General features: G+C 37.7%; 1 protein-coding gene across 1 annotated transcript; it reads left to right on the plus strand.

Moving 5' to 3' along the window:
• Positions 1-45,380: 45,380 nt before the first annotated feature.
• Positions 45,381-173,672, plus strand: SNCA (synuclein alpha). The gene is made up of 6 exons (XM_082838009.1): positions 45,381-45,422; positions 46,904-47,049; positions 56,530-56,571; positions 66,561-66,703; positions 171,327-171,407; positions 173,559-173,672. The coding sequence occupies exons 2-6, from the start codon at positions 46,929-46,931 to the stop codon at positions 173,589-173,591; spliced, it is 420 nt and encodes a 139-aa protein (XP_082694135.1). The 5' UTR covers positions 45,381-45,422; positions 46,904-46,928; the 3' UTR covers positions 173,592-173,672.
• The last annotated feature ends 114,686 nt before the right edge of the window (positions 173,673-288,358 follow it).

A 288,358-nucleotide genomic window follows, 5' to 3' on the forward strand; every position in this document is an offset into this window, starting at 1 on the left:
TGCATAAATAAATAAATAATAATTTATTAAAATAAAAATATGAAATTATTTTTATAAAAACATAACACAAGTTTGTGATTTCAACAGAGAATATCCTGTGGGTTTGATATACGGTATTGGACATGACAAAATTAAGATTACACTATAAATTATCCTAGTAAAAATATTTTTACTCAAATATTTAAAAAAACATGAAAACTCTATATTAATGCATAATTTAACATAAGCATATTATAAATAACATCTATGTAGTATATATATACTATATATAATATCTATACCGCATATACATAATATATACACATATATACATAATATACACATACAGCATGTAGGATATAAACATAATTTAGTATATATAAAGATAGTGAGTGTGTGTTTGTATCCCAAATAACTCTAATACAAGGTAAAAGAATGACATTTTTAAAAAAGCAAAAATAAATAAATGAAGAGCTATGGGAGTTATTCAGAGATTACTTTTCATCCATTCATTATTATAAATTCGTGTTTGTGCATAGAGAGAGTGATAGAGATAGAAAGGAGAATCTCTTTATGGAGAATTAAACTTCATGAGGCAAGAGATTTTGTCTTTTTATCTCATCACTGTATCTCTAGAGTGTGGCGTATTTATGTGTTTATTAAATAATTGTTGAAAGCAGTTCTCAAAAGTAATGTCAAGTTTTCTGAAATCTTTTTAATCCCTAAATATCACTTTCTCTACTGTAGCCAGAGGTAACTTATGTACAGTGTTAATCATATCATGTATGCTTTCATGGGTGTTAAATCATCGTCTTCCACTGTGCCTAGAATATCACCCAGATTCTCAGGCACTGAATGATCTTCTTACCACTCCAATCTCATCTCACACCACTCTCTTCTTTGCTACTGTGTCCCAGTCAAGCAGGTGCTCTCTTAGTTCTCAAACTTGTCACTTTGTCACTGAACTTTTTTTTAGACCCCTTGCTTAGAATTCTGTCTTCCTGTTCTTCCAGAGGCTGCTTCCTTCTCAAAATTAATTCTCAGCTTATGTAGTTCCCTCTTTCCTATGAGCATCTCCTTCAATATATATTTCACAATTAGTCATTTATTTACTGTTTATTTCCTTTCTACCACATGTCACAATTAGCTGTTATTTCACTTATTCACTTGTCTTCAGTCATTCTCCCAAATGAGTCACTAAATTCCACGATGGCAAAGGAACACACGTCACCTTCATTTGTTTTATCATATTGCCTAGCATGGTATCTAACATATAGTAGGTGCTTAATAAGAATTGTAAATGAGTGGATTAAAATTACCCTCTGAAAACCCATCCCTCTTCATTTGTATTTCTCTTTAAACACTTAATCCTTCCAACCTTATGTTAGAGTTCTGTGGAGTGTAACTGGAAGGTAAGGTCCTCATTTGTCCAGGGCAAAATGTGTTTTGTATTTCCTATTTTATCCTCCATAGCGCAGATACTGCTAGCAGTCTGCTATGGTAGATGCTGTGATGTACCACCCAGGCCCCTTTTCAGGAATGGAGAATTTTCTCCCAGCTGCTGGAAGACAGCCCTCAACTGTCAGTCTTCTTTGGGAATGTTCTCAGCTGAAGAGAACTGTCTTGCCCAATATCATACTTCCCAGCAACAGCCTGCAGTGAATGACCAAAATTGACATATGAAGACCGACCACTCCCCCTCACTCCAACTATGGACAACTCTGAGTGGGATTGGCTTAAGTCTTGGTTGGGACTGAAGAGCAGCTCAGCTTCTCCCTCTATCCACAGCCATTCCCTTCCCCAACCTTCCGTAAAGTGTTGATCCCAGGAACACTCTCTAATAAACTCCCTCGGAAATAATCTTCATCTCAGATTATGCTTCCCAGGGAACTTGAACTGCAACATCTGCAAATATTTATTTCCCTCTTTTCCATAGTAATAGAACACCTTATTTTTAGCTGTATCACCCCGAATGAAGGCTACACATCCTCATTTTCCCTGCAGTCAGTCACGGCCATGCGGCTAAGTTCCGTGTGTTGTAAGCAGAAATTGTGTGCCTAACTGCCAGAAAATATCTTAAAGGAAAGAAATGCACTTGCATCTTTCTTTACCTCTCCCTCCTTCCTGCTGGATGGACTATCTGGAGATCTGACAATCACCTGTTATCATGAAAATAATGAGAAATCAAAATTCATGCAGGGCAAAACTTTAGGATGGACACACCTGGGTCCCGGACATCATGATTATCGTTCCAATGCTAGGTTGACCATATCCAGACTTCCTGAGTAAGACAGAGAAGTAAACTTCTATCCAGTTTAATTCACAGTTAATGAGAATTTCCAGTGATGGGCATCCAACTCAAATGCTAACTAACATAGTAACTGACACAGAGCTTCAAACATTGTAGACTGTCTTTGAAAATAATTTTGAAGGTTGACTCAATCAATAAATAAGTAATTATGGAAAAGTTACTATTTTTAAGGCAAGTTTTCACTATGATTATGACTAAAAGATAAAAGAACAAAAGAAAGCAAAAATAATAATGAGACTTTCTTGAATGGCACCTTAACAATTTATGGTTGAAGACAGAAAAAAACATCAAATATTATGCTTTGGTTTAAATGACCTTGACTAGGACTATAAAAATATGCATCCTCTTCCCAGTGCCCCAATTTCCCTCTTTGCTTGTGTCTCTATTATAGATATAATTTCATACCTTCTTAGATATATTTGGTAAAGTCTAAGAAAAATGGAGTGTTCCATACAATCCTCTATTAGAATTATTCAGCTTCAAAAAGAATAAATCATGCTAAAAACTTGACATGTCTCTCTGCACTTGGTGAAAATCAGCTGGCTCCTAAGAAACTAGTGTACTAAGAAAATATAACTCAAATTTAATTTTTCATCTTGTAATGGGAAAAAAAATAAAATTTGGTACTCTAAAAGTTATTTATATCAGAAATGTCATCAAGATAAAATGCCATTATTCAAGGGAAGAAAGAATAGTCATGGGTGTTGAGTGTGGAATCAGTCAAATCTGAGGTCAACTGCCTATCACTTATTTGCTGTATCTTAGGCAAACTACTCAGATACTTCTGTCTCAGTTTCCTCACCTCTTAAACGGGGTGCACATAATAATGCTTTCTTCACATATCATACCTGTACTAAGTTGACGTGGATCTTTCAGTCTTTTCTAATTCTTGGTATTGATTGGCATAGCCCACCTTACCAACTTTATTTACGTCTCCTCCTTAGTCAGCCTAGTCTATTCAGTATCTCCCCATCTTCTGCATCAACTTCTGCTCCTATGTGACTCCCAAACACACAAAGACATGCAGAATGTCTTCATCTTTTTTTATGACTTTGTAATGTCTCCCACTTAAGAAATTAAGATATAATCCACATGCTATCAAATTCACACTTCTGAAGTCTACAGTTCAGTGGGTTTTAGTATAGTCACAAGGTTGTACAACCACCACCGTTATCTATTTCCAGAACATTTTCATCATCCCATAAAGAAACCCCAGCCTGTTAGCAGTAAGTCCCCATTCTTCCCTGAACCCCTAGCAAAAACTAATCTACTTTTTGTCACTGTGGATTTGCCTGTTCTGTATATTTCCTATAAATGGACTCATACAATATGTGACCTTTGGCTTCTTTCACTTAGCATAATGTTTTCGAGGTTCACTCCTGCTGTAGCATGTACCAGTACTTCATTCTTTTCTTAGGCTGAATAATATTTACTTGTGTATATATACTACATTTTGTTTATCCATTCATCAGTTGATGGAGGTTTGGGTTATCTCTCTTTTTTGGCTACAGTAAATAATGCTGCTATGAACATATGTGTATAAGTTTGTGTAGACATCTGTCTCAATTCACCTAAGAGTAGAATTGCTGGGTGATAAAGCAACTCTATGTTTTTGAGTAACTGTTAGATTTTTTAAAATTAATTTTTATTGGAGTATTGTTGCTTTACAATGTTGTGTTAGCTTCTACTGCACAGCAAAATGAAACAGCCATACATATACATATATCCCCTCCCTTTTGGATTTCCTTCTCATTTAGGAGACCACAGTGCATTAAGTAGATACTAGGTGTTTTTTCAAAGTGATTACAATATTTTACATTCCCACCAGCAATGTGTGGAGGGTTCCATTTTCTCCACGTCCTCAACAACACCTGTAATTTTCTGTCTTTTTTATTATAGTCACTCTATTGGGTGTGAGCATCATTATTTTTTGTTTTTTGTTTTTTGTTTTTGCGGTACGCGGGCCTCTCCCGTTGCAGAGCACAGGCTCTGGAGGCGCAGGCTCAGCGGCCATGGCTTACGGGCCCAGCCGCTCCGCGGCATGTGGGATCTTCCCGGACCGGGGCACGAACCTGCATCCCCTGCATCAGCAGGCGGACTCTCAACCACTGCGCCACCAGGGAAGCCCTTGTTTTTGTTTGTTTGTTTGTTTTTCTTTTCTTTTTTTTTTCATTATTTTGGTATTCCTGCTCTTAAACATATAACACAATAGGAGTCAAGGAGAATATTTTTAATTAACTTCTTAACAAATTACTCTAAACTTTTCTTCTCTTTTCTGGGAATGTTCTTTCCCATTTTATTTGCCTTTCCAGATGCTACACATGCTTTTCATTTACTACCCTTACAGAAGACTTAACCAGTGATTCTAGCTCATAGTTGTTTTGTTGTTGTTGTTGTTTGTTGTTTTTGTCCTGAACTTTGTGGCACTTACTGTCTACACTGCCCACTTATTTACTGCTTTGCAATATTATCTTCTTATTCATACTCCTTATCTTCCCAACTCTATCTGTATGTTGTCTGATGTGTAGAACCATGCCTCATACTTCTGAGTGTCTCCTATAGCGCTTAGCATATTCCCAAATTTATCTAGTAGGGCCAAAGTAAAAGCCTTTGAAGACTGCTTTATTATTAATTTGGGAATATCACAATTTCCTGGTTTTCTCTTGGCTTTTGTTTTTTTCTACATTATTTTCTAAATACTGTGTTATTTTAGCAATAAAGTTTAGATATTCTTAACTGAAATATTTATGGCCATGCTTTATTCTGTAGCCTTTTAGGATATAAAGCAAAACATTATTTTGATAAAATGAAATGAAATATTTCTTTCAAGTAACATTCAGCCCTTTAAAATTGTTTGTCTACTCTAAAACCATTTTTAACAACCTGAGTAATTTGGTAAGATTTGGTAAATTACTTTCAATATATTTACCATTTGATTTGTGTTTCAGTGAGCCATTGGGTAATGGTAGGTAAAATAAATAAAATAAAAATTTCTGAAGTTGGCAAAATCATATATTTCTTCGTTAATAGATGTCTCTGTCGATGTAAACATGGCAAAGAAGAAAATAAGAAAGGAAGAAAGGAAGGAAAATCCTTCCTAAACTTTGTGCTTTCAAAATAACCCAATTCTCTGTTCTTTTGTTCAGAAAACCAGTGGACTCTCCTCCACATGTCCACTTCTTTATCCCCTGGTCTTCCCACACCCCTACCAAGAGGAAGATTTTTATTGCTTCTCATTTCAGTTGAATCAGATATTCTCAAGCTTGCCTTGACCTGGCTTCTTGGTGACCTCTTTTGGCCAAATACTAATGGTCCCTTCTCAGGCTTCCTCTTATTCCAGTGATCAGCAGCATTTCACATGTTGGTGCCACGATCTTTCTAGAAATGCTTGCTTCACTTGGAACGTGGGAAATAAGACTGTCCTGAATTTTCATCTCATCTCATTGGCCACTCTTTCCCAGTCTGTTTCTTACTCCTCCTACGCTCCCAACATCTAAAGTTAGAGCATCCCCTAGCTTAGTACAGTACATGGTCCCCTTGCATTCCCTCTCCCCATTTAGTACTTAGACGTCATCTCCTATCCAAAAAATTTTAATATCACCTATGTCCAGTTGACTCTGACATTTATGTCTCTAATTCAGTATTTTCCCTCTGAACTCCCCACAGCCATAGAAAATTGCCTACTTGAAATCCTCATTTAGATGTCTAATGGGTAATTTCAAAACTGAACTTTTCATTTCTCTATCCCCATGTTAACAAAACAAAACATCTCTAGCTGTTTCACTCGCAGTAAATAACCATAATTCACCCAATTGCTTTCTCTCACGATGCACATCCAATATACAAACAAAAGTGATACCTCTATTTTCAACATATTTGTAGAGTCTAACCTATTCCTATGACCTCCACTATTTCCAGCTTAGTATCCAAGTCACAGTCTTCCCTCTCCTAGACCTCTGTGTTTCTCACTTCTACTCTGGCTTCTCTATTATAAGTACTGCACAGCAGTCAGAGTGGAGATTTGAAACGTAAGTCGTATTATAAAACTGCTTTTCAAAACTACACACTGACTTCTTATTACATTCACTATAAAGTCCAAATGCTTTGTCATAATCGTCAAGGCTCCTCATGACTGTCTGCCCGATCTCATGGCCTATAATTCTCCATCTGGCTTACTTCTCTCGGCCATATTGATATTCTTCCTGCTACAAAAACACATCAAGTTAATCCTATTTCAGGACTTTTACTTACTGTTTCTCCTGTTTTCATCTCTGTGTGCTTTTCTCTCTTACATTTATGTCTTTTCTGACATATATCAACTTTTCTAAGGGTCCTTTTAAGACTAATCTATTACATTTATCCCTGTGTATCAGCCATAGTTCCTTGTTGCAAACAGTAGAATTCACTATAGGCAGTTTAAGAAGAAATAAATGTTATAAGATATTAAGTAACACACATTATACCAACACTGCAGCTCATACCAATGATGCTGGGGTCCCATTTACATCAATATTTTTTGGAAATAAATACCAGAAATGGTCAGTACTGTTCTCCTGGACTGTGTACTACTACGTCTATCAAGAAACTCAGTGTCCTGAATGAAACAAATATCTTCAAGGTGTTCAATTCCATATTGAAATCTTACGTTGGTGAATCTGTTTTACAGAATCCAAGATATTGCCTGCATCCTAGATGAAACGTAGCTGAGAAAGTAAGTTTTCTATTTTCCATTTTGGGAAAGGTCAAAACTCAGTGTAGAAAATTATCAAAATGTAATGCAAGTGCTCAAAAAACTGGTCATCCTTAAATGACACATTCATTGCATATGCAAACGACATATATAAATGTATTTACTGCTTTTATTTTTTACTGCTCTATCACTTTCTGACATTATAGGATATACCTGTTTATTGCCAGGTTGTCCACCCATTGAAATACAAGCTCCCTGAGAGCAAAAACTTTGTCTGTTTGTATCACTGTATATTCAGCTCCCAGTATGACACTCTTTGATATTCTATGATTCTGTTAGCACGCAGATAGATATACATTTCAACTTGGAATTGAATATAATGAAGATTTTTTTATTCATTTAAGTCATTGAATTTCTTGAAAGATAGAGGTGTCTGTGTCTTCAGGAGCAGTATAAGCAAAGTATCTGGCATCCAAGTTAATCTCACTTTGGCATCCTCAGTTGCCTCATCTGTAAAGTAGAGATCCCGGGAGTACCTGCTTCATAAGATTGTGGTGAAGAATAAATGAAATAACCTAGGACTTAGAAAAGTCTTTCCATCTAGAAAATGTTCAATAAATATTAGATAAAGTTATTATCAATAATAATATCTATTTTATCTCTATCTTTGTATATTTCTAAGCCAAATCTCCAGCCTAGGGGGGAGAAATAAACCATCCATGTGAGAGATACATCCTTGAGTGAACACAATGACTCATTTTTTAAATTAAAGTCATAAGTTAGTTGAAAGCAAGTATTTTTCTCTATTAAATAATTCATAGAAATTTTGATAGAAAAGAATCCAGGGACTACACTGGATCATAGGAAAGAAAAAAACATATCAGACCACCAAAAATTAATTGATGTGGAACATACGTATCAAGTTTATCTGTAAAAGTGGAGGACTGTACAATATTTTACAGTCAAAGCGTACCTGCGAAGGTGGACAAACAATTCTAGTTGCAGGAAATTGATGTTATAATATTCAATGTCAGTCAGAGATCAATTTATATTATGAAAAATTTATATGGTGACTTGAATATCTTAGAATTTTCAAATCCCCTCTCCCTCAAACTTGAATGACATGGATAAATTTACCATCAGTCAGCATATGATTGTGGGAAAAGGAGGAAGAAATGATTAAGGTTGAGTTCAAGTTCAGTAATGTGCAATGGAAAATGACACAAAATCATATTTTTCTGGTATTTGAAAAATGGGGTCATCAGCATCAAATAATTTTGAACATTCTCTACACCAACTGGTTTGCTCTTGAAGAGTGTTTAATAGAGAAAGGTAAAACAACACATACATAAAGAGAAAATACTATCATTGACTTTGAGCCAGAAAGGGATGGAAATGTTTAATTTTTATAAAAACACATGTGTAACCTTTCAGGAAATATTTGAAGGAAAAAGGGAAGGCTTTGTACAAATCCCGACAGATTTTATTGCTAAGTCTTCGTGTGACCTAAGTCAAATGCTGCTTTGTAAATGTGTCACAATAATACTGGAACTAAAACCTACCATTTCTAATTGTAATATGTGGAATAAATGCTTATTTGAAAGAACCCTGAGCCCCCATTTATTCCTGCTGGGATCATTTTCATTTTCTATGCTGTTATCACCCGGTCTGCCTTTTCCATTTTCTTTTCTCTAGCTATTTCATGTAACATTTAAATGTATCTAAGCTTTACGTGTGTAAGCTAAGCACTCTATGATTTAAAAAAAATAATAACACAGCAGATATGAGATTTAGGTGACAGTATAACGAATTAGTTGCCTTCGTAGTAACAATAACAAAAATAATACCAGTGCATTAGTTTTGAGCCTCCTCACTTAAAGTTACAGATGATGCAGAATGTAAGATGCTTATGATTATAATTAACTGCCCAATTCTCTGATTTAGTGCTTAAGAAGATTAAAATACTTTAAAATAAGTAGATTCAAGGAAAAACTATATGAACAGTAAAATGGTCATTTCTATTAAAGAAGTACCACTGAGTTTGGGTATTGGTGTAAAGAAGCCAATTGCAAAACCCATTTTGAAAAATCAGAGAAATTTGGCTATGGGCTGGGTATCCGATAAACAGGAATAATCTGATATAGTTACATGTGATAATGGTTTTGTAGGTACTTATGAGTATGGCTTTATTTTTAGAGATACTGAGTAAAGTAGAGGGATGCAATGACTAGATCTGGAATTGCTTTAATATATTTCAATAAAGGAGAAAAGAATAATGACCAGAATTTTGTCACAATCTTGATACTTTCATTTGGGTATAGGGCATGTGGGAGTTTATTTTATTATTTTCTTTTTTCCTAAATATATTTTTTAAAGGAGGACTGAATGCAAAAGCAATGAAAAATTGCTTAGAAATGCGTAAAAAAGAAATGCTGATAGTTTTTAAATTGCCATTTGTTTTGCTTATTTACTCTACTTCTCGTGCAGAAGGTGATTTAGACCAAAGAATTCCACTACAGGGATTTGTGTCACTGTCTGAACCACTTGATTGCCTTTATAGAATGGTGGATGAGGCCATACAGCTAAGTCCTGACCACATCTGACCACAACTCTCCTCCCTGTGGGCACCACACTGGCCTCCTTGGATGCTCTTACCTCAGCACTGTGCACAGGCTATTTCTTCTGCTAGGAACACTTTTCCCCAGGTAACCACGTAGCTTGCTTCCTTACTCCTTCAGGTCTTCCTTATTTGTCCTACCATTGAGGCATTCACTGATTATTCAATTTTACTTATCTATTTTTGTGATTTTTAATTTGAGGTATAATTGACACATAAAATTGTAAGATATTTAAAGTGAACACCTTGATGATTTGATATAATTATTCTCTGCAAAAGGATTCCCCCATCAAGTTAGCACATCCATCACCTCGTAGACTTACCTTTTATGTGTGTGAAAACTTTTAAATTCTACTCTCAGCAAATTTCAATGATACAGTAGTGTTATTGATTATAGTCACCATGTAATACATTAAATCTGATTATTTAATTTAAAATAGCAACACCCACCTCCCCTGCCCTAATAGTTTTTGTTTCTCTATTTTTATCATCTCATATACTATACAATATACTTATAATTTTGTATGTTGTTGACCCCCTCCCAACAAGAATGTAAACTCTTACTCAGCCATAAAAAAGAATGAAATAATGTCATTTGCAGCAATATGGATGGACCTAGAGATTATTATACTGAGTGAAGTAAGCCAGACAGAGAAAGACAAATATCATATGATATTGCTTATATGTGGAATCTAAAAAAAAAAATGATACAAATGAATTTATTTACAAAAAAGAAATAGACCCACAGACATAGAAAGCAAAACTATGGTTACCAAAGGGGAAAGAGGTGGGTAGGGACAAATGAGGAGTATGGGATTAACATATACATGCTACTATATATAAAATAGATAACCAACAAGGACCTATTGTATAGCACAGGGAACTATACTCAGTGTTTTATGATAACCTATAAGGGAAAAGAATCTGAAAAAGAATATATATATCTGAATCACTTTGCTGTACACCTGAAACTAACACATTGTAAATCAACTATACTTCAATTAAAAAAAGAATGTAAACTCTATGAAGCCACCCTCCATAGTTCCAGTATTGCTGACTAAGTTAATAGGGCAGATTCTGAAAGATAGAAGAGTAGAAACACAGCAATTGTTATATTTTTGCCAATGTTTACCAGACAAGAATTTGGAGAATGGGAGAAGGTATTAAAGGAAGAAGGGCAGTGTTGCAAATGTGGTTCATCCCAGACAGGCCAAGAAGCACAGAACCATTCTCCTGGTTCAAAAATATCTCAGACAACTTTTCACAGCACAAGATTCCATCTGAGAGATATTTTGGCTGGGTGAAGAATTCTCGGTTAATAGTTTTTTCTTTTAGTACTATAAAGATGTTACTCCAAAGTCTTCTAGCTTGCATTTTGCATTGTTTCTGACAAAAAAAAGATCTATTGACATCTTTATCTGTGTTCTCCTATATGAAGCTATCTGTGTTCTCTGGCTGCTTTTAAAATTTTTCTTTATTACTAGTTGTAAGCAATTTGATGATACGCACTGATGTATTTTTCATGTTTCCTGTGCTTGCAGTTCTTGGATCTGTGGGTTTAAAGTTTTCATCAAATTTTGGGGAAAATGACCATTATTTCTTCAAATACATCTATATATATATGTATTTTTTCTTCCTCTACCTTTAAAGATTTCAGTTACACATATATGTGACCACTTGAAATCATCCCACAGTTCACTGATGCTTTGTTAAATTTTTTTTCACTTGCTTTTCACTCTTTCATTATGGATCATTTCGAGTACTATGTCTTCAAGTTGACTCATCTTTTCTTCTGCAATGTTTAATCTGCCATTAATCCCATCCAGTGTATTTTCCATCTTAGATATTGTTCACCTTGTGTCTTTTTTATATATTCTATGTCTAGTCTATACTTATCATGTTAATCTTAACTCTAGCTTATTAATCATATGGAATACAGTTAAAGGTGTTCAATATCTTTGTCTACTACATCTTCTGTGTCATTTCAGAATCATTTTAATGGATTTATTTTTCTCATCACATGAATTGTTTTTTGTCTTTGCATTCCTCGTAAATCTCAATAGTATGTCAGACATTGTAAATTTTTCCTTGTTGAATTCCTTTAAATATTCTTGAGTTGTTCTGGGATACAATCAAGTTACTTGGAAACAGTGCGTCTGTTTCAGTTCTTGCTTCTTATATTTGTGAGGCAGAACCAGAAAAGCACTTAGTTAAGGGCTAATTTTTCTTGACTGCTGAGGCAAGACCATTCCTTATACTCTGATGCCTCGTGAAGTAGTGTGTGTGTTACACTACTAGTGTGAAGTAGTGTGTATACACTCTGTGTATTAGGAACACACACTATTCCTGGCCCTATGTGTTCTTAGGAGTTTGTTTCCTCTAACTCTTCTGCATGGTTTTCTCCCTGGCCTCAGATTGCTTCCTCAGATGTATATGTTCAGTAGTACTCAACTGAGCACTCGAGGATGACCCTCCACAGGACCCTGGTGTTTTCTGTTTGTGCAGGTCTCTCTCTCCAGTACTCTGCCCTGCAAACTCTCACTGCCTTTGCTTCTCCAGTCTCCCAATTTCATTCACGTAACTCAAAGAGAACCCTCTGCTCCCTATGCCATGGCCTGGACCCTTTCTCCAGGTAGTAATCTCAGGCAACCATAGGGCTCACTTCATTTGTTTCTCAAATGTATCACTGATCACTGTTGCCTGATATCCAATGTCCAGAAAGCCATTGTTCCATATTTTTTCGAATTTTTTTAGTTGTATCGACAAGAGGATAAAGCCAATCCCTGTTACTCCATCTTGGATGAAATCAGAAATTTGCTAATTCATCTTCCTTTGGGGTCTATATCTGCTTAGGACATGTAAGACTGAGGACTTGTTTAAACATTTGGATTCGTATACTGATTTGTCAGGTTATATTCAAAATACTCTAAAATTAATTCATTACTGTGAGATTATTACCAATGAATGTCATATACAGCTAAACATAAGAGAAGAAAATAATCTTCATGAAATCTTTCCTTATGTGAGCTATCAGTAGTGTCAAGGAGATGAACATGTTTGTTCATTCTGGAAAAAATAAATGGGATTTTTCTATTTTTTACCATTTCTGCTTTTAGAATAACTATAGGTAAGAATTTAATTCTAAAAAGTAGTTTTACAATTCCACCACAATTTCCATGTAATAACATTAGTAAAGACTCTGACTTAAGCCAAGTTGAAATTACTTACTATGGAATGTTAAACCACCTCTATAAACAACAGCATAAATAATTTGAAATGTTGCTCAAACTATGGATAGTTTTGTAACATCACAAACCCAAATTGTTCAGAACTTTCCTGGATCTCCTTTTTTTTTTTTTTCCGGTACATGGGCCTCTCACTGTTGTGGCCTCTCCCGTTGCGGAGCACAGGCTCCGGACGTGCAGGCTCAGCGGCCATGGCTCTCAGGCCCAACCACTCCGCGGCATGTGGGATCTTTCTGGACCGGGGCACGAACCTGTGTCCCCTGTGTCGGCAGGCGGACTCTCAACCACTGCGCCACCAGGGAAGCCCCTGTTTTATTTTTTAACATACTGAAATAAACTCAGGATTTTTTAGTAATAAATAATCACAGACAACAATCATGTATAATTTGAATTTTCTTTTTCCTCTGCAATACCAACATTCATTTAGTAAGTTGATTTCGCTATTATTAGTACTTAATATCTTCTGGCAACATAAAAACAAAAACTACACCAATTAAACAGATAATCACATAAAAATATTTTTCCTGTATCATCCAAATAATTAAAATATATTTATATATTCTTATAAAAATTATTTTGTATAAGAATCTACAAATAAATATTTTTAGTGAATGAATAAAGTCATTCTTTAAGTTTTATCTGCTTCTATAATATTAATTACATAGAGTATTTGAAAATTTCTGATATTTTATTAAACAAGAAGGAAATTATATAACTCACATTGCTAAACAAGTTGAATATTTTAAAATACTGAATTTTATTCTTCCAAGTCTAAAATATGTATTTATGTATTGCCATAGTTACATGATCATTCATAATTACCTTCATTGTTCAGAACAAAAAGTCATTCTCATCTTTAACATTTGTATACAAATTAAGGTTTATTATCTTTTGAAACAATCCTTAGTATCTCCTATATCTGCTATTTTGCTTTTCATTTTTAGTTCATTTTCATTGAACTAAGTATCTTTTTAAATAGTTGTTAACTTTTAAATAGATACTTACATAATATTTATATTTATAGCAGTTTCAAAGCTATGACATGTTATACAGTATAAAAGAAATGGCGCATGCACTTGGATCCAAGTTCAGAAATATAGTGTGAATAAAGCACCATATTTTTCTCTTTTTAATGGATTGACAACATAAGCTAAATTGATCCTATACTATTTTTTCTTGAAAATTAGAGAAAGAAATTGTAGGTTTAAGGCACATGAAATTTTGTTTTTAAATAACAGATGGCAGTATCAAATTCTGTATTCACTACCATTTTTTTCTATTTTTTCTTGTTTTTACTCTTTTTTTTTTAAACTCATAATGACTGTCTTAGCCTCAGAAACACAATTAGCTTTAATTCAGGAAATGCAGTTTTACTGACAATAAGTCTTGAAGAAAAATGTCTGCAATATCTTGAACAAAATACTGTTCTTTCAGCATTAATGACTGACAGCAGTTGAAAAGATGATTGCTCAAATTTTAGAGGCATTAGCATCAAAACAAATGAAGTCAAAGTCATAATCTAATTGATGACACTAATAGCACTGGAATGCTCCACTGTTAAACCAGGATAATCTCCTCCGAGCATCAGTAGGGATTAGGATGGCTTGTGAGGGAAAAGGCTGCACTGAAGAACCGTAGGACTAAGTAGCCACTGGGAAGCCCAAGGCAGTCACAGAGATTTTAAAAGGTAAAATAAAATATAAAATTTGCCAAATCCCCTTTTTTTTTTTTCCTCAATAACTATAGTCTAGGGTAGAATATGTGGAAAGAGTTGAGGACAAGGAAGAAAGATGGAAAAAAAAAAAAAAGTTTGTTCTCACAGAACAGAGACAGTCCAGTTTGGTGTAGGAAGAACAGATTCATTTACCATAGAATTTCGCCAAGAACACTAGTTCTTTAGTAGAAGAGTTTAGAGTCAGCAACTTCATCCCGTTGGCTCCCCTCTTTTAGTCCATCCTGGAGCTTCAGGTAGCGCTGGAGGTAGCGTTGCCAATTTGAGGTGCTTAACTGTTCATGTGTTCTGTTACATCTCACTTTCAGTATTCCCAGTGATATGCCATGCTGTTGTGCCAGGTGTTCTTCTTAGAACATTCTGGAAATTTAGCGTCAAATATTCTCTTGAATGATTATAGTCATCCCACTTGTTTATATCCTTTTTCCTTAAAAACACGCTTTTCCTTTCTATTTTCTTTATCACTGAACAGTGGATTATCATATGGCTCTGTTCTCATCACTTAGCAAAGTGTTAATAATTTATCCTTTTCCATGTTTCTTACCTCATTCTTTTCAAATTCTTATTATGCTTGACAGAATAGATTTCGAATATAACTAAACTGTTTTAATCCCCTTCAATGTACTTTTTCTATTTTCTCTTTTCTATATCAGAATATTGCTGCACGTGTAGCTTAGAAGAGACCTCCACTGCCGTTTATATATTCTCTATTTTCCCTTCTCTACTGCATTTGTATAAATGGTTTGTTCAAGTATTTTGACTGTACTATAAACAGTGTAAATTTGCTCTGCTGATTTAATCACATCAAGAGTATTAAGAGTTGGGCTTCCCTGGTGGCGCAGTGGTTGAGAGTCTGCCTGCCGATGCAGGGGACACAGGTTCGTGCCCCGGTCCGGGAAGATCCCACATGCCGCAGAGCGGCTGGGCCCGTGAGCCATGGCCGCTGAGCCTGCGCGTCCCGAGCCTGTGCTCTGCAACGGTGGAGGCCACAACAGTGAGAGGCCTGCGTGCCGCAAAAACAAACAAACAAAGAAAAAACAAGAGTAATAAGAGTTAACTAAATTTATCTATTTTCCCAGAAATGAAAAACAAAAAGCTTTAAGTAAATCACTCCCCATTCTTGGTTGTGCAGAACTCTAGGATGTTATTATACTGGGATATCATGATGTTTTCAAAAACAAACAAGCAAATGAACCAACAAACCAAGAGAAAACTCAGTAGTGTCTAAGGTAGATTGGGAGCTGAGGATGACTCAGGTAAGGGCAGGGGTGACAGCGCTGACACAGCTGCTGGCATTCTATTAACCATCTAGAATCCACCCAGAGAATAAGAGCAGTAGCAGAAGTAGCAAACCCAAGTGTTTACAGGTGACAGATAAGTACATACGTGAATGAAGAAAGATCAATCTTTCTTGAAAAATATAGGTATCTAGTGCTACTTTCCTATTTCCACTCTTCATACAGATGTGTCACATTAGGATTCCCTTCAACGGCAAACAATAGAAAAATGCAAAATGTCAATAACAATGGCTTAAATAAGATGGGAGTAATTTCTCTCCTGTGGAGAAATTCAGAGACAGTCAAGTGCTGGGATGGCAACTCTATTCCAGAAAGTTCTCAGAGACAGAACTACATCTAATCCACGGCTCTGCCGTCTCTAGTATATAGCCCATGTCCTCAGGGTCCAAAATGGAAGTGAGCATCAAAACACAAAGCGATAAAAAAACACAGCACCATATCTGTGTTTCAGGAATTATACGCAGAAGTATATAAGGAAGAAAAGGAAGCCAAAAGGTGTGCACCAGCTGTCTTTTATGGATTGTTCCAGAAGCTGTCATGTGGCACTTATGCTAACATTTATTTGGCCAGAACTTAAGCTTATATCACACCTAACTGCAAGAGATTATAGAAAATGTACCTTTCTCCACTCTGCCTGGACATTATCCCAGAGCATTTCTCAACACAGAAAACTATGTAACCAATGTCAGAAAACCAGAGTGGAAGTACAAATGCTGTACTAATTGTCTTTCTCATTATTGGTTGTGGCAATCAAATCCAAATGAGTTTGAATGAAACTGGAAAATGGGGAAAGGCAGTATACTTTATTGTTATGGTACCTGGAATCGTTGAAATATGTGCATTATTTTCACAGCATAAATGATGCAGTTCTAAGCATGTATTTTGAAAAATTGCTGTAGGGTTTGCTTAATAGCCAGAGTATAAAGGAATATTTGTTTCTCAGTTGGCCAAAATCACAGTTTTGACTAATTTGACAAATTTTTAGCAGCTCTGTAATTTATTTGATTAAATGAAATTTTCATCATATTTTCGCAATTAGTAATTTGAAATAAAATTTAAAGGTCTAAATGGGAGAAATTTAAATTTGAATGTATTGGTTGAACTACTTATAATTTTCATTGGTAATTCAGTAACAGAATAAGTCATTTTACTAGGTGTGAGCCAACTCAAAGAGAACATGACCAAGTGCAAGTTCACTAGGTATTTAAAGTAACCTACAGAACTTCCCTGGTGGCATAGTGGTTAGGATTCTGGGCTTACACTGTGGTGGCCTGGGTTCAATCCCTGGTCGGGGAAGATCCCACAAACCCTGAGGTGCAGTCAAAAAAAAGTAAAAAAAATAACCTACAGATTAAGGTTATGTTTTTATAGTCCACAAAATGTTACAGTCCATATATTCAGAAAAACATTTTGTTTATGACATATGCATGAATAAGATGTATATATGGATAAATGGGTATAAAGTTGTGAAAGATAAGGCAAGTTTTAAACTTTTGACTACAGATGAAACTTTCAGATTTCAAAACAAAATTTTGAATATTTAGTTTTTTGATAAATGCACCATGGTTATATAAAATGTTAACTCTAGGGAAAACTGAGTGACAGATACACAGGAACTCTCAGTACTTTACAACTGTTTTGTAAATTTCATATTTCAAAACAAAAAGGTTTTTAAAAATGTCTAGTCTTAAATATACTAGAAACACTTATTCAGAGTTTTATTGGTGTTATGGTTCATATATTAAGGATATTAGATACAGAAAGACAGGGAAAATAGTTTGAATGTGACTTGCTTTTAGTCATTTACATTCAGCCTTATCAACTCTACCTCAAGTCAGAGTATATCACCTCCCAGCTTAGATATGGTTACACTCAGCATTCAAACTAAATAGCAGGAACACTGAGATATCAAGGACTCAACTATGTGTCAGGAAACGATAAGGTCCCACCTCCTCTTTGCACCGGCTCCAGGCTGTCTTAGAGAAAGCACACCCTACCTTCACAAGTGGTGATCTACAGCTTCAAAAGGCAAGTGTGGAAGGAAATATTTAATCCAAGGATTCATTAAAATGTTGAAAAAAAGAAAAACTATTTCAGCTTTCCTTATAGCCCAAGTATTTTCCTACCTTCTTTTTCACAATTGAAGCTACCACCGTTCCCCCAGATGCCCAAGAGAAAAACGAATTCAGATTAACGTATGATTTTTGCAGCGCACATATGGGTTTGTTGTTTGTGTTGGGCCACTCCTCTCCATGGAACCCTCCAGTTCAGCTTGCTCTTGATCTGAACTGTCCAGCATGGGCTTCTGCATAGTCCCTACCTTCTGTTGCTCGTACAACTAATTCCACGCAGACCATCAGCGTTTTCTAGTGCATGTCCATATCTCTGGACCTTCCCTGAAACATACACACCCTGCAACATACATACAAACATATTCAAGGATTTTAAGGCCCAACACTGAATCCTGCTTCTACTCAGTTCAACAAATCAAAAGCATACTTTACTCTAGGCTATAGACTAAACACTTTTTTTTTTGGCCATACCGCGGGGCATGTGGGATCTCAGTTCCCCACCATGGATCCAACCCGCTTCCCCTGCATTGGAACGTGCATTGGAAGCATGGAGTCCTAACTGCTGGACCACCAGGGAAATCCCTAAACACTTTTATTCACAGAGAATTAAGACCAAATTCCTGCACTTGCAAAAGCAGTGGCGGAATTGGCCATCTAACATTATATATATTTTTTGGTATTGTCCAAATTTGGTCTAGTTTAGTCCAAATGGACTGTGAATTTTCTAAATCTGGTCTACACACCTCTTTTCCCTTCATTTAAAATGCCTACCCTTTCTCTATCATTTTCTTTACAATTATCCATAAAGATTGATCTGAAGAATCTCTGTTGTGAATTTTTCCCTAAACCATACAGCAACAAATGATCTCCTCACTTTCTTTTAAACTTTTTTACACTATTACTACATGCCCTATTAAGTTTCAAGATGCAAGAGGCTTGCCTTTACAGTTCCCTAATTTATTTAGTGCTCCTTACAGAATTACTCGTGATGCTGCCTGTGAATACTAGCTTCCAAAGACATTCAAAGGTTGTTCCTGTGTTTTGTTGATGAGGACCACTCCTGCAAGTCTTTGGATATGCAGGGAAATGTCAACCACAGTTGCTTTCCCCCTTAACAGTAAACAGTTAAATTTACTGTTTGGAATTTTATGTTGTGAACTTAGAACAACACATCTTCCGGTCGTGTCTCCTCTTGGACTCTTTAGGATATAACCACTAAACTTGCAGAGTGTGATCTCCTTCAATGTTGACTTCACCCTGCCTCTTAACACACCACCACCAGAGGGAGGATTGGGGAAGGGCCAGGGACAGAGCAAGAATAGCAGCCATATTTGTGCCAAAAGTGCCTTCCACCGCCACTCGGCTTAAGACCATTCGTGAGAACATGACCTCACCACATTGAGGAGAAGCAAGACAGGACCCATGGGTGATGTAGAGCAGATGTCTTGGAAGCCCTCAGAGGAGATAGGTGCAGCTACCCAGGAGTCTGGAGGTATGTCTGACTGGTGACACGGAGCCTGCCAAGTGAGTAGCACAGTGGCTGGAGGGCACACAGGGCAGAGGACGCCTTTCAGCACTTCGGTCTCTCCTAGTGCTGTAGACCAGAGGTGGCACCCTGAAGGAAACGTGGACAGGTGAGAGGGCTTGCAAGAGCTCAGACATATGGCTCAAGACCCTGGAGCCAGCCATAGCTGGTGGCTAGCCCAGAGCCTTGAACTGGTCCTATGTCCAACATGAGTGGGTCACCAAAATAAGGCGTATTAGTGAGATAGATTCTGACAGTGCAATTGGGCACAATCTCACTAAAGAAATGCTTCTCAAAGTGATGCCATGGTGCTCTCCTGGGTCTGTCCTGACCATAGGGTCCCAGAACAAAGCTATAAACATGAGCCTCGGGATTCTTCGGGGCATCTGGTCAACTCCACATGGAAGAGGACTAGAGGGTTGGAGAGTAGGGAGAAGGGACTGATCAATAGGAATCCTTTTCTAGGCTGTGAGTGTCCCTTCTGGAAAGCTCTGTTGACAGATCCCAACACTGGAGGGAGAAGGATTTAGAGAATTTTGAGGAAGGTACTCCAAAGGGCAGCAGGGTTAAGGGTACATACAGAGTTCTATCATGAAGAAATTAAAAAATAATATCTTTCCCCAAAGTGGTAATAGGAAGAGGTTGAACCAAGCCTAATAAGGTATCTTTCCCAGTTTTACCATTGTTTAAATTACCCCATCTCTCCTGGGGCAGAGTAAGTTTTAGGGAAGGAATTCAGAATTTAGGAAACATCTCTCCTTATGGGAATGCAAGAAATGTGGGAAAACTGTTTGACCCTAATAATAGAAAGAGCTGCCTTTTCCTTCAGCCACCAAAATGAAATTTTAAAAGTTCATGTACTTCTCCTCTCACCTGCTAATACCTTGGTCCCAGTAATTGGAAGTGAATCTCAAAGCAATATGTATGTAATGAAGAATGTTTCGTTCACCCTCCCCACTCTCCAATCCTTGTTCTCTTCTGATCATCTTATAAGTAATGCTTATGAAACTGACTCACTTAAATCATAATTTTTAGCTCCCTTGCTACCCGTTTGAAGGTTCAGATACCTCAGTTGTACACATTCACTTCCTATGCCAACAGAGAGTGATGCATATGAAAAGCTTCCTAATTAAAAAGCACCTGGAAAAAGCTCAATCTTACTTCTTCTCTGCTTTAAATAACCTCTGTTTTAAGATTGATTTCAACCACAGATCTCCCCTGACTCGTGAGAGGAGGTTAGCATTCAAACTGGAATTTAAAGCATTGTCATGCATTCCTGAGGTATAGCTCCTGCTTCCCCATTTGGGATCTTTCCACAGACCCTATAAACATGCATTTAAATGAGCCTCTATTATTGTCTACGGAACAAATTGTGGACCATAAGAGTAAAATACCCAGTGTGGTTTAAATATATAAATATGCACAGCAGCTCCGTTTGCTTCCCCCCCACCCCCCGTATGCTTTTTATTGCATTAACAACGTGCTGTTACACTGTGATACTGCCAAAAACCCCTGATATTTCAAAGCAGGGAACATTCGTGCTAGAACGAGAGGAGCAGTAGCTCCAGGTTATGTCCATGACCCCTGTGTGAATATGTTGTTGGCTTCATTGCCTAAAGCAAAACAAGAGTGTGTGGAAAAGAACAAGACTCTAGATCAGCCCAACCAGGGTCCTTCGCCCTAACCTATGGCTTTGTGATTCTGTTGCCTTATCTGCAAAGTGAATATCATTATTCGTACCCAATACAGTTCAGAGGATTGAATGAGGTTAATTAATTTAAAGCACTAAGGTCACTGCGTGAGCCATAATAGAATATCAGTCAACGCTTACCATTGGTGATAGCAATCTCTACTTTTATTTGAGTGGTGCAATAGTATGTTTATAACTTATATTATTTATGTTTATAACTTAGTATGTTTATATAGTATAACTTATATGTTTATAACTTAACATATCCACAGGATTAATATAAAGAAAAACGAATTTTCATAGTCTAGGTGCTAAAAGAAACTTAAATTAAAATAGTAAAATTGTCATTTACTTTAACTTGTGTTTCCTTGACATCAGCGCCTTGGATGTTTCAACCAGCTTAGTTCAGTGGTTTTCTAAGTATCCTTCCTGGGCCAGCGGTGTCAGCATCACCTGGGGAAGGAGCTAGAAATGCACATTCTTGGGCCTCAGCCCAGGCTGACTGAAAGCCACTGATTTAGTATATTCAGAGGAAAATCAACCAGAACACTTTACTTAGCATCATGTAGGGAGAAGAGGAAATCTGATATCGACAGTTTCTTTATCTTTAAATATTTCTGCTTATAGAAATAAGATCTAACTATATGGTTAAAAATAAAGTTGTAATTTTTTTTTCACTAGGTATTTTCTCTATTGTATTCAATGTTTAGGGAAATGCTCATCCCTGAACCCTAATTTATACCCAGAATCAGCCTGTTTTCTACCTATATATCTCTCGTCTCACCCCCTCTCCTTCCCTATGGACCCCTAGTCTCCTTTCGGTCCTCATAGAGCTCTTTTCCCCAGAGCCCTTAGCCTGCTCTGCTTTACGTCCCTCCAAATATACTCACCAACACAGTCCTCTTCTCCTTCCCATCCAAACAGCTGGGGCCCCCGCTGCTGCCGGAGAACCCAGAGAAGCTCCAAGTGCCAAAGACAAAGTCTCTGTAAGGAATGGAAGATGCTCCGTCTTAGCGGTGTTCACACTATTCCTTCTGCCTAGATCGGTATTCATATTTTTACATCTTCACTCTGTCTCTTCTGTCGGTTCGCTGTTTAGTTATCACTTCTCAGGAGTCTTTCTCTGACCACTCCATCAAAAATGGCCACTCCCCTCCCTCCAGGAACTCTCCAATCCATTCTTCTGCTTTATTTCTTTTAAAATTAATTACCTCTACCTTATATTATATAATTCTAAATGAACTGCCTCTGACCTTAGATTGTAAGCAGGTCTTTGCTCCAAACCAGTACATGGCAAATAACAGACACACAGTGAAACCAGCATTCTAACTTAAAACTTTGAAAAGCCACTTTCTATAAAATTGTCTACACCTTGCTTACTTCAAGTTACAAATAGTTACTGCATGCCTAATGCCTCTGCGCATTTGACAAAGCACTGGGAAGAAAGAATAACAGGGTGTGTTCCCTGCATTGGAAGTGCGTATACCCCAATAGGCATACGTATTGTAACAGAATAGTATACACAGTGACCTGTGAATGCTAAGGCCGGTTTCACAGATCAGGAAAGGCTTTTAGGAGTAGTTTAAGATAAAATTTGCATCTAGTTTTAAACTGCTAAATATGTTTCGAGAGACAATAAATTTATATGTTGTATAACTATTATAAATAGCATGCTTTGTTCAAATGAGTCCAGATCACATTTTCAATAGCAAAATAGATTTGTCTCATATACTTTCTTTTAAATAAAAAGTTCATTAACTTAAAGCATTACCCAATATATCTTGGAGCCATCTTCTTATTAGAGTTCCTTAACAACATTTCATACTTCCAACACAAAGATCAGAAAGTCATTTGATTTCTCCCTCTCCTTCAGTTCTCAGATCCAAGGTATCTTTAAATCATATCCATGGTATCTCCTATGTTTCTTAAATCTATTTTCTCCCTTTATATTCCCACTGCCAGTGCCTTCTCTTTAGTTCTCATAATTTCTTTCTAGACAATTATAACAACTTCCTAACTGATTTCCCTGAATGTAGGTTTCATCCTCTCTAAACATCTACAGGATAACATCAGAGTGTGGTCTTTAAGCAAAATGAATCAGATTACATTGACTACATTTCTCCCTTGTTTGAACTCTTTATCATTCTCCCTATCATTAGGACAGACATACATCTCAAATGTTTGTCCCAATGTAGACAGTCCAGTTTTACATCTGTTGTGCTAGTGCAGTTATTTGTAGTGTTTCCTTTTGCTCTTAACAAGTATCTGGGTTGAATAGTAAATTATGTAATTACCCTTTTCATTGCTTTCATTATTTGTTTGAATTCTATATTTTGTATATACAAAGTCTTCACTCACAATATGGGTCCTTCTATTAGGAGAGACAAGCTTGATCTCACAGCCTGATTTGTGTGTTGTAAAATCTGAGTACATCAAAATCATGGATTGTGTCTTAAACATTTTTGTACCTCTAATATTCAATACCATGTTTGGCAGTGAATAGGCATTTAATGATGATTATCAAATTTTGAATAGTTCTATTTAAAATTAAAGCTTTGCATTAGTGACAGTCTACGTGTATCATCCTCGGATTACTGGGTATAGCCAAATGGTTTTTGACCTTCTTTTTAACATGCAGATTTACTCTTTCACCAAACTGTTATTGACCACTTAATATGTACTAGTTGAGCAATGCCCTGGTAATGCTTGGAGCCAGAGAAACTGAAAAAACAGACACGTAACCAAATAAGGGCACAAGTGTTACAAGAAGACGCTGTAATTAGATTCAAGGTACAGTAAGGGCACAAAAGAGGAAGTGATCAAACATGAGGGAATGGAGAGAAAATAATGGCTTTATGAAAGAAAGGACTCTTGAACGGAATCCTGGAAGATGAGCCATTGTTTCTCTGAGGGACAATTTGGGAGAGGCTATCTAGGGTCAGGGCATGGAGGTATGAAATATGCACACTCGGAAAGGAATAACTATTCAGTAGAACCAGAGAAGGACATAAGAGGAGCCATTGAGGAGGCTAAACAGGTACCCAGAGGCCAAGCCCAGAGAGGATTATTGGCTAGTCCCTATAAACGATGGTCAGTCTATGATGTCTGTGAGTTGAGGGAAGGGCATGAGAATTATGGAAATTCAGAAAGAGCAGCCTGGTGGCAGTGTGGCGGCCATATTGAAGGAGGGAGGTACTTGTCTTGGGCGGCAAAAATTATTCCAGAGATCTACAAAGGTGAAACAGGGTGTACATTTAGACTCCACTCTGGAAAGTAGGAGGAGATCGATGATGGACAAAATATTAAGGAGGTAGATTTGAAGGACTTACTAACTGGATATGAAGGGTGAAGAAAGATCATCAGTAAGTTACAGGTTTTTATTTTGAAGAATTTAGTGATTGGTGTATGCTGCCATTCAACAAAATGAGGACATCAGGGTGAGAAATAAATTTTAGAGGAGTAATAAATACACAGAGAAAGAGGAGTCTGTAAAGAAGACCAAGAAGAAAAGTAGGAAAATAATCATAAAAGTACCACGTTGTAGAAACTTAGGGCTGGAGATTTCGAAGTGTAGAGGATTATCAACAGTTAAAAATGCTATAAGCCGGCCTTGGAGTGTAAGGACTGAAAAGCATAAGAAATATATTAAGATATACACAGCTGAGTTCAATAGTGCCTTTGACAAAACCTTGGCGTAATGTGTAAACGTTTATTCAGTTACAACCCACGTTTATTGGAGTTAGTTCTTCTAGGTTTTGAGTCCTGGGCAAGGAACTGCGAATACCGACCTGGATAAGCCAAGCTCCCTTCAAGGACTCATGGCTCCAGAGGGCAAGACAAACTTGTCAACCAAGGTAGCCACTTGATGGAGCCTTGATTGAATATAAATGTGAAGCCCTAAAGCTATTCTTTATTGCCTTTAACCATCATGTGCCCATTTTCTCTTTCCGATACCTGAACAGACTCTGGGTAGAAATGATAACTTTCTGACACATTTCAGTTATTAAATTTAGTCCAGGAGACGTTAAAGCTTCAGTAGCATAACCACTTCAAACTTCCTCTTCCCCCACATTAGGCCAGACCTGTAGATCCAAAGACCTGTAGTGAGAAGAGGGAGGATGGTGTCTCTGGAGATACCCTCCCTCCCTGTCCTTTGGAGTACGCAGAGATGAATTTAGGCACTGGTTTCCTGTACGTGGTGTGTGCACGTCCCAGGCCCATTTGTTTTCTTCGGATTCTATCAGTTATTTGTAGCCTTTGCCAAGACTTGGCTCTCTGCGTAGCATTTGTGGGCAGTGTCACTTATTCCTGGTCTCTTTTCCTGATGGAGGAGAGGTGTCGTCCCTCACGTGATAGCCCTGCTCCACGTGCCTCATTAGTGACTCTCCCAGGAGCCCTATAGCGCCCTCCTGCAACCTCTGTGCTCCATCACTGGTTGCATAGGAAGTACGGAGTATGATCTCACTTGCTCCGGGGCTGCTGCAGGGAACTGTGATGGAGAGATGCTTATCCAAGTCTTCTCAGGCACACACCACCACTGTCCCTCCAAGGACTTCAGGTGACATGTGGTTTCCACCTTCAGAAATGTCTAAATCAGAAACTGTAACCATGGCTCCAGTCACCATGTCTACATCCCCCTCTTAACGTAAATGGATCCACGTCAGAAGTCAATTTTCTTGGCCACACCAGGTAAATCTGTAGATCCTATAGCTCAGCAACCATCCAACAAGGGCAATAGACACAGCCTCTTGTTCTGGACATCTTTTCTTGGAGCAAGTTCCAACTTAGCTGTCCAGATCTCTCCTTATCTCCATGATACAGAATTAAAAGAAATAGTTCTGCTTTAAGTAAATTCTGGAGAAAAGTGTCTAACCCGAGTTGTTGGTGAAACTCTTTAGAATGTGGGTGCTGGCACGGTTTATTCTTCAGTTTGGGGTCTTTGACAAAATTCTGGGAATACGGGAAAGTCACAGTCAATAACCTGTTAAAGAAATAATTCTAAAATGCTATGTTCTATATAATTATATATGAAAAGTATAAGCATATACCATCTATAAAGAATAATACTGAGGAGGCGGTAATTAAAAATAGGGAAAACAAGAGGAAAGAAATTATGCAAATCAGAATAAGATTCCCAGCAAAAGGCAAGTCGGAGTTGGGTTTTCAAGAATGAGTAGGAATTCATTAAGGAGATTATGGTGTTTATGCTAAGAATATTCTTTTAATAATCCATTCTGGCTACCCTATGTAAAGTGGAATTTAGGTGTGCAGGATAATATTGTATAACTTGGTTCTGGGAAGCATAAACAGGTCCATGAATTTGGGAAGGTCACTGGGCAGTGATGCTCTGTCACTCTCATTCCCTCTGTGTGGCCAAATGACTTGCCCTTTGATTCTTCTCTTCTCTCTCTGTAAGTGGGCTTCTTGGCTCACTCAATCTGCTTGGCCATGGCTAATCATGGCTACCTCAACAGGAAAACCAGACTGACCTTCCAGTTTAGTTCCCCAAGGACAACTGACTAACCATTTGTCCTTCTGTCTCTAAAATTCCCTGAAGAAAAATGCTGACTACCTGGACAGATGCCATGAATCCACTCCTAATCCAATTACACAAGGCCAATCACTAGAAAGCGGCATAAAGTGGTTCATGGGAGGAGGTTGTGGACAAAGAAAAGTATGTGCTGGGAGGCGTGCATAGAAAGGAAATGGCCAGGCGGCGTTCAGACAAGAAGAAAAGGAACTTCAGACTAATGAAGGATTTCGGCTCAGGTGTAGGTTTAAGGAAGTTCATTGTATGTTTGTATGTTTCCCAATAACTTGGGAACTCCAGGTTAGACAGGATTTCACTGCTAAAGAAAATTTAGGGGACCCAAAAGGATAATGTTTAAAAAGTTATGTTTTATTTCAGGAAAGTGGTGCAGTATAGCAACAACGTTAGAAGAAGTACAGCATCTGAGCCAGAGACTGTCTCCTAACAAGGGGTCCAGAGAGGTCAGGTGTGAGCTCCTCTCCTTCCCCCTCTGAACCAGTGAGTATAAACAAACAGGGGGCATGAACATCACCAAGCTTCACACATTTTTTATGAACACTCTGCCCCATAATAGCTAATTCCAGTGACCCTGGAACTGGCCTTCGTGGGTGGGCTAGGGTAGGAGATCTACCTGCATGTCTCTGAAGCCTAGTCAAGGCATGAAATGTGGTGATGAGTAGTATTGTTCTGTAACCATGAGGGTGAGATAAGTTTCAGGGGGTTTGTATCAGCTTGTCAGTATTGTTCGTTAAGAACTATGAGTTCAATGATTTCCACCTAGTCTCCGTGAGACCCCTGAAGTGGTTACATAACAAGAATATACCTACATGACCAGCAAAGTATGAGAAACCTGACCTAGATTCCATATTACACTCCCTGGTTCAGAGGAATTCTGTGCCCATGTAGGTTGTCCCTAATCCAAGAGAGGCAGTAGACAGCCCTTACAGAGGGGACGACGGTGGGAGCCTGCACTTGACCTTTGTGGACCCCTTATTGGAAGACAGTCTTTGGCTCTGATGAATATACTTACTTTACCGTTCTTGCTATATTGTATCACTTTTCTGCAATGCATAAATTTATAAATATCATTTTAGGTCCTGTAAGGATTTTCTGGCAGCTACCGTTGGTAATGATATTTATTGAAATTTACCCGAGTAACAACAGTTTAGCTCTTCTAAACATGTGCATATTTATGCTACCTAAAGCATAAAGCTTTCCAATAGTGTGTACATTTTTAAGGTTGGTTGATAAACTGGTCTGGACTGCTCCTAACCTAAGAGCATAACCTACTGGATAGTCAATGTCAGTTAGATATGAGGCTTGGGGAAGAAGGTGTTTGTAGATAAGAGAAGAAATACTTGCTTATCCTGGTGATGACGCCATCGTGAAAGGTCTTGAGCCAGTAGTCTTATATGGAGTTATTACTCTGGGGAAAAAAATCCGACTTTAACCACTTGAAATGTTATTCCTTATAAATTATTCCTTATATGTTATATGTTATTCCTTATAAATAAGGAATATTCCTTATTCCTCCAACACATTCTGTGTTGACTTGAGAAAGTTGCTGGAAGGGGCCGTTTTTCATTTTGATCACTTAAGGTCTAGCTTGAAATCTAGCATTATGAATTCAGTATGTTGACTGCTGGTTCCTCTGAATCCAGCATATTCCCTGGATGAAAACTGTCTGGCACTTTGTCCGGTGGGAGTTGTCCATATCTGAAGTCAACACTGAGTGTTAATGCATGTCAGATCTCCTCTTGCCACTTTGAGATTTTTAACACCTGCTAGTTCTGAAAGTTAAAATGTGAAATCAGATGAAAAACACTACAATGTTTTTAAAATAAAGAACTGAGGATGCAGCTCAAGAATTTTAAAAGTTCAAGTGTTTTGTCAATAAACAATAAAAAGTAATTTGTTGTCTTACAGAAGGACAACAACAAATACGTGATACAACTGAAACATTCGAGCAAGGGCTCTATTAAATTACTAAAGTCAGTTCAAAGAAACATTAGACCTATGTATTAATATACTTGACTGTTTCTGAAAAGAGTATGAGTTAAAATTTTTCTCAAAGATTGATACTAAATGAAATGTCAAACACAAATGAGGATTTAATTTGGTATTCTTAATGTAATCATGTACTTTAATTTAGACTGTATGCCAGTTAAAAAAGCAAATGGATCTACTGTGAGACCAGCCATTTAGGAAATGAATATAGCTGAGGAAATTATGACAGTTGTTATGAATTCCTACTCATCACCGTAAACACATGTACTTATATACATGCGTGTATATTTATATGTCCACATACACTTACAGATCTACAGATATATTTCAAAGCTATATGTTACATGATTTAAAAAAATGACTATACATTAGCAGGAAAGCAACTCTTGAGCTTTTCACAGATCTTAAAAACAAGCATTTGAGAAATGAATAAAGAGGAGAAGCAAGAGGGGAGAAAAGGGAGGTAGTGGGAGGGAGATGGGAAATGCCCCTGGGATAACAGTGTGATAACTTGGTGCATTCTGAAAACGTTATGTAATAGAGAAGTGACTCATGTTGGCAACTACAAATTGGACTCACAGTTTCATGTCATAACCGTGCTAAGTACCAACCAGGCTAGAAATGCATTCATAGAAAAAGCACTGGGATTGGAGGCAGGAGATCTGCTTCAGACCCGGGACTGATACTTGAAGCCCTCTAAGGACTCAGTTTCCTCATGTTCCAAGTAAAAGAAAGAAAGGGACTAATGATTCATACCTCAAAATTTAATGTGAGGGTTAAATGCTATAATGAAGCAATGAGAATATTGCCTGCGGTCAATGAGTGTTCAAGAAATACTATCCCTTCTCTTTTTCCCTATGAGAGGTGGTGAGTTCTTAATCTGTACATTGTGTTTGTTTTACATCCAGATAGGGAAAGGCGGGAAACTATCTCAAGTTTTTTTTTTAATCTGTGATTTGGAGAAAACACGTTTTCAGTCAAATTATCCTTGTGCATTGACTGTGCTATACTAGATAGCGAGAGCGTTAGTTTTCAGACTTTTGTGCAGGAATAGTAAAACAGAATTCTATACATCAATATGTTTAAGCAGAATTTCCACTGAGCAGTTCTAAAAGAATTAAACTTTTTTGTTCATATCCTCCTAATTCAAATTTTTAAATCAGTTACTGAGGCAGAGACTAAAGATGGCTTTTTCTTGCCTCATTGAAAGAACTACAAAAATAACATTTAAAAATACTAAAATATTATTGTGCATTTGATTAATTAATATGTCTAATATTAATTATTTTAGGTATCAGATAAGACCAATAACCTAAAAACTTTGTTTATTCCATCTGTTTTTTATGTTCCTAAGATAAACTTTTTGTAAACTCTTCTATAATTTTATTTTCACTAGATCAGAATAATCTTAACTTTGTTTTACCTAAATCACTCAGTAGATCGATAAAGTTTTAGTCAGGAAAATGGGAACAATAGTCAGTTTTCAACAGAGGATATTTAATATAAGAATTGGTTAAATTGTATTGAAGGACTGAAAAAGGACATAATAGGATAGCACAAAGATTGCTGAGTGCAAGAAGCAGGTATCGCTCCCGAGACTGGGGCCACAAAGGCCCAAGTTTGGAGTTACGGGAACCTAAAATCTGAAAGCAGGCCTCCTGTCGAGGTGGCATTCACGCTTCTGAGGAGATGGTGCCGCCAGGCTTGTGCTGGCATCACAGGAGCTCAGAGCTGCAATCAGACCCATGAGGAAATCAAACCCATCGGGAGGAAGCACTGCCTAGTGGCTGGTGCTGGAAAGTCAGAAGCCCAGAAGAGTCCCTCATTGTAGGGCCTCAGACATCTGAGGAGAGGGTGCTGCCCTCCTGGTCCTGGAAACCCAGAGGGGAGCAATGAGATTGGTTCTGGAAATTAAGAACAAAGCTAGAGATGAGGACCGATTGCTGCTGCTGGAATGAACGAAGATGGCTGGAGTTGGGTGACGCTGACGACAGCATCAAGTAAGAAGGGTCAGATCTCTTCTCCCTTGCATCTACTCTGCCTGTAAGGTCCCCATTTGGCAGAATCCAAGCAGAAAGTCATCAGGCAAGGGACCATGATCTGTGGATCCTAGCCCCAGTACCAGAGAAAAAAGAAAGGAAACATAAACTTGGACTTAACAGCAGTAGCTCTGTAACTGGCAGAGTGACACTTCATAAGTTTAGCAAAATCTTTCTTATCATCACTTTTTTCCAGCAAATTTAGTTACCCAGGTATTAATGTGTGCTTTGTTTGTAATACTCCATCAACAAAGAATTCAGTGTCTGGTATTCATGGAAAACAGTGTTGTATAATTTTCAATTCAATGTTAAATATCTTGATTTAAATACAATCAGAGAACTGTTGAATTATCATCATCTGTTCAATTGATTACCCAAATATGAGGAGGTAGTGCTAAAGTGGGCATTAGTTCTGATAAATTATTACTTTTTATCAAAACTCTACAAATATTCATTAATAAGATATATCTTCTTTGAAGACTCTGTAAAATGATGAGTAATTTATTATAAACTATTGTTATTAATTATTCTTATTATCGTCATCTGCACAAATACTTTGCTTTGGTATTTATTCATACAGCAGAGTCCTGTATCCTGAATCTGCACGGTGTTGAAATCAAGCTCCTCTATTGACTGCATCCAGTGCTGGAAAATGTGATAGTGATTTGATTAGGCACATAAATATATGATTTTAGTATGTAAAGAAACTAGCCCTTCATGTTGCCAACATTTTTCCTGCTTCTGTAATCGTCTCTGTTCCTGGTGTCTCTTTTTAGCGCCTATGAGGCTGAATTTATTTTAAAGTTTCACTTGAATCACAATTTTGTCACTGAATATACATAGCGGAACACAAAGCACATTCTATCACAGTTGGAAAGACAGGAAACTTGAGAAATATAGTATAAAATTAACACAGTAACCAAGAATATTCTAATTTTCCCCAAGGAATACATGGATCTACACCCTACTGGATGGCAGCTGTCACATTTTCATTTTCTTTTCAGCGTTTCCAATAATTCTGTCTTTGAAAAGTGTTTTTGTCAGGATTGACAGCTACAGAACTGAGTCTGCGAAATAAACAATCCAACATCCAGGTAAAAAGAATGAAGAAAGATGAGTGAGTGCTTCAAAGTTGTTCTTTACTATTCTGATGTTTCTTTACCCGATAAAAAGAAACAATTTTATCATCTGGATAAGTTTGTTTTATTAATAGGAGAGTAAGAATAATAAAAAAGAGTAAAGTAGAAAACTGGATAAGAAAAGGGAAAGAATTAAATGCCTGAACCAATCTTATTCTAATGAAAATTTTAAATAGCCAAACTAGAATGATACAATATTTTTATTGAAGTATAATTGATTTACAATATTATATTAATTTCAGGTGCACAGCACAGTGATTCAATGGACTCTATAGATTATAGTCCATTAAAATTATTAGAAGATAATAGGTATAATTACCTCTGCTTTACAATATATCCTTGTTGCTTATCTATTTTGTACATAGTCGTTTGTATATCTTAATCCCATACCCCTAATTTGTTCCCCCTTTGGTAACCACTAGGTTGTTTTCTATATCTGTGAGCCTGTTTCTCTTTTGCATATACATTCGTGTTATTAGATTCTACATGTAAGTGATATCATACAGTATTTGTCTTTCTTTGTCTGACTTATTTCACTAAGCATAATATTCTCTAGGCCCATCCATGTTGCTGCTAATGACAGTATTTCACTATTTTTTTGTGACTGAGTAATATTCTGATATATATATATATATACACACACACACACACACACACACACACACACACACACACACACACACACCACATCTTATTTATTTGTCTGTTGATGGACACGGGTTGCTTCCATATTTTGGCTTTTGCAAATAGTGCTGCTGTGACCATTGGGGTGCAGGCATACTTTCAAATTAGTGTTTTTATTTTTTTCCACATATACCCAGGATTGGAATTGCTGGCTCATATGGCAGTTCTATTTTTAGTTTTTTGAGGACCCTCCATACTGTTTTCCATAGTGGCTGCACCAATTGGCATTCCCACCAACAGTGTACAAGGGTTCCCTTTTGTCCACATCTTCTCCAGCATTTGTAAACTTTTTTTTTTTTTTTTTTTTTTGCGGTACGCGGGCCTCTCACTGTTGTGGCCCCTCCGGTTGCGGAGCACAGGTTCCGGACGCGCAGGCTCATCGGCCATGGCTCACGGGCCCAGCCGCGTGCGGGATCTTCCCGGACCGGGGCACAAACTCGCGTCCCCTGCATCGGCAGGCGGACTCTCAACCACTGCGCCACCAGGGAAGCCCGCGTTTGTAAACTTTTTGATGATAGCCATACTGACATGTGTGAGGTGTTATCTCATTGTTGTTTTTATTTGCATTTCCCTGATAATTTTTTGAATAATATTTTGGATCAAAATTAAAATAGCATTTAAGTCATCTCACAAATGCAGCAGTCTGCCTTTAGGAAGCTTCTGGAGCAAATTGCCAGGTTTTCAAGATAAGTACTGTCAAAATCAAAGCAGAACCCTGGTCCCTGGCAGGATTCCCTTGGGTAAGTGGCCAGTTTCCTGCAAAAGGAAACATCGGAATCCAAGGAGAGACTGAATCCTGTAAACTGGAAATCAAGGGGTGAAGAAGTGCTTGGGGACCTCCTGGATCTTCCCCCTGGACACATATGCCAGGCGCCAAAGATAAATGAAAGAGTGGGTCTCATTTGTTCAATAAATAGCCATTGTATGAACTGAATATTTAGTAACACATAGGTCCACAATCAGAACTTCAAAGCCCAGAAAAATACATGTAAAAGATGAATGCCTCAGAATATAAATGATGCTCTCATCATCCTGTTTAGCAGTGAACATGCACACCTTCTATTGAATTGTCTGGACAGTTTGGAAATGAAAGTCCTACAGGCTAGAAAGTTTAAGAGCTAATGGATGCTTTTGACCTTCCAGCTGGTTATAATAAGGCTGGTGAAATCAGACAATACATTCTTTATAACCTGATTATAATTCAGTTCTTCAAATTCTCAGTCCTAAACACCAATGATTTTTAGGTTAACCTGTCCACCACACCTTTTTTAAGAATGAGAGCTGAAATGATGTCATGTGATATTGGATAGAACGGTTTTAGAGCCTTCAATTCAAGCTTTGAAACATTAGTTTTGGTTTATTTTAAAATATTTATTTTAAAATATTTTTATTTTGCATATTTATTTTAAAATATTCATAGTGCCAGTGTTTGTTCTTTACCCCCAGATTTTGTTCTCCACCCTCTGAAGCCTGTAAAATACAACACAAGTACTTATGAAGGAGGAGATGCGCTGGTGCTAATTCTATGTATTTTATTCCCTGGCATATTTAATTATGAGAGAGTAGACGAAGGGATTAGTATGTGTAGGAAAATTACAGCCTCCACATCATCCACTGGGGTGATACTGGTTGGTTAATCTTGGGCCAGTCTCATAGTTTCTACAAACTTCAGATTTCCTGGGAAAAGTATGATGACAAGGCTCATTGTGTAGCTACGTAGTTTTATTTGAAAATATGACTAGCATTCTGAAGTATGCTATCTAGAGCTACCGTAACAAAGTGCCACAGAGTGGGTGGCTTAAATAACAGAAATTTATTTCTCATTTTCCTGGGGCTAGAAGTCTGAGATCGATGTGTCAGAAGGGTTGGTTCCAGCTAAGGTCTCTCCCCTTGGCTTATAGCTGGCTGTCTTCCTCCGGTGTCCTCACATTGTATTCCCTCTGTGTGTGTTTGTATCCTAACCTCATCTTCTAACAAGGCCACCAGTTATATTGGATCAAGCCCACTTCAATGACCTCATTTAACCTTAGTTACCTCTTTCGAGATGCTGTTTCCAACTACAGTCATATTCTGAAGTGCTGGAGGTTATGACTTCAACATACAAGTTTGGGAGGGACATGATTCAGCCCATAACACTTGGGATATTAATTCTACTAGTTTTTAGTGCCTTGGTAAATGAAGACCAGTATTTTAGAAAGAGAAAGTCATGAGAAATAAAGAGATAAAACTGAAAGAGAGAAAGGTTAGGGTGAAAAGAGGGAAAGAAAAATCCTGACTAAATGACAGGCTGCCTAATTATGTAAAGCTTCTGCATTCTCTCCTCTATGTATTCAGAGAGAGATTTCTGTATTGCTCTTTACTTTCATCAAAGGTCTCAATATGTCAATCAGAATACACAGTTCACATATGGGAAATTTCTTCATGATGCCTTCCCTAAATCCATAGAAAAAGTAAATTTTCATATCTGGCAAGCGTGCAGAAGTTCAACACCATTCTAGCACTGATAGAATAATTCGAAAGGATTTTAGATGAGACCTGTCATATTATTACCATCTCTAATTAGCACTCTAAAAGGTATAACAGTCTTTCTACGCAATTAAGCTCTACTCAGAAAGGTGTTAAATTCATTTTTTCCTGGGGAGAGGAACGATGTGGAAGAAATCTTGAGAAGTAGGATTATAGTAATCATGAGGGTATACATCATCCAGGCCAAAAAGCCAATGCTTTAATAGAAAAAAAATCATGTAAAAAATAATTCCATGGATGTTATTAATTAGTTACTATAAGCAGGAATCAATAGAATACATATTCTGCAGTGTCCTCTTGTTTGGGTAGGAGTTAAAGGGCATGCTCCTCTCTGATAGGGAAAAGTGACTTTATCTAGATGTTTCTCCTTGGAGAGCAGTCTCTCAGATTCTGACCCTTTCCACAATGGAGAGAAGCACTTGCCTTGCTTCGCTACTGCTCTCCTCTGCCACTCTGCTAGGTCGTTTTTAGGCCATGATAATAAAAGATGCCTGAGAAACTCTGCGCATCTTCAGATAAGTCTCTGTGTACCATTGCAACATGCATCCCATAGCTTTGTAATAAAGATAGGGGACCCTCACCACTGGCAATATTCTCAGTCAAGATTTTAAATTTCCTGAAGAAAAACAGTGTATTTCAAATACACTTAATGTTAAACAACTCTTTAAATTACAGACATATATATATGATTATTAACTAGATATTGTATATATACAAACAACGTTGAAAGCTGTTCAGCTGTTTCAATTGATGGCTCCCAAGATGCAGCTGGCAGTACTGATGCAATTTGATAGATTTTGGGGGAAGCTATTCTAACAGAGCTGACTTTAATGATAGGGAAGGGAAGAGAATTGTCTTGGACAAAATAATTTTTAATGTCTTTAAATATTTTCATCTCTGACAACTTTTGGCTCTTCTAACTTGTTTCAAATTTTCAAACTTCCTTAGATATCTAGTTTAAAATACAACAGCATGTACTATGTATATGTTGTGAATGGCTGACTCTACCTCCTTCAGCTTCACTTCTTGATGCCCATCACTTCTTAAAGTTTTAATTTTACAGACAATAAAATTGAATGGTTTTAAATAAATTATTTTGAGAAATTAGTAATATATACAAGATACTCTTGGGCTAATTCTCCTTTGCTTCTAAGTAAAAAAAAAAAAATTGTTGCTTGACCTTTGTCTTGGTGTTTTTCTGCTTAACTGGAAAAGTTTTTATAACCTCATTGTCTTTTTCCTAAAGTTAGTAGCTCTTCTATGTCCAGAACTAAAATCTATCTCTCACTTCTGCAAGCATTATTTCACCGTATGCAGCATTTGTCTCAGGAGAAGAGCAGTAAAATGATTGATTAGCCTGTTTTTTTTTCCCCTAGAATATGCTTTATAAGTTAAGTAGAATCAGTTCTTTCACATACCATCAAAATAATTATTTATATACATTATTTCAATCCATTTTCACCAAGTTGTGAGGTTGGTACAGATAACCCTTATCTTTTCAAGAGCAAAGAGCAAGCGGAGAAAAAGGTCAACCGCAAGCATTTGGGGCTGCATTGTGTGCTGCTTAAGAAGAAAGAATATGGAGACAACACGGTTCATCGTTCACTAGTTGTGTTACATATCACATAAAGAGTAAGTGACCTTAGATAACTACCTCATCAGAAATTTAACTTGGAAAATGGCATTGGTAAATCTTTTTGTGTAAAATGCAGGAACGTTCATACAGCTGTATAAAACAGCATAAAATACATTTCTTTGAGAATATGACTTCTTTTTTTTCTAAGGATGTATTTCTAGCAGTGAATTGCAGTCAAAGGTACGGACATATTGAATGGTTTTTGATATATATATATATATTTTAAAATTTTTTTATAAAAGGTAATTTTTTTTTTTTTTTACAGTACGCGGGCCTCTCACTGTTGTGGCCTCTCCCGTGGCGGACCACAGGCTCCGGACGCGCAGGCTTAGCGGCCATGGCTCACGGGCCCAGCCGCTCCGCGGCATGTGGGATCTTTCCGGACCGGGGCACGAACCCGTATCCCCTGCATCGGCAGGCGGACTCTCAACCACTGCGCCACCGGGGAAGCCCATAAAAGGTAATTTTTAATAGGAGAGTCAACAGGTTATCTCATGTTGCTGGACATACTGATATTTTATTTTTTTCCTTTTTCTTATATGCATTTGTGTACTTTAATGAGCATATACTTTTCATGTAACAACAAAAAATAAAGGAGAATTATATTTATAGACTATCATTTCAGTCTGTCCTGTCATGGCAATCCATTGATTTTTAACATATCTTGAGAGTGTTTTTTAATTATTTAAATGTTTCCTGCAGGTTAAGACCATAATCCAAGATGATCAAGAAGATTGAATTCTCAATTGATTGTTGCTAAAGACTCTCATACAGAGATAAACTAAGACATTACAGTTTATGTAATGTCCTAGTTTGTAAACAGTTATGTAAACAGAGGTCCCTTTTATATTGAAAGCACCTGGCAAATAACTTGACTACTATTCTTTCTTTACTGTATATAACATCTGCATTATGTGTATATGTGTGTATGTGTATTATATTTTTTTGTCTACATCTTGATGATCTTGTAAGTATATGCTATTTCCTTACTTGAAAATCAGCCGCACACAATTGAGTAATATCAGTTAGATTTTTTAATATAAATCAGTTTTTCCTTTTTGATGACTACATTATGTGAAGATGTCTGAATATTATTTTTTTCTTTCTTAGGCATGTATTTGAAGACATATCTATGAAACATCTAGATTTCCTGTAGAAATTGGACATTTACATATTTAGGCAGTCTATTTCTGCACTTTAAATTTTGGTAATGTAAAATAAAAATACACAACTTTGTTTTTTAATCATTTTCATAAGTTTAATAGCCAGTACTATTTAAAAAATCCTTTTTTGTGGTAATCTGATTACTTGGAGGTTCTTCTTATCCTGATCTAAAAAAGAAACAGAAAGCATTTAGTCCAATATTTTAAGGAGGAAAGTTAAGGGGAATTTAAATGGAAGTAGGCTCAGAAAAGAATCTGTGACTTAACGAACAATCATTGTTTACCACAGAGAAGTTGATTTAAAAGGAACTCATTCATAATACTTTATATATGAAAAAATTATTAGACTGAATATATAGATAAGTTCTTGTCCTACTTTTGTGAAGATAACAGAAAAAAACTCGTTATATTAATAAAAATAAATTAAAAATAGATGATTAAATACATGATACAGTGTAATATATTTAGGCAAAATGATATTACAACTGTGTGTTTATTTACATGGATATGTTTTGATGTTAACGTACTTATCAAGTAACCATTAAGAAATAATTTCTTATTTTCTTGTCTTTCTTAATAATATAAATTTCCAATTTTAGGTGGGATAACTAGCTTTCAAAACATTAGTGATGTGCTTTTTATATAGTGTTGAAGAAAATTTCTTAAATGTCACTTCATACTGTTAAATTATCTACAGAGGAAGGTACATCAGATGCCTTGATAATTATGGTATTATAAGAAACATAGTCCTTTTGCTAATTTGTTATGATTTCTCTGTTTATGAAGGCATTAAAACTTGTTTAGGGCTTCCCTGGTGGCGCAGTGGTTGACAGTCCGCCTGCCGATGCAGGGCACGCGGGTTCGTGCCCCGGTCCGGGAGGATCCCACATGCTGCGGAGCGGCTGGGCCCGTGAGCCATGGCCGCTGAGCCTGCGCGTCCGGAGCCTGTGCTCCGCAAACGGGAGAGGCCACAACAGTGAGAGGCCCGCGTACCGCAAAAAAAAAAAAAAAAAAAAAAAACCCAAAAACGTCGGTTTAACACATCATACGAAAACATTATAAATTTTCCTGAAATGTTTCTTCATCCATTTATTTTGTGCCTTTCTGCACACAGATGCTATTGAAAAGTATAAGTCTATCTGTCACTGTCCCATCAGTCTGTCCATTTTCTTCACTCAGCTGGAACATGAGAGGCTGAGTTTATCTCTGAACTGGATATTCATTCTGAAGCCTTCAGGGTTGCTGTCACGATGAGTCTGGCAAACTTGGAACACCATTTGTTGAATCATTTTATTTTTCTCTCTTAGAAAATTAACATAATTCAAACAGAACTCTGCCACCACCCCTTTAAAGAAACCAGGTTCCAAGAATGTAAAACTATCAATAAAGACAGTGATATATTTCTATTTCTCTATTTTTGCAGGCTCCTGAAGCAAATTGCCATGAGTGATGTTGTTACTGTAATCTACACTTTAAGGAGAGAAAAGAGATATTGGCAGATGTTCTGCTAATGACCTCTATCAATGTCTCTAGACTCCCCACACTCTCATCTCCCCACAACTTCCATCCCTGGTTGGAAATGTTTTCCTTGCCATAGTAAGGCAAAGTTATTGATGGGGAGGCATCAGATACCTCGGGCGTGTTGTGGTGGGAAGGGAGGTTGGGGAGGGCTGGTAGTAATGTTGAAAACTACTGCAAGGAAAAAAGTGTTTCCTAGGGCACCCTAAAATACAGAGGCTAGATAACAATAATTGCTACTTGTATTGAGAAATTCCACTGTGCTTGGTTCTTTCCTAAAAAGCATATTATTTATTCCTTACAGCAATCACAAGAGATGTCATCCCCATTTTACAGATACGACAATTAGAGGTTAGAGAATTGGGGTACTTGCTCTCAGTCCTGCGACCAAGTAGTAGAGCCTAGATCAGTCCCTGCATTTAACCTGTACCCAGTTCCTCTACTTTCTGAAGTCTACCATGCTTACTCACTTCTTGAGTTCATAAATATGCTTGCCCTTCAAATATTAAAGTTATTTGAATTTTTTGTTGGTTTCATTTTTAGTTTAAAAAATTTTTAAATTGAAGTATAGTTGATTTACAATGTTTCAGGTCTACAGCAAAGTGATTCAGAATATATATATTCTTTTTTTTTTTTTTTTTTTTTGCGCTTTGCGGGCCTCACTGTTGCGACCTCTTCCGTTGCGGAGCGCAGGCTCCGGACGCGCGGGCTCAGCGGCCATGGCTCACGGGCCCAGCCGCTCCGCGGCATGTGGGATCTTCCCGGACCGGGGCACGAACCCGTGTCCCCTGCATCGGCAGGCAGACTCTCAACCACTGCGCCACCAGGGAAGCCCAAAAAAATATATATTCTTTTTCGGATTCCTTTTCCATTATAGATTATTACATGATATTGAATACAGTTCCCTGTGCTATACAGTAGATCCTTGTTTTTTAAAATCTATTTTATATATAGTAGTGTGTATATGTTAATCTCAAGTTCCCAATTTATCCCTCCCTCTGCCTTTCCCCTTTGATAACCATAAGTTCATTTTCTATGTCTGCGAGTCTATTTGTTTCATAAATAAGTTGATTTGCATCACTGTTTTAGAGTCCACATATAAGTGATATTATATGATATTTATCTTTGTCTGACTTACTTAGTATGATACTCTCTACGTCCATCCATGTTGCTGCAAATGGCATTATTTCATTCATTTTTATGACTGAGTAGTATTCCACTGTATGTCTATGCCGATGGACATTCGGGCTGCTTCCACGCCTTGGCTATTGTAAATATTGCTGCTATGAACACTGGGGTGTGTGTATCTTTTCAAATTAGTGTTTTCGTCTTTTCTGGACATGCGCCCAAAACTGGAATTGCTGGATCATATGGCAACTCTATTTTTAGTTTTTAAAGGAACCTCCATACTGTTTTCCATAGTGGCTGCACCAATTTACATTCCCACCAACAGGGCAGGAGGGTTCCCTTTTCTCCACACTCTCTCCAGCATTTATTATTTATACACTTTTTGATGATGGCCATTCTGACCAGTGTGAGATGGTACCTCATTGTGGTTTTGATTTGCATTTCTCTAATAATTAGTGATGTTGAGCATTTGTTCATGTGCCTGTTGGCCATCTATTTGAACTTTTGGATCCCCCAATATTTAAACATCTTTCCTACCTAGCTTTAAAGGCTTTAACCATAGAATCTTGCATGTCTTAATATTCTTAGCACCAAAAGCCACAAGGATATTTAAAATGATGCCCAGTTGAATTTTACACCTTTCACACGGCACTCTCTTGTGGTTACAAATTATGGTCATTCAACATTATTGAGGATACACTACAGTATTAATAAGTATGATAGATACATCGTGCTGGAATAAATGTCCCTTATTTTTTGCTGCACAGGGTATCGTAGAAACAACATGAAGTTGTCCATGGGGTCAAATTAAATAATCTTCTCTGAACCCTATATGTCTTCTTTATTGTTTTTCATATTTCTTTGGAGTAACCCTGTCTCAAGTGCAACCCCTTTCCCAAATCACACACAATGCCATCCCAACTGTATGCATTAGGCTTTCCCTTCTGTGCCCACCATGAAATGACAGGAGAAGCCTACCAAGATCTCACTGCCTCCTGTTTTCCCACATCTACTGAAGATGAGAGGAAGGTGCAGACAGAGAGTGGGAAACAAGAGGCCCAAGAACCCACATTACATTGCTCCTTGTGCTTCACAGCAAACAGGGAATGTCATCCAAAGACAGTAAAGACTGTACTTTCCTTCCTTAAACACAAATCAATTCTTATCCTTCCTTTAGTATACGGTCACGGGAAGCTTCCTTATTTTTCATGTCGTTCCACCTTGCAGCTCAAGCTTAGCACGTGGCACACCTAAAACATCAGTTGTTCTATGGGGAAGATAAAGAGAGCCTAGGTTAATCATGCATTTCATAGACTGTTGATCTTTAGTTAAATTACTCTATGAAACTCAGATAAAACTATCCTATTAAGAAGTAGCAGAATATTTAGATTTCATTTGTCAAAGAGAAAAACAAACATGAGTGTAGTCATTAACAAAATACGCACATCAGTAATGCCCCCCAAGAGGTTATCCTTCCATATTCCTTATGAGGTACAGGCCATTCAATGAGTTAATTTGTTTTTTCTGTAGTTTAAATTTTAAAGTTATATTCAAACAGTTACAAATTTTCTCAAGGCTATGTTGTCACCTAATGATGAAAAGGAAAAAAAAATCTATTAACTTTCGGTTCCCTTCTTTGTCCTTGAGTAGTTCTGCCTCCTTAGGAATGCTGGGCTAAGAGAATACAGGTAGAATATAAGAAATGTCACTATTAATATCACTAGTAATTAAAAGTTTATTGAATGCTTACTTGTTCAAGGCACTTTAAGGGATGAAAAGAGGAGTACGCAAGAGGGAAGAGATACGGGGACATATGTAAATGTATAACTGATTCACTTTGTTTTAAAGCAGAAACTAACACACCATTGTAAAGCAATTATACTCTAAGAAAGATGTTAAAAAATAATAATGCTAATGTGAAGAGTTTTGAAAGGTAAGAAAAAAAGGAGTAAAATATAGACTTAAAATTTTAAATGACCAAAAATTATTTTATAATTTTTTCTTTTTTGTGGGTGATGGAATCATCTTCCCCTATAATTACCAATATAGAAATGGCAACATTTCAAATATGAATGCAATGTTTTAGAACATAAGTTCTCCTTGATTTCCATTGTCACCTCCAAATTCAAATGCTATTTCTAACAGAACTGGGTCCCACTTTTTACCTCCCACCCTATGCCGTGCCCAATCTGCAAGGTTCCAGAGATTACTGCCAGTTCAGGAGAAAATTGTGCCTTTTGGAACAGTTCCTGCTGGACTATCTCAGCTTTGCCACTTAAGAGCTATGCAATTTCTGCCTTTTACCAAAATTCTTTGAGCTTCAGATTCTCTGTCTACAAAAGATACATAATAAAACTTAACTTACCCACTTGTTATGATTAAATGATCATACATTAGTCCTTTGCCAAGCATAATGTACCATATAAAGGTGTGGAATCATACCTACAAGAAGCACAAAAATGTTAACAACCGCTTGAAAATCTCTCATTGGTCTGCACGGGGCCTAAAATATCCGTCACTTTACTCACCCCTTTGACTTCTCAAGGAGGCCCCTGTTAACCTATAAATATGTCATATAATTGAATATTAAATATTCATCAAATATTTATATTAAATAACTAGTTGTGATGGGTCACAATGGAAAACATTTATTATTGGCAGTAATAAAAAGAAACATTCGGAAGCAATAAAACGAAACTTGATTCATGCAACAACATGAATGAACTTCACAGGTATTGTATTCGGCTGAGTGAAAGGAGCCAGAGACATACAAAAAAAAATGTTCATAATGTATGGCCTTATTTTTATGAAATTCTACAATATGTACAACTAAAAGGGGCGTGAGGGAACTTTCTGGGGGATGAAAATGTTTTATTTCTTCAAAATGGTGAGGATAACACTAATGCATATATTTTTCAAAACTGATGTAAAGGAACACTATAAAGAGATGAGCATACCACCGCATGTAAACTTTACTTATATTTTATAAAAGGCCATCGAAACATTATTGTGTTTATTTAAAAATAGTTCTTATATTTTATGGATGCATGCTTAATTGCTTACAGATGAAAAGATATATGCAATTTGGGGGATTTAGTAAAGAAAAATGGGGGAAGGGAGTAGTGGTAAAAATGGGGAGTGGATGAGAATATAGATGAATTGTGCATTGGAAAATAGTGGAAGTTGGGTGATATTCCACTGAGAGTTCTTTATTCTCTCTACTTTTGTATATGTTTGAACATTTCCCATAATAAAAAGTTGAAAAAAGAGGGATCATTTTGGTTCATCTCCCTTCACAAGAGAAAACTGAACAGAAGAAGGAGGACATAACTTGTTCAAGCTCTCAAAGCCAGAAAGCAATCCAACTCCCAAGTTTAACCTACTTTCTCTGATCCCAAGGAAACAAAATATAAGCGTTTTGGAAAGGCTACTTTTCAAATGCGCCCACCGATAGTGCAAGGAGTTGTTTAAGCAACAAATATACTTGCTCCCAGTCTCTTTTGGTTTCAAATGGCTGTTTTGTAGATTTAAATTCCTTTTTACTCCCATTTCAGAATGTGAGTGCAAGGATCAGAGAAAGCTTTTTTTTTTTTCCTACAAAAAATAAACACAACACAAACAAAAAAAAAAACATACAGCAAAGACTTCTTTTCCCCTTCCAGTTCTAAAAGCATCCTCCCATTCCAGGCAAAGAAAGCAGAGGCAGATCTGTTACGGGGAGGCTCTTGGGTCTCCATTCCGGTGTGATCCAGAACACCTGTTTTCCCTCCAGCTCCTTCCAATTAAGCAATGCAAAAATTGTCTTGAAACCCGTGCGAGTGTCTGCCTGTGTGTCTGTGTGTGGGATGCGGTAGCGTGTCAGCACCAAGGACAACGGGAATCAGAAGTCGGAAAGGTGAGTGGTGTGTAGAATCTCCCTTTGCAGAAGGGGCGGAAGAAATTGGATCTGCTGGGTCAGGAGACTCAGTCACGCTGGATTTGTCTCTTCCAGCCAGGCCCTTGAATCTGGAAAGTAAATTCCACTCTGAGAACGAAAAGCCTTACAGCCGCTTGGTTTCGACGGCTGGGGAGACTATTCCTTCCTCGTTCCACTGATGGGAAAATCAGCGTCTGGCAGCCGCTGGTTGGTGGAAAAGAAAATGGTGAGAGTGGGGGTGGGAAGAGGATTTGACGAGCCTCCTCTTGCCTCTTCAACCTGTAACTCTTCTTTACTCGTCTTCTCTCCACCCGCGAGCCCATTTCGGGCTCATGAGAGGTTAAGAGCAAACGTACATCTGGAGGCTCTTTAAACAAAAGCATCGTTAACGTTGTGTCCTACGACCATTAATCAAATTTCAGCGATCCGAGGGAAACATGCTCTTGGCAGTGCCGATGGGAGCACCCTTCCTACGCTGCCTGTCTCCTTCAGCAGCTCCCCGAGAGACTGGCTCTATCTTTGGTGGTCGATCGCCCAGACTTCCACTTCCCCAGGCCGGTTCTGACGTGGGGGTCCCCGTGAGGAACCAGAGGGAAAGGCGGAGACTGGGAAGGGGGGGGTGGGAAAGAGGGAGAGACATCAGTCCAAGCCTAACCGCTCCGAATCTCCGCAAGAGCCCCCGTGACTTGAAGTGAGCCCCAGAACACCCCCACCTTCCCGTCTCCCAGGACCTGGCGGGCTGCCGGAGCTGGAGGGCCAGCCTTCCTCCACGCCCCATCCCCAGCCGAGAAAAGGAGTGAAGAGCACGCGGCGGGGAAAGCGGCGAGCGCCGGGAGAGGGGCGGGGAGAGGAGCTGACAAATCAGCTGCGGGGGCGGTGAGCGGAGGAGAAAAGGACGAGGAAGAGGAGGGGACGGAAGGACCGGGAGGAGGAGAAGGAGAGGGGGCGAGCGAGCGCGCGCGGCCACGCGGGGTGAGGTGTGTGCCGGCCTTCGAGCTGACCCGGGGACCGAGCCCCGCCTTGCGCGTCCTTGGCGCTCTTTTCCCTGCCTTCCCTTGAGACCTTCTGTCTTCTTCTCTCGAATCCTCCCGTGCGGGGGACGGGGAGTGGCAATTCGACGCCGGGTTCGCGGGTTGGCGTCCCACGCCCCCAGCCTCTCCTCGCAAGGTTATGCTGACAGCCGCCTCCTCTGGGGACCATCCCTCTTCTGGTGCCACCTCCACCCTTCCTGTGCGCTCTTCATCCTCTCTCCTCCCACTTAAATAATATTTGGGAATTGTTTTACATTTTTTAAAAGTGCGGGTGGGGGAAGAATCCGAGTTCTGAGGAGTCGAGGGAATCAGGTAAGTACCTGTGGATCTAAACAGGCAGCTTGGGAAATCATGGAGAAAACCTGGTGGGAGAAGAGTCATTGCGAACGCCCGGGAGGCGGGGTTGGTGCTGCAGTGAGGACCCGCCGTAGTCGAGTCTCTCCCGGAGGTGGGTTCTTATACCTAATGGTGAGCTTGCGGAAAGTAAATCCACCTGGCTTTCCTTCTGCTTCCGGTACTCCCCGCGTCTTGTCCTCAAAGGCTGAGAGGTCCGGCTTCTCAGGGGTAAGCTGTTTCTTTGGGAAAGGCGAGGATGCTCGGTGGAGTATGAGTATTCAACTTTTATTTTCCGCTTTCCTTAAATCCCGCAGCCCGTTCTCCCTTGTTAAGTAAACGAGCTATGCTTGGCAAATCATTAAACGGAAGAGCAAAGCGGGCAAGCCAGCAGGTGGTAAGGGGTTAACAGGTGCGGGCGCCGGGTGGCTGGCGGGATCGGCGCGCGGAGAACGCCCCCTCAGGGAGCTGGCGCGCATCCCGAGACTGCCCGCGGGTGTGCACGCGCGCCTGCTTGCGCAGGGTAGATGGCCGAGGGCAGGGTGCGTGGTGGGCTGGATCAGGGCGAGTGCTGGGGCGCTGAGGTTCAGCCACACCCAGAGTGAGTAGTTCCCTCCCTTGCCCTCGTCACGTTTGACCTGTTAGCCGCCTTCGGGGATTTATTTTAAGAGTGTCCCTGACCCCGTGCCCCCAGCTCCCTTTACTTTTCCTGTAACCTGTCTTCTAAACGCACTTCTAAGTTCTGCTGTTACCGTTTGGACCCTGGGAAGTTAAAAGAGGGGTCCATCTTTTCATGTAATTCCACTTCGGAAGGGCTGTAAGAACAGCTGAGATGATTCATCCTAATCCATGTTTAGGCGGCTGGACTTTTACCAGCCAAGATGGATGGGAGATGCTAAATTTTTAATGCAAAAGCTAAAAAAAAAAAAAAAAAAAAAAAGGCTGCTTTGTCCGATGGTGGAAATGGAGGTACACTTAAAAGAATCCCACACTTTTGGGGAGTCTACTGATCTTTCAGTGGTTTTTACCTTGGGTGGTTCTAATTTCGTTTTGCTTTACCCAGAAGTTCTCAAAGTGTATTTTGTGTTCTCCAGTGCGGTGTAAAGGAATTCATTAGCCATGGATGTATTCATGAAAGGACTTTCAAAGGCCAAGGAGGGAGTCGTGGCCGCTGCTGAAAAAACCAAGCAGGGTGTAGCAGAAGCAGCGGAAAAGACAAAAGAGGGTGTTCTCTACGTAGGTAGGTAAGACCCAAGTGTCACTTCGTTATTTATTTATGACTGATGCGTTAGGATGACTGATGTTTTATTTATTTAATTTATTTTTGCTGTGTTGGGTCTTCGTTTCTGTGCGAGGGCTTTCTCTAGTTGTGGCAAGCGGGGGCCACTCTTCATCGCGGTGCGCGGGCCTCTCACTATCTGCGGCCTCTCGTTGCGGAGCACAGGCTCCAGACGCGCAGGCTCAGTAGTTGTGGCTCACGGGCCCAGTTGCTCCGCGGCATGTGGGATCCTCCCAGACCAGGGCTCGAACCCGTGTCCCCTGCATTAGCAGGCAGATTCTCAACCACTGCGCCACCAGGGAAGCCCTGACTGATGTTTTAAATGCTGGTGTTTCCCGCTTGATTCAGTTTTGCGTCTTCACTTGTCAAAATGATGGACTGAATCAGAGGTATGTGTAGGTAGGTAAATGTGTGTGTGTTTGGGCTATAGTAAAAAGTGGGGCTATTTTGTTTTTCCAGATCATTTAGTTTTGCAATAATACTTAGGACTTGGTTTCTTTTTTTAAATGAATGTTTCTATGCATAAGTAACTATAGCTCCGAGGACAGTTTTTAAAACTCAGTATTAAAAAATAATCGAGACTATTTTAAGAATCAGACTCGTCCATGGGCTTTTGATTTCTTTTATCATCATGTATAATATATGCTAATTTCAGTGTATTCTAATTTAAAAATAAGACTTTGATATGACCTTGAGATATGTAAAGACAGACCTTCTGTGGCCCTAGAAAGGAAAGGACAAAAAAGTCTTTGGTGGAGTTACTTCTTGCTACCACTTGGTAAGCCGGGGACTAAGCTCAGGAAAGTTGTTGAAGGCTGCTGATATCTCTGAGACATTTGTATATTTCATTTGTGTATCAAGCGGTACACACAATAAATGATGAGATTGATGCTTATTATTTCTACTTGTTTATAAATTCCCACCTTGGAGTATTCTTACAGACCCTGACTCTCTTGAACTGTGTTAGGTTGGGTGTTATTTTACAAATCACCTCAAACTCTTTGGGGAAGAAGTAGGCACACACTCATGCATAGGGATAGACACGTGCGCACACACACGCATACACTTACCCACTGCCCATTCTGCCTCTCCTCTTTCTCCTCTGAGCTCTTCCACATTCTCTGGTGGCAGTTGTAGCAACAGTAGCCGAAGGATGAGCAATAAAGTGGAGGATGCGCGTATTTAGAATACTCTGCCTGTGTCTGTGGGGTGAAAGAAAGCTACACCGTCTCTCCAACATCGATGGGCTGGAGAAAAGTTATACTTGGAATGATTTTTATGAATCCTTCTCATATTTTTTTCTCACTGTTCATAGACTCTTTATGTTGGCTTAATCTTACCACAAATCTCTAGTTAAATTACTCTTTACTTCAAAACATATTTTCATTGGATTAAAAGATGTTACAAGAGGGAAAAAATTGATGAGTTAACTTCAAGTTTTTTTTGTGAAGTGCGATTATATCTTTTCAGATGGAATTTGGGATACTGAATCAGTGACATGCAGATAATCAATACCTTTATATTTGTCCTCAGTTTTCCAAGTTGTGCAAGTGCATGCTTGCAACTATTCTTTGATTTCAGTTACTTTATAACTTACTAACTTTAAAGATTTTTTTAGTATGATAATATCCACTTCATTAGTTTGTAAGGAACCCAGAAAATACTGAATATTAAATTAATACATTGCAGTTTTCCAGGTAATAAGCAGGATTATCATCTGGAAAGCGTTGTATTTGTTTTCATTGTCAACTATGAGTTTGGGCAAATAAAATTATTTTACTTTTTAGAGATTAATTCTGTTATTTGTTCTGAGATTATTATATGAAGTTTTAATTTGTTTATGTGACACGTGTTTTTTAAAAATCATCTTCAGTGTTTATTTTGGTATTTAAAACAAGGTGCATTCTATAAACTATCAGTTATGTTTTAAAGTCAATTAAAAGTTGAATACAAATACAGGATTCAGGATGAAGAGTGACCATGTGAAGACACAGTAATATAGTTCAGGTGTTGGCAAGCTTTTTCTGTAAAGGGGTAGATAGTGAATATTTTAGGCTGTGATATATGTTTCATCTGCTCAACTTTGCTCTTACAGTGTGAAAGCAGCCGTAGACGATAATTAGGGTGGCTATGTTCCAATAAAACGTTACTGACTAAAACAGCTGGGGAGCTTATTTGGCTCACAGGCTGTAGTTTGCTGACTCCTGATAAAGGAGAAAGAAGCATAGATTTGGCGTCAAACTTAAATTCCACTCCAGGCTACACCACTTATTACCTCTAGGATACTGGGGAAGCAACTTAACATATCTGAGCATCACTTTCCTCATATGTAAAAATATGATTTGGATAAATGCAACTACCTTGCAGAGTTTTTGTGAGAATGTCATAATAAAGCAGAACATACAAATAATAATACATACTTTTAAAAAATTAAAGACTTTATTTTTTATAGCAGTTTTTAAGTTAACAGAGAAATTGAGAAGAAGGTACAGAGGTTTCCCACGTACCCCCTCCCCCCATACATTCATAGCCCCTCCCATTACCAACATCCTTCACTAGATGGTACATTTGTTACAGCTGATGGACCTATAATGACACATCATAATCATCCGAAGTCCATAGTTTCCATTCGGGTTTGCTCTTGGTATAATATATTCTGTGAGTTTGGACAAATGTATCATGATATGTATTCATCATTATAATATCTTATAGAATATTTTCAGTGTCCCCCAGCCCACCACTGATCTTTTTCTTTCCATAGTTTTACCTTTTCCAAAATGTCATATCATTGGAATCACATGTAGTTTGTTCAGATTGGCTTCTTTCACTTAATAGTATGCATTTAAAGTTCTTCCATGTCTTTTAATGGCTACACCTGGTTGCTTCCAAGTTTTGGCTCTTATGAATAAATCTGCTGTGCAGGTTTTTGTGTGGACATAAGTTTTCAGGTCCTTTGGGTAAATACCAAGGAGCACAGTTTCTGGGTCATATGGTAAAAATATGTTTAGTTTTTAAAGGAACCATCAAACTGTCTTCTGCAGGGGCCGCACCATTTTGCATTCCCACCAGCAATTAATGACAGTTCCTGTTGCTCTAAGTAGAGCAATATTTGATGTTGTCAGTGTTCTGCATTTTGGCCATGCTAATACATGTGTAGTGGCATTTCATTGTTATTTTAATCTGCATTTCCCTGATGACATAGGATGTGGAGCATCTTTTCAAATGTTTCTCTGCCATCTGCACATCTTGTTTGATGAGGTGTCTGTTAAGATCTTTGGCCCATTTTTTAGTCAGGTTATTTGCTTTCTTGTTGATTTTTAAGAGTTCTTTGTCTATTTTGGATAACAGTTCTTTTTCAGATATATCTTTCATGAATATTTTCCTGTCTGTAGATTGTTTTCTCATTCTCTTGACATTGTCTTTCACAGAAGTTTTTAATTTAAATGAGTTCCGGCTTATTAATGATTTATTTCATGAAGCGTGTCTTTGGTGTTATAGCTAAAATGTCATTGCCATACTCAAGGTTATGTAGATTTTTTCCTATGTGATCTTCTAGGAGTTTTATAGTTTCACATTTTACATTTAAGGCTCTGATATACACTGGGTTTTTTGTTTGTGAAGGGTGTAAAGTTGGTGTATAAAATTATTTTTTGCATGTAGATGTCCAGTTGTTCTAGCACCGTTTGTTTAAAAGACTGTCTTTGCGGGCTTCCCTGGTGGCGCAGTGGTTGAGAGTCTGCCTGCCGATGCAGGGGACACGGGTTCATGCCCCGGTCTGGGAAGATCCCACGTGCCGTGGAGCAGCTGGGCTCGGGAGCCATGGCCGCTGAGCCTGCGCGTCCGGAGCCTGTGCTCCACAACGGGAGGGGCCACAACTGTGAGAGGCCTGCGTACCACAAAAAAAAAAAAAAAAAAAAAAAAAAAAGACTGTCTTTGCTCCATTTTATTGCCTTTTTTCCTTTGTCAAAACTCCACTGATTATATTTATGTCGGTGTATTTCTGGGCTCTCTTTTCTGTTCCCTTGATCTATTTGTTTATTCTTTTACCAATATCACATTGCCTTGATTACTGCAGCTTTATAGTAGGTCTTGAAGTTTGCTAGTGTCAGTCCTCAAATTTTGTTCATTACCATTTTGGCTATTTTTGGCCTTTTGCCTCTCCACACAAACTTTAGAATCAGTTTGTCAACATTCACAAAATAACTTGCTGGGATTTTGATTAAGATTACATTGAACTATAAATCAAGTTGGGAAGAGCTGACATCTTGATAATATTGTATCTTTTATCCATGAACATGGAATAGCTAGCTCTCCATTTATATAGTTCTTTGATTTTGGTATCAGAGCCTTGTAGTTTTTCTCATATAGATCTTGTATATATTCTGTTAAGTTTATATGCAGGCGTTGCATTTTTTTTGGTGCTAATGTTCGATGGTATTGTGTTTTTAATTTCAAATTCTACTTGTTCATTACTGGTAGATAGGAAGGTGATTGACTTTTTAACCTTGTATCCTGCAACCTCTCTGTAGTAACTTATTAGCTCCAGGAGATTTTTTTTGTTGATTCTTGACAGTTTTATTTCTTCTTTCCCAGTCTGATACCTTATATTTCCTTGTTTTATTGCATTAGCTAGGGCTTCCTGTACGATGTTGAAAGAAGTGGTGAAAGGGGATATTCTTGCTTTGTTCTTGGTCTTAGTAGGAAAGCTTCTAGTGTCTCACCATGAAATATGATGTTAGCTATAGCTTTTTTGGTAGAGATTCTTTATCAAGTTGAGAAAGTTCCCCACTATTTCTAGTTGACTGGAGTTTTTTTTTTTTTTATCACAGATAAGTGTTGGATTTTGTCAAATGCTCTTTCTGCATCTATTAATGTGATCATGTCATTTGTCTTTTTGAGCCTGCTGATGTGATGAATTACTTAATTGACTTTCAAATGCTGAACCAGCCTTTCATACCTATGATACATCCCATTTGACTGTGGTATATAATTCTTTTTATACATTGTTAGGTTTGATTTGTTAATATTTCATTGAGAATTTTTCTAAAACACACTTTTATATATAGGAGCCATGGTTATTACTGTCAAGTAAACTAACAGAATAATTACTTTGTCAATATATTTTCTTTCTATCATTTCATCCTTCATTACAAGAACTATTATCAGTAACTAGCTTGAAAGATTAGAAATGCCTAAGGAAATTTTTCTAATTTCACTTATGGCTGAAGAAGTTTGGCACACGTTTTTCCTAAGCCTCATGAAAAAAGTAACCTCATTCCTTTACAATATTATGCTTTTGACAACTATCTTTTAACTAATTGAAGAATCACCATAAGAATCAGTGTTGGGGCTTCCCTGGTGGCGCAGTGGTTGAGAGTCTGCCTGCCAATGCAGGGGACACGGGTTCGTGCCCTGGTCTGGGAAGATCCCACATGCTGTGGAGCAGCTGGGCCCGTGAGCCATGGCCGCTGAGCCTGTGCTCCGCAACGGGAGAGGCCACAACAGTGAGAGGCCCACGTACTGCAAAAAAGAAAAAAAAAAAAAAAGAATCAGTGTTATTTTTGTGATTTTTTTTTCTCCTTTTGTGATATCTTTGTACATAAATTTTCAATCAACCTACTTCAATTTAATGGACAAAAAATTTCTCAATCAAATAGCTTAGAAATTATAAATTGAGAGTCAAATTCAAAAGCAAAAAAAAAAGTAGTTCTTTTTATAGAATGTCAAGTATTGTAACAGTAAAGGCAAGGTAAATCTTCAAAACCCTTCCAGTGACATTTTGCTCAGTAAGTAGCAGTTGTCAAGACTGTGGATTGATATCAAACTCCCAAGTCACAATATGCTTCACCTCCACCGTATTCAGATCGTCAACATAACATGCAAAATAGCATAACTGAGTCCTTGCAAAGATTAGGCATGACTTCTGACCTTCTCCGCTCTGTAGCTTTGTGAAGTCCTGACAGACAAGAGGGGAATGGGTGTGGGCCACCTCAGCTCAGGGAAGCCATCAGATCTAGTGTCCGTTCAGCTATATCTATTATGAGATCTACCTACCTATCTATCTATCTATCTATCTATCCATCCATCTATCCATCCATGTTACTAGTCACATAGCCACTTGACACCTATTTGGTAGCTATATCTTTTCAATTACAGATTATTCATCAATTAAAGGTTAATCATCAATAACATACACTAATGAACAATTATGACAGCAAAAAAAGTTCATTGGTTTAAGCAACCTCATCAAGACTTTCACATATCTTAATTCAGGATACATTCCATGATTTAGCCAAAGACCAAATTATCAGTTATAACTGAGATAGAGAGGAAAGACCACAGGCCAACTGTTAAACATTTTTTTACTAGTCATTTTTTGAAATAAGGGGTTCAAGGAGTGGCAGGTGGGTAGTGATAAGAACTGTTCTCCTAAATACAATCGCATAGTTCCAGTATACATGAACTTCAGTTACCACAGTCAGTTGAATAAAACCAGTCCCTAACTGTACAGTTCAAATTTCTATCACCGCAATGCATAAACTGTGAGTTATTACATAAAGTATAAACTTTGCTCCTAGCTCTTTAGCCCACAATCACTACATAAGTGACAGAAACTCATTATTTATGATCCATGGCCAAATCACATGACTTCTTTCAAAGTTTATTTGTGATCAGTCCGCTGTAACAGGCAGTGGCTCTATGATCTGTTATTCAGTTTGTACAGACAGCAAAGCCCATAGTTAAGTTACCTCCTTGCCTCCCAATGATAAACACAGATGATATTTTACAAAGATGCATAATTGAAAGAGAAAATTGACCAAAGAAGTGAATGTCAGCAAAGAAATGAAATGAAAAATGCTGAAAGTAAAATTTGAATCAGACGTAAATGTGTTTATAGAAGGAATAGCTGACTGTGAGAATGTGGATACTGCTGCCATTCAGGAGACTCTGGATATGCAGCCAGAGGAACTTGTCGAAGGTGAAGATATCAACATAAATGGAAAACGTGTTTGTGATGAGTAGGCTGAAGCTGTCCCAGAGGAAGTGGTGCTATATAAACACCTCACATGAAAGAAACCATCAGAGATATATCATGACATTAAAAATACAAAAGCTAAGATTTTGGAAACTGACCCAAACTTATGAAGGAGTATTACAACTTTCTAAGACCTAGAAAAGATGCTCAGCTTAATATTGAAAGTTATACAATGGGGAGAAGACAAGCACTGTTTAAACCACTCATAAGTTTTTTACAAAGAAATAAAACACTTGTCAATGTTTTAAATTACAGTACACAAAATAAGTATTACTTTTCTTAGTTTTTAATTTCCCTGTACATTTTTAAATGACTAGAAGAATTTTTAATGTTTTGACAGAAAATTTTAAAGGTCATGGAACAAGTCATTTTTATCACTGATTCATCAGAATTTTCCTCATTGATTATTAAGATCACTTTCTATAGCTTCACCTCAGCTTGTGTGCAGTCATTTTGTGATTCCATAATACTATGCAAAGTGATCATTGCCTGAAAAATACACACACACACACACACACACACACACACTTCATATTGCATATATGTAAAATACTATCTGTAACCTTTAACATATTTAACAACTGCACAATTTCATTTATATGAGTTTATGATATGGTGATTTGTCCTGTTTTAAACTGAAAATCTCTTTACAAATATTATATAAGAAAAATAATAACAATGATCACTTACTAAGTACTATGTACTAAACACTGTTTTAAGACCTGTGCATGTATTATTTGCTTTGATCTTCATGTTGATTGTGTGATGTGTATTTGTTTATTATGTAGTGAAGTGAAGATTTAAATCCAGAAAATCAGAATCCAGAGCTCACTTTCTTAACTACAAGGCTGTATTTCATTTTATGCTCTATATTTATTAGAGGTCCTTAAATACATTCAAATTGGAAGTTCTTAAAGATACTTAAATTGCTTTATTAAATGTAGAAACTTAGTTGGACTGTTTTGTACAGTGTAAGTTTAAATATAATGCATGCAAGTTATACTTAATGCCTTATTTATATATTTTTATTAAAAAATTCAATGAAAAATTTCAATATGATCATGTATATTTATTTAAATCACCTTGTTGATCATCATATTATTTATATCATTGATATGTACTTCTAAATAAATTTGGAACTAGAAACTGCCTCAGACCAGTGTTTCTCAGATTTGATTCATGTATTACCTGCATTAGATCATGAGGATTATTAAAAATGCAAATATCTGTACCTGATATTTACTGAATATTGAAACTCTGACTCAGTAGTCAACATTTTTAAACCTTGCTTCCACTTAATTGATTCTGCTGCACTCTCCAGTTTAAGAACCAGCTTCTTAGAGATTATTTAATTAATCTTATATATTAATTTTGTTGGTAAGGATTTTTATTTGATAAGGAACTGAGGCTCTCTTACACTTTTTTCCTGTTGTAAAATGTGTTTACAGTTATTTCTAGTATACTCAGTAAGAACTACTTTATTTGACTTATAGGGTAGTTTTCAAATGAATCTTCATTTTGTTGTTATTCAAAAACATTTTATGAAAAAGCTGGTATCAATTACACTAAAAAATCCAACATTAAAGGGCTTATGAATAAAATTGTTCACAAACTTAGTTTTAATGACACATATTAATAAGTTACTTGTGTAAAAGCTTAGTAATGGTCAAGAATTGGGGAAAATTCCTGTCTTGCCACTTCTTGAAGCTGGCATTAGTCATACTTGAATGGTAAATTACTGCATTCCTTCTAAAGGTTTGCCTGGCTTCATAGAAAATATGGACTTAGGGTCATAGAGCCCTTAATTTGAATGTGGTTGTAGCCAGTTATTACCTATGTGACTTTAGGCAAATCATTTAACTTTAATTTGTAATTGCTTCATATGGAATAAAATGGGCATGATATGAAATGGGTATTACAAAGTTTAAATGAGATGAGATGTAAAATACCTTTTACATAATAGGTGTTCAACAAATGTGAATTCTTTCTCTTGCTCCCCCATCTGTTTATGTTTCATGGGTTACCTAATCTCTTTTGTATTGTACTTTGGTAGAACTTCTGCAATTCTGAATGCAAAATCACCTACCCACCCAGCCCCAGTGTTATCTCAACACTTTTTCCCCCTCTATAAGTTGATGTGGGAAGTGGGACACAGGGGGTTGAAAAGTCATCACTCTGCGCTAAAATCATAATTGGAAAGTATCCTGTTAGCTTTGCTTTCTTCTATTTGTTGTAGTGATTGCTGGATTTCTTTGTTTTAGATATTTTTCCCCCCCTGAGGATATCTTAACACATGGGCTTCTGAAGATTGAGATACTGTTTTTCCATTAGATGTATTTCAAAGTAGCTCATTAGCAGTAAAGGCGACTTTGAGACTTATGGTTTCAATTTGTTTGTTTTTATAGGATCCAAAACTAAGGAAGGAGTGGTGCATGGTGTGACAACAGGTAAGCTTTGTGGAGCTTATATCCAGGGATGATATTGAAAATATCTAGTAAGCAGTATAGCCCTAGCACTGATCATTCAGAATGTAAATGTAAATAACCACTCTGCCCATAGAGGAGCATTCTAGGGAACATCAGCTTTGTTTAATCTTGATTCTTTTTTTTTTAATCCTTTTTAAAAATCTTGATTCTTTATTAAATATTTTTAAATAGTTTAAGTATTTGTTGTAGATAAATAAAGCACAATGTGTGTAACTGTCAAGAATGATGACTGAATTAACCAGTTTAATTGTTTAAAGTAGTGTAGATTTGAGTATTCAGACCAACTTAGTGTTCTTGGCAAACCAATAGCATAAATATCACATAAGGATTGCCATTTTCAAGGAATGAATTAAAATTTTCTGTAGTGTATAATGAAATATTCTGACACTACAATATATGAATTATAACATTTCCTTGATGATTCAGAAGACATTTTAGGAAACACCCTTGGGATGATCAGTAAATTACTTATTGTCTCTTTTTGGCCTAATTTCACCAAGATTTTGAATAAGTCTGTAAGAAGATTACAGTAAATGAATAGTAAAAAATTATGAAAATTATGGTGGTGATAATGAGGAAGAGGAGGAAGATAATGATAGAAACAGAAAAATCAAGGGAAAAATCACAATTTAACAACCTTAAAAGCCCGCAGACTTGCTGTGATTGAGTTTCATTTTGTACGTACTCCAAGCTTTCTGACAGGTGTGGTAAAACGAGATATAATCAGAAATGTAATTCATATCATCAGAAAACAGTAAACATAACAAGCCTTCAGAAAAATAACATAATCCTATTGATAAATTATAAAATAGAAATTGGGAAAATCAAACGGGAATATTGGGTTTTTTTTTGTGTGTGTGTGGTATGCGGGCCTCTCACTGCTGTGGCCTCTCCCGTTGCGGAGCACAGGCTCCGGACGCGCAGGCTCAGCGGCCATGGCTCACGGGCCCAGCCGCTCCGCGACACGTGGGATCTTCCCGGACCGGGGCATGAACCCATGTTCCCTGCATCGGCAGGCGGACTCTCAACCACTGCGCCACCTGGGAAGCCCCAAACAGGACTATTAATACTGTATTGTGGTTAAGGCCATAAACACTGGAGCAAGACCACTTTAGTTCGAATTTCTGCTTATCCCTTACTAGCTGTGTGATTTTTCTGCAAGATTCATAACCTCTATGTGATTCAGTTTCCTCATCTGTAAAAGAATTCAGTGAATGAATATATATAAATATATAGAATACTGAAGGCAAATAGTATATATTATCTAGGTGTTACTTACTATCACTTTATAGTGGATCTATCTTGAGCTACATTTTTGCAGCTAGTGAGGAAAAGTATTTACATGACTATTTTATACATTTTTTGATAAAAAATTAGGGTATAAAATTAAAACGGGGAGTTCCCTGGTGGCCTTGTGGTTAGGATTCCCAAAATCGAGGCTGTGGACTTTGGGAGCAAATGTAGACTTGGGGTTTGCTGTATGCTAAAGACTAGTTTTTGATTTTTATGTTTATCTTAGTATAGTTTTTAGCGCTTGTTATCATTGGTGGATTTGTTTATTGGTATGGTTGCTCTCTTTTTTTTATTTTTTTAAAAATTTTAATATTATTTTATATTTTATTTTAATAACTTCATTTTATTTTATTTTATGTTTTTTCTTTCTTTCTTTTTTCTCCTCCCTTTTCTTCTGAGCCATGTGGCTGACAGGGTCTTGGTGCTCCGGCCTGGTGTGTCAGGCCTGAGCCTCGGAGGTGGGAGAGCCAAGTTCAGGACATTGGTCTACCAGAGACGTCCTGGCCCCACATAATATCAGTTGGTGAGAGCTCTCCCAGAGATCTCCATCTCAGTGCTTAGACCCAGCTCCATTCACTGACCAGCAAGCTCCAGTGCTGGACACCCCATGCAAAACAACTAGCAAGACAGGAACACAGCCCCACCCATTAGCAGAGAGGCTGCCTAAAATCATAGTAAGTTCACAGACACTCCAAAACACACCATCAGACGCGGTCCTACCCACCAGAAAGACAAGATCCAGCCTAACCCACCAGAACACAGGCACCAGTCCCCTCCACCAGGAAGCCTACATAAGCCACTGAACCAATCTTACCCACTGGGGGCAGACACCAAAAACAATGGGAACTATGAACCTGCAGGCTGTGAAAAGGAGACTCCAAACACAGTAAGTTAAGCAAAATGAGAAGACAGAGAAATACACAGCAGATGAAGGAGCAAAGTAAAAACCCACCAGACCAAACAAATGCAGGGGTAATAGGCAGTCTACCTGAAAAAGAATTCAGAGTAATGATAGTAAAGATGATCCAAAATCTTGGAAATAGAATGGAGAAAATACAAGAAATGTTTTAACGAGGACCTAGATGAACTAAAGACCAAACAATGATGAAAAACACAATAAATGAAATAAAATATTCTCCACAAAGAATCAATAGCAGAATAAATGTAGCAGAAGAACAGATGAGTGACGTGGAGGATAAAATAGTAGAAATAACTACCGCAGAGCAGAATAAAGAAAAAAGAATGAAAAGAATTGAAGACAGTCTCAGAGACCTCTGGGACAACATTAAACACAACAACATTCGAACTACAGGGGTCCCAGAAGAAGGAAAGAAAAAGAAAGGGACTTAGAAAATATTTGAAGATATTATAGATGAAAACTTCCCTAATATAGGAAAGCAAATAGTCAATCAAGTCAAGGAAGTGCAGAGTCCCATATAGGATAAATCCAAGGAGAAACACGCCAAGACACATATTAATCAAACTATCAAAAATTAAACACAAAGAAAAAATATTAAAAGCAGCAAAGTAAAAGGAACAAATAACATACAAGGGACTCCCCATAAGGTTAACAGCTGATCTTTCAGCAGAAACTCTGCAAGCCAGAAGGGAGTGGCAGAACATATTTAAGTGATGAAAGGGAAAAACCTACAACCAAGATTACCCAGCAAGGATCTCATTCAGATTCAACGGAGAAATTAAAATTTTACAGACAAGGAAAAGCTAAGAGAATTCAGCACCACCAAACCAGCTTTACAACAAATGCTAAAGGAACTTCTCTAGGCAGGAAACACAAGACAAGGAAAAGATCTAAAATAACAAACCCAAAACGATAAGAAAATGGTAATAGGAACATACATATTGAAAACTACCTTACATGTAAATGGATTAAATGCTCCAACAAAAACTCATACACTGGCTGAATGGATACAAAAACAAGACCCGCACACATGCTGTCTACAAGAGACCCACTTTAGACCTAGGGACACACAGACTGAAAGTGAGGGGATGGAAAAAGATATTCCATGCAAAATAAAAAGAAAGCTGGAGGAGCAATTCTCATATCAGACAAAATAGACTTTAAAATAAAGACTATTACAAGAGACCAAGAAGGACACTACATAATGATCAAGGGATCAATCCAAGAAGAAGATATAACAGTTGTAAATATTTATGCACCCAACATAGGAGCACCTCAATACATAAGGCAAATGCTAACAGCCATAAAAGGGGAAATCGACAGTAACACAATCATAGTAGGGGACTTGAACACCCCACTCTCACCAATGGACAGATCAAAATGAAAAGAAATAAGGAAACACAAGCTTTAAATGACACATTAAACAAGATGGACTTAATTGATATTTATAGGACATTCCATCCAAAAACAGCAGAATACAGTTTCTTCTCAAGCACTCATGGAACATTCTCCAGGATATATCATATCTTGGGTCACAAATCAAGCCTTGGTAAATTTAAGAAAATTGAAATCGTATCAAGTATCTTTTCTGACCACAATGCTATGAGACTAGATATACCTTACAGGAAAAAAAACTGTAAAAAATACAAACACATGGAGGCTAAACAATATGCTATAAATAACCAAGAGACCACTGAAGAAATTAAAGAGGAAATCAAAAAATACCTAGAAACAAATGACAATGAAAACACAATGACCCGAAACCTATGGGTTGCAGCAGAAGCAGTTCTGAGAGGGAAGTTTATAGCAATACAGTCCTACCTCAAGAAACAAGAAACATCTCAATTAAACAACCTAACCTTACACCTAAAGCAATTAGAGAAAAAAGAACCAAAAAAACCCCAAAGTTAGCAGAAGGAAAGAAATCATAAAGATCAGATCAGAAATAAATGAAAAAGATATGAAGGAAACAGTAGCAAAGATCAGTAAAACTAAAAGCTGGTTCTTTAAGAAGATCAACAAAATTAATAAACCATTAGACAGACTCATAAAGAAAAAATGGGAGAAAACTCAAATCAGTAGAATTAGAAATGAAAAAAGAGAAGTAACAACTGACACTGCAGAAACACAAAGGATCATGAGAGATTACTACAAGCAACTATCTGCTAATAAAATGGACAACCTGGAAGAAATGGACAAATTCTTGGAAAAGCACAACCTTCTGAGACTGAACCAGGAAGAAATAGAAAATATAAACAGATTAATCACAAGTAATGAAACGGAGACTGTGATTAAAAATCTCCCAACAAACAAAAGCCCACGACCAGATGGTTTCACAGGCGAATTCTATCAAACATTTAGAGAAAAGCTAACATCTATCCATCTCAAACTCTTCCAAAATATAGCAGACGGAGGAACACTGCCAAACTGATTCTACGAGGCCACCATCACCCTGATACCAAAACCAGACAGAGATATCAAAAAAAAAGAAAACTACATCCAATATCACTGATGAATACAGATGCAAAAATCCTCAACAAAATACTAGCAAACAGAATCTGACAGCACATTAGAAGGATCATATGCCATGATCAAGTGGGGTTTATCCCAGGAATGCAAGGATTCTTCAATGTACGCAAATCAATCAATGTGATACACCATATTAACAAATTGAAGGATAAAAATCATATGATAACTTCAATAGATAAAGAAAAAGCTTTTGACAAAAGTCAACACCCATTTATGATTAAAAACTTTCCAGAAAGTAGGCATAGAGGGAACTTACCTCAACATAATAAAGGGCATATATGACAAACCCACAGCCACCATTGTTCTCAATGGTGAAAAAGTGAAACTGTTTCCACTAAGATTGGGAACAAGACAAGGTTGCTCACTCTCACCACTGTCATTCAACATAGTTTTGGAAGGTTTAGCCACAGCAATCAGAGATGAAAAAGAAATATCCAAATTGGAAAAGAAGAAGTAAAACTGTCACTGTTTGCAAATGACATGATACTATACATAGAGAATCCTAAAGATGCCACCAGAAAACTACTAGAGCTAATCAATGAATTTGGTAAAGTAGCAGGAAACAAAATTAATGCACAGAAATCTCTTGCATCCTATATACTAACGATGAATAATCTGAAAGAGTTATTAAGGAAACACTCCCATTTACCATTGCAACAAAAAGAACAACATACCTAGGATTAAACCTACCTAAGGAGACAAAAGACCTGTATGTAGAAAACTCTTAAGACACTGATGAAAAAAATTAATGATTCAAACAGATGGAGACATATACCATGTTCTTGGATTGGAAGAATCAACATTGTTAAAATGACTATACTACCCAAAGCAATCTACAGATTCAATGCAATCCCTTTCAGACCACCAATGGCATTTTTCACAGAACTAGAACAAAAAATTTCACAATTTGTATGGAAACACAAAAGACCCCAAATAGCCAAAACAGTCTTGAGTAGGAAAAACGGAGCTGGAAGAATCAGGCTCCTGGACTTCTGACTATACTACAAAGCTACAGTAATCAAGACACTATGGTACTGGCACAAAAAAAGAAATATAGATCAATGGAACAAGATAGAAAACCCAGAGATAACCCACGCACATATGGTCACCTTATGCTTGATAACAGAGGCAAGAATATATAATAGAGAAAATACAGCCTCTTCAATAAGTGGTGCTGGGAAAACTGGACAGCTACATGTAAAAGAAGTAAATTACAACACTCCCTAACACCATACACAAAAATAAACTCAAAATGGATTAAAGACATAAATGTAAGGCCAGACACTATAAAATTCTTAGGGGAAAACATAGGCAGAACACTCTATGACATAAATCACAGCAAGATCCTTTGTGACCCACCTCCTAGAGAAATGAAAATAACACAGAAATTAAAATGGGACCTAATGAAACTTAAAAGCTTTTGCACTGGAAAGGAAACCATAAACAAGACAAAAAGACAACCCTCATAATGGGAGAAAATATTTGCAAATGAAGCAACTGACAAAGGATTAATCTCCAAAATATACAAGCAGCTCATGCAGCTCAATATCAAAAAAAACAACCCAATCCAAAAATGGGCAGAAGACCTAAATAGACATTTCTCCAAAGAAGATAATACAGATTGCCAACAAACACATGAAAGGATAGTCAACGTCACTAATCATTAGAGAAATGCAAATCAAAACTACAATGAGGTATCACCTCACACCTTTTAGAATGGGCATCATCAGAAAATCTACAAACAATAAATGCTGGAGAGGGTGTGGAGAAGAGGGAACCCTCTTGCTCTGTTGGTGGGAATGTAAACTGATACAGCCACTATGGAGAACAGTATGGAGGTTCCTTAAAAAACTGAAAATAGAACTACCATGCGACCCAGCAATCCCACTACTGGGCATATACCCTGAGAAAACCATAATTCAAAAAGAGTCATGTACCACATTTTTCATTACAGCACTATTTAAAATAGCCAGGACATGGAAGTAACCTAAGTGTCCATTGACAGATGAATGGATAAAGAAGATGTGGCACATATATACAATGGAATATTACTCATCCATAACATAAACAAAATTGAGTTATTTGTAGTGAGGTGGATGGACCTAGAGTCTGTCATACAGGGTGAAGTAAGTCAGAAAGAGAAAAACAAATACTGTATGCTAACACATATATATGGAATCTAAAAAGAATAAATGGTTCTGAAGAACCTAGGGCCAGGACAGAAATAAAGATGCTGACCTCAAGAATGGACTTGAGGACACGGGGAGCAAGAAGGGTAGCTAGGACGAAGTGAGAGAGTAGCATTGACATATATACACTAGCAAATGTAAAATAGCTAGCTAGTGGGAAGCAGCTGCATAGCGCAGGGAGATCAGCTCTGTGCTTTGTGACCACCTAGAGGTGTGGGATTGGGAGGGTGGGAGGGAGACACACGAGGGAGGAGGTATGGTGATATATGTATATGTATAGCTGATTCACTTTGTTATACAGCAGAAACTAACACACCATTGTAAAGCAATTATACTCCAATAAAGATGTTAAAAAAAATTAAGTTAATCATCACATAAAAAAAACAAGTATTCAGCTTATGTTTGCTCTGTTCCAATCCAAGGTATATATAAACTGCCCTCTAGGGACCTTCTGTAAATGGGATGTTATGAAGCATGATTTTTTTTTTTTTTTTTTGCGGTACACGGGCCTCTCACTGTTGTGGCCTCTCCTGTTGCGGAGCACAGGCTCCGGACGCGCAGGCTCAGCGACCATGGCTCACGCCCCAGCCGCTCCGCGGCATGTGGGATCTTCCCGGACCGGGGCATGAACCCGTGTCCCCGGCATTGGCAGGCGGACTCTCAACCACTGCGCCACCAGGGAAGCCCTGAAGCATGATTTTTATAAGAAATGGATATCAGACGGTTGTAGACTGTGGTGTATGAAGGGAGCTTATGTAGAGTAACAGCTTTCCATTTTAATAGTTGAAGGAGAATCCATGTGGTTGAGAAAGCAGATAACCACGTTTCAAGGTTCAGAGCCTGTGGTAAAAATTAAAGAATACAACTAATACTACCATCTAATGGAGGCTGTGGAGATGTCCTGCAAGGATAACTGTTGACAAAGTCAGAATTTTTGAGTTTTCTCCAGAATGACAAAATGTAAACATGGGTTTTGGGGTTCGTGTGTGTGTGTGTGTGTGTGTGTGTGTGTGTGTGTACATGCACGCACATATGTGCATGCTGGAGATGGAGAGGCATACTGGGCAAGGAACAATTATGGTGCAAAACAACAGTTCAGTAGTAAAGATACACCTAAAATTTTATGGGACCACAGGAGGAGGAACAAGGACATTTGTTGGGAGGAGAGGTTTTTAACATGGAGGTTGACATTTGAGGTTTTAACAAAGGAGTTCGAGGTCAGTGAATAAGCCACTAGATAAATCAAGTCCTACAGAAATCTTTTAAAATGTGTGTATCTTTGCTGTATGTAAACTCTGCCATTTTGTAATGTTACTAATTTACTTACTCTTACAGTGATAAAATCTAATAAAATTATAATGAAGTACAAAGTGCATTTTACTGTGCAGTTTATGTGCATTAAACAAGTGTATATGTATGTAAATCTCGAATTATAAAAATAAACTTTTGTGGCTGGCAGAAAAATGAATCTGTAAAAAGATCAAAATTTATATTTGTCTTTGAGATTTTGTAACAAGAAATGTTCATTTTCAAGTAAAATTTTCTATTCATGTTCTTAGAAAAGAAAAAAATGAAAACTTAGTGCCCATCATTCACTATTTTTAAAGCATCAACATTCTGTAAATGTTTAAAAACATGAGATTTCCAGTACAGCTTTTCACCGGCATTTAAACTGAACTTTGCATTGAGAATAGCCATGACTAGTTAGCAGGCATCAACCATATCACCTGTTGTGAACTCTTCCTGGTTTTAGACTCTAGGGTCACATCTGCTTCCCCACATTGCCTGGACTGAGGAGTGAGGGTCTTTGTCCTTACAGCCTCTTCAGCTTCCTTGACCTACATAGTGTTTTCAAAACCCAGTTGTTTTGTCCACACGATTACTGTTTAATCACTGGCCTCTCCCAACTTGTGACATGAAATCTGTACAATAATCATGTGACTAGCACATAACACTTAACAGCTAACATAGTGCAACTCATCGGATTCCTCAGAAAAGAAGGCAAACGTTACATAGATATAGGTAAGAATGCAAGACCAAGGCTTTATGAGTACAAATGTTACAAAGTTTAGGTGAAGGGTTGTTTTGTTTCTCTATTGACCTTGAAATTGTTAACAGTGCAGAATCTCATCTTTTACCTCTTTCACATAAAACTCTTCATTTAATTGAAACAAACTTTTTAATTGCAACTTCCTTTATTTGATATTTGTATGGAGGTAATATAGAAAGATTAACAGTTATATCAGATATAGTCTTAGAGAAGTTTTGATGTGAGATTAAATCTCTTCTAAGTCTAATCCCGAACTGTTTATACCCTCTTAAAATTTTAACTTACTTTTAAAAACCTACTGAATCACCATATTATATTTTTTAATGAAAAGAAATTGTAAGTGTGCTCAACAAACCATTTCATTTTCATACTTTATGTCTAGCTCTTTTGTTCCCATTAAAATGGTTGAAAATCAGTCTCATCACTAAAACCCCTTCTGTTTCAACTATCTGATGTTTCATAAAAGGATCAAAGTTCCTTCATAATCTTCCCTTACTCTATTGTTTATTTCTGATGGTAACATGTGAGAGCACATATGTGTTCTGTGACTCAGAAGGTGTGATGAAACAAACATCCTGAGTGAGATCAAAGAATTGGCATTGAAATTGAAATAAATTTCATGCTAAGTTTGATACAACTGCCCCTGTAAGCATTGCTTGCTGTAAACTTTCCTTAATAAAAAGTAAACCCAACTGAAATTGCTTAGGGTTCTAAATTTGTGATCATTAAGCTTGAAACACCTCTTAACATCTGCATGATTACAACAGACTATCTTAGCAAAGATTCTATTGATATGTTTGGCTAAGCCACACTCACTTAGAAATCTTGGTAGCTTTTATTTGTTCTTACTCTTTAGTTATCTACGTGTGCACACATAGGCCTTTAGAAGTTGCTGTCTAGTGGAAATGAAATTATTTTAAGTGGCGATCGGTCCATCATCCCTTAATCTGTCATTCTGGATTTATTCCAGTGGCTGAGAAGACCAAAGAGCAAGTGACAAATGTTGGAGGGGCAGTGGTGACAGGGGTGACTGCAGTGGCACAGAAGACAGTGGAAGGAGCAGGGAGCATTGCAGCTGCCACTGGCTTTGGCAAAAAGGATCAGCTGGGCAAGGTATGGCTGTGTACATTTTTTTGTTTTATACGTAAGCTTGTGGATCACGGTGAGTTTTCAGGGCAAGGCGCTAGGCAGGAATAAGATGCTTACTTGTGGGAGGGCTGACTGACCTTCCCTCATAAAAAAGTACTACCTTTATATGTGTATTCCTTTTGGAGGTATTCACCCAGATAAATGCCATGAAAATTGTACAATAATCATGACTGTTTTATTTTCCGGAAAAAAGTTAATGAAATGGACAGTTTAACAAATGCCCAAAAGAACAGTGACATTCAGAAAGAATGGGTGCTTTTATGTTAGCTATGAATCTTGGAATTTCTCTTTGTTGGAATATAGCAAATGCTTTGTGCCCAATCTCTAAATGTTCAAAAATGAAGATCTTTTACTTGATTTCTTTATAGTGACATCATCTCTTATTAAAGGGCAGATTTGCTTATTGCATAACAGTTCATTGCCAAATATACGTCTGTGGAAACTGAGAGACTTAAACTACGTTACCAACCAGAGATCATTGTTTTGGGGTGGTTTTTCAGTTCTCAGAATTCTGACTTTGCCTTTCTTGACAAATATGAGACTCTAGGAAGATTATTCAATGAATAAAAGATTATTCATTTTAAACGAGTAAGCAATAGAAAATGAAGTGTCAACTGGAAGATGAAATTTTACCAATTTCCTGACCGCAGCAGCAGAATGATTCTTTTTTTAACTGAAGTGCAGTTGATTTACAATGCTGTGGCAATCTCTGCTGTACAGCAAAGTGACTCAGTTATATCCATAAATACATTCCTTTCTAATCCTCTTCTCCATTATGGTTTATCCCAACAGATTGGATATAGTTCCCTGTGCTATAGAGTAGGACCTTGTTGTTTATCCATTCTTAATGCGATAGTTTTCACTTACCAACCCCAGACTCCTAGTGCATCCCTCTCCCTGCCCCCTCCCCCTTGGCAACCACAAGTCAGTTCTCTATGTCTGTGAGTCTGTTTCTGTTTTGTAGATGGGTTCATTCGTGCAATATTTTAGATTCCACATATAAGTGATATCATATGGTATTTGTCTTTCTCTTTCTGACTTACATCACTTAGTATGATAATCTCTAGTTACATCCATGTTGCTGCAAATGGCATTATTTCATTCTTTATGACAGAGTAGTATTCCATTGTATATAGGTACCACGTCTTCTTTATCCATTCATCTGTCGATGGACGTTTAGGTTGTTTCCATGTTTTGGCTATGGTGAAGAGTGCTGTTACGAACATAGGGGTGCATGTAATATTTTTGAATTATAATTTTGTCTGAATATATGCCCAGGAGTGGGATAGCTGGATCATATGGTCATTCTATTTTTAGTTTTCTGAGGAACCTCCACACTGTTTTCCATAGTGGCTGCACCAACTTACATTCCCACCAACAGTTCAGGAGGGTTCCCTTTTCTCCACACCCTCTCCAGCATTTGTTATTTGTAGACTTTTTAATGATGGCCATTCTGGCTTGTGTGAGGTGATACCTCATTATAGTTTTGATTGGCATTTCTCTAATAATTAGTGATGTAGAGCATCTTTTCATGTGCCTGCTGGCCATAGATCTTCTTTGGAGAAATGACTATTAAGGTCTTCTGCCCATTTTTTGATTGGGTTGTTTGTTTTTTGTCGTTGAGTTGTATGAGCTGTTTGTATGTTTTGGAGATTAAACCGTTGTCAGTAACATGATTAGGAGCAGAATGAGTTTTGCTTTTTCCCTGCCATAGTGCCTCCTTGCTATTCCTTGAACACATCAAGCATACCCTTGCCTTGACTCTTCCCACTGTCTGGAAAGCTCTTCCCCAAGATTATACATTTGCCTCACTCCCTCATCTCCTCAGGTCTTTATTAATCAACACCTTCTCAGTGAGGCCCTCTCTGACCTATTTAAAATTGGAACCATTCTCCTCATCTCTGGTATTCCTAATTTCTCTACTCTTTCTTTCTTTTATTTTTTTTTTTGGCCAAAGCATTTATCACCTTTAAAAATAATAGCTAACTTATTTTTATGCATATCGTTTATTTTATTTCTCCCATTCTGAAATGTAAGCACCACGAAAGCAGAAGATATTAGTTTGTTCACTGATACTTCACAAGTGTCTAGAAGAGTGCCCTGACACATAGGAGACAATTAAGGAATAGTTATTACATTAAGAAGGGAAAGAAGGAAGGAAATCAGTGATAAGAAAGTGACTTTTATTTCTGTGTCTTTAGTAAATATGTGTGTAGTATAGCAACCATGGCTCTTCAACCATCCAAAAGTTATCATCAAAATGTTTTGGAATAGATATCGTGAAAACTATAAGAAAGTATCTTTATTTGCTGACAGACTACTCTGTTTGCTCCATGTAATCCTATGTAGCAGGCCTATCTTGATGGATCATTAAAACATCAATAAAAAGGAAGGACTGAAAACCTGTGACATATTGAGATTTTATCCCATGTAGTTACATTGTCTGGAACAATGGATGCTACTTCTGGAAAATCTGGACTGGGCTTCCAGTGAAGGTCTTCAGCTAATACTTGAATGTATGGTTGATGATAGTAGTATTCCTCTGTACAGACTATGCTTTTCAAGCTATCTTATTACTCATGCTAATAATTATACTAATTCCTATTTCCCTCTGAAATTATAATTCTATGTATAGCTTTATTCCATTTCCAAAGTTCAGAGGGACCCTCAGATTTTAGCACAAACGCAGTTAATGTGTTTTGTGTCCCAGATCCTTGCCAACATCATAGAAACTATGGACCCTCTTCCCAGAAAAATGTACACTCACATACACACACCAAGGGGCTTAGTGGGATCATGGAAGCCCATCAACAGACAGAGCCCATGATTTAGATCAGTTTCCTGATTGTACAGACGAGGACATTTACAGAGGGGGGAAGTAAGCAGTCCAAGGTCACATAGCCAATTGTAATAGCCTGGGTACCAGCAGAGCTCTTCCATCTACTAAGGTCATTTCTCCAACCCCTTCCTCAAAATTTACCTTGCTTTTGGTTTTTCGTAAATGAAATTTGGACAACCAGGTTTAACTGGGAAAATTCTTTACTTCAGAATATTAAGAAACCAGGGAAGCATGTACCGTCTGCATCTCACCCTCACCCTGCATCTCACCTCACTTAAGGCGAGGCGTACAACGTGAATTGCAAATAAGGCATGAAAATTTCATTTCTTACAAAATTGGGCTTGCTTTTTACCTTTCTAAAAATATTGCTCTTCGTTTTAATGTTTTTTAAAGCAGAAACCTAAATGATGTGACAAAATTAACCATTTGGAGATATTTCTCTTACGGGTACTGGTAGGGTCGTACAAATTTCTAATATGAAAATGAAGCCATAAACCTAGAAATTACAGCATAGTTGTAGCCAAAAAAAATTGAACTGGGAGTTTAAATGGCTGATTTTCATCCCTGCTCTGTCACGAACAGGCTAAATGACCTTTTGAAGATCTCCTGAGACTCTTTCTTGTATAATGAGGGATATACGAGAAAATTGTTAAATCCCAATTTAGCAATAAAGTTCTGAGTTTCTGTAGTAATTCAGGGAAGATGCTACTAAACTTTCATTTTGGCCACATCTACGGGATGCCCAAAATTCCCGAATTTAAACAAAATTGTTGAATTTGTTCGTTATGCAATTTGAAATAATTTAATCCTTCAAACTCTTATCAAAGTGATGCTGGTGAATGGCAGTAAGCACTTTATTGTTGCTTTAACCGCTTGTTAATGACCCCCATTTTGACACTCATTATTCATTGAAGAAATAATACTTGCTTACTGTGTGCCAGAAACTTTGTTAGATATTGAGGTTAAAATGATAAGAAAACCATACAGTTTTTCTGTTCATTGTGCTTATAGTCTAGTGACAGATATCAGTAGTAATCATCTAATCACCACACAATAAGTGTGTAGTTATAAACTGTGATAAATGCAATGGAGTACCTAATGCCAAGAATATCTAACTAGAGACCTGACCCAGCTACTGCAGGGTAAGGGGGAGGGGGAGGCAATACAAAGGCTTCCCTGGGGAAGTGATGTTTGAACTGAGATCCAAAACATGACTAGCAATTTTCAGAAGTGAGAGTTAGAGGAAAAGCATTCCAGGCAAAAGCATCAGCAAGAGGAAATCTAACGTGGTAGGAGGGGAGCATGGCAAATCAAAGAGGACAGCTGAGACCAGAGAAACTAAGGATGTAGCCGGGCCACGTCACAGTTGGCCATGATAAAGACATTGTTCTTTGTTCTAAAAATAAAGGAACCTATTAAAGCATTTTAAACACTTAATCTGGAGGTCAGGTTATAAATTTGCCAGTGGAAATGATGTCTCTGCCTGTAGGGTGGGAAACAGATTAAAAAGAGGAAAGAGAGGAAACCAGGGACCAGTTAGTGGGCTATGATAGAAAGAGGAGATGACTGTGAATACCAAGGTGTTGGTGAGGGAAAAAGAAAGAAATGGATTAATTCAAGGGCTACACAGGAAGTAATATGAACGAGATTCAGTGATGCATTTCACACGGCTTGGTGGAAGAGGAATGTGATAAGCAGGGCTACTAGGTGTTAGCTTGTTGAAGTGGATTCGTGGCTGTGCTGTTCTCTTGGTCATTGGTTTCTCCCTTTGAATATCAGGAACACTGCACAAGGACTGGCTGCATTGGTGTTCAGCCCGTATGCCCTTTGAGGGTATTTGGCCCATTATTCCCAGATTGATGAGGGGACAAATCTTCCTTCCTTCCTCCCTCCCTCCCTCCCTCCCTCCCTCCCTCCCTTCTTTCCTTCCTTTCTTTTTCTTTCTTTCTTTCTTTCTTTTTCTTTCTTTCTTTCTTTCTTTCTTTCTTTCTTTCTTTCTTTCTTTCTTTCTTTCTTCCTTCCTTCCTTCCTTCCTTCCTTCCTTCCTTCCTTCCTTCCTTCCTTTCTTCCTCTTTCCCTTCCTTCCTTCCTCCCTCCCTTTCCTTTCTCTTTTCTTTCTTTCCTGCCTTTTGTGATTTCTTGTGTTTTTCTTAAACCAAGAGGTCTAGTGCTCATTTTCATTTTTCTCTTTCTGTTTGCTAAATTCATCTCTTCGGGAATGCTTGTTCTGGTGTACTCATCTCTTTCTGATGAGAGGTATGACCACAGACACCTAAGTGTTTTTGTGAATTTGATCATATGAGTGAAGCCACCCTTAGTAATAATTCCTAGTTATAAGATACTAGATTAAAGGACAAATAGGATGTCCCGAATTTTAAGACGTATTACTAGCTTCTTTATTTAATACATCAGAATAATACATCTCTGTTTTTACCTATGTACACACAAGAGGTTACCAGCCATACAATTTATTTCCTGAAGCTCATTCACCTGATTAGTACAATAGAAACGAGCTACAAATGCATTGGCAGAGGTATTCAAGTTTTAAGTTCAAACAAACAGTGATGTTATAGAAATAAAATTTATGTTTCCCACTTCTATTGAGAACAAATGATCTTCTTGTACCAAGAATATTATAAAAGAAAGGCACTTGAGTAAGAGTTATTATGTAGTGCGTCTGTGTTTACAATATATAGCGGTTCACTACGGTGTTTGCTCCATTCCAGCCCCTCAGTAGTGCTCTGCATGTGTTTGCTGCTCAAATAAATCCTTACTGAATACATGAGCATCTCTTTAATGCTATCTGGAATGCCCTAGAACGGTTGGATCCTTGGTGTCCCTGAGGTTTATATTTTTGTAATTTTCTGCACATGTAGAGAGTGAGAGCTCTGAATAAGCTATAAAGCCACTGCCTGACAAAGAGTACAGCAGTCAACTTCATTATCACATCCCGTTTAGGCACTGCCCTATCTACATGGAGATGAATAGGTTTTATGGAAGAAATAAGCTTGAAATATTTATGGCCTCAGTTACTTGAAATATTCAGGTTTCATCTGTTTATTTTTTTCTGCAGAATCATAATAAAGTTCCTAATCAGTGCCATTTTGGAAAAATTAGATCATATTATAAACAATTTTTAATATCCCCAGCACAGTTACCCAGAAAATACTGATGTCAAATGTATAGAAGCACGCATAATCTGTAATCCCGCCTTAATTTGTAAGAGGACAGCTCACCAAATGTGTGCTAGGTGACTAAAACAAAGCAGAAATGAAAAAGTTCAGATTTGACACTGTGATCTATAACATTTAAGTGTCCTTATTTCCTTTGACTTACCAGAGCTGTTGTGTTTAGCTTGATCCAAATTTATTTCTAAACACTTGAGTGTTACGGACCTTCTAACTAAATGATTAATCAGATGATGAATGTTGGCATCAGCTAGCTCCTTTGATGCTGATTTCACAAATAAGCCAAAGGTCACAACCTTTCAGATTTCTTTGAAGAAGCATACGCATATCACAGACGTGATCTTAATATTGTTTATAAGAAGGTAATACGAGATGTCAACGTTAGTGAAGTATTTTAATTTACAGTAAACTTTTTCCTTTGATATTTATTAATGATTGATACAATGTATTTTCTCAAATAATTAGAAGTTTGAGTCTTACCTTGTGCTTGACCTTAGAACATAACCAACATGACTGTTAGTTGTATTTAAACCTAAACTAAAACTTCTGAGGCACAATGCTCTGCCTGATTTGTGTTTGTGGTGGAAGCAGTGTATATGGCTAATATCACTGTAATCTTAGATGAAAGCATAATGTGGTAAATAAAGAAAAAAACTAATTGACCTAATTGATTTGTTTCAAAATGAATATGATCAGTAATAGTTTGCAATGTGGTGTGTAAAAGTCAATATTCTATACTCGTGTGAAAGTCTACTAGTGTTACGTAAACTGTCTCCACTAAGAAACTCGTCCATTAGGATGGGATTTCTGTGTATTTAATAGTACTTCACTGGGTTCAGGATGGATGAATCACGATTCTTAATGACCCTTAATCTTGTAAGGTTGTAAGTAGGAAAGCACCCTATAATTATATATAAGATTGTAAGGGACATAGGCCTACGGTTAAATTTTCATTAAAATTCAATAGCATTCAGTCATTTAATGGGTACTTTGTATGTGCTGATGCCCAGCTGGGCACCATGGGGAATACAAAGGCGGATAACACGTGGATGGCTCCTGCCTTCAGGAAATGTGCAATCCAGGCAGACGACCGATGTATTTACCCCTGGGAAGAACGAGCATCTCTGGTCTTTGAGAGCATATATTTGTAACAAGTATATATCCATTATAGGGAAAAGAGTGCTTTTTGTTAGTCATGAGAGAGACTTTTCCTCTCAGTAAATATTATCTTTGAATTTTGTTTTTGTCAGTAGACTGTGAAATTACCGCACACAGAGATAAGAACTACATATTTTAGCTGTTTAGACACAGCTAAAATATAAAACACTTCCACCTGAATCCTAGGACCAGTGTAAGCATTGTGTAATACAACAATAAACAATAAATTTTAAAATTGTCATAAAACAATAATGTGTAAGCATTACAACCCTGCAGTACATACGTGAGTACAGATCCAATTTCAGTCTTCAGAAAACCAATTGTGATGATAGTTTTGTTTGTTAGAGAAATATATTATAAGAAGGGTATGATAGAACTGCTCCAGGGCACACCAACAAATGGCTTTAAATCATATTTGTGCGATTGGTTCATAAATGCTTAACATGGATTGCAATTTTGCTGAATGCAGTGTGAGAGCAATACCCATACTTTTATGAACTCATTGTCATTGTGCTTGTGGCTAACGTGTATTGCTGCCGTCCCTTCACATGCAAAGATGACATGATATTTTTGATAGTGTTTCATTAATCAGATACTATTATGTGTCAGATGATTTCAAATTTAGGTGTTTTCTTAAAAGCTCTATTACCATCTGAGCCATATTTCCACCTTGTAATTCAATGGAAAACAACATTAGTAACAATAATTTTAAGTGGCAGGAATAAAAGAAATAAGGTGTGTTTATTTATTATGATATACAGTAATCTTATTCCACACTTCAATGATGATCAACTTGTGTGTTCCTAAAAAGTAAGAATAATTTGATTTTTTTGTCCCTTGAAAGAAAGGCTTTTAGTTTTCTAATTTTCAGGGAGATGTTTGATGGTGGTGTTTGCTTTATCAAGAGACAATAGAAGAAGAGGTCCTAGGTTCTCAAAATATTCAAAATATACACAAATCTAGAACAAAATATGTTTACTTGAATTTTAGAGGAACAGAAATAAGATAGATGAGATGCCGATTTGCATGCAAATACGTAGTTATGGGAACTAGAGTTGGGCGATTCATCTTATCTAATTGTTCTTCTGTGAGGGGAAATGAGTAGTTTGTCAACTCAAATATGAGGTAAGTCTTTTATTAAAAAACTTCATTAAAACTTTACCAAACATTTGTATATCTTACAATTTAAATATTCCCCTTTACCAGGTAATTCTGGTGTCACTAAACAGATGTATTAAGGAAAGTATTATTTAATTCTTACTAAAGCTATAGTGTACATTAATAAAAAGAACACTGAGACAGAAATTATGTTCGTTGAGTAAATAAACAATCGAATGAACAAAAAAAAAATAGAAATATATATTTTATCTTCCTGATTAGAGGTGGAAGCTATCTTATTTTTCTTGTGTGTTCTTCACAACTACATAGTATGATGAATGTATTTGGAGCTCCAATCATAAGAATGAATTCAGTTGCAGCTTTGGGGATTGTGAAGAATAATGTGAATTTATAATTTATGAAAATCACGTAGAATTTAACTGTCTATGCTTACAAGGGGATGATGTAAGTCTGAGAAGCCATATTAGCAAATCATCTCCAATGAGCACGTATACACATTTTATCCTATTTGATTGTTGGGGATCCTCAAAAAAGCAGAAAATTGCCCTTTCATTATACACTGTACTGTTTCTTGCCACACGGGTTTTCTGGTACATACAGCTTTGCCTTAAGGCCCCAGGTTTTACTCAGTGGATAGTGTATTATATAGTATCTGTAGCAGAAATGGACGAGGCACATCCTTCCTACTTATGTCCCTGAATTTGTGGCTTAATATAATTATCACGCAAAGCATATGATGTCATTAAAAATACTTCACCTTTAATTTCTAACATTGCAACGTATGTAAAATAGGCACCTTTAAAAATAATAATCTCCACGAAATACTAATAACTGCTGATAGTAGCAGTCCTTCTTCCATGGTATTTTTCCTGCAAAGGGAAGGGAACATTTGTGTTCGACGCAGATCACGAGTGTTCTGACTAAAGCTGCTCTCCATCTGTTGTTTCATCTACCATGACAGCCAGCTGGCCTCTATCTTTGTACTGGGTTCCTGGTTTACCCACACGATTGGATTTGGTCAGCTATAGGAGAAGCATGGCTTAGCGCAGAGGGCATGTGCTTTACGTCAGGGAACATGGAGTTGGTCTTGTCTCTTTGGATGACGCCATTTTACCCTTCTGAGCATGGATTTTCTCCTCTGTGAAATAACAGTGTTGGATTAAATGAGTTCAAAATGTTTTGAGTCTTTGTTTAATGGCTTGAATTTTAGGCCAGTTTGTTCAATTTCGCATTGCCAGACTTCTGGCTACTCATTTAACCTTTCTAAACCGAACCTACTCATCTGTAACTGGCCCGTCACTGCACAGAGTCGGAGTGTGAATGAAATGAGGTATGGCAGACAAAAGATAAACAACCAACTGCAGTGCATTGTAGTTATAACATTTTGCTAAGAGGAACCTACGTTTTCTCTAAGTTGTGTTAGATATATGATTATAGAAGGTCTCTTCTATAGTTGTTTATATTTCGATGATATTTAACAAGGAAATTGTAAACACAAAAAAGGGAAAAAACATTCACTGAACAGTCTATTAAATAACATAAAGTCATACTACTATTATTTTGTGTTCGATTTCCCCAGTATGGTTCCACGGATTATTACATACATGTTATAATTAGAAAGAAACAATTTTGGGAAACACTGGAGGAAACAAAGCTAAAAATCTCTTTTAAACTAAAGAAAATCTAGAGCCCTAATATGTTGTGTTAGGGTTATAGTTGCTGTCTTTCCTATTGCTTTTTGGACGCAAAACCCTTGGAGAGCAGTTCTCGGTATTCTGTGGAACACAGGTTTGAGACGCCCCAGGCTAACTGACGCTGTCCCCACTCACTCTTTTCCTCCTCTTCTTAATATGCCTTGTTTCTTGGTTCTGGGTTAGAGGTATTTAGAGAGATGACCAGGACTCAGCACCCCATATCCAAATCCTCTTCTTTTATACCCATTTTCTATAAGACCCCTTGGGACAAGGCCAAAGAGAGGACTCTATTCATATGAAGCTTTTGTACCAAATCCTGACAAAGCTCCCAGATGGGGGCAGGTCTAAGTAGTTTGCAACTGTGAAGATTGGCCGAGGCATCTTCTTGGCCCTTTTCCCTTTTCCTCAAAGGCCAGGAAGTCCTTCAAAGGGAAAAGGCCAGAGAGGTTCTCCTCAAGCTAATTTTCTAGAATGGGAGCAGTTCCAGAGGAGGACCGACCCCACGCTCATCTGACTTTGGCACCTTCATGATAAGCGCTAAGGCCTAGTTTACTGTTTAAGGACTTGTATTTAATCTTATTTTAGTTATTTTTAGTATGAAACAGACTCATTGTATAAATATTCAATCAAATTCAGGATTGATTTGTTGCCAGAGCTTAACATGAGCTCAAAGTTCCCTCTCCCCAAGTTCACTTAAAATGGGATGGTAGGTCTGCAAAGGGCGAAAGGACGAGGGATAGGGGCAGGAATATCCTTGCTCTTGATGGGTTTTGGTTTTCATTCCACACAGCCACTGATGTCCTGGGTGACTGTCTGATGTGGCCTCAATGTGCCTGGCTGGTCCCCTGCTCACCTCGGGCGTCTGGGACAACCATGTCATTGTCTCCACGTTTTGGCTGGCCAGAGCCTGCCAACACTTCTTTCCAAGGCCTGATTTGGACCCATGGGAAACCTAGGAATCCTTCCCACACCAGCCTTAACTCTTAGAAGTCAGGGTATGCAGGGGTGATGGAGATTGAGTCTGAACTTGCCAGTGTTGTATGTCAGCCACCAGGTCTCTGTAGTTGTTGCCTCACACTCTGCCGGCACTGGGAAAGCTCAGCAGGCCCTGTTCCTCAGGCCGCATCCCGCCAGGGAACAAGACACCAGTCTCCTTGCTCACAGACATCCCCAACCTCGCGAGGAGTGCCTCCACAGAGGAGGGTTCACGGGAAAGGACAAACTGTAATGCTCCACTTCAAATCTGCTCCCCTGAAAATCTCTTTTTTCTTTTTATACTTTACTGATGGAATAAGAAGAAAGGGTCTGGTATTTAAACTTTAATGATTTAGTTTCACTGTCTCAGCTATGAGTCCCTGCACCTTCTACTTGGATGTGGGATAGGGAGGGGACCAGCTGTTAGCTGGGGTTCAGTTGGTGTTACATTTTCAGCAACTTTATGTTGGAAATGTCCTTCCAGCAATACGGCTGGTGAAAAATTGATACAAATCGTTCTTGAGGACATGTTGGAAATCTCTATTAAAAGCATTGAAATTATGCATATTCTTTAAATCAACAATTTCATTTCAAAGAATTTAAATGATCATAAACTTAAATATAAGGATGCTCACCTCATCATTGATTATAATATTAAATTTAAAAAAAATACTAGAGGGCTTCCCTGGTGGCGCAGTGGTTGGGAGTCCGCCTGCCGATGCAGGGGACACGGGTTCGTGCCCCAGTCCGGGAAGATCCCACATGCTGTGGAGCAGCTGGGCCCATGAGCCATGGCGGCTGAGCCTGCACGTCCGGAGCCTGTGCTCCGCAACGGGAGAGGCCACAGCAGTGAGAGGCCCGCATACCGCAAAAAAAAAAAAAAAAAAAAAAAAAAAAGATACTAGAAGTTTGACAATAGGGACTTAGTTAAATACATTATGGTTGATCTATACGGTGGTTACTCTGAGCCGTCATCAAAATGTTGGTGTAAAAGAATAATTGATGGAAAGGAAGGAAACTCTTGCTGCATTCAGTGGAAAGAACATATAATAAAACAACATGAACAGTTTGTATAGTATAACCTGTTTTTATCAAAAACAACCGTGTGTGTTATACGTGTGTACAAAGATCTGAGGTGAATGCACCCGGCGCTCAGTTTTTCTCAGTGAAGCACTCTTTGCATTTCCAGCTGGGTAATTCTTTGCTTTGGGGAACTCTCTCATTCACTGTGGGATGTTTCCCAGCCCTGGGCCTTACTTGTTAAATACTAGTAATGCTCCCCAGGCATCGTACCCTCCAAAAGCCCTCCTTGAGGAAATACTGCAACTGAGTGACTATTTCTGGGTCACGGATTACAGTCATTTTATTGTTTCCCTTTGCTTACTTACACTTCCTTCAATTTCCTTTAATAAGTATGTATGGAATTCATAACAAAAGCATAATAAATGGTGTTTGTAATATTCCACACTATTCAACATTTATGTCACTAAGCATTCTTCTGCTTTAACCATACTGAGACCTTAAAGAGACTAATTTCTTTCCTGGTGCCCTAGTTCCTGCTTACATTTGTTCTACTGATTTAAAAAAATCATCTTAGCTTCATAGATATTGAAAATACAGTTGTGGTATGTGCTGTCCATCCTTCACCTGTCTATTTATTCATCCATCTGATTTATATTTATTAGAATTATGCTATGTGTAAACTCCTGTGCCAGGCATCATCAGAAATATAGAGATGTATAAGACCAATTTCTTATGCTCTAGGCATTGACATCCAGCTGTTCATCGTGATGAGTATATGTAGGAGTCTATTAATGTATTAATATTGTGGACCCTGCTTGAAGATTTCTTCCCCAACCTCCTTCTCTTCCCTTCAAGTTTGAAGGAAGGCTGTCTCTGAGTGAGGTATCATAGCACTCACAGTCTCTTATTATTTCTCAAAATATCTGGTTTAATACACTTCTTCCATTTATTCCTCTTGATCACAATTATCAAACCAAATTAACATACTATCTCAGCAATTCTATTTTGCTATCTAATAATATTGCTTTCCACATCCAAATTTCAAGATAAATTTTAACAAAGATTTTCGAGGAGTAATGGGGTGTTCTGTCCAAGTGAATCGAATCATTTCTTTGTTCTCTCATTTTTGGCAAGTATATCTGATCATTTAGGGCCTTACTCACAATCTGACTTTGCCAAATATTATAACAAAATCTGATTATAAATATTTTGGGCTCTGAGAAAGCTGTTATCCTCTTCCATTCATGCGTCCTAAAAACTTGGCCTTTCTCATCTCAATAGGGTTTATCCACAGCATGCCCAAATCCCCAAGTTTACAAATAACCTTTCAGTGTTTTCGTTAACCTGTCTCATAATGTCTAGGAAGTTGTAAAAGTGTCGCTTTTTTGATAGACTTTTTACTATAGTAGGTTTATTTCTGTTGGAATTAGATAACTCCGTCCACAGTGTTACATAGGAACAAAGGCCTTGTCCCTGGACCGGGAGGTCCTTACATTCTTTAGACTCTCTGTAACCTCAGGTATCATCTCTTTAATAGGTACTGCCTTTGGTTAATAGGAACTAGCAGATCTGATCATTCCAAATGCCTAGGCTCACATTTTGAAATAAATGTATATTTTTAGACCTAAGGTTTATTGAAATGTAACGAGGATTGAACCATTAATGTATGTATTTGGAAGTAGTATTCAGTTGCAAATAGAAATTAGTTTTTCACACTTAAAAAATATAGGCAACTATAAGAAAAAATATTAAGGCTTTAAGGGGGGAAAAAATTCAACAAAGTGCCTATTTTTTAGGTGATAAATATCCTGAAACTGTTTGAGAAAAAAAGTAGATTTCTTATATCTAACAAATATTTGTGTTTTCATTCTTTATAGAAAGAATGAAATTTCTTTCCTCCTTTACATATTCCTTTTCCTTATTTGAAACTAATTGATTCCTTTATAAAAAGAAACTGCAAAGACTTATGGGGTGGGAGGTGCTCATGTTATGACGGGTGGTTCAGAGAGTGTGTGTGTGTGTGTGTGTGTGTGTGTGTGTGTGTGAGAGAGAGAGAGAATGTGGGTGTGGATTGTATGTGTGTAAAATGCGATTTATGGTAGCGTTTTCTTTAGAAATCTTCCTGATCTTCTCAGAATTCAACCATTTTATAAATGCATCCCCATAAATCTCTGTCTTTGGAATACATGAAATGGCTTTTGGCAGTACTTCCTTTAATACAGTATACTGGAAATTTGAAAGTTACTAGCCGGGTTAGCCAGTGGCTGTCCGTTACCCATAGAATGAAGCCCCAAGGTCTAATCCTGTTATTCACGGCCCTTCTTTATCCAGCCTTCCTTTCTTTTCAACCATATGTTTCACAATTACTCAAGGAAACTCTTCAGGCAAGGCAGACAAGTGTCTTCAAAATACCTTCCAGTTACTTAACAGAATATGTAACTTTTAATTCTGCCTTAAGAGGGCTGTATGCCTCCTGTCTGAATTTTGTCCAGGCTAAAAAGCCCAGCTCAGGCCTTCAGAACTCCAGAAACTTTCCCTGACTACTGAAAGGCACACTATTTTCACCTCACTTAGTCCTCTTAGCGTTTGCAGATATAGCGTACATATTTGGTTGATCGGGCCAAAACCTTGATTCTTTTCCTTTCACATCCTCCATCCAGGTCTTTCGCTAATCAGTTTACCTGTATTTCAGAATATATGCCTGATCTCCCCATGTCTCCCTTTTCCACTGCCAGCACCCTTGGTCAGGCCCTCATCATTTCTCACCTACATTCCTTCCCTCGCCTCTTAACTGATCTCCCTAATTCCACTCACACAACCTAGATAGTCTGTTCTTCACCACAGTAATTCTTTTGAAACAAACCAAATCATCCCTCCCCTGTTCTTAATCACCCAGTGGCCCCCCGTTAAACATAGACTGAATCCACATCCTTCCTGTGGGTACAGGCCCCATGTTGTCTGGTTTTCATTAAGTTTCATTTCCTGTCCCTTTACCCCTTGTACACTGCCCTCCGGCTACACTGGGCTTCTTGCTGTTCTCCAGACCTGTCAAGCACATTTCCAATACTCACGAAGTGTACGTAAAATGAGTTTTATTCATTTAAATGTGGACTGTTTCCTTCTTCTAAAAGCAAATACAAATGCTACAGTTTGCTTTAAAAGAAAACAACTACCCAGAATTTCTGATCCTAGTTTTAAAAAGACAAACTGTAAGAATGTGTGAAATGAGAGGGTGTGGAGAAAAAGGAACCCTCTTGCATTGTTGGTGGGAATGTAAACTGATACAGCCACTATGGAGAACAGTATGGAAGTTCCTTAAAAAACTAAAAATAGAACTACTGTATGACCCAGCAATCCCACGACTGGGCACATACCCTGAGAAAACCATAATTCAAAAAGAGTCATGTACCACAATGTTCATTGCAGCTCTATTTACAATAGCCAGGGCATGGAAGCAAACTAAGTGTCTACTGACAGATGAATGGATAAAGAAGAAGTGGTACATATATACAATGGAATGTTACTCAGCCATAAAAAGAAACAAAATTGAGTTATTTGTAGTGAGGTGGATGGACCTAGAGTCTGTCATACAGACTGCAGTAAGTCAGAAAGAGAAAGACAGATACTGTATGCTAACACATATATAAGGAATCTAAAAAACAAAAAAAAAATGGTCATGAAGAACCTAGGGGCAAGACAGGAATAAAGATGCAGACCTACTAGAGAATGGACTTGAGGACACGGGGAGGGGGAAGGGTAAGCTGGGACAAAGTGAGAGAGTGGCATGGACATATATACACTACCAAACGTAAAATAGATAGCTAGTGGGAAGCAGCCGCATAGCACAGGGAGGTCAGCTCAGTGCTTTGTGACCACCTAGAGGGGTGGGATAGGGAGGATAGGAGGGAGGGAGACGCAAGAGGGAGGAGATATAGGAACTTATGTATATGTATAACTGATTCACTTTGTTATAAAGCAGAAACTAACATACCATTGTAAAGCAATTATACTCCAATAAAGATGTTTAAAGAAAAAAGAATGTGTGAAATGGCAGATATTCTCTCCTTCAGATTTCCATGTAATTTGGGTGCATATTATTAATTTGGTATATTATAGAATATGAGCCTCTTCTAATGAAATGACTTGTATCCTTCATACTTATCACAAAAGTTTTGGCTTTTCCATACTTTTATAACCACTCTAGTTGATGGTACATGGAGACATGAAATTAACTTTCTCAAGAACAAAGCAACTGTTTCACTTAAAAGGTAAATCCTGGAGATTTCAAAACTGCTTATCACTATACATTATTCATTTTGCAATAAACATTTTCTTAGTAAACCACATAAATTAGAACGACTGTTGAACAGATGGGCAGAACCACAGGCATCCAATATTAAGCAGTTGGTGAGCATAAGATGCCAGAAAGAAGGTTTAGACCAACAGGCAGGAAGTTTCCCATTGCTCTTGAAAAGGGGTGATCCTTTGCGATGATCCTTTGCTTCTGACTTTTCGCTATATGTTTTCCTTTGAAAGTAATGCCTTCCAAAACAACTTTCCATGTTTTATATCCAAACACACATTCAGGGCTTTCACATGGTAATTGATATATAAATAATAAAATGAAATGTTTAGGAAGATTGAAAAAGGAACTTCCCCCCTGCTTTTGCCTTTTATGCAAGGATGACAGCTCTGAAATGTCTTTCCTCTGTATGGAAATCTAACAGTGTTCAGTCGCAAGACGATGAGAGGGAGGGAAAGGCTGCACACTGAGGAACAGGGTGTCATTTATCACTGCCTGGATTCATCAGCCGTGTGGAACTCTGAGCGGTAGTGGCTGAGACAACAGACTTCTTTACTTATTTCTTCTGGAATACTTCAGCAATACAGATTTCACTAAGCAGAGAAAAACATTAAGAACTAGATAGCTAAACTTAAAAGCTTTTACACAGCAAAGGAAACCATAAACAAGTTGAAAAGACAACCCTCAGAATGGGAGAAAATATTTGCAAATGAAGCAACTGACAAAGGATTAATCTCCAAAATTTACAAGCAGCTCATGCAGCTCAATAAGCAAAAAACAAACAACCCAATCCAAAAATGGGCAGAAGACCTAAATAGACATTTCTCCAAAGAAGACATACAGATTGCCAACAAACACATGAAAGAATGCTCAACACCATTAATCATTAGAGAAGTGCAAATCAAAACTACAGTGTGATATCGCCTCACACCGGTCAGAATGGCCATCATCACAAAATTTAGAAACAATAAATGCTGGACAGGGTGTGGAGAGAAGGGAACCCTCCTACACTGTTGGTGGGAATGTAAATTGATACAACCACTATGGAGAACAGTATGAAGGTTCCTTAAAAAACTAAAAATAGAACTACCATACGACCCAGCAATCCCACTACTGGACATATAACCTGAGAAAACCATAATTCAGAAAGAGTCATGTACCACAGTGTTCATTGCAGCTCTATTTGCAATAGGCAGGACATGGAAGCAACCTAAGTGTCCATCGACAGGTGAATGGATAAAGAAGATGTGGTACATATATATAATGGAATATTACTCAGCCATGAAAGGGAATGAAATTGAGTTATTTGTAATGAGGTGGGTAGACCTAGAGTCTGTCATACAGAGTGAAGTAAGTCAGAAAGAGAAAAACAAATACCATATGCTAACACATATATATGGAATCTAAAAAAAATTGGTCATGAAGAACATAGGGGCAAGACGGGAATAAAGGCGCAGACCTACTAGAGAATGGACTTGAGGACACGTGGAGGGGGAAGGGTAAGCTGTGAGAAAGTGAGAGAGAGTCATGGACATATATACACTACCAAACGTAAAATAGATAGCTAGTGGGAAGCGGCTGCATAGCACAGGGAGATCAGCTCGGTGCTTTGTGACCACCTGGAGGGGTGGGATAGGGAGGGAGTCGCAAGAGGGAAGAGATATGGGGATATATGTATATGTATAACTGATTCACTTTGTTATAAAGCAGAAACTAACACACCATTGTAAAACAATTATACTCCAATAAAAACGTTAAAAAAGAAAAAAGAACTGGATAGCTTTTGTGATGTGGAGTAGTCATCTCTGAATTTTGATCAAGATTCAAGAGAAAGGCTTTGTAACTTATTTTCTCTCTAGGTTATACTGGTTTATCCAGAATATTCTAATTTCAGGGTGTATCTTTGGGTGTGATAGATTTTCTTTACAGTAAATAAGATTCATTGAAAATCACAGATAAACTCTGCCTCTTGTAATGTCTGATCTGGCTGAAACCATTTTAGTTTAGCAATTCCTCCTTTGTAGGAGGGAATCAATAGATATCCTACCCATAGGAAAATTATGTGTAAGGGCCACTAGCTTCACAGCCAAAGCAGAATTGGCATATATTTTCTCTTTCTTAATCCAAAATATATGTCTCAGACTTAGATGCCAGGGAAAATTGTGTGAGCAAGATGACTTGAGGACCACAGCCCCTTTCACTTCCTGTGCTCAGACCCCTTCTAATTGACAGAGTCAAATTTGAGGAGCCCGAGAGCAGACCATTGTGCCCCTGTCCATACAGCCTCACAAAGGTAGAGGTCATGGCAACCACAGTGATGGCGATCATGTGTACATTTTTTATGCCCAGATAAATTTGGATATTTGTTTGGAACTCATACTTTCTGCCACATCAAAAATTTTGGGGAATCGGTGATGTGAATCAGTGTGCCAAGTTTTGTTTGATTTATTCATTGTATTTTTTGTGGAATTATTTCAGTCCAAGATGTTCATTTAGTTGATCTCTACCCAAGCTTTGAACCCAAATCAGCCAAACACATAGAAAGAGATGGTTTTTGCTGCCCTCATGGTTAATTCCTTTTTTTTAATAATGAATTTTTAAAATTTAGTAAAATGTGCTTTTGAAAATGTTTATTCATGTACTGTTTTTCATGACTTCTTCCCTTTTACTTTAATTATATGTCTATATTATTTGTTGTTCAAATTGCTTTACAGCTTGCTTTTTTTTATTGGGATATAGTTTCTTTACAATGGTGTGTTAGTTTCTGCTGTACAGCGAAGTGAATCAGCCATATGTGTACGTATATCCCCTCCCTCTTGAACCTCCCTCCTGCAACTTGCTTTTAATGTTAGTACCTATGAGCTTCTCTCTCAATTCTAAATATTTCTTTCTTAATGTGTTTTCTATGTGTTCCTTTTCAGGTTATCGATAGAAGGTTTATTAGTTATTTTTTTAGAGTTGTATTTGTTACTTTAGGGAATCTGTTTTAAAATATTTAAAATGCAGTCCCCAGTTAATATAACATTGGAGTTTTTCCTGTTAGAGATACGTTGTTTTCTCTACATCTCACTGGGAGGAAAGTCGGCATGATACTGTTATAGTGTACTTGGCTGATATAACTTTTCTAAGGTGCATTGTTTCTGAGAATACCATTGTCTGGTTTTATTCAGGCACACTTCTCACTAGTTGGTACAGTCAGTTCTTCTTTTCAGAACCAGTTATTGTCTAGATATTAAAACTTGCCATTTTTTATCTGCTCATTTCAGATCCTTCATGTGATCTATGTTAAACGCAATTTGCATTCTCAGTTTTCATTCTTTTTAAACACTGTATTTTCAATGAAGGTTGAAGGTGATTCCCTAGATAGCAACCAGTAATGACTGTAACAGCAAAACTCTTTAAAAAACAACCTTATAGGCAAATATAGAACTTAAAGAGCCCATGCAAATTATATGAGGTCCTATTTATATTACTACCTCTTTTCACATCTAATAGTCAACTAATATTTAATGAATTTCTGTGCAGTGCCATATGCTATGGTAACTTTTAGGATATAAGAATGAACAAGAAATGTTCTTACATCTTAGGAAAAAAGAACATCCATCTCTGTGTAACAGTTATTCTGACAAATCTCAGTAACGCTAAAGGAATAGTTTTCCCAGATCTATTTTAGACTCTAGACACTGAGTTCCTTGTCGTTTTCTCCTTGTCAGGCTGGAATCATTCCAAGCCTCCTAGCTTCTGGGCAACCATGAAAATGAGACAGGGAGGATACTAAATCTGCAACAAATTTATCTTGATATTCTATTCACTCTTGATCGGTAATGAAGGTCGCAAATAGAATGAGGTGGTTGTTCTGTGTAGTTTTCTTATTTTCCTTTTCTTTTTTTGGTTGATAGGAGAAAAATGTAAAACAGCAGTATGAGCACAGGGCCAATCTCTAAAACTAATTCTTGAGTAAATAGGCATCTTGCCCTTAAGGATCGCCATGTAAAGAGTTCCCACATTCTCCTACTGTCAACAGAGTAATCTATGGTATGTGGTATGGTTTGAGTTCTAGAATTCTGAGTTTTAGAAATGGCCACTGCAGTTCAGGATATATGATGTAGCCTTCTCCACTTCTCCATGAAGAATGGAATTACACTACAGTCATTAGCTGTGTAACCATAAACAAAGTGCTTTGTTATTCAGTCACATCATTTGCATGAAATGAGAATAATAAAATTCACATCTCAGAGATGTGGTGACCACCTGGGGTAAATGTGGGCCCAGAACCTGGCACAAGAGAGTTGCATATTTATAGCTCTCTCCCGTTCTTCCTTAGTGCTCCAGAGGACATGTGTAGTACCACAACTACAGCACTGATCATACCGTGCGGTACTTAGTTGTGAGCTTCCCTGCCACACGGTGAACTCTTTAAAGACCATCACTGATATGACCTTATCTTATACGTGGCGCTTTGTGATTCTCCAGCTGTTCGCCTAGTGTCAGACATACAGCACAGTTATTAAGTGCTGGTTGTTCTTGTTACAAGAGCTTCACAGTTAGATGGGTAGAAAAAAAGAATGTATTTTCCATTTTACAGATTCATTTTTGAGGCTTGAGGAAATCAAGTGAACCAGGGTTACATGATTAGTGAGTGGCTCAGATGGAACAAACCAAAACTCAGTGATGCAAAGCTCAGTGCTTGCCCCACTACATCATAGAGATCGTTGCATGTCCCAGGAGAGTTTCACATCTTGTATCACATGATTCTCATCTGTGTATTCGTATGTACCAGGAAAAGTGTCCTGCTACTCAAACTTGCTAACAGTTAGCAGGTGCTGACAGCCATTAGTGCTTAAATCTTCACCAAATGAAACACTGATACCAATGCAAGAATGCACAGGGAAGGGTTTATATCCATAGGATATAAACCACTCCTTAGCTAAACAGTTTAACTGTTAGAAACTTCTTTATATTTAGCATACAGCCTTTTTATAATTTCAATACCTTTCCTCATCACCATCATAGAAGAGCAGAACCTTTGGTACCCTGATCTTTCCTTGGCCATTTGCCTATCCACAAAATAGCTATCAAACTGTAAAGCCCACTACACACCTATTAGAATGACTAAAATCCAAAACATTGACAGTGCCTAGTACTGGGAAGGATGTGAAGCAACAGGAACTACCAATTGTTGCTGGTGGGAATGCAAAGTGGTGCAGTCACTTTGGAAGACAGTTGGGCTGTTTCTTACAAAACTAAACATACTCTTCTCATGTGATCCAGCAGTTTTATCCTTGACATTTACCCAATGGAGTTGAAAATATATTCCCACAAAATCCTGCACATAGATGTTTCTAGAAGCCTTACAGATAAGTCCCAAAATTTGGGGAAAACTAAGACATCCTTCAGTAGGTAAATGGATAAACTTTGATACATTCAGACAATGAAAGATTATGCTGTGAGAAAAAGAAATGAGCTATCAAGCCACAAAACACATGGACGAACCTTAAATGCATATTTCTAAGTGAAATAGGCCAGTTTGAAAAGCCTACATACTATGTGATTCCAACCATATGACATTCTGGGAAAGAAAAAAGTATAGAACAGTAAAAAGACCAGTGGTTGCCAGAGGTTGGGGTAAGGACAGAGGCATGAGTGAATAGGTAGAGAACAGAGGATGTTCAGGGAAGTGAAACTATTTTTAATGATACTGTAATGATGGATACATGGCATTATATATTTATTAGAACTCACAGAACTATACAAGACAAAGAGTAAGCCCTAAGGTAAACTCTGGACTTTAGTCATAATAATGTATCACATCATTATCACCACAGAATAAGAGTAGGGTGGAGAGAGTTTCTGAAGGGTAAAAGGAAGAAACCAGTATATCCACAAAAGAAACCGATAAAAATGGAAGACATGGGAAGAAATAACACTGAAAATATAGAAGTCTCAAAACTATGTTTGGTAACGTTTTATGGAATTTATTAAAATTCAACCTGGAGTGTATAATATTTGGCAGGCTAGGTTTGTCTTTAGAAAAATCCTTGTGAGATTTATACAAGGATTTATTAATAAAGAACACACACAATACTCAGATTACAGGCAGTCATGTTATACAAAACATGGACAAGAATATAATAGAACAAAGGATTTCATGACTACACAGGCAATCCTCGATTGCTTTCATTTATGTACTGTTAAAGGCTATCGTGTACGTAGTAATATAGCCACATAAGATAGTAAAGTTGACATTTATGCAACTGTATGTTTGCACACACCAGTATGCATGGCCTTTCTACCTAGCTGATATTTGGTTCATTTTTTTCTTCTCTAGTTTATCCCCTAGAACATTCTCTACAAAAACTGTTTCTCACATTTTCACAATGTAGGCCTTTATTTTAATGTTAAATAGATTCCTGACTCACTGTCTTCTGAGTTTTGCTTTCTCTCTCAGCAATGTCAGATATTCTCATGACTGTTTTTTTGCATGTTTCTAGCAGGATCTCTTTCCTAATATACACTCTCATATGTCTTTTGTCCACTGAACATATTTACTTAGATATCACACTATCACTTTGATTTCATCAACTCTAAAGTTGAACTTAATCTTTACTGCAAACAAGAAATCCCTCCATTGATTTATCACCATTGACACAAGTATTTTCCCTTTGACCTACAATATAAACCTTTGGTGTATTCATAATACCCTCTTTCCCACATTTAGCCATAAAATGATTCCGGGATCCTTATCTTTTCCATTATTTCTCCCATCTCCTCCATTGTGGTTCGGATAAGACTCTCATCAGCTTATGCCTACATCAGTGCACCAGGCTCTCCGCTCATCAACCTGTGGCTTTCCTTTTCCTCCCAGTAAAGTTTTAGCTGCCGTATGTCCCACCTCACACATCATACCCCATTGAAACACATTTAACTGGCTCCTCATTCATTAGAAGCCAACGTTTATGTCATTAGACTGATATTTTAGTGTTTACATTTTTTTGTTACAATGCTACATCTTTCTTCATTTGTTTATTCATATGCTTAAGAGCTGGCTAACCTTTGAACACCCACCAAGTTCAATATCTGGCTTATGAAGTCTCTAATGATGGCTCATCCACTGTCACCAGATATATCAGGCTTTTCCTACTTCTGTGTATGTGTGTATCTTCTATACCTAAAACCCCTTCTTAAATCTCACATGTTTAAGACACACGTTTGCCCAGGATCTCAAAAACCCCTGCCATAAATTCATACAGAACCTGCTGTCTACTACTTCTACTGAACTTCTCAGAGGTGGCTGCATTGCGTCAATTATCTTTTCAGTACAAAATCTTTTTTTCCACTTCCTTGTAATTACTTTAGTGGTGCCCTGTGATTTTTTTCCTCTTGGTTTCCTTAGTAGCTAATACAGTTGTTTTTTGCATATGATAGGGACTTACTCAATGTTTCCTGTTGATTTCTACCCCTGCACTGTCCAATACGGTAGATGTTAAACTCGTGTTGCTATTAAGCACTTGAAATGTAGTCAGCCTGAATTGAGATGCAGGTGTAAAATGCACGCTTGATTTCAAAGACTTAGTATGGAAAGAAACCCGTAAAATTTCTCAAGAATTTTTATGTAGATTACAGGTCAAAACTGTAATATTTTGAACGGTATGTTAAACAAAATATAAAATTCATCTTTTTTTTTTTTACATATTAAGGTGGCAATTAGAAAATTTTAAATTACATATATGACCCAACATGGTAATTATATTGGACAGTGCTGCCCTAGACAATAAAGCACATGAGTAGTGTGTACTGCGAGTAATGTGATGATTAGATAAGATATTAATATTTCTTGATGGTACATTATTTTTAACCTTATTCCTTATGTGGATGTGTTTAACAATGGTAATATGAGAGTGCAGGTTAGTTACAGGTTTTCATCTTTGGACTAACTTGTAAGGCTACAGGAGAGGACCCCAGTTATCTGAATACTTAAGAAATTTTTTCATGAGCAGAATTCTGAACGTCTTTATACATCTTCATATTCCTTTTAATTTGCGGTCTCAGTAAAGATTTTCCTTAAAATGAATACATAGTATTCAAATATATCCTTGTCTTCTGATTACCTCTTTATGGCACTGAGATTTACAGGAACAGTTCGGGTTGTGTGCTGCATGTTGCACAGTTTGGTTGCATGTATTAAGTGTTCATTATTCTTCTAATAGTTCAAATCCCTGGGGTGTTTGAGTTTGTGTCCCAACTCTTATTGTTTTTAACCTAAATGTTAACACTTTGATGAAACATTGTGGAATCTCTAAATGGCTCAGTAAAAATAGGTCTTCTTCCATAAGGAGTGATACAGTGCAGAGTGCTGGATATAGAGCCAGGAAGCCTGTGCCGCCCTCTGGTGCAAAGTTACGTACATGCTGTACTTCTGGTTCTTCATCTGAAAAGTGATAATAATAATAAATTCCAGAGTGTTGCTATGAGGATTCAATGAGATTAAGCACTTAGAATATAAATGGGGCATAGTAAGCTCTCAAAAAATGTTAGGTATTGCTATTGGTATCTCGGTCCTTTAAAAATCTTAGCTTCTTCTCTATCAATAAAGCTAAAGTTAATATTTCAGATAAAACTTGTAGGTAAACAATGGAAAATTACCGAGTGTGTCTTGGTAAAACACTTGTATGAAGAACATTTAAATGACTCTTCCAACTCAATATGAAAAAAATTTTTTAATGGGCAAAATAAGACATATAATGCTCACCTTCATTGGTCAATAGAGAGATGTAAGATAAAGCCACAGTGAGATACCACTACATATCCACTGTAATAGCTAGAATGAGAAAAACCGTTATTACCAAGGTTGTCAAAGATGTGGAACAACTAGAATTTTAACATACTTCTGATGAGATTGTAAAATGCTGTAGTAACGTTAGAAAAGCAGTTAGCAGTTTCCTATAAAGTTGAACACACAATTCATGACCAGTAGTTTCACTGCTGCGTATTTAACTAAGATTAATGAAAAATATGTCTGTACAGACAAATATGTCTGTGTTTCTTTCTAAAATTTTCCTTTCAATAATCATCCTAAATATTTTTCCATTAGGTGAAAAGTAAGAGAAAAAAATTAAGAGCTTCAGTATCTTTCCATGAAGTGATATTTTGATGAATGAGGCTCATGAGTTACTTGAATCTCACCACTTTTAATAGGGGCAGATATCAAGCTAGATTTTTCTATCTTAATGTAAATTAGTTTCATTGAAGGCTTCCAAATTGGACTTTTTTGCCTGTGGTGAGGAGTTATTTTCTCTTGTAATATTAAAGAAGAGAAATTTAAAAAATGTTAGTCTATCCCGCCAATATATATTAGAAGCAATTTTAAGTGTCAGTCCCCCATCCAAATTGAAAAAGACTTACCCGGACCTGTAAGCAGTAGTGGCTATGTCCTGTGAAATGAAACAGCTGATTTTTCCTCTATCTGATGGTCAAGTAGCTCAGGGTCCTTCCTGACACCCTGACAATGGAAGTAGGAATACTATGTTCATTGCATGACTTGGTGATATTTCGAGGTATAATACTATATTGCAGTGGTACTTGAAGCAGTTCCATGGGACCATGTATTATGGACTTTTTAAAAAACATTAATTTATTTTATTTATTTATGTTTGGCTGTGTTGGGTCTTCCTTGCCGCACACTGGCTTTCTCTAGTTGCAGCGAGCGGGGGCTACTCTTCATTGCGGTGTGTGGGCTTCTCATTGCAGTGGCTTCTCTTGTTGCGGAGCACGGGCTCTAGGTGCGTGGGCTTCAGTAGTTGTGGCTCACGGGCTCAGTAGTTGTGGCGCACGGGCTTGGCTGCTCTGCGGCATGTGGGATCTTCCTGGACCAGGGCTCGAACCCATGTCCCCTGCACTGGCAGGTGGATTCTTAACCACTGTGCCATCAGGGAAGTCCTATGGACTTTTTAAACAGTTATCAAGTCCACTGTTTATAGATCAAAGAATCCCCAAATAATAATCATGTGGTGAATGAGGCCTGGATTGTAATGTGATGAGAACTAAAATAGCTTTAAGCTTATTATGTGGGAAGTAAATAGAGGAAGAGTTCATTAAAATGCTCCTGAACTTTTATTTCTTTATTCACAGGTTCTTCTCATAGCTAATATTGTTAAACTGTTTTCATTTTAAGTAAAAAATATACAAAATACGGATCTGCGGAAGATAGCAATGTTGGAGTCAGGGACGATTTTTTTCTCCCTCACTCTCCAGCACACTCAGACCACTGACTTGACTTGGCTTAAGTCTTTTCTCTAACTCCACCATGACAGTGTCAATTCAGGTCTGCAGAATATCTCACCTGGACTCTAATAATAACTTGCTGCCTGCTTTCTGTCACCATAGCCTATTCCTGCTACATCAACATACTGTATCGTATTAGTAACACACTCTAACCTGTAGGTAAGAGCCTGTTTTAAGGTTCTTTATCTGAGACTTGTGAACATCTGTTTGATCAGTGGAGAGTCTTTAGGGCCTGAGTGGTCCTCTGGACATTTATGCAAAATACTGTGCTGTGGTAGGGATGTGAAATTTGAGGGAAGTGTTCATGGCTTCCATCAGGTTCTACTAGGGTTAAGTAACACATAAAACATGAAGAACTTTTACAATAGGGAGAATTCAGAGCTTCTCCCATCCCCGCCATCAACTCAACCACCACTCTACGTCGCATTTTAGGTTCTGAAACTGAGTCCGTGTGGACACACAACAGAGTCAGCATAATAGTGGGCACCGCTTTAAGTGGTAGAATAAAAGGCCCCTAAGGTTCTTTACCTACACAAGTAGCATTAATTCAACATTCTTCAACTCCTACTTTGTACCAGTTCCTACTCTGGGTACTAGAGGTACAGAGGCAAAGCATATAAGATTCTGCTTTCATGGGACAATTAATAAGTGAGTAAAGAAATAAACAAGGTAATTTGGATAGGTGTAGGTGCTCTGAAGACAACGAAACAGAATGCTGTTATGCTTAATAATAATAATACTATTTGTTCATACTATATGCCAGGCTCTATGCTTCAGGAATCTGCAAACGTAACCTCAGTGAATCCTCAAAACAACATCTTGGTGTTAGTACCCCCAGTTTACATACGAGAAAATTAGGCTTTAAAAGTCTGTATTCCCCCAGATAACATAGCTATTAAGTGACAGAACAAAACTTTTGGCTCATTCAAAATGTAGACTGTGTGCCCATTATGTATCAGACATTGTTTTAAGGCACTAGAATACAGCTACAAACAGAACAAATAAAAAGTCCTGCCATCAAGGAACTGATGTTTTCACAGAGGTTAGGCAAACAGTAAATGAAAAATAGTATAATATAGGGGATACTGTGTCATGATAACAAAGAATGGCCTTAAGAAACTAGAAGAGGCAAAAAGAAGCAGATTCTCCCCTAGAGCCTCCAGAAATCAGCACATCCCTGCCAACACCTTGGTTTTAACCCAGTGAGACGCCTGTCAGATTTATACAGAACTCTGAGCTAATAAATACGTGTGGTTTTAAGCCACTGAATGTGTGATAATTCATTACAGCCACAATAGAGTAAAACGCTAACAAAATACTTACATTATAGAACAATAAAATGTAAATGTGACAAATAATATCTATGGTATTATTGTAAATGCTAAAGAAGTGAATGGATTCAAAGCACTAAGAACAGTGTTTGACATAAGTAATAGATGCTATAATATTATCATTATAATCAAAATTTAGGCACTAAAATAAATGGTATACACCTAAGGAGGTATAAGAAGATTTCCTTGCTGAAATAGAAGTTATAACAGGATATAACAGTAGATAACAGCTATCAAATTAAGGAAAACTGAATGTCTTATTGGGTTAAATCTAATTTAAAAGGCCATATGAGATGTATGGTAGGCTTTTAAGAGGAAAATGCAAGCTAAATGATAGATTAGACTCTGACTACTCTGTGTATAAGAATAAAGAGATGATGGAAATATCAAGAGAAAAGGTTGACACACTTTATATACAAGTGACAGGGTCATGACCAGGGAATTAGCAATGGGAATAAATAACTATACCAGAAATAAACCAAGGAGGTGGTGTTAATATCAGGGAGTGTCCACAGAATGACTCTCTGGCCAGATGCTGGGCTGCTGTGAAGGAACTGCATCACTAGATTTCGCCAGGGAGAAATTGAACGAGATAGGCCTAATAAGTCAGTTATACCACTAGCTTATGGCTTAAGCAGGTCACTCAGACTCACATACCCTGTTTCCATTTGTAAAAATGAGGATGTGTGTTACAGGATCTCTGAGGATCTTTCCAGCTGTAAAATTGTATAACTTTTCCTTGTCTCCACAGTGGAAATTTGCTGTTATATTATTTGGGTTGGCCAAAAAGTTCATTTGGATTTTTCCGTAACATCTTAACAGAAAAACCTGAATGAACTTTTTGGCCACCCCAGTACAAGTATGAGATCAGAAACACTCATTTAAAAAACATTAAATATAGGGACTTCCCTGGTGGTCCAATGGTAAAGAGTCCTCCTTCCAATGCAGGGGACACGGGTTCAATCCCTGGGGATTGGGGAAACTTGGTTGGGGAACCAAGATCCCACATGCCGCGGGGCAACTAAGCCCGCACGCCACAACTACTGAGCCCACACACCTCAACTAGAGAGCCTGTGTGCCACAAACTACAGAGCCTACATCCTCTGGAGCCCGTGCGCCACAACTAGAGGGAGAAAAAAACCCACAGGTCACAACTAGAGAGAAGTATGCGTGCCACAACAAAAGATCCCACATGCCACAACAAAGATCCCATGTGCTGCAACTAAGACCCAGTGCAGTCAAAAATAAAATAAATAAATAAAATTTTAAAAATAAAAGAATAAAAATAAAAAACAAAATATTAAAAAATAAGCATTCTACAAATAAACACAGATAACAGTTAGATTCTATATGTCTGTTTCTCTTCAAAATGTGTCCACAATACAAACCATCCAAAGGTGAGAAATTTTTGTGATGTATTAGTACAAGTGAAAGATTTTTTTCCTGAAGCTGGAAGGCCCTTTTCATTTTTGAGCCCTTTTAATTTTTATAAATAAAAGCAATTTGGAGGGCTCAATATTTATGTTTGAGGGTAGTCAGGTCAAAATTACTTGTTTGTAAGACAATTTTACCTGTAGGAACCATTGCCATATAACATAGAAGCCAACAGTTCGGCAGTAGGTATATTTACACAAAGCTTGAAAATGTTCATCAGCATGATTTTAAGGCAGCAGTATATCATTACCTTTGCAAATGGTTGGGGTAAAAAACCCTTCACCAGGGTAAGTGTTTATGATGGGGGAGGGTGATGAAGGGAGGAGATTGGTACTTTGTTGTCTTTGTGGAAAAGGAAACACATTCTTCGTGTTTGTCACGCTACTAAATCACAGCTGTGCAGAATTTATGAATATATTCTTCTGAGACACGAAAACTGCCACTGAAGGAAATCAACAACTTGGTCTCCTCACACCCGGAGAACAAGATGAGAAACATATCTGTCAGTGACATTAGTGTTGACCTGTGGAGTAACTCCTCTTAAGAAAAACAAATTAATTCAATGACTATCGTACTTAATCTTTGACCTTCATTTTCTAAGAGATTTTTCCATATGACATGCTGAGCTGTTTCAATTTTGTCAGTGAGTCCCCTGAGAAAGGTGAGACAAGACCACAAATATTACCTAGCACAGAATCTTTAATAGGCATTATACACCAAAGCATCACTTAAGTACATAGAGTACAAATCATTGTCACTAATGACAGAGAGCATAGCATAAAATACTGAATTAGGGCAGATAAAAATATTGAATAGTAACTAGTATTTTGAACTAGCTTGCAGTGTTCCATTTAGGGTATTGAATTGATACCTGCTGTTTGTGTGCGTGTGTGTGTGTGTGTGTCTGTGTGTCTGTGTGTGTGTGTGTGTCTGTGTGTCTGTGTATGTATGTATATTCATGGCAGAGGTGATTCTCCCGAGGCTGGGATTCAGTTACCCACATAAGCTACTGCTAGAATTATCCTTCCACCCTTCCATTGTCCTTATTCATTGCCTGTAGTTCTCACTTTTCTTTGACCTTCACTTGTCATCAAAGATGTGGTCCTTTACCTGCCAATTGCTGCTAAAGACCTAGCACACAGAGATTTAGGTAGCATTCACACTACCTACCAAGAACCAGACCACAGGTACTGCCCATGGTTCCTCATAAAGACTCAGTCCCTATCTGAAGCATCTTTCCTTTTACCCTGGAACCCCCCTCCTGCCTAGAACCTTGGGACTTCTCATCTTCCTCTTGAGACCTAGAAAAACTTACTACTGAGAACTCGGACAACTAGGACAACTAGAGCTAGTAGAGAAACCTGGGTCTTGAGAATGAACTTTTGGGTTTATTGGTTAGATAGTAGTACCAATAATACAGTGTTGTAGTCTCATGACATGATAAATAAGAGAGACTGTTTTGGATTTGCCTTGGGAACTAAAAAATCCCCTTCATTTAATTCCTGTGTTGGAAATACAGTCTTCATTCCAGCACATGACTTACAAACACATTTTTGGAGGAAACACATTCATAATTGAGGAGACAGTGCCCTAGGTAACAATGTTCTCTTCCTGTTATAATTGTTAAGTCATAATTTGTTTTCTTATTTATCCTCACATGTATTGGTTCTTTTCAGCCCAGTTTGGTAGTAGTATTACAGATACTGAAGAAAACTTGTATTTTTTGTTAATTTATCAAAGTACTTGATAACATTTTGTATGTAGTACATTAATCAGGAGATTTTTATAAGATTATTCAACATAATGGATAAATGTTGAAATTGTGTATAAAATCTAAATGATTATTGCATCTTAAACAAGATACTGCCCTGTCAGCCCTGTCTTTGTGAGAATTTTTGACATCTATTGTGAATAATCAAAGAAGAGAGTGTATTTTTAGCATGAATCTCATACCTCCTACATAGAAGTGAAGCATTTACCAAAACATTTATGAGGCAAAATGTTTCTGAATGTGTGCTATACACCTCCTATAAACCTCTTTTCTTCTGTAGCTAGATTTCAGAGAAAAGCTTTGCTTCGACCAAACAATCATGCACCACCAGGCTTACACGTATATTTTATAAGTAAGCAGTGTTTTGGTTTGTGATAGAGGATATGAAAAGGTGAAAACATTAGGCCCACATAATTAGGATCTTGTTGGTCATCTGAGTTATGCTACTGGACAATTGAAAAAAATGTTCAGTGTCCTCATGCTACCTTTAGACTGTCTCAAGCTCAGGAAGATACTTTACAGTTAAGGGAACAAAAGAAGAAAGATTTATATTTCAATCTGAGTGAAGCATTCATCTTTGTGTGCTTAATCCTGCTATTTAGAGAGGTAGTAAAAAGATGCTGGTCATCAAAGAGAATTATAAGTCCAGGCAGCCAATTCCGGTTTCTCAGTCCTTTCAGCTCTTCTTTTCAATTCAGATAGAATTTTGAAAGAAATATACATGTCCACATTAGGTAGTCTCTGGGGGATATTTTTACGACTAACTTTCAAAAATGTCACTTGCTAACATTTCCTTTCATGTAGCTTTAATTAAAAATTAATTAATTCATCATCTTCCCTTGCTCTTCTCATTTTCCTTTCCTTCCCTCATTTCCCTTCCCTCTTGGTATGGGGACATGTTAACATGGGTGCTGGATGTCTGAGCAAGGCTGTGGGAAGGGATAGCCCTGCAGGGGTTAACTGCGGTGTGCCCAGAAGCCAAAGAAGTGGGAGAGGGGATGGAGGGGTGCAGAGATGGTGGGTGAAACATGCAGCCAGAGTGATCATAATATTTGTCACACTGAACAAGTACTTGAGCAAAGAATAAATATATAATAATTTCAGTGTACTCTGCCTTCATGGTAGTGTTGTATCACTGTTGACTTCCTGCTTTTGAGTTGTATTGTGTCAGTGTAGAAGAATCTTTTTGTTTGGGGGATGTACATATTGGACAATTTAGGTTAATGTACCACCATGCCAGAAACACACACACACACACACACACACATATAGGTGGGCAGGGAGAGCATATATTGTTTGTGTGTTTTTTTCTTTTTTTTTGGAGTAGTATAGGAGTCGAGTTTCATTACTTTGAATGTGGATATCCAGTTTTCCCAACACCATTTATTGAAGAGACTATCCTTTCCCCATTGTGTGTTCTTGGGGGTCTCTGTGAAAAATTACTTGGTCATATATGAGGTGGTTTATTTCTGGACTCTTTATTCTGTTCCAGTAATCTATGTGTCTGTTTTTAATTCCAGTGGCATACTGTTTTAATTACTATAGTTTTGTAATACAGTTTGAAATCTGGAAGTGTGATGCTTCCAACTTTGTTCTTTCTTACGATTGCTTTGGCTATTCAGGGCCTTTTGTGATTTCATAGGAAATTTAGGATTATTTTTCTATTTCTATTTCTGTGAAAAATGCCACTGGAATTTTAATGGGGATTACATTGAATCTGTAGATTGCTTTGGGGAGCACTTGACCGTATTAATTCTCTCAATCCATGAACACAGGATATCTTTCATTTATTTGTCTTCAATTTTTTTCATCAATGTCTTGAAATTTTCAGTGGGCACATCTTTCACCTCCTTGATTAAATTTATTCCTAAGTATTTTATTCTTTTTGATGCTATTGTAAATGGGTTAGTTTTCTTAATTTATTTTTTGGATAGTTGTTGTTAGTGTCTATAAACACAACTGATTTTGCATGTTGATTTTGTAAACTGCAAGTTTACCGAATTGTTTATTAGTTTTAACAGTTTTTTTGTGGTCTTTAGAGTTTTCTATATATAAGATCATATCGTTTGCAAATGGAGGCAATTTATCTTCTTTCCAATTTGAATGCCTTTTATTTCTTTTCCTTGCCTAACTGCTCTGGCTAGAATTTCTATACTGTGTTGATTAGAAATGATGAGAGTGGGCATACTTGTCTTTTTCCTGACCTTAGTGGGAAAGCCTCAGGTTTTCACAATTATGACGTTAGCTGTTGGCCTGTCATATATAAACTTTATTATGTTGAGGTACATTTCTTCTCTACCTTGAAAATATATTTAATATGAAATGTATTATCTAGCATTTGGTACGTGTGGCAGCATAGCAACCTACTGTTTTATGGCTGTGCTATAATCTATTTACCCTCCCCTTTCTTTTAACTTAAAAGAATCTTTCCAGACCGGGGCATGAACCCGTGTCCCCTGCATCGGCAGGCGGACTTTCAACCACTGCGCCACTAGGGAAGCCCAATACTTCTTATTTTTAATGTATTCACCTTCTTGTTTTTGCAGTAGTTTCCTGAACAAACACATACAAGGTCACTAAAGAATTAGAAGAGGGCTTCCCTGGTGGCGCAGTGGTTGGGAGTGCCTCTGCCGATGCAGGGGACAGGAGTTCGTGCCCCGGTCCGGGAAGATCCCACATGCCGCGGAGCGGCTAGGCCCGTGAGCTGTGGCCGCTGGGCCTGTGCGTCCAGAGCCTGTGCTCCGCAACGGGAGAGGCCACAACAGTGAGAGGCCTGCGTACCGCAAAAAAAAAAAAAAAATTAGAAGAATTTTACAAAGTCATGTAACTGAATATATCTTTTGATATCAAAGGAAATAGCTGATCCTATAGAAATAATTTAGGAATTATAATCATCACTTATTTTGAGAGCTCTCTGACTTAATTCATACCATTTACCCTCTGTAAATTTTCTGTGTTATCAGAGGATAATATTATCTACCTAGAACAGTAGTTGCGGGAATCAAATGAAAACATATGCACTTTACGAGTGATAAAACACTATCCTCCATAAATTTTCTGTTATAAGAGGATAATATTATCTATCTAGCACAGTGGTTGTGAGAAACAAATGAAAACATATGCAGTTTACAAGTGGTAAAACACTATATATTTTTTATTATTATCGTTAGTTTTTGATAAAATGCTCAACTTCATTGAGAGACCTTTAGTATCACTTTCAGGTTATATTACTTTTCCTCTAACATTTCTTAAAATTAATGAATAAATATATTGACCTCTGTCTTTCAATAAATAGGATATATTTCTCCAGTAATGTCAGAACATGGTGAAATTTTCAAGCTCTTTTTGGAGGACAGATTTATGCACAAGATTAAAAATAATAAAATGAACAAATGGACTTATATGAAGCATCTTCAAAAACATTTAACTCCAAGGGGGCCCAATTTCAGGAAAAATCTGACTTGTTTTTCACGGACATTTCAAAATAAACCTAGCTCGTGTGATACTGTTTTAAAGTGGGGAAAGGAAAGAGCCATCTGAGAATCTCTGGAATATTGCTGAAAGGGTAATTTGGTATCTTATCCCACCTTCTGGATGCCGTTGATTGGCAGCAGTTATATGATGCCAGAGGCATAGTGGGACTAGAAGGAGGAAACCAGAGAATTCAATGTTCTGGCTCTAAAGAACAGATTGTTTCTTTACTAATAAAGTGTTACTACCCCATCTCCCAAATCTGTTTGACATGATGTGTGGGATCAGTCTCTCTTATGTTGCTAGACTTCCACATTCTCTTCCCTCACTCTTAGAAGAAACATTGCTTGATAAATATTGTTAATAGTGCCATTCCATATTTCTAAAAAAGAGTTACTTTAAGGTGAATTTATGCATATGGATGAAAATGACTAAATTGCTCTTCAGATATTTAAAATAAAATATATTGTTATTCTAAAAGGAAGACTGTTGGAATCTTAAATTTAGTCAATTAGAATGATCATGAATTCTAAATGAGTTTCTAAGATTTGTTCAGCTTCCACTACTTTGGGAAGGAACAACTGAAGAGAAATTTTAATGAAGACATCTCTTTACACACGTGGTAGTGTTATGTTTAGAAAATACTACCATGAATATCTTATAAACATATACTAAATTCCTGAGAGCCTTGGGAAGCTTCAGAAATGCCAGGGAAGTTTTCAAATGTAACAGTGAATGCAGAATCTTCAGTCTTAGCATTGGAATGGTCCACCACAGGCCCTCATCTTCAGATTCATTTTTAGACCCAGAGTAATCAAGTGACTTGGCCAAGGTCATAAAACTCGCAGGTAGTAGGATGGGCACTAGAATAAGTATTGCTTTCCCTAATGCTATAGTCTTATTACTAAGGCTCCTTTGTTTTGAAAGTAATAAAGACCCTTTCTGCTGTAGACATCCTTTCCTTGATGTTTCACATTTTTAAGCAGTGGAGATACAATTCCTCTGTCCCCCATTTCCAACCCATTTCACAAAGAACTTAAAAAAAAATGATTATCATCCTCTCTCCTTTTGCTGCAAGATGATTGATAGTGACAACATCCAGTATAAACATTTCTCTCCAAGGCAGGGTTTCTCTGTTGATTATTAGAAATGTTATCCATTATCAAGTGTACAAAATTTTTCTTCAACAAGAACTTTCAAGTTTTTTTCCCTTCCCCTTATTATAGCAATCTGAGTGTTGCAGTCCCATGTTCTCCTAATGCCTGTGCTTATGTCCATTTTACTCACAAGTGAAAGAAGCACGTCACATGGAATTTGTCAGAGAGGTTTGGACTGCTTGTGCAAGATGGCCAAGGGTCATCAGACACAAGCATCCATCCATCCATCCATCCATCTGTCCACCTATCCATCCATTCCTTCAGCTGATAATTACTGACTGCTATTGAGTTGCCCTTAGGTGTAGTTTCTCTCATTCTGTCATGGAGGAATCTGGGGAGAGCCATAGCGTATACTCTTTTCTTTTTCTTCCTTTTTTAGTGTATTTCCTTTTATCTTGTCTAGCCCAGACCCTGGCCTCTTTGTTGTACTTCAGGTTTCTTACTGTTCAAAGTTATTTCTGTACCATAGATTATTCTCTTGGTAACTTTGTTTCTTCACTTATGAAAGTAACTCAGAAAAATGACCCAAAGATTACTGTAAATCATAGACCATAATCTATAATACTGTCTATGTCAAATTTATAATTTAAAGTGTTTCAAATACAGACATTGAAAAATATATGCCTCATATAAATAATAAGTAGATTTTATTATTCCCCACCCCATACTGAAAATCAATGTTAAAAAAAGGAAAAAATAGCTGTCTTAAGACATTTATCCTGGAAAAAGACCTGTTATTAAATAAAGGTATCTTCATACAGTTTATAAACGCACAGTTAAGAATATGTTTTCCTAAGCATCTATTTACATGTTAGACTTTTAAGATTGAATGCAAATATTTGTTCTTCTTCCAAAGAAATATTTTAAAATTTTGGTAAAGGCAGATATAGAAGCTAGAGATAATGAAATGTTTAAATTATTTTTCATCCCCTTTGTTAAATGAAAAATGATGAAAAGTATTTCCCACAATGTAACCTTCACTATACCTAAATGGAGACGCTAGAAAATATAAGATATCTTTTCTGCCATTCAGAAGCCACACTTTTAGATGCTAAAACTGGGTCTGAAAGCAGAATTCGTTGGGCTTGATTGCCAACGGCCCATTCACTTGACCATAAGAACAATAGTTACAGGTAATGATATGAGATCACCAGGCTCAAGGAAGAGTGTCTGATCCACCCAAAGTATGTGTTTCATGATTCGGAAGAAATGTGTATTTTCTCCAGTCACCTTTGTAAAACAATTTAAATAGCAGAGTAGAAGTCTGACCTTGAAATTTCATTGCAGACCCAACCTGTGTGTCATTCCTGTTCCCTGGTGAAGTATATCAAACAGCTGGAGCCTGGAACTACCATTCTCATTCTTAAAAATCTTTCTTTAACATTCTGTTGATAACTGGCATAAGCATAATTTTTTGTCTTACCTGATTCTTCCAACATTTTATGATAGAACGTTAGAGTAACCTTAGTTAGCAGATAAATCATGATTTAACCAGTGATGGAGGGGGCAGTTAGTCCAAGGGCAATTAGAAGTAGGCTTGGGATGATAAGAAATAAAATAGTTCTAGAAGAATTTGTAGTTAAGGTGTTAGCATGACATTACCTGTCTCCCAAGCATTCAGAAACCACCAAGTCCATGTGGGTGCACCTTGTATTCGCAAAGGACTAGCCACACGGGTTCCTGCTGTCGCTCCAGAGAGACCAGTGGCAAGAGTACCGTTCTAAAGGTTTAAAGAAATTTTTAAAAAAGGCTTGTAAGTGTTGGTTCAGCTAAAACCAGAGATTTTCAGTTGGTAATGGCTTGTAAAAATTAAAAGAAGTTCAGCATGTAGGTCATTAACCTTGGTTATTTTCTTTGCTGTCGCGATTATTAACCATCTGTTCTCAAATCTAAAGAGTTTTCTCTTTTCTAGATTGTACTCGTTCTCACATTACTAAAATAATTTCACCATGTTTAAAGACAAGAAAACTGTAAAAGTAACACCTTCCACATCATTATTTTTAATGATGAATTCCGAATGAAATACTCCCTTCTGAGATTGAGAGAGGAGCCAGATGACATTTTTGCTACTTAAGTTGACGAGTTTTAAGTGTTTATAAAAGACATGTATCTGGAAGAAAAATAGCAGAAGTCAGGTATTTGGCAATCTCTCCTTTGAGAATTAAGTTTATAAAATAAATATTAGGAAATGTTTTCCATTTATGTGCTTGTTTAGAAACAAAGCGTGAAGGATTTTCTAAAAATATCTAAAGCCAGTGTATAATCCTAAAGTGAAGGAAAGTGGGGTGCCACTGTCATTAGGTACAATACTGCACTATTGTCTTACTGTAGAGCCATTTAACTGAGAATATAAGAAGAGGGCCTCTTGTTTAACATGAAGTGTGAGCTCTAATCAGGTTTCTGTACTCACTGGGACATATAATTTGCTTTTTCTGTGAGTAATGTTGAACGGTACTGCGATATCTACCTCTCTTGTGACCACAGTTTGTGTGGCAGTGCAACTAGTCCGGCTTGGAGATGCTCTCCCCTTGTGTCGAAGAATGATACCTGGTGTGAAGCTATGAGTCAATAAAGGCTTTGACTTTATAAACAGAGTATAAACTTGGAAACCACACGACTTCCAGTTGCATTTTTACAGGATAGTGAAACATACTTCACACTTTTCCTACAAGACATTGTTAATGCAAGCCTTGTTACAAACTATAGCCAGTTGATGAAGCAATCAGCTGATTGGCTGTTGATTTTGTATGCTATGTAAGTACATATGGGAGTCCCTATATGTGAGGTTTTCTATATAAAGAAGTATAATTGAATTGAGCCATCATTTGGGCCTCTACTCAACTGCCCTTAAGGCTTTATAGTCTAATTGATAAGGGGAGATGAATGAATGAATGAATTTTTTAAAATCCCTTAATATGACTAATATTTTAATTATTTAATAAATAATAAAATCAGTGCATTCGTAAATAAAATAAATATGTGAGTGTTATGAACAATAATTTTGGAGAAAAATAAATAATTACAGTGAAGGATTTTTTTGTCTGGGAACTACATACAACAGGGAAGTTTGATCAGATCCTTGAAAAATTTTAACGAGAGAAGTAACATGATGAAATTGAAGCTTTCAAATAATGAATCTGATGGCAACACACAGAATGCTTTGGAGAGAAAAGTTAGAGGTAGGAATGATAATTTGAAGGCCATAATAGATTCATCTGAAATCTCAAGATTTTGGAGTGACTATTTACATATTCTAACTGGCAGTCAAATAATTAAAAAATTGCTCCTTTTAAGATAAAAAAATTTTGCTAACAATGGCCCATGCATAATATTGATAATTTTTAAAAAGTATTTTTCCTATTTTATGAAATGGATTTAGAAAGACTTTTGAAAAATAATCTGCATGATACTAATTGATGGACTTTTCCAAAATGATAAGCTGATGTAGTGTTTCTTAAGGTCCCCATTATAAATAATGTGTGAAATATTTGTTATTGGTTTTGAGGTTTGACCACAGACTATTCTGTACATTCAGATGTTTCCTAAAAACTCTTTAGAATTTTTGTCATCTTTGACATTTGTTATCTTTGTGTTCAGGTTTGAACGAGGGATGTACATCTCATGATAGGCAGCAAAAAGAACCATTGTCTAAGATGTATAGCATTGGTCAGAAAACTCAGTGGCATCAGAACTCTGCACTTAGCGTTCACCAAAAGGTGGCAAAGCACGTGGATGAGATCCATGAAAGGTCTTCCTCAGGAAACCAGTGAAAACCACACACGCACATACCAGTAAACATCTGTGCAGCAGGGAGGGAGGGCCATGATAGTACATCCTGGATGGTCATTAAGGAGTGGGTTTCTGTTTCCACAGGAACGTGGCATGGACCCGGCCTAATAAGGGAGCACAGGTGCTTGGCATTGAGAAGCAGAATTCAAGGCAGGATCCTAGGTGTACAAATGGAGGCATCTCAGGCAGGGGAACTACGTCTCTGGAGTGTAGGCTTAAAAACACCCTCTCGGGACAGAACCTTGTATGCCATACAGGGGTTTTATGTGTATTATGGGGCACAGATAGCAAGGAGAGGATTCTGTGAGCCAGGTGGCTACCATTAGCTTGTAAACAGATAATTATTCCAGGAGACTTAGATAAAAAGGTAGATGCCCAGTGATCAGTTCCCAGGTACTTCCATGATGAGCCTCATAGGAAGGTGACTTGGTGTCTAATGTCTCCCAGGTCTGACTCCAACAAAGAGGAGTTAATTAAGGACCTATTATGGACAGAGAAAAAGGGGAGAGATCCAATATATCAATAGAAATACCGTAGGTAGGCATTTGAAGCTGCTTAATTGTCTAGAGCCTTAAGTCAGGCTGGTTTTGGAGACTGAGAGGTAGGTAAACCTCATGGGAAATCAGTGGGTCCAGGAATTACAGGAGTTTCAGAGAAATGGTGAGGGGTCATTTGTTTTTGATTATAGCTAATCTCACAATAGTTTGAGACCCCAAATATCTAGTTCTTGGGAATATGTTTTCTGATTTTAATCTTTTAGCCTCTGATTTTTAAACATCATTTTCAAGATTTAATATAATTATGAGGATAGTTTTTGAACATGTGCTTCTTAATAACAGGGACTTTTATCTCTATGAGTCCACAATAGAAGGTTTTAAATTTCCAGACCCACTGAACCACCCAATCTTATGCAACCTCTACATGCACAAAACACTTGTGCAGTTCACACTAGGGGTTTGAGAAACGATGAGTGGTGTCATGGCATCTCAAAGTAGTAGAATAAATGTGAGAGTACAATAATGGAAGTAAGTATAAAGTGATGCGAGAACACTGAGAGTCAGGATTTGAACTCTGAACGAGAAGATCGTAAAAAGCTTCACAGAAGGGTTATTGAACATTAGCAGCACCAGACTGCGTCTAACCAGGCTCTTCCTACCTTGGTGCCATGTGCTGCTTTCCTTTGCCTTCTTTCCCCTTCTCTTAACAACTCTTCCCTGCACTTCAAACTTCCCGCAGGCATTGCCTCCTCCAGGAAGTCCTCCTGAACCTCTCCTCCTCCTAGTCTGGCTTATTATATACCCCTTCTCTTTGCCCCCACGTGCACACTCCTGACCTTGCGCTTGCCAGACTGTTTTACAGTGATCTGCTTATTCATCTCCCCAGTCAGACTATGAGCTCATTGAGAGCAATGGCTATTGCGTTCACTTTTGTATCCTCAACGGCTTGCTGAGAGCCCAAGAGGGGATACCCAGAGGTGAAGCTGGGAAGTGGCTTGGGCCACGTGGTGAGTGACTCTTTGTGAGATGTGAATTTGAACTCTAGCCAGTAGGAATATGGACGCATTGACAATTTTTCAACAGAGGTGTGGTGAAATCAAATTCAATTTCAGAACCAAAGCTCTGATGGCACGTACTGAAATAAGAGACTAGAGATGGGAATTCCAACTAAGAAATGTAAGCACAAGTATAGGTGAGAGATCACTGAAGGTCTGAACCAGATTACAAATGTGAGAATAGAGAAAAAAGTTAACAATTTGGGTGTGAGAAGGGTGAGAGAGAGAGAACGAGAGATGTGAAGAATGACTGAGTGTCATTAGGAGTGAATGAAAATTTGAGTAGTTGAGCTAATCAGGCCTAATACTTGCTTTTGGACAAAGTAAAATGCTTGCAACTTACCATCTCAGCCACGGACTGTAAAAAAATACAAATCTTCACGACCTTTTTCATATACCTGATTTGACAAAAGAGTAGTCCAGCCAGTTCCATTGCCTCTAAACCCCACTACAATCCTAGGCCAGTAAAACGAGTGAATTCTACTTATCCCCAGAACTCTAGATGAACAGTTTTATTGACTTTTTTCTCTAGTCGTGTGTCTAAGTGTGGGTAGAACTTTTACCTTATGTTTTAATAAATTTTTACCATTACCATTTATCTTCATAAATACTTCAAGCAAATAAATTGTTTCCCTAACCTGAAAAATTTACAACTGTATCAAATTATTTTTTCCATAAAAAATAGAAATGTTATAATAAATAGTTTTGGAATTAAGTAATTATAATTTTGAAATATTTATTATATAAAATATTTCAGGTCATTTGAAATGTGATGTGATTATAAAAATACTTCAACTTTGTCTTTTATGTGTTTACAATGATGCTATCCACATAATTACACATTTTTGTACCACTGCTAGTGATCTTTTCTCCAGACCTTGATAAGGCATACTTCTGTGCGCTCTGACCACTGTACTGGAATCTATATTTACATCTGAATAAACAACATTAGTTTAAGGCTATTGCTAAAATAGTAGTAAGAATATGCATGAATTTTACCTTCAAGTAAAAAGTTTTATAGTATTTTATGTGCAATCACACAAATATAGAATTCATTTTCAAACCTTCAGAATGCCGACAAAGGAATGGTCAGAAGACTCTGGGTTGATTATTACAAATCTCATGAACTTTCATAGGTGGATTAGTGAATATCCTATAGGGAGACCCCAAGTAACAGTTCACTCTGGCTGCGCAACCAGAGGGTCAAAGGGACCCTGGACTATGCGTGACCCAGCAAATCATCAGTATGCGTGCTCTCCTGTAATGTTTTCCTGAAACTTTAAAAGACAAAGAAGACAACTTGGGAAGCACTAGATATTTATAGCCGTGGATCTTGAAGAATAAAAATATAAATGGTCAGAGTGCTAGTGATTTGTCCAGGCAGGGCTGTCTTGGGACTGCTTTGCAGCAAGGCTGACTCTGAGAGAGACGAAAGACACACTTGCTTTAGTCCCTTGTTTCTTCAGACCACACTTTTTTCCCTTCGCAATTAATACCTCTAGATGTGAAGACTGAGAAAAGGTACCTGTCTTGCTTTTCTTTCTCTCTTACAACTTATCAGAAGTTACACTGGGGCAATCTATCTTTTTTCCAGACTTTGGCCATGTCTCTTCTTTTGGTGAGTCAGCTTCCTTCATTTTCCTTCGTTTCATAAATATTTTTGAGTTGTCAGTACTAGGTGCTATAACACGTACAGGTGTGTTTTACAGGTCTGTATCTGTTTCCTAAAGTTTGCAGTTTAACAAAAAGTCCATGAGTAAGAATTATGAGTTCATTGTTTAGTCGTCATTTCCTGAACATTTGTAGTTTGTCAGGGACTGGATTAACACTAGAGATTCGAAGACGAATGAGAGAAACCTCACACTTAAAGAAATTTCTATGATAAGTTCCATAATAGAAGTAGGTTCAGAGACTGGGAGCATGGAAGCAGGTTGTGTTCTGGGCCTTCTCTTAGCTTTGTCAGGTTCTTCCAAAGCAGAGTCCAATATACAGTGCAGAGTGCAGGTAGTTGATTTGGGCGGTGATCCCAAGGAAAAGGGAAGAGTGTGGCAGGTCAGGAGAACAAAGCCAGTGTAAAGGTGTGCTGTTGGATGCAATGGGGCCTTTTAGTCTCGGCGGCCTCTCAAGAACCACGGAGACAGCTTCCCTGAATTACCTGCCTGAAGAAAAAGAGGAAGAAACATTTATCCATCAGGTCCTGTGTCCCATTGTTTGAGAGCTGCCCTTAGGGTATTAGCTGTGCAGTTCTGCAGGGGTCCCATCTTAACTTTGGCACTGGAGAAACCCCTAGGCAGAGGCGAGAAGGCACAGCATACTTAAGGCAAGGTGCTGGCACAAAGTGAATCGAAGCCCTTAAGAAATTGTGCATCCGGCACTGGCTGACATCAGAGGAATCGGCAAGCGACTAAGGCGTGGCACTTCTGATGTTCCTTTTGTGCTGAACCGTGGTTCCCCTTGTATACAGGTTAGTGAAGGCATGCTGGACCAATGGATTAACATGCACAAAAGCATGGGCGGCAAAGAGCACAAATTAGATTCAAGAAAAGGTAAGCTGTGTTGTGCCTTTACTGACTCTGAGTCAGTTAGAAAGAGGAGGCATGTGGAAGAGAGGCCGGACTTGAGATAAGAATGCTGGGGCCTAGATATCCGGTTAGAGAGAGTTAACTTTATCCCACAGGTGACGAGAAGCCCCTGAAGGGTCTTATGATTTGTGTTTTAGTGGTGCCTTCTCACCAATACTGAGGTCTGACTCACAGGCAGCAAAAACTAAAGTCAAGAAGACCATTCTGATGAATAATGAGGCAGGTATGAGAAACATGTCATCTTAAACCAATGCATGATGCTTATGATATACAATCAAGAGGATTTAACAGACTTGATATGAAAGGAGAGGGGAAAAAAAAGTAGTTTATTGTTTATTTCTTATTCTCCTTTTTTCTTTTTTTTCCTTTTTTTTTTTTTTTTACTTACCCCTCCATCTGAGCGTGGATAAACTTTTTAAATACTTATATCAAAAAATTCTGGGTGTCCCTCCCACTTGTCTCTTAGATGAAACAAATAAACCTTTATATATTTGGAAGTGTGTAAACAAGGATAAATATTAGGAACAAACATTTTTTTAAAGCACTAAGCAGACTCCTTTGGGCGGGGGAGACCCGGTTCAGTTCTTTGCCGGCAGTGCGCTTTGTGACTTTTGTCCACGATCTTTACATCTATACTCATATTTTGCTAGTTGGAAAATGTTTCTCTTTCAAATTAGTGTTGTTATGTGTTTTACTATTTACTTTTCTACAATCAGAAATCAGTGATCCAAGTAATTCTGAACATTTTAAAACGTGCAGTCTTCAGGGCCAGTATGTAGTGCATGAAGAAGAAAATGCCATCAAAGTCGAGAAAAATCTATGATTCATCCGCCTATAAATGTGCTCGTAGCTCAGGAGAAACACAGCTGTTTATGTGTTTCAGAATCAAACTTCCCTAAATGAATACAGAGGAACAGTTACGGGTGAAGTACTGTTGAAGCAGCAGTCAGCTCTCAAACACGAAGGCCATCCCAGTAAAAATTTCTCAGCTTTTATTGCCTCAGTCTAAAAGTTGATCTTTTCTATAATGGTTGAAAGCAAAATAACTGAACACGATATGTTGTAATTTTGAAATATCTGGACAATATGTTGAGGTGAAGCCAGCTTCCCTTAAATGGGGGACAATTTGCTGGTTGTTTGCTCTCCAGGCAGATGAGAGTAATGACCTTTCTCTCCTGTGTCTCAACATCTCATCTGTTACTATGCATCAGGAAAGCAGGACATCGTAAATGGAGGTACTATTGAAGGAAGTAATTTGACAAGGGACTGGTAGGCAAATAAGAAGATTGGTGTGGACAGCATATATACAGGTTTTGTTTTTGTATCTATTCAGCCAGTCTATGTCTTTTGGTTGGAGCATTTAATCCATTTACATTTAAGGTGATTATTGATATGTATGTTCCTATTACCATTTTCTCAGTTGTTTCGGGTTTGTTTTTGTAGGTCTTTTCCTTCTGTTGTGTTTCCTGCCTAGAGACGTTCCCTTAGCATTTGTTGTAAAGCTGGTTTGGTGGTGCTGAATTCTCTTAACTTTTGCTTGTCTGTAAAGTTTTCAATTTCTCCGTTGAATCTGAATGAGATCCTTGCTGGGTAGAGTAATCTTGGTTGTAGGTTTTTCCCTTTCATCACTTTAAATATGTCCTGCCACTTGAGGGTGTGGAGAAAAGGGAATCCTCTTGCACTGTTGGTAGGAATGTAAATAGATACAGCCACTATGGAGAACAGTATGGAGGGTCCTTAAAAACTAAAAATAGAACTACCATATGACCCAGCAATCCCACTACTGGGCATATACCTTGAGAAAACCATAATTTGAAAAGAGACATGTACCACAATGCTCATTGCAGCACTATTTACAATAGCCAGGACAGGGAAACAACCTAAGTGTCCATCAACAGATGAATGGATAAAGAAGATGTGGCACATATATACAATGGAATATTACTCAGCCATAAAAAGAAACGAAACTGAGTTATTTGTAGTGAGGTGGATAGACCTAGAGTCTGTCATACAGAGTGAAGTAAGTCAGGAAGAGAAAAACAAATACCGTATGCTAACACATATATATGGAATCTAAGAAAAAAAAAAAGGTTCTGAGGAACCTAAGGGCAGGACAGGAATAAAGATGCAGACGTAGAGAATGGACTTGAGAACACGGGGAGGGGGAAAGGTAAGCTGGGACGAAGTGAGAGAGTGGCATGGACATATATACACTACCAAATGTAAAATAGATAGCTAGTGGGAAGCAGCCACATAGCACAGGGAGATCAGCTCAGTGCTTTGTGACCACCTAGAGGGGTGGGATAGGGAGTGTGGGAGGGAGACGCAAGAGGGAGGGGATATGGGGATATATGTATACATATAGCTGATTTACTTTAGCAGGAACTAACACAACATTGTAAAGAAATTATTCTCCAATAAAGATGTTAAAAAAAAAAAAAGATTGGTGTGGACACAGGTGATTTAGGATTGGGGATGATTTGTAACCAAAGAAATGATACTTAGCAGAACCTGGTGTGTGTATGTGTGTGTGTTTGTTTTAGCAGAATGCGTGAGAGAGAAAAACAGGCAGACTTCTATCTCCAGTGCTTAGTCCTCGGTGAAATCTTGGAGCACTTTTGTAATTTGGGGGATAAATGAATCCCTGACCACTTCAGGTAGAATATTAGTCACTTGAAGATATGATAAAATATAAATTTATAGTCTATACTAATTTAAAACAAGGAAAGAATTCCAAAAGAAGGTGGCCCAGTGGGTTTTAGATCTACTATAGTGCAATAGTTCCAGTCATGGAGGCTGTTGAAGAGAAAGAATACAGAGAAATGGTGAGACGATGACTTTTTAATTTGTGTCGTAGTAGACTCTTTTCTGTGTTTGTGGGAAAGACCTGGAGTTAAGAAAAGATAACCAGATATAAATCATCTACTGATAGGTAAGAACCGTAGTAAATTAGTGTCAGATGCAATACAAGTGCCATTACTTAATATTATTAAAATATTAGGATCAGTTTGTATGTCTTCCTGCTAGTACTGGTACTTTTTACTATTTAATTAATATTTATTAATCTTAATTTCTAACTAAATTTCTGAGTGAAGGGAAGACATAATACTGAGAAAAAGTATTATTTACAAAACAGACTTTATCTTTCTTTTAAGAATGATATATTAATATTGTAGGCAGACTAATGCTCCGTCTTCACGGTTTCCCACCCCCTAAAGAGGTCCACATCCTAACCCCTGGAACCTGTGAATGTATTATTCACAGGGAAATAAGGTTGCAGATGGAATTAAGTTTGCTAATCAGCTGACCCAGCGATGGGGAGGGTACCAGGATTATCCAGGTGTGGCCAATGTAATCACAGGGGTTCTTATAAAATGAGAGAGGGATGCAGAAGAGTCAGTGTTAGAGTGATGATGCTTGAGAAAGACTCGAACAGCCATTGCTGGCTTTCCAAGAAAAGCCATACGCCAAAAGAGGCATATGCCAAGGAATGTGGGTAGATGCAGGAAGCTGGAACACATGGGAAATGTTTTCTACTCTAGAACTTCTACAAAGAAGTGCAGCCCTGCTGACACCTTCATATTAACCCGGTGAGACCCATTTCAGACTTCTGACCTGCAGAACTGTAAGATACACATTTCTATTGTTTTAGCCACTACATTTCTGGTATTTTGTTACAGCAGCAATAGGAAACTATATAATTAGAAATCATAAAGGAAAATTAAGTAGGCATAATACTAAAAGAATTTAGAAAAGCTTATGAGTTTTGTTGCCAAAATAGGAATTTAAAATTCATTATTACTTTTAAAATGTAGTTCTGTGAACTGTGTGATGATCTCTTTTCATTTCATAAAGTATTATTTGATGAATTGTGAAAAACAGAATGAACTATAATAATTTGAAATGTAAGTTAATGCTATTGAAAAAGAAACAGAAAGAGCACACCACACCGAAAGTCTTTCTAATGGATCTTTGTGTTATCTACCTATACACATGTTCATGGATTCAGAGGTGGGTTATGAGATATGATTATAAAAACAAAAAATTTTAAGGGGAATATATATTTTATTCAATGAAAACTCAATACAACTGTTATAGGCCAGCAAACATGACATGTTTGGAACATCAAACCATATTTATTATATTTAAAATTTTAGGAGAGATTAAATTAAAGTTGGTACTAGATATTGACTTCTAATTTAAGACATAGCTAAGATGTGGAACAGTTTCATATTTGGAGGGGGAAAAAAAAGCTTAAAGAAATTCAGCTACACAGTTACACCAGGAGGTAGAAGATACGTTGTAACTCTAAATTTTATCAATTATACATTAAAGGAAAATGCTTCATTCTACTATCATTTGGAAAGAAAAAACAGAATTTTTACATAGTGTCAAAAGAACTGAATATCAGTATTAAAAGCAAGAAAGAGACAAAGTGTTTTTACTCCTTTCTCCTGCCCCTTTTAGAAATAAAAGTCAAATTTTACTTTTTGTAAAAACTGAATTGAAGACTCAGTCTAAGCAAAGTCCAAGATTTAGATTTTAAGTGATTCACTATAGTAGAAGTTTTAATATTTTGTTTAAAATGTCTATGCTTCTACCAAGTCTAGATTTAAAAACAAAGAAACCAAAAAAACGGACCCGTTTGGACTTTAAGTTGGAGGAAACCGATTAAGTGGCTCAATAATATCCCACTTTCTTCCCTCAATATCTTTTTTATTTTTTAATGCAGAAACAGGGATTGTATGGATTTAGTCTCGGGATCTCACAAGCGTTGGTATTGATATTTCACTTTCCCCCATATCTTGACAGCAACTTGAAATAGGATCTCAGTAGTCGAAGCAAAACTGGGCTCTGAGATTTGGTTAAAAATTATTGGGCTGAGAGCCTGTTGCTGAGGAAAGAAATAACAAATTCTGAGCATATTTTTGGAGCCAAATGCCAAATTGTCTGTGCTTAGTATCGCAGCTCCAGGCTCACCCTTCAAAATGATTCTAGACCAAATACCGGAACTGTTCTGGTTCTGGGTATAGAATTCTGTTCACCAGTCATAGGAAGCAAGAAGCACTATCACGATTATACGTGACCCCTCTTGTTTTTCACAGTAAGGGTCCTTTGCCTTTTTGGTCATATACCATTCTGTTTTTTGTTTTTACATTTCATAATTTTAAGTTGATTATTTCAATAATAAGGACTTTAGGTATGTACATATTTTCAACATTCAAAAATTTCTAAAAGTAATAACAAATTTTGTAATGTAAAATAGATACAGAAAAAAGTGACTTAGAACATTTTTTTCCCTACACTGCTCTACTTTGGCATCTGCATTTTTAAAATTTTCCATTATTAACTCTCAGTTTGATGAAAGTAGCTGTTACCAAGGCAACTGTGTAACTCCACCCAGATAAACATGAATCTTGAATCTTGAAGATAAGTTTCTATGCTTCTGAGCATAGATTCAAGATGTTTACAATTGATTAAGCAAGAGCAGATTTGGAGATAGAGAACCATATAATATATACATAATATATGTGTATTATATACATATATATAAGTAGAACAAGAAAAGGGTTAAGCATATCTAAACCTTTTTTACCAGTTTATAGCTATACATTCACAGCTATGCATTTTTATTTTAAATTTAAGTAACTTTATTAAGCAGTTCTTCTCCATGTAAATATCTGGTATATTTTCAATAGACTGAGAGACTTATAAGGTCATTTTTGTAGCCAGCTATTTGTTTACTTTATTTCTTTCTCAATTTCACTACCCAATATTTTTGTTTAAATATTTCAGCAAGCATTAAAATGCATGTGAAATCAGGTGACAAAAATGCAATTTCAGCCTAAGATGAAATAGAAACAGAATGCCAATTGTTCATAGAGGAGAAGAATCTATTTCTGAAGTTAGAACAATTTTTTTTGTTCTGTATTTTCAAATCTGTTCTTGCTTAATCAGTTGTGAGCATATAAACCTCCAGAAGCAATGATAACTTAAAAGAGGTTATCTACAAAGAATTAAATGAATTACAGTAAATTCTCATCACTTTCAAACATAGGTCCACACTCATTTTTCTATTGCTCAGGTTTTGTGGGAGGAATATCCAGCAAGAAATTTAGTTCAGTGAACACTTCAAATGTCAAGATTCTTACCCACATGGGCAACAGCTATCTAAAGATTGTGCCTCTTGGTCTATGCTCGTCTATCTGCTTCTCTGACACTGATACTCTTAGATCGGCAGGTCCTTCCCTCCACACATTAATCTGAGGCTCAGAGAGATGCTAGGAGGCAGGGAATTTGTGATTGGGAGCAATATCCCTTTAATTTAAGGATTAACAGTGTCACCATATTTGCGTGAGAAAGACCCTCAATATCTTTTAAGACCAAGGAGATCACATGACTTCCAAAATCATAAATTTGTCATCTGCCAGTGGCTAGACACTTTAATTATACTCAAACATGTAGCGAGAATTCCTCAAGGAAATCCCTCACTCCTCCAAATAATTTCATTCCTTGGATCCCCATCTATTGCTAAAGAAAACAACTATGTTGTAAGACTGTCTTCGTGTGTGTGTTACCCCTACTGGACTTCGAGATCCTGAAGGTCAGGGATAGCATCTTATTCTTCCCAGAATCTCCCACACTTTGTGCTATGCTGGTAACAAGGCAGATGTTTGCTGAAGAGTTGAATAAGAATATGTACAAGGAACAGAATTACTTTCGTTGGAGGTGATGTAATAAAATACATAGCAGCTTTGAAGCGTAAATCTTCAAAGCGACCAAGAATCTCTCTTTATGTCTTGGTTAACTGCCCTTAGATTTCTGCCATTGAACCAAACATACAGCGTAATACTAATTCTATATGTTCTTGAATCTGACACCTAATAATAACGTATACTATGGACTTAACAGTATTACTGTAAGAATTTGAGGAGATGGACAGAGAGGGGAATATACACACTAATTTAAAAAATGTATCTCAATAGCAGAAGCCAAAAAAATATGGACAATTGTGGGTCATTGAACCAAAGGAATACAGTATTTTAAACTACTGAGTTTACTATGACTTGTTAGCAAATCATTATTATCGCTGACATATTGAGCATTCAATATGTACCAGGCACTGGATTATGTCCTTTACATGTATTATTCCATTTAATCTTCACAATAACCTAGGATGTAGGCGTTTCGAGAAGTTAAAAATAACTTGCCTTTGATCAAAGACCTAGTATTTAGAATTCGCAACATGTCCAGCTCAAAGCTCATGCTTTTAACCATTAGCTCCTAGATTTATTTGCAATCCAAACATTAGCTCCCAAATTTATTTGCAATGCGAACATTAAAAGGCAAGTCATAAACTTAGTGTTACCCATGTATCTACTTACTTAGCTTTATTTTCAAATGGTGGTTTTATCTTAGTTTATAGATTAACCAGTATGGCATTGTTTCATCTCTTCGCATTATATAACAAGGTCTTATTTATAGATATGGAAGGGCATGGTTACAGATACACCTGTTTCCTGTGCTTTTTCACAATGGTGAAATGCAACAACAAAATGAAACCATTTGTAGATACCTGTAGGCCTGTGGTATCTGAATCGAAATAAACACACCTACAACAGAGGGAGAAAGCATGTGAAGTATTTCAGTGAACAAAGGCCACTCAGTCACAGATTAGGAAAAATGATAACCAAAGCACACCTAAATTTTTTCATGCCAAGTTCATAAAAAGACCACTGTGTTTAAACAAACTCTGTTTTATACTTAATGTTTCTGTTGAATATCAGATTTTTTTCCCCTAAGATTTCTTCTGCCTATTTCAAATTAATCGGACATGGTGTACTTTTAATTTGCCCTGATTTCTTGGGAGGCATATAGTACAAGTGTTAAGACAAGGGTCTCCGGGTTGCATTACTGGTGTTAGAGTCCTGCTTTCCCATTTACCAACTCGGCCATCTTGGGCAAGTCATCCGCCAAGCATCTTGGCAGACGTTTTTAGGACATGACTGTTTCACTCTAGCTTCAAATGGGAGAAGCATACCTCGAGTCTTTAGAACCCTAGATGGCAGGCTTCTTGCCTCCACGCTGAGATAAAGATGCATTGATGGGGAAGAGGTAGAGTCCTTTATCTGGCTGCAAAGAATTTCTTGAAGGATGTAGACACCCTCCAGCCCCAGCTTTGAGAGTCACCTGATCCAGCCCAGGTGCCTAGCTAAGTGAAAGCAGTTTTCCCCTCTAAGCAGTCTAAATTCTTGTGATTTGGAGGGATACTAAGTCCAGGGAATTCTGTGTGTAGCAGGTTTATATTATATAGGCCTGTGCTTCCCGAGAATATTCTAAGTCAGCACCTGAGTCAAAGCCATGACTTAGATGCAACATGTTGCCAAGTCAACTTGTGTGTCACCTGCATAAAAGCCCTAACTGCTGCTACCCTGACTTTCATTCCCAAGCTATTCACGAGCTACCTACTCTGTGCTGGTCTCTGTGCTTGCCCCTGGCTTGATCTGCCTTTTCTTATATTGTTCTCTTCTGTTCCCCCTACTCCCCAAGCCATAAACATATGCAGTAAACCATTTTTTAAAACAAATTATATTTTCATCCAAAATACGTATTTTATTTTCTTAAAACTACTACTATAAGTTTTGCATGTACCATTCCAGAAATTTTTCTGTATGTGCACATAGACAAATATACTTATGTACCTAACTTTTTTGTTGTTGTTTTTCATATTATTGTTTTGCATCCTGAGTTAGTTCATTTTGCTTCTCACCCGATCTCCCGATACTTTCTTGAGCTAGTTGAGCATTAGCTTCTGTGACTCTGGACTTCCTCTAACAGGGGCTAACCTGCCTGGTATGAAGCATGGCTTGTCACAGGATTGCATAAGTAGAGCTAGGAAAAATGCATTTTAAGATCAGCTTTTCTGCTGAAGTAACAGAGGTAAATGAGTTGTGACACCTATTTTCTTTTGCAACTAGGCAGGTGTCTTGCAAGTCACATGATTTTAATTATATAGTATTTGTGTGTGTGTTTAATTTATGGATTCCCTTAAGTTACAGAAGCATGACTATGATAATTACCGGAATTGGGTCAGCATCCATGGTATTCTGAACACTGCTTTGATGCAAAGAAGAGTTTTACTTGTAGATATAAGGAACCATTTAAATCCTGTTTTTGACCAGATTTTTGTTGTAAAGAACATTATTTGGAACAGATCTGTCAATGACTGAGATATTCACCAATACATAAGCAAACATACAGCCGAACTACCTGATCACTCACAGCCCAGCAGCCTCAGGCTTAGTCATGTTCTTTCCCGTTTCTACGACCCAGATCCATTGGGTGACTGAGAAATTGGAGCTCAGTTGCATGGGGAAGCAGCCAATGGGGGGAGGAGGGTGGTGAGTCTAGGCTGAGCGTGGGACTGACAACAGGACCAGAAGCAAACCACTTTTCTGATGCTGTGGCCATGACAGTCCTCAGTGTTTAGGATGTGGCAGCCAACAGCTCCCTCATCCTCCATCCAGTCAGTCACAGGTGCCTAGAAAATGTCACTTTCCAAGTGTTTTCTGATCCTGTCTGTCCTCCCAAGCTTATCAACATTAACATAGTTCAGGGTCTGCTCACCTCTCCCGTGGCGAGTTCTCCACAGTGCGATACTGCACATCCCTAGCTAGAACCCCTCAGTGACTTCCCACCCCAGGCAAAATAAAGTTCAGACCTCTTGTTAACACAGTCAGTTAACACAGATACTCTAGGCCTAGCTTTATTTTCTTCTGCAGACTCATTTTTTGCTATTGACTTCCAATGCCATTGAGGACGTCATGTGTCATGAGTACGTGATGAATAAATTTAAAGCTGAAGATCCCAAATGTAAAGACCACGCAATGAAAGGTTTATAGGGAGACACAGGAAGTCTTGTAATACAGTGGTTGAAAGCTTCATTTTTACAGTCAGACCCTTTGCCAACTATGAGATTTGGGGCAAGGTGTCTTAATCTTTATGTGCCTCAGTTTCTTCATGGGTGGGATGAGGATAAAAATTACCCCTGCTTCATAGGATTTAAATAAAGAGTGGCATAGTACACTTCGTAAGTGTCAAATAAGTGTTTAGGGTAACAACTGCAAAGTCAGTGGTGGTTATTACTGTTAAGGGAAGATTATTTCTTTTAATAGGCCTTTATTGGAGTATAATTGCTTCACAATACTGTGTTAGTTTCTGTTGCACAACAAAGTGAATCAGCCATATGCATGTACATGTCCCCATATCCCCTCCCTCTTGAGCCTCCCTCCCACCCTCCCTAGCCCACCCCTCTAGGGGGTCACAAAGCACCAAGCTGATCTCCCTGTGCCATGCAGCTGCTTCCCACCAGCCAACAATTTTACATTCGGTAGTGTATATGTGTCCATGCTACTCTCACTTCGCCCCAGCTTTGCCCTCCCGCCCCATGTCATCAAGTCCAATCTCTATGCCTACCTCTTTATTCCTGCCCTGCAACTAGGTTCATCAGTACCGGTTTTTTAGATTCCACATATATGCATTAGCATACGGTATTTGTTTTTCTCTTTCTGACTTACTTCACTCTGTATGATAGACTCTAGGTCCATCCACCTCAGTACAAATAACTCAATTTCGTTTCTTTTCATGGCTGAGTAATATTCCATTGTATATATGTGCCACATCTTCTTTATCCATTCATCTGTCGATGGACATTTAGGTTGGTTTTATGTTCTCGCTATTATAAATAGTGCTGCAATGAATATTGTGGTGCATGTCTCTTTTTGAATTATGGTTTTCTCAGGGTATGTGCCCAGTAGTGGGATTGCTGGGTCATATGGTAGTTCTATTTTTAGTTTTTTAAGGAACCTCCATACTGTTTTCCACAGTGCTTGTATCAATTTACATTCCCACCAACAGTGTAGGAGGGTTCCCTTTTCACCACACCCTTTCCAGCATTTAGTGTTCCTAGCTTTTTTGATAATGGCCATTCTGACCAGTGTGAGGTGATACCTCATTGTAGTTCTGATTTGCATTTCTCAAATGATTAGTGATGCTGAGCATCTTTTCATGTGCCTCTTGGCCATCTGTATGTCTTCCTTGGTAAAATGTCTATTTAGGTCTTCCACCCATTTTTTAACTGGATTGTTTGTTTTTTTGATATTGAACTCCATGAACTGTTTGTATATTTTGGAGATTAATCCTTTGTTTGTTGTTTCATTTGCAAATATTTTCTCCCATTCTGAGGGTTGTCTTTTCGTCTTGTTTATGGTTTCCTTTGCTGTGCAAAAGATTTTAAGTTTAATTAACTCCCATTTGTTTATTTTTGTTTTTATTTCTGTTACTCTAGGAGGTGAGTCAAAAAAAGTCTTGCTGTGGTTTATGTCAAAGAGTGTTTTTCCTATGTTTTCCTCTAAAGGTTTTATAGTGTCTGGTCTTACGTTTAAGTCTTTGATCCATTCTGAGTTTATTTTTGTGTATGGTGTTAGGTACTGTTCTAATTTCACCTTTTACATGTAGCTGTCCAGTTTTCCCAACACAACTTATTGAAGAGGCTGTCTTTTCTCCATTGTATGTTCTTGCCTCCTTTATCATAAATTAGGTGCCCATACGTGCGTGGGTTTGTCTCTGGGCATTCTGTCCTGTACCATTGATCTATATTTCTGTTTTAGTGCCAGTACCATACTGTCTTGATTACTGTAGCTTAGTGTGGTATATTTTGAAGTTGGGGAACCTGATTCCTCCAACTCCATTTTTCTTTCTCAAGATTGCTTTGGCTATTCGGGGTCTTTTGTGTTTCCATACAAATTGTAAGATTTTTTGTTCTAATTCCATGAAGAATGCCATTGGTAGTTTGATAGGGATTGCATTGAATCTGTAGATTGCTTTGGGTAGTATAGTCATTTTCACAATATTGATTCTTCCAATCCATGTACATGGTATATTTCTCCATCTGTTTATGTCACCTTTGACTTCTTTCATCAGTGTTTTATAGTTTTCTGAGTACAAGTCTTTTGCCTCCTTAGGTAGGTTTATTCCTGGGTATTTTATTCTTTTTATTGCGGTGGTAAATGGGATTGTTTCCTTAATTTCTCTTTCTGACTTTTTGTTGTTGGTGTATAGGAATGCCAGAGACTTCTGTGCATTAATTTTGTATCCTGCAACCTTACCAAATTCACTGGTTAGTTCTAGTACTTTTCTGGTGGCATCTTTAGGGTTTTCTATGTACAGTATCATGTCATCAGCAAATAGTGACAATTTTTCTTCTTCTTCCCCAATTTGTATTCCTTTTATTTCTTCTCTGATTGCTGTGGCTAGGACTTCCAAAACTATGTTGAATAAGAGTGGCAAGAGTGGACATCCTTGTCTTGTTCCTGATCCTAGTGGGAATGCTTTCAGTTTTTAACCGTTGACTATGATGCTTGCTGTGGGTTTGTCACATATGGCGTTTATTATGTTGAGGTAGATTCCCTCTATGCCCATTTTCTGGAGAGTTTTTATCATAAATGGGTGTTGAATTTTGTCAAAAGCTTTTTCTGCATCTATTGAGATGATCATACGGTTTTTATTCCTTAATTTGTTAATGTGGTTTATCACATTGATTGATTCGCATATACTGAAGAATCCTTGCATTCCTGGGATAAATCCCACTTGATCATGGTGTATGATCCTTTCAGTGTGCTGTTGGATTCCATTTGCTAGTATTTTGTTCAGGATTTTTGCATCTATGTTCATCAGTGACATTGTTCTATAATTTTCTTTTCTTGTGATGTCTTTGTCTGGTTTTGGTATCAGGGTGATGGTGGCTTCTTAGAATGAATTTGGGAGTGTTTCTCCCTCTGCAGTTTTTTGGAAGAGTTTGAGAAGGATCGGTGTTAGCTCTTCTCTAAATGTTTGATAGAATTCGCCTGTGAAGCCATCTGGTCCTGGACTTTTGTTTGTTGGAAGATTTTAATTGCAGTTTCAATTTCATTACTTGTGATAGGTCTGTTTATATTTTCTAATTCTTCCTGGTTCTGTCTTGGAAAATTATACCTTTCCAAGAATTTATACATTCCTTCGTGGTTGTCCATTTTATTGGCATATAGTTGTTTGTAGTAGTCTCTTATAATCCTTTGTATTTCTGCAGTGTCAGTTGTGATTTCTCCTTTTTCATTTCTAATTTTATTGATTTGTGTCCTCTCCAGTTTTTTCTTGATGAGTCTGGCTAAGGGTTTACTAATTTTGTTTAGCTTCTTAAAAGAACTAGCTTTTAGTTTTATTGATCTTTGTTGTTGTGTTCTTTGTTTCTATTTCATTTATTTCTGCTCTGATATTTATGATTTCTTTCCTTCTACTGACTTTGGGTTTTCTTTGTTCTTCTTTAGTTGTTTTAAGTGTAGTTAGATTGTTTATTTGAGATGTTTCTTGTTTCTATAAACTTCCCTCTTAGAACTGCTTTTGCTGCATCCCATAGGTTTTGATTCATCATGTTTTCGCTGTCATTTGTTTCTATGTATTTTTTTATTTCTTCTTTGATTTCTTCAGTGAGCTCTTGGTTTTTTAGTAGCACATTGTTTAGCCTCCATGTAATTGTGTTTTTTTACAATTTTTTTCCTGTAATTCATTTCCAGTCTCATAGTGCTGTGGTCAGAAAAAATGCTTGATACGATTTCAGTTTTCTTAAATTTTCCAAGGCTTGATTTGTGACCCAGAATGTGATCTATCCTGGAGAATGTTGCATGTGCACTTGAGAAGAAAGTGTATTCTTCCCCTTTTGGGTGGAATGTTCTATAAATATCAATTAGACCTATCTGGTCTATTGTGTCATTTAAAGCCTGTGTTTCCTTATTTAGTTTCTGTTTGGATGATCTGTCCGTTGGTGTAAGTGGGGTGTTAAATTCCCCTACTATTATTATGTTACTGTTGATTTCTCCTTTCATGGTTGTTAGCATTTGCCTTACATATTGAGGTGCTCCTATGTTGGGTGCATAAACATTTATAATTGTTATATCTTCTTCTTGGATTGATCCTTTGATCATTATGTAGTGTCCTTCCTTATCTCTTGTAACAGTCTTTCTTTTAAAGTCTATTTTATCTGATATGAGTATTGCTATTTCAGCTTTCTTTTGATTTCCATTTGCATGGAATATCTTTTTACATCCTTTCCCTTTCAGTCTGTATGTGTCCCTAGGTCTGAAGTGGGTCTCTTGTAGACAGCATATATATGGGTCTTGTTTTTGTATCCATTCAGCCAGTCTGTGTCTTTTGGTTGGAGCATTTAATCCACTTACATTCAAAGTTATTATTGATATTTGTGTACCTATCACCATTTTCTTAATTGTTTGGGGTTTGTTTTTGTGTGTCTTTTCCATCTATTGTGCTTCCTGCCTAGAGAAGTTCCTTTAGCACTTGTTGTAAAGCTGATTTGGTGGTGCTGAATTCTCTTAGCTTTTTCTTGTCTGTAAAAGTTCTAATTTCTCCATCAAATCTGAATGAGATCCTTGCTGGGTAGAGTAATCTTGGTTGTAGGTTTTTCTCTTTCATCACTTTAAATATATCCTGCCACTCCCTTCTGGTCTGCAGAATTTCCACTGAAAAATCAGCTGATAATATTATGGGGACTCCTTTGTATGTTACTGTTTTTCTCTTACTGCTTTTAATATTTTTTGTTTCAATTTAGTTTTTGTTAGTTTGATTAATATGTCTTGGTGTGTTTTTCCTTGGCTTTATCCTGTGTGGGACTCTCTGTGCTTCCTAGACTTGGGTGACTATTTCCTTTCCCATGTTAGGGAAGTTTTCCACTATAATCTCTTCAAATATTTTCTCAGACCCTTTCTTTTTCTCTTCTTCTTCTGGGACTCCTATAATTCGAATGTTGGTGTGTTTAGTGTTGTCCCAGAAGGTCTTGAGATTGTCCTCAATTCTTTTCATTCTTTTTTTCTTTATTCTGCTCCTTGGCAGTTATTTCCACCATTTTGTCTTCCAGGTCACTTATCCATTCTTCTGCCCCCATTATTCTGTTATTGATTCCTTCTAGTGTATTTTTCATTTCAGTTATTGTGTTGTTCATGTCTGTCTGTTCTTTAGTTCTTCTAGATCTTTGTTAAACATTTCTTGTATTTTCTCAGTCCCTGCTTCCATTCTATTTCTGAGGTTCTGGATCATGTATACTATCATTACTCTGAATTCATTTTTCAGGTAGACTGCCTGTTTCCTCTTCATTTGGTCTTATAGGTTTTTACCTTGCTCTTTCGTCTGTGACATATTTTTTTCCCATCTCATTTTTTTTTTTTTAATGACTGGGATTGTGTTCCTGTCTTACTGGTTGTTTGGCCTGAGGCTTCCAACACTCGAGTTTGTAGGCTGTTGGGTAGAGCTGGGTCTTGGTGCTGAGATGAGGAACTCTGTGAGACTTCACTCCAATGAGTATTCCCTGGGGTCTGAGGTTCTCTGTTAGTCCTGTCGTTTGGACTCAGAGCTCCCACCGCAGGAGCCTCCGCCCAACCCCAGGCTCGCCCACCAAGATCCCACAAGCTGAGTAGGGTGGCAAGAAAAAAAAAGAACAATAACAAAGTAAAAACTAAAATTAGACTAGGAAACTAACAGATATGTTAGAAAGAATGTAAAAATAAAAATATAGATGAATCAACAAGCGGAAGGTACATCAGTACCACAATAGTAAAAAAAGGAGGAGGGAAAAGAAAAAAAAAAGGAGGGGGTGCTGGAAGGCCTTGGCTATGGAGGGCGGGGCCAAGCAAGGGTGAGGTTTGGGCAGTGGGCGGGGCCAATGCTGAGGACCCACAGGGTTGGAAAAGGCCCTGGGGGCCATGGGGGGTGGGACTTAGGCTCAAGGAACAGAAGGGGCCCAAGCATGCCCCCCAGCCCTGGTCTCAGAGGGCAGGGGACCTCACCTGGGAGCCCAGCAGGCTTCCTGGGCTCTAGCGGGCACGGCAATCACCCTCTGCTCACCAACTCCTCCCGGAGGGCCCCTCCTGCCTGCCTCTCCTGATCTCCCGTTGGCCACCTTCCTATGCCCCCAGGACCCACACAACCTGGAGGGGGCTTGGAGGGCAGGGGATCGGCCTGGGAGCTCAGCAGACTCCCTGGGCCTGAGTGGACTGGGCAATCGCCCTCATTCCTCTCCTGCCCCTCCCATAGGGCCCCTCCCACCTGCCTCTCCTGATCTCCCCAGTCCCAGAGGCGCCGATCTTGTCTGGCCCTCACTTCTCCTCCCACCTTGGTCCCCCTACATCCTACAGTTCACTGTGGGGTTCCTCCCATTTCCTTGGGGGTCAGAGTCCCCCACCAGCTGCTGGCAGGCGCCCTAGTTGTGGAGAGACGCTAACTCCGTGTCTTCCCACACCACCATCTTGACTCCTCCTCCTAAAGAATAGGAAGACTATTAACTTTATATCCATATTTAAAATGTTCTGATAGATAGAGAGGTATAGCTATAAAATAGAGGTTAGAGAATGCCCTGGAAAGAATTGGCTACAGGATGATTGAAGAGAGTGATGGAAGAATAAAAGGTGATGGTAAAGGGTAAACCCTCAGTGAGAGGAAGAATGCAGCCCCAGGTCTTGCAGGATCTTGGAGAAGGGAAGGACAGATCAAAAAGACTATTCTTGGGTTTTGGGCCTCTTTTGCCAAAATGCAAATTAGAAATTGGGGATTTAAAAATTAGGGCAATCATAGCATTTGGTTTCCACAGAATACTTATCCCTAAAAATAATCAATAAGAAGCCCAAAAGATAAGAGGCCACCATGGGGAGCATTGAATTTCAAACTCATCTGTTAATTATTAAAATAATAGTTTAATTTTCCAATATAAATTGCAAATGAAAAGAAATGGGTTCCAAATTTGTGACAGATAACGTAAGGATAAAACCTATTAAGATACGAATTCCATCTCTTTAGAGATCAAGTCTGTGATGTATCAGTATCCAATCAAACCTTCAGCTAGTACATTTAGACTCACCATCATTTCAACATGTTACTTAATGATGCCAATTAACAGTACAATATCTCTAGGTACCACATTGCCCTAAAATGATTTGTGCAATTTGATCATCAGTAAAACTGATCTACAAGGAATATTTATGCTCTATGTGAATTTATACATACCTGGAATATCAGTGAAATAATATCTGCTGGGATTAGAAAATGAGAACTTTCATATCTCCCCAGTTCCTTTTTCTTCAAGGGTATGATCTTGTATAGGATAGTTCTGCATAGCAAGGTACATATAAATATTCTTTAGCTAAGGTTAAAAAACACAACTTACTGGTTCCAGCATAGCTATTAAAATAAATTAGTTTGTTGTTAGGCAGCAATTCTGTTACCAGTTACAGCTTTGGTCCTTTTATCATTTTCCATTCTATTTTCCACAGGTGGGGTTTTTGAAGCTGAATGTCCTTTGGTACCTATAAGCTTTATTGAAAGATGTATTCATTTGTTTGGGTCTGCTGGTTTTTATAATCATAATTTCACTCTTACAGATTTCTTGCAGTAGTACATATGATTTATAAATTTTGTTATGTTGTACATATTAATAGGCTTTTCCTTATGGAAAGCAAATATTGAAGTTGATCTGAAGTTTCTTAAAAGACTAATCAAAAGTGTTACAGCTTTAAATGTTCTGGAATTTATATTTTAAAAGTTACATGTTAGGAAAACTCATGTTCTCTGGGTATATTAGAATCTATAGATAATCCACCCATCAACTCTATAACTCTCCAACACCACCTTTCCTTAATAAATAATGTGAAATTTAGTAGTGGAAATTTATCAGTGAGCTTACCCTATGTAATTCAGTTAATTTAGAGATTAACTCTCAACCCATTTTAAATTCAGTTTACAATTTACAGTACAATTTCCTATTCAAACTTCACTTATTCACTTACTGAAAAAATATTGGAGTGCCTGCAAAGTATAAGGCATTGTACTTAGCCTAGAGTTTACACTGTTACGTAGCTTATCCTTTAAATATTATCAAAGATCCTAAGAAGATGAAGAGAAAATGTCTGAGAAAAGACAAAGGGTTGATTCATTTTAGAAAAATGTTTGAGGGTTTTTCTTGTTTTTTGTTTTGCAAGGCATAAAGTTACCATCTTTGTTAAAAAGAGACATTTCAGATTTAGGATGTGAGACTCAAGTTCCAGTAAAGCTGATTGAATAGCTGCTCCACTGATGACACTGTCACGTGAACTCTGAGCGGTGTTGCACAGCAGCTGCGTACTTCAGCTTTCGTGATGGTTAATTCCTTCCATTCTCATTAGTGATTTTCTGAGCTTTGGGATTTCCTATAGTACCTAGGGTGTAAAGGCCTATTTATCTAAATGAAAAACAGAATAAGATGTAACAAATATGCATGAAGTGCAAATGGCTTCATCCCTTTATTGTTACAGAAAATGGCTGTGGGAGACATTAAAGCTGATGCTAGAACTTATGACTGTGTTTTTAGCTGGAAAATATCTCATGCCAAGTTTTATGTACTCTGGGGTTGAGAAAGAAATGAAATTTTATGCACTGTCCTCTCTTTTCTTGGAAGAGCTGTCTGATGAATGAGTGCTGTGTAGACGGAGTAGATATGTAATTACAGGCTCTCTCGACCCAGTTCCCAAATAGTAGACGCCATTTTAGGAGTGCCTCTAATAGCCGTCCTTTGGCTCCAAGCCGTATCTAGACACACATCCGGTCTGCTCTCCATTTCTATCCACTGTGGCCATACTGTTCAGATAACACTTGTAGTTCTCTATTCATATAACACATATCAACTAGTCTTTCAGGATAGTGAAAGCTGTGCCTACCCAGGTTCATGGTGTTTGTCTATCATTATGGTTTTATGAGGAAAGGCAACAATCCTAGGTCAAGTGCCACAAGAAAGAATAACCCACTGGACATTCGACTGACCCATTCATTTGCCCTCTCTTCACTTCAGACAGCCCTCTTCCAAACCTGCAGCTGGCACAGATCAAAGTTAAGTTCAAAAAGCTTGTGGTTCTTGGCCAACCACTATCTTTCTTGGCATAAAAAAGTTTGGGGTCTCTTAAATATTTCCTGCCTAATGCTGGTAGATTGTATTTATATATAAAGATAATAAATATACCAAAATATTAGCAAATAAATAGGATTAAAAGGGTAAATTAGGTGGAAGATGTGTGTAACTATAAATAATGGAAATGATGATAGTATAATTGTATAAAACAATCCTATTATAGAAGAGAGGGGCTAGATTATAAGTGAAAGCATTACTTAAGATGAGTTCAGTCACAGGTCTGGAAACATATGAATAAATGTGTCTATGATTTAGACTGTTCCCTCTCTGTAGATATAACCTTTGGCTTTTTTTTTCTTCTCATAAAAGGAATGCCAAAGTAAACAACATAACTTTTTTTCTATAAACATTTATGTATGAATGCCTCAAAAGAAGGATTATTGGTTAGATTTTCTTATTACATGAGATTATGAAAAGTGTCTCTCAGTTAATTCAGCACTACTTATTTCCAAGGGCCCTACATGGGGGAGCCATTCCCATATAAATTACTCCAAAATTCACAAAATCAGTGTGGACGTGTAGGCAGAGATGCTGATATAGCCCAGTAAGGGGTTTGCCCACTTGTTTTGTGATTATACAAGCACAGTTAGAGAAATATGTAATGTATGTCTAGAATCCTATAGTAGGGATTTTTTTCACACACTGTATTATAAAAAGATTAAATGTCAGATTAGGTAACGGAATTAATTGAGTGAAGACTTTAGACTATGCACCTTGAGCATCACTGTTTTAAACCACAAGTCTGTTTTATGCATTGCTCACTTATACTGAATCCAGTTGGATTTTTTTTTTTTTTTTTTTTTTTTTTTTTTGCGGTACGCGGGCCTCTCACCGCTGTGGCCTCTCCCGCTGCGGAGCACAGGCTCCGGACGCGCAGGCTCAGCGGGCATGGCTCACGGGCCCAGCCGCTCCGCGGCATGTGGGATCTTCCCGGACTGGGGCACGAACCCGTGTCCCCCTCATCGGCAGGCGGACTCTCAACCACTGCGCCACCAGGGAAGCCCGATAGTATCCTTTTTCTGGGATAAATTTTTGTCCTCTCATGTTCCTAATGGTGCACAGACCAGCATTGAACAATGGTTATTTTCTATGGCTTCCGAGATTTTCTATAATCATCTTAAGTGTTTTAGAGATCATTCTTAAAAAGAACATCCACGGGGGGGACTCACATAGAAAATTTTAAAGGGGTTTTAATTGAAGGTCATTTTTTATTGTCATTAGATAATGTTAACAGATTGAAAACAAACCTGTCACTGAGCAGAACTCAAAACACCAGAGCCATTTGCCAAATGTAATCTTTTAAAATAGGAGCGCTTGCAGTTAGGATGAGTATTCTGTCACACTTGAGAGAATCTGGGTCCCTGAAGACTTATATGAATGCTCAGCTCTTACTGAACCGTCTCCTCACAGATGACTTAGTAAATGTCTGTTTTTGCATCAGATAATGGCTTACAAGTTAATCTCCCCCTGCTCCCCATTACACACACACACACACACACACACACACACACACACACACACACACACACACACACACACACACACACACACACACACACACACACACACACAGCTTCTTCCCAGACAGCTTATAAAGTAAAAAGGAAGACTTTGATTTCTGACTGTGTACTTGATGATACCACACAGCCACCTGCTCATCATCTGCTCATCACACTGGCAGAGTTTGCAGTTCCAAAGACACTGAAAACTGTGCATATATTAGGAAACTAGCAGTTTTCTGAAATAAGTTTTATTGTAGTCTTTTAAATTACCTAACATTTATTTTTACCTCATGTTTTATAATATTTGATAATAGAATTGACAAATGCAATTTTGAACTCAACTGTTTAGAATAACTATCATAATAGCAACCCCCTAAATGCCTAAATTTCAGGTCTTTCTTCCCTGCCATAAACATTTTGACTTGTAGCAGGTATCCTGCCCAGCTCCAACAGATTTCATGTCGGAATTCATTGCATTAAAACAGACATTGTTTTGGGCTTCCCTGGTGGCGCAGTACGCCCACGCACCACAAAACAAAACAAAACAAAAAAAACAGACATTGTTTTAAAGCCTATTTCAAGCAAAAGCTGTCAGTTTTGATTCAAGCATACCTTAAGAAAGTGACACAGAGCAGTGAAGTCCAACCTTTCAGAACACACACATACTGTTTTTATTTAAAGATAGCATTGCTCTTTCCTGATAGATTACATTATGCATGTATTCCTCATAGAGAGTTTTTATAAACCATTTCAACATCTCTGAAATAAACATCTATATTTTATTCTTTCTCATTCCGTCAATAATGTCTTATCTAGAGGTGTTTCTGCAAGTGTGATACCAGTGCTTAAGAGACTGGGAGTGAAGAGAAGTAATAAACCAAACCCCCAGAGTAAATGTGTGTGAAATGTTTAAGGACTATAGACGGAAATGGTTCCAACAAGAAATATATTTGTCCAGTCCAGATTGCCTTAGCCTCAAGGTAAAGGTCTTTTCTGGTATATAGACCTGATTTTATTGAATGACGACCTGACTGTATTATATACACAGAATTTCCATTTCTGGCCATCTTTTGTAATTAGTGCCTAAAAATTATTGGAGAATGACTAGAATAAGAACAAATATATATAAAAAGGACCTAGTTTATAAGCCCAGATAATGCATAAAATTCTTATCTCACTGAATTATCAGATATTGATTATTTAATGGTTCTTTCCAATTCCACTTAATTTTTTGCTTACCCATTTGCTGAATGTCAAGATATCACAGGTCAAAAATGGGGAGAGTACTGAAAACTTTAGACACTTACACTTAAAAGGAAAAAAAAATCGTTATTTGTAAATATACTTATATTGTGTGACATCTCGAGCTTTAAAAACATATTATTCTTATAAGTCTAGGTCTCCTATAATATCCATTTTACAGTTGAGTACTTTAAAATATATATATTTCCTTTCAATTTGCCTTTGAAAATGCCAAATTAAAAATAGGGTAGCTAATTCTGCATTCCACATTTAGGTCCAAACATTTAATTTTAGCAATTTTGCAGGCTCTCTGGAAAACTGTCTACCGTTTACTCTTTAAAAATGTAAGGAATAGATAACAGGCCATCTTTCAACTTTCTCTGAGCTCTATAAAATCTTTGCTTCTTTCTATTCCCTTTTGTCAAGAGTTCTGAGGGACTATAGTTTAAGTCTGACAAAGCATTTAGGAGAATATTTAAGCCTAAATTCTTTTAAAGCTGTTATTTTCAGGACAAAGTAACATTGTATGTTTTGAGGTCACATATATATTTAAGATTTCAAGTTATTTGTAATATAAGATTTCCTTTCTATTAAATATATTTAATAATTTAAAATTATGAAAAGTATCTACCTGTTTACACTTTCCCCATGCTAATAATCATAAAAAATTTTACCCTGTGGTCAGAGTATACTTCCTATAGGGTTTTTTTTTTTTTTTGGATACAAAAAATCATGTATTTGCCTTAGTAGAACTGATGAAATGAAAATAGTATATAATATTAGCAAATATATGCTGAGCTATTTTCTATCAAAATTTTATCATAATTCTATTTAAAATGAGCATTTTAAATCTTCCAGTTTCTCTTGCATTTGTATATTTGAGCATTTTTATTTTCAAAATAGGAAATTTTCTAGTTCCACTGAATAATTTTTAACATGGTCTACAAATACTGCATTGTTTTCGGAAATTTATCATCATAAGTACAAATTACAGTTGCCTGAGCTCCAACTGGAGACTAAATGGATGACTGAACTTTATTACCCTGACACCCCCCCACCCGCTATGCAATATGGCCACACAGACGAGTACATACCCCATCTGATTCACTCTCAGTGCTGTAAATGTTTTAATAGTTTTCTTGGAATCTGGAAATGGAGCTGTCCACAGATGATGCCTCTTCCTTTGAATCTCATTGTTGTCTCCTTTACAAATCAATTAATTAAAACTTAGATGTTAAATTAGCACTTGATGAAATTTTACACAGCCCTGTTATTATGATTCTGTGGGTCAATAAAAATCCCTGGAGAAATGAAAATCTTGCTCAGGTGCAGGAACACCCACACATATCAAATACATTTTTAAAGTTTAAAAAAGAATTACTATCCATTTTAAAACATGTTAAATGTGATTTAGATATGAAATACTATTTGCTTTAATTTGTTTCCAGATTAAAAAGTAAATGCTTACTATCTATTTTAAATGGTAATCCTAGTGATTAAAACAGCAATTTGCTTGTCATATCTCAGCTAAAAATAATCTTTACTATCAGTTATAGAAGATACAGTGTCTTCATTGACTGGGGTGATGTTTCAAGTGGGTAAATTTATTTTAAAAATAATAAAAATTATTCCCATGCTCTGTTGAGTGTCTGTAGAAGCTAATTTGTTTCATATTGAGGGAGAAATCTAACCAGTGGCCACAAGCTCTACCATGTTCACTGGCCCCTCAAATGCATCCTATTAGGCCAGAGGAAACTAGGAGAGATATAAGATGGTTCGTGAAAGTCCATCAGTATCACAAGAAGAAGACAGATACTGAAAGCACATGTTGTACTGACAGCATCATATGCAGGCGAGTCAGAGCACATTACTAGTGTCAAATCAGCTGCAGTTTTTCACGGTTGAGAGTCAAGTGAAATGCTTAAATGTATTGAGTCATTGAAGTTAGAGACTAATTACAGCTAGATGTATGGCTGTGCTAAAATAAAGCTGGCTAAAAACCAGACTAAATTCCCTGACCATACCAAGTCTGACTGATGCCTCACCTTACATTTGGGGAGCATCATTTATCCTCACTTCTGTTTGTTTATTTGACAGCTTGCCAGTATCTGTTAAGTAGCCATGAGGAAAGGGAAAAGCACTGTGTGATTCATGATAAGACGCTGGGATTGATTTGTGGCTTTTGATAATTCCCGGATGCTGTTATCTGGTTTAGTATAGAGACAGATCTGTAACTGTAGATAATCGCTGACTGTTAGCGTCCCAGGGGTCATTTACTTGACCGAAGTGTCTTTGGATCTGAACAGCCTGAGGATAAACGATATTCCTCTCCATTGCAGAGTTCCATCTGCAGGGCCTGAACCTCCCCGCAGTCTCCCAGTGATTTATCGCAGTCTCCAAGGTTATCTCACATGTGCTCACGAACAAGTCTGCCCACTTTCATCTGCTTTCCTTTCCTTTTTGGAATCTGCTGCCCTTGAGTTACTAAGGGAGGAATCATGCCACTGATACCCTTGCCAGTGACCTTGCCTCTTGTGCCCTGAGTACTTCAGTTACTCAGTCAATCAAACGGGCACCTCCAGCATTTGCTGCAGTTTTCTCCCTCTCTTCCCCTCCTTAAGATCCCTAGAGCCAGGTGGCGGAACAGATACTGTTTCCCCTTTTGCACCTTTACATCAGTACTTCTGTTCTCCTGAGACCACCTCCTTCTCATTTTTTTCCCCAAAGCATTATAAAATAGATGCACAGAGAATGCGTAATAAGAATGGAAACCCATTAACCATTTGCATTCAGTCAGTTCAGTTTATGGAAAGTTTATATAGGAAGGTCACATTTAAATTGAGATCAGAAAGGCAAGAAGGGGTAAACCATGTGATGAGAGAATGTTTGGGGATGGGGTGTTTAGAATGTGAGACAGAGGTATAGGGCAGAACAAGCTGACATGTGAAGGCCCTGAGGATGGGAGAATCTGGTGGTTTTAATGGCGTGAAATGGCCAGAGTACCTAGAATATAGGGAATATGAGAGCGGAAGGAGATGGAGGCTGTAGATATTTCAGATCTTATAGTGAAAATGTTTGGATTTCTGTATAAGCTATGCAAAGGCATTGAAATTTTATGCAAAGGGAATTAAGGTTGCCCTATTTATGTCATCTATGATTTATGACCAAAATTGTGCAAGAAAGAAACAAAAAAGAAACAACAACAACAGTGGAACTGTGTGATGCTTTTGGCCACAAAATGCTATATATCCATTTTCACAATGTAAAAATCTTCTAATGGAAATTTGGATATGCATGAGTTTATAATATTAAGCTTTATTGGGGAACATTGCTAAACATGGGATTTATTGCATGGATGCAAGTTAACAAGTGGGAAACATCTCAATACCCATTGAGTTTACCTTCCCGGAAAGAAATTGCTAGGTACGTACATAAAACACTTTGTTTCTTTGAAGAAAGTAACTCTATAAATAGAAAAATTATAACTGGTATGTCCTGACAGCTTCCAAAGTCATCACTCAAAAGTGAATGTGGAATTTGATTATTGAAACGGCTCAGATAACAGCCAAGTTCTCAAAGGCATTTGCTTTCATAGTTTCCTGCAAAAAACAAGGACTCTTGAATTTAAATTGTCAAGTGTTCGTCTCAGAGTAGAGATATTTTAAATCTGACTGTATTTTGTTTTGAAAAAACAAACTGTATGTTTATAACTATATTATATAAAATGATTTATATTTTACTTAAAAGGAATACCATTCTACTTGTGCATCTATAGTTATGTGTCTGCCTGTAGGATCACAGCCAGCCATTTGTTGAAGGTTGTCAGATCTTCAGAGCATGCTATAGTAGTAGATGTTCTAGATCCAATTGTTCATTTTATGTAAGCCTTTTAAAGTGACAGGCCATTGCCACGAAAACAGTAGATACTTAGTACAAAATTTCATTGTTTTGTTCATATTTCTGTTTTTCAAAAAAAGTATGTTTTGTTCATACTTTTACCACAAATACCAGTTTCTTTTGACTTTAAGCAATAAAGTCCAATGCTTGTTTCCTCTCTCAAAATATCTCCCTCTCCCTCCATAAGTTTTATACTTATTCACCAAGGACTATTCCAATATCGGATGCTAGTGTCTGTGTTTCTTCCTGGAATACGTGTTAATTAATCTCCTTGGGTGTGTATGTAAACTGGGGAATGTGGAGGAGAGGACGAGTAGTTGTCTAGGGGGTTCCCTCATCTCTGTAGGAGAGCAGATGGATGTTCCATATGAAAAGCTTTTGAAAGAGGAAGTGGAGCCACTTCCCTAGGGCTTCCTCAGTGGTCAGACTCCTTCATGGCTTTAGATCCTCTGGTTTTTGTCCTTCGGAGGCCACTTGATTGGTTGGGTAGCCATTGTTCTTGTCCATACTTTGTCACACCTGTACTTTCCAGAAAAGATGCTTGGAATGAGCTACATGCTTTCTCTGAAACCACTAGAGTATGTAATACGTTCCAAATAAAAAAGGAAATGAAAGAGACAATATAATTTATAAAAATAATTTACAGCAACACCCTGTGGGATGTATGTTTTTAAAAAAATCCACCTATTCTTGCTGAGTTTCTAAGTAAGGAGTCAGTATATTGAGTGTGGCTTAGAGATTTGGAACATAGCTCTTTTTTTCAATGTATTTACCTTTAAAGGATGAAAATGTTCAAGGAAGTTTACTTACCTAATTTAGGTAACAGATTATACTACTTAGGAAGACTATAAATATGAGCCCCAAATATTTTCTGAGTTTTTAAATAATCTGAAATAATACAGAATGTTACAATTAAAGGGGAAAAAGACGATTCAACATTGCTTCAAGTAAACTTAGCAATTGGTCTTTCTATAGTGTGTTATAGTTTTCAAAAAAGTAAAAAATATGTTTCACACAAAAATAAAATGAATGCATGTCAAAGGTTTTGTTCAGCTGGCTAATTAATATTGGAACCACTAATCTGGTTCAAAGGAGAATTTGAGGAATAAAGGTTATAGAAACAGTGAGTCAAAGGAATTCTGAAATGAATTGGCTAATAGATACAAAACCAGTTAATATTTTACTGGCCAAAAAGCTGTAACCCTTGGGATTACGTATTCTACTGGACAAAACTTAATTTACAACTCCAAGGTATTTGGGCTCAAATCAAATAGTTAATCACAGTCTAACTGAGATGTTTTCTTTTAGATGTTTTAATAATCATTTAAAGGACATTTAAATGTTATTTTTAACAGGCTCACCAATGATTATTAAAACATCTCCTTTCTTTATTCCCAAGTTTTTACTTTTCTCATGTGTGCAAGCACTATGAAAATTTAAATAACAGACATCACATAGGCCCCAAAACCCCTCCAAGAAAGCATTCTAGTCTATGATATATATATATGTGTATGTATGTGTGCTTGTGTGTGTATATTTACAGATGCATTTGTGTATTTGTGTATTAACAGAACTAAATATGCCGAGAAACCATTAACTAATTTTAGAGCAGGTGGTATGCTCTAATGAGAGATAATAGGAGAATGAAACAGTATTATAATAGAGGCTTGCATTGTACTCAAACTTTTTTTTTTCTTTTTCTAAACCCTTTCTTAGAAGTCAGTTATAAGATAGTTTCTGAGAAATGTGGCACGATTTAACATCAAATCCAGAGGGAAGGAGAGACTTAGGAGTAGATGGTAATTGGAGAAAGTTTGTTTTTTTCTTCAATATTTCTTGTACTTGTGTTTGAATCACACAGTTATAAAAGTTCCCATCTAACTGTTATATTTTAAATGTACTGCTGAGATACACAGGGATAAAACTGTTAACGAATTCTGCTAAAATTTTAACGGTATTCAAGGTATAAATATTGTCCCATTTGCCTAAATTCCAACCATTAAGGTAAACAGTAGTAGACAGTTTTGACACAAATAGCTCCCAGGTATGCATATATGCCTAAACACACACCCACATACACCCAGGCTTGTTCTGAGAGGCGATGTGGCCTGGTAGTTCAGAGTATATCTTCTGCAGCCAAGCTTCCTGGTTCCATTTCCTAGAAGTTGAGAGAAGTGGGGTAAACTAGTTATGTCTGTAGAGTGGACCTCATCCTAGCACCTACCTCCTACAGTTATGGTAAAGCCCCCAGTAAGGATCTAACAAGTGGTAAATTTAAAAATATATATATATATTATATACTATTAATATCTAGCCTACAATTTCATTCTATTGTCAAGACACTTTCAATTAAAACATTGTGTATACCCATTCGTTTTTTGTAATTCTGAAAGGCTGCTCTTTTTATTATTAAGTACTTTAAGATTGGTACTTTCTTTCTTTATCCAGATTCCTAAGCTGCTGTAGGAGTCCCGTAGATAACACCAGGAGTAGAAAATGCACCATGTGTAATGAGTTTCGGGAGCTTCTTTTGCAAGGGAGTAAGGGCTAAAGAGTGACTTGGGTGATAGAGCCACAAGGATCAGGGCTTTTCTGGAAGTGCGTTCTCTCAGAAAAGCTGATTATCTTTTTTTCCCCCCAGATAAAAGGTCCTTTTCTCAAAAAAAGGAGACTTACCAGTCAATGTGTATGCAGAAGCCTGGGACTCTGCATTTATAATGAGGACCTCAGGTGTTACCCATGCATATTGGTGTTAATGTTCTATAACTAACTATACATAAAAGGTAAATAAGTTTTGAAAATTGTGTAAAAACGTAATATCACACAATATATTTTTAACATATTATACAACAAATTGTGATATCTTTATGGGGTGATAGTATCTCTTCTTACTTGGATCTGAATCCTAATTTCTGCTATATAAATCACTGAGGGATTCCTATTTTAAAATAACTAAATTGAGTTAATTTTTTAGTAACTCTGACTTTCTGTTTTCTCCACTGGTGTTTTTTGTTTTTGTTTTTTTCTGTGGTACGCGGGCCTCTCCAGTTGTGGAGCACAGGCTCCGGACGCACAGGCTCAGTGGCCATGGCTCACGGGCCCAGCCGCTCCGCGGCACGTGGGATCTTCCCGGACCGGGGCACGAACCTGCGTCCCCTGCATCGGCAGGTGGACTCTCAACCACTGTGCCACCAGGGAAGCCCTCCACTGGTGTTTTATATACATTAATTTATTCATTTTTTAAAAAAATTTTTACTTGGTATTATTTGCTAGGCACTGGGCAAAGAACTGTAGAAGAAAAAGATGAGTATGATGTCATCCCTGCCCTTGGGAACTTACAACCCAGTAGAGGACACCAGCCTACACCAGTAGTTTCGAAATGGGCAGCTTCTGCTCAACTACCTCTATGGGGAAGGTGTTTAGGGGAGCACCCAGGAGAGAGATTAGCTCTGACAGAGGATATCATGGAAGAATTCATAGGTGAGGTACAGTCATTCGATGAAAATTTACAAAGCAAGTACTAGGTGCAATGCACTGTTCTGGGATCTAAGGGTGCTTAGAAGAAGACTTTTAGGTTACTTCTCTCTGATCCATTCTCTTCTAGTGGGCATGTGAGCTGGCCTTAGAAAAAAATAATTAAGGAAATGAAGGAAAATGAAGCAGCTCTTATCACTCAGTTTGCTTACTTTTGTTTGTATTTTTATTTTAATGCAGCACAATGTAATGATATCCTCCAAAGGTTAGGACTGGATGTACTCTGGTTCCTATCCCTACAGCCAGGAGCCAGGATCTCCTATCACTGCCTTCAGTGGGGAAGGCCCCTGTAGGGAAATCTGAATTGCTCTGGGGCTAATCAATTATCAGTTTTCTTCTTGTCTACCTAAGCTGTGATATATTGTAAGTATAACTTTGGCATCCTGATTGCAGCAAGCACCTGATTCCTATTTCTTTACTAGCTCAATTGAAATCAAATCAGAAAAGTACATTACAGGTTAAAAAATATGTGTAAAATTCATAATGACCTTCTTTAAAAAAAAAAGTGCAGAAATAAGATTAACGCCCATTCCAGGGACCTTTTTGAGAATATCTGTATATCAGAAAATTTGGCTGAGAAGCAACCTGTTTCTTAATGAATTGTTTTCTTTTGATGATGAAGAGCTAAAAATACTTAAAGATGCAGAACAGCAACGTGTCTCCAATGATCCTGTCTTAATTAACGTGGTGATCTATGTAGAGAAAAGGGACAATTGCAAGAGTCCCTTCATGATTATCTAGCGAAGGCCTTCAGATAATTACAGCAGGAAGGTTATCAAGACGCGAAACACCCTGTAAAAATTTGACCTCTCATTTTGATTCAGGCATTTTATTTATTTATTTATTTATTTTTTTGCGGTACGCGGGCCTCTCACTGCTGTGGCCCCTCCCGTTGCGGAGCACAGGCTCCGGACGCGCAGGCTCAGCGGCCATGGCTCACGGGCCCAGCCGCTCCGCGGCATGTGGGATCTTCCCGGACCGGGGCACGAAAGGCATTTTATTTTTAAAAAAATCTTTTCTTTCATGTTGATGTCTAAGCTTCACAAATTCAGCCTAATGTTAGATGGATCAAATCAAAACATTGCTGACTTTCAATATAGTAAACCAGGCTTTTAAAAATCCTATAGTGAGAATAAGAGGACTGCATGAAAAGAAAATCAAGAAATTTTCAGGTAGAAATAAACAGAGAAAAGTGGAGTGGAATAATGAAACATATTCAAAATAAGAAGTATTAACTCGTGGCAAAGAAAAAAAATAGTCTGAATGATATGTTCCGTTCGTAAAGATGATCATTAATTAGTGGTCTTGCTGGCGGAAACATTGGAGAAAACGCTGAGCCATCACATTCATGAATATTAAAATCACCCATTAGCAAAACTTCCCTTTTGCTTAATTTCACAACTGATAGTCCAAATAATATTCAGGTTTCCCCCCTTGTAATTAAAAAAAAAATAAAAAGCTTAAGCTATCAGCTGAGTTTCTGGACTTTATAAATTCAGTCAGTCAGGAAATGCATAAAAATATTTTTTGTTAAAGCCAGCTTGCCTTCATGATCTTTCTAAATCTTAAAAAAAATAAATTTCCCATCAGCCGTCTTTCTAACTTGAATAATGGTAGTGTTTTCTGAAAATGATAAACTCTCTCCTTGGTGTGCCTCAAGATAGAGTGCATAAACCATCCTTAGAGATTGAGCTCTCGATTCTAAATTGTCCTTTGTGATACCAGGTAAGGACACTGCTTCGTATTAAGTGGCCACAGCATGAAGTAGAGCCAGAGGCAACACTGACTTTCTAAACACCTTATATTCTTTTTAAAATGACTGACATAGATTAGATTATAAGCAGACAAATGCATAGATGTTATATTTCCAGCTCCCTGTCTTTTTCCCTATCTTGGCATCCTCTTTTCTCAGGTGCCTTGCACTCCACGGTGGTATGTATTCACACTCACCAAGGCAGTTGTCCTTCCTGCCAGAAGTAGCTGTGAAATTTAAAGAGAAGACCGGAGGAGAGAGGTGTGCTTTAACACCTAAGGCTGAATAGCTACTAAGAGTGAAATTGGGCTATCAGTTAGAGAGGTTTCAGGGTAATGGATGTGCAGGTTCATCTTTAAATATTTATGGAAATGATTTCTGTTCTGAATGTGATTCAGATTAACACATGTCAATCTTGTTCGTTAATTTATTAATCCATTCAATACATATTGTGCTTGTCCGTGAAGAAGGTAAAATTGAAGATCTAAGCTTTAACATTTAGATACTCGGGGAACACTTGTTTTAGAACACCTGTGTGTAACTGGTGGGTATGTGTGTTTTGAAAGTCTCATTTTACAGGTATGCAGGTGACATGTAGATTAGATAATCTGTCAAATTACAATAACTTAGAAGCAGCACCTTGAAAGTGGCTTCAAGAAGTTTCTTAACTAGTGATATTCTATTATATCAGGCTGCTTTTTTCCTGAAGTAAAATGTTGGTATCTCTCTTTTGAGGGAAACATTGATGTAGTTGATCATTGCGGTTTTCACACCTGCTCCAAGGAGCTCCATGAATTCCTTTGATGTGCCTAAGTCCCCGGTACTGGGGGACAGGGGATGATGGGCAGGAACCACTTTTATCTGTTTACACAGAGATTTTTTTAAGTTTCTTATAAAAAGTAGTTATTTTATACTTCATAGTAATTACACTGTGATGATGATGAAAAGGTTTAAAATGACTGGATTGTCAGTTCTGGGCAGGAATTGCACTGTGATACCGATTAGTCATAGGGAAGCTCCAGCCTGCTACTTTCTGGGCATAAGCACGTGAGAACACCAACACAGTTCTACCACCTGGCTTTTGTTTTGTTTAGTTTGAAATATCCAACGGCCTTCAAATATTCCATTTGCCTAGTAAAATTCAACAGAGGCAGACGTTCTTTTCCAGGGTAAGGTGCTGAGTCTGCTAGGAAAGTAAATTGTGTACACTGGCTCTTCTGCTCTAGTGGACTTTCTTATAAAATCACCTTTCTGCTGCCTAGCTCTTGGTTTCCACAGAGATGGGATTCATGGGTACTCCACACCAAATTATGGTTTGAGATGTAAAAAATGGAAATAGGAAAGCCACACAGAATAAAAGAATGCCAGCACTTAGAAAGCTTAGGGTGAAAGAAGATGGAATAGTTCCCTAGACTTAAAATTCAGAGATACCAAAATTAAACAAAATTAAGAGGAATCTAAAATGAAGGTAACCAAAACAACAGAACTTTGTTTAGAAGGTTAAAACATATATAATATTCATTCAGAATAATTACATATAGATTTATATTGAATTGTTTTTATCTTAAAAATCAAACTTCAAGTTTGAATTTCATTTAAAAATGCACTAGGCACAGTCTCCTTTATATAGGTCGATTGTATGTCAAAGTGACTTTTTTCTTGTTTCCAAATACTTGGAATTATTTTAAAATTTTTATCGTATGATTTAGAAATTTGGTTGACTGGAAGGTGGTTTTGTAGACACGTATGCTATTATTTATGTGTTTTAGGTTTGGCTTTTAGTTAATGTAAAATCATCTGGGCCAGGCAGATTCTTTGTTGACAAACTAGCTCTAAGGCCCAGAAGGTCAGCCTAGAGGAGAAACTGGCAGTAGAACCCTCCGAGGCAGCGGTGGTTTTTCACTTCTTTATCTGTTGAGGCCTCTTACATTATTGCTGTAAAACAGTTCACAATGAACTCAGCCCATGTGAAAACCTCAAAATTTAGGCTAAAGAAAATCAGGATATTGGGCTGGTTGATTCAACTAACAAGTGATGACACCCAGATTCCACTTGGCACTCCCAGCTGCTCAGCAGTCGTTTTCTTTCTTTCTAATTGATATTTTATTTTTCAGAGTCCACTGTGGTCCACTTCCCTAAAGACCACAACAATTAAAAACTTAGCTTTAGCATAAGATTGATAAGGTTTTGAACCCTGCTTGACTATTAATCATCTTTTCATGACTTTAGGCAAAAATGTAATCTCTGACATTCATGTTTATCATCAATAAAATGGGATGACTGATTACAAGATTAGTTAATAAATATAAGTTCCCTCCCCTGTCTTTTCCACCCCTAAACATTTCATCTGTGTGATCTCATTACTATCTTACCTAGAAAATAGGGACTCCTTGCTGCAAGCTCCTTTGAGTTCTCTTGTCTCCATCTAGAAAGGTCTCTGCATGTTAATGTGTCCTGCCTCTCCCAAAGTAAACATCACCCGTGTTGTTGACTCCGTCCCTTTCTCTGTCTTTTGAGATCTTATTGTGTGAACCAACCCCTCTCTGCCTTGTACTGTGAAATTCTGCTCGCGTTGAAATCATTAATAAGCCTCTTCATTTCTTTAGAATAGCAAACAAAAATCAAAAACCCTACTCATCTCAGATCCTGTTGCTCTCAAAATTAAATGTCCCAACAACTTGCCCTACTCATAGCCTCACAAAATTTTGTCTGCTGTCATGGCCTCCAGTGGTCTTGCTTATTTCTTTATCCCCTGAAATTTGACTTTTTCCTCCATCTTTTTCTGGACTATTCAACAAACTTAAACAAACATTTAATAAACATACATGCATTCCCCCAAGCAAAAAATGCTTAATACTGAAAGTGCATGTAATATGGTTTTCTTCCTCATTCCCTTTTTTCATTGCTTGAAACTGCTAGCAGTAGTACCAATCCATTAGTAAAAGGCCTGTTCCATTTAGCTACTGAAACATTGTTGCTGTTTTTCATATTCCATCTCTTACTTTGCCTTAGCTTTTTCCCTCTCTTTCCTGCCATGCCTCCTAACTCAGAAGGTTCTTCATGTGATGCCAGCTTGTCTTCCTTCAATTGCCTCTGTTTCTTAGTTTTGTGAGCCCTGACAACTTCCTCAAATACCTCTATGGAGTAAATATTCAAAACATATCTCTATGTTTCTGAAGTCTTAACTCTAGTATCACATTTTCAACATATATTTACAGAAGCACCTCAGACTCAACATAGCAAAAAATGACTTGGCCCTTAAAATCTACTTCCTCCTCTTTTACTGTATTGCTATAATAACAGTCCCCATTTTCCTAGTCAAACTCAAAACCTCGTTGTTTTTATCCCATGTCCTATGTCATTTGCCCACATCCAAGCAGTGCTGAGAGAACAAGTATCTCACATTTCTGCACATTCTGCAAGCAAGGCACCAACTGCCTTGTGTTTGAGGCCACGTTTCAAGGATTTTTGTATAGTGAACAGCTTGGAGGAGAGAAATAGTTTCTCTCTCTAAAACAAAGGGCGGATGTGCTTACAGCCTTGGTTAGAGATAGTGTCTCTTTCTGGGGCAAAGGAAAGACATGTTAACTGGCGATTATAAAAGATTCCGGTTGCCTAAGCCGTGGATTCTTCTTCTATAATGCAACCCACTGGCTGTGTAGGCATTTACCTGAACCTCTCTGTGGGAATTAGGGCTTGGGGAATCTGGTGAAGAAAATGATCATACTCTGGCTCCTGCTTTTATGATGAGGAATAAAGTCATTTGTCTCTGACCCAAGACTCTTGTGTCCTTGGCCAGCATCCCTAAAGCTGTGGCAGGCTAACTTGTTAGCTTGCAAGTAGGATAAAATCTGAGTTGTCACAGTCATAAATAACAGTTGCTGAATTCTGTCCATTCAGCTTCTACAGTAGCTCTCAACACCAATCCCTTTGCTCCATTTCCAATCCCATTCCTCTAGTCATCTCATTACCTCTTTCTGGATTACTGCTATGACTAATCCCCTACGTGACCCATCCATCTCTGCTTCCCTTCCTTCCAAACTGTTCTGTACATCGTTTGCAGAACATTCTTTTTCAAACAGAATATGTACCGTATAACTTTTCTGTGTGATACACAGAACAGTTCTTGAATGTTCAAACCTTTACTAAATGGCTATGAGGATACTCCTCTATCTCCATACCCTATTCTCCAGCCAGACAGATTCACTTCCCTGCCACTCTGTTTTGTCCATGATGTGTCCTCTCCCTGAAGTTCCCAGTCTAACAGGAATATTCAGACCCAGTTCAAATGATGTTTCCTCTAGCCAGAAGTCATCATACCCCATTCTGAACATTTTACTTTAACTTTCCTTATGCCCTTTTATCACATTTACTACCTTGTGTTTTACTAACTTTTATGTATCTTTTTTTATTTATCTAGCATTTATATAGCATTGTACATTCTATGATTCTTGATATAAGTACTATACGTAATTATGTTTATTGGATTTATACTGCTAATTACTTTCTTTTGATTAGTTGAGGTTAATATTGGCAATATGATTGCATATTTGGTAATATAACACGAAACATAGAATCTCTATCTCTGAATTAGGCTGTAGAGAAACATTTTTCTGTATCACAGTTTTTAATCAAAATTTGGAGGTGCTCATGGATAAACAGTATGACAGAAATCATCATTTTAAGGTCAGTTCTTAATACAGAACAACTTAATTCTAAATTTGCCTTCCAAAATCTTATAGCCCTTTAAACGCAAATATATTGCACATTTTTGGAAGCAAGTCACAGTGCTACCAGTGATTGTATTTATGACAGTATATCACAGTCCCTGACTTATGATGGTTCAACTTAGGATTTTTTGACTATATGATGGTGTGAAAGTGACATGCATTCAGTAGAAACCGTATTTTGAATTTTGATCTTTGCCAAGGCCAGCAATACGCAGTACGATACTCTCTCATGATGCTGGGCGGTGGCAGCTAGCACAGCTCTCAGTCAGCCATGCGATTAGGAGGGTAAACAACCAACATACAACCATTTGATAGCCGTACACCCATTCTGTTTTTCACTTTCATGACAGCGTTCCATGCACTACATGGGATTTAATACCATATTATAAAATAGGCTTTGTGTTAGATTATTTTGCCCCACTGTAGGCTAATGTAAGTGTCCTGAACACATTTAAGGTAGGCTAGGCTAAGTTGTGATGTTGGGTAGGCTAGTTGTATTAAATGCATTTTCAATATAGGAGGTTGTCAACTTACGTAGGGTTTATTGGGTTGTAACCCCGTTGTCCGTCAAGGAAAATCTGTAGTAATGTTACAGTATTGGTATTTGCCACTTCTAAGATCTCAGTTCTCTATATTTTCCCTGTGTTTTATTTTTTATGGCGAGGTTCTAATTGACTGATCTAGCAGTCTAAGTTTCACAGGTACAGTACTGACCCTTTTGTGAGGTTGACCCAAGAGTCTACAAAGGAAAAGTCAGGGATTTTAATATATAACTTGTTCTGCTTCAATTATGAGAAGCTAGTTATTGCAAGGATAAGAGGTGTTTCTTTACCAACATTATAAGTATCAGGAAAAGTATATTTATCTTCACGTACTGGTTCTGTGAATATTTCTCACCCTTCATACGGTCTAAACATAACACTGCTTCTGCTTAAAAGTCTTCATTTAAACACAATTAGAACATTGTACTTGTAGCGTTTGCACTGATAGTTCTGTAGCATTTGCCTCTTACCTAAAATCACAAGGATGCACTCAGGGTGTAACAGGCCCATCTATCATTTGGTACAAAAGTTTTCGGCTGTGTTTTTAGGCAGCTGAGAGAAAGGGAACAAAGAGGAGAGCCTGTGCACCAGTTTGAGCAAAGCAAAACACTGCAGTTCATTGAGGAGCCAAAGGTGGCCAGTCAGATAAGGGAAAAGCAGTCATTCTTAAGAGTTTTTTGTTTCAGTCTTTTCCAAGAAAAGCATTAAAAAAATAATTAGCAAGAAGATGAAAGTCTAACAGAAACAACAGGTAATATGTATTGAGACAATATATGATGTGCATTTATTAGGCTATTTAGATAAAGTACTTAAGACGGTTTAGCAGCCTAGTAGATGCTCAGTAAGTATCTGGTACTATGACTGTGTGCTGTGGTCATTATAGGCTAAGTTATGTTTATCACCTCATTTAGTACAACACTCTGAGAAATGTTTTATAATCACCATATTCCAGTTGAGACATCTAAATTGCTCAAAATCTCTCATGGATATCATCTGCCACTAGTTCAGTCTGCCACCAAATCCCATGTTCTTTAAGGCGTATTTTCTTCTGTGCTTCCAAACTACAAATAGTACATAAGTTGTTAGAGGAAAGGGACTATTGTACAAGGTGTTTACAGTGATTGTGCAACCAGTTTCAGTTTCTCAGCAGAACTAGAATTAGGAATTATCCTCAGTATACAGTTTTCCAACACACACACTCATACAAACATTCACACACAAGCATGTACCCACCCCACCTACTCCTTGAGACCATTGAGACAATTGCAGCATCTTAAATACAGAATATCCTGTGTGTTCTTTGTTTTTTCTCCCTCTGACGTAAAAATCAGGAGTTCTACTCAAAAAAAAAAAAAAACAACAAAAAACCCAAAGGGAGATATAAATGGGCCAAATTAAAGAAGCGAGAATGGTTAAAAAAAAATAAATACAGAGGTCTGTATTGATTTACTGAGAGTTCAATAATGTAATCCAGAAATAATGGATGCTTTAAAAGTAATTAAAAGAACACAAATAAACATTTAGTGTTTAATTAAAGGTAGAAAAAAGACAATGTTAGACAAAGCAAAGGCTATTCATTTGTTGTGATAAGGAAATAATCTTTTATTCCTCTCCAAATTCTCTGTGGAATAATGCGGGGTCAATAATACATCATAACTAAGTGTAACACCTGCCCAGAGACTTACTGGATCATTACCTTTTTTAAAAAATATATATTTATTTATTTTTGGCTGCATCGGGTCTTCACTGCTGCTCGCGGGCTCTCTCTAGTTGCAGTGAGCAGGGACTACTCTTCGTTGCGGTGCACGGTCTTCTCGTTGCGGTGGCTTCTCTTGTTGTGGAGCATGGGCTCTAGGCACGCAGGCTTCAGTAGTTGTGGCACGCAGGCGCAGTAGTCGTGGCACATGGGCTTAGTTGCTCCGTGGCATGTGGGATCTTCCCGGACCAGCGCTTGAGCCTGTGTCCCCTGCATTGGCAGGGGGATTCTTAACCACTGCGCCACCAGGGAAGTCCCTGGATCATTACTTTTTATTATGAGAATGATAAATTCTATTGCTGGGGATTGGGAGAGATGACCATTTCCAGTGTAAAGCTAGGAAGAGTAGGCCTGTGCCCCAGGCAAAAGTTTCACTGACTGGTCAAAAGGAGTGAAGAAAGAAACTCAAGTGATGATGTTTCAAAGCACTGTGAAAACTGTAATTTCTGTGCCATATATTTAGGGGAAAAAATGAACAATTTATTTCTGACAATTTTTTCATTATATTCTGTAAGAACCACTCTAATGGAAAGGTCTAAACCTGAAAAATGTTATGCATTGAATTCATAATAAGCTATTTTACCCTGTAACAAAAAGTTAATCAGTTTAGTGTTTGCAGATTTAATAACCATGTGGTTAAAATGATATTCTGATTTTTGCTCTTGTAAATATACCACACACATATATATCAATAATTCTTTCAGCCTCTAACTTTTTTCTGATAAAATGGTGACAAACATTTAAATAATAATAGAGATAGCTCAATATTTACTCATAACATATTTTACATTGCCTATTGAGAGTTAATTTTTTGAAACTGAATTTTATCTTCTGTAAGCAGCTCAACTTAATGTTTTAGTATGAAGTTTTTGTCAAGAAATTCGATAAATAATATTGCATTGTAGCTAGGAGTTCGGGCTTTGGAGCTAGACGGACCTGTCTGTTCATTCATTGAAAAAGTAAATAACTGTAGTTGTTTGTTTGTTTTTTTAAACATCTTTATTGGAGTATAATTGCTTTACAATGGTGTGTTAGTTTCTGCTTTAAAACAAAGTGAATCAGTTACACATAAACATATGTTCCTGTATCTCCTCCCTCTTGCGTCTCCCTCCCTCCCACCCTCCCTGTCCCACCCCTCCAGGCGGTCACAAAGCACCGAGCTGATCTCCCTGTGCTATGCGGCGGCTTCCCTCTAGCTATCTATTTCACATTTCATAGTGTATATATGTCCATGCCTCTCTCTCACTTTGTCACAGCTTACCTTTCCCCTCCCCATATCCTCAAGTCCATTCTCTAGTAGGTCTGTGTCTTTATTCCTGTCTTGCCCTAGGTTCTTCATGACCGTTTTTTTTTCTTTCTTAGATTCCATATATATGTGTTAGCATACGGTATTAGTCGTTCTCTTTCTGACTTACTTCACTCTGTATGACAGACTGTAGGTCCATCCACCTCACTACAAATAACTCAATTTCGTTTCTTTTTATGGCTGAGTAATATTCCATTGTGTATATGTGCCACATCTTCTTTATCCATTATCCATTCACCTGTCGATGGACACTTAGGTTGCTTCCATGCCCTGCCTATTGCAAATAGAGCTGCAATGAACACTGTGGTACATGACTCTTTCTGAACTATGGTTTTCTCAGGGTATATGCCCAGTAGTGGGATTGCTGGGTTGTATGGTACTTCTATTTTTAGTTTTTTAAGGAACTTCCATACTGTTCTCCATAGTGGCTGTATCCATTTACATTCCCACCAACAGTGCAAGAGGGTTTTCTTTTCTCCACACCCTCTCCAGCACTTACTGTTTGTAGATTTTTTGATGATGGCCATTCTGAAAGGTGTGAGATGATATCTCATTGTAGTTTTGATTTGCATTTCTCTAATCATTAATGATGTTGAGCATTCTTTCATGTGTCTGTAGGCAATCTATATATCTTCTTTAGAGAAATGTCTATTTAGGTCTTCTGCCCATTTTTGGATTGGGTTGTTTTTTTTGATACTGAGCTGCATGGGCTGCTTGTAAATTTTGGAGATTAATCCTTTGTAAGTTGCTTCATTTGCAAATATTTCCTCCCATTCTGAGGGTTGTCTTTTCATCTTGTTTATGGTTTCCTTTGCTGTGCAAAAGCTTTTAAGTTTCATTAGGTCCTATTTGTTTATTTTTGTTTTTATTTCCATTTCTCTAGGAGGTGGGTCAAAAAGGATCTTGCTGTGACTTATGTCATACAGTGTTCTGCCAATGTTTTCCTCTAAGAGTTTGATAGTGTCTGGCCTTACATTTAGGTCTTTAATCCATTTTGAGTTTATTTTTGTATATGGTGTTAGGGAGTGTTCTAATTTCATACTTCTAAATGTACCTGTCCAGTTTTCCCAGCACCACTTATTGCAGAGGCTGTCTTTTCTCCACTGTATGTTCTTGCCTCCTTTATCAAAGATAAGGTGACCATATGTGCATGGGTTTATCTCTGGGCTTTCTGTCCTGTTCCATTGATCTATATTTCTGGTTTTGTGCCCGTACCATAATGTCTTGATTACTGTACCTTTGAAATATAGTCTGAAGTCAGGAAGCTTGATTCCTTCAGCTCCGTTTTTCTTTCTCAAGATTGCTTTGGCTATTCGGGGTCTTTTGCATTTCCATACAAATTGTGAAATTTTTTGTTCTAGTTCTGTGAAAAATGCCATTGGTAGTTTGACTGCGATTGCATTGAATCTGTAGATTGCTTTGGGTAGTAGAGTCATTTTCACAATGTTGATTTCTTCCAATCCAAGAACATGGTATATCTCTCCATCTATTTGTATCATATTTAATTTCTTTCATCAGTGTCTTATAGTTTTCTGCATACAGGTCTTTTGTCTCCTTAGGTAGGTTAATTCCTAGATATTTTATTCTTTTTGTTGCAATGGTAAACGGGAGTGTTTTCTTAATTTCACTTTCAGATTTTACATCATTAGTGTATAGGATTGTTAGAGATTTCTGTGCATTAATTTTGTATCCTGCTATTTTATCAAATTCATTGATTAGCTCTACTAGTTTTCTGGTAGCATCCTTAGGATTCTCTATGTATAGCCTCATGTCATCTGAAAACAGTGACAACTTTCTTCTTTTCCGATTTGGATTCCTTTTATTTCTTTTTCTTCTCTGATTGCTGTGGCTAAAACTTCCAAAACTATGTTGAATAATAGTGGGGAGAGTGCACATCCTTGTCTTGTTCCTGATCTTAGTGGTAATGGTTTCAGTTTTTCACCATTGAGAACGATGTTGGCTGTGGGTTTGTCATATATGGCCTTTATTATGTTGAGGTAAGTTCCCTCTATGCCTGCTTTCTGGAGGGGTTTTATCATAAATGGGTGTTGAATTTTGTTGAAAGCTTTTACTGCATCTTTTGAGATGATCATATGGTTTATCTCCTTCTATTTGTTAATATGGTTTATCACACTGATTGATTTGTGTATATTGAAGAATCCTTGCATTCCTGGGATAAACCCCACTTGATCATGGTGTATGATCCTTTTAATGTGCTGTTGGATTCTGTTTGCTAGTATTTTGTTGAGGATTTGTGCATCTATGTTCATCAGTGATACTGGCCTGTAGTTTTCTTTCTTCGTGACATCTTTGTCTGGTTTTGGTATCTGAGTGATGGTGGCCTCGTGGAATGAGTTTGTGAGTGTTCCTCCCTCTGCTATATTTTGGAAGAGTTTGAGAAGGATAGGTGTTAGCTCCTCTTTAACTGTTTGATAGAATTCGCCTGTGAAGCCATCTGGTCCTGGGGTTTTTTTGGTTGGAAGATTTTTAATCACAGTTTCAGTTTCAGTGCTTGTGATTGGTCTGTTCATGTTTTCTATTTCTTCCTGGTTCAGTCTCGGCAGGTTGTGCATTTCTAAGAATTTGTCCATTTTTTCCAGGTTGTCCATTTTATTGGCGTAGAGTTGTTTCTAGTAATCTCTCATGATCCTTTGTATTTCTGCGGTGTCAGTGGTTACTTCTCCTTTTTCATTTCTATTGATTTGAGTCTTCTCCCTTTGTTTCTTGATGAGTCTGGCTAATGGTTTATCAATTTTGTTTATCTTCTCAAAGAACCAGCTTTTAGTTTTATTGAACTTTGCTATCATTTGCTTCATTTTTTTCATTTATTTCTGATCTGATCTTTATGATTTCTTTCCTTCTTCTAACTTTGGGGGTTTTTTGTTCTTCTTTCTCTGTTTGCTTTAGGTGTAAGGTTAGGTTGTATATGTGAGACATTTCTTGTTTCTTAAGATAGGATTGTATTGATATAAACTTCCCTCTTGGAACTGCTTTTGCTGCATCCCATAGGTTTTGGGTCATCGTGTTTTCATTGTCATTTGTTTCTAGGTATGTTTTGATTTCCTATTTGATTTCTTCAGTGATCTCTTGGTTATTAAGTAATGTGTTGTTTAGACTCCATGTGTTTGTATTTCTTAGAGATATTTTCCTGTAATTGATATCTAGTCTCATACTGTTGTGGTTGGAAAAGATACTTGATACGATTTCAATTTTCTTAAAATTTACCAAGGCTTTATTTGTTACCCAGGGTATGATCTATCCTGGAGAATGTTCCATGAGCACTTGAGAAGAATGTGTATTCTGTTGTTTGTGGATGGAATGTCCTATAAATATCAGTTAAGTCCCTCTTGTTTAATGTGTCATTTAAAGCTTGTGTTTCCTTATTTATTTTCATTTTGGATGATCTGTCCATTGGTGAAAGTGGGGTGTTAAAGTCCCCTACTATGATTGTGTTACTGTCGATTTCCCCTTTTATGGCTGTTACCATTTGCCTTACGTATTGAGGTGCTCCTATGTTGGGTGCATAAATATTTACAATTGTTATATCTTTTTCTTGGATCAATCACTTGATCATTATGTAGTGTCCTTCTTTGTCTCTTGTAATAGTCTTTATTTTAAAATCTATTTTGTCTGATATGAGAATTGCTACTCCAGCTTTATTTTGAGTTCCATCTGCATGGAATATCTTTTTCCATCCCCTCACTTTCAGTCTGTATGTGTCCCTAGGTCTGAAGTGGGTCTCTTGTAGACAGTATATATACGGGTCTTGTTTTTGTATCCATTCAGCCAGTCTGTGTCTTTTGGTTGGAACATTTAATCCATTTACGTTTAAGGTAATTATCAATATGTATGTTCCTATTCCCATTTTCTTAATTGTTCTGGGTTTGTTATTGTAGGTCTTTTCCTTCTCTTGTGTTTCCTGCCTAGAGAAGTTCCTTTAGCATTTGTTGTAAAGCTGGTTTGGTGGTGCTGAATTCTCTTAGCCTTGCTTGTCTGCAAAGTTTTAAATTTCTCCATCAAATCTGAATGAGATACTTGCTGGGTAGGGTAATGTTCGTTGTAGGTTTTTCTTCTTCATCACTTTGAATATGTCCTGCCACTCGCCGCTGGCTTGCAGAGTTTCTGCTGCGAGATCAGCAGTTCACCTTATGGGGATTCCGTTGTGTGTTTTTATTGTTTTTCCTTTGCTGCTTTTAATATTTTTTCTTTGTAACTAATTTTTGATAGTTTGATTAATATGTGTCTTGGCATGTTTCTCCTTGGCTTTATCCTGTATGGGACTCTCTGTGCTTCCTGAACTTAACTGTTTCCTTTCCCATATTAGGGAAGTTTTCAACTATAATCTCTTCAAATATTTTCTCAGTTCCTTTCCTTTTCTCTTCTTCTTCTGGGACCCCTATAATTTGAATGTTGGTGCATTTAATGTTGTCCAAGAAGTCTGTGAGACTGTCCTGAAATCTTTTCATTCTTCTTTTATTGTGCTCTGCAGTAGTTATTTCCACTATTTTATCTTCTGGGTCACTTATCCTTTCTTCTGCCTCAGTTATTCTGCTATTGATCCCATCTAGAGAATTTTTAATTTCATTTATTGTGTTGTTCATCACTGTTTGTTTCCTCTTTCGTTCTTCTAGGTCCTTGTTAAACGTTTCTTGTTATTTTCTCTATTCTATTTCCAAGATTTTGGATCAACCTTACTTCAATTATTCTGAATTCTTTTTCAGGTAGACTGCCTATTTCCTCTTCATTTGTTTGGTCTGGTGGGTTTTTTTTTTTACCTTGCTCCTTCATCTGCTGTGTGTCTCTGTCTTCTCATTTGCTTAACTTACTGTGTTTGGGGTCTCCTGTTTGCAGGCTGCAGGTTCGTAGTTCCCATTGTTTTTGGTGTCTGTCCCCAGTGGCTAAGGTTGGTTCAGTGGGTTGTGTAGGCTTCCTGGTGGAGGGGACTAGTGTCTGTGTTCTGGGGAATGAGGCTGGATCTTGTCTTTCTGGTGGGCAGGTCCACGTCTGCTGGTGTGTTTTGGGGTGTCTGCGGCCTTATTATGATTTTAGGCAGCCTCTCTGCTAATGGAGGGCGCTGTGTTCTTGTCTTGCTAGTTGTTTGGCATAGGGTGTCCAGCCCTGTAGGTTGCTGGCTGTTGAGTGAAGTTGATTCTTGGCATTGAGATGGGGATCTCTGGGAGATTTTCGCTGTTTGATATTACGTGGAGCTGTGACGTCTCTTGTGGACCAGTGTCCTGAAGTTGGCTCTCCCACCTCAGAGGCACAGCCCTGATGCCTGGCTGGAGCACCAAGAGCCTTTCATCCACACGGCTCAGAATAAAAGTGAGGAAAAATAGAAAGAAAGAAGGAGGATAAAATGAAATAAAATAAAGTTATTAAAATAAAAAATAATTATTAAGAAAACAATTTTTATAGTAAAAGATAATACAAAATGGACGGACAGAACCCTAGGACAAATGGTAAAAGCAAAGCTATTCAGACAAAATCACACAGAGAAGCAACACATACACACACAAAAAGAGAAAAAGGGGAAAAATATATATATATCTTTGCTCCCACAGTCCACCTCCTCAATTTGGGATGATTCGTTGTCCATTCAGGTATTCCACACATGCAGGGTACATCAAGTTGACTGTGGGGATTTAATCCGCTGCTCCTGAGGCTGCTGGGAGAGATTTCCCTTTCTCTTCTTTGTTCGCACAGCTCCCGGGGCTCAGCTTTGGATTTGGCCCTGCCTCTGCGTGTAGGTCGCGGGAGGGCGTCTGTTCTTTGCTCAGACAGGACGGGGTTAAAGGAGCCGCTGATTCAGGGGCTCTGGCTCACTCAGGCCGCAGGGAGGGAGTGATACGGATGCGGGGCGGGCCTGCGGCGGCAGAGGCCGGCATGACGTTGCACGAGCCTGAGGCGCGCCATGCGTTCTCCCATAGAAGTTGTCCCTGAATCCCGGGACCCTGGCAGTGGCGGGCTGCACAGGCTCCCGGAAGGGGGGTGTGGACAGTGACCTGTGCTCGCACACAGGCTTCTTGGTGGCAGCAGCAGCAGCCTTAGCGTCTCATGCCCGTCTCTGGGGTCCGTGCTGGGATCCAACCAAAGCCCGAGCCTCAGCTCCCAGCCCCGCCCGCCCGCCCCGGCGGGTGAGCAGACAAGCCTCTCGGGCTGGTGAGTGCCGGTCGGCACCGATCCTCTTTGTGGGCATCTCTCTGCTTTGCCCTCCGCACCCCTGTTGCTGTGCTCTCCTCCGTGGCGCCGAAGCTTTCCACCTCTGCCACCCGCCGTCTCTGCCCGTGAAGGGGCTTCCTAGCGTGTGGAAACCTTTCCTCCTTCACAGCTCCCTCCCACTGGTGCAGGCCCCGTCCCTATTCTTTTGTCTCTGTTTTTTCTTTTTTCTTTTGCCCTACCCAGGTACGTGGGGAGTTTCTTGCCTTTTGGGAGGTCTGAGGTCTTCTGCCAGCGTTCAGTAAGTGTTCTGTAGGAGTTGTTCCACGTGTAGGTGTACTTCTGGTGTATCTGTGGGGAGGAAGGTGATCTCCGCGTCTTACTCTTCCGCCATCTTGGAGCTCCTCCTCTAGTTGGTTTTTAAAATGAAATAATGCATTTGAAACTCTTGGAACAGTACAAATACAGAGTACACACTAAATAAACCTTACCTATTATTGTTATTCCATGTGAGAGTAAGATGGAAAGTTAAGCATTTAACAATACTTCATTTGAATGATCTTCTGAGGATATACTCAGCCCATGATATTTCTTGATAGTCCTCTAAGTAAATGTCCGTTTTATCTCAGATTTGTTGAGACAAGGATAGAGGAAAGCTTTTCTAAGTAACCAAAAGAAACAACCACAACTAATGTGAAATGAACTTAATGGTAGAAATGATAGGGTAGAGTAACTGCAACACCTATTGAAATTGACTACTGTGGTCTATTGGGCATTGTTCCCTCTGCATCCCATCTTAGATGCTAAACAAAGATATTCCAACTTGAAGGCTGAGATCCTCCGGAAGAGTTTTCCTTCCAGATCTTGAAAGCCCTTCACACTGGACTGGCATCTGTTCCCAGTAGCATGGAGACTCCTGGAACCTCAGGTTACCACCTGTGCATGAGCGTACTGTGTTCCTGCTCTGCCTTTCTTACAGCTTTTCCTAATCTTTGCTCTCTTAGATGAAGAAGGCAGATCTTTGCTCATTCTTCAAGCTTCTTTTCTGCGTTTCACATGCACCAGTCTTGGCGCTCTTGCCTTCTCTCTCTGCTTCAGAGCCCTATGGGTCCTGTCCACCTTTTCGTGTATGAGCAGTTTGTTTTGCCTGAAGTATTTTCTCCCAGTCAGGTATTAAGACCAGTTTCCCACTTGTTTTTGAAAGCGGACACCGAAGGCTGGTTCACTATGCTCTTCACAGGAATTTCCTCCTTCCCAGGAGCCTTTCAGCTTTCCCTAGGTTCACTAAGATATGAAAGCAGACTCGCTCTCTCTCTCTTTGTCAAAACCTGCACTCCCCACTGATTCCTCCCCCAGTTGCTAGTTTTAAAGACTTGCCTCCAAATATCAATGCATTTGCAAAGATGAAAGAACTGGCAACAGAAGAGTAGCTCTTCCTCAGGCTGACCTACTTTCACTTTGATGATATCTTATTCAAGCACTAGCCAAGGGGCTGATCTTCAAGAATTCTATCCATGCAAACTTAAATAATCAGCAAATATAAATATATATTTAGACATATATAATATTATTTTATTAATGGAGGATTAATCTTTGAACATGGAAACTGAAAATACTTTATTCCCAGACCTCCTACTGTGTATTAGTATTTGCAAGTAGGTCTGTATCTAAGTAACATGAGAAAAGCTTTTTTTGCTCTGCTGTGAAGTCTTATTAAGTGAGTCAGCTAATTATATGCCACTTTCATAAATATGGCAGTCACTGAGCTACTTGTTATGCTTACCAAGGGTGAAGATTTCAGCTAGAATACTATTTCTTTGCTATATAGTGAAAATTTCTTCTAAAAAATGATTTCACACTGATTTCTGATTTATAGACCAATTAATAGACTATTTTATAATTTATGGCTGAATGTATTTTAAACTAGATTTAAGGATACTGATAAAGAACATCCAAAAATAATGCTAAAATAGATTTAATGTATTAGCTTTACTCTCTTCCCCAATCCCAAATCTTTTATTAAAAACAGTCAAACTTGGGCTTCCCTGGTGGCGCAGTGGCTGAGAGTCCGCCTGCCGATGCAGGGGACGCGGGTTTGTGCCCCGGTCCGGGAGGATCCCACGTGCTGCGGAGTGGCTGGGCCCGTGAGCCATGGCCGCTGGGCCTGTGCGTCCGGAGCCTGTGCCCCGCAATGGGAGAGGCCACAGCAGTGAGAGGCCCGCGTACCGCAAAAAAAAAAAAAAACAGTCAAACTTTTTCTCATTTCATCTGTTCACTTTATCTTCCTCTCTCTCCCTCTTTCTTTCTGAAGGGATTGCCAAGACTAAGGAAAGAGTTAGAAGAGCAAAAGGCAAGAAAATGAGTAATACGCTAACAGATTATCCAAAGTAGAGCATGAATAGCTTCTAAATACATATTTCTATATAAGACTGGTTTCTTTAAAAGTATCATTTAATTAAAATGGGATTGTATTTTTAAATTACTTTTTAATTTATTATTTTCTTAATTGAAGCATGGTTAATTTACTATGTTGTGTTAATCTCTGCTGTACAGCAAAGTGACTCAGTTACATACATTCTATTTTATATTCTTTACCATTATGGTTTATCCCAGGATATTGAATATAATTCCCTGTGCTATACAATAGGACCTTGTTGTTTATCCATTCTATATGAAATACTTTGCATCTACTAACCCCAATCTCCCAGTCCATCCCTCCCCCACCCTGCCTTGGCACTTACAAGTCTGTTCTCTATGTCTGTGAATCTGTTTCTGTTTTGTAGATAGGTTCATTTGTGCCATATTTTAGATTCCACATATCAGTGATATCATGTGGTATTTGTCTTTCTTTTTCTGACTTACGTCACTTAGTATGATCATCTCTAGTTGCATCCACGTTGCTGCAAATGGCATTACTTCATTCTCTTTTTATGGCTGAGCAGTATTCCATTGTATATAAGTACCGCATCTTCTTTATCCATTCATCTGTCGATGGACGTTTTGGTTGGTTTCATGTCCTGGCTATTGTAAGTAGTGCTGCTATGAACATAGATAGGGGTGCATGTATCTTTTTCAATTATAGTTTTGTCTGGATATATACCCAGGAGTGGGATTGCTGGATCATATGGTCATTCTATTTTTAGTTTTCTGAGGAACCTCCATACTGTTTTCCATAGTGGCTGTACCAACTTACATTCCCAGCAACAGTGTAGGAGGGTTCCCTTTTCTGCACATCCTCTCCAGCATTTATTATTTGTATACTTTTTGATGATGGCCATTCTGACTAGCGTGAGGTGATACCTCACTGTAGTTTTGATTTGCATTTCTCTAATAACTGGCTCTGTTGAGCATCTTTTCATGTGCCTATTGGCCATATGTATGTCTTCTTTGGAGAAATGTCTGTTTAGGCCTTCTGCCCATTTTTCGATTGGGTTGTTTGGTTTTTTGGGTTTTTTTTGATATTGAGCTGCATGAGCTGTTTGTATATTTTGGAGATTAATCCCTTGTCAGTCGCTTCATTTGCAAATATTTTCTCCCATTCTGTGGTTGATCTTTTCGTTTTGTTTATGCTGTGCAAAAGCTTTTAAGTTTAATTAGGTCCCATTTGTTCATTTTTGTTTTTATTTTCATTACTGTAGGAGGTGGATTCAAAAAGATATTGCTGTGATTTATGTCAAAGAGTGTTCTGCGTATGTTTTCCTCTATGAGTTTTATACTATCCGGTCTTATATTTCAGTCTTTAGTCCATTTTGAGTTTATTTTGTGTATGGTGTTAGAGAATGTTCTAATTTCATTCTTTTACATATTGCTGTTCAGTTTTCCCAGCACCACTTACTGAAGAGACTGTCTTTTCTCCATTGTATATTCTTGCCTCCTTTGTTGTAGATTAATTGACCATAGGTGCATGGGTTTATTTCTGGGCTTTCTATCCTGTTCCATTGATGTATATTTCTGTTTTCATGCCAGCACCATATGGCAGTGATTTCCACCAATCTCTTCCAGCTCACTTGTTTGTCCTTCTGCCTCATTTATTCTGCTGTTGATATCTTCTAGTGTATTTTTCATTTCATTTCAGTTATCATATTGTTCATCTCTGTTTGTTCTTTAAATCTTCTAGCTCTTTGTCAACACATTTTTGACCAGAGATGTATTACAGCCACAGGCATTAGTTTCTGTAAAAATCCCCCAGTCGTCAATAATGTGTTAAACATTTCCTGTATTTTCTTGGTCTGTGACTCCATTCTTTTTCCAAGGTCTTGGATCATCTTCACTATTACTACTCTGAATTCTTTTTCAGGTAGATTGCCTATCTCCACTTCACTTAGTTTTAACTTGTTCCTTTGTCTGGAGCATATTTCTCTACCATCTCATTTTGTCTACCTTTCTGTGTTTGTGGTCTCCATTCTCTAGGCTGCAGGATCATAGTTCCTCTTGCTTCTGGTGCCTACTCACTGGTGGGTGGAATTGGGTCTTGCCCCTCAGGTGGGCAGGGCTGGGTCAAGTGGTGTGTTGGAAGTGGCTGTGGCTCAGGATGACTTTAGGCAGCCTGTGTGCTGATGGGTGGGGCTGTGTTCCCACCCTATTAGTTGTTTGGCCTGAGGTGTCCCAGCAGTGGAGCCTGCAGACTGTTGAGTGGGGCTGGGTCTCGGTGCCAAAATGGTGACCTCCAGGAGAGCTCACGCCAATGATCATTCTCTGGGGCCTCCACCACCAGTGTCCCTGCACCCACAGTGAGCCACAGTTGACCCCCATCTCCCCAGGAGAGTATCCAGGACTCGCAGGTAGGCCTGGCCCAGGCTCCTGTGGAGTCACTGCTTCGCCCTGGGTCCCAGTGCACGTGAAACCTTGTGTGCACCCTCCAAGAGTGGAGTCTCTGTTTCCCCCAGTTCTGTGGAGCTCCTGCACTCAAGCCATTCTGGCCTTCAAAGCAAAATGCTCTGGGGGCTCCTCCTCCCGATTCCAGACCCTCAGAATGGGGAGCCTGACATGGGGCTGAGAACCTTCACTCCAGTGGGAGAACCTCTGTGATATAGTTATTTTCCAGTTTGTGGGTCACCCAACTGGCAGGTATGAGATTTGATTATATCACGAAAGCTCCTACCATCTTGTTGTGGCTTCTTCTTTATCTTTCGATGTAGACTATCTTTTTTTGGTAGTTTCCAGTCTTCTTTGTTGATGGTTGGTTGTTGAGCAGTTAGTTGTGATTTTGCTGTTTTTGTGAGAGGGGGTGAGCTCAAGTTCTTCTAGTCCACATCTTGTCTCCTCCCCTCCCTGTCTAAATTGTTTTAGGCAGTTAAGGGCAGGGGCAGAAAGCTCTTCTGAGACTGCTGGGCCTTAATTGCTTTCAGCTTAAAATAATCTACCTGCCAAAGTAGCACATTTTGGGGTGGCACATTCTGCTCCTCGTCAGTCCCACCTTTAAAACCTCTCCAAGAAGTTTCACAGTCCAGAAGCTGAGCTGGTAGATTGCTCCTCTCACTGAACCAGTGTCTTGAGTCCTGAGAATAGGTCCATTCCGTTAAAGAGTTGTCTCATTTCAGAAGGCAGTGATGCAATTGGGCTCCCACAGTTAGGCCTATATTGTGCAAGCAATTAGATATGCAATACAAAAGCATTTCTGTGGAAGCAAAAGAAAAACAAAGGTTAATGTTTGGAGCAGACTGTAAACCCAGTTTGAGTCCTAAGGGCAGCCAGTTAAGAAGATTTCTAGCTGTCAGGGCCAAAACATCTTTTGCAGTTTGAATATTTCTGATGGCATTGGGTGTTCAGGTAAACTTTCTGAGGGGCCCACACAGCAACAGGCATAAAGACTGTCTATACATGAGCTGCTGTGATGATTTCTGGGAAGTTTATATCAAGTTGTTCACATTTAGTTTGCAGAGATTCAGGAGGAGAGCAGTTTTTGTTCATAGTGATTCCAAGTCAAGAAGTGGGTAAAAGTTGGAACTATTAGCTTGGTGAGTTTTAGCCAAATATTGCAGGAAACTAGAAGAATTCAGGACCCAGTCCAGTTTACAGGTAGAAAACAAAACCTCAAAGACAGTTAACAGCACTAGAATATGATATCCACAAAGGTATATTAAGGAGACATGATGTTTCTCTCTACAGTTAGCTTCATTTCTACCAAAGATAACCATGGTAAGACTAATGTCTCTGCAAATTAAGTCTAGTTTCAACAAACTTGGCCTTATTATTTACGTAAGTGCAACAAGAATAGTGGCTGACCATATAGGCTCTTTTAAATCTGCTTTGTTGGAACCTTTCATAAGGAATCTCAGATTTAACTTTTAAATGCCTCTGGAGGCTAGGCAGCCAAGCCAGGGACTTACCATCAGACTTTGCCTGCAGTACCGATATATTCGGGGTAAGTCTTCTCCTCTGGAGGTCCCCAAGATACCTTGAGGTTCCTGCACCTGCCAGGAAGTGACTTTCCTTACTCATCTGATACGGCTTCCAGGAACCCTGTAAGGAAAGTACGAGGCTGGTTTTTCAAGGGGCATTATGGGCTCCATAAAGTCAACCTTAGTTCCTTAAACCTGTCTGGTCATATCTGACTCTATGCACATTCTCAAATATGACATTCCAGTCAAAGCCTTGGTGTATAACCAATGTTTCCAATTGTGTCATGTTATGAGGACAGATTCCTACTGAACTTATGCAAATACTTGTAATGCCATGAAAATAAGAATACTCACTAAGAGTCTCCAAATTCTGGAGGGATCAGATAGTGAGAAAGAGTAATTGTTGTATCTTTGTTCACAAAGGTATATTTACCAACTTGCTAATAGCTTAAGAAAGAAAGAAAAGGTTTCCTTAAATCTAGAAAAACAAAACCAAGGAACCAAGAATACTTCAAACAAAAAGTCATAAAAGTTGTTCTCATCCTCATCAGTCATTCACTCCCATGTAATTAATTCTTACTGATATTGATCTTTCGTTAGCAGTTTTATGAAGCCGTCAGTCTCTCCATTAGATTAATGCAAATTCTTACCCAGTTTAGTGGTATGATCAGAAAGTTATCAAAAACCTGTACTTGTTAGATTCCTCTCCAGGAGTTTCTTGAAGGTGAAGCACTTTTGCAAGCAACCTTTTCCAGAGCATCAGAGTAAAAGAGTAACTGTCTGTAAATGACAAAAGAAAAGTCACAGTTAAAGATTTGATGAGAGTTCATTATAATGCAGTTGATAAGGAAATTTGATTATTTTTGTGACATACATCATCTTTTTTTTTTTTTTTTTTTTTGTGGTATGCGGGCCTCTCACTGTTGTGGCCTCTCCCATTGCGGAGCACAGGCTCCGGACGCAGAGGCTCAGCGGCCATGGCTCACGGGCCCAGCCGCTCCGCGGCATGTGGGATCTTCCCAGACCGGGGCACGAACCCGCGTCCCCTGCATCGGCAGGCGGACTCTCAACCGCTGCACCACCAGGGAAGCCCGACATACAACATCTTAAAATAATAACCGGAATTGTGACTGAAAACAATACATATCATTTTTAGGAATTTTATACAATTTCTGGAATACATATTAATGACATACATCCATAGAAATACAACATAAAGAAGGGTTAGTATTACTTCTTGCCTGACAATACTTGCCATGTAATTTAACATCAAATAAACTTAACTAGTTTAACATCTCTCTCTTTTTTTTTAAATATAAGGTGAGAGAACCAATCTTTTGAGATGTTCCAGGGACCCTCTTGAAAATCCCAATTATTTCAAGGACAAAAAGATTTCATTTAGAATTTGATTTGGGGGATTCAAATAGGATCATAGGTCATTGTGGTACAATATTTAGTCAATCCATTTAACCAAAGTGACAACAAAATACTTTGCAGGCAGATATAGAAAGTTACATAATTGTTAAAAAAAATGAGTTCTTCTAATAGAGAAGACTGTTTTCTTAAGTAATCAAAGACTTGATAAAGAGAACATGAAGCACAATACATTATTTTGATAAAATACAGAATCTTTAACCTCTCACAATCTTATGAAGAGCAGACTAGTCTAAGAAAATCTTGTTCTTGCAGATGAAAGAAAATTAAGTTTCAGTTTTACACAAATATAAGTAAACTATTGTTATTAAAGCTTATTTTTTAAATATTTATAATAAATGCATTCAATTTTAGCCAGTTTGACTACACAAGGCAAAATTCTCTTTTCCTATCCTCCCTCCCTCCCTCTCTGCCCAGCTTTGTATACATATACAGCTTTGTATACATATACAGCTTTGTATACATATACAGCTTTGTATATCCACTTAGTTTGTCTTTTATTTTCTGCTTTCTCATTCTGAAAGAATTACTTTATTTTAGGACAAAATTAGTCTTTTTCTCTTAATAAAAACATATCTCCATACCTCATACCTTTTCTTAGCCAAAAACACATCTTATTCCCTTGCATACAGAGTTGTTTTTTCTTTCTAGTAGTTTCAATTATGTATATTAATTAGAATTCTTAACTCTTGGAAACTTTAATATCTAGGGAAAACTAAGTAAGCAATTGTGAACTGTCACACTATCATTCCACAGACTGGCAAATTTAAGAGTACATTTCATCATTTCTAGAAGTATATGCTTTCTTATAGTACAATTTTTTTTTAATGTGACACAAGACATTTTACTGACAGATCTAAATATCTTTAGTTTCTCTGTAATAAGAAGCCAAAAGTGGATAAACCTATGTTCTGTATTTTATCTTATTTGGAAATGACCTCAATGAATTTCCATCCTTTAACTTAACACAGCAAAACTCTAAATTACCAAAGAGATTTAGAAAACTATTTAAGTAGACATATCATAAAACCATAATTATTTTTGAAAAGTTCACTTAAAATTTTTATCTCCCCTAAAATTATTTCATTCACTTGTTCTTAACAATCATATTTAGATTACTCATAAAATGTCATGAGACGTTAAAGCAGCTAGCCATCATCTTAGGTTATTTTTCTTTCTGACAAATTCTGTAACAGAGACACATGAGCTTATTTGACTTTTAGGAAACCTAGGTCGAATAAATTATATTTAATGCTGAAAACTCTAAAGACATGCCGATTTTAATTAAACCAACAAACTTAAACTAGCTTTTATTTACCAAAGATTGTCCCAGACCACATGAACTTGAAAAGCATTGGGGTTAGTGTCTATTATACTTCAGAGTGTTTAAAAAATATTTAAATTGATAAGTGCCTGTTTTTCTTTAAGCCAGTTAAACAAAGTCAGTTAATTTTTTTTTTTTTTTTTTTTGGGCAAACTAATTTTGGCAATACCATCCAGAGGTAGAAATATATCAGATATACATAACATACATCCATAGACATATATAAACACACAGATACCAACAGGGACCCTAAATTTTAGCCAAGAATCAGGTAGAACAGTACAACTCATTAGCTCGTAAATAACAGTTGAATCCAAATTGTGTCTCTGGAAGATGGAACAAGTGAAGGTTACCACTCAAATGGCTAAAGCATTTTACTAATTTTTGTGGCAAGGGCTTTCATTTGTCCGAAATAAGTAACCTTATGGAAGCCGTGGATTAAATTTTCCGCAAGGGAAATTTTATAGCAGTTTGTGTTTTATTTTAAAAAGCCTTTCCCCCCACCCCCCACCCCCTTTTGTTTACTTCAGTCTCAGAGGATGGTGGGCTGTGTTATTAGTTATATCCTTGGGGTGTGTACATTTCAAAGACATGGAAGATTTACATCTTCAAGGGACAAAGAAAGAATGTGAATTGTCTCCAAGGAGTTTTGGAATATGTTTCTCTATAATTATCAGAAGTCTAGGGTAATTACTATTTTCCTTCTTTTTAGAACACTTCTGTCCCAATGTCCTGAGTTTTTACAATATGTGCAAGCATTCTGAGATGAATTGGGGAGGTTTGGGGGATGGTAAAGATAGGTGTGTTTTGAATTGTTTCTAGAGCTGCATTTCTGGTTTTGCAAAGGTTTGCAAGATAAGGACAGTTGATTTTAATTCCTCAAAGATTGGGTTGCAGCCTGAACACTGTCAAGGGGCTGGCCCACCCATCCAACTACATTATCTTTAATTTGCTTCCTTATATCAGGGAGATTTCCAAAGAAGACGAAGCTTCAGGGTTTAACACAGTATGCCTTTTAAAAGTCTGGATAAAGTCTTTAACGAAGGCCTTCAAATGTTTTCCTTTTCCTGAATGTACAATTCAGTCTTGGACCAGTTCACTTCAGGAGGAAAAAACCTCTACTGCTGCTTCTATTGGCCCCTGAATATTGGCCTCAAACTGATCCATTTCCTGATTATTTACAGGAGGGCCTGGGTCCTCTGCTTCTTCTGTGAGAGTTCCCCTCCACCCCACCGCCGCCAGGAGCTGTCTGTGTTGTCTGTTAACTACAACATAACTTTATTATATATAATCCAAAATAATTTTTATGGAGGGGAAAAACACACCTTGGCAGCTGTAAGTGGGATTGTGAATGTACATTAATCTTTTTAACTCCTCCCTAAATTTGGTAGGAACTGAAAGTAGAGGTAAAAGGGTTTTGTAATTTAACAGAACTACCACCATCCACAGACGTGAATTCTTGCATTGGGGGTCCAGAAAACATTTGCGAGGGACATTGCATAGGAAAGCCTGAAGCTGGCAGAACCTGATTACAGGGTCTTGTAATCAGAAAAGTAGATGGAAAAGTACAAGGAGTTGTAAGGGGCAGCGAAGCCAGCCCTACCACCCATCGCAAGTGATTCTGCTAAATTCACCTCCTGGCTTTCATGATTTACACAAGGAATCTTTATACCCTGGGCCTGGGGATCTGGACAGAGTGCTTTCTGCAGATCTTAACAGGAAAGGGAAGTTAAAACAGGCAGATGGGGCTGAACAAGACAAAAAGAATCCTTCATCTCCTCTGTTGTTGTTGTCGTCTTTAACATAGGGGAACCACAGCAAAGCTTGTCTAAAGAGATGCCAGTCTCATGAGAATCATGAACTCACCAGTCTGTAAGCCCAGCTCAAACAACAAGCTTATAGGACCTATGCCTGTATTCAACCCTATGATTTTCCTCCTTATGACAAACAACACAAAAGACAAAAGAAAACAATGACCTAGGAGGAAAGGAATCAATAGAAAGCAAGAATACTCATAACAAATCTTTACCAGAGTCACTATACCAAAGGAACTGACTCACACAAATAGTGTCTCCTGCTAATCTAAATCTAGAAAAAGGAGAAGGATTCTCCCCACTCTTGCTTCCACCAGATCCTGCAGGCAGAGATCCAGGAGACTGATGTGGTAAGAATTCTTACCTTCTACCAGAGCTTCCAGGATCTCTCAGCTGCAGCAACCCCAGAACAAGCAACGTCCAGCCAAAGGAGAGCCCCACATTCGGCACCAAACTACTGGGGAGGACAGATTTTCCCTTCATTCCCTCTACGCTCTTTGGTTGGTCTCGTAACTAAACTGACATACGACAGATTAACAGGAGAAAAACAAATTAATTTCATACGTTTGAGAGCCCCACAAAGATACGGAACTCAAAGGCAGTCGGGCAATTGAGGTTTATATGCTACCCTGAGCTGAAGAACGGGATAGGGGCCCAAGCTTCCGAGGGGAGGAGGGCAACTCACAGGAAGGTGAGATGAGCAGGTCTTTGGTAATCAGATGTTTTCCCTGCCATAGAGATGACGCTTTCAGGTAAACAAAAAGTTCTCTCTGGTGAAAGCTCTCTTTCTGGTACAGGCCTCTAATCTACGTTCTTTTAGGCAGTTATGGAGGATGTAAAAAGCTCTTCCTGAGTCTGCTGGGCCTCGACTGCCTTCAGTTCAAATTAATCTACCTGCCACATTTTCTCCCCTTCAAATGCAACCAATCACCACCACATAGACTCCTGTTTCTTCTACAACCTATTCATTTCTCCCAACCCAAACCTGGATAATTTCCAAGCAATGCCTAGATATCTTACTTGATCTGAAAACATGTGATTATTATTTTTTAGTTTATGGACTTTCTTTAAGTAAAACCCAAATGTAATATCACATTTTAAAAGTAAACAGGAACTCTTTAATTAAATATCCAGTCAGTGTTTAAATTCCCCCATCTCATATTTGTTTCTCTTTTCTCAAAACAGGATTCCCAATAAGAGTGAAATAAGGTTCTTAAGTTGTAATTTTCGAATGCTCTCTGAAGTCCACTTTAATCTATATGTTTCCCCAAACTTTTGTTTTTCTTGCAGTTTACTTGTTGAAGTAGTTATTTGTCCTGTATCATTTCCCACAGTCCAAAATTTGCTGATTGCATCCAATGACGTGCTAAGGTACAGTTTGTACAGGAAAGGCAAGATACATGTTTGATGGTTTTCCTGTGATTGCATTTTTTCCTGGTCGATTCTGGTTCTAATTTCTTGCTTCCATTATATATATAAAATCCATCTCCTTACCTATGCTGTGCTTTCCTCATACTGCAGCATCCTATTCTGACCACTGGGTAGCACTTTAGTGAATATTTAGGGCCAACAGGCTATGTGTGAAGGATATGGTAGGATGGTGAAATTACATTGCAGCACAAGACTGGATAGAAAAATAGGAAATTGAATATCATACTCCCCTGTTCTTAAAGGATTTTGAGTAATTTTCTTTTATTCTGCAACTTCATCCCCACCATTTCCTTAATCCTCACTAGTTTCTCTAGCCATGCCCTTGGGGTGGTTTCTTTCTACACACTAGAGAATTCATCAATGTTTTGATAAACAAAGGCAGTTCTCACTTGTGCTTTAACTAATACTTCTTGTTTTTTTCCTTCTGGGTAAACTTTTATAGTATGAAAGGTATAATGGCCCCACAGAGCATACAGTGCTTCTGAATAAACTTCTTTGATGGGTTTCAGCAACCAAATTATAAGATAATTTTGTTTAGCAGGAATAGACTCTTAACTGGGTCTTAAAGGAATAGGCAAGGCATAGTCAGGGACGTGAGAGAATGTCCTATTTCTCAGTTTCTGAAATCTATAGCTAGTTAAAGAAAACATTTTGAATGCCAAAATTCTTCTGGAGAAGAAGCTCCGGATAGTGGTTAAGGGCACAGGGTCTGGAGTCACCTCTGCTAGTTTGAGCAAATGACTAAACCTCTGAAGCCAAATTTCCTTGGCAAGATGTGGCTAAGGATAGCCTGCCTCATGGGAGGTCTGTGAGCTATTTCCACTTCATATAATACAGTTAAAACCTTAATGATAGTTTATGAATATTAATGTATTTGTATCTTAATGAAATCAGTAATCTCATTCACCAGAGAACAACACATAAATTCTAGCAAACTTGTGAAAGCAACACATATTTATTCCTTTAGTGAGTAAAGATGCCTGAAAGTATAGGCGTCTTCTTGTGACATGTTGATACTTATTGACCATCCTGGTATTTATATTTCACTTGATTCCTCTCTTTCCCATTTATTTATGTGTCTTTACTTCTGTAGCTGACTTTCTGTCTCATCACTTATTTGACTTCTTTTTACATATTATATTAGCATTTCCTCTGTGGCTTCTCAAATCCTTACCCACAAGTGATACATATTTTACTTTATAAACTGTAGATATCTGGAGTATGGTTTTAAAGATTAGGTAAATACATGCTCAGAAATACGTATACTTTTTAAAATAGCAGTTATTATGTACTTGCAACCTAAGTAAGTCATTATTTAAAATTAACAGGGATGGATTTTACTTGATCCCAATACATGATCAATCTAGCCAAAGAATTCACCAGCAACATTGACCATTACTTGGATGACCTTTGAAGAATGCAACAGACACACCCAAATACACATACACACACATATCCAGTAACATTCACCAGTCTTAGCACCTCATTTGTGATAGAAAGCAAGTCAGTTCTACCTATTTACTTGTCCAGTCTATATCAAAATCTTTTAACAAATTAGGTTAGAAAAATAAATCCCTAAAAGCTTAAAATGCAAAGAAACAGGAAATTTACCTTATTTTCCTCATACCTGACTATCACTAAAAGTTATCTAAATACTAATGAGAGGAAATGATGTCATTGGCTCCTCCCAATTTAAAAAAGTTATTGCTGCCCCATTTTATCACTAAGGCTATGTGATGCTTAGAGAAAGCTTAAGAAACTTGTTCAGCATCACAAAAGATCTAGAATCCGTAGACGCTAGGATCTGAACTCAAGTCTTGTGATATTACAGCCCTGGTGTCTAACCACCAATCAGCAGAACCTATGTCCTTGACATGAACCAAGAGGTGAAACACTGAAAACAGTACCTTTACTCCATGTTTAGAAGTCAGGTATTTGGGGGATGGTTTATATCTTATTTAATTTATAATTAACTTGGACTTTTAAAATTTATAAAACAGGAGTCAGGCAGAGGTGGATGACCTATAAGCTCCTCTGCCCAGCTCATGTAAGAATGAGCTTTCGTTTGACGTTTTCTCACCGTCATCCATTTCCTTATCCCTTTCCCTACCTGTATTTTCAAGATGAAGACATGGGGAGATGTTATTTACATCAGGCATAGTTTTAAACAGAAGCCACATTGACTGAGGGACTATTTGATATCTTGGAGCAAGTTCATATAGGCTCACAGTGCCTCCCTGCTCTTTTAATTTTCAGTCACCTCTTTTTACAATTCCTTTTCTGGAATAAATGCAAAGCAACAAAAGGTATTTAATGAAGAACACTAATAAAACCATGACCACAACCGGTTGAACTTGTGGTATCCTAAGGAGAGATAATTGGAAAACTGACCAAATAGTTGCGTTTTCTTCTGCCAAATATGTATGGTTTCAGTCTTGAAATTTGTTTTTTAAATTTGTTTCTTTGCCGTTATTAGAAATAAAGTATAAAATATGTATGCTTTTACATTATAAATGGTTATATATAAGTTAAAAACTTACAAAAAGGTAAAAATAACATGCATACCTACCCAACAAAAAGTACTTTTCATATTTTGTTGTGCCTTCCTCCAATCTGTTTCACCTTTGTATCTGAATTCTACCTAGGCTGTATCCATAATATATACAACAACATTTATATACTGCTAAACATTGTATCCTAAAGAGGTTCTTATTTTTTATATAATTTTTATGTCATAGTAATGTTTTAATAATCTATTGAATTGTTGAATGATAATTTTCCTAATTCTTCACCATCCATTGAGCATTTAGGTTAACAATTTTTACTGCTGTCATTGATCCTGTGAGAAACACCTTTGTTCTCTAGCTTTGGACTGTTTCCCGAATGGTGCATTACTTGGCCAAAAAATTGTACATTTTTAGTGTTAATAACACCTGTTGCCTCAATGTTTTACCAAAGGCACTGTATAGTTTAGAATGCTAGCAGTGACACTAAGGAGTGCCATTTTTATTACATCCCTTCCATACTGTATATAAGATTTTTTTCAAAATATGGTTGTGATTTTTAGAAGTGAATAATGGTACCTCCTCAAAGTCTTTGAATGCTTTTCATTTAAATATTAGAGTGAAGGAGCCTCCCAGGAAGGAATTCTGGAAGATACACCTGTGGATCCTGACAATGAGGCTTATGAAATGCCTTCTGAGGTAAGAGTTTATACACGTGAAACTCCAAAAATAAAGTTTAAGAGTTCAAGTTGGGTCCAATAATCAGTAACCCAAATCTGTCACTGTCAGATTTCCCTTATGTTTGTCCTTAAAGAGAATGACTTACTCTCTAGATGCACAAGTTAGCCAAATCCAGGACATGTATTGTGTGAACAGCTTTCAAGCTGTGAATGGCTTTTAAGTTTGTAAAGAGTTAAAAAAAAAAAAGGCAACAGCACTGATAGAGACAGTATGTGGCCCACACAACCTAAAATATTTACAGCCTGGCCTTTTACAGAAAGAGATTGCTGGCCCCTACATTGAAGAATTATTTTACTAGACACTTTACCTTCTAAAACAAATGCCAAAATGGAAAGTTAGAGAAATCAACTAAATGCCAAAAGTAGTAATTATTATTTGCCATCCATTTCTAGTGAGATGTTTGCATAGTAAAAGTTACTCAAAAAAATTAGTAGAAATATGATAAATGCATAGTTTGCAATGGATCAGTCTAACATTTTAAACAGCATACTTTAATTTGAAAGTAAGTTTCTTTACTAGAAAAGGTATCACAAGAGAAACTAGAAAATACTTTTAGATGAATGAAACTGACTCAGGAAGAAATAGAAAATCTGAATACATGTCTAATTAAAAAAGAATGAATTATTAAAAAACCCAGCCAAGGAGAGAATTCCAGGACCAGATGGCTTCACTGGTGAATTTTACCAAACATTTAAAAAAGAAAAAAATACCACTAATTACAATTAATGCCAATTAACTTATCATCCAGAAAAACAGAAGAGGGAGCACGCCCTAACCAATTCTGTGGGAACAATATTACCCTGATATTGAAACCAGACACCACCACTAAAAACTGAGTTAAAGTGTGTTGCAGTTAGGTTATTCTTCTTCTTCATGGCATTATTACAAGGCATACTGATAATCATTCCATTTGCAGAAACTGAGTTTAAATTATTTGCCTAATTAATTTTACCAATATTTGGGGGTCTTTTTATACATGGCACAATGCTAATAAACACTACAGAAATACAGGAAGAGTAACTGCTAGTACCCGGATGCAAGGAGTTTACACTCTAGTAGGTCTGAAAAACAAATACAAGTGCATCCCTTCATTTATTCCTCATGATACTCCTCACAAACATTATTGACTGCCTTTTATGCACCAGGCATCACAGGGGCAAAAATATACACGATGCACAGAAAAGGTTAACATTTTACAAGATTTCTTTAGATCAGTCGGGAGAAGTTTTATAGCAGAGGTCGTAGTGATCTGCGTGGGAAGGGGTGGGAGGTATGATAGGCCAAAATGAAGGGAGGACATTCTAACACAAGGAAAACTCCGAGGCATACATGTCTGAGAGTGCATGTGGATATGTCTGAGGCACAGTGAGTAATTAAATGTGGTTCAAGGTTTGAGAAGAGTGACAGATGAAGGATGCAGAGATGGGGCAAAGACAAATTGTAAAGTACTGTAAAAGCCTGGCCATCTAAGTTTGTCCTTCATTCAGAAAGCAGCTTGAGTTATTGGAAATATGTTTTTAAGCAGGATTCTGCTATTATTAGAGGAGTTTTTTAGGAGGACTAATCTGGCCCCTTTGGTTAAGACCATCAATATTTTTACTGTCTATGTTATCCAAGTTCTAGGGAGAGAGAAGGAGCTTTGAAGTAGTAATAATTGAAGCCACAGATGAAGATGATATTCCCAACTGGGAAAGTAAAAGGAGAGAAAATGTGACTTGCCTTTAAATGTTGTAGAACCAAATCAGGTGATTTCTTAGAAAGAAACTAACACTTCAGTTGAAGAAAATGAGAGCCAGCTAAGATAGACCGGCTACTGTGTCCTACAGGACGAGGTCATATGATTATTAAATGGCGCATGTGGAAGTAGAGTTCAGACACCCTAACGCTGATCACAAGAATAATAATTCACCTTTATATTTGACAGGAAGACAAAACTATTAAAAAGAAGAAAATGATACTGGATGTAGCAGAATAGTTCCAGAACTGTTAAGACTATAACCTTTATTCAAAGTGGCAAGCCATGTCCCATCTCATTGTTGCCCTAAAGCCCTGATCACTGGTCACGTATACTAAAACTTCGTGTTGTCTTTCCGATTTTCCTGTCATTAGGAAGGGTATCAGGATTACGAACCTGAAGCCTAGGAAATATCTTTGCTCCCAGTTTCCTGAGATCTGCTGACAGATGTACCACCCTGTACCAGTGCTCAGTTCCAACGTGCCCAGTCATGACATTTTCTCAGCGTTTTCAGTGTGTCTTGAAGTCTTCCATCAGCAGCGATTGGCGCATCTGAACCTGCCCCGACTCAGCATCTCGGTGCTTCCCTCCCACCTAATATATGATAGCAGGGTCTCTGTGTGCTGTGGATACTGTGGCTTCAGATCTGAAGTGTTAAATTAAATTAAACACACCCAAGTGACTGCCACTTATTTCTAAATCGCCACCAAGTTTTTGTTGCTGATGTTGAAAAATTGTGAGTGATCTACTATAATATATTATAAGATTTTCAGGTGTCTTTTAATGATTCTAAATATATTGATGTATTGTGAAATTTAATACATATAATACTTAAATACGTGAGCATGAAACTATGCACCTATAAATATTAACTATAAAATGTTAGTTTTGTGATGTGTTTTATCTTGTGTTTGTATATAAATGGTGAAAATTAAAATAAAATGTTCTCATTACAAAAATCTTATTTTTATCCCATCTCACCTGAATAATAAAACCATGCTTATAAACAACATGCAATGAGAGCTGACCCGATTAACTTGAAGTTCTTAATGGCCATTTGAAGGAGGATAGATTTTAGAGCAGTTTAAAAAGATGAGATGAAACATTAACCTTTTACTGTGGGAATTCCCTGAAGCAGCACTGCCCAAAATGTGTTCTGATGTGCACTAGTACCTTAAGAGACCCTACTAAAAAAGTGGGTTCCCCTCCTACACTGTTGGTGGAAATGTAAGTTGGTGCAGCCACTATGGAAAACTGTATGGAGGTTCCTCAGAAAACTAAAAATAGAATTACCATATGATCCAGCAATCCCACTCCTGGGCATATATCCAGACAAAGCTATACTTCAAAAAGATATATATGCACCCCTGTGTTCATAGCAACTGTTCACAATAGCCAAGACTTGGAAGCAACCTAAATGTCCATCGACAGATGAATGGATAAAGAAGATGTGGTACATATATACTGGGCTGGCCAAAATGTTTGTGTGGGTTTTTCACAAATGAACTTTTTGGCCAACCCAATAAGCCATAAAAAAGAGTGAAGTAATGCCATCTGCAGCGACAAGGAGGGACCTAGCGATTATCATACTAACTGAAGTAAGTCAGAAAGACATATGATATCATGTTATGTAATCTAAAATATGACACAAATGAAACTAACTACGAAACAGAAACAGACTCACAGACATAGATAACAGACCTGTGGTTGCCGAGGGGGAGGCGGGGGAGTGGGGAGGGATGGAGTGGGAATTTGGGGTTAGCAGATGCAGTCTAGTATATACAGAATGGATAAACAACAAGGGCCTACTGTATAGCACAGGGAGCTATCTATATTCAATATCCTGTGATAAACCACAGTGGAAAAGAATATGAAAAAGAATGTATATATATATGTATAACTGAATCACTTTGCTGTACAGCAGAAATTAACAACACTGTAAATCAACTGTACTTCAGTAAATCAATAAATAAAACAAAAAAGTGGGTTCCACAGAATACGGAAGTGTAAGAAATGATATTGACTACATCCTCTTTAGGTAATCGTAAGGCACATTAACATTAGCACATTAAAGGCTCTGAGAGAACCTGGTTAACTTTAACCCAGGATTTTCTTTTTTTAAATCAAATCTTTTCCTTCCAGGAAGTACCTTGCAACATCTCTGGGATCTACCAGAGAATCGCCTTAATGTCTCTAGATTTATAAAAATCTCTTGGACCCCTTTAAATTCTGGTAAACATATGAATTCTAGGATATTTCTTTAGGAAAGGTTTTTCTACTTAGGGAAAATCTGTTAATTCCCCATAGGCACTGACAATAAACTTGAATGTCAAAAGACCTATACAAATCAATAATTTTTTAAAATCTTTTTAATTATTCAGGAGACAAATGGCATAGCCACTTTAAAAAGTCCCCAACAGAAAGTATAATTTTAAGAAACTATTCTAGAAGTGCTAGGCAGCTCAGATGTAATCATGAGTAATTTGATGTATATTAGGCACTGGCAAGGAGGGAAGGCAGAATGGATATAATGACTCTCTGCATGATCACCACAGAAACTTAGTCTTTGCCTAACTGGAAAGAGACTGCAGAGTGTTAAGCTGCTGTGTATGTAGTCTTAAACTGGAGAGAAGCGGTAAGTCTCTTGCTTCATTAGATACATTCATGAGGAAATCACATGGAAAATTACAGCCTTTCTGTACAAGGAGCCTTCGAGTACCAATGTGTGCATAGAAAATACCATGGGAAGATAGACACCAGTAGCGGTTGTCTTGAACCAAGCACTTAAACAAAATTTGTGCAAGGCACGTAAGCCTTTTCAGGATTCTTGTCTCACAGCCACTGCTGAGACATCTACCTGACAAGTGGCCTGAGGGTTAGTCTGCTCCCAGGCTTATTTTGCAGACATCATCCCCCCAAGTCTGAGTTATTCAGCCTCATACGCTCCATGGGGCTTTAGCAAAACAGGTCAGGATGGGCTTTGGCCACAGTTGGCAGCACAACAGTCTAATGTATGGTTTGGCATTCCAAGTCAGATCTTTTCAAAATCTCCCACCAGTATGAGCTATATTCCCCAACCTTCTGGCTCATCCAGTGGCTAACTATTGGATCAGCACACACAGACACATACACATGCTTCAGGACAACCATTAGTTCTCAGGGATAATGCTTTCCACATCCACACTGAGGAAGAAAAACGCAATGTTCTGACTGAAAACTTGACAGACTCCTCCGTCCACCACACTGACAGCACACTCTTTCTATGTGGGATGAGTTCATCCTACTGTGTTGTTTCTGTCTTGGGCAGGAGCACAACAGGGCTGGTACCTCCCTGTTTTCTCTGTCCCTGGAATTTAAATTGGAGATACTTTTTTTTATTACTATGTGTCAAATATAGATGTAAGTGATTTATCAATAGTAACTTGTTTAAGTCTCAAAACAGCACTAAGTTCCAGTACTATCCTCAGTTTATTATATGAGCAAACAGAGGCACCTGCAGGCTAAGTAATGTTCTCATAGCCACAGAGCTAAGAAGTGGCCAAAACAGAAGTTCGATCAATATGGGGCCAGAGTCTGTGCTCTCAGCCCCTAGGTCACATCATCTCTCAGAGTGAGGACATACAACTATGTCAGTAACCCCCCAGAAGTCTAGAGAATGTGATGGTAGCCTTGCTTTTCTAGATATAATTATTAGTATATTTCTAGCCTTCTTCAGGCATCTATGTCTAGAATAAGTCATATTCATGTATACGGAGATTTATTTCTAATTCTAGGAGAAATTAGCCAGCTCCTGACTAACCTGATTGATCCTTCCTTTTAACTAAACTATGCACATCCTGTCGCTAGAACTAAGTTATTTATTTTCAGTAGAAGATAAAAATATCAACATAATAACAGTAGTCTACAGTAAGGCAGGCTTTTTCATCTTCCTGTTGCATCATGGGTACTTAGCTTCTGTCAAATGGCAAAAATACATATACATAAAGTATAAATAAAACTGTTCAATTATACATATTTATTAATGTAATGGCTGAATTTATAAATGAATAAACTGGAAAGTACATGAATTAATAATTTATATTTTTAAATTATATTAAGCCTTGATTTTCTAGGTGTATTTTTTGATATAGTAATGCTCTGTTTTATCCTTTGAGTAAACCTAGATTTCAGGAATCCAAATGCAATAGAATAGCTATAACACCAAAACTATTTCTAAATATTATTCTAGTTCCAGTATCTCCTGTATAATTATCTAAGATTTTCTTTAATGTTTCTTTGCTGCTACAACACTATCTTTGATTATTTTAAAACCAGTGGTACAGATGGTATATTGGAAGCTGTTAAAAAGCATTCCTTCAAAAAGTCCAGTTTGAGCCTCTAGTAGGTTTTGCTGATATAATATACTTCTAAAGTCAGGAAGGATTGCATAGGGGATTTCCAAAGTTGATCCTACAACTATGGTTAATACACTGAGCTAGGTCTTCTTATGAACCTTATGAAAATGTATTCTCTGATTCCCTTAAAGGTCAGTGACCAGAAATTCCCACTGTTTCTATGGCAACACAGCAAGATACAGTGCCTTGGAAATGTGCTGCATTTTAATTAGGTTCCTCTAGGGCTTCCTAACTGCGTTTTGCAGGTAGACTAAATACCAGGTTGCTTTGTATCTTGAAGTGAGATGAAAGCTAGCCCATCTGTAAATGTCAAAGCTAAACTGGGCTCCAGTGAAGTCAAATCTAAACAAATATAGTAGCAAGTCTATGTGTTTATATTAGAAAAGAATACAACATTCTTTTCCAAAAATAATCAGGGGTGCTTGCTTAACTAGGTTGGCAGGAGTAGTAGTGAGGATCCTGGATTCTAAAAGTAGACTATGTAGGTTTGACTCCCACTTATGTCATTTACTACCTGTGTTACTTTGAACAAGTTACTTAATCTCTTGGTGTTTCTGTTTCCTTGTCTGTAAAAATGCAGATGACAATAATAGTACCTCATAGCAGTGTTGTGTGGATTAAATGAGTTAATATAAGTAGAATGCTTAAGACTATGACTTGCCTATGGTAAGTGATCAATGAATCAGTGATGCTATTAGTAGTATTAGTACAAGTGGTGGTGGTAGTGGTGATAGTAGTAGTAGTAGAGAACACTATATTTTTAAAGATAAATAAGAAATAAATATTTTAAATGTGTAGATATATTCATTTATATATCCTAATATAAAAGTTATAATAGCCAATGCAATCTTAAAAAAGAAGAGCAAAACTGGAGGCACCATACCCCCTGATTTTAAGCTATATTACAAAACTATGGTAGTCAGAACAGTATGGTACTGGCAGAAAAACAGAAAGACAGATCAATGGAACAGAATAGAGGGCCCAGAAATAAGTCTATGCATATAGGGTCAGTTAATTTACAACAAAGAAGCCAAGAATATACAATGGGGAAAGGACAGTCTCTTCTATTAATGGTGTTGGGAAAACTGGACAGCCATATGCAGAAGAATGAAACTAGACCACCATCTTACACCATACACCAAAACTAACTGAAAATGGATGAAAGACTTGAATGTGAGACCTGAAACCATAAAACTCCTAGAAAAAAACATAAGCAGTAAGGCCTTGACATCAGTCTTGGCAATTGTATCTTGGATTTGACAGCAAAGGTAATAAAAGCAAAAATAAACAAGTGGGATCACATCAAACTAAAAAGCTTCTGCACAGCAAAGGAAACCATCAACTAAATGAAAAAGCAATCTACTGAATTGGAGAAAACATTTGCAAATCATATATCTGATAAGAGGTTAATATCCAAAATATATACAGACTCATACAGCTCAATAGCAAATAATTCAATTGAAAAATTGGCAGGAAATCCAAACAGGCATTTTTCCAAAAAAGACGTACAGCTGGCCAACATGTACATGAAAAGGTGTTCAATATCACTAATCATCAGGGAAATGCACATCAAAACTACAAGGAGATATCACCTCACACTTGTTGGAATGGCTATTATCAAAAAGACAAGAGAAAATAAGTGTTGGCAAGGATATGGAGAAAAGGGAACCCTTGTGCACTGTTGGTGGGAATGTAAATTGGTATAGCCATTATGGAAAACAGTATGGAGTTTCCTCAAAAAATTAAAAATAGAACTGACATATGATCCAGCAATCTCACTTCTGGGTATTTACCCAAAGAAAACAAAAACACTAACTCAAAAAGATAGATGCAGGACTTACCTGGTGGTCCAGTGGTTAAGACTCCACGCTTCCACTGCAGGGGGCACGGGTTCGATCCCTGGTCAGGGAACTAAGATCCCTCAAGCTGTGGCACTGCAGACAAAAGGAAAAAAAAAAGATAGGTGCATCTTCACATTCATAGCAGAGTCATTTACAATAGCACAGATATGGAAGCAACCTAAGTGTCCATCAATAGATGAATGGATAAAGGAAATTTGGTATATACAGTTGACCCTTGAACAACATGGGTATGAACTGTGGGAATCCACTTATATGTGGTTTTTTTCCAATAGTAAATACTACAGTACTACATGATCCACAGTTGGTTGAATCCACAGATACGGAATCGAGGATATGGGGGGTTTGATAAATTGCATAAAAATCTTGACTGTGCAGAGGATGGGCACACCCTAACTCCTGCATTGTTCAAAGGTCAACTGTATGTACAATGGCATCCCATTCAGCCATAAAAAGAAGGAAATCTTTCCATCTGTGACAACATGAATAGAACTTGAGGGTATTATGCTAAGTGAAATATGTCAGACAAATACTGTTTGATCTCACTTATGTGTGGAATCTAAAAAATAACCCCCAAAATGGAACTCATAGAGAATAAATAGGTGGTTTCCAGAGGCGGTGAGTTGGGGGGGGGGGCGGGGGGCGCGGTGTGGAATGGGTGAAGGAAGTCAAAATGTACAAACTTCCTTCCAGTTATAAAATAAACTAAGTCATGGGAATATAATGTACAGCATGGTGACTACAGTTAATAATAGTATATTTGAAAGTTGTTAAAAGATCTTAAAAGTTCTCATCACAAGAAGAAACACTGTGGTAATGAATGTTTACTAAACACTGATCATTTCACAACATATACAAATATCAATCTTTATGTTGTACACCTGAAACTAACATAACGCTATATGTCAATTATATCTAAATAAATAAATCATACATAAATAAAACAGTAATCAAGATTAGGATAATGGTAGAGCCACTCTGGAGACTTGAGCAGAGACTGTTTACTAATAGCTATGGGAGGGTGTTAATGGTTTAATACAGTATGAATATTCACAGAATATCACCTAGCATCAAAGAAAGTTACTTACTACGAGATAAATATATACCAAATGCAAACACTGTATTTATGGGACACATCTATCTTTAGACCCAGCTATACTCATCAAGTCATACATCTTCACATCCAAGTGAGATGTGTTTGATATTTATATTTATATGATATATTCATATGTTCACTACTTTTGGTTCTGGTCACTAGAAAAAAAGACGTGTGTGTGTGTGTGTGTGTGTGTGTGTGTGTGTGTGTGTGTGTGTGTGTATATATATATATATATATATATATCTCACTAGTCTAAAACAGATTATTATCAACCACAAAGGAGAAAAACAGCCACTTGAATTTCCATCTATTTCCCAAATCTCATTCATTTCCCATTATCTTCCCCCATACTCCTCTCACTTGGTAACTCTCATTTTTTACCTAAAAGGAGGCAATATTTTACATGAAAATGTCTGCATTCTAAGAGAGGTAACAGCAATACCAACAGTCACAATGGAAAAACATTGTTTCTTTCCTCTTTGTCTTTAGCAAGTCCCTAGGACCACTGCTGAAAAAAAGCAAGTGAGCTGCTAAGATGCCTGCCAGGGTTCTGTGCTGTCAGATCATCCTCTGCAGCATACTCGGAAAGTCAATCAGTCGGACAAAGCACACTTGTCCTTTTACCCACTGGACTGTCTGAAACAGCCTAGGGAACAAAGTTAGAGTGGCAGAAAATTATTGTTCAATACTACATTTTATAACAATGATCAACTCTTGGGGTAAAAATAACCAAGGACCAAATCCAGACAGATGAGCATCTAGAACATATTTTTTTGTCATATAAGGCATCACCCAGATCTCTATAGAAATGATCAGGGCAAGTCTTGAGAGGCTGCCAAGCATTTGTAGTTCAGCAGGACAGACTCCTGCTGTTGAAGATGGACTGCCATGTTGAATGATGACAGATCTGGCAAGTCTCCTTGGCATGCTTCCCCAGCAATCAGCCGTGGGCACCCCCAGCAGCTTGTACCAAGGTTTTAGCTAGGCCATTTGCCTGAGAATGATGAGTCATAGTACGAAGCTAAGGTAAAAACCTTTTCCACAATTTTCTTAATGTCATCGAAACCAAAAAAAAATATGATTTAAAGCATTTGTGTATTATATATTGTTAATAACTGATGCTGAGTTCTGATTATCAGAGCAATGTTTGGAGATGAAATATTGTTGGACACTTGGTGTCATTCTGAGAAAGATTCTAGTACAACTCAAAGCCGTGTCAGTCATGTCTAAGAACAGCTCTGCAAATCAATATTAAGGAGTTTTGATCTAGCTGCTTTGTACTGTCCATGGTGAGAACAGACATTCAAACGCTACACTCTTGGTTTTGCACTATCATACCTAGTTCCAGGTCATTAGACATAGTTTTTAGTCATTGTTTTCATGCCAACAATTCCTGGATGCCCAGGGACAGTTTACTCAAAGCAATTCTTTCTGGAATAACAATTTCCACATAATAGTCACCTTTTTATAGATGACAATTCATATTGACAGTTTGCAACTGACTTGAATTCCTGGAGCAGTTTCTTTAGGGATAAACCTCTCCATCCCTGCTCCCACACACACCTATCATCAGCTTAAGATAGACCAGTCTTGCAATCTTGCATATTTAACTGTGGAATGCATTCAATATGAAGTTGTCGATGCTTTACTCTTTAACAGTTAATATCTATAAAATGTTTCTGATTTCTGAATGCATTTTTTGTTCATATCTAACCTACATCCAAAATATTCAGACCTCACAATAACAATGAACAAAGTAAAAAAATCACTCTGGACTGTAAACTAAAGCTGAAATTTTTTAAAAAGTGAGACATCACTTATAGAGAGTGGAGAAATAAGCCTACTGAGAATATGGTGTGGAACAATACATTTAAACCCTACATTTAGATTTAAGTTTCTTTGTAGCCAAAATCTGAACGTGAAACACGCAGGCTGTATAACTTTCAGTGCCTGCAGGAAGAAGATATTTTGTTATTGTTGTTACTTGTGATTATTTTTATTATTATAATTTTGCAGAGGGGCAGAAGAGCCATTTTTTTTCTATTTTATGTCTAGTAGAAATGTATGACCAAACAACTCTTTTAAAAACGTAACACAGTCAAATAGAACCCTTCCAAATCATTACCACCCACAGTCAAAGACATTCATAATCAAGTTCTTTCCTGAGGAAGAAATAGTCAAGGCCCCAGGCTCTCCTAAGGATGGGTGACTGGGCAAATTACACTGACTCCCTCTTTAATGCAGGCCCACATTACGACCAGAATAGACAGAGATGGATGTTTTAATTTTTAGAATTTCTAGGTTTCTAGAGCAGTGAGGAAAAGCCTCAAGTGATGCCTACGCAGTGGCAGAATTAAAAACATTACTTTTCCTTAAGGGAGAGGCCCGGTGGAGGGATCGATACAAATTGTGAAGGCACCTCACAACAGTCAGGTATAGAAGGCTCAGATGCTTTGTAGTACGGAACATATTGGGAGAAAAAACATTTTGAAATGCACACATCTGTGGGAAGAAGTAAATGCTGGGAAGAAGTCTAGATATATAGGTAATAGGGAAAGAACTATCCAATAAATGATAACACACTAATGGTCCGTCCAGGCAGCGTCAGGGAATTCTGACAGCAGCACTACTACAACCCAAAGCCAGGGAGGGGTTCTTTAGCGAGATTCTGGAGCCTTCTGTGAATTGGCAGGACCAAGGTCAGGCTACAGATCAAAAGGCTGGAGTTCTGAAGAGAATAAAAATAAGCTCTACTTAAAATGCCTTATCATCATGTCAACTCAGTAGCCTAAAATGTCAGCCTTGACTCAGAAGTGTTTGGCAAAACAATAAGCCAAGTTCTTACATGATCTTGATACTTTGAAAAATTTAAAGTTTATTTAAATAAAATACATATCTTAGGCTGAGGTAAGACGAAAATATGAAAAATGTATTTTTTTCATGTATTTGGACCTCACAATCTCTGAGATGCAATACTCACTTTGCAGAAGTTCACTCTTTGTTTTGTTTCTTTCGGGGGAAAAAATCAAAGCCTCCTAACATACGAATTCCAGGAATCTGATTGATTGGCATTGTGCTTTCTGAAAATCCTCAAAGCACACATTTGAAAAAGTTCAAATTCCTAGGTGGACTCTTGACTGAATTTATGTTGCCTGTGGTTATCTAGTTAGTTTTCTTTTCGGTGGATGCCTTCATTCTGTTAAGTTCAGACAGAAGTTGGGAATGGAATTGCTATAGTGAAATTCCCCAAGTGGTAGCAAAGAGAGAACAGTTCAAGAGAGTCTAGATTGTTAAAAGGTACAAAAAAATTAGGAGTGAGACCAAGTCAAGATTTAGGATCTAACACAGATGTAGGAAGACTAACCAATCTCAGCAGTTCTGTATATCAGAGTCTAGCAAACAAATTAGTGCCGACAGCTCTCGGAGAAGACTGATCCCACCTTTCCTCCCCAATCAGACCTTCCCAGTGGTAAACAAACAAACCGACCAACAAATAAAAACCCCTGCCTGACAGCCGAGGATTGGCTGAGGATCAGAAAATCACTTTATAATGGTCCAGTGCCTTCATTTTATAAATGAGCAAACACCCAAGATTGCATGCACTTGCCGTTTTGGCTAGAATTAAAATAAACTTTCAACCAATAATACTTTATTGCTGCAAAAACTATTCCACGTGAAATCCACCCTAGCTCATGACAATATTCTAGTATATGTGTCTAGAAAGGATAAAAGTTATTAACACTAAAACGTCAAACGTACCCTGGAAACATAATAATGCTTCGAAACCTTGACAATTCTCCTATACAACCGACTTAGGATTCACTATCTCCTTCCTCCAAACCACTATATCCATTATTACGCCTAACAACTTCTTTATTGCTTGTGGGGAAAAATATATAATTTTAAAGTAATTTAAGTATAATAAATTTACATATAAGTGTACAAGAAAATAAACACAAAATTCAATGTCTGAATTTTAAGCACAAACAATAGGAACTTAGTATTTAAGAATGACCCAGTATACCCACACAAATATAATTTCATCAAGTTCCTTACTGAACACATTTTTAAACTTTCATAGTACAGGTCCAGGCAGAAACTTGCTCAGAGTAAATATCTGAATGAATGACTCAAGCTATTAGATGTTATTTCTAAGTATCAAGTATCTTGTACTGGATGTATTAAGACTGAGATGGAAAGAAACCCATTTGTACAATTGACAAATATGAAATCATGACTAAAACTTGTTATATAACTCAAGTAAGAAACTGATAGCATAGATAACCTTTCAAGTGCCTACTATCAAGTAGAATGATGTTTATTTTCAAAATGATATTTCTCTGTTCTTTAAACCATGACCAAGTTGTCTTGATCCTTTAAATAATCATTTAAATAATTCTTAATCCTTTAAACTCTAAATCATTGAAAACAAAAGAGGGGAGTGCTAATCTTAGGAAAAGAAAAACCTCAGTCATCTCAGGACACCATCAGCTTTAAAAAAGACAGTACTTTTTTGGGAGTATGTTTGACATTTTCCACGTATTTCAAGAAGGTTCTATACTGATCTAAAATTGTAGCAGATGGAGAAGCAGCAGGTGTGAACTCAGCAAATATACAAGAGACAAGATTCCAAACTAGGCCAGCTACATAAGGCCTTTCACATTTGAGGTTAAGTAATGGATATACTTTAGAAAAGATATAAAATTGTATGTGTGTATGTGTGTACGTGTAATGCGTTAAAAATTATGAGAGTGTTTTTCTATATGACATGCCATGGATCTAGATCCTAGGACAGGGAATATAAGCAAGAAAAAACAAAGGTAAGAGTTAGACACAAAAGTATTAAGAAGAAACATATCCCTGTCTATTGTACCAACTAAATCAATACTTATTGTGCCTTTAACCACAGGAATATGCTTCTCTAAAGGCAAATTTTAATTTATTTCAACAACCTCATCCCCAAAACTTGTTCCACCAGTTATTTTGAAATTATTTTAAAAATAAAAACATACTATTTTAAAATCAGAATCCCTGGGTTTAAGTTACAGCTCAACCACATGCTAGCTATGTAATCCTAGGAAATAGGTTTGTATCTCTGAAAATTAGATGTAAATTAGAAATAATGGTATTTACTACATTTGGTTATAAAGATTAAATGAACTCTAATTAAATTACTCTTTATTACACATAGTATTTCTTCATTGCTTGTCTTCAATGTTATAAAAAAAATTTTTAAGAGTAAGGTGTAATAGAATTAAAATGACATAATTAAATGATAACTAAAATGATATAAATATTATCCAAATAAATACACACATTTGAGCTTAAATGTAATTCCTTATTCTACTATGATGAATATTATAAAAAGAGAAGAAAAAAACCCAAACCCAAAAACAAAAAAACAAACAAAACCTCGACAAGGGACAGGAGCTTCAACATGGTGGAAGAGTAAGATGCGGAGATCACTTTCCTCCCCATAGATACACCAGAAATACATCTACACGTGGAACAACTCCTACAGAACACCTACTGAACGCTGGCAGAAGACCTCAGACCTCCCCAAAGGCAAGACACTCCCCACGTACCTGGGTAGGGCAAAAGAAAAAAGGAAAAACAGAGACAAAAGAATAGGGACGGGACCTGCACCAGTGGGAGGGAGCTGAAAGGAGGAAAGGTTTCTACACACTAGGAAGCCCCTTGGCGGGCGGAGACTGCGGGTGGCGGAAGGGGGGAGCTTCAGAGCCGCGGAGGAGAGCACAGCAACAGGGGTGTGGAGGGCAAAGCGGGGAGATTCCCGCACAGAGGATCGGTGCCGACCGGCACGCACTAGCCCGAGAGGCTTGCCTGCTCACCCGCCAGGGAAGGAGGGGGATGGCAGCTGAGGCTTGGAACCCAGGGAGAGGACTGGGGTTGACGGTGTGAACACGGCCTGAAGGGGCTAGTGTGCCACACCTAGCCGGGAGAGAGTCCGGGAAAAAGTCTGGAACTGCCGAAGAGGCAAGATACCATTGTTTCCTGGTGCGTGAGGAGAGGGGATTCAGAGCGAGCTTAAAGGAGCTCCAGAGACGGGCGCGAGCCGCGCCTATCAGCGCAGACCCCAGAGACGGGCATGAGACGCTAAGGCTGCTGCTGCCGCCACCAAGAAGCCTGTGTGCGAGCACAGGTCACTATTCACACCTCCCTTCCGGGGAGCCTGTGCAGCCCGCCACTGCCAGGGTCCCAGGATCCAGGGACAACTTCCCCGGGAGAACGCACAGCACGCCTCAGGCTGGTGCAACGTCACGCCGGCCTCTGCCGCCGCAGGCTCGCCCCGCATCCATACCCCTCCCTCCCCCAGGCCTGAGTGAGCCAGAGCCCCTGAATCAGCTGCTCCTTTAACCTCATCCTGTCTGAGCGAAGAACAGACGCCCTCCCGCGACCTACACGCAGAGGCGGGGCCAAATCCAAAGCTGAGCCCCTGGGAGCTGTGCGAACAAAGAAGAGAAAGGGAAATCTCTCCCAGCAGCCTCAGGAGCAGCGGATTAAATCTCCACCATCAACTTGATATACCTGCGTCTGTGGAATACCTGAATAGACAACGAATCATCCCAAATTGAGGAGGTGGACTTTGGGAACAACGATATATATATATTTTCCCTTTTTCTCTTTTTGTGAGTGTGTATGTGATGCTTCTGTCTGTGATTCTGTCTGAATAGCTTTGCTTTTACCATGTGTCCTAGGGTTCTGTTATTGTTTTTTTTTTACTTAAAAATTTTTTTCTTAAAAATTATTTTTTATTTTAATAACTTTATTTTATTTCATTTTATTTTATTTTATCTTCTTCTTTCTTTCTTTTTTTCCTCCCTTTTATTCTGAGCCATATGGATGAAAGGCTCTTGGTGCTCCAGCCAGGCATCAGGGCTGTGCCTCTGAGGTGGGAGAGCCAAGTTCAGGACACTGGTCCACAAGAGACGTCCCAGCTCCACGTAATATCGAATGGTGAAAACCTCCCAGAGATCTCCATCTCAACACCAACACCCAGCTCTGCTCAACGACCAGCAAGCTACAGTGCTGGACACCCTATGCCAAAAAACTAGCAAGACAGGAACACAACCCCACCCATTAGCAAAGAGGCTGCCTAAAATCATAATAAGTCCACAGACAACCCAAAACACACCACCAGACGTGGACCTGCCCACCAGAAAGACAAGATCCAGCCTCATCCACCAGAACACAGGCACTAGTCCCCTCCACCAGGAAGCCTACACAACCCACTGAACCAACCTTAGCCACTGCGGACAGACACCAAAAACAATAGGAACTACGAACCTGCAGCCTGCGAACAGGAGACCCCAAACACAGTAAGTTAAGCAAAATGAGAAGACAGAAAAACACACAGCAGATGAAGGAGCAAGGTAACAAAAACCCCACCAGACCTAACAAATGAAGAGTGATGAACAATAAATGCAATTCAAACTCCTCTAGAAGGCATCTATAGGAGAATAACTGAGGCAGAAGAATGGGTAAGTGATCTGGAAGACAAAATAGTGAAAATAACTACTGCAGAGCACAGTAAAGAAAAAGAATGAAAAGAATTCAGGACAGTCTCAAACACCTCTGGGACAACATTAAATGCACCAACATTCGAATTATAGGAGTCCCAGAAGAAGAAGAAAAAAGAAAGGGACTGAGAAAATATTTGACGAGATTATAGTTGAAAACTTCCCTAATATGGAAAGGAAATAGTTAATCAAGTCCAGGAGGCACAGAGAGTCCCATACAAGATAAGGAGAAACACACCAAGACACATATTAATCAAACTATCAAAACTTAATTACAAAGAAAAAATATTAAAAGCAGCAAGGGAAAAACAAGTAACACATAAGGGAATCTCCATAAGGTTAACAGCTGATCTTTAAGCAGAAACTCTGCAAGCCAGAAAGGAGTGGCAGGACATATTTAAAGTGATGAAGGAGAAAAACCTACAACCAAGATTACTCTACCCAGAAAGTATCTCATTCAGATTTGACAGAGAAATTAAAACCTTTACAGACAAGCAAAAGCTAAGAGAATTCAGCACCACCAAACAGCTTTACATCAAATGCTAAAGGAACTTCTCTAGGCAGGATACACAAAAGAAGGAAAAGACCTACATTAATAAACCCAAAAAAATTAAGAAAATTGGAATAGGAACATACATATCGATAATTAACTTAAATGTAAATGGATTAAGTGCTCCAACCAAAAGACACCGATTGGCTGAATGGATTCAAAAACAAGACCCGTATATACGCTGTCTACAGGAGACCCACTTTTGACCTAGGGACACATACAGACAGAAAGTGAGGGGATGGAAAAAGATATTCCATGCAAATGGAAATCAAAAGAAGGCTGGAGTAGCAATTCTCATATCAGACAAAAGAGACTTTAAAACAAAGACTATTACAAGAGATAAAGAAGGACACTACATAATGATCAAGGGATCAATCCAAGAGGAAGATGTAACAATTGTAAATATTTATGCACCCAACATAGGAGCACCTCAATACATAAGGCAAATACTAACAGCCATGAAGGGGAAATTGACAGTAACACAATCATAGTAGGGTACTTTAACACCTCACTTTCACCAATGGACAGATCATCCAAAATGAAAATAAATAAGGAAACACATGCTTTAAATGATACATTAAACAAGATGAACTTAATTGATATTTATAGGACATTCCATCCACAAACAACAGAATACACATTCTTCTCAAGTGCTCATGGAACATTCTCCAGGATAGATCATATCTTGGGTTACAAATCAAGCTTTGGTAAATTTAAGAAAATTGAAATCATATCAAGTATCTTTTCTGACCACAACACTATGACACTATATATCAATTACAGGAAAAAGTCTGTAAGACATACAAACACAAGGAGGTTAAACAACACACTACTTAATAACCAAGGGATCACTGAAGAAATCAACGAGGAAATCAAAAAATATCTAGAAACAAATGACAATGAAAACACGATGACCCAAAACCTATGGGATGCAGCAAAAGCAGTTCTAAGAGGGAAGTTTATAGCAATACAATCCTACCTCAAGAAACAAGAAACATCTCAAACAAACAACCTAACCTTACACCTAAAGCAAACAGAGAAAGAAGAACAAAAAAAAAACCCCAAAGTTAGCAGAAGGAAATAAATCTTAAAGATCAGATCAGAAATAAATGAAAAAGAAAAGAAGGAAACGATAGCAAAGTTCAATAAAACTAAAAGCTGGTTATTTGAGAAGATAAACAAAATTGATAAACCATTAGCCAGACTCATCAAGAAACAAAGGGAGAAGACTCAAATCAATAGAACTAGAAATTAAAAAGGAAAAGTAACAACTGACACTGCAGAAATACAAAAGATCATGAGAGATTACAACAAGCAACTCTATGCCAATAAAATGGACAACCTGGAAGAAATGGACAAATTCTTAGAAATGCACCACCTGCTGAGACTGAACCAGGAAGAAATAGAAAATATGAACAGACCAATCATAAGCACTGAAATTGAACCTGTGATTAAAAATCTTCCAACAAACAAAAGTCCAGGACCAGATGGCTTCACAGGCGAATTCTATCAAACATTTAGAGAGGAGCTTACACCTATCCTTCTTAAACTCTTCCAAAATACAGCAGAGCAGGGGACACTCCCAAACTCATTCTACGAGGCCACCATCACTCTGATACCAAAACCAGACAAAGATGTCACAAAGAAAGAAAACTACAGGCCAATATCACTGATGAACACAGATACAAAAATCCTCAACAAAATACTAGCAAACAGAATCCAACAGCACATTAAAAGGATCATACACTATGATCAAGTGGGGTTTATCCAAGGAATGCAGGGATTCTTCAATATACACAAATTAATCAGCGTTATACACCATATTAAAAAATTGAAGGAGAAAATCCATATGATCAACTCAATAGATACAGAGAAAACTTTTGACAAAATTCAACATCCGTTTATGATAAAAACCCTCCAGAAAGTAGCCATAGAGGGAACTCTCCTCAACATAATAAAAGCCATAGATGACAAACCCCCAGCCACATCATCCTCAATGGTGAAAAAGAGAAAGCATTACCGCTAAGATCAGGAACAAGACAAGGTTGCCCACTTCTACCACTATTATTCAACATAGTTTTGGAAGTTTTAGCCACAGCAATCATAGAAGAAAAAGAAATAAAAGGAATCCAAATCAGAAGAGAAGAAGTAAAGCTGTCACTGTTTGCAGATGACATGATACTATACATAGAGAAACCTAAAGATGCTACCAGAAAACTACTAGAGCTATTCAATGAATTTGGTAAAGTAGCAGGATACAAAAGTAATGCACAGAAATCTCTTGCATTCCTATACACTAATGATGAAAAATCTGAAAGTGAAATTAAGAAAACACTCCCATTTACTATTGCAACAAAAAGAATAAAATATCTAGGAATAAACCTACCTACGGAGACAAAAGACCTGTATGCAGAAAACTATAAGACACTGATGAAAGAAATTAAAGATGACACAAACAGATGGAGAGATATAACATGTTGTTGGATTGGAAGAATCAACATTGTGAAAATGACTCTACTACCCAAAGCAATCTACAGATTCAATGCAATCCATATCAAACTGCCACTGGCATTTTTCACAGAACTACAACAAAAACTTTCACAATTTGTATGGAAACACAAAAGACCCCGAATAGCCAAAGCACTCTTGAGAAAGGAAAATGGAGCTGGAGGAATCAGGCTCCCTGACTTCAGACTATGCTCCAAAGCTACAGTAATCAAGACAGTACGGTACTGGCACAGAAACAGAAATATACATCAATGGAACACTATAGAAAGCCCAGAGATGAACTCACACACATATGGTCACCTTATCTTTGATAAAGGAGGCAAGAATATACAATGGAGAAAAGACAGCCTCTTCAATAAGTGGTGCTGGGAAAAAAGGACAGATACCTGTAAAAGTATGAAATTAGAACACTCCCTAACACCATATACAAAAATAAACTCAAAATGGATTAAAGACCTAAATGTAAGGCCAGAAACTATCAAACTCATAGAGGAAAACATTGGCAGAACACTCTATGACATAAATCACAGCAAGATCCTTTTTGACCCACCTCCTCGAGAAATGGAAATAAAAACAAAAATAAACAAATGGGACCTAATGAAACTTCAAAGTTTTTGCACAATAAAGGACACTATAAACAAGACCAAAAGACAACCCTAAGGATGGGAGAAAATATTTGCAAATGAAGCAACTGACAAAGGATTAATCTCCAAATTTACAAGCAGCTCATGCAGCTCAATATTAAAAAAACAACCCAATCCAAAAATGGGCAGAAGATCCAAATAGATATTTCTCTAAAGAAGATATACAGACTGCCAACAAACACATGAAAGGATGCTCAACATCATTAATCATTAGAGAAATGCAAATGAAAACTACAATGAGATATCATCTCACACCAGTCAGAATGGCCATCATCAAAAAATCTAGAAACAATAAATGCTGGAGAGGGTGTGGAGAAAAAGGAACAATCTTGCACTGCTGGTGGGAATGTAAATTGATGCAGCCACTATGGAGAACAGTATGGAGTTTCCTTAAAAAACTACAAATAGTACGACCCAGCAATCCCACTACTGGGCATATACCCTGAAAAATACATAATTCAAAAAGAGTCATGTACCACAATGTTCATTACTGCTGTATTTACAATAGCCAGGACAGGGAAGCCACCTAAGTGTCCATCAACAGATGAATGGATAAAGAAGATGTGGCATATATATACAATAGAATATTACTCAGCCATAAAAAGAAACAAAATTGAGTTATTGTAGTGAAGTGGATGGACCTAGAGTCTGTCATACAGAGTGAAGTAAGTCAGAAAGAGGAAAAACAAATACCGTATGCTAACACATATATATGGAATCTAAGAAAAAAAAAAAAAAAAGGTCATGAAGAACCTAGGGGTAAGAAGGGAATAAAGACACAGACCTACTAGAGCATGGACTTGAGGATACGGGGAGGGGGAAGGGTAAGCTGTGACAAAATGAGAGAGTGGCATGGACTTATATACACTACCAAATGTAAAATAGATAGCTAGTGGGAAGTAGCCGCATAGCACAGGGAGATCAGCTAGGTGGTTTGTGACCACCTACAGGGGTGGGATTGGGAGGGTGGGAGGGAGGGAGACACAAGAGGCAAGAGATATGGGAACATATGTATATGTATAACTGATTCACTTTGTTATAAAGCAGGAACTAACACACCATTGTAAAGCAATTATACTCCAATAAAGATGTTAAAAAATATATATATATAGAATATATATATTGCATATATATACATATTTTATATATATATATATATATATATATATATATATATATATATATAAAATACACACACACACACACACACACACATATACTTGAATAACCAAAAAGCTCAGTAGGCTTTAATGTTTCTTTTTTCCTGTTTGTTCTTTGCACGTGAAACGTAATAAGTTAACTCTATTAAATTTTATAGAAAATTGAAAACGTAGTGGTATGATAAAAGAATAACCTAACTTTTCTCAATAATGTATATATCAAGAATACATGGGGTGTTTCCTTTTAGAAATAAGCTAGGGTTTTCTTTCATACATTACAAGATATTAGAGGCTCTGCCTACTTTTAAAGATGTTTACTCTCACTGACTGCTATTGGAGTTAGTAAAGAGGTTTTTTATTTGCTCTCCAGGAAAATTAATAGTCATATGTCAGCCTTACTTGCCTTTATATTCAGAACTTACCAAGAAATTCAGTGATGATACAAGTGGCACATAAATAAGCAAAGAACAAAAGAAAACAATGAGTTCTTCAAATAATTCCATAATTTGTACTTGGTTTCTTCTGCCCATTCTATGCTGGCATAATGCAGTGACCGCTAGAAACCATGGCTGATTGTTTATGATTACTATAAGTGAGGAAAGAGGTGACTTCAGTGGCTGTTGTGAAAGACCTCTGTGGTCAAAAATAGCTCAATTTGTTTTCCCTCCTCTGATAATAACCAAACACTTAACTCCTTTAATGAATTCCTTTTGTTGGATCATGGGAGTGGAGAGTGGGAAACAGGAAATTGCAAGATGAAGAGACAGGCTCTCATTGTCTGAGCAGCTGACTGCTGAGCTGGAGCAACATCAGTGGGGCTCAAGCAGCAACAGTAATGCCCAAAAAACAACAACAGCAGATTCCTTTGTACATTCAGTGGTGTGTTAGATTCAGGGCCAGATACCAGCAGTGCACAGATGACAGGAACCAAGCATGGATGTTGGTGAGGAGATGAAAGCCGTGCTGTTTTGCACACTGGCAAATGACATCCGTGCAAACACCAGGGGTTTTCCACTAGCCTCCATATTTCTTGTCCTTTCTTTCTTTGGAAGAAAGAAATCAATTAAACTTGGAGACCTTGCCCTTCAACCTCAAGGACAAAAACTAGCTAGAATGGCATCCCTGCTGTGAGAGCATGCCATTCCGCCTTGAAAGAAATTACACTGGGAAGGAGAGGCAGATGTCTCTGTGAGTACAGACAAAGGAGGCTATGAAGACTGATTCCATTATGTTCCACAGGTTAAGGCAACATTACCAGAATTTTGCTGGTGTCCATTGTGAGTCATAATTCAATTTTAAAATTTTAACAGGAAACTCTGGGTGGGTGTGTGTGTGTGTGCGCGCATAAAGGTGATGACTTCTCCATGTAAGTAATATGGTTGATGAAACTAATATTGACACAGTTGATTCTAATTTTAACCTTGAAATACAACTGAAACTTATTTCATTACACGCAGAGAGGCTCTGTCTAGAATCCTAATGTCTACTTCTGATAAGCTTGAGCAAAAGCTATGGCCTGGAGCCATCTTGATCAGACCCTAACCCATCACATTGGCCTGACCAGGCAGATTTTCGATCAATGATAACCACTGGCTTAGCTGCAATCTATTTCCAATAGACAGAATCCAATTCCAACATAGAAACTATTAAAATTAGCCTGGTTCTATGTGCACTATATTAAAAAGGAATAAATTATTGGAATTAGTGAAAATCATCACACAGACCCTAAAAGAAATCTAATATTTACACACTTAATAATTATGTTGTGCCCAACACTGAAGTAGGGGCTTACAACTCAGTTTGAATTTTGCTTAGTGGAAAAGAAAGGTATCAAACAAGGAAACAGAATGAAGTTTGATGCAATTGGTCATTATTATACTTTCTCCAGATGAAATGGATGAAACACCAGAAAAGGGAACAGTACTGGCTGGTTCAACACATGAGGCTTTTGGAAGGTTCAGTAGAAGCACTAATTATAAGGACAATGGAATCAGATGGCTCTTGGTGAGTGTAACTGATACATGGAGAAGGACACTGAAAGACTGAGGGTAATTTCACAAACCAAAAGCAAAATGTGACAGTCAGAGGTCCTCTTAGGCCACATATAAAGTAACTCTTATCTTTTACAACCTAGAACAGATAAAACAGAGGATCTGGGCTAGTAGCTTGTCTCTAAAGAAGGCTGAAGTCTCAACTACATCAAGTGAAGGGTCCAGCGGGAGAGCAGTAAGACTCTGAGTCATGGGGTGGGGCCATGTGGGTAGATATTATTGAAGCTTCAGATCCCCTTGAAACCTCTGGATCTACAGGAAGTTTCCACACCTCCCTGTTAGAGGAGGAATCAAAAGTTCCCAGTTTTCTCTTGCTTGAAGACAATGCAGCAGCCTCTAGATTGTACCCCTGCCCCACCATAAGAATCTAGCCCCACATCATTTCCTAGCCACCAGACCAAGTAGTAGCATCAGCTGCATCAGAGTATGGCCAGTGTAGCGCTGGGCCTGGAAGAGAGGAAATGGACTATATCTTGAAAAACTGCATGATTTAGCCTACAGGTACCAGCAGGAGCCTGGAAATGATATAAAGAACTGGATCCTGAGAGTGCTAGACTGTGAAGTTGGGGGGCCGAGTGGATGGTACAGAAGGATGGCTAATGGAGAGTCTATTGACATGAGTATTCTCCCATCATACAAAATCTAATAATCTGGAGAGGACCCTAGAAGATGGTGCTAATATGCTAATTCTTAATATGCTAATTAGATGGTTCTAATTCTCATTTGGATGACACTCAGAAGTTTGGAGAGAACACTGGCCCACAGTAAGTGAAATAGAAATGGAATAACTGCAGATAGTGGAAGTAGGCATCTAGATGGATATGGACATAAAGTTAGAAACTCTACCAGCTGAGCATGTTCTGTGGGTGGAGTTGGAGGATACTTCTACGAAAGTGATAAATTATGCTCCAGTGAGAGGGGCACCAGCGTCATTGAGACACTCAGTGATGACTTTTCCTCTGTAAGTAAGGGAAAACAGAAGGAGATTCTATTACAAGTGGGTTCAATAATAGAATTAGGAATGACAGAATTCCAAAATAATAGAGGCTAGGTAATGGCACTTAGCTGTCAGAAGTTACAATGAACTCAAAGCCAGGGCTGTTACAATGAACTCAGTGAGCTGCAAGGCTGGAGTGGCAGACAGGGACCTGAACCACAGGGCACCATGGAAATGGTGAAAAAAAACATAGCTTCCCTGAAAGCAACCTAGGAGGGTAACCAAAAGGGTATTACTCAATCCATATAATCATAAGAATTTAAGAAAGAAAGCTGAGGGCACCTGCCAATAAAATATTTCAAATTCTTGCCCAGTCTCTAGACCTGAGCCATTTTGCAGATCTGAAACATATTGACTGAAGTGCTCAGGAGGAAGGGTCCTGCAAAACCATGCAAGTGGGCAGCATGTAGACAAATGGTCCCCACAGTCTTTCCTCAAAGAGACTTCCAGCCATTTACTCAAGTAACCATATACTAAGAGGAAGGGAGTATGGAAATATTTCCAAGAAGATTAGACACTGGGTCTGAGCTAACTTGATGCTCGGGAACGTGAAACATAATAAATACAATATTGTCCCAGTTTGGCTCACAGGGAGTTCCCTGGGTCCCCAGAATCACCCAATGGTCATTTCTCTGGGACCTGGCCCTGAATAATATCATAGGTATGGATATACTCGGTTGTTCTTAGACTCCAACGGAAGTTCTGTGGATGAGAAATGTCACCTGCCACATCAGGAAACAAAGGATGTTGCAGCCATCAAGCCAGCAGACACTACAGCCACACCCAGCTATGCACCCTGAGGGGACCCAAGAAGAGAAACGCAGGATGCTGGCCCTAGATAGCTGAGGTGCACATCAAAGGAATGATTTCAATGAACCCAGACTCGAGCATCTTCCCATACTCAGAAAAGCACTAAATTCATTAACTTGAGATGTCTGGTTTTCTTTAATTAACATTAACCTTTTGATATTCTGACTCCCTGGTTTTCGTTGCAGAAGCTCCTATATATCCTGGCTCTTCTTTTACCTCTTTGGAGCAGTCCCTCAGAGCTATCCGGGAGGCCATCTTTCGGGCTTCAGTCTTCAGAAAATCCACCAAATAAAACATAATTCTCAACTTTTAGGTTGTGTGTTTTGTTTTGTTTTTTTTTTTTTCAGTTGACAGTTCCTTCTCCCAATTAGTAGATTGTAGTGGGAAAGGCCACATGGAAACACTTGACACTGTCACCATCCCAACCCACCCCCACTGGCCAAGTTAGTAAATCAAAAACAGTATTGCATCTTGGAGGGAATGGCAGATATCAACGTCTCAGAAAATGCAGGGGTGAGAGTCCCCACTATATCCCAAATTAATTCACTAACAAATTCTGTTTGCCGTGCAGAATGTGGATATTTAACATGGGCTCAGATACATGGTGGGTGGCCATAGATCTAACAAACTGTTTTCATTCCTATTTCTATTAAGAAGGAAGGTGAAAAAAAAAAGTTGCAGTCATTTATTTGGAACAGACAGCAGTATACTTTTATGGTCTTGCTTCAGGGCTGCATTAACTCTCCTGCCATCTATCATAATATATTTAGAAGAGATCCGGACCATCTGAACATTTACAGAACACCACATTAGTATGCTTTACGGGCAACGTCACGTTAACAGGACCAAATGAGCAAGCAGTTGCAAATATGTTAGAGGTTTTGATTAAATGCATATGAACTACAGAGGGTAGGAAATAAAACCTATGAAGAATCAGGGCCCACTATATTGGTAAAGTTTTGAGGGGCCCAATGATCCAAGCTATGCTGGGATGTCCCCTGCAAAATTACTGCATCTCACACCTAAGAGGACTTAGGAGTGTAGAAAGCTAAGAAGAAAGCATCTTTGGGTCTGTGGCAGAATATTCCATTGGTAACAATAATGCTCTGACCTGTAGTAGATGTCATGAAAGACTGACAGATGTGAGTGGGATCCAGGGCAGGAAAACGTGGCTATGAAAGCAGTTCTACCACTTGGGCCAGAGTCTTGTGAAACTACTCTTGTTCTCACATTTCTGGGTGGTCCTGGCTTTCTGAATGAAGAGTGATTGAATAGCAGTCTTAAATACAGATCTCCCCTGAGGCCATTTGTTTATATGCCAAAGTGGTGGATAAAAGCCAGAGACTTGGGGGCACCTTCAAGTTGGTGGAGGAGTAAGACGCGGAGATCACCTTCCTCCCCACAGATACATCAGAAATACATCTACACGTGGAACAACTCCTACAGAACACCTACCGAATGCTGGCAGAAGACCTCAGACCTCTCAAAAGGCAAGAAAGTCCCCACATACCTGGGTAGGGAAAAAGAAAAAACAGAAACAAAAGAATAGGGACGGGACCTGCACCAGTGGGAGGGAGTCGTGAAGGAGGAAAGGTTTCCACACACTGGAAGCCCCTTCACGGGCGGAGACTGCGGGTGGCGGAGGGGGAAAGCTTTGGAGCCATGGAGGAGAGCGCAACAACAGGGGTGCGGAGGGCAAAGCGGACAGGTTCCCGCACGGAGGATCGGTGCCGACCGGCACTCACCAGCCCGAGAGGCTTGTCTGCTCCCCCGCCGGGGCGGGCGGGGGCTGGGAGCTGAGGCTCGGGCTTCGGAGGTCGGATCCCAGGGAGTGGACTGGGGTTGGCTGTGTGAACACAGCCTGAAGGGGGCTAGTGCACCACGGCTAGCCGGGAGGGAGTCCGGGGAAAAGTCTGTAACTGTCTAAACATCAAGAGCCCATCGTTGCGGGGTGTGCGAGGAGAGGGGACTCAGAGCACCGTCTAAACAAGCTCCAGAGACGGGCGCGAGCCGCGGCTAACAGCGCGGACCCCAGAGACGGGCATGAGATGCTAAGGCTGCTGCTGCCGCCACCAAGAAGCTTGTGTGCGAGCACAGGTCACTCTCCATACCCCCCTCCCGGGAGCCTGTGCAGCCCGACACTGCCAGGGCCCCGTGATCCAGGGACAAATGCCCCGGGAGAACACACGGCGCACCTCAGGCTGGTGCAACGTCACACTGGCCTCTGCCGCCGCAGGCTCGCCCCACATCCTGTACCCCTCCCTCCACCTGGCCTGAGTGAGCCAGAGCCACCTAATCAGCTGCTGCTTTAACCCCGTCTTGTCTGGGTGAAGAACAGATGCCAGAGGGTGACCTACACGCAGAGGTGGGGCCAGAACCAAAGCTGAACCCCGGCAGCTGTGCGAACAAAGAAGAGAAAGGGAAATCTCTCCCAGCAGCCTCAGGAGCAGCGGATTAAATCTCCACCATCAACTTGATGTGCCCTGCATCTGTGGAATACCTGAATAGACAACGAATCAACCCAAAATTAAGGCAGTGGACATGGGGAGCAACTGTAGACTTGGGGTTTGCTTTCGGTTTTTAAGTTTATCTTAGGTTAGTATTTAGAGTTTATTATCATTGGTGGATTTGTTTATTGGTTTGATTGCTCTCTTCTTTCTTTCTTTTTTATAATATATTTTTAAATTTTTTCTTTTAATAACTTTTTTATTTTCTTTTTCTTTTTTCTTTTTCTTTTTCTCTCTTCTGAGCCATGTGGCTGCCAGGGCTTTGGTGTTCCAGCCAGGTGTCAGGCCTGAGCCTCTTAGGTGGGTGAGCCGAGATCAGGAAATTGGTTCACCAGAGACCTCCCAGTCCCATGTAATATCAAACGGCAAAAGCTGTCCCAGAGATCTCCACCTCAACACTAAGACCCAGCTCCACTCAATGAACAGAAAGCTACAGTGCTGGATAACCTATGCCAAAAAACTAGCAAGCCAGGAACACAACCCCACCATTAGCAGAGAGGCTGCCTAAAATCAACATAAGTTCACAGACACCCCAAAACACACCACCAGACGTGGTCCTGCCCACCAGAAAGACAAGATCCAGCCTCATCCACCAGAACATAGGCACCAGGAAGCCTACACAGCCCACTGAACCAACCTTACCCACTGGTGGCAGACGCCAAACACAACGGGAACGACGAACATGCAGCCTGCGAAAAGGAGACCTCAAACGCAGTAAGATAAGTAAAATGAGAAGACAGAGAAATACACAGCAGATGGAGGAGCAAAGTAAGAACCCACAAGACCAAACAAATGAAGAGGAAATAGGCAGTCTACGTGAAATAGAATTCAGAGTAATGATAGTAAAGATATCCAAAATCTTGCAAACAGAATGGAGAAAATACAAGAAACATTTAACAAGGACCTAGAAGAAGTAAAGAGCAAACAAACAATGATGAAAAACACAGTAAGTGAAATTAAAAATTCTCCAGAAGGAATCAATAGCAGAATAACTCAGGCAGAAGAATGGATAAGTGACTGGGAAGATAAAATAGTGGAAATAACTACTGCAGAGCAGAATAAAGAAAAAAGAATGAAAAGAATTGAGGACAGTCTCAGACATCTGGGACAACATTAAACACCAGCATTCGAATTTTATGGGTCCCAGAAGAAGAAGAGAAAAAGAAAGGGTCTGAGCAAGTATTTCAAGAGACTATACTTGAAAACTTCCCTAATATGGGAAAGAAATAGTAAGTGCAGGAAGCACAGAGAATCTCATACAGAATAAATTCAAGGAAAAACACGTCAAGACACATATTAATTAAGCAATCAACAATTAAATACAAAGAAAAAGTATTAAAATCAGCAAGGGAAAAGAAACAAGTAACATACAAGGGAATCGCCATAAAGTTAACAGCTGATTTCTCAGCAGAAACTCTGCAGGCCAGAAGGGTGTGGCAGGAGATATTTAAAGTGATGAAAGGGAAAAACTTACAGTCAAGATTACTCTACCCAGCAAAGATCTCATTAAGATTCAATGGAGAAATTAAAACCTTTACAGACAAGCAAAAGCTGAGAATTCAGCACCACCAAACCAGCTTTACAACAAATGCTAAAGGAACTTCTCTAGGCAGAAAACATAAACGAAGGAAAAGACCTACAATAACACCCCCAAAACAATTAAGAAAATGGTAATAGGTATATACATATCAATAATTACCCTAAATGTGATTAAATGCTCCAACACAAAGGTACAGACTGGCTGATTGGATATAAAACCAAGACCCATATATATGCTGTCTACAAGAGAACCACTTCAGACCTAGGGACATATACACACTGAAAGTGAGGCGATGAAAAAGATATTCCATGCAAAAGGAAATCAAAAGAAAGCTGGAATAGCAATTCTCATGTGAGACAAAATAGACTTTAAAATAAAGAATATTACGAGAGACAAGGAAGGACACTACATAATGATCAAGGGATCAATCCAAGAAGAAGATGTAACAATTGTAAATATTTATGCACCCAACATAGTAGTACCTCAATACATAAGGCAAATGGTAACAGCCATAAAAGGGGAAATCGACAGTAACACAATCATAGTAGGGGACTTTAACACCTCACTTTCACCAAGGGACAGATCATCCAAAATGAAAATAGATAAGGAAACACAAGCTTTAAATGACACATCAGACAAAATGGACTTAATTGATATTTATAGGACATCCCATCCAAAAACAACAGAATACACTTTCTTCTCAAGTGCTCATGGAATATTCTCCAGGATAGATCATATCTTGGGTCACAAATCAAGCCTTGGTAAATTTAAGAAAATTGAGATCATATCAAGTATCTTTTCTGACCACAAAGCTATGAGACTAGATATCAATTACAGGAATACAAACTGTAAAAATTTACAAACACATGGAGGCTAAACAATACACTAGTAAATAACCAAGAGATCACTGAGGAAATCAAAAAGGAAACCAAAAAATACCTAGAAACAAATGATAATGTAAACTCGATGACCCAAAATCTATGGGATGCAGCAAAAGCAGTTATAAGAGGGAAGTTGGAGAGATATACCATGTTCTTTGATTGGAAGAATCAACATTGTGAAAATGACTATATTACCCAAAGCAATCTACAGATTCAATGCAATCCCTATCAAACTACCAATGGCATTTTTCACAGAAGAAGAACAAAAATTTTCACAATTTGTATGGAAACACAAAAGACCCCGAATAGCCAAAGGAATCTTGAGAAAGCAAAATGGAGCTGGAGGAATCAGTCTCCCAGACTTGCGACTATACTATACTATAAAGCTACAGTAATCAAGACAGTATGGTACTGGCACAAAAACAGAAATACAGATCAATGGAACAGCATAGAGCACCCAGAGATAAACCCATGCACATATGGTCATCTTATCTTTGATAAAGGAGGCATGAATATACAATGGAGAAAAGACAGCCTCTTCAATAAGTGGTGCTGGGAAAACTGGACAGTTACATGTAAAAGAATGAAATTAGAACACTCCCTAACACCATACACAAAAATCAACTCAAAATGGATTAAAGACTTAAATGTAAGGCCAGACACTATAAATCTCTTAGAGGAAAACATAGGCAGAACTCTTTATGACATAAATCACAGCAAGATCCTTTCTGACCTTCCCCCTAGAGAAATGGAAATAAAAACAAAGACAAACAAATGGGACCTAATGAAACTTAAAAGCTTTTGCACAGCAAAGGAAACCATGTAAAAGACAACCCTCAGAATGGGAGAAAATATTTGCAAATGAAGCAACTGACAAAGGATTAATCTTGAACATATACAAGCAGCTCATGCAGGTCAATATCAAAAAAACAAACAACCTAATCCAAATATGGGCAGAAGACTAAATAGACATTTCTTCAAAGATATACAGATTTTCAACCAACACATGAAAGGATGCTCAACATCACTAATCATTAGAGAAATGCAAATCAAAACTGCAAGGATGTATCACCTCACACCAGTCAGAATGGCCATCATCAAAAAATCTGCAAACAATAAATGCTGGAGAGGGTGTGGAGAAAAGGGAGCCCTCTTATACTCTTGGTAGGAATGTAAATTGATACAGCCACTATGGAGAACAGTAAGGAGGTTCCTTAAAAACCTAAAAATAGAACTACCATATGACCCAGCAATCCCACTACTGGGCATATACCCTGAGAAAACCATAATTCAAAAAGAGACATGCACCACAGTGTTCATTCCAGCACTATTTACAATAGCCAGGACATGGAAGCAACCTAAGTGTCCATCGACAGGTGAATGGATAAAGAAGATGTGGCACATATATACAATGGAATATTACTCAGCCATAAAAAGAAACGAAATTGAGTTATTTGTACTGAGGTGGATGGACCTAGAGTCTGTCATACAGAGTGAAGTAAGTCAGAAAGAGAAAAGCAAATACTGTATGCTAACGCATATATATGGAATGTAAAAAGAGAAAATGGTTCTGAAGAACCTAGGGGAAGGACAGGAATAAAGACACAGATGTAGAGAATGGACTTGAGGACACAGGGAGGGCGAAGGGTAAGCTGGGATGAAGTGAGAGAGTGGCATGGACATATATACACTACCAATTTTAAAATAGATAGCTAGTGGGAAGCAGCTGCATAGAACAGGGAGATCAGCTCGGTGCTTTGTGACCACCTAGAGGGGTGGGATAGGGAGGGTGGGAGGGAGACGCAAGAGGGAGGAGATATGGGGATATATGTATGTGTATAGCTGATTCACTTTGTTATACAGCAGTAACTAACACACCATTGTAAATTATACTCCAATAATGATGTTTAAAAAGAAAAAAAAAAGCTAGAGACTTTTTCTTCTCCTCCCTGGAGAAAATGTGTTTATATTCCAGAGCAAAAGTCTCTTTCTGGAGAGGAGGAAGGCAGATGTGTCAGCTGCCCTATAAGTTCTAGTTGTCCTAATTTCAGTGTTCATATTCTATAGTACAACCTCTGCATGCAGAAGTGATCCTTGGCCCTCACTGTGTTGCCCCAGGGGGAGTTAGGGCACAGCTAAGATGCTCTGTGGGTAAACTGTCTGTTCTCTCATACAGAAGTCTGCAGTTTCTCTTAGGAGAGAGATAGATGGTAGATAGATAAATAGATGAAGAAAGGCCGGCTAACTTATAAGTAGAATAACATGTCAGATCCTTCACAGTTTCAGACTTAAAAATGTGAACCACAATTTTAGGTGGAAAAAAACCATGTTGTGTGGAATTTTTGGAAAGCCCCAGTAGGAACTTCACAGCATAAATCCCACGGGTTTTGGAGCTAGACCATGTTAGCTACAGAAAAGAATTAAACACCATGTTTAAAAACAGCTTCTGGGTTGCTTTTTAGTCCTAAGAGAGGTGGAGATCATGTAGGTGATTGGCATGAACCATGAAAGAGCATGTAATTTTTATAAGAAGGCAGAGGACGAAGAGTCTAAAAGTGACAGTGGAGTGCATAGATGTTCAGATGCTGCCTCTCAACTCTGAGAGATAAGAAGAGAGAGAATATGTAGATTTGCTTGGAAGAAGAAAAGGTTAATCAAGGTCTTATAGGGAAAACAATATTTCATGTAACTCCAAAGTGCACAAAATATTTTGTGAAGAGTTTTAGGATCTCTGAAGTTCACTGCTAACGGAGTGGTAGATTTAGGGAAAGAATGTAGGGAAAATAGAAGAGAGAGAGGATGGGGTCAGGAAACAGAAACTTAAAGTAGTATTAACATAAGTCAAAACACTATTTAATCCCAGGAGTCTATGTTTGGGTGACAGGTGAAAAAAATAAGGACATAGGACAGGTTGACCTTGGGTCCCAAAGATAAAAGCATGATAGTGAATGAGAGGCATTTGGTCAACACGATAGGTGATTTTAGGTGTCATCTTGACTGACCTAAGGGATGCCCAGACAGCTGGTAAAACACTATTTCTGGGTGTGAAACAATGTGTGTATTTCCAGAAGAGATTAGCATTTGAATCAATAGATTGAGTAAAGAAGATCCACCCTCACCAAAGTGGGCTGGCATCATCCAGTCCTTTGAGGGCCCAAATGGAATAAAACACGGCAAAGGAAAGGTGAATTCTTGCTCTCCCTTTTGGAGGTGGACATCCATCTTTTCCTGCCCTCAGACTCTGGAGCTCCTGTTTCTCAGGCCTTCAGACTCTGGGACTTACACCAATGGTCCCCTGGCTCTCAGGACTCTGGCCTGGGACAGGGGATTACACCACTGGGTTCCCTGGTTCTCAGGTCTTTGGGCTCAGCCTGAATTATACTATTGGCTCTCCTGGTCCTCTAGCTTATGGGTGACAGAGTGTGGAACTTTTTGGCCTCCCTAAACACATGAGCCAAATTTCCTCAGTAAATCTCCTCTGATATTATCTCTATATATCCTATTGCTTCTGTTCCTTTGCAAAGCCCTGACGAATACAGTCAGCTTGGGACTTAACGGTCACCAGGATGGAAAGCTGAGCAGAAGCGGCTACACGAGAGAGTAGGGCCCTTTATAAACAGCCAGTGACTGACAAGGGCATCGGAGGGAGGGAGTCCTCATCTCTCTGGGGTGGATAGGAACTCAGCTGTGTGTTCTTTTTCCCCAAACATGCCTATCTCCAGAGAGAATTTATCAAACTTTAGAAGTCTGCCAGGCCCACTTTTCCCTTTTAAGCACAAGCGATTCTATATTGAGCCCGTGAGATAAGAGCAAAAAACCTCAACTGCTTAGACACAGAGTTAAAGTAACTATGTCTAGGTGAAAATGCAGGGGCCATCGTGCATGATAATGGAACTCACCCAATCAAATTCTTGGGGGAGTATGAGAGGTCCAGGCACACAGAGAGGCCCGTGTCGCATGCACTTATGCTATCTCCCAATGAAACTAAGCTACTCTCCCAGGGCTACCTGATGCCTATTGCACTGGAAGACTAGAGGCTGGACAGTATCCATACGGTAACACCCACATCAGCCTAGATCCCCATGTGCTCACCCTCACTGGTACCATTTTCCTTATTAATAAAAATAATTATGGCCTAAGAGCTCACATTTCCTGAGGGCTTAAAATATGCCAAGCACTAGGCTGTGTTTTATAAACTTTATCTTACTTTATACTTAAACAACTTGATTTTTTTGGTTCTATTTTTAAAACCTTATGTCACAGAAAGGAAACCAGGGTACAAAGAAGTTAACAAGTCACCCAACTGATAAATTGTAGAACTTGATTTCAAACTCAGGTGGTTAACTTTAGAGCCCACGCACTCGACCACTAACAACGTTTTTCTGTTTCTCCTTTCTCTCTGCTTATTCCCCTTTTTCCTTTGAGAATCTCTCTGTTAGGACAGCTGCAGTTATTTGTTGCAGTCGTAATATTAGGTTTGCTCACCCAGGAATAAGTGGCAAGACAGAGGTCATCAATGAGAAAGACGTGAACGTGGGTTAATGTGAATGGAGCTAACTCCTTTAGAAAGCAAATAATTTTTTGTTCGCAGGAGCAGAAAGTGGAGGACAATTAACTGCTATAGTTCAAACCTATAAGATAGGGCCCAGTTCAGCTGCTATCCTAACCCTTTTAGCTGAGTCGTAAAAAGTTGCAAGTCTATTTTGGTATTACAGATACAAAACCTAAATTTTAATTCCAGACTTTTTATTTAGTAAAAACAGGAATATTTATCACATATGTAATTTTAGATGTTTTAATGTCCATTTGCTTGTTTAACTATGTGTCAAATATCAATCATATTGATCTCTAAGGGACAGATTTACCAATGGATTTATCATGCGTTAACTCCTCCCTCATTCCTCATCCTTGAAATCCAGCCACCATGTGGTGCAGAAGCTCAGGCCACAAGGACAGAACACGTGTAAGTGTTACAGCTGATAACCCCAGTTAAGGACGCAGTGGACAGCAGGATTGACTGGTAACTGAATGGGCAACATTCAGATGAAACCAGCACCTGGGCCACAAGGCCTCTTTCTGAGCAGGAAAAGCTATCCTTTCGACCTTCAGTTCCCATATTAAATGTTAATTCCTTAAACAGTTTTCTCTGAACTCTCAGATTAATTTGCCCTTTTATGCATTATCATAATGCCTTATGGATTCCCTCCATAATGCATATGGAATATATCTATTTGTAGAACTATTCATTAAAATTCTGTGCCCCCCTTACAAAGGCATTAGGGGCTGTTTTTGTCCCCAGTATTCTAATTCTGACACTCAGTAGATGTTCAATGCATATTCATTGTGTAAATTAATTGTTACTCCAATATCGTACTGGTAAGGGGCTGAGTCCCTAGCAGCTCAGAAAGACTTTGGTGTTTGACACCTCAGAAGATTGGAAGGGTGATCATAGAAGGCTGTCCAAATAGCATGGTTTTCAGTTTTGCATTTATAATTTTGTAATATAGTGTGTGGTTTTTTTTTAACATAAATAACTCGTCTGAGCAGATTTTATTGTAAAATTACTTTTCTTCCTTTGGAACATACAAATGACTTCTTCCACAATGTCCTTGCCTCTTTCTCTGCTGCACTCTGCTATCATTTATCATTCAGAGAATGAGGCTATGGTACAAAAGGTGAAAAAGAAAGGAGGCCATCCAGAAGACAGACACTGCAGATTTAATCCTGACTAAACGGCTGATGGGCTGGGTGACCTAGACCTGGGCACGTTTTACATCTTCCTAGATCTGAGGCTCAGCAAAGCTGCAGAAGCAAAGTTTTCCTGATGGAAAGAGATGCCCATTTATTCCCAGTTATATGTGTGGTGCAGTTTGATGTCACGTAAAGCAATGACAAGATCTTGGAGATTTTTTTCAGGGGCAGCATGTTGTAGTAGAAAGAATGAGGGCTGTGATGTCAGCTAGACCTTGAACCTGACTCTTCCACTTTCAGCTGGGCCTAATCTAAAGTGGTCTATACTTAGAATTAAATAAAAGAAAGCATGTAAAACACACCATACAGTAAGCTCTCACTGATTGTAATCCCTTTACCTGATAAATATTAAGGAATCAAAGCTATAGTGAGCTGTACTGTATTTTAATTGAATCAGTGTAAGTATCCTGGTTGTAATATTGTACTATATTTTTACAAGATGTTACCTTTGGAGGAAACTGGGTAAAGAGTACATGGGATCTCTCTGTGTTACCCCTTACAACTGTGTGTGAATCCACAATTATCTCAAAACAAAAAGTTTAATTTTAAAAAGTCTCTAGAGGGAGGGAGGAGAACCTCAATTGATACAGTGGCAGAGCTGGGGGAGACTTTAGAAATGCAATTATTCATTCCCCATCATTTCACAAATGGTATAAAGAGTCATTCCATAAATGATGTAAGGAAGCCCAATGTAGTTAGTTAAGTGACCTGGGTAACACATATCTAGTAACTGACGGAAGCCACAAAACATGCTCAGGGTCCCAGTTGAAGGTCGGGTTTATAACACAAATCCAAGTGTATATTTGAAGAGGGCTCCTTGACATCTAAGTATTCTTTATTGTTCTAACTCTGGGGCTGCTGTATTTGTATCTACAGCCTTTATAGACACGACTGTTTTTTCCTGAACAGTCTTAGTGATTCTCTGTACTATTGGAGAATTTCATAAAGTCCCTTCATGTTGTACTTTAAGAAAGCATCTTTTGGCAAATAACTTTGAAATCCTGGACTCAGGCTTAAATAAGTAACCAGAGCTTAGGATTTCTGGTGTCAATTTTCTGTTGCTGCTCTTTGGCAGAAATGCCTTTGATAGGTCATGTGCACCAAGTCTTACGGTCTATAGGACAAAAATAATGCTGTAGCTAGTAACATATCCATCTCTTCTTTGGTTGGAATATGATGAATGGGAAAAATTCAACATTTACAAATAAAACAAGTTGGATATATTAATTTTAATACTTAATTTAAAACATCATTCAGGGCCAAGAAGGGCTTTTGTGTAGTATGTCTTAAAGACCCCAGTGATCTCCCTCTCAAAAGGCGCTACATCTTTGGGTTCTCTTTCTGTAACTTTGCTATTGTTCTTGTTCATATGGGTTACCTCTAGATATAAGCATCTCAGAAAAGGATTTTTTTTGTTGTTGTTACCACCAATGTTTTACACTGCTTTCCAGCAGAAAACCTGCTGAAACTAACATCCTGTGGTTAGAAGACACATGATAATTTTGTCGGAAGAAGCGTTAAGCCACAGTAAGGAAGGGCTGTTCTTCACGGGCCATGGTGATGGGAACCTTAACGCAAGAGCACACCTGAGTTAAGGGTGTGTATGCGGGGGAAGCAGTAAATGAAAATGGGGAGAGAAATATTAAAAAGGCTTAAGAGAAGGATGTCTCAGAAATACATTCTATTATTTTACTGTTTTATTCAATGTAAGTATTTACCATCAACATAATGGTGTTAAAAATATACAGATAGTATTTTCCTAAGAATATCAAGGGGGAATTTAATTAAGAAATATAAAAGTATGATGTATATAGTAAAATAAATGTCTTAACAAATGTTAGGTGTGACTCATCGGAAACATACTAAAATTATTAAAATTAACATGCAAGTGATGACGAGGTACAAGATGTAAATGTTTTCCCACCAGAAATCATTTGCACATATTAAAGAACCAGACATATGTTTTAATGCCTTAACTGTAAGCTCTGATGTTAAAATGAAATCTCTTTTTCCATTAGTTGACTTAAAAATCCAGCTAGAATAATTTATGTATATTCCTTACTTCTACAAAAACAATTACTCAAATTTCTCTTCCATTCTTTCTTTCTCTTCCATTCTTTCGGTTGTGTACTAGCATAGCTCTGCATAAGTGGATATCCCTGAGCCCTCAACAGATGAATCACACTTAAAGCTAACAGCACGACACAGCAGTTAGAGACGAAGAACTGCGTAGTAGCTCATTCTGTGGCTGTTTTGGTATAGCTACAATCAAGCCACTGATTGAATTCTATTTGAATTCACTGTGTGTAGAACTGCATTAGAAAATATGAAAGCATTCTTTTATGTTTTTTCTCAAGTATGTGCAATTATTTATTATTGAGAATTCCACATCTAAATGCAACAGTGTTTTAGGACAAAAGGATGCATGACACTCATAATGTCTTAGCATACGTGGCAATGTTTACCAAACACTATTTTCCTGATATGAGTGAAATCTCTACAATGGTGGGAAAAAAAATTAGGACATTGTTTCCACCACTACCTTGCTTCTTTAACAACCCTCCCCATTTTTTTTAATCATAAAAGGAATAAAACTCTAACACCTCAGAAAAAGAGCAAAACGCAATAGTCTCTTTCAAACTTTAACTCCATTTAAGGTTGACCTTCATATCGTTATACAAGTTTACTGTGTATCCTTAAAAACCAATTTCTTTCAAGTTATAAACACCTACAGATCTTATACAGACAGGCACCTACATGCACACACACACAGATTTATTATATAATTTATATTGTTTTGTGACTTGTTTTCTTCACCTAATAGGTTATATAAATTAAAATTTTATTAATCATATTTGGGGTATTTCCAATTACTTGCTATTACAAACATGATGGTATGAGTATCCTCCCACTATATTTTATATATATGTAAAAATATGATTATCATACAGTTTCCTAAAACTTAATGTACTTAATGCATTTTTAACTTTGATAGATATTACCACATTTCTTTCCAAAAAGACCAGACACATTTATACTCTCACCAGTAGTAAACCAGGGTCCCTTTCCCACCACCTCATTTTAAATCTCACAGGCCAGCTCTTCCCAATAGAATTTTCTGCAATTATGGAATTATGTCCTATATTTGTGCTATTTAATACAGTAGCCCCTAGCTATATGTAGCTCTTTATTACTTGAAATTTGGCTAGCACAATTAAGGAATCAAATCTTAAATTTTATTTAAATTATTTTAAATTTAAATAGCTGCATGTGGCTAGTGTCTACCATATTGAACAGCACAGTTATACACAGAATGGGATCTGGTGTAATTTGTATTTCTCTGTTTATTCACAAAGCTGATCCTTTTTCACACTTTTAAAGTGGTTTATTTTTCACTTTAAATTATCTGCTAAATTTTGTTTGTGTACTTTGCGATTTTTCTACTGTATTGTATGTCTTCATCTTATTGATTTATAAGTAATATTTCTCTTGCATGCTTATTTCTATGGCACGTTTATTAACACTTAATCTACTATATAGGCTGCAAATATTTTGTTCCAGGCTCTTATTTATTCATAGATTTTTCTCCCACTAGGTACTATCATGAATTATACATTTTCTTTCTCAGTATACTATCTGGCTGGTAATGACTTGTGTATATGAAAACTATTGGGTTTTGTATATTTATTTTATATTTTGTCACTTCACAACTATTAATACTAATTTTTGGTATTTTTATTAAAATTATTTTCTACTAATTTATTTTATAAGTTCTTCTGTCTCTTTCTCTCATTCCTCTCCTGTTGGAACTCCCACTTTGTGTATGTTGTTACACCTGAAGGTGTCCCACAGGTCCCTTGGTCTCTACTCATCTTTTTCATTTTTTCTTTCTGCTCCTTACACTGAATAATCACAACAGATCTATATTAAATTTCACCTATTCTTTCTTCTGCCACTACAAATCTTTTATTGAGTCCCCCTAGTAAGTTTCTCATATATGTTATTTTAGTTCTTAAGTAAAATATTTTTAAGTCCAATGTCTAGCCTTTCTCAAGGGCAGTTTCTGTTGATAGTTTTCCACCCTAGGTATGAGGCACACGTCTACATTTTTGTGTGTTTCAATTTTTTATTGAGAAATAAAACTTGCAAAAATAACATATTGTGGCAAATCTGGAAACCAGATAGAAATCAGACTTCTTCCACGCTCCAGGATTTTTTGCTATTGCTCTTTGTGGTCGTTTTTTCTTTTAGTTTATGACTTTCCTTTTGCTCGTTTGTGACTTTCCTGAACTAAGTCAGTTAATCTGTGTTCTCTGCTATGCGTAGCCACTTAAGTCTCTGTTCAGTTAGTTTAGTCATCAGCTAATGATTATACTGAGATTTCCTTAAATGTCTTAGACCAATACGTTTTCCAGCCTTGGCAAGGGCATCTGTGTTTACGTTTGGGCACATCTTCAACACTCCAGCAGACAATTTATAACTCTCTCTTCACCTTCAATTCCTGTTGTAGAGACTCAAAGTCAGCCGTAGGTGAGAGACTTGGGCCTTCTCAGGTGTTTGCTAGGCAAGCTCACAACGCTGCACCTGCCTGTGGCTTTCTAGATTCCCAGGAATACAAGGAGCTTTACAAAGCCCTCTAAAGTCCTCTTGTTCCCCAGCTTTCGTTCTACATCTCTGTGTCAGCTTTTTATTAGCCCCAAGTGGTATTTCTACTTCAGGAAGGTATGATTTTTAAACAACTGTCAGTGATTATTTTAGACACATACCCTGGGGATATGACTACTCTTACAGAGCAAATTCTAAATCAGGCCAAATAAAGATAAGCCCTAGATGCAAACTATTACATATAGAATGGATAAACAACAAGATCCTACTGTATAGCACAGGGAACTATATTCAATATCCTGAGATAAACCATAATGGAAAAGAATATAAGAAAGAAGCATATATATATATACACATTGTAAATCAACTATGCTTCAATAAAAAAAATAAAAAACAGAGGAGAGGGAGAAGATATGAAAAAGAAATGATGTTCAAGACTGCATAAGGTTCTTATTCAAGTGAAGGATACGTGACTAAAACAGAGTTCTAGGAGGACTTTCACTTCCAGCTACTTCAGTCAAAGTCACCAAGTACATTATGTCAGTAAAGCTTACTGAATTAGCTGGAGATTAGAGATTTAGCATTTAATTAAAAAAAAGAAAGAGCCTTGAGAGTGGAGCTTTTCAGGTATCTTCCATAAAGGTCAAATGATGACAATAAAATGGGATGGAATTCAGGGGGAGTTCCAAGCCTATTTTTCCCCCTCTACTTCTATACTGGTGGTTTTCACAGCTACCATGGCTGCAGTTTTGAATCTGCTCCTTTTTTTTTTTTTTTTTTTTTGCGGTACGCAGGCCTCTCAAGGTTGTGGCCTCTCCCGTTGCGGAGCACAGGCTCCGGACGCGCAGGCTCAGCGGCCATGGCTCACGGGCCCAGCCGCTCCGCGGCATGTGGGATCTTCCCGGACCGGGGCACGAAGCCCGAATCTGTTGCTTTTTAAAAGTGACACACATGGGCTTCCCTGGTGGCGCAGTGGCTGAAAGTCCGCCTGCCGATGCAGGGGACACGGGTTCGTGCCCTGGTTCAGGAAGATCCCACGTGCCGCGGAGCGGCTGGGCCCGTGAGCCATGGCCGCTCAGCCTGCGCGTCCGGAGCCTGTGCTCCGCAGCGGGAGACGCCACAACCGTGAGTGGCCCGCGTACCGCAAAAAAAAACAAAAACAACAAAAACAACTGACACAGAGCTGGTTAGAAGGGAATGGGAATGAGGCATCTAAAACACCGTAAGGCTCACAGTTTTTACCAAGATTCAGTGATTTTTCTAAACTAAAATTTCTTCTGATTGTTGAAAGCTTTTGGTCAGTTCCCAGAGTTCTAAAACAGTTAGTTTTGAGAATTTCGGCTAGTGTCTCTGCTGCTTTTGTGAAGGACTGGTTTTGGAGGGTTTTGCTCCACTATTCTGTAAGTGCTTCTGCTTCCTCCTTTTATTTTAAAACAATTATAGAAGATTAGGAAAATATAGCTAGCTATAGGTAATAAAATCAAAGAATGTATAATTGACATCATTTATACCCAACAACAAAAAAATGCCAAGTGAAAACATTAATGGCAACAACTGGACATCTACATGATAAATAACAAATCTAGACAGAGACCTTACATGCTTTATAAAAATTAACCTAAAATGGATCACGAACCTAAAATGTAAAACATAAAACTCTAAAACTTCTAAAAGATAATATAGGAGGAAACCTCAATTATTTGGGGTATGGTAATGGCATTTAGATATAACACCAAAGGCATGCTCCATGAAAGAAATGATTGATACACTGGACTTGATTAAAATGTAAAACTTTTGCTCTGTGAAAGATAATGTCAAGAGAATGAGAAGACAAGCCACAGATTGGGAGAAAATATTTGCAAAAGACATATCTGATAAAGGGCTGAAATCCAAAATATACAAAGTACACTCAGAAGTCAACAATAAGGAAACAACCTGATTAAAATACAGGCTGAAGACCTTAACAGACACTTCACCAAAAAAGATATACAGATGACAAATAAGCATCTGAAAAGATGCTCCACATCATATATCATCAAAGAAATGCAAATTAAGACAAGATACCACTACACACCTATTAGAATGGCCAAAATCTGGATCTGGAACACTGACAGCACCAAATGCTGACAAGGCTGTGGAGCAATAGGAATTCTCATTCATTCCTGGTGGGAATTCAAAATAATACAGACACTTTGGAAGACACTTTGACCATTTCTTATAAAACTAAACATACTCTTAACATGTGATCCAGCAATCCTGTTCCTTGGTATTTACTCAAAGGAGTTGAAAACTTATGTCCACACAAAAACCTGCACATGGATGTTTACCACAGCTTTATTCATAATTGCCAACACTTGGAAGCAATCAAACTATCCTTCAGTTGATAAACTGTGGTACATCCAGACAATGGAATACTATTTGGCACTAAAAAGAAATGATCTATCTAGCCATGAAGAGACATCTTAAATGCATATTACTAAGTGAAAGAAGCCAATCTGAAAAGCCTACATATTTTGAATTCTAACTACACGGCATTCTAGAAAAGGTAAAACTGTGGAGTCTGTAAAATCATCAGGGCTTGCCAGAGGTTGGGGAGAAGGAGGGATGAATAGGCAGAGCACAAAGGATTTTGGGGGAAGTGAAAATACTCTATAAAATACCATAATGATGTATATATGTCATTATACATTTGTTCAAACCCATAGAATGTACAACACCAAGAGTGAACCTAGACGTAAACCATGGCCTTAGGATGATTCTGATGTGTCAACACAGGTTCATCAATTGTAACAAATGTACCTCTTTGGCGGGGGGGGGATGCTGATAAGAGGAAGCTATGTGTTTTGGCGGGGCAGGGGGTATATGGGAGTGCTGCACTTTCTTCTCAATTTTGCTGTGAACCTAAAACTGCTAAAAATAATAGTCTTTAAAAATGGACAAAAATTGTTGATGACTGAAATAGATATTTTATTTTTATTAAATAGGAAATTGTTATGGGTCTTTGTTTTGCAAACAACATGCCTTTGAAATATAAAAATTTTGAGGGAGAAATAGATGAAGCTACAAGGCTCAAGGATTTAACATACCACTCTCAGAAATAATTATATGCATCTTGAAATAATACAGTATTTCAGTATTATACAGTATTATAATAGAGCTAAGTTTCAGAAACCTTTATACCTGACAAAAAAAATAATTTACTTTTTTATAAAAATCTCATGAATAGTTATAAAAATCTCTCAGCTACAAAGAAAATCTCTAAAAATTCTCAAAAGTAGAATTTCAATGCATTACATTGTCTGAGCACAATAAAACTCTAGTTTAATGGAGAAAAGATAGAAAAAGTAATAAAATAAACCTACCTAATCTGAAAAAAACACTCTTCTCAAATAACTCTTAGATTGAAGAGAAAATCAAACCTGAAAAAATTTTTTTAGGAAGCTATGACACTTTTAACTTTCAAGAAAACTTTTTTAAAATAGTAGCTATTATTCTTTTTTGGATACATTAATTTCTTGACATTCTCTGAGGATACAAACTTCAAATAAAAAGTTGTTCTCTTCATATCTCCTCTTTGTTAAAAGCAGATTTTGATAGTATAAAACATAATAACATCCATAATTACATTGCTCAGAGGTAATTACCTTTTCTACTTCTATTTTATGCTATTCTGGTGGTTATCTCCTTAACTCTGAATAAAATAATATCTGTTTTTTGGATTAACAATTTTAGACATTATCTGCTGTTTCCTCTCTTTGAAAGATCAGGATTTGCTCACATTAGTCTCTTCTTGCCTTTGTCATTTTTAACTCCTCTGTATGGTTACCTTAGTAATTTTAAATAATATTCCTAAGCCAATCTTTCTTATGATAATAACTTTAGACAAGGATCTGAACTACCCTCTGTGTAATAAGACATTATTGATCCTACCATTTAATTTTCTTCTCATCTCAAACTTTCATGTGGATACCTTCATTATTATAATTTCAAAGGACAATAACATTACACTTAATTTATCTGTGCTTAGTCAAAAATGTAACCAAAACATTCAAATTCAACAAACTATAATTTCATTATTATGTCTCTGTTCACTCCTGAGCCAGGTAGTGTACTAGAATTTACCTTTCCTTCTCAATAGGTCTAATGCCACGACCCCTGAGACTCTAAAAACATCAAGCTCAGATGGATTTTTTATTCTTATATTCCTTTGACAAGTCAAAATCAGGCCACATTTTACACTCTGCTTAATATGATGACCATTCTTTGTGCAGCTTTATTTTTTTCCTAGCATTTTTTATTATCTTTATTTGTGTTATTAAAAAATCATATATTTTAGCAACATTTCCTCAAAATTATCCAGTCTTTTAGAGACCTTTTATAGGTTTCTTTTAGAGACCAAGTTATAATCTGGTTGTGTTTCTCTTTTGTGCTATTAATTTTTTGCAAACGTCTGGGGGTCATTTTTTTGTTTTTCATTAGAAAGGGAAAACTAATTTAATTAATATTGGCACTGGCACAGGGCTCTACTGTCTTTATGTATATTTGTTTCTCAAAGTATTTTCTTTCTTGAAAGGAAAAGAAAAGCAATCTCTGTGCATAGAAAGGCATGTGAATTTTTTAGCTTTATTTTAGAAGACTCATGGGCAGGTAGCAGCCAGGCACACTGTCCCCCATCTCAAAAAAATGGATTTGTATTTGCTTCTGCCATCTTGGGGAACTACGAATTGGGGACCACTTTAAATTAAATTTGTATTTGGGCTGTTTTGAGTCCCAAAGGCGTTGTGAATTCAAAACTCTACTGGGAAGAATGGCTCCCACATCTGCTGACATCTCTTTCTGTCTATTGTCTAGCTTCTGATTTCTCCACTCAATTTTTATCATTGTGTGTCATTTAAATGTGGCTCTTAAAAACAGCTAATTATGTTTTGTCTTTGATGGGGAATTTAATCAATATGTTTAAACGTTTTGCTGCCATCTTGTGTTATATTTTCTATTGTTCATGTTTTTGACTGTCATTTAAAAAAATTTTTTTGTATTTAATCTAACTTTGTTCCTTCTTCCTCCCAAATGAATTGCATATTCTATGTCTTATTTCTACTATTCGATTAGTTATCCTTAAATTTGAAGCAAAATATTTCAATCCATTTTTTCCATCAATGTCAAGAATTAATCATTTGAATTCTGATAAATTATTATAATTATTTAGTTAAGTAACTGTTTATATAAGTTTATGTGATCCTCTTTTAAGGATTGTATTACATTTGGAATGGCAGCCTCAATAATTATTTAGTTAGGCGACCATTTTTCTGGCTCCTTGCTCATCACTGCTTCTTGAATCCAAAATTTTCCTCTTCCTTGGTGTGTAGCTAGTTTTCTGATAATGTTTCCTCAAGCCAAGTGTACGGTTGCCATCACTACTAAACAATGGCTGTAGAAATACTCGCAACCATGCTAAAGTTTTACTTAAAATTCATGACTATGAACCATATGTGGATGTTAATGCTGATCTGTGATCACAATACATTTCCCTATTCTATTCATTCTCCTATTTCTCTAGATCTGTGCTATCCAATAAGGCAGCCACTATCCACATTCAGGTATTTAAATTAACTAAAATTAAATACAGTTAAAAATATCCTGTTCTCAGCTGCACTAGTCGTATTTCAAATGCCCAATCACCATTAGGGATAGTGGCCACACTGCTCGAATCACTGGGTGATTCATAATCACCCCCCAAAGTTATGTCCACACCCTAATCCCCAGAACCTGTAAATATGTTACCTTACAAGGCAAAAGGGGCTTTGCGATGTGAATAAGGTTAAAGACGCTGAGATAGGGATACTAGCCTGGATTATCCAGGTGGGCCTACTGTAATCACAGGGTCCTTAAAAGTAGAAGTAGGAGGCAGAAGAAAAGATCAGAGTAATGAGATGTGAGACGTACTCAACAAGCCTTCCTGCCTTTAAAGTTGTAGAGAGGCACTGAGTCAAGAGATGCAGGTGGTCTCTAGAAGCCAGAACAGGTGGATTCTCCATTAGAGCCTCTAGAAAGGAATGTAACTCTGCCAACATCTTAAGTTTAGCCTGGTGAGACCATGTTGGACTACTGACCTATGAAACTGCAAGATATTAAATTTGTATCGTTTAAGCCACCGAGTGTGAGATAATTTGTTATGGCAGAAATATAAAACTAATGCAGCTCTATATCATATAGTACAGATATAAAACATTTCCATCATTGTATGAAGTTGTATTGGAGGGCACTAATTTATAAGATTTTAAATAATTGAAGGTGTGGTAAAGGGAGCTCTCATTCACTTTCATAGTCTCTTTTTTATATATGCTCATTTTCTGGATGGTCTCCTCTAGTCTCATAACTGCATAGATAACCATAAAAGCTGTTGATTTCCAAATTTATATCTCCAGTTTGGTCCCCTCTTCTGAACACCAGATGCATATGCATATGTGTGTATATATATACACACACAAGGGAAAATTTGACATCTCCAATGAGGTATGTAATAGACATCTCAAACATAGCATATCCAAAACTGAATTCCTGATTTCATCCTCTGTACACTTACTTTACCTACATCTTTCTTATCTTAATGGAAATACTATTTTTAATTTCTCAGGCAAAACACCAGAGTAACTTTTGACTCCTTGTTTGTCTCATAAAACTCATAGAACCCATCAGAAATCTTGTTGGATCAACTTACAAAATGTATCTTGGATCTGATGACTTCTCATCACTTCCATTGCTACCATCCTTTTCCAAGCCACCATCATCTTTAGTCTAGACTATTTTAATAGCCCTCTCTATTAGTCAAGGTCCAGTGGAATAACAGAACCTACTTTGGGGGAATTAATAGAAACCAATTAGTTACAAAAATGTTCGAATATCTGAAAGAACAAATAGAAGAGTTAAAATAATCTGGACATTAGTTACTATAAGCAGCTGTTACCCTAACCCTAGAGGCAGTGTTACTGGAACCCAAGAGCCAAGATCACCCAACTGAAGTGGCAACCAGACTGGTCTGTCCAGCAAGGACTAGCCATGGACCATGTGCAGCAGCCACTAGAGGTACAACCCAAAGTAAACAGAGAGAGGGAGCTTGGTTCTCCCTTCATCCTGTCTTTAACTTCATGACAGTGTTTATTCTTAATCAAATTCAGTTTGAAACCTTTTAGCAAAGGAGCCCGGGAAATCTACAGATCTGATCAAAGGAAGGACAGGGAATGGATTTAGGAGAAAAGAGCACACTTCTTAATGTGTCCCCCAGCTTCCATTATATGGTGGTCTATCCACTACCACTCCCCAACACATATATTTTATTCTGACAAAGCATGCAAAAGTGATCCTTTTATAAACAAAAACATATATAGAATGAATAAACAACAAAGTCCTACTGTACAGCACATGGAACTATATTTAGTATCTTGTGATAAACCACAATGTAAAAGAATATAAAAAAGAATATATGGCTATGTATAACTGAATCATTCTGCTGTACAGCAGAAATTAACATAACACTGTAAATCAACTAAACTTCAAAAAAAAATCACTCCAGGATTCTGCTCAAAATCCTAGAATTGTCTTTCCATAACTCAGAGTAAAAGTCAAACGGATTACAGCACCTATATGAGCTGCCTCCACTTTGCCTCTTTGACTTAATCTCCTCTTTTTTTCCCCAACTTAATTTTCTCCAGCTTCAGTGATCAGCTTGTTGTTCCTAGAGAACACAAAGAACCTGCCTAAATCTATCTTTCCAGCTGCTGGGACTTTCTTCCCCTGATATCTGCTTGGCTTACTACTTTACCTGCTTTAGTCATGCTCAAATGTTTTCAGGCTAAAGAATAACCCTTGGGCCTCATAGCAACATGTGGAGAACAGTTAACAAATACTGCATTGTAAAGGAACAGAACTGGGAGATCTATGTAGTGCCCACTGCTTTTATCGATGCTGATGATTCCTTTATTAAACTATGCAAACTTAACTCAGCTTTGCTGTCTTCCTCTATGAGCTAATACCTAATGAAAAACACTACATTCTTATCAAAATAATAACTCTACAAAGAACTGAACAAACAAAATTGAAATGAAAATTTAGATGACACCCAGAACACTTTTGTTGTTGATCTCGTTCAATACATTCATTTCATGATTCAATTCAGACCAGTATCCTGCTTGAACAAAATAATAATAGAGGAGAATTCAGTAGACTAAAGCAACAATTTCATTATTATACCAAAAACAAGTACTATCTGAACAAATCATAGACTTGACAGATTTTCAACATGAAGAAGCTAATCTAGTAAAAAAATCTTGATTGTCTAGGTATCTCTCTTGTGTTTTTTCCTTTTTTCAAGGAAATTCTTATTAAATACTGAAAAACACTACATTCTTATCAAAATAATAACTCTACAAAGAACTGAACAAACAAAATTGAAATGAAAATTTAGATGACACCCAGAACACTTTTGTTGTTGATCTCGTTCAATACATTCATTTCATGATTCAATTCAGACCAGTATCCTGCTTGAACAAAATAATAATAGAGGAGAATTCAGTAGACTAAAGCAACAATTTCATTATTATACCAAAAACAAGTACTATCTGAACAAATCATAGACTTGACAGATTTTCAACATGAAGAAGCTAATCTAGTAAAAAAATCTTGATTGTCTAGGTATCTCTCTTGTGTTTTTTCCTTTTTTCAAGGAAATTCTTATTAAATACTGATTGAAGCAAAGAGTTGCATGCTGCCACATTTTAAAGATATTCCTGAGTTTCTGTCAATAAAACAGCAACAACAAAACAATATGTGATTTAAAGGTAAAATCTGTTGACAAAGCAGAAATAAATGCATAGGCACTTCTCTATGACCAGCCCACACCACGTAAGTAATCTCCTACCTGAATGTGGTATCAGCTAAGTCTCTGCCTTCAACCAAGACCAGTTTTTCCAGTGTTGACCTGCAAACAATCTTCTTGGCCAATGGCAAGTGGGGTAGTTTGCAAAAGTGACACAAAATCTTCACTCCTTTCTGTATCTACGCCCTTTTCAATGTGATTTTCAGCTCCTCCCCTCAAAAGGTGGAAGCTTTTTCTTCTTCTCTGGATCTAGGCTGGTGTGGTAGGAGTGACAGTATGCCATTTCCACCCCTAGATCTCAAGAGGCCCTGCGTGTAACACTGTCTTTCAGAAGTCCGCCACCACCATGCATACAAGGCCAGAGATGAGAGATGAGAGAATCTCACGTGAAGAGAGGAGCTATCTCAGCTCAGGCAACCCTGGACCAACCAGCCCACAATCAACCCAGCAGCATATCATTCACACACGATTAGCCCAGAAAAACCACCCAGCTGAGCAGAGCCCAAACTGCTAATCTGGAGATAGGTGTGCTAAATGAAGAGTTGCTCTTTCAAGCCGTTATGTTTTGGGATTGATTGTTACTTGGCAATTATTAGGTAATGTCTTCGTTTGCTGGCAAATAGGGGTAAAAAAAGCTCTTGATTTCATCCTAAATTACAGCTTGGGTACTGACTGGAAGATGCAGCAGTTCTCTTTTAGCATCAACAGATTAGATAAACGAAATGACTTGTTTGTTCCCCCCAGTATCTCCTCACAGACTACAACTCAAGATGCAGGTGGCTGGCCCCGAGGCACCAAGTGGCAGCACAGGGAGTCCATCCCCTTAGTGCAGAGCTGCTATCAGAGCAGAACTGGCTCTGTCAAAGCTGCTCAGGCCGCCAGGTGAAAAACTCCGAATTCTATCACTGTCACACAAAGGTATTGCATTGATTTTTAACTTTTGCTTAATTGAATCACCTCTTTTGTGAATAAGGAGGCTAAAATCCTCCAAACACAAGTGACCACACAAACTGAAAAGAGGAATGAATAAATCAAACACTAGAACTAGGACTCAGCTATTTCGACAATACTGAAAAGGGAAATAAGTTTATTCGACAGAGTCTCAGACTGGAATATAATTGTTGCTGTAGCTACAACTTTTAGAGGGGTAGGAGACACCCTCCTGATACATTCTGAAAAGAAATGGACTATGCCAATTCCAACCTTGGTAGGAAAAGCCAGTATACAGCACACTAAAATTAATAATGGAATAAGCTTTGAAAAGCAAAATTAATCTTCATCCAAAAGAATTTCTGAGTGGAGAAACTTCTTGCCATGAACTTTCTCAAGTCTGATGGACTATCCTCTGCCTTAGGCAGTGCCATTACTTGATATTCCCCCCTGTCCCCCAGGCTCTTTTCTGTTTCTTTCCAAGTTGTTAGATTTTCATTTAAAATGCTGATTGTTTTCTTATGAAGAGCCTTCTGGCCTTTGGTAATTAATTTCTGATGGTAAAATTATTTCTCTAATTATAATTTCATTTGAACAAACCAGTTAAATCAGATCCCTTTAAAAATCTTCCTGCAAGACCCACACACTGACTTCCACTTATGAATCACTGGTCAGGGCTGTGTCATCTGACCACTCTTAGCTTAAAGGACAATTGACATTCTCCATCAAGGTGGTAGAAACCCGTTTTGTACTATGAAAATAGAAAAATTGATCATTAAACTACAGAAAAGGGCTTCCCTGGTGGTGCAGTGGTTGAGAGTCCGCCTGCTGATGCAGGGGACATGGGTTCGTGCCCCGGTCTGGGAAGATCCCACATGCCGTGGAGCGGCTGGGTCCGTGAGCCGTGGCCGCTGAGCCTGCGTGTCTGGAGCCTCCGTGTCTGGCGCCTGTGCTCCGCAACAGGAGAGGCCACAACAGTGAGAGGCCCGCGTACCCCCCCCCCCAAAAAAAAAAAAAACTACAGAAAAATAAAATACATAAATGAATAAATAAATACAAATATGTGTGCATAGCTCTCCTCGCTCAAATTTGGGCACTCTGTAGTCTCTCTGTGATAAAAAAGTATCAAACTGACAGGAATTGACTTGAAACATGATTGGTTTCCTGAAAAAATTTCAGTAGGGGGAGGAAAGTGATTACATTCATGAAGATGGTAAATTATATTAAAAATAGTATAATTTTTAAATAATCTCTTAATAAGCTGCACAAACCTAGCCACTACAAATGTGGCCTATTCATCTCTCCATTGCTTTAGGGCTGCCCAGATCCCCTCTTCCTACCCAATTTTCTCTATTTTTAGTGTAAAAATTATCCATCTTCTAATCTCTCAGTTTTTAGTACCTTTTATGCTGATCAACAATTACCAAACAAACAAAAAAAGGACTTGAGCTTAATAAGAAAGACACAGAACATTTGCCTCAACTGTCAAAACTGTGCTAAGAGTTGAATTAAACCAATAATTGAAGGCTAGGTCTTTCACTCTGTCTTAAAGCATTTTTATTCAAGAACTATGCTCACTTTCCAGAAATAGACTTATCCTTGGCTTTGTAACTTATCATTCCGTACATCACATTTACTTTTTTAAAAACACGGTTGAAAGAAAATCATCCAAACTTGGAGAAAATTTATTGCAAAACCAATTGTCAAGAAAGAGATAGATGCCTTTTTACTAAGCACGATTACAGATTCACTCAGTTGAATCACTCTAACCTCAAGCTGTACTGGTTCTTCTAAGATGACAATCACCTCAGCTTAGGTCTCATTATGGGTTGTCAACCTTAGGCACTTATAGACCACATTTATATTAATGTGTAAAATGGAAAAACTTTCCATATAAGACCATAATATAGGTCATCTCATATATGTCTTTCTAATTTTGTAATATGCCAGATTGGACTCTTGCCTTTTAAGTTAATGTAGTTCAAAATAAGAATCAGAATCAAAGAATGAAACCTAGAATCTTAGAAGTCATTTGGTAAACATGAAGCCAGTCTGTCTCAGTCAGTAGGCTTAAGGTCTGAGATCAGGGTGCCAGCATGGTTGAGTTCTAGTGATGGCCTTCTTGTGGGTTGCAGTCTGCTGACTGGCATGCTCACATGGCAGAAAGCAGAGAGCCTGAGCAAGCTCTTTAGTCTCTTCTTATAAGGGCACTAATCTCATTCATGAGGACTCCACCCTCATGACCCAATTACCTCCTGAAGGCCCAACCTCCTAACACCATCACATTGAGGGGTTAGGATTTCAACAAATGAGTTTGGGGATGGGTACAAAGACATCCTATCCATGATATTTCATTGAAGACTTCTATTACTGGTTCACTATCTCTTATGAGGTTACATCCTTGACCTTGCTTTAATGGCTATAATCATTTTTCATAGCTTCTTTGCTTAGAATCCAAAACTGTTTCACTAATATTATAACTCATGTCTTCTGCCAGAATCTGTGAAAATGGCAGGACAACTTATTAAGTTTCAAGAAGAGTAAAATCACAGACTTCTTATAGTTCTTAACACAGAAATCAGAAAGTGGTTGCCTTTGGGAAGAAAAACATTTGACTGGAAAGGAACACAAGGGAACTTTCTGTGGGAAGTAAATGTTCTATTTCTTGTTTTGGGTGGTGTACACATTGTTAAAAGTGAACAACTTAAATATTAAGCATTTATTATAAATTTTAACTAATTACAAGAAATAAAATTAAAAATAAAAATGAATAAATTTAAAGATTTAAAATTATAAATTTATTTTAAAATAGACACAAATAAGTTGAAAATAAAATGTAATCATTTTTTAAAATTCCTCAAAATGCTATATTAAATGGTATTAAACCAATTCTTCTAGTGATAATTTTAAAATATACTTGAAATAGTACCATTGGCATACACAATGTTAAGTGACAAACATTAAATAAATATTTATGAACAGTAACAAAGTAGCAGTCACCAAATGAATTATATGAATGACAATTCAGAGGAAGAGAAATATCTGTTTGGTGTGAGAGGCTTAAATGATGAATAACTCTTGATAAGTTTTAATGTTCATGTTTGGGTTTTGTGAAATGTCTAAAACTATAAGCAGGGAGGTTTTAGTGAGGATTCTCAACATGTGGCTACTGAGGGAAGGCTGGAAAATACGTCAGCAGAATTTTGTAGAGAAACAAAATAGCACTATTTGCAAAAATATCCAAATGCACCAATGACACATTGAAACCAAACGTTCTATTTTTGCAAAACTTCGTAAAAATTAACATGGGAAAAAACAGAAAAACATATTTTAAAAGAAACTGTAGTGTTCCAATATCCAGTCCTACATGTAAGAAGCTTGGAAGGCACCACTCCTTCCTAACAACACTCCTTAATTTTTTACCTAGTACGTATAAAAAGCTGAATAAACTGAAAAGTCAACATTTCTTAGAGCTGTAAGAGAAGTGAGAGCACAGGTAAAACCACTGCCCCCCAAATTGGAGAGACTGACAGGCAAACACAAAGGATCACAATTTACTGGAGCACAAACCCATGAGCAGCATCCTCCATGAGAGCCAGTACTGAGATAGGAAAATCTGAACCATAACTAATGAATCGCTGGAGTCTCAGTGTGAACAAGTTTGAGAAATAAAACCTCCAAGGAGACCAAGTCATTGGTGGGTGGGGGAAATGTGCCCATACTTTTGTGAATTTTTACCTCCTGGAGCTCTACCAGGTTCTCATAGCATCAATGGATATCAGAGAAAAAAATTCTCCTCATGCTTCCAGCAGGGGGAGAATAAAGGATTTAACCTGAAATACACCAGAGCATTCTATTCTCCTTAACATGGTCTACCCTCAGGAGAAACTATTTTAACAGAGCTTAACCTGCTGGGGTTTTGTCAGAGCCTAATCCATGACCACCCATGTGTGCGCCCCAGCTTGAAACACACACCCACTCCACCCCTTTTGCTCCATGTCACAGCTCCACACTAGGGTAAGGGCTGCACCAACTGAGGAGAGTGCACAGTGCATATGGATGGAGCCAGCTCAGACCCAGAACAGAATCTGAATGGGGCAAGGGCAGCCACTGCTGGCACTTCTGGAGGCAACACACTGGGAGAGGTTTGGAACTCTGACTGGGACCAGGACCAATCCAGTCCAGGCCCTGACCCATGCTGAGCACCCATCCAGCTCTTCTTGCTCCAACACTACTCCCCTATGGGTTGAAGGTGCCAGGGCTGGGAGAGTGGAGAGCACACACTTGGAGGGAATGGAGCCATCTAGGACCCAAACATCAGGACCTCTGCTCCAGCCGTGTGGGACCAGATCCTAAATCAATACAGTAATGTTGGTCACTGAGCAGAGGAAAAGCCCCAGCTCACACCAGCCTCTAGCTCTAGCCCCTCCACCTCCAACCCCACTGCCTACCATGATGATAGCTGCCATCAAACACTGGGGGAAGACATGGCTCATGCTCACTTCAATTCAGCTCTCCCACAAAAGACACTGGGTACACACATACTACATAGGGATCCCCCCACACAAGGACACCCCTTCAAGGACACCCACACAAGACCAGAATAGGTAATCATTTCATGTAATTTCAAAGAAAAAGAGAAAGTTAAGCAAAATAAGAAAAGACAGAATTTGTTTCAAATGAACAAGAGAAAACCTCTGAAAAAAAATCTAATGAAACAGAAATAATTTACCAGATAAAGAGTTCAAAGAATTAGTAATAAGAATGCAAACTGAATCAGTGAAAAGAGTAGAAAAACACAGTGAGAATTATAACAAGGAAACAGAAAATATAAAAAAGAGCCAGTCAGAACTGAAGGACACAATAACTGAAATGAAAAGCACACTAGAAGGAATTAACAGCAGACTAGGGGTAAAAGAAGAATGCATAAGTGATCTGGAAGATAGAACAATGAAAATTACAGCATTAGGACAGCAAAAAGAAAAACAAATATTAGAAATGTGAACAGTTTAAGGGACATCTGAAACAACATCATGTGCACCAACATTCACCTCATAGGGATACCAGAAGGAAAAGAGAGGGAGAAAGCTGTGGAAAATGTATTTGATTTAATTATAGCTGAAAAATCCCCAAACCTGAAGAAGGAAACAGATATCCAGGTAAAGGAAGAACGGAGATAATTAAAATGGCAAAAGTTAAAGATAAAGAGAGGATTCTAAAGGTAGCAAGAGAAAACAAAGTGTCAGTTACAAAGGAACCCCCATGGAGCTATCAGCTGATTTTTCTGCAGAAACTTTGCAGGCCAGAGGCAGTGGCATGATATATTTAAAGTGCTCAAAGGGAAAAGCCTGCAATCTAGGACATTCTACCCAAAAAGATTATCATTTACAATTCAAGGAGAGATAAAGAACTTCTCAGACGAGCAAAAACTAAGAGTTCATCAACACTAAACCTACTCTAAAAAAAACATTAAAGGGTCTTATGTACATGGAAAATAAAAGGCTACAACAAGAAGAATCTATAGGAAAGGAAAAATTCCACTAGTAAAGGCAAAAATATAGTAAAAGCTGAGGATCAGCCAGTTAAATAAGCTAGTACGAAGCTTAAAAGACAAAAAAAAAAAAAAAAAAAAAGGTAAAATCAACTACAACGACAGTAATCAGTAAAGAGACAAACATGAAGATGTAAAATATGACATTAAAAACACAAAAGGTGAGGGAGGGGACTAAAAATGTAGATGTTTTAGAATGTGTTTGAACTTAAAAGACTACCTGTTTAAAAGAAGTAGACATATTTATAAGTCAACACTTACAAACCCCATAGTAACCACAAATCAAAAACCTACTCACAAAAATGAGAGAGAAAGGAATCCAAGCATACCCCTCCCCAAATCATCAAACCACAAGGTAAGAAACTGAAAGAAAAAGAAAAAACAGAGATACACAAACAACTGGAAAATAAGTAACAAAATGGCAATAAGTACATATCTATCAATAATTACTTTAAATGTAAGTAGACTAAATATTCCAATCAAAAGACACAGGTTGCTGACTGTATAAAAAAATAAGACCCATCTGTATGCTGAATACAAGAGACTAGCTTCAATGCTAAAGACACACACAGACTTAAAGTGAGGGGATGAAAAAAGATATTTCTTGCAAATGGAAATGACAAGCATGTGGGGGTAGCAATACTAATATCAGACAAAATGGACTTTAAATCAAAGTCCATAACAAAAACAAAGAAGGGAATTATATAATGATAAAGGGATCAATAAAAGAAGAAGATATCACATTTTTAATATATATGCAGGTAATATAGGAGAACCTAAATATATAAAGCAAATATTAATATACATAAAGGGAGAAATTGGCAATAATACAATAGTAGTAGTGGACTTTAACTACATTAATGGAGAGATCATCAAGACAGAAAACCAATAAAGCAACAGTGGAATTAAATGACATGATAGACCAGTTGAACTTAATAGATATCGACAGGACATTCCATCCCAAAACAGCATAATACACAGTCTTTTCAAGTGCACATGAACCATTCTCCAGGACAGACCACACGCTACGTCACAAAACAAGTTTCAACAAATTTAAGAGGATAGAAATTATATCAAGCATGTTTTCTGACAACAATCATATGAAACTAGAAATCAACTACAGAAAGAAAAATGGGAAAAACATAAACGTGTGGAGACTAAACATGTTACTAAAAAAAAACAATGGGTCAATGAAGAAATCAAAGAGGAAACAGAAAATACCTTGAGACAAATGAAATTAAAAACAAAACTTACCAAAATCTTTGGAACTCAGCAAGAGCAGTTGTAAGAGAGAAATTTATACCAGTACAGACCTACCTCAAGAAACAAGAAAATTATAAAATAAACAACCTAACCTACCATCTAAAGAAATTAGAAAAAGAGTAACAAAGCCAAATGTCAGCAGAAGGATGGAAATAATAAGGATCAGAGAGGAAAATAAGATAGAGACCAAAAACATAACAGAAACATAAATAAAACCAAGAACTGGTTTCCTGAAAATATAAACAAAATTGATCAAGCCTTTAGCAAGGCTCATCAAGAAAAAAATAGAGAGGACCCAAATAAACAAAATAAGAAATGAAAGAGGAGAAATAACAGCCTATATCACAGACATATAAAAAAGCATAAGAGAATACTATGACCAGTCATATGCCAACAAATTGGACAACCTCGAAGAAATGGACAAATTTCTAGAAACATACAAACTGCCAAGACTGAATCAGGAAGAAATAAATAATCTGAACAGACCAATCTCTAGGAGTAAAATTGAATTTGTAATAAAAAAAAATCCAGCAAACAGAAGTCCAGAACTGGAAGGCTTCACAGGGAAATTCTACCAAACATAAAGAAGAGCTAATACCTATCCTTCTAAAACTGTTCCAAAAAAAATGAAGAGGCGGGAATACTCCCAAATTTATTCTATGAGGCCACCATTACATTGATATCAAAACCAAATACTATGATAAAAAATAAATTAAAAAAAACTACCAGCCAATATCTCTGATGAATATAGATGCCAAAATCCTCAACAAAATATTAGTAAACCAAATTCAACAATGTATAAAATACACCATGATCAGGTGGGGCTTATTATAGGGAGCCAAGGATAGTTCAACACATGAAAATCAATCACTGTAATACACTACATTAACAAAAGGAAGGATAAAAATCACATGATCACCTCAATAGACACAGAAAAAGCATTTGACAAAATTCAACATCTATTCATGATAAAAATTCTCATCAAAGTTGTTCTAGGGACTTCCCTGGTGGTCCAGTGGTTAAGAATCTGCCTTCCAATGCAGGGGACATGGGTTCGATCCCTGGTCAGGGAACTAAGATCCCACAGGCTGCAGGGCAACTAAGCCCATGCACCGCAACGAAGAGCCCGCACGCCGCAGCTGAGACCCAATGCAGACAAATGAATAATAAATAAAATTTTTTAAAAAGTTGTTCTAGAGGGAACATATCTCAACATAATAAAGGCCATTTATGACAAACCCACAGTCAACATAACACTAAATGGAGAAAAAGCTGAGTGCTTTTCCTCTAAAATCAGGAACAAGGCAAGGATGCCACTCTTTCCACTTATATTTAACATAGTATTGGAAGACCTAGCCACAGCAATCAGAGGAAAAATGTCATCCAACTGGAAGTAAAGAAGTCAAACTGTCCCTATTTGCAGATGACATGATACTTTATATAGAAAACCTTTAAGTCTCCACCGAAAAACTATCAGAACTAATAAATGAATTCAGTAATGTTGTAAGATACAAGATTAATATACAGAAAACTGTTGCTCTTCTATACACTAATAATAAACTATCAGAAATAGAAAGCAAGAAAACAACCCCACTTAAAATCACATGAAAAAGAATGAAATACCTAGGAATAAACTTAACCAAGGAGATGAAAGACCTAGACACCGAGAACTATAAAATATTGAGGAAGGAAATCAAAGACAATACAAAAAAATGGAAAGATATCCCTTGTCTGTGGATTGGAGAATTAGTATTGCTAAAATGTCCATACTACCAAAAGCAATCAACAGATTTAATGCAATCCCTTTCAAAATACCCATGATATTGTTCACAGAACTAGAACAAATAATCCTAAAATTTATATGGAACCCCAAGAGACCCTGAATTGCCTAAGAAATCTTGAGATAAAATAAAAAAGCTGAAGTTATTATTCTACCTTTATTCAGACTATACTACAAAGCTACAATAATCAAAAGAGCATGGTTCTGGCATAAAAACAGACATGTAGATCAATGGAACCAAATAGAGAGCCCAGAAATAAATCCATACACTTATGGTCAATTAATCTACAACAAAGAAGGCAAGAATATACAATGGACAAAGATGGTCTGCTCAGTAAATGATGCTGGGAACACTAGACAGCTACATGTAAAAGAATGAAAGTAGAACATTTTTTTCACACTATATACAAAAATAAACTCAAAATGGATTAAATACCTAAATGTAAGACCAGAAACCATAAAACTCTTAGAACATAAGCAGAACACTCTTTTTTTAAAAAAAATTAATTAATTAATTTGTTTTTGGCTGCGTTGGGTCCTCACTGCTGTGTGTCGCTTTCTTTAGTTGCAGTGAGCTACTCTTCATTGTGGTGTGTGGGCTTCTCATTGCCATGGCTTCTCTTGTTGTGGAACATGGGCTCTAGGCGCACGGGCTTCAGTAGTTGTGATTTGCAGGCTCTAAAGCACAGGCTCAGTAGTTGTGGTGCATGGGCTTAATTGCTCCACAGTATGTGGGATCTTCCCGGACCAGAGCTCAAACCCGTGTCCCCTGCACTGGCAAGCAGATTCTTAACCACTGCATCACCAGGGAAGCCCAGCACAACACTCTTTAATGTAAATCATAGCAATTTTTTTTTGGCTTTGTTTCCTAAGGGAAAGAATACAAAAGCAAAAACAAACAAATGTGATCTAATTAATCTTAAAAGTTTTGCATAGCAAAGGGAACCATCGACAAAGTGAAAAGACAACCTACTGAATGGGAGAAAATATTTGCAAATGATATGACTGACAGAGGATTAATATCCAAAATACAGAAATAACTCATATGACTCAATATCAAAAAAACAAACAGCCCAATTAAAAATTCAGCAGAAGATGGGAATAGACATTTTTCCAGTGAAGACATACAGATGGCCAACAGGCACATGAAAAGATGCTCAACATCACTAATCACCAGCGAAAGGAAATCAAAACCACAATGAGTTATCACTTCATACCAGTCAGAGTCACCAAAAAGACTAAACAACAAATGTTGGTGAGGATATAGAGAAAAGGAAACCCTAGTACTCTGCTGGTGGGAATATAAATTGATGCAGCCACTATGGAAAACAGCATGGAGGTTCCTCAAAATCAAAAAATAGAACTGTCATATAACCCAGCAATTCTACTCCTGAATATATATCTAAAGAAAATGAAAACACTAATTCGAAAAGATACATGCACCTCAATGTTCATAGCAGCATTACTTACAATAACCAAGATATGGAAGCAATCTAAGTGTCAACCAGCAGATGAATGGATAAAGAATATATGGTGTACCTACACAATTAAGGATTACTTATCCATAAAAAAGTGAAATGCTGCCATTTTCAACAATGTGGATGAACCTACAGGGTATTATGCTTAGTGAAATAAGTCAGACAAGAAAAGCAAATATTATATGTTATCACTTATATGTGGAATCTAAAGAATTAAACAAAGAATGAATATTACAAATCAGAAACAGTCTCACAGATTTAGAGAATAAAATTAGTGGTTACTAGTGGGGAGAGGAATTAAGGAGGGTCAAATAGAGGTACGGGATTAAGAGATACAAACTACTATACATAAAATAAATTAGCTACAAGGATATATTGTGCAGTACAGGAAAATGTAGCAATTATTTTATAATAACTGTAAATGGGGTATAATCTTCAAAAATGCTGAATTACTATGCTATACACCTGAAACTAATATTGTAAATAAACTATACATTAATTTTTTTAAAGTTAAGGAAACATACAGAATTTCTCAGACAAACAAAAACTGAGAAGATGTATTGCCAGTAGACATGTCTTGTAAGAAACTGTAAAAGAAGTTCTTTAGGTGAAAACAGTATGATATAGATCAGACACTTGGATCTAAATAAAGAAATGAAGAGCACTGGAGAAATAAAGTAAAATTAAAATTTTTTCTTATTCTGAATTGATCTAGTAGATAATAGTTTCTTCAAAATAATAATAGCAACAATGTATTTGATTAGGTATGCATATAGGTTTGTATGTGTGTTTGGATGCACGTACACTCATATGTATGCTCATAAATAAGTGAAATAAATGATAGAAATGATACCAGAGATGGGAGGGAGGAATTAGGATTATTTTGTTATTATAAGGTACTTGCATTACCCATGAGTAGTATAGCATAATTTGAGGTGGACTTAGATTAGTTGTAAATGTAAACAGCAAACTCTAGAGTGAGCAATAAAAAAAAAAAAATTATAAAAAGAAGTACCAGCTGACATACTAAGAAAGGACAGAAAATGGAATCAAATAAATGTTTAGTAAAAGGCAGAAAAAGAGTAAAAGACAAAAACAGAAAAAATAACAAGTAACCAATATGGTAGATATTAATTCAATTATGACAGTAACCACGTTGAGTGTTAACTATATAAATGCACAAATTTTAAGACAAAGATTACCAGAGTGGATCAAAGAACATGACTCTACCATATGCTGTCTACAAAAAACACAGTTTAAATACAAAGATACATATATATTAAAAGTAAATGAATGGGGCTTCCCTGGTGGCACAGTGGTTGAGAGACCGCCTGCCGATGCAGGGGACATGGGTTCGTGCCCCGGTCCGGGAAGATCCCACATGCCACGGAGCGGCTGGGCCCATGAGCCATGGCTGCTGGGCCTGCATGTCCAGAGCCTGTGCTCCACAATGGGAGAGGCCACAACAGTGAGAGGCCCACGTACCGTAAAAACAAACAAACAAACAAAATCAGTAAATGAATGATATATCATGCTAACAATTATCAAAAAGTTTTCAGGGATGAAAAAGGTCATTACATAATGCTAAAGGGTCCAATTCTCAAGAAGCCTTTACAATCCTTAACATGTACACATTTAACAACAGAGCTTCGAAACATATGAAACAAAACCTGATATAACTGCAAGGAGAAACACATAAATCCACTATTATAGTTGGAGACTTCAGCATTCCTCTATTAGAAATGAATATGTCCAGAAGGTAGAAAATCAGTAAGAACGTAGTTGAACTCAGCAACACCATTTATCAATGAATATAATGGACACCTATAAACTGTTTCATTGAACAACAGCAGGACCCACATTCTTCTCAAGATCACATGAAATATTCACCAAGATAGGCCACTTTCTGTGTGATAAAATAAACCTTAACAAATGTAAAATTACAGGAGTTATACAATGTCTTTTCTCAAACCACAATGGAATTGAACTAGAAAATAATAACAGAAATATAGCAGGAAAATTCCCAAATACCTAGATATTAAGAACACACTTCTAAATAGCACTTGAGTCAGAAAAATTTGAAAAGAAATTAAAAATTATCTTGAACTAAATGAAAATGATAACACAACATCAAATTTTGTGTGATGCAGCAAAAGCAGTGCATAGAGGGAAAAATATCACAGTATTGAATGCATATGTTAGAAAAAAAGAAAGATCTAAAATCAATCATAAGCTTCTAACTTAGGAAAAAAGAGCAAATTTCCAAAGTAAGCATAAGAAAGGAAATAATAAAAATTAGAGCAGAAATCAATAAAATTGAAAGTAGGAAATCGAGAGATTTAATTACGCCAAAAAATGGTTTTTTGAAAAGATCAATAATACTGACAAGCTTCTAGCTGTGCTAACTAAGAAAAAAAGAAAAAGGACACAAGTTATTAATATCAGAAGTGAAAAAGGGGACTTCACTACAGATCCCATGGACCTTAAAAGGATAAATTTAAAAATTCTATGAACAACTCTGTACCCACAAATTTGATAACCCAGAAGAAATGGATCACTTTCTTGAAAGACACAATCTGACAAACTCACACAAGAAGAAACAGACAATCTGAATAGACCTATGTCTATTAAAGGAATTAAATCAATCATTAATAATATTCCAAAACAGATAGCACCAGGCCCGGATGGGTTCACTGGTGAATTCTACCAAACATTTAAGGAATAAGTCTTATCAATACAGTCTCCTTCAGAAAATATCAATAGACAAGAAGGGAATACTTCTTAACTCATGCTATGAAGTCAGCATTACCCTAATACCAAAAGCAGACAGAGATTACAAGAAAAGGAAAACTACAGACTAACATAAGCAAAAGTCCTCAACAAAATATTAGCAAATTGGGTGCAACAATATATAAAAAAATGTATACATCATGACCAAGTGGAATTTATTCCAGGTATGTAGGCCTGATTCAACACTGGAAAATCAATTAATGTAGTCTATTATATCAATAAGTCAAAGAAAAAGAATCAAATATCAATAGATGCAGACAAAGCATTTGACAAAATTCAACATCCATTCATGATTTTTAAAACCCTCAATAAACTAGGAATAGAAGAAAACATCCTCAACTTGAAAAAGAAGATCTACAAAAAAGCCCAATAGCTAACATTATAGTTAATGGTTGAAAACTCGAAGCTTTCCCACAAAGATCAGGAACAAAACCGAGCTGTCACTGCTGCTTTTTAACATTTTACTGAATATCCTGGCTAACGCAATATGACAAGAAAAGGAGAGGGGAGGAGAGGAGAGAAAGAAATAAAAGAAAATGTATACAGATTAGGAAATAAGAAATTAAACTGTCTTTGTTGCAGATGACATGATCATCTCTGTGAAAAATTGGAAAGAAATGACCAAAAAAACCTCCTGGAACTAATAAGTGATTATAGCAAGTTTGCAAGACAAATAGTTAATATGCAAAAGGCAATTAATTTCCTATATACCAGCAATGGACAAGCAAAATTTGAAATTAAAAATACAATACCATTTACATTAGTACCTCCAAAATGAAATATGTAGGTATAAATCTAACAAAATAAGTACAAGGTCTACATGAGGAAAACTATAAAACTCTGATGAACAAATTCATAGGACTAAAAAACAGAAATACACTTTGTGTTCATGGCTAGAAAGACAATATTACCAAGATATCAGTTCTTCCCAACTTGATCTATAGATTCACTGCATTCCTAATAAAAATCCTAGCATATTATTTTTTGAATACTGACAAACTGATTTTAAAGTTTATATGAAGAGGTAAAAACCAGAATAGCTAATACAATGCCGAAGGAGAGCAAAATCAGAGGACTGACAATACCCATTTAAGACTTACTGTAACCCTACAGTAATCAAGACAGGGTGGTATTGGCAAAAGAAAAGGCAGATAGATCAGCAGAACAGAATAGAGATCCTAGGAATAGAACCACATATAGTGGTTCTGTGCTCCTTGACAAAGGAACAAAGGCAACACAATGGAGCAGAGTTTTCAACTAATGGTGTTGCAACAACTAGAAATCCACATGCAAAAAAGTGAATCTAGACACAGACCTTAGACCCTTCACAAAAAATTAACTAAAAATGGATCATAGACTTAAATGTAAAATGCAAAAGTGTAAAACTCCTAGAAGATAACAGGAAAAAATCTAAATGACCATGAACTTCGCAATGATTTATCATGATCCATGAAAGGAAGAATCAATAAGCTGGACTTCATTCAAATTATAACTTTCTGCTCTGCAAAAATGTCAAGAAAATTAAAAGAGGACTTCCCTGGTGGTGCAGTGGTTAAGAATCCACCTGCCAATGTAGAGAACATGGGTTCGAGCCCTGGTCCGGGTGCCACAACTACTGAAGCGCGCGCGCCTAGAGCCCGTGCTCCACAACAAGAGAAGCCACCGCAATGAGAAGCCCATGCACCGCAACGAAGAGTAGCCCCCGCCCTCTGCAACTAGAGAAAGCCCGCACGCAGCAACAAAGACCCAACGTAGTCAAAATAAATAATTATTTTAAAAAGCCCTTTAAAAAGAAAAGAAAAAGACAAACCACAGACTGGGAGGAAATATTTGCAAAAAACATATCTAGTAAAACAATGTTATCCAAAATACACAAAGAATCCTTAAAGCTCAACAATAAGAAAACAAACAACAAATAAATTTTAAAACGGGCCAAAGACCTTAATAGACACCTCACCAAAGAAGGTAGATAGATGGCAAATACGTATCTGAAAAGATGCTCCACATCATATGCCATCAAGGAAATGCAAATTAAAACGAGATAAACATATTAGAACAGAGAAAATCTTGAGCACTGACAACACCAATTGCTGTCAAGGAGATGAAGCAAGGGGTATTATTATTCATTGCTGATGGGAATGCAAATTGGTACAGCCATTTTGGAAGACAGTTTGGTGGTTTCTTACAAAACTAAACATGCTTTTACCGTATGGTCCAGCAATTATATTCCTTCGTGTTTATGCAAAGGAGTTGAAAACATGTCCACACAAAAACCTGCACACAGACATTTATAGCAACTTTTTTCATAACTGCCGAAACTTTGAAGCAACTATGATGCTCTTCAGTAGGTGAATGGATAAATAAACTGCAGTACGTGGGATATTATTCAGTACTAAAAAATAAATGAGCTATCAAGTCATGAAAAAACATGGAGGAATATTAAGCACATATTACTAAGTGAAAGACAAGGCTACATACTATATGATTCCAGCTATATGATATTCTAGAAAAGGTAAAACTATGGAGATTGCCAGCAGTTACTGGGGAGCAAGGGATGAGTAGGCAAAGAACAGAGGGTCATTAGGGAAATGAAACTACTCTGTATGATTCTAGATACATGACATTATAGATCTGCCCCAATTTATAGAATGTACAGCACCAAGAGTAAACTCTAATGTAAACTATGGACTTTGGATGATACTGACGTGTCAATGTAGGTTCACCAGTTGTAACAAATGTGCCATCTGGTGAGGAAAGTTTGATAAGGGGAAGGCTAAGCATGTGTTAGGACAGGGTGTGTATGAGAACTTCTTTACCTTCCTCTCAATTTTGCTGTCATCCTAAAACTGCGCTAAAAAAGGAAGTCTATTAAAAGAAAAGGAATTTTATCTGAGCAACTAACTTTTTTGAATGAGATCAAGTCTAGATACATAGACAAAATACATAGATAAAACAAGGCATTGAAGAAGCCTAAGACATTATCATAGAACAAGAGTTAGTGAAATTTGAAGAAATACATGAATGGGATATATGTAGGAAGGTAGAAAGGGACTAGATATTAGATGTTTAAAAGAGGAAATATTAATTTTATTATGCTTATAATAATTTAGAATTGTTCCAAATAATTTTAAAATGGTATATTATAAAGATGTATATGAACACTTTGCAAACGGGGTGATTCCATGGAACCGGTACATGTTCATTCTTTCAGTCAAAGCATAGCCAGCCAGTTTTAGTTTCTCTTTGATGGACTAATCTAAGCCAGTGATCTTCTAACTGCAGGTTCCAATCTATTAAACAAAAACATCTTTTTTAAATAAAAGAAGCTATTAAAGCACACTGCATGTGATCAAGGAAAGTATTGTTTTGTGAAGTTTTCATTTCCATTTTACATGTATGTGTATGTTTTCTGTTCCACAATGTAAGATATATTTCTTATTTTAAGTTCAAGTTCATAAATATTTGAAAGCTACTATTCTAGTCAGATTTCTACAGTAATTGAATAGAAAAATTGACGGACTGATGCTAGAGGAAGGTAAATACTATAACTGATTTGTTCTACCCATCCGCTTAGGATACAAAAATGTTATTTTTAATAAATAAAAACTAATTGACTCTAAACCTCCAATCAACAAGAGTGATGTCTCATCTGTCTTGTCTACAACTTCCTAATAAATACCAGCTTCTGGAATTTACTTTTTGCAAGGTATTTGACCTTATTAGTATCATCCCACTAAGAGAACAGCAGCTATCTGATCGGCCCTTTACCTGGAGGGAAGGGTTCCTTGCTGGTTTCTGTTTTTTTTCTGAAGGCTGTGTGATGTTGCTGTGGGATGAGGGTGGTTGACCAATCAGCCACAATGACTGAGGCATACACTACTATGGCTCCTCTAGCAGTAGTTTCTCAGTGGCTAAGGGAAATGTGAAGGTGCCTCTCCTCCCCAGAGTTACATTAAGCTATGGCCACTCCACGCCACCCAAGGCCCTCGCCCCCTGTGTTAGAGCAGTTCACAGATACAGCGTTTTTAGTTCTCCTCTCCTAGATAGACATCCACTTCCTCCATACATATGGATGATGGGGGAGTTGAATGATTATGCCACCCACATGCTCTGCTCAGAAACAGCCCCCTGCCTGTAGCCTCAGGGACAGGGTGCTGCTCTTCTAATGTCCAAAGAATCAACCTCACTGGTTACTCTATGATGCTGGAAGTTAGACATAACCTTGAGCCTAGGGTTGTTATCCTGGGAAGAAGGGGTGGCGAGGGGCATCCCAGAGACTCAGTGACAGCACTGTTCCCTCCTGGCTTGTCTTTGATGTCCAGAGCACTTCATACCCAACACTGAAACCATTCTTCCAGCTACAAACTCCATACCTCCAGCCCCAGTACATAAATCTATAGGAAGTCTCTTTTTCTTCTCCCTGCTTCAAGAAGAGCCAGGTCCACCACATTTCCTGTCACAGAATTATTGGCAATTGGGATATCCTCGCTCTCTCACCCGTTCATCTGACATGTTTTGGATTACCTAGGCATTCTCTCTGCTCTGTAGTCTTGCCTCTAGCTTTCTGTACTTTGAGAGATCTCTCTATGCCTGCAGGTAGCATGTTATGATGGGTCTTTTCTCAGTCTTCAAATTATACAGATTTAAACTTGATCTTGAATCTATTACTTCAAGGCTATATATCTTTATGATTTGGGGAAGCTGGCTTAACTTCTCTGAATTTCAAGTGAGCTGATCTATTTTTAAGTGCTAGAGCCATAGTAGACACTCAGAAACAATTAGTTTCTTTCATTTTATACTTTTTCATCCAAATGTGAACACATGGTAGAAGCTCAATAACTAGTTGATTTGGCCGAATTTTTGTTACAAGAAAAAAATTCCCCAGTTAATAATTGATATTAGGCTAGATATCATCTGTCATTGAGAAATTACCATTTTGGTACAGAGAATGTCAATCAGGGAATTTCTTTAAATTGCTACCAATGGTGAAGTCATCAGAGGTTAGTTTGAGAATGGAGAAGGGAAGCAATTGGATAGAAATGGGTCATGTTGTATGAAAAGTTCAATAAGAATGTATGTGCTTATTTTAAAAAATGGAATGTACTGTGCTTTGAAGAGTGACAGAAAGGAATTATTCCAGTAAGAATGACAATTACTAAAAATACCAATCCTAGCTGTGCTTGTTATACTTCTGTCTGCTGATCCTTTGAAAAACGCTTTTCTTTTTTTTTTTTTTTAAACAGATGGCTATTTTAATTTACCGGGTGAGTTGTCACAGCTATCACCTTTCTGGACTTCCTTCTAAAATAAAGAAAAGTTATTCTAGTGTAAAGAAGGAAAGCTATAGTCTGTTGAACTGTGTTCTCATGTCTCTCCTGAAAACTGTAATAGCATTTCATATGGCTTCTTTGCCCTGTAGGTAGAGGGTGATAAAATTAATTGTTGGCATTATTTGCATTATGTATCTGATAGCAGTAGCTAGAGCTCGCTCTATGCACAGATGAGGTGTGTAGCTTTGTAGTAATCCTTTCTAATAGAATTAGGCATGCATCTGGAGGAAATGCATCTTCCCAATATCCCATAATGCAGATCAGCAGAGTGTTAGTTCCCATAGGGATTAAAAGAAATGTTGGTCTATTTCTCTCAGTTTTTATAGATTAAAAATATCACACAAGAACAATTTTTTTTTTCAATTTTGCATATCTCTTTGATACATATAGCCTACCTGGGTACCTGAAATTCCACTTTTAAATATTTATTTGCACATCATAAGGATTTCAGGTATTAGGTATCTTTAGTTAAAATGCAAACATCCCTGCTAGGTATAATACCTTTATCATCCACAGGTAAGGTAAGGGCTTCCCCCAGTGGGATTAGTAAGGGAATGAACAAGGGACAAGTAATTGTGATGACAGGAGGTAAGGTATACTGGGGAGCGACAGCATGAGTATTCTAGGCACTTGGGGGAGTGGGTCTGAGAAAGGAAGTTACAAGAATTGGGAAACACAAGCCCACACCAAATTTTTCCCATCTCACCACTGTAGCTGGCTTTTGTCTGAAAGAAGAAAAAAATTAAGAAAATTAGATTATATATCAATAATAGGAGATATGAGGATCTCAGGAGAAATGAGTTTATTAGTATTTCAAATCTGATCTCAGAGCAGATGAATTTTTAGATGAAGACTCCAGGTTCACTGGAGGCCGGAATCCCTCCTTTGCCTATAGGCCTTCCACCTACATTCAAGGATGTTCCAAGCAACTTTTATTTCTGTACCAAGGTACATAATGGAGAGGGAAACCCCACTGACCTGTCTGCCGGCCCTTCTCATCCTGTCCTCTGCTTCCTCTACAGAGGTCTCCCATTCTCTGCCCTACAGGAAGTCCCCCTTTAGATCACCCAGTCTACCCCACAACATTTAATGACTCCTGGCTTAATATAATGTTCTCAAGCAGCTGCAACTCCTGGAAAAATACGGCCTTTATAGTAATGTCTGGTTCTAAGCAGAGCTACCTACATTCACAGCTGAACATGACAAAGTTTCTTTAAGTACGGCATTGCTTGGTCCCCACCCAGGTGACCACAGGAAACACAAATCTTAGGCAAAGTATCGATGTCTGCAAAGCTACATTTCTGTGTCTGCCCCGGTCACCCTTCTCTGCCATTTACCTGCCTTCCCACCAGCTTTCTCTTTCACATATCAAATACTCTTATTAAAGGCTCAACTCCTTTCTCACAGACAATGCGCATCCTATTTCTATCTCTTTTATACCCCAGATCGGTAGCTTCTCCCCAGACCTCTTCTACTGCCAACCAACACTGTCACTTGCCATCTGCCTCTACAAGGATTAAGTCACTAGCCACTGTAGTCGCTGACCTTCAACATTCCCTGAAAGGAGTTCAGGGTGGAGATCAGGAATGAAGCACTCTGTGCTCTGGAAAAAACTGGCAAAGTAGGCTTTCGGGTAGATGTTTTCCTGCAGAATACTTTAGGAGCCCAAATCCTTGCATCTTCTCATATGTAGAAGAGCACTAAAATCACTAACAGCGACACCTGCTTCTCGTGACTAGCAGCAACCTACTGCCAAAATGTGTGCCTGATAGCATCCATCCCTCCTCGACTAAAATCGTATATAATCCTGACTTTCTCCCTACCTCTTCAGAGCAGTTCCTCACAGCTATCTGAGAGGTTGTCTCCCGGGCTACAGTCCTCATTTTGCCCCAAATAAGACAACCCACAACTCTCACACTGTGCATTTTTCTTCAGTTGACTCTACTGACGGTCTGCTCGCCATATTCCGTTTGGTCCAGTCTGATTGTCACTCTCAGGGAGCTCCTCTCCCATAATTCCCACATCCTTCTCCAGGATCATCAACTGAGAGCAACATCACCTGCCTGTGCTCTTCCCATCGCTATCCTCTCACAGACACAAACAGAATAACGTGGAGTTTAGTTCCAGGCCTTCCATGTGCTGTAATTATAGTCTTTAGAGAAAGGTAATTAGTGTCTCTGGGCCTCAGTTACCCCATCTGTAAAATGGGTAAAAACATTTACCTCTTAACATTAACATACGTGAAGTGCTTTCACGTAAACAGTTGACAGGCCAGTCTTCATGATAAATTGGTTCTAACAATGAATTGAAGGAAATGACAATTTCCAGTTCCTGGTTTTTACCAATGGCAGTTTTTGCTCACTGTGAGGAACACTATAGTATACTTTATAATTTTTAGATATTTTCAGGGTTTTCTGATAAGTTTTTTTTTTTTTTACCATCGTATTATTTTTCCTAGAACTCAGTAGATGCTCAGAAAATTATGGCTCTTTCTTGATTTCCACACATAGTTAGTCATTCCTATTTTGGTCCACCTACTGAACTTTGTTCACATCATTATTTCTATTCTTACTACACTTTAGTATTAAAGTATTATTAAGATATATTAACTCAATATAAATTAACTTGGTTTATTTTGTTTTGTTTTTAATATTTATTTACTTATCTGGCTACGTGAGGTCTTAGTTGTAGCATGCGGGCTCTTTTAGTTGTGGCATGCAGGATCTAGTTCCCTGACCAGGGATCGAACCCGGGCCCCCTGCATTGGGAGCGTGGAGTCTTAACCACTGGACCACAAGGGAAGTTCCCTAAATTAACTCAGTTTAAACAGAGTTCCCAAGGACAAGAATGCCCATTTTGCTGGGATGATTGGAAGTAAATGGGTCATAATATGACAAATACAGTTGAATAAATCAAAAAGTTTGCTTTTTTTAATGCAGGGATATTTCTTAAGTTATAGCACAAAATCTTATTTGTGGCAGAAATGAAACCATAATTTTATTTGAATAGGATAATATGGTGCTCAAGATCATGGATTTTGTAGACAGACTTCTACTTTTTAGTAGTTGTGTTACCTAACCAAGTTACTTAACCTCTCTGTGTCTTAAGACACTAATTTATAAATTGGAAATAATATCGATATAATATTTTTATAATAATAGTGATAATATCTAACTCATATAGTTGTTGTCCACAGTTGTTGAATCAGTAGGGTTTTCTACTTCGTGAGTCATGTTGGTACTTTATATTTTCCTTAAATTTTTTTTTTTTTTTTTTTTTTTGCGGTTCGCGGGCCTCTCACTGTCGTGGCCTCTCCCGTTGCGGAGCAACAGGCTCCGGACGTGCAGGCTCAGCAGCCATGGCTCACGGGCCTAGCTGCTCTGCGGCATGTGGGATCCTCCCAGACCGGGGCACGAACCCGTGTCCCCTGCATCAGCAGGCGGACTCTCAACCACTGCGCCACCAGGGAAGCCCCTTTCCTTAAATTTTATCTATTTGATTTAGATTCTCAAACTAAACACTAAAAATTATATATAAATTTTTGTATTAAAAATATAAATTTGTATCAATAGCTCTGTCCCCTTTCTCATTCCCAAAATTTGACACATTTTTCTTCTTTTTCTTCATTATCCAATGGTTGTCCACTTTCTTCATCTTTAAATTAACTAGTATTGGTTTTTATTGATTAGACTATTTTTTGTTTTAGTTTGTTTTTTAAGTATTTTGTATATCTATTAATTTTTTTCGTCTTACATTCTTACATTATGCGAGTTTAATATATTCTCTGAACTCCTTGGCTCATTTGGTGTTAAATATTTTTATTCATAAATGTATTTATGGGTATAAGTTACAGCTTAACAATCTTGAGTCTTCCAATCCATGAACATGGTCTATCTCTTCATTTATTTAGGGCTTCCATTTTTTCCAACAATGTTTTCTATTTTCTGTAAGTATTGCACATATTCTGTTAAGTATTGATGCTAATGTAGACAAGTTTTAATTTCACAACTGTTCTCAGCTTTTAAAAAATTTAGTTTAGGGCTTCCCTGGTGGCGCAGTGGTTGAGAGTCTGCCTGCTGATGCAGGGGACATGGGTTCGTTTCCTGGTCCGGGAAGATCCCACATGTCATGGAGCGGCTGGGCCGGTGAGCCATGGCCGCTGAGCTTGCATGTCCGGAGCCAGTGCTCTGCAACGGGAGAGGCCACAACAGTGAGAGGCCCGCGTACCACAAAAAAAAAAAAAAAAAAATTTAGTTTAATACATTGTATATAGAAAAAATACTGATATAATTTCTGCTTTGAATAATTTCTTAGTGATTTAATGTACAGTCAACTTTAATAAAGATCCCTTGGGTGCTTTAAAAGATATAAAGTTGAATATATGACTATAAATAAAGCTTTATGATGGCTTTATTCAATCTTTCACCTTCTAATTTATTTTTATATCTTTAGTCTGCTGGTTTCTGAGAAAAATATGTTTATGTCTTCCATTACAGTTGAGAATTTATTAAATTAACTCTATGTTTCTATTAGGTTTTACTTAATTTGTCTTGTTGTTATACTATTTGATGTCAAAAATGTATGGAAGGTATACATTCTTTTGTATATTATTTATATTACCACTTCTGTTCTTGTTGCCAGTTGTCTGAGATTTTTATTTTCACCTTTTTAATTCATTTTGTATTACTTATGTCTCCTGCAAACAGCTTGTGGTTGTATATTTCACCCACTACCAAGTGTGACTAGCCCTCTTTTTCTGATAGAGTAATTTACTGAATATTTATTATGGGAAGTGATATGTTCAGAATTATTTCTGTAGTTTATTTTACATTATTTTATTCCCCACACTTTTTGTTCTTTCTTCCTTTTTCTACAGTTCACTGGAATAATTGTGTTTCCTTGATTGTGTGTTTCTTGGTTTAGAAGTTAATCTATTTTTTATTCTTTTTGTGATCATCTTAATTCTATGTTTAATTCTACATATGTACAGTTAATATTGACTCTCCAAATATATCAAAAACATTATACCATTTGTACTCTCCTTTACTACTTTCCCAAATTATCACCTGAAATCTTCTCGGATTTAAATTTTAAAATGTTACTAATTTGTTCATAATTCCATCAACACTTGTGTATATTTAACTATAAATTTACTGATTTCTTTGATCATCACTGTTTTCATCTTCCATCATATTCCCTCTTAGATTCTCTTTTTCATTTGCTGGATTAAATTTTCACATAATCATTTCAAAGGATCTAATTGTAATGTATTAATTAGGAATGTCCTGTCTGCAAGTGAGATACACATATAACAGTAGTTTAGACAAATAGGGATTTGTGTCTTATAACTACAAGATGTTGGTTCAGTACTACATAACATTAGGCTGACATCTCTGCAATTTTCTTTTCCTCATAGTTACAGAATAGCCACTGCTACAGGTCTCATGTAAGCCTTAGTAGGAAAAGAAAAGAATAAAATCTGCATCAAGAAAAAAAAAAAAAACTTTCCCAGGTACTCAATGAAAAAATTTCACTTATTATTGGCCAGAAATGTATAATGTGGGCAACCTTGGCTGTTATAAGGCTATGGGAAAAGAGGATGGGAATGATGGTTGGGCCCACCAAGAAACAGCAATTTGTCCAAGGGGCTAACTTTTAGAAGACTTACCTGACTGAAAAAACTCTTTATTTTGTCCTCAATTTGAATGATAGTTATTGGGGGTATAGTATTTTAGGTTCAAACTGTATCTTTTCAATACTTTGAAGACATTACTTGATTTTATTCTCCCATACAGTGTTGTTGATGAGTAGATGATTGTCAATTTTATTTTTATTTCTTTATAAGTAACCTGTCATTTTGTTGGTGATGATGATCATTCTGGAGGATTTTCATTTTTTTTAAATTGTTTTTATGTGTTGTGGGTTGAACTGTGTTCCTCAAAAAGGTATATTCAAGTCCTAACTCCTGGCACTTGTGAATGTGACCTTATTTGGAAATAGAGTCTCTGCAGATGTTATCAAGTCAAAATGAGCTCATACTAGTGTAGGGTGGGCATTAATCCAATGACAGATTTCTTTATAAGAGGGAAATTTGGACACAAACACACACAGGAAGAATGCCACGTGATAACAGAGGCAGAGATTGGAGTGATGTATCTACAAGCCAAGAAACACGAAGCACTGTCAGCAACCATCAGACACAGGAAAAAGGTAAGGAAAGATCCTCTCCTAGAGCCTTCAAAGAGAACATGGCCTGACCAACACCTTGATTTAAGACTTCTAGCCTTCAGAAATGTGAGCGAATAGACTTCTGTTCTTTAAGCCACACTGTACTTTGTTACAATAGCCCTAGGAAGCTGATACATTATGGTTCTAAAACTTCTCTAGGCTATGTCTAAGTACGACTCTTCTTTTATTGATCCTTTTTGACACTAGCTAGACCCTGTAAATCTAAAGAGATATCTTTTCTTACTTCTGAAAATGTTGTTCTTTAATTTATTCCCTCCACTCTCTCTGCGCTTTCCTTCTGGAACACACTGACTTACAAAGGGAACCTATCATCTGCACTGTTAGTCACCCCACACTCATGAGCATTGTAAGCAGGAAGAAGTCCTGGCTGCAGAGTCTGTTTGAATGCAGCCTTGACTGAATGATCCTGATGACTGTTCTAGAGGTCCTTCCTACTTTGTGTTTTTGTGTACTCTGAACATGGGATTTCTCTGAGCATTATGGGATGAACTGCCTTTTCCTAGCCAAAACCACATCTCTGCCTATATTCTGGTCATCATTTTCTCTATCCTTACTCTAACATCTGATCCCATTGAGTTTCTGTCTTCTAGATTTCTTTCACGATTCTGGCCTATTATCAAAATCCATTCTTGTTTTACAGGTTTATGCTTCATATTTCCTTTTTGTTACATGAATAGAATTGTCAATCTATCATTTTGAGTGAGGCCACTGATGGTTTTTCATCTATTTTTTTAATCCAGGTTTGCACTGAATATTTTTTCCCATTAGGCCTTTCAAACCATGTTGGTATTCAAATCTTTTCTGTAGTATTGTTTTTACTTTGTCTAGGACCCAAGTATAATTTGTGACTGCCTCTGAAAATATTTTTTCCCTCCATAAGAGAATTATTAATTGGTTTTATGCAAGCTAAAATTTTAATAATCTCATTTATATCAGAAATCGAGGTGGCATGGTATTGGACACTATTGCCTATGAAAAATAATCCCTTAATATCCTTTAATATGCCCAGGTTTAAATTTATTTATGTTCCAAACTAGTCATGTGTATCCGTGTAAGCCCCTAAATTTGGGAGAAGGCTAACTTGTCTTCTTTAATAAAACTGCCAATTGAGATGTTTTTTCAAAATGCCACAGTAGTCCAGTTAGATTTTCTGATTCACAGAAACACACACACACAATGCACAATTATAATACTTGCAGTATTATTTCCTAAGGCAAATTTAGTGCTTAGAGAAAGATTCTCAATTTGTACTTACGCAGGCAGATAATTTTAAGTATGTGTGGCACCAAGTGCCCCAGTGATGATCTGCTTAATTAGCAGAAATTAATTAAAACAAATGTAAAATGAACATGACACTAAGGATTTCAAAAGTGAAAAGAGGGCTTCCCTGGTGGCGCAGTGGTTGAGAGTCCGCCTGCTGATGCAGGGGACATGGGTTTGTGCCCCGGCCCGGGAAGATCCCACATGCCGCGGAGTGGCTGGGCCCGTGAGCCATGGCCGCTGAGCCTGCGCGTCCGGAGCCTGTGCTCCGCAGCGGGAGAGGCCACAACAGTGAGAGGCCCACGTACCAAAAAAAAAAAAAGTGAAAAGCAGCAGATAATATACAACATAAATTGAGCAGGTTTTATCTTTCATTTCTTTTTGTTTGATTTCTTTAAGGAAACCTATTTTTCAGGGATCTCCAATATATTAGCTCTAGGAAAATGCTTCATACCTCTTAAACTTCAGTAGCAGGGACTGAGAAGGGGAAGAACTGATGAATTTACAGTGTGATGATACATTTTTTTCTTTTCCCTTGGTATTATTTTACATTTTGCAATATTTCCACCATTCAGAAAAGTACAGAGAATAATATAAAGAATATTATACCTATGTACCTACCACCACATTCAATAAATGTTAATATTCTGGCATATTTACTTCATATATTTTGTCTTTTAATGTGTAAAAGGTTAAGACATAACTTGAAGCCCTTCGTTCACTTCCTGCATTTTGGTTTCCCTTCTTTATGTTTTGACTGTATATTTTTTCCTGTGATATATAAAATTATTCCTTATCTTCCTCCTAAATCAAGCAAGGATCTTGGCTTTACCTCCCTCCTCCCACCCAACCAATCTGCTACTATCGACAAGCACTCTAGTTTCATCTCTTTTAGCTCCTAGATTGGTTATTCTTTTATTTCACAATTAATAGTTAAATTTGCCAATGTATTTTACCAGTTTTCAGGCTTACTATTTTTTCATGCTTCCTATTCTTTTTCTCTGGATTTTATCTTCTTGCTACAGTATACCTTTGAGTAATTCTTTCTAGAAAAATATGGATAGCAAATTCTTGTGCTATCTGTGTGTGTGAAAATACATTTTCCCTTCTCTGTTGAATATATCCTAGGTGGAAATATTTATCCTCAGCACTTTAAGGGTAAGTTATCATTGTCCTCTGGCATGCTTTGTTGCTCTTGTGAAGTCTACCTTTAGTCTAACTGTGGTTCTTTCGTGGGGATCTGTCTTCTCTGGTAGATTTCAAGGCTTTTGCCTTTATTTTTGACATTCTGAAGTTTCACTAGGATGTGTCTTCCTGTGAATATACTTTTAGTTTTCCTGCTTAGCCTTCAAAGTTAATTGCCAAGATTATGACCCATATCTTTATTAAAATCTGGAAATATTTAATTACTATAATTTTGAATCCTACTTTTCTTTTCTTCCAAAACTAAAATAGAATGTTTCGTTGTTTAAATTGTTTAGCGTGTTGGCTTTCTTTCTTAATTTTTCCTCACGTGGTCAAGAACACTGATTTGCAGGCTAATGTCGACCAAAATTTCCATTTCAACCACACCTCTCCAGCCTACAAGTATTACAATGGCTTGTACTTGGCAAACAGCACAATACTGGTGATTTTGAGCCATTGTGCACAGTGATGTGGACAATATCTCAGACCAGACACTGAGGCAGTAGACAGCTGGGCTCAGATCTTGACTGGGAGGCTTTTTCCTTCTTCCTTCTCAGACCACAGCTGTAGGGGCAAGCCCCAGCCTTTTTGAGCTTTCTTCCACTTGAATGGGAGTCTTTGATTTCAGGCAGAGAACAGGGTTCTGTCCCTTATCCCACAAGAGGTACATTTAGTTTCCATTATCCAAAAGGATCAAAGTTTCCAGGCAGCATCAGCTTGTTTCTGGCCCCAAAGGCTGGCAGGCCTGCAGGTCCAACTTCATTTATCACTTTGTGTTTCAGTTCCATTTATTGTCCACAGAGATGACTGTCTTGCTTCTGAAAATAGCTAAATCTTTATAATTTTTACTTTTCATGTTTAATCTACCACTATTTATATGTTGGGAGAAGAAAAGGTCTTCAGAATGTATACTTACTGCATTTGGCTGAAGCACTGGGGAAACAATTTTCACATTGTATCATATGACTGAATTATATTTAAAAATATATAAATTTGTATGTCTATATATACATATACCTATATTTTACATTTTAAAGGCTGACAACAAAGTCCTCAAATTAATACTTTTAAATTTATCATGTCTTTCCTTATACCATTATTTGAAAAACACGCTAAGTTCCAGAAGCAAGTATCTGTCCATCCTTGAATGAGGAAATCTGGGTTGATTTTATGACTCTTTGTGGTATGTGAATACAATCAATTGGGGGAGACTCACAATAAAATGTGAAGGATTCCACTCATTTTCAAATTCAACAATTAATTGTGTATTTTTATGGCAAAGTGTACTCTTCTCACTGAAATAGTGCCATCTACTGGTTGAATTTTTGTCATCATTGTCACCAAGACAGAGTTGAGTAAAAAGAGCTGCTGGGAAAACTCGTTTTGCGTCTAAACTGACTCCCTACTTTGACCGTCATATAATGGCTCAGTGAAGAGCTAGAAGTAGAACCTTGATCTAAAATATACAGCTGTTTCAATTTAATAATGGTACCATCGTTATGAATGACTGAGGACATGGGGACTTAGAACTAGCCATATCTGAGTTGGTAAGCAAGAATTTTTTCAGAGCACATTAGCTTTCTCTAATTTTTAAAAAATTATTTCCTTCAGCAGAAAATTTTTATATTGAAATGCAATAAATTAAAGGTACTGAGTGGTCTTCAGCATTACTGTAACATAAGAAGAAACACTTTAGCTTCTGGAATAAGGTGGCAGGACACAATGATCTGCATGTTTAGGGCATCCATCATTAATAACCTGCCTCTTCCAGAAGACTGGCATTGGGGCTACCTGGTATCTTTGTCAGCTTGAGGCTCAGTATTGAGTGAAAAGGAGGCAGAAGGTAGCATGGGTCAGTCCAGGAACTGACAAATACTAATGCAGAGAAAACAGCTAAATTATATGGCAATGATATATCTCAAATAAAAGTTTAGTTCACAGGTTAATGTATTGGAGCTTTAGCATACAATGGTAATTTTCCTGTGAGACTCATGTTGGTAAATATTTATTTACAAGTTAGGCTCATTATGTCTCATTTGGATTTGATTTCAACCAGCAGCCCCAAATCCCACCCCTTGATAATTACCTTCCTTGGGTCTACTGCCCCTAAAGGCACTTTCATTGTTCACTGAACCATAAGATTATAGGAGACCTTAATATTTCAGTTCGTCAATAATATGATTTCTAGGCAATATATCCCTCATCGCAAACCCCAGATATAATCAGCTACAGCTACCTAGAACCATAGCTGTAAGACTGATTAGCAATCAGTCAAATAAATCTAAGATTAGAGAATCTTGAAGACCCAATATCGTTGTTTTTTTGTTGTTGTTGTTTGTTTGTTTTGCGGTACACGGGCCTCTCACCGTTGTGGCCTCTCCCGCTGCGGAGCAGAGGCTCCGGACGCGCAGGCTCAGCGGCCACGGCTCACGGGCCCAGCCACTCCGCGGTATGTGGGATCTTCCAGGACCAGGGCACGAACCCGTGTCCCCTGCATCGGCAGGCGGACTCTCAACCACTGCGCCACCAGGGAAGCCCCCAATATCGTTTTTAAGGTAAATGTTTTAAATCTCAGCTTTCTCATAAGGGAAATCCTAATTTTATTTTAAAAATTATTTAAGGCATCAAAATATGTATTAATTTTAAAGACAAAATTAAAAGCTCTTCTCTTAGTCCATGATCATTAGGGTTGAAAGTCATAAATTTACATGGTAAATAAAATAGTAAAAATATCAGCTGTTTTTAGAGTTGAACCCTTGATGATTCTGATCACTTAACACCCATTAAAGACACAGATTAATATCTGGAGAAGAAAATCATTTCATAATTTTGTACTGAAGATGATGATAAAGCCCATTTTGCTGTATCGTTAAAGTTGAGTAAAATATGAGGTAAACAAGAAAATATGATGAGAAATATTTAAAGAACTAATAACTCCATCTAATTACATAATTCAATAGTACTAATAACTACATCTCCATTAAATGCTGAAGAAAAATTTTATTAGTTTCCTGAAGGAATAGAAAATGAAGGTCAGAACAAGTAGACTCATTTTTCTCATCCAAGGGAGAAAATTTCCCAAGGAGTAGAGACTGCGGCTAGGCTGTCAACACTGGGTATCACAAGAGGACCCACTGGGCCAAGCCTTACAATTCATGCATAGATATTTGCTACCTGGGCTAAGGAGCCCCCCGCAGACAGCCTGAAATGAAAAGTTGGTCCCAAAATGCATGAATTCCAGTGATGACGAAGCTGCTGCTGTCAGTAGTCAAGCCAAGCAATCAGCACAGTGACTGTCCAGGGTTTTCATTAAAATCAAACATTCTCCATGCGATGGTGAGAGCTTTGGCTGACAGGGTGGTAGCACCACAGCTTCTGGAGATAAACGTAACAGTCATAAACACTAATGGAAATTATAATTGTAAAATGGGAGAGGAAAAGGCCTTTTCTCAAGGAATATGTGTCAACGTTTGTGTCTACTATGGAAAGTCAGCGAGAAAACCCTTACTGGATGACATTATCACTTTCCTTCAACAAATGAAATGAAAAATAAAGTTGTTAAGGGTCCATTATTGGCAAAATGATACGAGTGAAAAAGAACAACATGGGACAAGCCTTTAAATAATATTTCTTGCTGGGACAGGAGGTTGGTAAATGACATTGTGAATTAGAGAAACTAGATTTTTTTGGTTTCTAACTAGTTTCCTTGCTTTTGAAGCAACTAAATTCTCACCAAAACTCCTATCCCCCTTTTTGTTTTCCACCCCCGTTCTGGACTGAATTTCATGCCCCCCAAATTTGTATATTGAAGCCCTAACCGCCAATATGACTATATTTAGACATTGAGCCTTTAAGGTTAAATGAGGTCATAAGAGTGGGACCCTAATCCAACAGGACTGGCCTCCATATCAGAAGCAGAAGAAACACCAGAGCTCGCTCGCTCTCTCTTTCCCCACATGTGCACAGAGGAAAGCCCATGTGAGGGTAGTGAGAAGGTGGTAGTCTACAAGACAAAATGAGGGGTCTTTTCTGAAACCAACCCTGTAGGCACCTCAGTCTTGTACTTTCAGTTCCCGGAGTGTAAGAAAATAAACAACGAAAACTGTCTGTCGTCTAAGCCATCCAGATTGCAGTGTTTTGTTATGGCAGCCAAGTCAGACTAACTTCCAAATCCCATGTTAATGTAATTATGCCTAAATAATACAAAAGTTAAAGTATTAAATGAAAACCATTTGGAGAAACTAAAAATTATTCAAATAAATGACTAACACGTAATCTGGCTACTTCTACGTGTTCCCTTTTCTCTTTCCGCCTCCTCTTCTTTCTCCCCCTCCATCTTTCGCCTCCTTCTCCTTCTTTTTCTTCATGGTATTGTTGTTATTGTTGTTATCACTATTGTTAGTATGATACAGTGCTTAATGACTGTCATATTAACTCTGTAGCAACCCCCCAAGTGTTTAAACACATAATAGTATGGAAACTAATTTTTTTAAACCATCTATTGTATACTGTTTTAGGTTTATACGTGATATATTGTCATCAAATTCTGAATTATCATATCATGTCTATTTAAATGTAAGAAGAACAAACTGTCCAAGGTTATAAACTTAGTAGTTGGGAAAGCTGGAAACCTACACATTTAGGCTTTTCCTAGAACTGTGGCCTCACCACTATACCATTATGCCTCAGGAGCACAATTTGCCCAGACTATTTCCAAATTTGTATGTTTTGTTTGAGATTATTGCCTTAGCCCATTTAGTTAGAAGGTAGCATTAGTAGGTTCAAGTGCAGGGGTCTGATTCCTATTAGTTATTTTGTTTTGTTTTGTTTTTGTGGTATGCGGGCCTCTCACTGTTGTGGCCTCACCCGTTGCGGAGCACAGGCTCCAGATGCGCAGGCTCAGCGGCCATGGCTCACGGGCCCAGCCGCTCCGCGGCATGTGGGATCTTCCCGGACCGGGGCACGAACCCGTGTCCCCTGCATCGGCAGGCAGACTCTCAACCACTGCGCCACCGGGGAAGCCTTCCTATTAGTTTTAATATTCTACATGACCACAATCTTACCAGAAACACATACAACTGTTTTTTATGTTTTTTATGTTTTTAAACAAAATAAGTTTAAAGTCCAAATATCAACCAGTTATAGTTCTGAAAGGATATTTAATCTCTTAACTGGCTATCACTTTACTTTTGAATATGTAGATATTCTTGTGTCAAAACTGCCATTTGAAAAAAGAAAGGTGCCTAACAAGTATTTTATTTTAAATATATAATGATAGGTCTTAAAAAATAGTCAAAACTATTATATTTCAAATTACAGAATTTCTTCCTGATATTCATTTTTGGAATTTGTTTAGTTCTACTAAGTTATCAATTCCTTAAAACTGATTTGATTTTTTTCTAAAAATAGAAATAGACATTTTAAAACTTCTATCACTACAGCAGGGCATAAGAAGGAAAACTGATAATTCCACCACCAAAATTATTCAGTTTATATTGATGGACTTGAACTAGAAAAAAAGCAAAAAAAAAAAAAAAGTCATTTCTTCTACTCCAAAAATATTCAGGAAAATAAGTGATGATTAAGTTAAAGAGAAAATGTTCTATAATATCTTGTTGCTGTAGTTTATTTGGATATTGTTTGCAGAAAAATTTATGAGTTTTATAAATATAACTTTATGTAAAATAGATATTTACACTGAAATAATGATCATACATTCAAAGCTAAAAACAATATCTGGAATATGTAAGCTGTTGTGGTTTTTTAGGGGGGCAATGGGAGAAGGGTCAGTTCTAGAATGTATTCTAGTGGTAATGAATGTCTTTCTAATATAATGTAACAATTTTCAAATATCCCTTTAGATAACCTTTTTTCATTTACTTTTTAGATCTTTTTTCCCCTTTGTGTTATTATTCCTTTTCCTTCTGAATGATTTTATGATTGTGCTGGAATAAACAAGGACCTGAAAGTTATCAATTGCATTTCTTACTAGCAAAGTAATTAAAGACATACTAGTGCTCTCTCTCTCTCTCTCTCTCTCTCTCTCTCTCTCTCTCTCTCTCACACACACACACACACACACACACACACACAGAAATAAAAATTAAAATAAAGACATACTATGGCCTTGTACTTTATTATAGCTCCTATACAGTACATAAAGAGAAGCTGAAAATTCTGTGGACAATGGAAAAAAAGCCCAGCCTTGGCCAAATAAATATAAACCCAAGGTATAAACTATGACTAGATGATATTTAAACCATTCAACTATTTTGATCTCAGTCCTTAATGTTCATTAAAAAATGTGTATAGAGTTATTGAAAACTGTTACCATCCTATTACAGCAGAAGTCACATACCAACATGAGTCCAGCTAGGTCAGAGGGCAAGATCTGGAGCACAAATGCCGGGTTTATAACAGATTTGCCTCAGATGTGCCTAAAGACATGGACAACAGAATGAGGTGGTTCCATTCACTCTCTGTATGGAGCCTTCTGAAAGCAGGCTGCTATGCTCATAAGGCAACAACTTCCAAACACTGCTACAATATTGAGCCACATCAAACTAGCATTTAAACCAATCCAGGTCAATGATCAGGGTGAATACAACCTTTTAAAAAATACTTCCGGGTCAAACTACTCCAAAAAGCAAGTGTCAAACAGTAATCACTCAGAACTATGTTTAAAAAATGGCTGCCAGTGAATTTCATAAATTGTCCAAGTACTGGTTCCATGAGAACTGATAGTAAAATCTCTTTAAAATAGTACTTCAGAACTAATAAGAATCATTTATTTTATTTATTTATTTATTTTGCGGTACACGGGCCTCTCACTGTTGTGGCCTCTCCCACTGCGGAGCACAGGTTCCAGATGCGCAGGCTCAGCGGCTATGGCTCATGCGCCCAGCCGCTCCGCGGCATGTGGGATCTTCCCGGACCGGGGCACGAACCCGTGTCTCCTGCATTGGCAGGCGGACTCTCAACCACTGCGCCACCAGGGAAGCCCAGAACTAATAAGAATCATTTTTGCCCTTTCAGAATGATAATATATTGGTGTTGCTTAAGTTAAAAAAATAAAGCTTTAATTTTTCATCATAGAAGCTTTACTAATAAGGTTAATTCTACAAATTTATATTTATTTAATACTTTAAAAAATCTTAAAATGACTGCAAAAGAAAAATAGTACATAGTAAGCAAACTAAAATGGATAAAACATTCAAGTACTATACATTGGCCTCAGGGTACATATATATATATTATTCAAGTCAATCAAATAAATATCTTTCAGGCTCCTAGTGCTGTGTCAAAGTGCGCTTCTGGTCCAAGTGATTTTCGGTTAGTTCTATCTTGGACCAGTACCACCCAGTTCTCATGTTGATTTGTGGGACAGTTGCCAAAGGATGGACATAATTTAGGGATGTATCAAATTTTGATTTTTCTTCTGCATTTGGCCAAAATCTAACATTTAGATTCATATTTGGCCTTAACCTTTGAAAGTCCAAAGAGCCAAATGCCTGCTGCAATGTTATTTTCTGCACAGTCAACATATGTGTGATGAATGCTATTGTATAGATTACCATCACACCTAAGCAAATAAAATCAGTGATGTGAACAAGGAACAAGAATATATACTTCTGATATATTGTTAATGTCTCACTTTCAAATACAGGTAACTTGGAGACAAAATAAAATTTTATCAGTTAATTTGAAGTATAAATGTATATTTATTATTTCAGTAGTAAAATGGGATCATAATTAATGATGGCTGTGAAAGTTGTTAATTATATTTACATAAGCCCTTTTAAGAACTTTTAAACAGTAAAATAAATAGAGAAATAGATTGACCATAGAAGAAAAATTTTTAAAGAAAAATATAAACTATTGAACAATAAAATAATTATCTATGGGTTTTCTTGGATTTAATGGTTATATATCATTCAAATTAGACAGTGTTTTGTTTACCTATTCTTATCAGACAGAATTCAATAAGAGAAGAAAGGATATAAGAATGCAAGTGAATGGTAAAATTAACTTTTTAAGCTTGATATAGTTTTATATAATAGAATTTAAACATAATAAACAGAATTTAATAATAAATAGATGTTGAAGAGATCTCAAAATCATATAATTCAACTATGTTGAAGGGATCTCAGAATCATATAATGCAAACATAAAACTAAAGATATATTCCTCTCTTCAATATTTTGGCTAAGAAAATAAACCACAAACAAAACAAAAAGACAACCCACAGAATGGGAGAAAATATTTGCAAACGATGCAACTGACAAAGGCTTAATTTCTAAAATATACCAACAGTTCACACAACACAACAAAAAAACAACCCAATCAAAAAATGGTCAGAAGACCTAAATAGACATGTCTCCAAAGTAGAAATACAAATGGCCAATAGGCACATGAAAATATGCTCAACAATGCTAATTATTAGAGAAATGCAAAGCAAAACTATAATGAGGTACCATCTTACACCAGTCAGAATGGCCATCATTAAAAACTGCAAATAACAAATGCTGGAGAGAATGTGGAGAAAAGGGAACCCTTCTACACTGTTGGTGGGGATGTAAGTTGGTGCAGCCACTATGGAAAACAGTGGGGAGGTTCCTCAGAAAACTAAAAATAGAATTACCATATGATCCAGCAATCCCATTCTTGGGCATGTATCCAGACAAAACTCTAATCCAAAAACATACATGCACCCCTATGTTCATAGCAGCACTATTCACAATAGCCAAGACATGGAAACAACTTAAATGTCCATCGACAGATGAATGGATAAAGAAGATGTGGTACATATATATAATGGAATACTACTCAGCCATAAAAAATAACAAAATAATGCAGTTTGCAGCAACATGGATGCAACTAGAGATTATCATACCGAGTGAAGTAAATCAGAAAGAGAAAGACAAATACCATATGATATCACTTATATGTAGAATCTAAAATATGACTCAAATGAACCTAACAACGAAACAGAAACAGACTCATGGACATAGAGAATAGACTTGTGTTTGCCAAGGGGAAGGGGATTGGGGGAGGGATGGAGTGGGAGGTTGGGATTAGCAAATGTAAGCTATTATATATGGAATGGATAAACAACAAGGTCCTACTATATAGCACCAGGAACTATATTCAGTATGCTATGATAAACCATAATGGAAAAGATATTTTTGAAAAAGAATGTATATACATACAACTGAATCACTTTGCTGTACAGCAGAAATTAACAACATTGTAAATCAACTATACTTCAATTCAAAAAAATAGTGGTTCAAATGTAAAAAAATAACAACAAAAACACTTTTCCAATTTAAAATTTTTCTATGCTAAATGTTTACTCAATCCAATGAATAAACTCTCCATCAGGAATAGAAGTCATCTGACAGTTGGCCCCCTTTCTACCTCTTCCTTCTCGAGATAGTGCTGGTGTAGGGGAAACTTATGTGTCCTCATGGAGGTGGGGCATGTCCCTGTGCTGTGCTTTGGGTTCTTGTTGGATCCCACTGAGGTGACTTTTCTCCTCTCTGGTTACTGGAAATCTGACAATAGGGTACACTGAGGTGTGGGCTGGTCTGTTTCATGTGGTATTTTGGCCACTGTCCTAGTAGTCCTTACTACTGTCCAGCCACACTGCCATTTGTCTCTAGTTATGGGGTACCTTCAATCTGTGGTCTTTGTCTCATGACACCAATCCTGGGACTGAAAAACTCCTTGATGGAATGTTTCCAACAATACATTTCAATTGTATTTAAAAAAAAATATTTTGGCTAAGATACCTTTTAAAGGGTGCTGAATAACTATCTGTAAAACAGGTTTAATCTCTCCAGTTAGAACTGATTACTCCATCCTTTGTATATGTACAGGTTTGAAAAGATCTCTACTCAGACCACAGCAAATGCTTTTAGGCCATTATGTGCATATGTATGCTTCTAGGTTAAGTATGTATTTCTAGAAATCGCCTTGAATTTTCAGGAGTTGTATAAGTATCTGGAATGCAGGTGAATCAAAGAATCTCTCCCAATAATAAGAATCATATACCCTTGGGAGTCAGCCCATTAAATAGCTCTAATTGTTATAAAGTGTTGTTATATTGACGTGAATTCTCTCTATAGGATCTGATTAGAGACCCTTGTTCTTTTCTTGAGACAATACACAAAACTTGTTTGACATGAATTTATTTCACATGCAATTATTAAGGCAATCGATGACATTTTCCCACCCTATCTCCCTCTTCTGCATGCTAAGTACCCCATCCCTAGTTACTCCAAACTGAAATCATGGGGCATGATTTCAATACTTGTATAAAACCTCTTGGTTCTTTTCATTTAAAAAAACTTTATATATGTCCAGATTACTTAGAAAAATGGTTCTCAAAACTGAAATAGTATGTATTTGAACATATAAAGCAGTACCCATCTTGTTCCAGAAACTTTATTCCCAAAAGGAATGACCTATTTGTTACAGGTTTACATGTAAAATCTGACCGTATACTTCTTCAGATAGAGCAGTATTGGACAAACTATCTTTCACAAGATGTTAACAGGTGCTATCTACATACAGAACACATAATTTGTTCTTTGGTCAAATTAGCTTGGAAAAATTTCAGTTAATGTAAGTTTCAGCAAATTTAAACTTAACATGCTTTAAAGTTGTAGAACACCTCAGAAACTTTACTATGCTATTGTGCCTGACGACCCTCTGAGGGATGAACATAGTTAGATGTTTCCCAAACGTTTTTAAAATCCTAAAACCGTTTTTATAGAGTGTCTTGCAAGACACATTTTCAATTAAAATATTGTTACTCTTTGGAGCACAAAAAGTATAGGAGATACAGAATCACCTGAAAGGTGAAGTTGACGTTATTTATGCAGCATAAATCTGTCTAATTACTGTAGAAGATTCCTGATTCTTAGTCTTAAATTCTGAACTGAATTGGAGAAGACTAAGATGTGTCAAGAGAACAAGGTATTCTGGCGGTTGGTTCCTGGAAAATGAATCAGACAGTGGCATTCTCCAAGCGGAGACAAACTAAGAACAGAGGTAACTGACTCTCAAAGAGAAAACTTCATACAGGGTTCTGTGAGCTCATTTAGGATGACATTTAGAAGACTTTTCTTTCCTTTGGGACAACATTTAGACCAAAGCAGTGTTTGAGCCTTGGGTTCAAATCTTGTGAGTCAACCTGTTTCTGTTTCTTGAGATCTCTGATGATTTCTTTTTCTTTCTTTTTTTAAAAAATATATCTTTATTGGAGTATAATTGCTTTACAATGCTGTGTTAGTTTCTGTTGTACAACAAAGTGTATCAGCTATAAGTATACATATATCCCCTTATCCCCTCCCTCTTTTTTTTTTTTTTTTTTTTTTTTGCTGTACGCGGGCCTCTCACTGTTGTGGGCTCTCCCATTGTGGAGCACAGGCTCCGGACGTGCAGGCTCAGCAGCCATGGCTCACGGGCCCAGCCGCTCTGCGGCATGTGGGATCCTCCCGGACCGGGGCTCGAACCCGTGTCCCCTGCATCGGCAGGCGGACTCTCAACCACTGCGCCACCAGGGAAGCCCATCCCCTCCCTCTTGAGCCTCCCTGTCATCCTCCCTATCCCACCCCTCTAGGTCTGATAATTTGTTTTCTCTTAGTGTTAAATAAAATCCCTGAAAATTCCAACCAAGCTCAGCTTTACGATGCATATGCAAAATAAATATTTTTGTCCTTGCTTGGATTGGAGGGGAGCAATGCACACTGGCATCCGAATTCATGATGGCCTCCGAGTCCTGAGGAAAAGGCAAAATGTACTGAACAATATCTTATGAGGTCTGTCTTATCAGCGGCCCTTCCCCCCCGGAGAGCCCTGGAAGATCCTGCATTTGTTAGTGGAAATGGCTCCTTCACAAACTGTTAGTTCAGACAGAAATTCTTTTTTTTCCCCTTCTTTGGTTTTATCTGCTTGAGGGAGCCACATTACCTATTGATGTACCTTGAGCTGATAATTAAAGGAAAAAAATAAATTTTCCTTTTTTTTTCTATCAATACTTTCCTGACCTCTGTTTGTTATTCAGTAATCTTTTCCTAATATGCCAATTTGGAGTTTTAGAACCAAGGACAAAAATTTATACTAATTCCTTTTAAATGCAATTTCTGAAGATTTAGCCCAATCTTCTAATCTCTCTATAATCTCTGTCTATATCTTTTCACCTTGCTTCTCTCCTCCAGTGTATTTTTGTCACATCAACAATCTTATCTGCAAATGTGATAAGTATGTTAATTCTTCATTCAAAGAATAAAATGGTAACAGATTGTGATCAATCCATTAATAGCTTCTAACTGTGATAATATAAGCATTTTCTTTTCCCCTTAATTACATTAACATCTAGCCTGTATGTTTTGGTATTATCCTTAAATATATCTTGAGATACCTAAACAAATATCAATTGCAGATACACAAGGGAAATAGGAGAATTCAGGACTGAGTGATATTTTCTACAAATATTAAGATGATTGAAATTTTATAGTACTATTATTTCTTGCTTCTATAACAGTTTTATGATTTAGCTCAGAAAATATCCATATGCTCACATAATACCCATATATATAAATTTGTATTATTTATTACAAAAACTTTTCTGTCAATTCATTTAAGAGAACTGGTTTTCTAATCATATAGACTTGGATACAGTCCTAGGTAGTCTAACACTTATTGGTTATGAGATCTTATCAAAGTTGTTTAAATATCCTGGGCTTCAGTTCCTTCATCTTTAAGCAGGGAATTAAGTAAAACTAAATGTCTAAAGTGTCTGGCAAAATCCTGGTACTTAGTAGATTTTCAGCAAAGATAGTTTTCCTTATCAAAGTCATTATAATTATCTTAATATTAAGTATTTTTCTTAGTTAAAGATGAGCAGTGTGTGAGAAGACCCATTTCACTGGTGTTGGAGGAGGTCATCAAAAAGACATGACAGCCAGTTGACCCACAAACTGAACCCAGACCACTGGAGGCTCCCCACCCCCTCCCCGGTTCTTGGAATGTGCTTCTGCTTGCCTTCCTGGCTCCCAGAAGCTACTCTAAGGATACAGCCTTGAGATAGAAATGTGGTGTTGAGGTTAACTGGACTGAGTAGGTGACTGAACCCATTGGATGTCTCTATATAAACTTTTAAGATTCTGGTGGGTGGGTGCAGAAATCTACTTGTCTTGGGGCTGCCCAAGTCAAGCCTCTTAAGGAAGTTTCCTTACTCATTAAAACTGCCACCTTCCGGGCTTCTCTGGTGGCACAGTGGTTGAGAGTCCGCCTGCCGATGCAGGGGACACGGGTTCGTGCCCTGGTCTGGGAAGATCCCACATGCCGCGGAGCGGCTGGGCCCGTGAGCCACGGCCGCTGAGCCTCCGCGTCTGGAGCCTGTGCTCCGCAACGCGAGAGGCCGCAGCAGTGAGAGGCCCGCGTACAGCAAAAAACAAACAAAAACAGACAAACAAAAACTGCCACCTTCCAATATGGATCAGCCTGCCTCTTTCTTCCCTCTCTGCCCATCTTCTGTGTATGGAGGCCAGTTTCAGATTACTGTATCTGGGAAGCTCCCAAAGATGTTGCAGAGCAACACTTGGATTTAATTGTCATTGTGAAGTTGAGCTTCATGTCTCCTAAGTGGCTTTATCTTTGAAAACAAAATGTTTTTGACTGATACTGAAAGGGGAATGTATAGCCATGTGGCAACAGCCTTTATCTTTACAATTATGTTAACCTTAAAAAGTAGATTTCTCTTAGGACCTTGAGTAAATCCTTTTGAGCCAAGGAAAATGTTGATATGATTTAGAGCTACAAACCCAAATCGGAGATATTCTGTGGTTTGCTTTATGAATGTGAGTCAGCGAAAGGGAAGAACAAGAGGGTATAATGCATATGAAATATACCACTTAGAATACTAGTGGCCATAACAATAAAAGTATAAACATGTAAAATATAATAATAATGTTCATATTTTTACCACAGTTTATTTTTCAAAGAAATTTCACAACTTGTTGAATAGGCAAAAGCTGAAAAACAAATAAGCTTTTAAACAATGAGAGAATTTTCATAACACCTAAATAAAATAGAGTAGGAAATAAGTCTGGTAAACCTGGTATTTGAATTTCAAGAGAGTTTTAGAAATGTTACACTAAGCAACTACTAATACAAAATTTTGTACATGAAGTGAATTTATTTTCTTACCACATTTGGTTTTATACTATGTCCACCTTTAGTAAATTTACTTATTTTTGGAGTGTTTGTAATTATAATGTTTAAATTCCAGGGACTGATGTAACTCTCCTGTATTTGCAGTTTATCTTGAAATACAAGAATACAAATCTTTTGTTATTAGTCTCTTGGATGACTCAAACACCAGGGAAATGCTGGTCACTTGTACAAATTAGAGAAATTATAATCAGAAGTAAAGAAAGGATTATGTACATGACTGTAGGACACTGTTGTCATTTATTCATCTCTCTTAAGACTTATAGTTTGTTAGAAAATTATGATTTTTTTTTCAAATTCCAGCTTCACTTTCTAATTAGATTTACTGTCTTATTTTACTTGCTTTTATTCAATGCACCAAATTAAACACTGAACAAGAAGCTTTAGGGCAAAATAGTATTTAATCTTTTTATTACCTTTATGTCCTTTTCTCTTTAACCTACATTTCCAAAGTAAAAGAGAAACCAAAGTAAAAGAGGACCACTGAACATGAACTAAAAGATTTTAAAACAATCTGAAAATTTAATAAATTAGAGCTATGATAGAAACAGTCATAGACTCACTATATATCCATTACTGGGCACTTACTATGTGCCATTCAGGAAGCTAAGCCATATATATATATATATATATATATATATATCTCCATTAAACTTTATATATATACAGGTTCAAATGTTTAACCAAATTGCCCAAAATTACATAGTTAATATGAGGTTTGAATCTGAATTTTTCTGACCCCAAAGCCCATGTAATAGCCATGAAACGAGGACAGGTTAGTTCATTGGTATCCGAGTGACTGAGAACAAGGTTGATCCCAAATGAAAGAAAAATGCGGCTGCCAGGAACCAAGCATCTCCCCAAGGCATTCAGCCCTTGACCATGTCTAAAAAGAGACGGTGAGGAGCACAGGCCCAGTCCAAGTGATCAGACTGCTTTCCTATGAAATTTTTAAATCTAATTTGACTGTCTCATCTATCTCTGACTCCACGGCCAATATCTGTTCAGGTTGACCTTCCCCTGACCCCTGCTTTTGCACCTGACTCATGCTTGCTTTCAACTTCATCAGCTACATTCTGTCCCCGCTTTCTCTGGAATATCTTGAGTCACCTGGATTATAATACTGAGTCCTAGTGTTGTTTACAGGGTTTTGGAAATTTGGATTATTTTATAATATCCCTATTTTTTATGCTGGATTTGTTTAAAATGAGAATTATATTCCTGCTTCTTTCCCATGCAGAGACTCTCCTCTCCTAGACAGTGCTAAATAAAATTGGCATCCTGGACTTGGAGTGGAAATAAAGCAACTGAGAAGCCCTATTCTGGACTCTGATCAACAAAGAAACAGGTTCCTTTTAGAATTATCCCTTAATGTCTCAACTACCCCAGAGAACTCTACTCTTGTTTTTTCCAGAAATTAGAGTTGGGTGAAATTAAATCGGCAAATATCTCTTTGGTGATTCATGGAGGAGAAGCATAATGTAGTGTGAAAATCAAAAAACCTAGTTTTTAATCTTGCTACAGAACAATCTTGATCAAGACACTCAACTTACGTAAGTTGTTAATGTCATTTGAGAAATGAAAGAGAGAAGCGATCTCTAAAGCCTTTAAAAGTCATATTATATAACAGCATGATTTTAACTAGCAAAGGGGGAATTTAAAGATTAGAAGTATGAAGGAGTAGGCTGATTAACCAGGCCTCTAGTGAAGTAAGGGCACCAAGTTAATATGATACTTATAACTAGGTCAATTTTATTTCATTTACCCCTGAAGTTTCTACTTGACATTCTAAAATTGTTTTGTAGTCTTAATGACTGAGCATGAAAAATACTGAGAAATGCTGACACAGCTTTCTTAATGCTCGAGGTGGTTATAGCAGAAAAATATACTAACAAAAAATGTTTCAAGGAGTATTGAACTTGGGTCCCCAAGCACATTTGATCACACATGACCCCATTTATGAGTTTAAGCTGCTTAAGATGAATTTTTTGTTGATTAGAAATATAAATGTGAGTAAACAAATTAAAATCTTTTCTATTGAAATAAAAATTACCATGAAATAGAAATGTAAATAATAAACTAAAGTATATTTTGCAATACATATGGCAAATAATTTAACAAAAGACAAAACAATGAGCCAATATATAAAATGTTAACTCAAAAAATATAGTATGTGCAAATTCATTCATAATTGAGTAGATGAACATTTTAAAGAAAAACATACTATACTGTACTTCTCAGTTTGGAAAAGTTTTAGAAGCCTGGTAATATTAGGTCTTACCAAGGATGTGAAAAACTAATATTTTCATATGCTCTTGGAAGGAATGTAAATTGGAAGCATATTTCTGGCAGACATTTTTATAGTATGTATTACTCTGTTTGAATCAGCAAACTCTAATTTAGCAATTTCATTTCTAGAAAATTATTCTAAATATATATGTGTATGTGTGACAACATCTACATATATTTTTCCTACACCAGTATTTATAATCTGGAAAATTCAGGAAAAGAAAACAAAAATATGGGTGAGGACGAGCTCCAAGATGGCGGAGGAGTAAGACGTAGAGATCACCCTCCTCCCCACAGATACACCAGAAATACATCTACACGTGGAACAACCCTACAGAACACCTACTGAACGCTGGCAGAAGACCTCAGACCTTCCAAAAGGGAAGAAAGTCCCCACGTACCTGGGTAGCGCAAAAGAAAAAAATAAACAGAGACAAAAGGATAGGGACGGGACCTGAACCAGTGGGAGGGAGCCGTGAAGGAGGAAAAGTTTCCACACACTACGAAGCCCCTTCGCGGGCGGAGACTGCGGGTGGCAGAGGGGGGAAGCTTCGGTGCCGCGGAGGAGAGCGCAGCCACAGGGGTGCGGAGGGCAAAGCGGGGAGATTCCCACACAGAGGATCAGGGCCGACCAGCACTCACCAGCCCGAGAGGCTTCTCTGCTCACCCGCCGGGGCGGGCGGGGCTGGGAGCTGAGGCTCGGGCTTAGGTCGGAGCGCAGGGAGAGCACTGGGGCTGGCGGCGTGAACACAGCCTGCAGGGGGTTAGTGCGCCATGACTGGCCGGGAGGGAGTCCGGGGAAAAGTCTGGACCTGCCGAAGAGGCAAGAGACTTTTTCTTCCCTCTTTGTTTCCTGGTGCTCCAGGAGAGGGGATTAAGAGCGCTGCTTAAAGGAGCTCCAGAGATGGGTGCGAGCCGCGGCTAAAAGCGCGGACCCCGGGGACGGGCATGAGACGCTAAGGCTGCTGCTGCCGCCACCAAGAAGCCTGTGTGCGAGCACAGGTCACTCTCCACACCTCCCTTCCGGGGAGCCTGAGCAGCCCGCCACTGCCAGGGTCCCGGGACCCAGGGACAACTTCCCCGGGAGAACGAACAGCACGCCTCAGGCTGGTGCAACGTCACGCCGGCCTCTGCCGCCGCAGGCCCACCCAGCACTCTGTGCCCCTCCCTCCCCTGCCGGCCTGAGTGCGCCAGAGCCCCCGAATCAGCGGCTCCCTTAACCCTGTCCTGTCTGAGCAGAACAGACGCCCTCAGGCGACCTACACGCAGAGGCGGGGCCAAATCCAAAGCTTAGCCCTGGGAGCTGTGTGAACAAAGAAGAGAAAGGGAAATCTCTCCCAGCAGCCTCAGGAGCAGCGGATTAAAGCTCCACAATCAACTTGATGTACCTGCATCGGTGGAATACCTGAATAGACAACGAATCATCCCAAATTGAGGAGGTGGACTTTGGGAGCAAAAATATATATATTTTACTCTTTTTCTCTTTTTGTGAGTGTGTATGCTTCTATGTGTGATTTTGTCTGTATAGCTTTGCTTTTACCATTTGTCCTAGAGTTGTATCTGTCCGTTTTTTTGTTTTGTTTTTGTTTTTTTACTATAGTTATTAGGGCTTGTTATCATTGGTGGATTTGTTTTTTGGTTTGGGTGCTCTCTCTTTCATTCCTTTCTTTTTATTACCCTTAAAATTTTTTTAAATTATTTTTTATTTTAATAACTTTATTTTATCTCCTTTCTTTCTTCCTTTCTTTCTTACTCTCTCTCTCTCTCGCTCTCACCCCCTCCCTCCTTCCTTCTCTCTCTCTCTCTCTTTCTTTCTTTCTTCTTCCTTTTATTCTGAGCGGTGTGGATCACAGGCTCTTGATGCTCCAGCCAGGCAACAGGGCTGTGCCTCTGAGGTGGGAGAGCCAACTTCAGGACACTGGTCCACAAGAGACGTCACAGCTCCACGTAATATCAAACAGCGAAAATCTCCCAGAGATCCCCATCTCAATGCCAAGAATCAACTTCACTCAACAGCCAGCAACCTACAGGGCTGGACACCCTATGCCAAACAACTAGCAAGACAGGAACACAACCCCATCCATTAGCAGAGAGGCTGCCTAAAATCATAATAAGGCCAAAGACACTCCCAAACACACCACCAGACGTGGAGCTGCCCACCAGAAAGACAAGATCTAGCCTCATCCACCAGAACACAGGCACTAGTCCCCTCCACCAGGACGCCTACACAACCCACTGAACCAACCTTAGCCACTGGGGGAAGACACCAAAAACAATGGGAACTATGAACATGTAGACTGCGAAAAGGAGACTCCAAACACAGTAAGTTAAGCAAGAGGAGAAGACAGTAAAACACAGAGCAGATGAAGAAGCAAGGTAAAAACCCACCAGGCCTAACAAATGAAGAGGAAACAGGCAGTCTACCTGAAAAAGAATTCAGAGTAATGATAGAAAAGAGGATCCAAAATCTTGGAAATAGAATGGAGAAAATACAAGAAATGTTTAACAAGGACCTAGAACTAAAGAGCAAAGAAACAGTGATGAACAGCACAATAAATGAAATTTAAAATTCTCCAGAAGGGATAAATAGCAGAAAAACTGAGGCAGAAGAACAGATAAGGGACCTGGAAGATAACACAGTGGAAGTAACTGCTGCAGAGCAGAATAAAGAAAAAAGAATGAAAAGAACTGAGGACAGTCTCAGAGACCTCTGGGACAACATTAAAGGCACCAACATTCGAATTATAGGGGTACCAGAAGAAGAAGGGAAAAAGAAAGGGACTGAGAAAATATTTGAAGAGATTATAGTTGAAAACTTCCCTAATATGGGAAATGAAATCAAGTCCAGGAAGCACAGAGAGTCCCATACAGGATAAATACAAGGAGAAACACTCCAGGACATATGTTAATCAAACTATCAAAATTAAATACAAATAAAAAATATTAAAAGCAGCAAGGGAAAAACAACAAACAACACACAAGGGAATCCCTATAAGGTTAACAGCTGATCTTTCAGCAGAAACTCTGCAAGCCAGAAGGGAGTGGCAGGACATATTTAAAGTGATGAAAGGGAAAAACATACAAAAATGTTACTCTACACAGCAAGGATCTCATTCAGATTCAATGGAGAAATATAAACTTTTACAGACAAGCAAAGGCTAGGCGAATTCAGCACCACCAAACCACCTTAACAACAAATGCTAAAGGCACTTCTCTAGGCAGGAAACACAAGAGGAGGAAAAGACCTACAATAACAAACAAAAAACAATTAAGAAAATGGTAATAGGAACATATATATTGATAATTACCTTAAATGTAAAAGGATTAAATGCTCCAACCGAAAGACAGAGACTGGCTGAATGGATACAAAAACAAGACCCGTATATATGCTGTCTACCAGAGACCCACTTCAGACCTAGGGACACATACAGACTGAGAGTGAGGGGATGGAAAAAGATATTCCATGCAAATGGAAATGAAAAGAAAGCTGGAGTAGCAATTCTCATATAACACAAAATAGAGTTTAAAACAAAGACTATTACAAGAGACAAAGAAGGACACTACATAATGATCAAGGAATGAATCCAAGAAGAAGATATAATAATTTTACATATTTATGTACCCAACATAAGAACACCTCAATACATAAGGCAAATACTAATAACCATAAAAGGGGAAATCGACAGCAACACAAACATAGTAGGGGATTTTAAAACCCCACTTTCACCAATGGACAGATCATCCAAAATGAAAATAAATAAGGAAACAGAAGCTTTAAATGATACATTAAACAAGATAGACTTAATTGATACTTATAGGACATTCCATCCAAAAACAACAGAATACACTTTCTTCTCAAGTGCTCAAGGAACATTCTCCAGGATAGATCATATCTTGGGTCACAAATCAAGCCTTGGTAAATTTAAGGATATTGAAATCGTATCAAGTATCTTTTCCAACCACAACGCTATGAGACTAGATATCAACTACTGGAAAAAATCTGTAAAAATACAAACATATGGAGGCTAAACAATACATTACTTAATAACCAAGAGATCACTGAAGAAATCAAAGAGGAAATTAAAAAATACCTAGAAACAAATAACAATGAAAACACAATGACACAAAACCTATGGGATGCAGCAAAAGCAGTTCTAAGAGGGAAGTTTATAGCAATACAATCCTACCTCAAGAAACAAGAAACGTCTCAAACAAACAACCTAACATACACGTACAGCAATTAGAGAAAGAAGAACAAAAAACCCCCAAAGTTAGCTGAAGGAAAGAAATCATAAAGATCAGATCAGAAATAAATGAAAAAGAAATGAAGGAAACAATAGCAACAATCAATAAAACTAAAAGCTGGTTCTTTGAGAAGATAAACAAAATTGATTAACCATTAGCCAGATTCATCAAAAAAAATCGGAGAAGACTCAAATCGATAGAATTAGAAATGAAAAGGAGAAGTAACAACTGACACTGCAGAAATAAAAAGGATCATGAGAGATTACTGCAAGCAACTCTATGCCAATAAAATGGACGACCTGGAAGAAATGGACAAAATCTTAGGAATGCACAACCTGCCGAGACTGAATCAGGAAGAAATAGAAAATATGAACCACCAATCACAAGCACTGAAATTGAAACTGTGATTAAAAATCTGCCAACAAACAAAAGCCCAGGACTAGATGGCTTCACAGGTGAATTCTATCAGACATTTAGAGCAGAGCTAACAATTATCCTTCTCAAACTCTTCCAAAATATAGCAGAGGGAGGAACACTCCCAAACTCATTCTACGAGGCCACCATCACCCTGATACCAAAACCAGACATGAATGTCACAAAGAAAGAAAACTACAGGCCAATATCACTGATGAGCATAGATGCAAACATCCTCAACAAAATACTAGCAAACAGAATCCAACAGCACATTAAAAGGATCATACACCATGATCAAGTGGGGTTTATCCCAGGAATGCAAGGATTCTTCAATATAGGCAAATCAATCAATGTGATACACCATAATAACAAATAGAAGGAGAAAATCCATATGACCATCTCAACAGATCCAGAGAAAGCTTTCCACAAAATTCAACACCCACTTATGACAAAAACCCTCCAGAAAGTCAGCAGAGAGGGAACTTACCTCAACATAATAAAGGCCATATATGACAAACCCACAGCCAACATTGTCCTCAATGGTGAAAAACTGAAACCATTTCCACTAAGATCAGGAACAAGACAAGGTTGCCCACTCCTACCACTATTATTCAACATAGTGTTGGAAGTTTTAGCCACAGCAATCAGAAAAGAAAAATAAATAAAATGAATCCAAATTAGAAAAGAAGAAGCAATGCTGTCACTGTTTGCAGATGACATGATACTATACATAGAGAATCCTAAAGATGTTACCAGGAAACTACTAGAGCTAATCACTGAATTTGGTAAAGTAGCAGGATACAAAATTAATGCACAGTAATCTCTTGCACTCCTATATACTAATGATGAAAAATCTGAAAGTGAAATTAAGAAAACACTCCCATTTACCACTGCAACAAAAAGAATAAAATATCTAGGAATAATCCTACCTAAGGAGACAAAAGACCTTTATGCAGAAAATTATAAGACACTGATGAAAGAAATTAAAGATGATACAAACAAATGGAGAGATATACCATTTCTTGGATTGGAACAATCAACATTGTGAAAACGACTCTACTACCCAAAGCAATCTACAGATTCAATGCATTGCTTATCAAACTACCACTGGTATTTTTCACAGAACTAGAACAAAAAAATTTCACAATTTGTATGGAAACACAAAAGACCCAGAGTACCCAAAGCAATCTTGAGAAAGAAAAACGGAACTGGAGAAATCAGGCTCCCTGACTTCAGAGTATACTACAAAGCTATAGTAATCAAGACAGTATGGTACTGGCACAAAACCAGAAATATAGATTAATGGAACAGGATAGAAAGCCCAGAGATAAACCCACGCACATATGGTCACCTTATCTTTGATAAAGGTGGCAGGAATATACAGTGGGAAAAGATACCCTCTTCAATAAATGGTGCTGGAAAAACTGGACAGCTACATGTAAAAGAATGAAATTACAACACTCCCTAACACCATACACAAAAATAAACTCAAATTGGATTAAAGACCGAAATGTAAGGCCAGACACTATCAAACTCTTAGAGGAAAAAATAGGCAGAACACTCTGTGACATAAATCACAGCAAGATCCTTTTTGACCCACCTCCTAGAGAAATGGAAATAAAAACAAAATTAAACAAATGGCACCTAATGAAACTTAAAAGCTTTTGCACAGCAAAGGAAACAGTAAACAAGATGAAAAGACAGCCCTCAGAATGGGAGAAATATTTGCAAATGAAGCAACTGACAAAGGATTAATCTCCAAAATTTACAAGCAGCTCATGCAGCTCAGTATCAAAAAAACAAACAACCCAATCCAAAACTGGGCAGAAGACCTAAATAGACATTTCTCCATAGAAGATATACAGATTGCTAACAAACACATGAAAGAATGCTCAACATCATTAACCACTGAGAAATGCACATCAAAACTACAATGAGATATAATCTCACACCGGTCAGAATGGCCATCATCAAAAAATCTGCAACAATAAATGCTGGAGAGGGTGTGGAGGAAAGGGAACCCTCTTGTACTGTTGGTGGGAATGTAAATTGATACAGCCACTATGGAGAACAGTATGGAGGTTCCTTAAAAAACCAAAAGTAGGGCTTCCCTGGTGGCACACTGGTTGGGAGTCCACCTGCCGATGCAGGGGACACGGGTTCGTGCCCCGGTCCGGGAAGATCCCACGTGCTGCAGAGCGGCTGGGCCCATGAGCCATGGCCGCTGAGCCTGCGCATCCAGAGCCTGTGCTCCGCAACGGGAGAGGCCACAACAGTGAGAGGCCCACGTACCAAAAAAAAACAAAAACAAAAAACAAAACAACAACAACAAAAAAACTCCAAAATAGAACTACATATGACCCAGCAATCCCACTCCTGGGCATATACCCTGAGAAAACCATAATTCAAAATGAGTCATGTACCACAATGTTCAGTGCAGCACTATTTACAATAGCCAGGACATGGAAGCAACCTAAGTATCCATCAACAGATGAATGGTTAAAGAAGTGGTGGCACATATATACAATGGAATATCACTCAGCTATAAAAATGAACGAAATTGAGTCATTTGTAGTGAGGTGAATGGACTTAGAGTCTGTCTTACAGAGTGAAGTAAGTCAGAAAGAGAAAAACAAATACCGTATGCTAACACACATATATGGAATTTAAAAAGAAAAAAAATGGTCTTGAAGAACCTAGCGGCAAGACGGGAATAAAGATGCAGACCTACTAGAGAATGCACTTGAGGATACAGGGAGGGGGAAGGGTAAGCTGGAACAAAGGGAGAGAGTGGCATGGACATATATACACTACCAAATTTAAAATAGATAGCTAGTGGGAAGCAGCCGCATAGCACAGGGAGATCAGCTCAGTGTTTTGTGACCACCTAGAGTGGTGTGATAGGGAGGGTGGGAGGGAGGGAGATGCAAGAGGGAAGAGATATGGGGATATATGTATATGTATAACTAATTCACTTTGTTATATAGCAGAATCTATCACACCGTTTTAAAGCAATTATACTTCAATAAGGATGTTAAAAAAATATATGGGTGAGTTAAAATAGTATACGATACAGTGGGATAGTATGCATGTAGGAAAAAAACTGTTGATGTATTTTTATATTTACTAATATTGAACAAAATTTGTGAAATATCATTGTATTTCAGGCTTATTATTGTTATTAATATCAATATTTTAATTCAATTGTTGATTCATCCATTTAACAAAACTTAACAGGAATCTACGCATGCCAAGAGTTGTCCTCAGCTGTAAGGATATAGCAGTGAGTGAACTAAAAAAATTCCAGTCCCTGCTCTCATTCAAGAAGCTTATATTCTAGTGGGGATGACAAGCAATAATTAAGTAAATAATAAATAATGAGTGAAGTGAGGTAAAATGAGATAAGGGGTACAGAGAGTAAGAAAGTGGGAGGTGGTCAAGAAAGGTCTCTCTAATAAAGTAAAGATCGGCTCACGGCTCTCTGTGTGCAGAGATCTGAAAGCAATGAGGAGGTAGCCATGTGGATAGGTGGAGGAAGGATGTTCTAATTCAGCAATTAAAAAAGCAAGTACAAAGGCTTGCAGGAAAGCATGTGGCAGTATGTTCAAGAATGGCAAAGGAGTTAGTGTAGCAAAGAATGAGCAAGAGGACAAATAGTAGGGAAAGACAAGAAGTGGTATAGACATAAAGGCCTTCTGGGGAAAAATGTAAAGATTTTAACTATTCTGTGTAAGATGGCAAACCAGTAAAAGATGCTGGGCAATGAAGCTACATAAACTGACATACATTTACAAGGATGGTACTGGCTGCTGTGTAGACAATGGACTGTAAGGGGTAAAGGTGGATTTAGGGACACAGGGACATCAGTCAGGAGAAATGACAGTGGACTGAGCTAGAGCAGTAGCAGTGGATGTGGAAGGAAGTTGTCTGGACATAATTTAAATGTCAACTACATATATGAGAAAAAGAAAATTCAAGAATGACTATAGCAAGTAAATATTGCATGAATTTATGAGTATATATATATATATATATATATATATATATATATATACATACACAGAGAAGAAAAGGATAGAGAGCTATTATAAAATGTTTTAGCGGTTATTCAATAGCAGAAATTTTGATTTCCTAATTTTTCTTCATGAATATAAAACATTTGTGAAACAAAAAAGCAACAGAAGCACTTTGCTTCAGGAAGTACACTTGATCCAAGTTGCTGGTTATGTGTCCCACTTCCTTTTGCACTTGAATATTCTCTAAGAGGACTTTTAAATGCCATAAAAGATCAAAATTTAACAATCTTAGTGATATTTCACTAACAGCAAAAATGACAACAAAAACATTGAGAAGTAAGTATGACATTCCTTTTCATAAATTTAGCAAAAAAATAAGGAAACCAAAGATATCACAAAAAGAAGATTGCAGGCCAGTATCACTGATGAACTTGAATGAAAAAATTCTCAACAAAATATTAGCAAACTGAATCCAACAATACATCAAAAGGATCATACATCATGATCAAATTTGATTTATCCCAGGTATGCAAGAATGGTTCAATATCTGCAAAGTAATTAATGTGATACACCACATTAACAAACTGAAGAATAAAAACAATAAGATCATCTCAATAGATTCAGAAAAAGCTTTTGACAAAATTCAACATCCATTTATGATAAAAACTCTCAACAAAGTGGGCAAAGAGGGATGCAAAGTTAATACACAGAAATCTGCTACATTTCTCTACACTAACAACCAACTGTCAGATAGAGAAAAATTTTTTTGAATGCCATTTACCATTGCAACAAAAAGAATAAAATTCTAGGAATAAATCTCACTAAGGAGGTAAAAGACATGTACTAGGAAAACTATGACGAGAAGAAAGAAATTGAAGATGACACAATCATATGGAAAGATATACTGTGTTCATGGATTGGAAGAATTAATAATGCTGAAATGACCATATTAACAAAGGCAATCTACAGATTCAATGCAATTCCTATCAAAATACCAATGGCACTTTTCAAAAAACTAGAATAATTCTAAAATTTATATGGAAACACAAAAGACCCCAAAATATCCAAAGGAATCTTGAGAAAGGAGCTCACAGCTGGAGGTATTATGCGCCCTGATTTCAGACTATACTACAAAGCTACAGTAATCAAAACAGTATGGTACTGGACCAAAAACAGACACATAGATCACTAGAACAGAATAGAGAGCCCAGAAATAAACCTAAACATTAATGGTCAATTAGTCTACAACAAAGGAGACCAGAATATAAAATGGGGTAAAGACAGCTTCTTCAAGAAGTGGTGCTGGGAAAATTGGACAGCTACATATAAAAGAAAGAAATTAGAACATTTTCTCATAGCATATAGAAAAATAAACTCAAAAGGGATTAAAGACATAAATGTAAGACCAGAAACCATAACACTCCTAGAAAAAAACATAGGCAAAACACTCTTTAACATAAATTGTAGCAATATTTTTTTGGATCTGTCTCCTAAGGCAAAGGGAAAAAAATAGAAATAAACAAATGGGACTTAATTAAACTTAAAAGCTTTTTCATGGCAAAGGACATCATCAGCAAAACAAAAAGACAACCTACTGAATGGGATAAAATATTAGCAAATGTTATGATGAATGGAGGGTTAATATCCAAAATATATAAACAGCTCACACAACTCAATATCAAAAAGACAAACAACCCAATTTAAAAATGGGCAGAAGACCTGAATAGACATTTTTCCATAGAAGATATATGATGGCAAACAGTCACATGAAAAGATGCTCAGCATCACTAATCACCAGAGAAATGCAAATCAAAACCACAGTGATATATCTCCTCATATCTGTCACAATAACCACCATCAAAAAGACCACAAATAGTAAATGTTGGTGAGGACGTGGGGAAAAGGGAACCCTTGTGCACTGTTGGTAGGAATGTAAATTGGTGCAGCCACTATGGAAAAAGAGTATAGAGGTTCCTGAAAAAACTAAAAATGGAACTACCATATGATCCAGCAGTTCCACTCTTGGGTATATATTCAAAGAAAACAAAGACACTAATTCAAAAAGATACATGTACCCCAATGTTCATAGAAACATTATTTACAATAGCCAAGATACAGAAGCAACCTAAGTGTCCATCGACAGATGAATGGATAAAGAAGATGTGGTATATGTGTATACAATGGAATACTACTCATCCATATAAATAAATGAAATTTTTCCAATGGCAACAACATGGATGGACCTGGAGGGTATTATGCTTAGGTGGAGTAAGTCAGACAGGGAAAGACAGATTTTGTGTGTTATCACTTACATGTGGAATCTAAAAAAATAAAACAAACAAATGAATATAATAAAACAGAAACAGACTCTCAGATATAGAGAACTAGTGGTTATCAGTAGGTGAGGGAAAGGGGGAGGGGCAAGATAGGGTAAGGGACTAAGAGGTATAAACTACTAAGTTTAAAATAAATAAGCTACGAGGATATAATGTACCACATAGGGAATATAGCCAATATTTTATAATAACTTAAATGGAATATAATCTAACTTGGAATCACTATGTTGTACACCTGAAAGTAATATTGTAAATCAACTATACCGCAATAGTAAAATTATTAATAACTTTTTTTAAAAGAGAAAACATATTGATAACTGCAAATAAATAATTTTAAATTCATCAGTCTAGAATGTTGGAACACTTTGCATTCTCCGGAGCAAAGCATATCTAAACCTACGGCAGGTGCCCTACCTTCTGAGACAGGACAGTCCTTGTTGCCTAACAGTGCATGTAAATGACATCTCCTCTTTTGATGTGAAGCTTTAGCTTATCACGGCTCTGAAGTTACTCTATAGTGGGCTATTTATGAGAAGACTTTTAGATACTGTTTAAACCCCCAACCAAATGACTTCTTTTTTCTGATTTCTTTCCTTAATTATTTAATTTTTCACCTTGAGCTATCCACTTAATTACTTTAAGTCCCTCTAGAATATGAGTTTCTTGAGCACAGAGTAGGTGCTCAAAGCTATTTTTCTGTGTGTGTTGGGCAGACTCTATGATGCTTCTCAGTGATCTCTGCCACTTGGTATTTAAGCCTTTGCGTATCCCTCTCCTCTTGCGTGTGGGCTAACCTAGCAACTTGCATGTAACCGATACTAGAAAAGTAATGGAATGTCATTTCTGTCATTAGGTTACATAAGAGAGTAACTTCTGTCTTGCCAGCAAACTGTCCTTTGCTGGCTTTGATGAAGCTATACGGATAGTCCCAAGTGCAAGAAACTAAAAGCAGCTCTGACCAGTGTTCAGAAAGCAACCCTCAGTCCAACAGCTCACAAGAAGTATAAACCTTGTCAATACTCATTAGAGCTGGTAGGTGGACCCTTCCTCAACTGAGCCTTGCGCAAGACTCTGGCTCTGCCTGACACCTGGATTGGAGCCTGTGAGAACTTAAAGCAAAGGACTCAGCTAAGGCATGTCTAGATTCCTGAAACTGAGATAATAAATCTATGTTGCTCCAAGCTGCTAAATTTGTGATAACCTGTTATGTTGCAATAGATAACTATTTGTGGAATAAATGAATATCTCCCAGTTTCCTATCTGTAAAGTGAGAAAAAATAAAAATAGTCATATTATGGGCTTTTTGTCAGGATTTTAAAAAAGACCTAAATGCTATTCATGTAGTAAGTACTCAATAAATATTATTTGCCGTTATAATTGGGTAAACACAATTTTTTCTCTATTAGTATCCTATCTAGAATGTCTAAAGCTGCTGTCTCAGGTGCATGCCAGAGTAAGTAAAAAGTGGAATAGAAGGTATCACGCTCTGTGATTTCAAACTGTATTACAAAGCTATAGTAATCAAAATAGTACATGTTTGCACAAAAACAGAAACATAGATCAATGGAAAAGAGTAGAGAGCCCAGAAATAAACTCATGCACACATTGTCAATTTATGACAAAGGGACTAAGGAAATACAATGAGGAAGATACAGTCTCTTCAATAAATGGTGTTTGGAAAGCTGGACAGCCACATGCAAAAGAATGAAACTGGGCCATTATCTTACACCATATAAAGTGGATTAAAGACTTGAATGTAAGACTTGAAACCATAAAACTCCTAGAAGAAAACATAGGCAGTAAGCTCCTTGCCATCAGTCTCGGTGATGATTTTTTGGATTTGCTCCAAAACCAAAGGCAACAAAAGGCAAAAAATAAAATAAAGTGAATAATTAAAGAAATAAACAAATGGGACCACATCAACTAGAAAGCTTCTGCACAGCAAAGGAAATCATCAACAGAATAAAAAGGCAATCTACTAAATGGGAGAAAATATTTGCAAGTCTTATATCTGATAAGGAGTCAATATCCAAAATACTTAAAAACTCACGCAACTCAATAGCAACCCCCCACCAACAAACTGATTTAAAACTGGGCAGAGGATCCAAATAGGTATTTCTTCAAAGAAAACATACGGATAGGCAACAGGTACGTGAAAAGGTGCTCAGCATCACTTATCATCAGGGAAATGCAAATCAAAACCACAATGAGATATCACCTCACACCTGTTAGAATGGCTATCATCAAAAAGATAAGAAATAACTAGTGTGGTAAGGATGTGGAGAAAAGGGAGCCCTTGTGCACTATTGGTGGGAATGTAAATTGGTGTAGCCACTGTGGAACAGTATAGCAGTTCCTCAAAAAATTAAAAATAGGACTACCAACTGATCCAGCAATCCCACTTCTGGGTATTTATCCAAAGAAAACAAAAACACTAACTTGAAAAGATATATTCACCCCCATAGTCACTGTGGCATTACTTACAGTAGTCAAGATATGGAAACAATGTAAGTGTCCATTGATAGACGAATGAATAAAGAAGATGTGGCATGTATATACAATGTAATATTACTCAGCCATCAAAAAAGAATGAAGTAATGTCATTCACAGCAACATGGATGGACCTAGAGATTAACATACTAAGTGAAATAAGTCAGACAGAAAATGACAAATACCATATGACCTCACTTATATGTGGACTCTAAGAAAAGTCAAGCACATAGATACAGAGAACAGATTGTTAGCTGTTGGAGGCAGGGGGTAGGGGGTGGTTGAAATGGGCGAAGGGGGTCCAAAGGTACAAACTTCAAATTAGAAAATAAATAAGTCATGAGGTGGAATATACAGCGTGGTGACCATAGTTATTAATACTTTATTGCATATTTGAAAGTTAGAGTAAATCTTAAAAGTTCTCATCACAAGAAAAAAATACATATTATAACTATGTATGGTCACAGATACTAACTAGACTTATTGTGGTGATCATTTCACAATATACACAAGTATGGAATCATTCTGTTATAACCTGAAACCAATGCAGTGTTATACATCATCTGTACCTCAATTTTAAAACAAATTGAACACATTTCTTGCCAGTTACCTCTTCCCTTGTATTAGTTAGGTAGCAACGTTGGAGGAAACAGGAGTAGTGGTGAGGATCACTGACTGGATTCAAATCCTGGTTTTACATTTACGAACCACATGAATTTAAGGAAGCCACTTCATCTCCTCAAGCCTCAAGGAACAGTGGTAGCAACAAGAGGTACCCCACAGGCAGGACTGAATCAAAGTATGTAAGCACTTACTACCATTCCTAATTCAGAGTTAGTACTCAATCAACAGTAAATCCTCCCTTTGTTACCCTGAATACCTTCGATAAAGGAAGTCTTTGGTAATTCTGGAACTTGAAAGTTTCCCCCAAAAAATCGTAACAGAGAACTGGGACCATATTATTCTGTACGTTTCATTCCGCACTTAGACTTGAATTGCCCCCTTGCCCTCTATCCTTGGCCTTCTATTATTTTGCACCTAGCAGTCATCCTTCCCCTGTAAGATAGGGCCTCTTTGGGTCAGTTTGTCACCATCCGATACGGTGCCAGTTCATCTTTGGTGAAGGTGGCCTTCCTTATAGCCAATCTATGTGACCTATTCCAAGTGAATTAAAAAAATATATTGTAAGTTTGCTTTGGAGGCCATATCTTAGTTCTATGGTTTATCACTGTGTGACAATAAAAACATTGCCTTTGGGCCTAAGATATCTATAACAAAGGAGATTATATCCACCTCGAAGAATTTTGGAGAATGCTAAATGATGTAAAGTGCTACGTTGCCACAAAGTAGTTGTTCAATCAACAGCAGTGGTTATTTAGTTGTCGATATCAATGTTATGACTGTCATGTTTGCCCCTTATCATTTTTGTAATCCCAGTACTTAGCAGTGCCTAGAACAATATTTGCACATGAAAGAATAAATGTAGTTACAGTCTTACTACTGCTCGAGTTGTGTCATCTGGGTCTCTGAGGGAGAACAATGTTTTCTATGGGAAATATGAATATGCACATTCGTAGCACCCATAGAACATGTGCACGGTTATAAGTGGCACTTATTTGTAGCATCTGAGGACAGTGTAACTCAGCCATGTGGCTCAGCGCACTGGTGAGCCCTTGAAAATGCAGCTGGTTTAGCTCCTTTAAATAAAAATGACCAGATAAGAAAAAGTGGAAAACAGATTTATTTATAAACCATCCTACATAGACACAAGGTGCAGTTTTGTTTTCATGACACACCAGCAACTCTTTAAATATTTATTGTCAACCTGGGGAATTCATGTGTAGACTGAAAGCATATTTAGGTCTTTAATATGCCATCTCAGCAGGGCCTGCGTAAGGCTGCCCATCTGGCAGATGAGACTTTAGAGCCAATTTGAAACATTTTTTCAAGGACAGATAAAACTGTTTCTAGCTGATTTTTACCATGACATATGAAAGCAAACCTGGGGCTTTTGTATTTGGGAGTTAACATTTAAACCAGAAAGATATTTCTTTTTCAGAACACCTGTAGCAAACTCCTACAGAGTCAAGCATAATTTAAATTCAGTTCTATAAGGCCAGCCAGAGATCAGTGTATAAATAGTGTAGAGAGATATATTTTTCCATTATGGCATCAAACTCAGTAAAAAATATAGTTAGAATTTTATTCTCATCTCTTCTCTTTAGACTTAATAAATAGGTTTAATGTGTTTGAGTCTCTGCCAATTGAATAAAATTACTCAGAACTTTATAGAGTATGTTTCTAAGTGTAACGAGGTAATACATTTCTCTTTTACATGATCACTTTACCAACTTTTTAAATGCCTTTTAAAAACTTAAACTTCTGTCATAGAATCTCAAATGCCATAGGACTCCTCAGAATCAATTCATTCAGTCTCTTACAAACACATCTCCCGTGATTTGAAGGAATATTCTTCCTTCCTTCCTTCCCTCCCCCATTCCACTTTCCCCTATTCTCTTCTTCCTCGTCTTCCTACCTCCCTCTGTTCCATCTTTTTTTCCCTCCCTCCCTCCTTTCCTTCCTCTCTTCCCTTTTTTTTTCCTTGAACTCTTATGAGCTAGTAAAGTTGTTATGCAAGTGAGAACAATGTCTAAATATTGAACCCCCTTTCTGTTCCTGATGGAAGCTCCAACGAACTACTCTCTTACACCATCCCAAAAATTAACTCAAAGTGGATTAAAGACTTGGATATAAGGCCTGAGACTATAAAACTCCTAGAAGAAAACATAGGCAGTAAGCTTCTTGATAACAGTCTTGGCAAAGATTTTTTGGATTTGACACCAAAAAGCAAAGGCAACAAAATCAAAAATAAACAAATGGAACTGCAGCTATATAACAAAGGAAACCATCAACAAAATGAAAGGCAAACTTACAGAACAGGAGAAAATATTTGCAAATTATATATCTGATAAGGGATGAATATCCAAACTATACAAAGACTCATACAACTCAATAGCAAAAACCACAAATAATCCAATTAAAAACTGGGCAGAGTATCTGAATAGACATTTTTTTTCAAAGAAGACATACAGATGACCAACAGATACATGAGAATGTGCTCAACATCACTCATTGTCACAGAAGTGCAAATCAAAACCACAGTGAGATATCTCCTCACACCTGTTAGAATGGCTATCATCAAAAATACAACAAATAACTGTGGGCGGGTATGTGGAGAAAAGGGAACCCTCATGCACTGTTGATGGGAATGCAAATTAGTGCAGCCACTATGGGACAGTATGGAAGTTTCTTAAAAAATTAAAAATAGAAAACTCCCATATGATTCAGCAACCCCACTTCTGGATATTAAAAGAAAATGAAAACACTAACTTGAAAAGATATGTGCACCTCCATGTTCATTGCAGCATTATTTACAATAGCCAAGATATGGAAACAACCTAAGTGTCTATTGATGAATGAATGAATGAAGAAAATGTGGTATATACATATATATATATATATATACACACACACACACACATACATATGTATACATATATTCACAAAATGGAATATTTTCATCCATAAAAAATGAGAGAAATCTTGCCATTTGCAACAACGTGGATGGATTTTGAAGACATTATGCTAAGTGAAATAAGTCAGACAGAGAAACACAAATACCGTATGATCTCGCTTACATGTAGAATTAGAACCAAACAAAACCAAAACCCAAGCGTATAGATTCATAGATATGGAGAACAGATTGGTAGTTGCCAGAGGTGGGGTGGTGAGTGCGCAAAATGGGGTTAAAGGTACAAAGTTCTAGTTATAAAATAAATAAGTCATGGGGTGGATGAAATGTACAGCATGGTGGCCATAGTTAATAACACTGTACTGCACATCTGAAAGTTGCTAAGAGAGTAAATCTTAGAAGTTCTTTCCACAAGAAAAAAAATTTGTTTGTAACTGTGTATGGCAATAGATATGAACTAGACTTACCATGGTGATCATTTTGCAATATATACAAATATTGAATCACTATATTGTATACCTGAAGCTAATATGTTTTATGTCAATTATACCTCAATTTACAAAAAGAGAAAACAACTAATGAGCGAAGTCAGCCTCTCTAAAATGATTTTCTATAATCTGAATCTTAAAAAAGTTTTCCTTGTTCTAAAATAATCTTTTCAAGAATTGAGAGAAACATGTGACGTTGCTCTCTTCTCTCAGCCCACTGAATATCACTTTCTTGAAGTTAATACTGGAATCAAGGAGCCAATATAATCTGATAAAATCCAGGGCAGTAACAGTAGATGGCAGAAATGTCCCTCTAAATGTTATCTCTTTTTGAACGAGGTCTGATGCTGCTGAAACAAAGAGCAAGAGCTGATTTTCCTGTTTGCAGTATCTGGTTGTAGATGTATACAGTTTCCCAATGAACTTGACAGTTAGGACAATTACTCAGGAGAACTGAGTAAATGGGTTTTTACTCGCCTGTTACCCCAGAGCTCACGTATAGTGAACACTTGAACAACACAGGTCCACCTATACATGGATTTTTTTCAATAAACATATTGAAAAGTATTTTTGGGATTTGTGACAAGTTGAAAAAACTCACAGATGAACCGTGTAGCCTATAAATATTTTTAAAAATTAATAAAAATTAGGTATGTCATGAACACATAAAGTATATGTAGATAGTAGTCTATTTTATCATTTACTACCATAAAATATACACAAATCTGTTATAAAGGTTAAAATTTATCAAAACTTATGAACACAAACACTTACAGACCTTACGTGGATCCATTTCCAAATGTAAAGATGCAGTATTAAGTCATAACTGCATAAAATTAACTGTAGAACATACTGTACTATAGTAATCATTTTGTAACCACCTCTTATTGCTATTGCAATGAGCTCATGTGTTGAAAGAATCCACTTAAAATGCCATGTGATACAAGTCATCTCCTCTGAGCAGTTCCTCTCTTCAGTAAATTGCATATCGCAGTAAAAAGTTATTCCTCATGGTTCTTATGTATTTTTCTTCATGTTTAGTACAATCCTATAAACCTTATGTAACATCATGGGACCCATACAAAGTGCCACTTCCAGTGATGCTGGAAGTGCTCCCAAGAAACAGAGAAAAGTCATAACATTACAAGAAAAAGTTGAATTACTTAATATATACCATAGATTGAGGTCTGCACCTGGGGTTGCCCACCGTTTCAAGATAAATGAATCCGATGTAAGGACCATTGTAAAAAAAGAAAAGGAAATTTGTGAAGCTGTCACTCCAGCTATGCCAGGAGGCCCAAAAACCTTGTACTTTTGGCGAAATACCTTTTTATCTCTTATTGAAAATGCAGCATATGTGGGTGCAGGACTGCTATACGAAAGGATACCTATAGACTCTAATATGATACAAGAAAAGGCAAAGTCATTATATGACAACTTAAAGTAAGAAGAAGGTGAAGGACCTAAAGCTGGAGAATTTAATGTTAACAAAGGATGGTTTGATAATTTTAGAAAGAGGTTTGGCTTTAAAATTGTCGAGATAACAGAAGAAGCAGCTTCTGTTGACCAAAGGGCAGCAGACAAGTTCCGAGGCACCATTAAGGAAATCATTAAGGAGACAGGATATCTGCCTGATATCCTTTTTTAATATAGATGAAAGTGCCCTATTCTAGGAAAGAAAAATGCCACAAAGAACATTTATTAATGAGGAATAGAAGCGAGCACCAGGATTTAAGGCAGGAAGGGACAGGCTCACTCTGCTGTTGTGTGGAAATGCAGTCAGGTTTATGATCAGGGCTGCCTTGTCTATAAAGCTGTAACCCCTGAGCCTTGAAGAGAAAAGATAAACACCAGCTGACCATCTTTCGGTTGTACAACAAGAAAGCCTGTACTGGAAGAAGAACACTTTTTCTGGACTGGTTCCATTGATGCTTTGACCCTGAAGTCAGGAAGTACCTTGCCAGTTTTAAAGTTCTTTTGATATTGGACAATGCCCCTGGCCACCCAGAAACCCATGATTTCAACACCAAAGGCACTGAAGTGATCTACCTGCCCCCAAACACAACACCTCGAATTCAGCCTCTAGATCAGAGAATCATAGGACCTTTAAGACTCATCACACACAGTACTCTATGGAAAAGATCGTCAAAACTGTGAAAGAGAACCCCGACACAGAAAACATGATGCAAGTCTGGAAGGATTACATATTGAAGATACCATCTTTGTTATAGAAAAAGCCATGAAAGCCATCAAACCCAAAACAATAAATTCCTGTTGAAGAAAGCTGTGTCCAGATGTTCTGTATGATTTCACAGAATTTATGACAAAGCCAATCAAGGAAATCACAAAAGAGACTGTGGATATGGCAAAAAAAAAAGGTGGGGGATGAAGGGTTTCAAGATATGGACCTTAGAGAAATTCAAGAGCTGATAGACAGCAAACCAGAGGAATTAACAGAAGACAACTCCATGGAGATGAGTGCCTCTGAACCAGTGTCAGAGAATGAGGAAGAAGATGTAGAAGCAGCAGTGCCAGAAGACAAAATGACATTAGACAATCTGGCAGAAGTATTCTGATTATTCAAGACTGCTTTGGACTTCTTTTATAACATGGACGTGTCTGACACGGGCACTGAAACCAAAGCAAACAGTGAAAGAAGGATTGGTACCGCATAGAAACATTTCTAGAGAAACAAAAATGCAAAAAGTCAGACAAAAATTACAATGTATTTCTGTTAAGTTACACTGAGTGTATATGCCTCTCCTGCCCCCCTTCCACCTCTGCCCCCCTCCGAGACAGCAAGATGACCAACTTCTCCTTTTTTCCTCCTTCTCAGCCTACTCAACATGAAGACAGTGAGGATAAAGACCTTTATGATCCATGGCAGCTTAATGGATAATGAATAACCAACATACCATACAGTTAATAAACTTATCTGTTGTGTATGCATGTGTGTCTTTGTGTGAAAATCTAGTAACTGTAGGGCAAGAACCGTGTGAGATGTTTGTGTGTCATCATCATCACTGCTTAAGTATTCATAGTGTAGAACATCATGTGTAAAACCTGTATTGAAGTAGATAGCCTATACTTACATAGGCATAAACTGAGTGATATTTAATATAAAATTACTAATGTGTTCGTTTTCTTACTGTTGTATAACTTTGCTTTCAAAAACCTACACTACCATACAGTATGTCTCTCTTTCTCATAATTAGAAAAACGGTATTAAGAGCCTATCAGCACAGTTGTTTTTTTCATGTAACAATGTCTCTAATATTGTATTATGAATATGACTGTAATACTGTATGCCATAAAAATTTTATAAGAATTCATTCATTAGTGTATCTGCTGGGCTACCATGAGGCAATCATATCAATTACACGAGCCTTTGTTATCAATGCATGAATGGTTATACCTGTAAATAAATATGAATTTCTTTTTCACATTATCTTTTCATTTTTGATGTCTTGTGTTGGAAATATGTATAAGAGCTACAGTGTTTTGTATCATATAAGACAATACTGATGTAGGCACTGACAGACAGATGATTCATCTTGTAAACAGACAACAAAAAATCACTGTATCATTAAGTATGGTACAGTGCTGTAAATGTATGTCTTCTTCCTTACGATTTTCTTTATAACATTTTATTTTCTCTACCTTATTTTATCGTAAGAATGCAGTATATAATACATATAACATAAAAAATGTGTGTTAATCGACTATTTATTTTATTGGTAAGACTTCTGGTCAACTGCAGGCTATTAGTATAAGTTTTGGGGGAGTCAGAAGTTATTTGTGCATTTTTGACTACACAGGGTTTGGAGCCCCTAACCCCTTCATTGTTCAAGTGTCAACTTTAGTTTGAAAATCCTGACCATCATTAGCAGACTCTTCATAGTACTCATGCCAGGTCCTCAAATGTACTTGCACTTGGAAAATCATATAATTGGACAATAATTACCGTTACTGGACAGGGACTATTGGGAGAGCTATTTTTAAAGAGCTCACATAATTAGATTTCCTCTTCTACTACATTTCTCTATAGACTTGAAGAGGAAAAAAATGTGTTTACCATGTGTCTCAAGTCTCTTTCCCCCACTTGTTCTTATTTCCTTATTATGTTTTTTAAAAATATAAAATGGTTCACTGTGGTTCAATATGATCTAATGACTCTTCCTTAGATATTTCTACAAGTCTGTAGAAACTAATGTCCCTCCATCTTAAAATTGTGAACTGATAATGATAAGCGTTGCAGACCCCCTCTGCTTGGACCCAGGCTCCTAGTGCTCAGGGTGAGTTCATTCATTTTCTACAGGACAGTTTCTAGAGATTTGCGGATTTCCTAAGTAGATCCAATTTACATGAGAAAGAAAGAAACTTCTATCATGTTTTAACTACTCTTCTGTTGGGTTTTCTGTCTTATTCAACTGATCTAATTCTAACAAATTCAGCTGGTTATCAAACATAGGCACAAATCGTTCCTGCCTTCTCAAGGGAGGTAACACCTGACTTGAGTGTTGAACTAGATCCTTAGCCAGATGGAGCTTGGGTGAGGGAAAGAAGGTCGTCGTGACTTAGAAGAATGGAGAATGAAGGGGCATTTCAGGCAGAATTTAGGCTATGTTCAAATGTACCCTCGGGCTTACATCATTAGGGCTTGCTAAGGAGGCATCCTAAGAGGGACAGTGGTGGGTATGTCGGGTCTCCCCTCTTCTCCATCTTGCACTGTGCCCCAGGAACTGACTTTCATGAACTGAATCCACAAGCTCCTTTGCCTCCTGGCTTCTGGTTGGGTTCAATCAATGGGAGGCACCAGCAGAATATCAGAGCGAAGGAAGAGAGTGAGATTAAGGTACTTATCCCCTCACTTTTTTTCCTGCAGGATCACTCAAGGCTGGCTGCACCCCTCTATCAATGGTCACAGCTCGTCAGGTGGCCTTTGGGTTCCACTGACTGCTCTGTCCCTTTGGTTCGTTTAAACCTAGGGCTGGTAGCAGCATCCTGTTATTAGCCCAGAGGACCTACTCCCTCTTGTGATTTCCCTACATCTTGCTGATACTTTTATAAATGATACTTTTATTAAAAATTCCTCAAATAAACCCAATTCAATATGCTTTTTGTTTCCTTATGGGACCCTGACCAAGAAGGAGTTCTACATGTTTTATTTTGCTAATTTAGGGCACTTATTAAAAACAGTAGGAACAAGCTACTCAGTAAAAGTACTTAAAAATACCTGGAGGGGTTCTGTGAACACAGCAAGAATTTTTTTTGAGAATAATTAGAATCACCACAAGAAAACTGTGAGGATCCTTCTCCTTTGGGTTCTGACTCTCCTAGTGAGCACCCGGATCCAAGTGTGTGCCGTTTGTCAGGGACTCCCTTTACCATGTGGGAAGACTTCCTTTCCAGTCCCTGCTAATGCCATTGTTCAGTCTGTTTCAAAAATGAAGTCTTAACTAAGTGATTTCTACAGAGATTTTGCTTCCCTCTCTTACGCTCTCCTATCCTAATCTATCTGCTCTGCAAATTGCTTGC

Source organism: Leucopleurus acutus, assembly GCF_964270905.1.
Source record: "Leucopleurus acutus genome assembly, chromosome: 4".
Lineage (NCBI taxonomy): Eukaryota > Metazoa > Chordata > Mammalia > Artiodactyla > Delphinidae > Leucopleurus > Leucopleurus acutus.

Excerpts from the sequence above, each read along its gene's own strand:
- SNCA (XM_082838009.1), top strand. The coding sequence starts at position 46,929 with ATGGATGTATTCATGAAAGGACTTTCAAAGGCCAAGGAGGGAGTCGTG. Across the intron at positions 47,050-56,529 it reads AGAGGGTGTTCTCTACGTAG|GATCCAAAACTAAGGAAGGA; the intron begins GTAGGTAAGACC and ends TTGTTTTTATAG. Across the intron at positions 56,572-66,560 it reads GGTGCATGGTGTGACAACAG|TGGCTGAGAAGACCAAAGAG; the intron begins GTAAGCTTTGTG and ends GATTTATTCCAG.